Genomic DNA, 254031 nt, shown 5'->3' on the forward strand with positions numbered 1-254031 from the left:
CTTTAGCTTCAGAGCTGCATATTAACTTTTCATCCCATTATTTCCCGTTCAATCGAGTTGGGCACTACACAAAAGGCTTATAATGGCAGGAAAAACGCTGCTTTTTCTGTCCGTGTGTGCGTGTTTCTGTCCGCTGCTAATCTAGCATACTACTACTACCGGTTCGCTAATATTTTTTGTGCACAGTTATGACTTATGATCAAGGACCTCTCGTGCTTGCAGTGATTCAAAATTGAAAAACCTGTTTTATGCCGCAATTGAGTGCTAACTCCTCAGCTGGCTTTTTGCCTAAATTTGAACACCGGGGAAGGGGAGCGATGCCTGGCTCTGCTATGCCTAGTTTCAAGGGAGTCTCTGGGATTTTTAGTGGTCAAACACCACTGCAATTGCATTATATCTTCAAAGGTTTCAATAAATGGAACAAAAAAAGGAGATGATTTTCAGGAAAAGGAGCTTTAACCGTAACCTTAACCCTGACCCTAGATCACTCCACATACAGCTGAAAGGACAAAGGTTACATTAAGTTATAGTTTCAGAATAAAAACTGTTAATACTTTGTGACAATACATAAAAGGGGTCTCGGGGGGATTGCTGCATAACTGGAATTTTTGAGGGTATTTAAGTCCAAACATACAGTAATTGGTCACGTTGGGTTTATTATTATACAATATGATCCTATGTGACCAACCACTTTTTTTTTGCACTTTACTGGTAATGGGTAAAATAAAGGGAAATGGTTAAAGAGGTTTGTTCTGTCATTACTGCAAGTGAAGGCTGATTGTGACCTGAGGAACGCCACCGGAGGAATGCTGTTCTTGTACTCCGGGGCAGCGGAGTGTGATTGGAAGGACTACAGTTTGGGACTCAGGATAAGGTTATAAATGAGAGATACTATTAGAGACGCAGTGCCGAGGTAAAAAGAAATACAAATATATATATATATATATATATATATATATATATATATATATATTTTTTTTTTTTTTAAACTGCTGAGATTATCAACCAAGTCACGTTTTTTTTTTTTTTTTGGATGGTTAGTGAATCAAACTTAAAACCCGGCTGATTTTTATACAAATTTAAAGAGAGACTGCCAACATTGTGAGTTTCTTAGCTTACAGTTCAAGTGCTTGGGAGGTGGTGAGGCAGGTGAATCGTTAAGCATTCTACATGCTTTAAACTGAACTAGTTCTTACAACCCATCATATGACCGCGTCGGGCAGCAAAGTCATTCATGTCTTTTCCAAACAGCTAAACTCGAAGGTGGGGTGAGAAGCTGTGCGTCAGACAGGGGTGGGATTAAAAACACGAAGCCTTTGTAATCCCAAAGCAAAGAGTCAAACAAATGCAGATAAAAGCAAACACTCAAAGGAGTCTTTCCTTGAAATGACCGTGGTGAGTGGTAAGCAGTATACATGGTACGGTGGGTATAAGAAGAATGAGCAGAATAGAATTTTCAGACCAATTAAAACGCTGCCCATTTTCACACCTGAGAACACCTGGCCAATCGCTACGGAAAGTGGGCGTATACTTATGAAAGTCAGTTTCGGAAACGTTACAAAAAGATTCGGAGGCAGACATCCTCAACCCGATCGTCTGAAAGGAGCCTTTCAACGGTACCTGACATTCAAAACAGCGCTTCATTTGAGGCAAGCAGCAGCGCTTACTGGTGTTACCAGGCTGAATTTTTGGGAATCCCATCAGCAGTAAACTGATGATTTCTGACGCTGAATACTTGGGCAGAGATGGGAAATGTTTTCACTAGCAGCTCAGAACTAATTACAGAGTGATGGTGAGAAAGGTAGGGTTCAAAGTCTCGCTGTTCCCTCTTTGGCATTCCTCCACTGGTTCTGCTCCTCTCTGCCAAACAGGTCTGTCTCAACAGGCACCGGCCTTGTTAAGTTGACCAGAAAGCAGCCGGAACTCAAGAGAGGCTGGCAGGCAGAGGGGAGAATAGAGAGCATTCCTGCCCTGGCCGTGTGTTATCACTTCCTTTTGGCTAATGGCATATAAAAAAAAAAAAAAAAATATAGCATGTGCAGCGGAAAGTGTGTGCCCCTGTGCCGCATCAAAAAGCACTGAGCGGAGACAGAGAGGCATTTCAGCTCAGCTATGCACGTCCTCGGTGGTAAATATTTCATCTCCGGAGTTGTTCTCATCCGCTCTTTCCCTCTCGTCTCACTTATGTGAGGTGTGCTCCATACCAGGTCATCAAGTGCTTTCCACGGAAGAACAGAGCAACGGAAAAAATGCCCTTTCCGTGATGGTGCGAAAATGTTTAGGCCAGAATCCCTAATGTATGTGACTCAGGGCATTGGCCTGCACTGAAGTTTCATGTAACAACGTGAAGTAATGTCTAATCTGTATTGAATATCACATGGCGTTGTTGAGCTCATGTTAGATGAATATGGATGAGGCATTGTAGAGAAGGTTTCTTTGCAATTACATTGACCTTTACTACTTACACTTGTCATTATGCTAAATGGAATTAACATGCTATTAAGAAAGGGGGTTTCCAAAACGATGTGCCTGGGAAAACTGAACCTATGATCATATCTTGACACATGTTCCTGCACCCCCCCCCCCCCCAAAAAAAGCCACTGGGCCCATAACAACAGCAACAAAATGGCAACCTCTCCTTCAGTATATCCATTATAGATCTTAAGTATCAGGTTTAGCAGTCAAAATATCCAATATCCAACATTAACTTTACGAGTCATTATTCAACCTGAATAGGTACTGAATTTAGGCTAAGTTAATGATAAATGCCATTTAGTCAATAGGCATAAGAGCTGACATAAATCTAACTAGAGCTTAGCCCTGGTCCATAATAGTTCCCAAAAAAGATTTAACATCTTGACAAATAAGTAGATAGGTTTATATCTAGAATTAATAGACATATCTATTATCTACCTAACTCGATAATTTGAGTTGTGAATTATTAAAATCTGGGACTGCTTTTTTGACTAGTATAGCTGGCCATGTGCAGTAAATTAAACGCCTAGTGAAACTGAGGTATAACTGCCATGCCATTATTGGACCAATAAGTACAACTTTGTAAATTAGTAAATTTAATGGAAATTGGCATTACTACTGCCCATGTCTGAAATATAACAAGAAGCAGCTCATTGCACCAAATGCAGCCCCACCCTTCTAATTCCTTTATGGTGGGAAAAAGCAATACTGAACCCTAGAAATAATAAAATATCACAATATTAGGTGATTCAGTTCAGTACCCAGCTTACCACAAAGGTCATGGATGATGTCCAGGGATGAAGACCATGAGTAGCGCTCCATCCCCACTTCAGTAAAAGAAGATGGAAGGGTCTCCAACTCATATGTGCCTCGCTTCTTCCAGTACATAAACATCTTGAGCTCTTAAAACTGTCAAATATTCAGCAGTGACAGATGTAAAAACCTTCCCTAAACAGCTTCCACATCATTTCTACAAACTGAAAGAAGGCTCTCATTCCTACCACATCGTGTTTTTTAAGTCATCAACCAAACCTGCCCAAAAACTGCCACCCTAAACTTCGCCAGGCAAACTCTTTTCCCCAGCCATCTTCAAAAAAACAAAAACACAAAACTTGCTAGGCCCACTAAATACTTCATACTACCAAAATGTTAATTTAAAAACTCCACCTGAATAATTACCTTATCTGACTAAGCCACAAAACACTTCCTTTGAGTCTTCTCTCTAAGCCTGGATCCTTCTTCACATCCAGTCCAAGAGAACAAAAACAAAATAGTTTCTTCCAAATTTCATCACATTTCTGAGGAAACACTGTTGATTCCAACCTGGAACAAGTTTTACCAATGGCATCCAGATTCTAAAAAGCAGACTTAAGTTGAAAACAATGTAATATGACCACAACCCGACCTTTCCTCTAATGTCCAAAAAGACCAATACATTAGTCGGTCTGAACCAATCAATTTCTTCCCAATTATGTTGATTTTTCCATTCTTCGATGTTCATCGACTGAAAGACCCCTAAGTGTTATCCAGCAGCAGATATTGCTCTCTTTTAATCCATGTAACTGCACTATTCCCGACAAAGCAACAGATGTGGAAGTACTGCCTGACGACTAAAGGCATTCATCTTAACATCTCAATACTATCAAAAGGCATTGCCGACTTATGTCCACAAGCGAGTAAAATTTCCACTGCAGTCTCCCTCTCCAAGCATTGACTCTATCCATGGTGAACTCTCTCAAACTCTGCACAACTTGTGTTTGAGTCGAGCTGTTCATGTCATAGCCCTGTGTAGGATATCTGGGCGATAGGGGGGCTTACAACCCACTCCATTAGACAAGTGATGTATTCATAGAGAGGTGAGTTGCATGCTGGGACAGGCAATCTGGGCCAATGGCTTCTGGACAGAGTGACACAAAGATCTCTTTTAAACCTCCTCCTACACCCAGAGCGGACTTTCTTTATGTTTTGCGCAAACTGTAAAAGGCTGACATTTTACTGCATGAATTAGAACCCTCGCCCTTTATGTCTGCTGATTGATTTATTCATTTCTATGAATGCACCAAGTTTGTGATGACGGAGCTCAGCTATTCCTGTGGAGGTGCAATTCATGCACTGGCAAACAAACATGCCCCTTGTAGACCAATTGACTAAGACAGTCTCATTTCTTGATGCTACATTGAAACAATAGGGTCTCCTTTTCTAATGTCTCTGTAAAACTGCTGAAGCGACATGCTGTTAAGATATCTCATTCAAAGCATAATATTTTCCCAACCTTGCTTAAAGGTTTGATGCACTGCTATTATGCATCTAAAATAGGAAAAGAAATACTGTGAGAACGTCCTGTGCCGGCCAGGGGAAGGGAGGGACATCGTCACACACAACGACCCAAATGTCCAATTTTGGGATAAGAAATTAGAGGGTAGGATGGGAGCTGGTTTGTTGCTCAGCTCTGGGCTTTGCAGACATATGGTAATAATCTGAACCAGCTTTGAGCACACGGCTTCCTTTTTAATGAAGAGAGCAGTCGTGCAGCATGAGAACTAGGCTGCGAATACAAGGGCCAATTTCCACCTACTGAAGAAACAAAGAGGGAACCAGAGGAGGTATTGGCCAGACTCTCTTTCATCATGTCTGAATCAGATCATCCTAGATACAAGAAAGCTTTTCTGGGCATTCCATGAGATTAATAAAGCTTTCTATTTGAATACTGTTGTACTGACACTCAGATAAGTTTTTGCGATCATATTTAATTACATTAATTCATATTTATAAAATGTCTATCTTGTGAAAAGAAATTGCCTCCAAATGAAATGATGCTGGAATGGACAATAAAACGGAAATACCAACTTTAATTCTTTCCATGGTAAAGTTCTGGCATCTGTTTATTGGCGCAAGGTGCACATCATGGCATGGTTTAGGTTAACTCATCATCCCTGGGAGAGCAAACCTTGGGACTTAAATTCTTAGCACCATCTGCGGAATCGAGTATGCACCATTGCTGATACTACTACTTTCCCACTGGCAATAACAGCTCAAAATCCACAAATGTTTGAAACTGAAAAGAACTAAATAAATATAAGGTTCTACAATGTAAACACATTTTGCCTTTAATTATTACAAAGATGAGGAATGTGATCTATTTGCGATCACTCTAATCCTTCTACAAATAAAATAATACGTTGCTCAAATGCTCAAACTGAGATATAATGATTCCATTAGCCTATAATAAAGGAAAATCTGCATAGCCTGCTAGTTAATTATGACATGCTAATTAATCCTGTAAACTCAGTCCAGTTTACTATTTACAATTAACTTTTAGAAGCAAACATTTAACATGCATATATATGACTAAAGCTATTTAACGTGGAAAAATAGAGTGCAACATTTTCTACAATCCAGATGAGTGTTTTACGCCAATATCAACCAAACACCAATGCAGAAAATAAGGTTGGTACATCCTTAAGCAAAACTGTCCCAAGAATTCAATGTCATCCCATGATGTACTGTAGGTGTTTTCAAAGATGATGATCCTCCTATTGAGTAGACATGGATAATCAGGCAGTGGTTTGAAATGCATAGCAATAATGGCCTTTGGGTCTTCCCGATAACCAGATATGTACCTAATTACCTTGTTATTAGAGATTAAAATGCAGTATCAGCATCTACCCTTGACATGGTGACAAAAGAAGACACATCCGATCACTTGGACACGTTGGTACATGTTAACAGAGATAAGCATTGGCTGTGTCCTATAGGAAATAAATTGAAAAAAATGCACAAGTAGGAAATTAATATGGATATTGCTTGTGTGACAAAGTGTTTCCATCAATTTTTCTTCACCGTCTGTCAAAAAACGTTAAATTCTATCAAGTGCTTCCAATTTATGTTGTGGTGAGAAAGGGAACATCGGGTGATATGTCCTTGTAACACTAGCCTGAATAAACAGGCACCTCAGTACAATCACACACGCTAAAATATTAACGGGGTGTTGAGAAATGAGCGTTTGACCGGGTGTGGGTACAACAAGACATGAAATGAGAGTCTGTATGGGCACGTGTGCACTGGGGAAAGAGTGTGCGAGTCCAAGCGTTGACAGAGAGAGTGCAGTTGAAGGCTTGTGCGTGCCCATGTGGAAGAGGCTGGAGTTTATATTTAGCAAGGTGGTCAATCACGCAGGCTGAGGTTAACCCTTTGCCAACAAACTAAAGCTCAGAGTAGCTGGCTTCTTTATTAGCACCCTGAGTCAAGGGAAAATATGATTGTTTGCAAACAATACAGTACAGAGAGTAAAAGTCATACAGTTAAGTTCTTTAACTGAGGATAAACTCAGAGTCTGGCAAATATCATTATTTGACAGCAGGGAAATGTAGCTTTTCCAAGTAGAGTGAAGAAATTAGGTAGTATTTAATTATCTACCTGCTGCAATGGAACTTTACCATTTTGGTGCCTACATTCCCAAAACTGGGAGCTGCACAGCATGACCCAAAGTGCAATGTCGTCTGAGGCAGTTGAGGTGAGGTGTATTGCCCATGGGCACGATACCACACTGGTCATGTCTGGGATCCTGGTGCAACCAGTTGTGCAGTTGTCAGATCAATCTAGACTTGGATTACCCAACCGGTCCTGGGATTCATACTAGTGACGCTCCAGTTACTGGCTCACTTCTATTTGCCACAAGGTTGAGTGCCGTCCCAAGGTAGAAAGATATATTCTTAAAACTTATTCGCTGTATCCCTGGGACTGTCCTCATGTCAGAAATAGTGAGGATTATGAATAAGGTTTAGGCTCCCATGTTATCCTTCCACATCACTTTGTTATGCTGTTGAATGTCATTCAATGCAACAGGCAGCAAGCCTTGAAACTAAAAACAAAAGATAGCAACAGGAATTGTTAGCTCTGGTCCCTGAAATAATAGCATACTTCCCCACCCTACAACAAGCAGACTAGCGGGTCATTGTTATTGTACAAACATTAAAAATTGTTGCACTATTATTGCAGATGTTTTTTGTATTTCACTCAAATATTTGCTTATGCACGGAGATCTTAGCCATCACATCCTTGGTTAGGGGTATGCAACTAGGAAGGGGTGTGTAGGACCATCCAAACCAAGTAAATTGTTATCAGACATGTAATTTAGAGGTCCATCCTTAAACCTGCAGTTCAGAGTGACAAACAACAACTCTTCTACTTGTTTATATAAATAATCCCATAATTGAAGCAATCTGGTTGAAATTGCAGTGGGGTTTGCCCTTCAAAAGTCCTCCCAATAACAGACTCAGCAGAAATCAAAACACTTATTCCATGAAAATATGGTCATTGTCATGTGGAAGGCTGCAATATGCATAAACAGTCATTTAGCCGCAGTGGGGGCTGTGAGTGTGGAAGGACACACTCAATAGGTAACCCGTTATGTTTCAAAAAATAAGGTCTGTATTTGACCTCAAGACAGTCTCTTTAATAATCCATTCCACCATCTTAAGATGGGTAGTTCACTGCAGAAGTGAAATTCTGAGTCCAAGATACCTAAAACACAAGGCGGAGCACAATGTGACAAAGAGGAATACAGCAAGTATAGGGAATACCCCTTAGGCCAAAAGGCAGTGCAACATCTGAAATTTGAACCAAAGTACCGATTCTATTACTGTGAAAGAAAGTCATGCAAAAACAAGGCTAACAGTTATATAGGGTGCTTAGGAGATGGGTAAGGGGAGCTGATGACAAAAGATTTACTAAAGTAGTATCAGCATTGCAGCCATTTCAAAGTGTTTGAGGAGTCCTTTGTGAGAGTGAAGGATGATTGGTAAAGATTCGTGAGAACGAAGAAATATGGCTTCCAGCTGTGAGCATATGTTTATGGCAATGACTTCATCTGTGACTGATAACAGTGAGACCCGCATTACAGTATGGCATCCAATGCACTGGTTTACAAACTAGGAGAATGAAATCTTCCCACAACAAACAGTGGACCAATCATTTCTCTGTACTCTGATATCCGAGTCTGAATAGGAGGCTTAATGAGTTGGAGAGCCATATTGAAATTACTCAGACTACCTTTCCATAAACATAGTCAAGTCATTCAAGCAACAAATTAGGATTCATTTCTCCAGGGGAATTGTTTCTTAAACCGTGGGTTCAGACTATTACCTGACGGATGCATTCATGCAACAACAGTGCCATCCAATATCTGTCTTAACCAGATCTGCCAGCATCAGCTAATATGTCTCCGAATAGTACTGATATTTACCTAAATCTGGGTAAATACTAGTGCCATTGTGTTTGTTAGGGGTGCTATAGTCCTGTCTACATTATTTAAAAAAAAACCCTGCTTTAGGGGCACAAAGAGAAGAATCAGAAGCACACTGCATCAGTGATTGCTGACATATTGAAAAGACTGTCATACCAAGCTATTTGTAATCACATTACATTTGACTACAAAAAGGTTCTCACCCTGCTCAAAGGAATGGTAAATTAACTGTAAGGCAAAATTTATAACCAAAATTGTCATCACAGTTAAGAAAGAACGTATTACCAAAGCGTAGCATTTTTGCACCATCGAGGCAACAAAGTGGGCCATTTTTAAATGGAGGGTGTCATGCAGAAATACTGTAATAAGATGAACCAGTCATATAAAGCTGGGCCAATTATCCTTTAGCAGTGACAGGCAAGAGTGTGCAGCAGAAATGAACAAAGTCTACCAGTGCCATGAGGAAGAGACAGGAAAGTCAGAGGGAAAAGAGAAAGGAAATTAGCTGAGAAAAAAAAAAAGAACAATGGAAAGAGAGCCCAAAGAAGGAAGTTTAAACTGTAACAAGCCACGAGTCAGGCCAAAACCCCAAACACACACACACACACTCCAACACCATGACATATGCACCCAGATTACACTAGTCAAGAGGGGCTTAAATTTTACAGTCTTGTGGCCTGGAACAGTGAGCATTTTAAATGTTCCCTCAGGGCTTCACAATATTTTAAGAATGAAACCACACACCTAGCTCCAAGATTATCACTGTAATACAAAGATAAGATGTCTTACTCTTAAATTTAAACGTCTCGATGGCATATTAGTCATCTGTTTGGGGACACTACATATCACCCCGAGACTGGTCTTTGGGCAGACAATGTATGACAGACACCGGGACTGTCACTTCAAGACTATATGACTGTTCATTTATCAATAAAGTTGTTTTTCTAACCCGTGTTTTAGTTGTTGGTGGTGGACAGAGACCAGACAAGACATCTGGTCCCAGATTAGACCAGTGTGTTTAAGACAGGCTTAAGACTCTGGTGGCCTGGAACACTGAAGGGTTCCAGACTCAACCAATTAGGCTGCTAAACTTTAACTTCATGCTTACCTCACTCTGTATTTACACATGGGCAGCCTGCAATTTTAATCTGACAGCATGCTGCTAGATGTGCATTCATACACATGCCATTGGTTGGATTTAGAATTCTGTTGGGAGTCTAGATAGCACGAAGTGACATTTCATTTTGAACCACAGGGAATTATGTGCTGGAGAAAAGGGTGAGCCGGAAAAATCCAATCAATAATTGTGTAATTGTGCGTCTGATTCACTGAAAAGTCCCCTCTCAGGACAAGTTAATAGCCTTCATTAGGGAGATTTAGAAATACTGTACTGTCACCTCTGATTACAATACCCAAGCCTCCAGCTGGGACGATTCCTCGGGTAACTTGCCAAATCCAGTCATTAAATTGGCGAGTCAAAAGGCTTGATGGCTGGCTTTTAAGCCTTGCGGAAAGATTTTGTGCCCGAGAATCAGCCATTCAATGCCCTGATTGGGGAAGAATTGGATCAAGTTTTACCTAGTGACACCACACCATGATAACAAACGATGCCATTTAGTCACTGCGACAAATGCTGAGTCTGCGGGTTTAGCATATAGAGCAAGATCCAGCGGCTTGCAGATTATATCACATAAGAATTAGCATGGAAAAGACAAGTACGTGAGCAACAAATGATTGCCATTAAAAAAAAAGAAAAAAAAAGTACTTACTGAGTCGTAATCTGAGACCGAGCCAGCTCCTCGGGGGTGATTTGTGCAGAACCGAATTCATGGTCCACTTGTTCGGAACCATCTACACGCGTAGTTCTTATGCCCCAAATTCCCCCCCCCCCCACGACACTCCTCACAGGCTCGGTTTGTCGGTGCGGTAGGCTAAAATGGTGATACTCCAGATGAGATCACCGGTCGTCTCTATGCCATCCTCAAACGGTGCCCTCGTCATTCATCCACATTTCAAAAGCCCGTCCAGCCTTTCTGAACGCGGTGCACGCTGCTCGTTAACTCGGCGGGACTCGGTGGGCGAACGCGAAGTTTAAGGTTCACATCGCAAATTAACGCACGGATGGATTAACGTGAAAGGTTGTCGGTGAAACAAATGCAAAATGGGGGAAAAAGGGTGGAACTACCGTAAAAAAAGGCAAGTTTGTCACTGCAATAGCCCAATAAACCTGTTGCTGGCTGCACGCATGTTAAAAAAAAAATGTTCCTTTCGACGTCCACGGGCAAAATTTGTCTGATAAGAGCACGTCCGTCCCCCCGGCTCTCAGTGTGGGCTAAATAGCTTTCTAACACGGTTACACCACTGGCGAAATCTGTTTTACCAACTTTCAACAAAGTAAAACAGAAGCTGACACCATTTCCCCGCCTCGTCTTGCTGTCGATGGTCGGTCCCCCTCCGGTCAACCATCAGCTCCTTTCCATTCATTCAGACGACCTGGATGGATCCACAAAGGTTCTCTACTTCTCTATGGAGTGACTAGGTTTAGCCGCTAGAGGCGCCAGAGACAATTTTACAGCACAGGAGATAGTGTACTTATCAGAACAGGTAAAACTGCAAGCCTATCATCTGAGGATAGTTGTGTGTGTGTGGCAAACAAAGTTCAAAACAAGGCCTTAAAATTTTCACTTGAAAAAAAAAAGAAATAAAATGCCAGTCTTTTAATTTTGTGTCCTTAGTGGAACTGAATAGTCTCTGCAATAGTCCCACATATACCCTCAGAGTGGGGAATGTGTCACTTTTGAGTGATTATGGCGGCATACTCTCTCTCCATTGTTTCTTTAGACAACATATAGTTTCAGCCCTTTCCCAGAAGGCCATACATTTGTACTGTTTTCGCAATAAAACAGTACAGAGATGTGAGCAATGTGACATAGATTATTTACTGAAGAGTAATTAAATGATTACTTTGAAATAGTTACAGACAGCAACAAAGCATTGGACAATCTATTGTTCATCTATCTGCATACCGACTAAGGTCTGTCACTGGTCTGCTTAATGTCAATAGACTCAAACGGCCCATGTCAGATCTTTTTGTAATACACGTGTGAATAAGTTAATTGTTGTAAATCACACTTCAGTGGCCTTACGCATACGAAATAGGCAGCGATTGTACAGAAAACGGCTTGTAACAGGTGTCTGAAATTCAGATTTGACCAGAAATGTAAAGCACCTTGAGTGGCTGTTGCAGCTAGAAAAGCGCCATGTAAAATGCAACTTGATTGATTGATTGATCTAGAGCCTAGAATAATGCTAACCAAACCAAGAGCCTACCTGACTATATCTGCTTGACAGTACTATTGTCTTACTTCTTTGCATGCTGTTCAGCGCCTTTTAGTCATAACCAGATCAAGACCCTTGTTGCCTCTGCCTGTAGCTCATAATAAAGGCATATTAATTTACTGTAGGAGTGCCAAATAATTTCTCATTTCCTGAACAGCAGTAGGGATTAACAACCAACATTCTCCTTACATTTTGCCTACATGACGTATGCTCCATTTCCATGAGTTTGGGACATGTTTGCTCATACCACAAATTTTGTTTTCAGGTAACATGGAATTGATTAGTAAAGTCTTCAACTCGGTTTCGAAAACACAACAGGGGTGCAAATGAATGTAAAGGATAAAGAAATTATAAAATTTCCCCCAAAACATCAGTGACTATTGTTTTCTTATGATAAACCCAAAGTAGCCATGCCCCAATGCAACTGTACATCTCCATTTATTAGTAACAAGTTCCATTTTAATTTGATGGTCTATAAATGTTAAAATTTTCCCCCAAATATGTGTAATTTGTAATGGGTGCTTCTACATTTGTGTTATTTCTATGTTTATTTCTAATCCCTGTGTAGGCTGTCTGGACTGCACCTTCAACTAGGGGGTCCTCTTTGGGTTGCATGAGCTCAATGGGAAAACGTCTATCCTGACAAAGCAAAAAAAAACAATCAGTGCCACAACATAACTGCTTGCTTGCATGCTTCCACCATCAAAAAAGGAGTGGGAAATGTTAACAAAGAAAGGCAAGGAGGCATATAGGGGTTGTTCAAATGACGCACTTAAGATATTAGCAATTCACCACAGAGCCAGTGGAATCTTCCTTCATTCTTCCAGTCAGTCAAAAAGAAAAACAATGTCTGTACAGTAACATGGTGTTGAGACAGTCAAGATAAATTCCTGACTGCTAGTTCTTTTGTCTTGAATTCTCACTGACACAGTAATGAAAAATCATATAATTCCTGAACTCTTTATTGAAATTGACTTGTTTATGAAAGACATTGTCAGCTAAACCATTCTCGCCCTTTATCCACAGTATGAGTGCAAAACAATTCTCTACTGCTCTGAGGGATAAACCACCACTGCCCCCTGAGGGCGACATCTAAGAAATGAAGTTCTTTATTTTCCCCCCACATACATTTACAAAACAGAGCGTGAAAAGAAACGAACATTTCGCATTTAAAAAAAATCTTGGATGACCTTTAAGTGAAGAGACACCAGTGTCCTTTCAACCCAAAAATAAATCTATAGCAGCTGAATACTGTACAGTGGCAGCTCCAATAGAATGATCACTTGAGCCAACTAAGGAAAACTTTATTCACAAATCTTTATGCATGCTCAATAATCCAGGTAAGAAAATCATAGAAAGTTGAATCAGTTCATCTGAACACAACGTTTATTGAGAGAGAAACATTTCATCACTCCTCTAAGTGACCTCTTCAGTCTATACTGACTGCAGGTGTCCCCACCCTTATAAATACAGTGAAATAATGACCGAAAACAATGATCAGTGTCATAAGCAAATAGGTGTGACCATTAACTACAGTTTCAATGGCCATGTGTACTATTCACAGAGGACTGGGGAATAGTTGCAAAGATGGAGCCAGATGTACTCTTGAACATCAAGACACAGCTTCAGGAACAGACACACTTGGTCAATGTTAAGGGTGGTCCAATTGCTAAGAGTGGGGGACATTTCATAATTTCAGAAGGGCAACCCCCACTGCTTCATCAACAGGATATAATATACACTCACCGGCCACTTTATTAGGTACACCTTGCTAGTACCGGGTTGGACCCCCTTTTGCCTTCAGAACTGCCTTAATCCTTCGTGGCATAGATTCAACAATATACTGGAAACATTCCTCAGAGAGTTTGGTCCATATTGACATGATAGCATCACGCAGTTGCTGCAGATTTGTCAGCTGCACATCCATGATGCGAATCTCCCGGTCCACCACATCCCAAAGGTGCTCTATTGGATTGAGATCTGGTGACTGTGGAGGCCATTTGAGTACAGTGAACTCATTGTCATGTTCAAGAAACCAGTCTGAGATGATTCGAGCTTTATGACATGGCGCGTTATCCTGCTGGAAGTAGCCATCAGAAGATGGGAACACTGTGGTCATAAAGGGATGGACATGGTCAGCAACAATACTCAGGTAGGCTGTGGCATTGACACGATGCTCAATTGGTACTAAGGGGCCCAAAGTGTGCCAAGAAAATATCCCCCACACCATTACACCACCACCACCACCAGCCTGAACCGTTAATACAAGGCAGGATGGATCCATGCTTTCATGTTGTTGACGCCAAATTCTGACCCTACCATCCGAATGTCGCAGCAGAAATCGAGACACATCAGACCAGGCAACGTTTTTCCAATCTTCTATTGCCCAATTTTGGTGAGCCTGTGCGAATTGTAGCCTCAGTTTCCTGTTCTTAGCTGACAGGAGTGGCACCCGGTGTGGTCTTCTGCTGCTGTAGCCCATCTGCCTCAAGGTTCGACGTGTTGTGCGTTCAGAGATGCTCTTCTGCATACCTCGGTTGTAATGAGTGGTTATTTGAGTTACTGTTGCCTTTCTATCAGCTCGAACCAGTCTGGCCATTCTCCTCTGACCTCTGGCATCAACAAGGCATTTTCGCCCACAGAACTGCCGCTCACTGGGTATTTTCTCTTTCGGACCATTCTCTGTAAACCCTAGAGATGGTTGTGCGTGAAAATCCCAGTAGATCAGCAGTTTCTGAAATACTCAGACCAGCCCGTCTGGCACCAACAACCATGCCACGTTCAAAGTCACTTAAATCACCTTTCTTCCCCATTCTCATGCTCGGTTTGAACTGCAGCAGATCGTCTTGACCATGTCTACATGCCTAAATGCATTGAGTTGCTGCCATGTGATTGGCTGATTAGAAATTTGCGTTAACAAGCAGTTGGACAGGTGTGCCTAATAAAGTGGCCGGTGAGTGTATATATATATATAAAAAAAATCCAATGAAGTTGGGACGTTGTGTAAAACGTAAATTAAAACAGAATACAATGATTTGCAAATCATTTTCGACCTATATTCAATTGAATACACTACAAAGACAAAAGATTTAATGTTCAAACTGATAAACTTTATTGGGTTTATTTTTTTTTGCAAATATTCACTCATTTTGAATTTGATGCCTGCAACACGTTCCAAAAAAGCTGGGACAGGGGTATGTTTACCACTGTGTTACATCACCTTTCCTTTTAACAACACTCAATAAGCATTTGGGTACTGAGAACACTAATTGTTGAAGCTTTGTAGGTGGAATTCTTTCCCATTCTTGCTTGATGTACGACTTCAGTTGCTCAACAGTACGGGGTCTCCGTTGTCATATTTTGCGCTTCATAATGCGCCACACATTTTCAATGGGACACAGGTCTGGACTGCAGGCAGGCCAGTCTGGTACCCACACTCTTTTACTACGAAGCCACGCTGTTGTAACACGTGCAGAATGTGGCTTGGCATTGTCTTGCTGAAATAAGCAGGGACGTCCCTGAAAAAGACATCGCTTGGATGACAGCATATGTTGCTCCAAAACCTGTATGTACCTTTCAGCATTAATGGTGCCTTCACAGATGTGCAATTTACCCATGCCATGGGCACTAACACACCCTCATACCATCACAGATGATGGCTTTTGAACTTTGCGCTGATAACAATCTGGATGGTCCTTTTCCTCTTTAGCCTAGAGGACACGACGCCCATGATTTCCAAAAACAATTTGAAATGTGGACTCGTCAGACCACAGCACACTTTTCCACTTTGCGTCAGTCCATCTCAGATGAGCTCGGGCCCGGAGAAGCCGGCGGTGTTTCTGGTTGTTGTTGATAGTATATGGCTTTCGCTTTGCATGGTAGAGTTTTAACTTGCACTTGTAGATGTAGAGACGAACTGTGTTAACTGACAATGGTTTTCCGAAGTGTTCCTGAGCCCACGTGGTAAGATCCTTTACAGAATGATGTCGGTTTTTAATGCAGTGCCGCCTGAGGGATCGAAGGCCACAGGCATTCAATGTTGGTTTTCGGCCTTGCCGCTTAAGTGCAGAGATTTTTCCGGATTCTCTGAATCTTTTGATGATATTATGGACTGTAGATGATGAAATCCCTAAATTCCTTGCAATTGTACATTGAGAAACGTTGTTCTTAAACTGTCAGACTATTTGCTCACGCAGTTGTTCACAAAGTGGTGAACCTCGCCCCATCCTTGCTTGTGAACGACTGAGCCTTTTGGGGATGCTTTTTTACCCAATCATGACACTCGCTTGTTTCCAATTAACCTGTTCAGCTGTGGAATGTTCTGAACAGGTGTTTTTTGAGCATTCCTCAACTTTCCCAGTCTTTTGTTTTTTTTCTAAATTTATTTCTGATTTTTCCCTTTTTTCTCCCAATTTAGTGGCCAATTGATCCCTATTTTAATTCAAACACCCACCCTCGTATATGCGTTCGCCAACTGCATCTCTCCGGCCGGCAGTCTCAAAGGAGACGCCTCCCCACTTTCGTGACAAGGCGAATCCAAGCCGAACCACTGTTTTTCCGACACACACACAGACGCATTCACATGACGAAGACAAACCGACTCCGCCCCCCTCCCGAAGACAGCGTTGCCAATGATTGCTGCTTCATCGAGTCCGGCCATAGTCGGATCTGACGAGACCGGGGCGCGAACCCCAGTCCCCAGTGGGCAACTGCATCGACACCAAGCCGATGCTTAGACCGCTACGCCACCGCGGACGCTCCCAGTCTTTTGTTGCCCCTGTCCCAACTTCTTTGGAACGTGTTGCAGGCATCAAATTCAAAATGAGTGAATATTTGCAAAAACAATAAAGTTTATCAGTTTGAACATTAAATATCTTGTCTTTGTAGTGTATTCAATTGAATATAGGTCGAAAAGGATTTGCAAATCATTGTATTCTGTTTTTATTCACATTTTACACAACGTCCCAACTTCACTGGAATTGGGTTGTATATACAGTGCATCCGGAAAGTATTCACACCCCTTCACTTTCCCCACATTTTGTTATGTTACAGCCTTATTCCAAATTGGATTAAATTCGTTTTTTTTCCCTCATCAATCTACATACAATACCCCATAATGACAAAGCGAAAAAGGTTTTGTAGAAATGTTTGCAAATTTATTAAAAAAATAAAAAACTGAAATATTGCATGTACATAAGTATTCACACCCTTTACTCAGTACTTGGTTGAGGCACCCTTGGCAGCGATTACAGCCTCAAGTCTTCTTGGGTATGAAGCTACAAGCTTGGCACACCTATATTTGGGGTATTTTACCCATTCTTCTCTGCAGATCCTCTCGAGCTCTGTAAGGTTAGATGGGAAGCTTCGCTGCACAGCTATTTTCAGGTCTTTCCAGGGATATTCAATGGGGTTCAAGTCTGGGCTCTGGCTGGGCCACTCAAGGACATTCACAGACTTGTCCTGAAGCCACTCCTTCGTTGTCTTGGCTGTGTGCTTAGGGTCGTTGTCATGTTGAAAGGTAAACCTTCGCCCCAGTCTGAGGTCCTGAGCGCTCTGGAGCAGGTTTACATCAAGGATCTCTTTGTACTTTGCTCCATTCATCTTTCCCTCGATCCTGACTAGTCTCCCAGTTCCTGCCGCTGAAAAACATCCCCACAGCATGATGCTGCCACCACCATGCTTCACTGTAGGGATGGTATTAGCAAGGTGATGAGAGGTGCCTGGTTTCCTCCAGACGTGACGTTTGGCATTCAGGCCAAAGAGTTCAATCTTGGTTTCATCAGACCAGAGAATCTTGTTTCTCATGGTCTGAGAGTCCTTTAGGTGTGTGTATATCTTATATTGTGTTTGCTGTGTTTTTCTGTGTCTGTCTTGCACTGTTTGGTGAAGCCAAAGCCCTCATTTCATTTTTAACATGTGCCTGCACATTGTTTTTAACGACAATAAATTGAATCGAATTGAATTGAATTGAATTCTGGCAAACTCCAAGCGGGCTGTCATGTGCCTTTTACTGAGCAGAGGCTTCCGTCTGGCCACTCTACCATAAAGGCCTGATTGGTGGAGTGCTGCAGAGGTGGTTGTCCTTCTGGAAGGTTCGCCCATCTCCACAGAGGAATGCTGGAGCTCTGTCAGAGTGACCATCAGGTTCTTGGTCACCTCCCTGACCAAGGCCCTTCTCCCCCGATTCCTCAGTTTGGCTGGGCAGCCAGCTCTAGGAAGAGTCCTGGTGGATCCAAACTTCTTCCATTTACGAATGATGGAGACCACTGTGCTCTTCGGGACCTTCAAAGCTGTAGACATTTTTTTGTACCCTTCCCCAAATCTGTGCCTCGATACAATCCTGTCTCGGAGGTCCACAGACAATTCCTTTGACTTCATGGCTTGGTTTCTGCTCTGACATGCACTGTCAACAGTGGGACCTTATATAGACAGGTATGTGCCTTTCCAAATCATGTCCAATCCATTGAATTTACTACAGGTGGACTCCAATCAAGATGTAGAAACATCTCAAGGATGATCAGTGGAAACAGGATGAACCTGAGCTCAATTTTGAGTGTCATAGCAAAGGGTGTGAATACTTATGTACATGCAATATTTCAGTTTTTATTTTTAATAAATTTGCAAAACTTTCTACAAAACCTTTTTCACTTTGTCATTATGGGGTATTGTGTGTAGATTGATGAGAAAAAAGGAATTGAATCCATTTTGGAATAAGGCTGTAACATAAAAAAATGTGGGGAAAGTGAAGGGGTGTGAATACTTCCCGGATGCACTGTATATATATATATATATATATATTGCCTACCAACGTTTCTCTCTCAATAAATGTGTCCAGATGAAATGATTCAACTTTCTGTGATTTTCTTACCTGGATTATTGAGCATGCATAAAAACAAACAGATAAGGTAAAAACTCCAACAGGTTTTCTCTGTATGTTCAAGGGCTTCACAAATGGAGATGAAGTCATGTGACATACTTGTTGCTAACCTCTTGCACTCTCATTAACCTAAAAAAGTCTTATGGCAATGAAAATAGCACGAAATTAACAAGCTGACACTAAACCAAGTCTCTGTTTGATTTAGAGATTACAATGTATACTCTAAACAAATAAATATATTAACACAAGGGTGACTGTATGTGTTCATCATTTTGTATGAATAGATTAACTAGTATAACAAAATTAATGCCGGCATCAAGCATAAAAAGCCACCAGTAATAACTTTATTTAAATCAGGTCAGTCTTGACAATGACAAGAAAAACGCCCAACGTTTAAACATTTTTGTTCAGTTTGGCTTGGGAATGTCAGCTACCCAGAAAAAAAGATTAAAAAGAGCTTTAGTGGCAAGTTATGGTGTTATTGTCCATTTGATACAAAACATTGAAACTCAAATTTGCATTTACTGCTGAAAAAAACTACTCAATGGGGTACTGGTTATGGTCAGCACAGCTAGATTTGTCAGAATGAAGTCCATTGATGGAGAGAGACATGCCAACCTCCATGACTATGGCCATCTAGACAACTATGGCCAAACAGTCTGTAAAGCTGGCCACTCAGGGTTTCACTGAGCATTGTAGAAAAAAAAAAATTTTTTTAAATGCTCCACCCTCCCTCTCAGTTCTGTACATTGAAGGCCCAATCTTAGTTTGATGTTAAAATCCAGTGAATAAGGATAAAGGAGAAAACAATATCTGATGTTTACCAATGGTCAGTGATTCCCGATTTGACCAGGCCTTGTCAATCCTTTGAAGATACGCATCTTCCCTGCCCCAGCGAGGTCAAAACTGTAGTGCGTAGTGACATATGGTGTGTCTCCATCAAAGCCAGGCTAAAAAGGAGAAACAGGAAACAGGAATTATGAATCACATATTTTCTATGATCACCTGTGATGGAATGTCTTCTTGAAAGAGTAGAGAGATGACAAGTACATGTCCCTCTGGGTTTACAGTATATTGTGTGCTGTATGAGGAAAATGTCATCTGACCTGTGTTGTGAGGATGCGGGAGGGTAGCGAAATAGCTCCCAGGAGAAGACAATTGACTTTACGGAGGATGGAGGGATCTACAGGGGTCAACAGGAAGTACAAGCCGCGTGCCATGTCAATGCCTCGAAGCACACCTAGAAAACAGACCACAATACAAACATAAGCTACACACTAAATACAACTTCATGTGCACAACTTCACCAAACCAACTACAAGTAATCAGTTGAGAGATCAAAATACATTAATTTATGGATTTATTTAGTTGTGGGAAGTGAAATATTACTCATGATCACACAAAAAAAGTCAGACAGGATACTTGCCAAAGCCGACACATGGGCAGGTGGGTGCCTGGGAGAGTATAGCGGGGCCTCCTGTGCTTGTTACTTTCTCTGCAAGGCAGCACAGCCCCACCAGACTGGAATTGGCAGCATAAAGCATATGACTTGGAGCCACCTTACAATGGGTCACACCAACAGCCACTGCTGACTGAGGAACCTTTAGGAACAGTACACAAATTATAAAAAACATACAATTAAATAAGCATACAGGTAATGCCTTCCTCTATAAAAGATGAAACAGCTTTTACGGGCCAGCCTGTGCCAAAACTAAAATATTGCTATTATGTGGTAGACAAGGTAATAAGAAATCTATTTACTAAATATCTAATAGTAGTTTATAGATCTCTCTGAGAAACTCATGAGTTCAAAATTATGTGATGGTAGCTCAAATGAGACAAAATGTGATGCATATGAATGTTCAGTATTTTCAGTTATATGTTTAAATGACCCTATTAGAGACCAATCAGTTTCATTTTGGAAAAACTGATTTTGAACGGCATGATGCATCTGTTACAAAAGTTGCATAAAAAGCAAAAGCCGATACTTTCAGGTGTTTAATGTATTCTTGATTTGAGCTTTAGTCTTTTTAAATTGAGAGCACCTCAAATGACTGAAAATCACATCTTTTGTGTACCTGGTAGGGGATGAGGCAGTGTAGAGGTCTAACAGGGCCCGGATCGGGAGACTGTAGCTGACTTAAGTAGGCAAGCAGTGATAATTCTCTGAGTTCATTGCTGCGCTGGTGTTTCCTGTCAAATGCATTACAAATCCAAGATGCAGAGAAAAGAGACACATGCATACACGCACACACACATGCGCACGCACGCACGCACGCACGCACGCACGCACGCACGCACACACACACACACACACTTAAACTAAAACGTTCTGCTTTATATACATGTAGCTGAAATAAATTTGTGAGACATTTTAAAACATTGGACACCTACCATTTTAAAAACAATTAAAACTATTACTGGCATGAAACACAACCTTATTATGAATTATCCATGAAGATAATTGTCATTTAAGATAAACTAAATCATTAGTTTATTGATTTGGGCAGGGCTGAAAATCCTTTATTTTCCAGATATTATTGTTTGTCCAGACAGACGGTATAATGGAAAAAAAATACTTGGTCCAAAAGTATTTTTTACCATGTATTTTAGAACAAAAGAAAGCTGGGGATTGCTGCCAGTAAGAGAGTTTGTGGCTTATAATGAATAAACACATCAACATTGATTGCCAATGGCACACTCACGCTGTCCCTTGGCATCCAACTCCTTGAAACTCTGCCTGTGCAATGATGTGAACATAACTTCTAGGGGTACTGTGGCTTTCTGTAAACTCGTCCAGAGCAGTTGGAGCAGGTGGGTGTGTCTGGTACCCATGTGCTGTCCTCAAAAATTCTGGAGTGAGTGAAGGACAATGGGTGGACCCACTATGGCCGAGTTGCACTACATGTGAGACTGGGAAGAGGCGGATCATGTCCACTAGCAGCTGATATCCAAAACCTGAGGATAGCCGAAACAAGCACATGCTTACACACTATTTACATATGGTAGAAATATGGTTCATTTTTAAGCTGCTGTGGTGGGGGACACCGATCCTCTGATTTACCTTTGACCCAGCCCATGGTGTTGATGATGATGGGGGTCTCTCTGCTTGGGGGGCGCCGGTGCCACAAAGACTTGAGGGACTCCAGGTAACGGTCCAAGTCAGACTCGCTTGACGTCTGACCATAGTAGATCATGTGCTCTGGTGTACGCTGATGTGTGAAAGGAGGACCTGAAAATAATACAAGAGAAATGTCCTATTCCCTCTTAAACAGATATTACAGCAAGTCTGTGAATGTTCTCATTCATCCAGGTCATGGTTATCCAAAGGAGTTGAATCAAGTGCAAATGCCTTTCTAGACCTAGTCTAGAATGGCACGAACCGAGAAAGCCTCTTGGATTAGAGGCAAAACGTCTTCACGGATATATACCAAGTCCAGTTGCACTTGATTCAACTCCATTGGATACTACAGCAATAAACATTTATTTGAAAGATAGAGTGACACAAAAAGTTTAAAGATATGTTATACAAGTAATACATGGTACAGATGAAGACATAACATACCCAAAAGTGGCTCTTTGACAGTAGATAAGGAGAGACAGCCTGCAGGGGTAAATTCTGTTTGGCCTAGGTCACCTTCTAAGTAATCTATACAAGTAGTGCTGCAAACACACAGACATAGACACACATTTTGCTTATGAAAACATCAGAGCATTAAACCACATCAATAGCAAACCTCACTTAATTGCTTTGTTGTCATAAGGAAAACTTACTGATTAAGTAATGTATTGATGAGGATGCGGATAAATGTTGATTTCCCGACATTCTTTGTTCCATAAACAAGGATAACTGCACAGCCTTCTGTGTCTCCTATGATGGATGATATGTATTCAGTAAGTTGCCAGGGTCAAATATCAAATGAATTCCTTGTGTGTTTCAAATTGAAAAAGAAAAGAAGTTATGGATAATGTACAATCTGACCATGATACTTATGAATGTAATGTTCTTTGTGTACCTCTGCAAGCACTAACTACTGAATTGACAGCATCTCTGTAACTCTGTGACAAGTTGAGGCCTACAACTGTGCTGGACAGTGGAATAACACCCAAACCATTTAATGGAGTGTCTAGCACAGCAGACATGAGTTCACTCTGTAAAAAAGGAGGAAGGAAATGTTACTGTGAAGCACCGTGTGTAGCGTACCTGTCCCCTTGAACATTGAGGCATCAGGATAAACATGGAAAGACATAATTTGATAAACAGTATATTCAGCGCTTATTGTAAATCAAAGGTAATGGAGAATATTGTGATAAAGTCCAAATTTAATGTCAGCTAAACATAAAACCATCTGTCAACTCACCACTGTGGGGCTGAATAATTCACTGAGATCTGTGAAATTGTACAGAAATCGTGTCAAAGGGGTCTCCATTGGTTCCAAGAGAATCAGAGAGGAGTTCATGCTTATACTTCTCACTAGCTTCTTACGTGATGCTGTGAAAAACAATAAATATAAAAAGACATACAAAACAATGAATGTCAGGTGAGCACAATCATTTTCTACCAAGCAGGAAAAGCAAACAAAGAAGTCCCAAGAAGAAGGGAATCAATAAGTATGAGACAAATCTTTAATAACTAGAGGATCTCTGCCAGGCATACGTATCTCCCCTTCTCCGATGCTCAGACCTGGCGATAAACCCTTTTTTCACCTACCAGGAGAAGGGAAATACATGCATACATGGACAGAAAAACTGATGTTTTTCCTGCCATTATAACAGTTTTGCACTGCACCCAAGTCGATTTACTAGACAATATGGAAAAAAAAGTTGTTAATATGTAGTGCTGAAGCTAAAAAAAATTCTACCAAATAAAAACGTTCTGCCTGTCAGTCTATGGATGTGCAGCCTCCCAGGAGGACCCTCGCGTGAAAGCAACCAAGTCTGACATCAAATGACAGAGATCAGGCTATCATAATTTCAAAGCCCTTCTTAAAAGATGTCAAATGTGTTTAACCGTCAGTTTTCATGATATAAAATGAATCAAGGTGAATGGCTGCTCTGCTGATTGACGTTCATTCATAAAACAACAGTAAGAAAACATAGCTCAGCCATGGGAAATGTTTTATCGTAGCTACTGAGATGATTTCCAGCAGTGACTGTGATTAATCCTACTCTTGAAATTGTATTTTCATAGTGGAGTTTTAACATTGAAGACTATGGCACTTCTGCGTGGCGGCGAGGTGAATACGGTGAATTATTTTTGGTTCATCCAGTGTTCCTCCTGCTCTCCTGTGCTGAGAACAGCAGTGAATGATTTGCTGGCTTGCGAAATACGATCGACTTACTTTACTTTCTAGACTCATACCCCTATACATAATGTTTTGGTTTTGACACTATCGCAGCCTGATCTGACTCAACCATAAATGTGAGTCACGCATGCGCACGGTTGACTCAAAGAGCGGCCAGTGACGAAAAGCAGCATTGGTTGAGCGGGCTAGAGAGTGAATGAAGAGAGCGAGTGGCAATAGCAAGAACAAACGTATTTTATCACCGCAACCACAAGAGGTTCTTCATCAAACAGTCATAACTGTGCACAAAACAGTTTAGGCTGATGGGTCCTGTAGTTTGCGAGATTAGCCGCGGACAGAGACGCACGCATGCACGCACACACACATGCTCACACACACACAACCATCCATCCATCCATGATCCAAACCGCTTAGCCTGCTCTCAGGGTCATGGGGATGCTGGAGCCTATCCCAATAGTCATAGGGCGGCAGGCAGGGAGACACCCTGGACAGGCCAACAACCACACACACACACACACACACACACATACAAATTACATTACAGTCATTTAGCCAACGCTTTTATCTAAAGTGACTAACAATAAGTGCATTTAACATAGGAAATCAGGAGAACTACTAGTCATCAGAGGTCATAAGTGCATCTTCTCTCTAAACAAGCACATGCGTGTGCGCGCACACGCACACACACACACACACACACACACACACACACACACACACACACACCTACCTAGGTACAATTTAGTACAGCCGATTCACCTGACCTACATATCTTTGGACAATGGGAGGAAACCGGAGCACCCGGAGAAACCCACGCAAACACGGGGAGAACATGCAAACTCCACACATAGGATGAACTGGGATGACCCCCAATGTTGGACTACCCCAGGGCTCGAACCCAGGACTTTCTTGCTGTGAGGTGACCGCGCTAACCACTATGCCACCGTGCCGCCACACCCAACCAAATGCATACAAATATACAATAATAAAAACAATAATAAATGCCTCTAAATATGGTAGGTGAGTGTCAAAAGCTCTTACCTGGGTTAAGATACTTGCGAAGGATTGCCGTGACCTCCATTTCCTCATCTCTAATGCCATCAGCGCTCCCCAGTGCAATGATGGTCACAGGGCAATGGGACGCGGGAGAAAACAGTGGATATGACTGCTGTCCCTCTTCGATGGTAAAACCCATAACCTCAACTCGACCATAAAGGCAGGTCAAAAGGCACTTCCCCCGGAAACACAGGGTCTTGCAGAAAAGTAATATACCTAATATATTTAATCATACTAAAGCATTTCAACAATTCATCTTTGAAGTTGCTAAATAATCTTATGAATGAGCAATAGCTTAAATTAAATAGTCATTTATCACTGTCATCAGGGCAGCAGTGATAGATAGAAGAGATGGGTATACTACTATAAGGGCAGGTAGAGTACTGAAGTGGAAGTGGGTATACTACTCTCCTATATGTTTCAATGGCTATTGGTTGACAAGTGGGTATTCTCCAAATAACCAGAAAAAGAGGTAGGTATACTCTGTGGATCTGCGTATACCCTCCACTACACCACTGATTGACATTCACTTCGATAGGCAGTCTATAACCATAGTGCTTTGCATACCTGACTCTTCTGCATGACCAGGACTGCGTGATTATGCCGATCATCTCTCTGTGCACAGTGATGTAAAGACTCTCCCTCCAATCTCATTGAGCTCAAAGTCTCCATTCCATCTGATGTCTCCAACCCATTCTCGAGAATGGATCGAGCATAGGCACTCCAGTCTTGTGATTCATCTGACTCAACATCAGCCATCTGTGTTGAATTCCCATTAGTATTGGCACAGGACTTCTTGAATCCAGACTGGGTTTGAATGGCTTTGTTAGACCCAGAAACCGACTTGTGTTTCTTCTTCAGTCTCTTGAGATGAGATTTCTTCTTTACAACGGTTTGATGTTCTTTTATCACCTTAGCCATGACATGACTAGAGTTAAGATTTGAGGAAATGATGGGAGCTCTGAACCGTCTCCCCTTTGCGTCCTTCCATTTGGTGGAGCTCGCAGGAACCTTGACATGAGCGGCTCTGTTAACCTTCATGGTTCTGCATGTAACAATTATCCCTGTGTTCCCTGATGAAAAAGAGAAAGGGGACAGCTGAAAATAATGGCAAAACACGTTACTCTACATACACTCTCTGTTGCTACGTGGCTCTACGAACGACAAAAAAAACAGTAAGCTAACAATGTCTCAATGATGTCCCGTATGTACATGATTGATTGAAAGAAGACAAATTTATTTTGCACCCTTTCTGTTGTCGCATGTTGGCCACCGATGCTAATGCATCTGATAAGAACTTTACCTACATAACGGCAGCTATAGCTAGCGTCAAACGTTCGGCGAATTAACACAACAAAATTCACTGCCAAAGCGGAATCATCCGTTAGGAAAACGATGTATATTATTACTGCTACCACTGGCTAAACGTTACAAGAGCTAGCTAGCTAATTTAAGGTAGCTAGTTGCTACTGTTGTTGCATTAAGACGAGAGAGGAAAACATACACCCAACGTGGGAAAACGAAGTGAAAGTGCAGGATCAACCCCTGATTCTTATTTCAGTTGGATAACCTTTTCAAAAGGAAAATCAATCAAAGGAGTTAACCAGTTATTGACGCGTTTTTACAACTGGCTGCATTAGCTAAGACAGGCTAACATGTGTGAGCCGAAAACAGACGACGCTTCCAGCTGGCCGATGAAGTGTTAGCCCGGGGTGCAGTGAGCTCCAAAGGTTATTGTCTGATTTCCACATGATACTTAAGCTGATTTTCAACAATGCATAATAAATAGTACCTATATTGGATTTTGCACTAATGATTATATCATCTCTCCAGGAAAAAAAAGATGTCTAACAATGTCGCTGGTTAAAAAGTGGACAAAAATATTTTTCGCAGAGTTGATGTATGTCAATTGCGTCACATCCTCTTCCTTTACAATTTCGAGGGGCCTACGCGAAACAAGGTGCATATATCCTAGCTTGCTACGTTTTCATGGTATTTACAAAACAACAGGTCAAAATGAAGCTTCTTAGCAGATAAAAGTGAATTACCAACCTTCATGGTAGTAAGAATGCGAATCTCAAAATGCTATTGCATGGTGGCTACACTGGTAAGGGAGTGTCTTTCAAAATATGTGTTTCGAAATAAACGTCGAGCCATATACGTAGCAAGGGGCTTGCAATCACCTTAAGCAATAAGTCTGGTATACGCGTTTTAACTTTAAAATGAGTGTCATGATTCATGCAATAATAGTGTCTTAAAACCCAGTGCCCGATGAAAATATATCTGTCGTAAAGTTTTGAATATTAGTGTTACTCTGAAGCGTTCCCTAATGCTGAAAATGTTCACAGATGTTGCATTCATGTTGCTGTAATTTGTTAAAATTCATTCAACACTCCTGTGAGTAGAATATGGTATTTCTACTTAACAGTTGTTGTATTGGATGTGACAGAATGCTAGTATTAAGGCATCTATGATATGCAAAACAGCGTTTTATCCTTTTAATTTTTCTTAATCGATATTACATTTTTTAATTAATTTATATAATTACATTTTTTTTACTTTTCAGAAAATTCCTGCTTTATGCTGTGAAGTTATGTCCCTCCGCCTTGAGTAGCGTTGATCTGCGCTAAATTGCGACATGCTTTCTCAGGAGACCAGCCATGCACAGCGTGTGCTGTCCGCCCTGAACCAGCAGAGGGCAGCAGGTGGATTTTGTGATGCCATGTTGAATGTGGGCGATGGGGTGGTATATTTGGCCCATCGTAATATTCTTGCCTGTTTCAGCGAGCTTTTTGAAGACTCTAGAATGCAGTCCATACCATGCATGGAGATCTGCCTTCAAGACTGTCCCAATGATGGCCTCGAGTTACTGTTAAACTTTGTCTACACTGGAGAGCTGAAACTGGATCCTGTCAATCTGGAGAAGGTGCAGCATGCAGCCACCAGCCTGTGTGTACCAGAGGCACTTGCGCTCTGTCAGCGTTATGTGGAAAGCTCCTCAGAAACTGTGCCTGTGAAGAGGAAAAGAGGTAGACCTAAGAAGGCAGCTGCAAACTCCAGTTTTTCAGTCAAGGAGGAAAAAGCAATTGAAATCACAAAAGATGAACCCAGCTTTTGTACAGCAGCAACTGCTGCCTCCACCACAACTGCTACTACTACTTCTACTATTACCACTACTTCTAATACTATTTCTACGACTACTCGCTCTGGCCGCAAAGTCCGGGGCCCCAGGAGACTGGTTGGTGAGAACTCCACCACAGACTATACACCACCAGAGAAAACCATTAAGTCGACCCGGCCTATTCCAGTGGAAAAAGGACGTTGTGATAAAGTTGTTGGGGCTCGAAGCTTATTTCTGCCCTCAAGCGAATCAGAGGTAGAGAGTACATTTAAAATGTAACAATATTTTTTTTTCCTTAGGGTAACATTACAGCATCTAAAACTTGCCCACATGGGTAAAAAAAATTGTACAGGATTGTGTAATATAGACTGGTCAAGGCACATCATTTATTTACAATTATAAGATTGATGCTGAAAGTTTGTGGCGATTTTTACAATTTATGTTTTTATGCTGTTATTTTCAGGTGACTGAGTTACAGATTGATTTAAGTAGCAATGGTGTCAGTCCTGGGAATGAAGATGAGGATGATGGGGATTTTGAGGGGCTCAATCCAGACTCAGAGGAGGAGTATGTCCCGATTGCCCAGGCCAGCCCCACAGCCCCATCAACATCAACAACTCGGAGATGCAAAGTCCAAAGTAAAGTGGTCAAAAAAGAGAATGGAAAGGCCATCAGAGGAGACCCCAATAAAGACTCTGTGCTGTGTCCCACTTGTAACAAAACTTTCCGCAGCAAGTATTATCTTAAAGTCCACAACAGGTATGGTTCAGCTGATATTCAATGAGTTTCAATGTTTGGTTTTTTTTTAATTTTATTTGGCAACGGAGTGAAAGGTATGGCTCTGATTTGCTTTTTCCTTCATGCAGGCGACACACTGGTGAGAAGCCATTTGAATGTCAGAAGTGTGATAAAAGATACTTCAGAAAAGAGAATCTCTTGGAGCATGAGTCCAGAAACTGTGCAAGGGCACATGTGAGTGACAGAGGATCTGATGTTTTCATATTTCTGCTGAATTGATGCAATTGCTAAACTTGTTTTCTGGTTACATTTAGGCATTTAATCAACAAATTCTCATCACTGTAAAATGAGGAAATAGAGAAACTTATCTTTTCACTTTTTGTACTATGTTGCCATCACAGACATACTCTTGCCCGACGTGTGCCTCTACATTCAGTAGAAAACAAGAGTTACGTTTGCACATTATCTCCCACACAGGGGAAATGCCCTACAAGGTATGTTGTACATCTGTCAAGCATAAAACATATTCAAACCAACACTGAATTAAAGTGGAAACATATAAAATGTACCCTTTTTTAAATCTGTGATAAAATCTGCATTGATAATGTATCGCTATACTTTTTTTCTAGTGTTCTTCATGTCCTGAGCAATTTATGCTCAAAAGGGATTTGACAATTCATATGATCAAAAGCCATGGCTTTCCCAAACCACATGCGGTGAGTTGTTCATTTTTAGTCTGTTTTCACCCTGCATTTATAAAACCCATGACTTATTTAAAACAGAAGTTATGCTCTTTAAACCTGTATGCATGTAACTACACACCGATTTAAAGATATTTTCTCATAATTCAATATGAGGTATTAACTTTTAATTTTTTTCCTATGCAATTACTCTCTACAGTGCACAGAGTGCACCAAGTGTTTCCTGACCAGCACGGAGCTGCGCGTGCACGAGGCAGCCAAGCATCGAGGCGAGAAGCCGTTTGTGTGCGAAGAGTGTGGCCACCGAGCCTCTAGCCGAAATGGCCTACAAATGCATATCAAAGCCATTCACAGGTTGTAGGACTGAATCCTTTACTGCCATTATGCAAATGAGATTAGATGATGTGACATAAACAGTCTGAGGGGGAAAAGTGAGAACCGAGAAGAAAAAGTGACGAGGCCAAGTTATAAAAAGAAGCTTGTGAACACGAAGGAATTTGCTGGGAAGGATCAGTATGGTTAAAAGAGTGGCGGTTAAAATCTTATGTAAAGGGGGTGTCCAGGTGGCGTGGTGGTCTATTCCGTTGCCTACCAACACAGGAATAGCTAGTCTGAATCCCCGTGTTACCTCTGGCTTTGTCGGGCGTCCCTACAGACACAATTGGCCGCATCTGCGGGTGGGAAGCCGGATGTGGGTATGTGTCCTGGTTGCTGCACTAACGCCTCCTCTTGTTGGTTGGGGCGCCTGTTCAGGGGGGAGGGGGAACTGGGGGGAATAGCGTGATCCTCCCACACACTATGTCCCCCCTGGCGAAATTCCTCACTGTCAGGTGAAAAGAAGCAGCTGGTGACTCCACATGTATCGGAGGAGGCATGTGGTAGTCTGCAGCCCTCCCCGGATCAGCAGAGGGGGTGGAGCAGCGACCAGGACGGCTCGGAAGAGTGGGTAATTGGATGGATACAATTGGGGAGAAAATGGGTGGAAAAAAATCAGAAAAAAAAGTCTTGAGTAAAACAGCAAACCGAAGGATGTGGTCTCATGAGCGCTGGTGTATTTCAGCTGTGATGACGCTTACAGCTCTGACTCATGGCTGATGTGTTCCTGTGTTACTGTGTCTGACACTTTTCATCACCAATTTCTTACACACTCAACTATTAGCTGATCCTCTGCAAAGAAAGTCCTAGTCTTTAAATATGTTCCTCGGCTGCCTTTTCCCATTTTCTTCCCATTGAATACCACATTCAAGCGCACTTTGCTAACATTTTTGTCATTCACCTATCAGAGCATGCCATCTTTTAATTACTCAGAATTGAAAAACAAAATATAAATTCCTTGGCATCCAGGTAGCGTAGCGGTCTATTCCGTTGCCTACCAACACGGGGATCACCGGTTCGAATCCCCGTGTTACCTCCGGCTTGGTCGGGCATCTATATTGGCCATTTCTGTGGTGGGAAGCCGGATCTGGGTATGTGTCCTGGTCACTGCACTAGTGCCTCCTCTGGTGAGTCGGAGTGCCTGTTCGGGAGGGGGTGGGGACTGGGGGTAATAGCGTGATCCTCCCACGCGCTACTTCCCCCTAGCGAAACTCCTCATGAAGAAAAGAAGCATGAAAAGAAGCAGCTGGCAACGCCACATGTATAGGAGGAGACGTGGTAGTCTGCAGCCCTCGTTGGCTCGGCGAAGGGGGTGGAGCAGCGACTGGGATGGCTCGGGAAGAGTGGGGTAATTGGCTGGATACAATTGGGGAGAAAAGGGGGGGAAATGTTTTTCAATTCCTTGTTATGAGTCAAATCAAGTGATGGAGGACCATTTTGTTTTTTTGTTTTTAATTTATTGACCGTTTGTTACCATCATATGTTGGGATGTGCTCGTGTTGATGTTTGTTCTATTTTACAGAAATGAACGTCCATTTGTATGTAGCTTCTGTGGCCATGCATTTACCCAGAAGACAAATCTGAACATGCATCTGCGTGTACACACTGGTGAGAGGCCCTACCAGTGTCATCTCTGTGGCAAAACATTCAGGACGCAAGGTAACAGCTGCCCACTATCTACCATCGGCTATGCAAACAATTATGTAGCTTTATACAACTGTTGGTTTCAACTGAGCAGCTTCCTCTATGAAAGGTGTGATCCAGCCTTGCATAACAATGCCTATAAAGCAAGCTGTCTTTTATATTTTTCGCTAGCAGTTTTTTTGGTAACTAGGGAAGTATTCAGAAATATTTTTTTCTCCAGTATTATGTTATTATTATTATCATTATTATTATTATTATTGTTGTTGTTATTGTTATTGTTATGCGGCATGGTGGCGCAGTGGTTAGCGCTGTCGCCTAACAGCACGAAGGTCCTGGGTTCGAGCCCGGGGGTAGTCCAACCTCTGGGGTCATCCCAGGTCGTTCTCTGTGTGGAGTTTGCATGTTCTCCCCGTGTCTGCGTGGGTTTCCTCCGGGTGCTCTGGTTTCCTCCCACAGTCCAAAGACATGTAGGTCAGGTGAATTGGCCATACTAAATTGTCTCTAGGTATGAATGTATCGACCCTGTGATGGACTGGCGGCCTGTCCAGGGTGTCTCCCCGCCTGCCGCCCAGTGATTGCTGGGATGGGCTCTAGCATCCCCGCGACCCTGAGTAGGATAAGAAGTTTGGATAATAGATATTATTATTATTATTGTTATTATTTATGATAATGCTGTGAAGAAAGCTTTTCAGTCTGCATCAGAATCAGAATCATCTTTATTGGCCATGTAGGTTTGCACATAAATGGAATTTGACTCCGGTTTTGTAGCTTTCAGTGTACTTAACATAGAATTACAATACAACAGCATGCATTGATAACCATTATATGAAAACTTTAATATCTGCACTGTAATCAAAGGTACTTTAATATCTGCCACAATCATAAACACCAAGACAGGACATTATTATTATTGTAAGAACTACCTCTTTGCTTTTTGTCTGTCTTAGTGTCATTTTATTATCTTATTGCCGCTTTAATTTTGAAATCTCTGTTTTACCAGCCAGTCTAGACAAACACCACCGGACACACACAGGTGAGCGTCCCTTTAGCTGCGAGTTCTGTGAGCAGCGCTTCACAGAGAAAGGCCCACTTGTCCGCCATATTGCCAGTAAGCACCAGGAGGGCCGCCCCCACTGTTGTCACATATGCGACAAAACCTTCAAAGGTAAGACCTGCCCTGCTTTAATGAAACAAGGGAGGGCCCTGTCCTCATTGTTCTCTATTCCATGGACATGTCACGTTTTGAGCCCAATTTCAAAGTACTACATGACTAACAGTATAACCGTGTTAGCAAAATGGCATAAAAATTCATTTTCCTCATGGTGTTTGTGTCCCCAGCCATGGAGCAGCTCCGTGTCCATCTGCGTCGTCACAAGGGCATGAGGAAGTTTGAATGTAAAGACTGTGGCTACAAGTTTACCCGCCAGGTAGGCTGTGAACTACTGCATATCCCTGTGCTCACCCAGGACACGCATTTATTTGTAACTGGTATATACATTTTTCTTCAGGCTCACTTGCGGCGTCACACTCTCATCCACAAACGCACCGAAAACTACAACCCCCGACAGAGAAAGCTGAGGAACGTGATAGTGCAGGAAGAGGAGAAAGGCCAGAGTGAGAGTGGAGTGACTGTAACATCTGGGGCATCACAGGTCACCGAAGATAAAGACCTTATTCCACAGACCCATGCATTTCAGGAAGCCCCGAACCCAACGCCCATCTCTGGTCCTAGTCTTGATCCCAGTAACACAGTCAAGGTGACGATCCAGACTGGTGAGGCGGTGATGGAGGGGATTGTGTCCAGCCAGAACCAGGGGCACAGCCAGGCAGCGGGGGACTTCATGATGTCAGATGTCTTGCAGCAGACCCATCTTGTCACTGAGGGGTATGAATCCACGATGGTTGTGGACAGTATATCAGAGAGCAAAACCTGAAGACTAAAAAGCTAGTCAGCATGTGAAGCTCACTCAGAGATAAGGTGACATTATAGTTGCAATATCCCCCAAAGGATTTTTACCCATTATGCAAGAGATGGTAAAGCACAGCCTATAACGTTGGGCCTTAAGTGATGATCAGAAGACAGGAAAATTGATAGACAACTCAACCTCGGTTATAACGCTCATACTTTTATTGGTGAAGTGAAATGCATGCCTATGAGGGTTGTTCTTTGTATAATTGTATTGACTTTTTTTTGTTTTATTAAGCCACCTTTTATCAATGTGCATACTGTGAGCGGACTTGGGAAAATTGGTATTAAATGGTCTTTTTGCTGAAGTTTGTCATGGAGTCCATAAATTAGATGGTTTTGCATCCACACAGACTTATGTGAGGATATTGCTCGATGAGCCGTTATCCGGACGTACGTATTTTTTTATAAGGTTAAAGTTACTTCAACAATCCTCTACACCATATCCTAGTGGAAAAACAATTTACTATAGTGCTTGAAGTTCTGCCTGCTGTTTTATTTTTGATAACCACACCGAGGTAAAGGATATGATTACAAAAACGATTCAAAACACAAACTTATTTTGAAAACTATGAAAAACAAACTCGTATTTTGTCCCTCTCATTCTTCTGAGGGTTGTAAACATTGACTTCAGCTGAGTAATCCCTGCAAACACAAATGGGTCTATAATAGCCTTTGCTTCAGTTGCATTAAAGTTAACATGACTGACTATGACAGCTTATCGCTTCCCATCAGTGAATATATCTGAGCTGTCAACATGCTATGTGTAATATTTTGACTTTTCTGAAGCATTATGACTAATAAGTGTCAACAGGGCTTTGCTTCATGGTAAATGCCAGGCTAGCTGCATTTTTTTTTTTACAGCCAGCTCCCCAAAAGACTTGTTTCACATTCTCAGTTGTCCGAAAACTCCACAGTGATTCAAGTGCATTCAAAGATGGAAGATGTCTACAAACATGCTGTGTCTGCTACTATGGCTGCACGATATATCGTTTCAGCACCGTCATCGCAATGTGTGCATGCACAATGGTCTCATTGTGATGTGAAATATGGCAAATTAACTAAAACACCGCATGCTACAACTTTTTGCTGCTTGATACAAAATGAAAACTTGCACAGTTCTCATTTTCCATGACTAATTACAATGTAAGTCTGTCTGATATAACAATTTGCTTCGATTTACAGGTTGGTGGATACATGGAGTTTGCAGCTAGTGAGTGACATGCAGGCTCTGCTTGCACAGTGAACCACCAATCACAATCATTCTTGATCAGTTTATCAAACAACTTAAAGTAGGCCCAGCTACTCAGCCACTACAACTTGAAAAAGAGTGAGGAACAGGAGAAAAACTCCAAAAATGAACATTTGGTTGCAAAAAGAAAAGCAATGTCAGTTGTATGGATTTTTAGATTTTCAAATTATCTTTAAGACCAGGTTGGTCTTGTTTTCATTCTCTCATTCATTGTTTTTATTCTGGTGAAGTACAAGCTATTGGGAATTTTGGACCATGCATATTTTGGAGCTTTTATTTCCAATATGTATCAGGATGCACATTTGTCCACTGTTGATCCTTCTCTGCCTGCTGTGCGTCGGGCGTGCACTAAGTTTTCAGCTCTCACAGTAGGCTGGCCATATATTTACACACTACTCTTAAAAGAAAAACCAAAATCTCTACAATTCAGCTTTTTTATGATTCTTTGTATTTTCTATGTCGATGCACTCCCCTACAAAATCACCCCAATCATTCTAGAATGATTACTCTCACTAAAATAGAAGAAGCTCTGTCTGTCTGTCTGTCCTGTGATTTTCTCAACAAGTGTTCATCCAATCGACTTCACACTTGGCAAGTGTGATGCTGAGGACTCAAGGAAGTGCAGTGTCAAGTGTGAAGTTGTTTGGATGAGCAGTTGTCGAGAAAATTGAAGGACATACATACATACAGAGACGGTCTTCCTGTGGTGACCAGATGAACAGCGCCAATTTACCATTACAACCTACACTGTGGTCCGAGATGGTCAGTGATTTAGAGAGCAAACTGGCTTGTGTTCAGAAACTATAAATACACCAGCAGTGTCCATTTCAGGGGAGGGGGGGATTTTGGGGAGAACACCTAATGCGCTGTGGACAGACTGTGTGGATATAGTGTTTACCGCCCTCTCCACCACCCCGTTATAACTCCGTGGTCCCTCGACCCCTTAAGTAACTGGTCTCCCTGAGACAAGAGCCAGCTGAGACCGGGCTTCCTCACCACCAACAGCACAGCAGCAGACCAAAACACTGAGATTCCTGTCATAATATCCACTGATCAGCTTGTAAAAACACCACAGTACTGTGATGTAAGCTTGCACTGATCACAGCAGACAAACAGACGAAAACTAAAATGTGTCAGGAGCTTTTTTTGACAGACTGAATCACTAGACAACTCATTGGTGTGGCATCTTTTATGGATATACAGGTAATGTTCATGACATGACGCATTTGGACCTGAGGAACTTAGAATGTAAAATATATTTAGGAATGAATCAATTTGGCTTTGGCCAAGTCACAATTCAGATTTAATGTACTAGAATAGTAAATACATACAGGGGAGAAATTGAAACAGTACAGTGTAATGTCTATGAATGTTCTCATTCATCCAGGTCATGGTTATCCAAAGGAGTTGAATCAAGTGCAATTGGACTTGGTATATAGCCGCGAAGACGTTTCGCCTCTCATCCAAGAGGCTTCCTCAGTTCGTGCCTTTCTGACTAGACTGACTAGCTTCATCTAGTCAGAAAGGCACGGACTGAGGAAGCCTCTTGGAAAAACAAAACAACAAAACAACAGATAAACATAGCACAAACATACAGGGGTGGATGGGAAGGGGGGCTACGAGAGGGAGAATCGGCAGCCAGACATGACGCCGGCAGTACTCTCTGACTTAAACAGATACAAAAGGGTAAGAAAAACAACAACAACAAAAAAACAACAAAAAACAACAGCATCGTCGATATTTGACTCATTTCAAAGTTATGAATGAGAGATCCTGTAATGATTTAATTTGGACCATACAAGTGAAAATGCACATACAATGCGACTTTCAAGTCTGAAAGATATTTAGGCTAACAGCATCTGTCAAATCACTCACCGCTCTTTCATTCCAATGTATCATTACTGTTGACATTTTATTGCACTAAGGGGATTTTATCCCAGTTGTTGACCAAATTTACAGTGAAAGAGAACTAATGATGAACTGCAGCCTACAACGATATCGAAATGTAGGCCTAATAGTGTGTATTGTAACGTGCATGGATAAGAAGAATTCGCTACAGTATTTTGTTCTTGGAAAGTCTTAACATAATGTGTTACACATATCCTATAAGGTACTTCCATTAAATATTTAAACAAATACCGACCCAAGAACAGGTCTCGCTTTACAAGGATTTGTTTAAAGGTTGTAATTCACCTCCTGGTGCTACATAGAGGAAAAAGCCTGCTGTAAAGCCTAGCATGCATTCCACACTAGAGTTCAACAAAGCAGCAGTCCACATTGCTCTGCAAGGGATCAAACTTCTCTTATGAATGGCACACTGGGCCCCTGGGGTTACTCTGCACACAACCCAGACGTGCACTAGACATAGGCCATCCTAACTTCTGTGCAAGTGATTAGTTTTATGTTGGGAAGATAATTGCATTTCCATAGTGATGATGAGCCATCCCTTTGACTGAGTCAGGTCCACATTTTCTTACTCGCATTTCCCTGTGAAACTGTGCACCACACAAGTTTTCCAAAAGTGGGGTGTGTGAAAATCACATTTGCTCTTTATCAGTCCGTTTAGTCATCTTGCAAGCTACTTTGGTTATTGATGTCATCCGGAATGACAGGGTGACAATTTTCAGAGGCACTTTCATTGAGACTAGGTAAGTATTTCAGGGTATTGAGCAACTTACGGTCAGTGTGTTTACCAATGAGCCCCCGAGAATAACTGACAGAAATTTATACTCCTGAAGAGAGAGAGGGAGGGCATGTTGGGAGGTGGAGGGAGGGAAAGAGCAGAGGTGGGGGAACAAACTGACTGGTATGGGAGGACGGGATGAGAAACACAGAGAGACCAGTGTGACAGGCAGCATGTGACTAACCTTCCCACAAACACCACCCACCTTGACGGTGTAGCTATATAGGCAAAAGGGAACACATGGCCCCTTCATCACACACCATAACAATCGATGCCTGTCTGGTCCAGAAACTGAACTCATGACCTACAGTTAGGGAGGATTACATATCAGGAAAAAAAACAAAACAAAAAACCCCAGAGCTGCAAAACTGGTAGTCAAATTTCATTTGAGGCAAAACTCAGAAGGTTGTTTGTCTGTTAAGTTTAGTCTGAAAATTGTTTTCAAGACAAGCAATGTCATGTGTTTCGGTACAGCTACAGTAAAAGGTCTTTTTTTCCATGGCAGCTCATCTGCAGACAGTAGAAACATTTTGAACACTTCACACAAAAGGGTAAAATTGGTCAGCATATAAGCAGAAAGCTAGCATCAGAAGAGTGTTAACAGTTTTTTCCTGTGTTAACTCTGTTTTGGATTGCTTTGACTTCAAGGCATGGACTACCAGGAGCCATCCCTCAAAATAAAAAGATCTTCCAAGAAACCTGCTACACAAAATCGAAGGCAAAAGTGCACAGAAAACCAAAACACACCCATCATCTTCTAAAATAGATAGTGCCTGATTTTGATTATATTAATCATCAGGAACATCAGGAACATTTATTTGTCATTTCATTTCATGCACCTGCACACATGAAATGAAAGGAAATATAATTTCCCCAGCCCACAGCAATGCAACACAAAGACAAAAACACATATCCAAACTACAAGAGCACATATAACCAAACTACAAAAAAAGAAAACTTACAAAAACACATATCCAACATATACCCAAAAAACAAAAAAAAAAAACAAACAAAAAAAATTCACTGTCCAAGAGAGCGAACGCCAGGATGACTGTCGGAACTGCCGGTCTGCATGGGCTAGCAGTTAGCTTAGGCTGCCCCGCTTCCACGTCCTGTCGGACTGTACTTGGTGTTTCCTCCTCAGGCACAACACCAAGTTGGGCTGTAGTCACTGGGCCCACTGGGCGCAGCAGACCAGGCTCCCCCAGCTGATCCAACACCAGCTCTTCCAGCCAGACACCCTCGACATACCTCCCCACACTCCACACGATGACACCAAAAACACAGTCAATGCCAGGTGAGGCCACCGCCAGACCACCCTCGGTGTTATCGGAACTGGCAGTCTGCATGGGCTAGCAGTTAGCTTAGCCTGCCCCGCTTCCGCATCCTGTCAGACTGCCCTCGGTGTTTCCTCTTCGGGCACAGCTCCAGGCAGGGCCGTGGTTCCCGGGCCCACAGGACGCAGCAGACCAAGCTCTCCCAACTGATCCAGCACCAGCTGTCCCAGCCATCAAACAAAGACACAAACTTGGATGCAGACGCGAACAAAGATACTGCATGAACGGTACTGGGTGAGGCCGCCGCAAACGTAAGTTCGTGCTGCCATCTTCCCACACCGGTATTGGGTGAGGCTGCAGCAAATGTGAATTCGCGCCGCCATCTTCCCACACTGGAAATGTAATAATAATAATAATAATAATAACACGTTCGTATAACAGGTACACAAAGACGCTTTACATAAGATAAACATAAAAGCAACACATAAAAAAAGTAACGCACAACAATACTCATACATTAAAAGCAGTTCTAAAAAGATAAGTTTTTATGAATGATTTCAACACATACAGATTGGTACAGGCTCTGTTGTGTTTAGGGAGAGAGTTCCAGAGAGAGGGGGCAGCTATGCAGAAAGCTCTGTTGTCCCAGGTCCGGTGCTTGGTACTGTGTGGTGGAGACAGCAGGTTGGCATCGTAGGAGTGTAGCTGAGTCAATATGTTGTTCATGTTATCTTTATTTTATAGTTTTTTTTCTCTTGGTGAACATTCCCAAAATCTGTGTGTAATATTCTCTGTTATAGTCATTACATTAATTTACAGTCATTTAGCCGATGCTTTTATCCAAAGCAACTTACAATAAGTGTATTTAATGTAGGAAATCAGGAGAACTACTTGTCATCAGAGGTCATAAGTGCATCTTCTCTCTAAACAAGCATCTAAGAGCAAAACCAGTGCTAAAGTAAAAGTGCAAGAAAGAGATTTTTATTTTTATTTTTTTAAATGAGTGAATACAATAAGTGCTACGAGCAAGTAACAGGGTAATAGTTCTTGAAGAGGTGAGTTTTCAACCTGTGCCGAAAGATGTGCAGCGACTCCTCTGTCCTGACATCAGTGGGGAGTTCATTCCACCACTGTGGGGCCAGGACAGAAAAGAGCCGTGACTGGGTCAATTGGCAGTTAGGGCCTCTGAGCGATGGGGCAACCAGGCGTCCCGGGGCAGCAGAGGGAAGTGGTCAGACGGGGGTGTAGGGCTTGACCATGGCCTGGACATAGGAAGGAGCTGTTCCTTTCACTGCCCTGTAGGCTAGCACCAGAGTCTTAAACTGAATGCGAGCAGCTACTGGGAGCCAGTGTAGGGACATGAGAAGGGGAGTTGTGTGGGAGAACTTAGGGCGGTTGAACACAAGATGAGCTGCAGCTTTCTGAACAAGCTCCAGAGGTCTGATGGCTGACGCTGGGGTGCCAGCAAGGAGGGAGTTGCCGTAGTCCAGCTGGGAGATGACCAGAGCCTGGATGAGCACCTGTGCCATCTCATCGGTGAGGAATGGGCGAATCCGCCTGATGTTATAGAGGAGAAATCTGCAGGAGCAAGCAACCAATGCAACGTTTGCCACAAATGACAGTTGGTCGTCCAGAAACACACCCAGATTCCTCGCAGTCCGAGTTGGCGTCGCCATGGTGTTGTCAATGGTGATGGCCAGGTCTCGGTGCAGGCAACCTTTCCCCGGGAGGAACATCAGCTCTGTCTTGTCCAGATTGAGCTTCAGGTGGTGTGTCGCCATCTACTCCAAGATACCAGTCAAGCACACAGCAATGCGTGTCTCTACTTGTGTGTCAGAGGGAGGGAAGGACAAGATCGGCTGAAATGAGTTTCCTCTGTAGGGTGTCTGGTCTCAGCCTTAGAGGTAGGGTGAGGAGCTTGGACATCCCCTGGGATGCCCCTGGGTGCCTTCCGTTGGAGGTTTTCCATGCATGTCCAACTTGGGGGAAACCCCCCGGTAGACCCAGAATTGCTGGAGGGACTACATGTCCAATCTAGCCTGGGAACGCCCCGGGAACCCCCAGAAGGAGCTGGAGGGTGTTGCTGGGGAGAGGTACGTCTGGAGTGCCCTACTTAGCTTGCTGCCCCAGTGACCCGACCCCGGAGAAGTGGCTGATGATATGCTGAGATTTTACCCATCTGCATATTTTCTGTCTCACTGCAGGGGAATGAGAGGACATCCTGCCACTGTGTGAATTGACTGTGTCCCATGCTACTTTCTTTAGGTGCGTTATGGTGTTAAGTTGTTATTTGTTATATTCTTGTGTACTTTTATGGAAGGACTGCATTAAACGATTAGCCTAACATTAGTTTTACTTCTTATTTTTGTTTTTGCTTTTACTTTAACTACTGATTTCAAATACATGTGTATCCACTGTAAGGACAAACATTCTTTAAGTTAGCACATATTTTATTTATAGTTGTATTTTGTTATACGTATATTTTAACGAAAAAAGTCGAGCAGTTCTTGTAATGGGCAGTGAGAGACAGCCTGCCACTATGTGTGAATTGACTGTGCCCCATGCTACTTTCTGTAGAATAAATGTGCAGAGCCTGAATCCTGGTGTGACTGGTGCTCTTCAGTGTGTGAGCAACCATCTTACAGCTGCTACAGGAGCAAAGGCTGCGGAAAGGAGCAGGTCAGTGAGGTAGGAGGGGGCCTAGTTATGGAAGGCTTTGTGAGTGAGGACTTTGAATTGGATCTGTTGTGGGACAGGGAGCCTGTGGAGATTCTGGTGGACAGGGGTGATGTGGACGCGGGAGTGTGTAAGCAGGTGAGCAGCAGAGTTCTGGATGTACTGGAGTTTGTTTAGGACTTTGGATGATGAGCTGTAGAGAATGCTGTTGCAGTAGTCTATTCTGGATGTGATGAAGACACGGATTAGAGAAGGAGGGCGACGGGCAGAGATGAGGTATGTTTTTTAGGTGGAAAAAGGCATTTCATATGATTTGATTGATGTAGTGTTCAAAGGAGAGGTTGCTGTCGAAAATGTGGGGAGAGAGACAGAGTGGCGAGATCGATGGTGAGGGAGACATTGTGAGTGGTTTTGGTAAGGAATTTGGGACCAATGATGATTATGTCAGATTTATCACAATTTAGTTTGAGAAAGTTGGTTTGCATCCATGATTTAATTTCAGTGACACAGTTGGTCAGACTAAGTTTTAGTGTTGATGGATTTAGTGAAGATGTAGAGCTGGATGTCATCGGTGTAGCAGTGGAAGTGGAGACCACGATGAAATATGACGTTACCAAGGGGGAGCATGTAAAAGATGAACGGGACAGGACCAAACACCAAACCCTGGGAGATGCCTTGGGACAGAGTAGCGGTGAATGAGGTGCAGTTGTTGATGCTAACGAAATGCAGTCTGTTTGTGAGATATGACTGTAGCCAGGAAAGGGCAGTACCAGTGATGTTGAGGGAAGATTCAAGATGGTATCGAAAGTTGCAGTGAGGTCAAGGAGGATGAAAATGCTGAGGAGGCCAAAGTCTGAGGAGAGGAGGAGGTCATTGGTGATTTTAAGGAGGGCCGTTTCTGTGCTGTGAGCGGAAACAAGGTTGAAATGATTCAAACAGGTCATTGGAGATGAGGTGACAACACAGTGAGTTGGGAGGTGACAATGGTTCCAGTATTTTTGACAGAAAGGGGAGATTGGAGATGGGCTGGAAGTTGCTCATGATATCAGGGCTGAGTTTTTTGAGGATGGGGTGACAGTTTAAGTATATGGGGGACTAAGCCAGAGGTGAAGGAGAAGTTAATGATTTCTGTGATGAGTGAGGAAATAGCTGTCCTTAATAAGATTGGATGAGATGGGATCCTGAAGACAAGTGGAGCTTCTCATTCCTACTGTAAGGTTGGACAGTTCCATTGGGGACACAGGGGAGAACTGTGACAGGGGCTGGGTGGTAAAGAGGGGGGTGATGGGTTGGGAGGTGGAGAGGGTGGGGGAGGTGGTCAGATTGCTGTAGTTTGTGTCAATTTTGGATTGGAAAAATGAAAGGAAATATCTGGACTTGTAAACTGTGAAGGTACTGGAGGTACTATTATCACTGGGTTTGAGAAGTTTGTTTAATGTGGAAAAGAGCCAACCCCACGTTGGCACTCTTTTCTGCACCAACCCCAAGTTGGTGTAGCCAGGGTGTATGTAGTAGATGGATCGGGCTGTGATGAGAGCATCTTTGTATTGTTGAAGGTAGTCTGAGTAGGTTTGGAGATGCACTGTTAAACCAGTTTTCTTGGAGAGTCTGTCAAGCTGCCGCTTACAGGATTTCATTTGACGGAGTTCAAGAGTATACCAGGGAGCTGAGTGTGTGAATCAGACTGTTTTGGTTTTAATGGGGCCCGGCTGATCAAGACAGGAGGAGAGTGAGTCATTATAATAACTGACAAGGTCGCAGGGATTATCAGACAGCAGGGGAGGGGAGGCAGACATTGTGCTGGCAAGAGAGGCAGAAATAGCTGAGGGGGAGATAGATTTGAGATTTCTGAAGGATATTATACATTTGACTTTTGAGATGGGGATAGGGACATCAATGTCCACAGTGATTGCCAGGTGGTCAGAGATGTTGAGGTTGAGGCTGGAGAGTTGATGTATTGTGATTTTGACTTTGACTTATGACTGCAAATCATAACCATGACACAAGTACAGGAAGCCAATAACTTTGTTTAGTTGGGCACTATTCTGTGCATGTAAATAGGGAAAATTAAAAACAGACTGCACTAATATGCCTCCATGTTCTTTATTCGATAAAAGAACTAGTGTTGCTCCTTGATGAAATAATCACTAAGGAGCATTCACATTGAGTGCATGTGTCAACATTGCACTGCATATTTTTGGTATTTTTATTATCAACACGAAGTGTCCAACTATTTAATCAGTATAGCTAGGCTAACGTCATTCTTGGTGAAATGGTTTAAGACTTGATGGCAGAAAATGCACAAAAACTTTACAAACCGAAATCATTATACAGCCTTACAGCTGGACAACCCGAACACTTTTCTGTATATTAGCAGTTATTAAAAATGACCGTGGTGGCAAAATTCCATGCCATATTTTACAGTGAGCTTTAATAACCTAATGTGCCCTCTACATTCCCTCTAGCGTGCTCAGCCTGCTGACCCCACACAGCCTGAGTAAGCATCAGAGTGAAGTGATGTAAAACTACATGGTTCTCCACAGCTGAGTCTGGCTTGGCCATAAAAAGGCAATCCCAGCAGCAACACTCACCACATTCCATCTAAAGAGTGCCACCATGAGTAAGGATGCATGATATTTGATTTTTGCCGATATTTTCCCATTCATTTTGGCTGATTGCCGATACCGATATATGCATATTTTTTCCACCTAATTACAGAGACCATCAAGTCTCTGACGCTGTTACACTGACCATGGAAGCCATACGCACCCGCATGGACATCGCACTGCTGATCTCTATGGCTGGTCTATTTTTTCTTCCCTCTACATGTGGCTACACAGCCCTCCTACAGGTAAAAACTACATAGGAGTGTGTAAAACATGAATACAATCTGTTTAAAATTGATTGAAATAAATACCTCATTGTACCAGAGGTAATGCAACACAACAATGCAACCTTGTGGGGTTTATTTAACTGCACATTAAAATAAATCAGTCAAATCAGTGTGTATTCATGATCCTGTATTTAAAATGATCTAGTTAATTAATTCAGTACCAGTTAAAACATTTGCCACTTAACCTACCAATTTTCCAAAGTAGCCCACTTCAACTATCCTCAGAAAACACGGCCAGCAGGAAACCACATGCGACATAGACACAGTTGATGTAGCAGGTAAAAAAAACTTCGCCCCACCATGTGCCAATCCTGTGGGTGCTCCGGTGCTTGAGCACCCAACGAAAAGGTTGAGCACCCGCGGGGAAGGCCAATCAAAAAAATAAATTAATTAATAATTAATAAATAAACAAGACTGTGTGCTGATATGGTGTAGCCTGTTAAAATTTGTAGCAAAGCAGTGTCACATTTCGTTGCGGTTCATCCAACACACGACAGCAGCCTAGTAAACCTACATCACAATGATTACTAAAGCAAGCGCAATAAAAGTGATTTTGTGACAATCATCACCTTGGTGGTATTCACCTAACTGGGACACCCATAGGCAAAAACATAAATTGGCACCTATGCGCCCCACCTACGTGATGCACCGCGTCTGTGCCTGGTCAATGGTTCGCATTGTGTACGCATAATTAAAGCGTAATTTTATTGGCCTGTCATATCAGCATTTCGGGCCGATGCCGATATTTCATTTTAAAGCCTTTATCTGCCGATATTGATGGTGTGCCAATTTCATCATCATGCATCCCTAACCATGAGGTTCCTCGAACGTAGCCTAGGTCAGATAAGGAGAGCAGAATACCCTTCGGATGTTAATGCCATGTCGTCCCTCCTTAACAGATAATCTCCAGTGTCCATCACGGACATGTTATAGGGGGTGCCCCCATACTGATATGCTCCATTTGGTATACAGCTGAGGCTTCGATGACAAGCTTGTTTTTTTAAATGTCAAGTAATGTCCTTTCATCCCACCCATAATTCTTTACATTTCAGTTTATGTAGCAAGCCCAAATCTGTGAGCCAGTGATAAAATATGTTTTTCATTAATATTTTTACAATTCCACATCCTATTTTTTCCCCTGTGGCAATAGTTACACTCAGTCAATCCCATGTATCACTCACCCAAGCCCAAAGCCCCCGCAAGAGTCTAACTGAAGGCAATGTGAAAGGAAAAAAAACTAAGGTTAAGTCACATGGTAAAAGCAACACTGCCCTATTTGCTCATTATCAAAAGCCTATCTTAAAATTTGAAGTTTCTTGAATTTTAAAGTTATGATTCTAAAAATGTACTCTGATGAGCCACATACAAAACAGAATATGATATAATGGAACAGAAGAGTATAGAATAATTTCATATTCTCAAAGGGAACCTCATATGTCGTAGCCAGTTTGAATTAGATAAACAAAATTTGCTTATAAAATCTTCAAATACAGTGCATCCGGAAAGTATTCACACCCCTTCACTTTCCCCACATTTTGTTATGTTACAGCCTTATTCCAAAATTGATTAAATTCCTTTTTTTTCTCATCAATCTACACACAATACCCCATAATGACAAAGCGAAAAAGGTTTTGTAGAAATTTTTGCAAATTTATTAAAAATAAAAAACTGAAATATGGCATGTACATAAGTATTCATACCCTTTACTCAGTACTTGGTTGAGGCACCCTTGGCAGCGATTACAGCCTCAAGTCTTCTTGGGTATGAAGCTACAAGCTTGGCACACCTATATCTGGGGTATTTCTCCCATTCTTCTCTGCAGATCCTCTTGAGCTCTGTAAGGTTAGATGGGGAGCTTCGCTGTACAGCTATTTTCAGGTCTTTCCAGAGATGTTCAATGGGGTTCAAGTCTGGGCTCTGGCTGGGCCACTCAAGGACATTCACAGACTTGTCCCGAAGCCACTCCTTCGTTGTCTTGGCTGTGTGCTTAGGGTCATTGTCGTGTGGAAAGGTAAACCTTCGCCCCAGTCTGAGGTCCTGAGCGCCCCGGAGCAGGTTTTCATCAAGGATCTCTCCGTACTTTGCTCCATTCATCTTTCCCTCGATCCTGACTAGTCTCCCAGTTCCTGCCGCTGAAGAACATCCCCACAGCATGATGCTGCCACCACCATGCTTCACTGTAGGAATGGTATTAGCAAGGTGATGAGAGGTGCCTGGCTTCCTCCAGACGTGACGTTTGGCATTCAGGCCAAAGAGTTCAATCTTGGTTTCATCAGACCAGAGAATCTTGTTTCTCATGGTCTGAGAGTCCTTTAGGTGCTTTCTGGCAAACTCCAAGCGGGCTGTCATGTGCCTTTTACTGAGCAGAGGCTTCCGTCTGGCCACTCTACCATAAAGGCCTGCTTGGTGGAGTGCTGCAGAGATGGTTGTCCTTCTGGAAGGTTCTCCCATCTCCACAGAGGAACGCTGGAGCTCTGTCAGAGTGACCATCGGGTTCTTGGTCACCTCCCTGACCAAGGCCCTTCTCCCCTGATTGCTCAGTTTGCTGGGCGGCCAGCTCTAGGAAGAGTCCTGGTGGATCCAAACTTCTTCCATTTAGGAATGATGGAGACCACTGTGCTCTTCAGGACCTTCAAAGCTGTAGACATTTTTTTGTACCCTTCCCCAGATTTGTGCCTCGATACAATCCTGTCTCGGAGGTGCACAGACAATTCCTTTGACTTCATGGCTTGGTTTCTGCTCTGACATGCACTGTCAACAGTGGGACCTTATATAGACAGGTGTGTGCCTTTCCAAATCATGTCCAATCGATTGAATTTACTACAGGTGGACTAAAATCAAGATGTAGAAACATCTCAAGGATGATCAGTGGAAACAGGATGAACCTGAGCTCAATTTTTGAGTGTCATAGCAAAGGGCGTGAATACTTATGTACATGCAATATTTCAGTTTTTTATTTTTAATACATTTGCAAAAATTTCTACAAAACCTTTTTCACTTTGTCATTATGGGGTATTGTGTGTAGACTGATGAAAAAAAAAGGAATTTAATCCATTTTGGGATAAGGCTGTAACATAATAAAATGTGGGGAAAGTGAAGGGGTGTGAATACTTTCCGGATGCACTGTATATTATACTTAGAAATTATACTAATAAACTAAAACTGTCATACTTTTATACTAAAATATCATACAAATGACCATACTACCATTGTACTAATACTAAAACTAACATACGATAGTAATATACTTAGCTAATATCATTATACTGTGGTGGACACTTAAGGGATTTATGGGCATAATTCACCATAGCCTGTTGTCATAATAAGTTGGTGTGCTCACTTTAAGAGCTCTGTGGGTAGCCATTGGAATGCAGCACCATGTTTGTTGAGGGTGGGGTGTGCAAATAAAAGAAAAAAGACACGTGTTGTGCAGTCAAAGAGAGAAGTTGTTCGTCTCTGTTTTCTTGTAACTTCCACACTGGTGACCCCGACGTTTATTTGCTGGACATTTCCAGAGAAAGCTCTTCAAGAACATGACTACTAATGCAGTTTCTCTCAAGCTGCCGGAGTTCTGGGAGTCCTCAGCCTTGGCTTGGTTCGCCCAGGTAGAAGTGCAGTTTGCGTTGCGGGAAAATGCTGTGGATGCCACAAAATATTATTATGTGGTGTTGGCCCTCAGGAGTTCAACAGCAACCAGAGTGGCAAGCCTCCTCAAAAATCTTCCGCAGCAGGGATAAATACGAGACACTCAGTGAGGAACATTTATTTGTCATTTCATTTCATGCACCTGTGCACATGAAATGAAACGAAATATCATCTCCCCCAGCCCACAGCAGTGTAACGCAAAGACAAAAACACATATCCAAACTACAAGAACACATATATCCAAACTACAAAAACACATATATTAAAAAAAAAAATTGCACTGTCCAAGAAAGTGAATGCCAGCCAGGATGACCGTCAGAACTGCCAGTCTGCATGGGCTAGCAGTTAGCTTAGCCGGCGCTGCTTCAGACCACCATCAGTGCTTCCTCTTCAGGGACAGCTCCGGGCAGGGCCGTGGTCCCTGGGCCCACCGGACACAGCAGACCAGGGTCCCCTCAGCCGATCCAACTCCAGCTTTCCCAGCCAGACACCCTCGACACACCTCCCTGCACTTGACATGATGACACCAAAAACACAGTCAATGCCAGGCGAGGCTGCCGCCAGACCGCCCTTGGTGTTATCGGAACTGCCAGTCTGCATGGGCTAGCAGTTAACTTAGCCTGCCCTGATTCTGCGTTCTGTCAGACCACCCTTGGTGCTTCCTCTTCGGGCGCAGCTCCAGGCAGGGCCATGGTCCCTGGGCCCACAGGACACAGTAGATCAAGCTCTCCCAGCCAATCCTGTGCCAGCTCTCCCAGCCATCAAACGAAGACAACTTAGATGCAGAAGCAAACAAAGATACTGCATGGACGGCATTGGGCGAGGCCACTGCAAACGTAAGTTCGCACTGCCATCCTCCCACACTGGTACTGGGTGAGGCTGCTGCAAATGTGAATTCCCACTGCCATCTTCCCACACCGGAAGCGGAAGGCTCACCTGTCGAAAAATTTTGCACTTTCTGATGCTTAGCAGGCCAGCCGGCTCTTCTCTGTACAAGGCCTCGGTGACAGTCAGCCATCTGAACTCATGGACAGGAGGCTGGATCTCCTGGGAGAGCACAAGCCCGATTTCCTCTTTGTTCAACTGTTTCTGTGGCAGCTGCCTTCTCAGGTACAGGATGCTTTGGCTAACACCACCATCACTGACTGCTGGGCTCTGGCCGAGAAGGCTGATACATTTTTCCTCCCCACCTGGCCTCTCCAACCCAGGCAAAAAGTCATGTCAAAGACTGGTGGCAGACAAGTTCATCTGGCACAGGCTCAAAAAAGATGTGAGAGATTGGGCTGACACCTGCATGGAGTGCCAGCACTCTAAAATGCACCGCCACACCCCTGGTGCAGTTACTGGTGCCCGAAAGAAGGTTCGACCACGTAAACATGGACCCAGTGGGTTCCCTGCCCACCTCCCATGGTTTTACTTACCTCCGCACAATGGTGAACAGGACCACGCGATGGCCGGAAGCTGTCCCACTGTCGTCAACGATGTCCACCGAAGTAGTCCGGGCATTTATTGGGACCTCGGTCACCTGGTTTCACACCCCATCTGACCTCTCCTTTGACCGGGGCTCACAGTTTATGTCTGAATTCTGGAACACAGTCAGAGAGAGCCTAGGGGTGATATGCCACTGCATCACTGCATACCACCTGCAGGCAAATGGATTGTGCAAGCGGTTTCATCGCTCTATGAAGGATGCTCTTCTAGTCAACCTCAAGGACAGCAGCTGGGTCGACAGGCTGCCGTTGGTCATGTTGGGCCTCAGGACTGCCCCTAAGGAGGACCTCCAGCCCACATCCACTGAACTGGTTTATGGCCAGCTGCTACAGGTCTCAGGAGATTTCGTCCCCAACACCACAGCTCCCTGGTCTGCAGCCCAACAGACCACGCTTCTGCATAACGCCAGAGTTTTCGCACCGGTCCCCACTTCACAACATGGCCTCCCACAGTCTCATGCCCCCGCAAGTCTGCAGTCGGCACTCATCTGCCACAACGCCCACTATGGACCCCTGCAGACTCCCTACGATGGCCTGTTCCGCATCCTGAAGACCGGGAGCAAGCAATTTGTAATGGATGTCAGTGGCAAGCCAGAGCGCATTTCTGTGGATTGCCTCAAACCGGCTCACCTGGACTTGGTCTGGACTTTGGACTGGCCCAGCCCCCGTGGTGGGGGAGCCCTCCTACCCTACTTCCACCCCCTAACAAGGCCCCCAAGGCTCCTCCATCCCCACCCTACGCCCATGCTGCTGCAGGGTCCCTAAAGCCCCTCCAGTGGGAGCGCCGGTCCCCGCTCGGCAGAGCCATTCTGGGCGGGCCATCTGGCCCCCGCCAAATTAACCCCCCCTTTTTTGATTTTGATATACTTTATTAATCCCCGTGGGGAAGTTATGCTCTGCATTTAACCCATCCTAGCTGTGTAGCTAGGAGCAGTGGGCAGCTGCCGTGCAGTGCCCGAGGACCAACTCCAGTTCATCTTGCCATGCCTCAGTCAGGGGCACAGACAGGAGCATTAACCCTAACATGCATGTCTTTTTGATGGTGGGGGAAACTGGAGCACCTGGAGAAAACCCACCGCAGACATGGGGAGAACATGCAAACTCCACAAAGAGGATGACCCCCAAGGTTGGACAACCCCAGGGTTCAAATCCAGGACCTTCTTGCTATGAGGCGACAGCGCTAACCACTGGGCCACCATGCCGCCACTGTTATGATGAATTCTGGGGTATGTGTGTAGTGAACACTTAATGGATTTATGGACATAATTCATCATAGCCTGTTGTTGTATTAAGTTGACGTGTTGACTTTAAGAACTCAGTGGGTAGCCATGATAATGCAGCACCATGTTTGTTGAGAGTAGGGTGTGCAAATAAAAGAAAAATGACACCATATGTTTTGGTCATGCCCTTGTCTGCATACATTCTGGGGTTTAATTTTCACATCTCTGAGTGAAGCCTACAATGTAGTAGTTTAACCAGATTCACTGACCGCCATTTGTAGTGTAAAACCAGAGAATGCTATCTGGTCAAGAAATATCTCTACTAAAGTTGCTTTTACTTGCATGCTAGCACATCATTTTATTTTGCTCAACTGGAAAAAACCCCAAACCCCCTTCCCACGCCAGATGGCTAAGGGATGTCATGTTCCATCTAAAACTAGAAAAGATTACATTTACTTTAAGAGGGAACAAGGCTGAGTTCAGTAAAATGTGGACCCCCATTTATATTTTATTTCACTACTGTTATGGGGATAACAAGTTGGAATGATGCATAGTGCTTTAATTGTTGTATGGAGGAATGTACGAATGTGTGGATTAATATGTGTAGCTGTATGTATGATTCCATTCTCTTACTTTTTATGTTTTTTTTCTCTTGCTCCTTTGTGAAATTTACACCTTTATGTAATTTGTTTTATTATTGCCATTGTTGTTATTATTTGAATTAGCAGTGGGCAGTTGTGGCCTGCTGGGGTGGGGCTGGGGGTAGGACTGGGTAGGGATACAGAATGGAAGGATGCGTTGGAGAGATCAGAGGTTTGGAAAAGGGGAGGGTGGCTTTATATTTTACGTGTTAAATAATACTTTATTACGTATTTCCAAATATTTTGAAAAATTTGAATAAAAAGTTGTTAAAAAAAAGAAGAAAAACAACACATGCATTGTGTAGTCAAAGAGAGAAGTCTGTTTTCTCGCAACTTCCACAATAGTCATCATTATCACACTATTATTCAGTTAAATTATACTGTATTTTTTCCCCCCCATTCAAATTGGGAACATGGAATGTTAGGACTCTCCTTGATAATGATGGCAACAGGCCACATTGAAGGACCACGCTGATTGCTGAGAAACGAAGATGCTACAATGTGGACATCGCTGCTGTCAGTGAAACCAGGCTCCTGGGTGAAGGCCCCGTGATAGAGGAAGGGGAAGGGTACACCTTTTTCTGGAGAGGCTGTCCCCCTGGCGGATATCAGCATGGTTTTGGACTGGCAATCAAGAACTGCATTCTACCCCGCCTTACTGAAACACTCACTGGACTAAGTGAGAGGCTAATGACCCTCCATATCCCCCTAGCAAAGGCATGCTATGCCACTCTGTTAAGTGCATATGCGCCAACACTACCATCTGACAATGGAGTGAAGGACAGCTTCTATCAGCAAGTAGATGAGGCACTTCATCATATCCTAAAAAAGGACAAGATCCTTCTTCTGGGAGACTTTAATGCTAGGGTAGGTAAGAACAATGGTAGTTTATGGAGTGGAGTATTGGGTAGGCATGGGGTTGGTCAGGTTAATGCAAATGGTCTGAGGCTACTAACACTCTGGGCAGAGCATGACTTCACCATTACAAACACACTGTTTCAGCAGAAGACCATATACAAAACACTTTGGATTTACCCACGATCTAAACACTGGCACCTGATGGATTATATCATAACAAGACGTATTGACACTGGTGATGTCTTGCTGACCCAGGCCACGAGAGGTGCAGAATGCTGGACGGATCACTGCCTAATCATGACCAAACACCACATCAAAATGCACCCCCCACAGCATCTCAAGAAACTCATAAAAAAAGCCATTTAACTGTGTTAAATTGAAGTAAGCCCCAGCAGGGAATGAGTTCCGTCGCTCTGTAGGGACAATGGCACTAGAGTTTGAGGCCATTCTGAGTTCTGACAATTCCATGGATCAGAAATGGACCTCCCTAACCTCAATGCTACCTCAAGCTGCAGTCGACTCTATAAGCTACAGAGCCAGAAAACATCAGGACTAGTTTAACGAGAACTCTGACACCTCACATCAGACTGGGTTATAACTCTCATACTTTTATTGGTAAAGTGACATGCATGCCTATTAAGGTTATTTGTGTAGTTGTATTGTGACTGTTTTTTTGTTCTTTTTTAATTAAGCCACCTTTGATCAATGTGCATATTGTGAGCAGACTTGGGAAAATTGGCATGAAATGGTCTTTTTGCCAAAGTTTTTTCCAGAGTCCATAAATTAGATCATTTTGCATTCACACAAACTTACGTGATGATATCGCTCGATGAGCCCTTATCAGGGCACACATGTATTTTTTTTTCCTAAGGATGAGTGCAGGTCAAAGCTTCTTTGACAATCCTCTACACAATATCCTAGTGGAAAAACAATTTTAGATTGTGCTTGAAGTTCTGCCTGCAGTTTTATTTTTGATAACCACACTGAGGAAAGGGATATGATAATTACAAAAACGTTTCAAAACACAAGCCTTTTTGAAAACTATGAAAAACAAACTTGTATTAAAACTGCGAAAAACATAATAATAAAATAATAATATATTTATATATATATAAATATATAATATATATTATATTTATATATATATTGCATTACTATTAAGTGACACTTCAAAACATTTCAGTTAAAGCTGAATATTATTTTACACAAGAACCAATTGAGAGATTCTTAGCACTTCCAGTTGTGATCGCAGACCTGCCACCAACGCGTACCACTTGTCATTACTGTTGTTACATGTTGCTATAAAAAAGCACTACCAATCTACAAATGCATAAATAAATCCATAAGTAAACATCTAAAACAGCACAACATTTATAAAAATGATTTTCTATGAAAATGCTGCCTCATGCACATTATGTCAGTCATACAGCTTGCCCTGTCAGGGGTCAGAAGTGATGACACCAGGCATTGAGAAAAAGAGGTGGTGCCAGTAAGTTATCTTCAGTGACAGAATAACTCGGAAAAGGTTGTATCACATGCATCTATTCTCACATTCTACTCGATAATTGCATATTCCTCAGTGCAGTTTGGGGTGTAGGGACGCTGTCTCCCAGCAAATCAGCTCTTTATGAACCCAACTAAGCCATAAGCTTAGTTAGTGCTAGATAACAATTATAATTGCTTTATGTTTTGGAATGTAAACTGATTAATGCTAATGATTCCAATGGATGATGGCTCTTGCTCTTCTAAACTGCAAATTGAGAAAAAAAATCCAAATTAAAAAAAAATATCCAAAGTTATCCCCTGCCGTTACAAAGAAGTCCATACATGGAGACATCTTGCCGGTCTACAATCCATTTAGTCAGCAAGTATGTTCAGGGAAATGAGGGCTGATCAGTATGACAGCATGGCAGGCGAGTAGATTACAAGGAGCTCAGAAAATTCATGCTCAGCCACAAAGTGCATTCTCATTCTCCTCTATCCTTACAGCTTTGGTGTTGCGATGAATTGAATTCACATTAAACCAACAATGGTACTATGGAGGGGTGAGGGACTGACTGGATCCAAACTCAGTGTGCTGCGTTCATGTCCTGGTTCTGGTCTTGGTTGAAATTGTTGTTGAGATTGTGTAGAGCCTGATTACGTTGGTGCCGGTGCAAGTGGATGGCATTCGACTCAGGTATGTCGACAGGTTCGAATGCACTGGCCACAAGGGGCATGAACTGGCGGAATATGCTGACGCTGCCATGCCAGAAGGTCGGCTGGGGTAGTCGTCCAGCTGGGGACCAAGTGCAGGTGGTGGTATCATAGGCTTCTACCACGTCTGACAGCTCAAACGTGTTGTCATAGCCACCAGATACGTATAGTTTACCTCCCAGTGCTGCAACACTACCTCCTACATGGACCTGAAAGAGGTTCGTTTGAATCAGAGGAGGAGAAAATGTATATGAAATAGGCTAAAGCTAAGCAATGATTGATATATACTTATATTCCTTCACATGTAATTAGATTAATGTGGCACAAACAATCACCAACAAATACACTCATTCAATCCAATTTTTATGAGAAGGTATTCCATACTACCATATACAAACACTGACATACCTGGTTCATCGGACTGATTTTGTCCCACTCATTCTTCTGAGGGTTGTAAACATCAACCTCAGCTGAGTCATCCCTGCAAACACAAACAGGTCTATAATTACCCTTGCTTAAGCTGCATTCAAGTTAACTTGATTGACTAAGACAGCTTATGTAGCTTCCCATCAGTGAAAATATCTGAGCTTCCAACGTGCTGTATGTAATATTTTCCACTTTCTTGAAGCATGATTAATCTGACTAATAAATATAATAATGTAATGTAACTAATATCAACAAGACTAATAAATGTCAACAGGGATCCTACTACTATAATTGGAGAGCGGTTTGTGTGTCCCACCATTCCTTCAATCCACATTTCTCCAATCCCCTCCAAACTCAAAAAAGGGTCAAATAATAAAAAGTAAAGATAATGATGAAAGTTAAATAATTAAAATGGTAAAATAATGATCACACCCTAAAATATAGAGTAAATTGTAATAAACCCATGAAGTTTGAAATAATGAATTGCCTAGGTTGCAAAATGTAAATAAATCTATTAATTCATTGCTCTTTTTATTGGGCATCAACCTTGTCTTTACAAACGTATTGTGGAAAAAATAGACTTGGTAAATAAATGCTTTAGGTCACAGTTACGTCCGTGAGACGCAGCTCAGACGCGAGTCTGCACCGAGCTGGTGCAGACAGCTGCATAGATTAAAATGAGAGTGTATCTGTTGAGTGTGATGTTCGAGTAAGGTGACAATTCCCTGTCAGGCTGGCTTTCTCAGTTACTATCAACAAAGGTCAAGAACAAGAAAATAAGCGAGTAGGCATCTGCTTTTCTCAGCCTGTATTCACTCACAGCCAGCTGTATACAGCCTTCTCCAGGGGAAAGAGAGCCACCAACGTGAAAGATTTATTGAAGGAAATGATAATGCTGTCAAAATTAACACGCTAGTTTTTTTAAATTAATTTGAAATATTTAACGCATTAAAAAAATGTATGCAATTGACATAGCTGTGTTTTGTTTACTCGGAAGTGGTGGCTGTTTCACAAGCATATCGAGGTATTTGGCCATGCGCTCTCCCTCCTGCTTGTCGGCACATGGAGAGCTGTCTTTTTCCCCTACATGACAACACAATTTGTGCTGCACTTGCTGCTGGGTTCAGCGCACATCTGACTAGGTGTTCGGGTTAGTCGCGGAAGTGAGAGCAAAATAGGTGGAGTTTTCAAAGCTTTTAACAGGACTTTTTAAAACTTCTAGCAAGACAAGTTCATTATCTTTTTTATTTTTATACGATTATTTATTTTATTTTATATATTTTATTTTATAACCATAGATGGAGTTGTGCATGCGCAAGTGTTAACGATTTACTCAGCTTTATTATATTTTCAAAATAAAGACAGGGTTAGGTAGGGCTGTGCGATATGACCAAAATCTCATATCACGATATAGGTCAGTCATATCACGATAATGATACATATCACGATATAGCACATTTTCTGTAAATTCAATGAATAAATAATTTATATAAAATGACCACACGGAAAGGTCTATTTCTTATTACAGTTTGAATTATATACGCGACAAATAAAAGGTAATTATTCATATTTGATTATTTTTCTCCTTTTATTTAGAACCTTTGCACAAATTTTCAATTAAGCATACAACAAAATATAAAATATTAATGTATAAAATATAAAACTTTTCATACCCAAACCACGTCCATACAATAGAAGTAGCCCCTCTTTAAGGTACAAGCTCCTTGTTTTGTCCTGGCGGGTCGGAGTCCTTCTGTTTGTAATTACTCCGTTCTGCGTTACATTCCCCGTCCTACATGTTTGTTTGTATTGCCTTCATGCAAATTTCTTGCCTGCATCCGTGCTGTGCAAAGAGCGGAAAGGGTCGTCCAAATGACGAAAAATATTGCCATAAAGAGTGTGATTTGCGACACAACGAAATAAACGATAGAGCTTAATATGTATGACAGACGTTTTCTATTGTCACACGATATATATCCTCATGTCGCACAAGCCCTAGGGTTAGGGTTAGACCAAAATGTTCGCATAGCAAACATTTTATTTTTGGAAAGTGCAAGTTCATATTAGACTTGGTCGCATTCATGCGAGGGTCCCCCTAGGAGGCTGCGTATCCACAGACTGACAGGCAAAACGATTAGGGAGATTTTTTTAGCCTGAGCGCTGTATACTAAAAACTTTTTTTCCCCATATTTCCCGTTCGATCGACTTAGGCGCTGCGCAGAACTCTTATAACAGCAGTAAAAACACTGATTTTTCAGCCCGATTATGCGTGTATCTGTCCGTTGCTAATCTGCCATACTATTGGACCTGTCAGCCTCGTAACTTTTGTGCACAGTTATGACTGTACGACCAAGGACCTCTGTGGTTAAGGTGATTCAAAACCTTTGAAAAGACTGTTTACACCGCAATTGAGCGCTAACTCCTCAGTTGGTTATTTGCCTAAGTTTGAGCACCAGAAAAGGGGAGATATGCAGGCAGTGCCTCTGTATTTTCCCTTCTCCCAGTAGGCGAACTAAGGGGTAATTTGTCACCAAGTCTGAGCACTGGAGAAAGGGAGATATGCCTGGTGAGGATCTGTACTCCGCTGAACTGCACTCCTCTAGTTTTTTTGTTTGTTTTGACAGCCAGCTACCCAAAAGACTTGTTTCACATTCTCAGTCATCCACAAACTATACAGTTATTAGAGTGCATTCAAAAATGCAAGATGTCTACAAACATGCTGTGTCCACTACCTTTCTATTATGAGTTTACTTGTCTTGCTTGTGTAGTTGTAAATCATATTGCTGAAAAACGGAAGTCAGAACTCAAGCAGAATTACACAAAGCACCTTGTAAACACATTTTTTTCTGTTTGAGTTAGGGATGCTGCCTTAGTCTTTATTCTGCTCACCTTACAAAGTAGATGAGGCCATTGAGCGTGACAGTTTTAGGAGCAAAGGACCATGGGGGCAGTTGACCACAGTTGACTAAGGACCAGCGGTTGGTGTCTGCATCATAGCACTGGATAGCCATGGTGTCCTCTCCTGTCAAAGTGCCTATGGCATAAAGACGCCCGCTGCAAGTGGTGGTGGAACAGTTGTCCATGGGGTGCAGCATGGGTGGCAGGGCCTCCCAGCAGTCCAAGGCTTGGTCGTAGCGTTCAGTGCTGTCAGAGGCCACCACATAAAGTTGGCCCTTCAGTACACAAGAGCTGTGATATTCGCGGGCCTTCAGCATGGGTGACACCTCTGTCCACTCATTGACACTGGACTTGTAGCGCCACACACCATCATATAGGCGAGAGCCATCAGAACCACCTAACACAGAAAAACAATGAACTTACTGTGCACTCTTTCTCTCTGTTGCTTTTCAATACAGTGTAAGATGAGACATTTAACACACTTCTCAAAACAAGAGCTTTTTTTTTCTCTTCCCAATTGTACTTGGCCAATTACCCCACTCTTCCGAGCCATCCTGGTTGCTGCTCCACCCCCTCTGCCGATCCGGGGAGGGCTGCAGACTACCACATGCCCCCTCTGATACATGTGGAGTCGCCAACTGCTTCTTTTCACCTGATAGTGAGGAGTTTCAACAGGAGGACATAGCGCGTGGGAGGATCACATTATTCCCCCCAGTCCCCTGCCCCAAACAGGCGCCCAACCAACAAGAGGAGGCGCTAGTTCGGCGACCAGGACACATACCCACGTCCGGCTTCCCACCCGCAGACACGGCCAATTGTGTCTGTAGAGACGCCCGACCAAGCCGGAGGTAACACAGGGATTCGAACTGCTGATCCTCGTGTTGGTAGGTAATGTAATAGACCGCTACACTACCTGGATGCCCCAAAACAAGAGCTTTTAATACTGAGTACATTATTTCCCTATTTGGCTTTTATGGCAACATCACTTACTTTGTTTTTTTTTTAAAACACTAATAAACCTTTGTAACAGCTGTATGTAGTTTTTCTTTTCGATTTACAACACTACACTATGTGCAGACACATGGCAACTGGATCTCATCTTTCGAAGTAATCAGTTGCCTTATATAAACTCACAGTACCTTCTTCCAAGTTTCAAGGACAGTTTGTGCTCATGTTACGAACAGCTCAAACTCAATGAACATTGAAAATATTATCACTAGCACATTGAAGATAAATATTTTATCTGCCTGTCAACATGAAGGTTTTTCAATGTTACTGAGGAAGATGATATGGATTATGTTGAAGGCCTCTAGTGCATTAAGCCCACCATTGCAGCGCTGGCAGCACACCCTGTCCTGCCTCAGTCACACATATATAGCAACTAGTTTAAGTGCCAGCAGTTTATTTATAAGCACTCAATCTGACTGCCATTTCATAAAATGAGGGAACAGGATTGGAGAGCTACTGATGCGAGTTTTCAATGTGTACATTGCGACTAAACTCTGTGCAGTGTCTTCTTCTCCCTGTTCATTATTAAGCAGAATGTAGACTTAAATATAGAGTAAATGGGCGATGTGTCATTAGATGATGTAACATCAATACATACCTCCTTGTCTAAATCATTTCAGATCAAACGCTACAGAATTTAAGATGCTTTAGGCCATATAATACGTTCTGATACTATGAGACACTTTAAAGCAATACTGATACAAAAAAAAATCTATTCAAGGAAATATGATACTTCTTGAAGTCTGAAATAAGGAAGTAGTGCTGGGCTATATGACAAATATTATCACGATAATCATTGGGACTGTTACAGGACGTTAAATGCACTTATTGTAAGTCCCTTTGGATAAAAGCATCAGCTAAATGACTGTAATGTAATGTAATATTGATATATACATACTATATGTACAAAAGTATTGGGACACATGGCCATTACACCTACAGGAGCTTTTATGACATCCCATTCTAAATCCATAGGCATTAATATGGAGTTGGTCCCCCTCTTTGCAGCTATAACAGCTTCCACTCTTCTGGGAAGGCTTTCCACAAGAATTTGGAGTGTGTCTGTGGGAATTTTTGCCCATTCATCCAGAAGAGCCTTTGTGAGGTCAGGCACTGATGTTGGACAAGAAGACCTGGCTCGCAATCTCCATCCTAGTTCATCCAAAGGTGTTTGATGGGGTTGAGGTCAGGGCTCTGTGCGGGCCAGTCAAGTTCTTCCACACCAATCTCACCCAACCATGTCTTAATGGACCTTGCTTTGTGCACTGGGGCACAGTCATGCTGGAACAGAAAAGAGCTCTCCCCAAACTGTTCCCACAAAGTTGGAAGCATAGAATTGTCCAAAATGTCTTGGTATGCTGAAGCATTAAAATTTCCCTTCTCTGGAACTAAGGGGCCTAGCCCAACCCCTGAAAAACAACCCCATACCATGATCCCTCCTCCACTAAACTTCACAGTTGACACAATGAAGTCAGGCAGGTAATGTTCTCCTGGCATCCACGAAACCCAGACTCATCCATCAGACTGCCAGACACAGAAACGTGATTCGTCACTCCACGGAACAAGTTTCCACTGCTCCAGAGTCCAGTGGCAGCGTGCTTTACACCACTCCATCTGACGCTTGGCATTGTGCTTGGTGATGTACGGCCTGCATGCAGCTGCTCAGCAATGGAAACCCATTCCATTAAGCTCCCGGCGCACAGTTTTTGTGCTGATGTTAATGCCAGAGGAAATTTGGAACTCTGCAGTTATTGAGTCAACAGAGTGTTGGCGACTTTTACGCACTATGCGCCTCAGTACTCGTTGACCCCGCTGTGTGACTTTACGTGGTGTGCCACTTCATGGCTGAGTTGCTGTTGTTCCTTAACGCTTCCACTTTTCAATAATATCACTTACAGTTGACCGTGGAATATCTAGCAGCGAAGAAATTTCACAAACTGACTTATTGCAAAGGTGGCATCCTATGACAGTACCACGCTTGAATTCACTGTGCTCTTTAGAGCGACCCATTCTTTCACAAATGTTTGTAAATACAGACTGCATGGCTAGCTGCTTGATTTTATACACCTGTGGCAATGGGTCTCAATGAAACACCTGAATTCAATGATAAAGAGGTCTGTCCCAATACTTTTGTATATAGTGTATCACAATATCTGCATGTAAAAACACCATGTTTAAGAATCCAACTGAGGTTCACCACATTGAACAGTTTGGTAAAACACAATATAAAACAAAAACTTGTTTTCAAATAATACTGCCTGACATATTTCAGATCTCATTTTGTGAGAATTTTAGGTAATAGAGTCTCATTATCAGTTTAGACAACAAAATGTTGTGTCATGATATGACAACACCCAAATTTCACATTATACCATTCAAAGACAAAAAGAATATTATTGAATTATTGCCCAGCCCTAAGCAGAGGTAGAACTGAAAAGTGTATAGAAAAGTGTTTAATGCCTATAATCATCTTACCTGTAACATACATATCATTTCCGAGGGCAGATATACTGTAGCCACCTCCAAGGTGATCAGGGAACTCCGCCAGGTAGCGCCACTGTCCAGTTTGAGGGTTGTAACAGTCTACAGTGACCAGCTCATCACAGTCCTGGTCGCACCCTCCCACCATCACAAGGATCTCAGCCAGCCCGGTGGAGGGCCGCGGCCGCATGCGGTGGCACGGTCTGTCATGGCGGTCATACTCGCAGGACTGAAAGCTACGGGCCTCACTGACCATACGGAGGCAGGTTGGTGAAAGGTAGACCAGCGGATCGCTCTCCACATGGGCCAGTAGGAAGAACCTCCTGACGAAAGGAAGTCGAACCTGCTGGAGGAGCTCAGGCCAGTAGTGCAGTCTCCTTTGGAGATCTGCTTTTACCCAGCGCACAGCAATTTGATAGGCTGTCTCCTCCTTGTCCACACAAAGCTCATTGTCCGACACGAACTCGAGGAGCCGCTTCCATGGCAACCGCTCAAAGTCCGTTCCTTTAGCCAGCTCCATGATGTTTTTGAGGACAAAGCGGCGTGCGCTGGCAGCCAGCTCTCGGCATGCATAGGCCTCCGCAAAGTCCTGAATCTCCAGGCAGTTAGAGACATCCAGGCGCTGCTCTAGGAATGCGCAGCAAGCCTCTTTGACAGAGGGAAACTGAAACAGATCAGCTGTCTTCAGCAGAAGGTCCACATTGTCCTGGGTGACAGTGACCCGGCCCGTGTAGCAAAAATCTACCAGCAGGCCCAGTAGCTCAGCCGACACCTCATGCAGGACCACGCGGTCCATGGCACTCTCCCTCAAAGTCCCAGCAAACATGGCTCGGAAGTAGGTGCTGGCAGCAGCCAACACTGTGCGGTGGCAGTGGAACTCACGGCCCTCTGCACACAAGGTGACATCAAAGAACTTGCGTTCGGCACGAAGCTCATGGATTCCCCGAAGCAGGTTGAAGGCATGGGCTGTGTCAAAGAAGGGCAGTGTGGATTGCTGGGTCTGAAGGAATGGCTTCTCCATCGCTCCTCCCTCTGGGTCACTTAGTCTTTGGTGGTTATGTTCAGAATACCTTTCTCATCTACAAACAGATAGAAACAATGAACATTTATACATGACCATTCTAACTAAAACATCTGTTTTGTCAAGTATGTATGGTGTTCAGAAAAGTAAAAAAAAAAAAGAATGTGGTTCAGTCATTATTTAAAAAATACCTCCAAGAAATGGGGCCCAAAAGAGAACGTTTAAAACCTTTTTCACAATTCCACATTTAAACTACTCAGATCTCAAATGAAAAGTCTCCAGAGGAAAGCCTGGAGTCTACTCAAAGGGATTTCGAACAATTAATGGATCAGCTCAACAATAACAATAAGCTACTTCAGAAATGCAGCCAACAGAAGGCAAAGCAACCACTGATTCCAATGAAGGGATTTAATAAATCAAAACACCCAATTCCAGAAGAATCTAATAATTTCTGCCTACCTGAGAAGGCCTACCAGGCGTGGGAAGAGACAGTATTAACTCCAGCCTATGTTCAAGAATGTACGACAGCAAAACACAGCGCTCTTCTGGCGAATACGACCAGCTCCTTTTACCCGCGTTTAGAGAGCAAACTGGCTTGTGCTCAGAGACTATAAATACACCAGCAGTGTCCATTTCAGGGGAGGGGGGGATTTTGGGGAGAACACCTAACGCGCTGTGGACTAAGACTGTGTGGGCATAGTGTTTACCGCCCTCTCCACCACCCCGTTATGCCTCCGTGGTCCCTCGACCCCTTAAGTAACTGGTCCTCCTGAGACAAGAGCCAGCTGAGACCGGGCTTCCTCACCACCAACAGCACAGCAGCAGACCAAAACACAGAGATTCCTGTCATAATATCCACTGATCAGCTTGTAAAAACACCACAGTACTGTGACGTAACCTTGCACTGATCACAGCAGACAAACAGACTACTAAAACTAAAATGTGTCACGGGCTTTTTTTGGAAAGACTGAATCACTAGACAACTCATTGGTGTGGCATCTTTTATGAATATACATGTTATGTTCATGACATGATGCATTTGGACCTGAGGTACTTAGAATATACAAATCACTTAGGAATGACACAAGTTTGCCAAGAGACAATTCAGATTTAATATATGAGAACAGTAAATACATACAGGGGAAATGTTGAAACTGTACAATAAAATACTGCTCTCTCGCCTATTTTATTGTTAATGCCTTACTGTGAAGTGATGCCAAATATTCTGATGTTAAATCTCCTTTTTTTGAGATCTTGTAATAATTTAATTTGGAACATACAAATGAAAATGCACATACAGTGTGACATTCAAGTCTGAAAGATATTTAGGCTAAGAGTCTCTGTCAAATCATTCACAGCTTTTTCATCAATGTATCATCAATGTTGACATTTTATTGCATTAAGGGGATTTTAGCTCAGTTGTTGACCAAATTTACAGTGAAAGAGAACTAACTACAGCCAACAGCGATATTGAAATGTAGGCCTAATTGTATATCACAATATTAATAGCTTGTATTTTGTTCTTGGAAAGTCTTTACATAATGTGTTACACATATCCTATAATGTACTTCCATTAAACAAATACCGACCCGAGTTTCATGCTGAGATTTTGGGGATGACTATTCCTCCTTAAAATACACAGGTCTCGCTTTACAAGGATTTGTTTAAAGGTTGTAATTCACCTCCTGGTGCTACATAGAGGAAAAAGCATGCTGTAAAGCCTAGCATGCATTCCACACTAGAGTTCAACAAAGCAGCAGTCCACATTGCTCTGCAAGGGATCAAACTTCTCTTATGAAGGGCACACAGGGCCCCTGGGGTTACTCTGCACACAACCCAGACGTGCATTAGACATAGGACATCCTAACTTCTGTGCAAGTGATTAGTTTTATGTTGGGAAGATAATTGCATTTCCATAGTGATGATGAGCCATCCCTTTGACTGAGTCAGGTCTGCATTTTCTTACTCGCATTTCCCTGTGTAACTGTGCACCACACAAGTTTCCCAAAAGTGGGGTGTGTGATAATCACATCCGCTCTTTATCAGTCCCTGTTTAGTCATCTTGCAAGCTACTTTGGTTATTGACATCATCAGGAATGACAGGGTGACAATTTTCAGAGGCACTTTCACAGAGACTAGGTATTTCAGGGTATTGAGCAACTTACGGTCAGTGTGTTTACCAATGAGCCCCCGAGAACAGCTGACAGAAATTTATACTCCTGAAGAGAGAGAGGGAGGGAATGTTGGGGGGTGGAGAGAGGAAAAGAGCAGAGGTGGGGGAACAAACTGACTGGTATGGGAGGACGGGATGAGAAACACAGAGAGACCAGTGTCACAGGCAGCATGTGACTAACCTTCCCACAAACACCACCCACCTTGATGGTGTAGCTATATAGGCAAAAGGGAACACATGGCCCCTTCATCACACACCATAACAGTTGACGCCCGTCTGGTCCAGAAACTGAACTCATGACCTACAGTTAGGGAGGATTACATATCTAGTCAAAGTTCATATGAGCCAAAACTCAAAAGACAGTTTGTCTGTTATGTTTGTGCCTGAAAATTGTTTTCAAGACAAGCAATGTCATGTATTTAGGTACAGCTACAGTAAAAGGTCTTTTTTTCTTGGCAGCTCATCTGCAGACAGTAGAAACATTTGAAACACTTCACGTAAAAGGGTAAAATTGGTCAGCATATAAGCAGAAAGCTAGCATCAGAAGAGTGTTAACAGCTGTGCCTGTGTTAACTCTGTTTTGGATTACTTCGACTTCAAGGCATGGACAAGCAGGAGCCATCCCTCAAAATAAGATCATCCAAGAAACCTGCTACACAAAATCGAAGGCAAACGTGCACAGAAAACCTAAACACACCAATCATCTTGCAAAACAGATCTTGCATGATTTTGATTTCTACTTTGATTTATGACTGCAAAGCATAGCCATGAGACCCAAGCTTCATAAAGTTATGTGGTTTTTAAAAGTACAGGGAGCCAAGAACTTTGTTTAGTTGGGAGCTATTCTGTGCATGTAAACAGGGAAAATGAAAAACAGACTGCACTTGTATGCCTCCAACATGTTCTTTATTCAATAAAAGAACTAGTGTTGCTCCTTGATGAAATGATCACTAATGAGCATTCACATTGAGTGCATATGTCAGCATTGCACTGCATATTTTTTGTGTTTTTATTATCAACACGAAGTGTCCAACTATTTAATCAGTATAGCTAGGCTAACGTCATTCTTGGTGAAATGGTTTTAAGTCTTGATGGCAGAAAATGTACAAAAACTTTACAAACCAAAATCATTATACAGCCTTACAGCTGGACAACCCGAACACTTTTCTGCATATTAGCAGTTATTAAAAATGATCCTGGTGGCACAACTCCATGTCATATTTTACAGTGAGCTTTAATAACCTAATGTGCCCTCTACATTCCCTTTACCGTGCTCAGTCTGCTGACCCCGCGCAGCCTGAGCAAGCATCAGAGTGAAGTGATGTAAAACTACATGGTTCTCCACAGCTGAGTCTGGCTTGGCCATAAAAAGGCAACCCCAGCAGCAACACTCACCACATTCCATCTACAGAGTGCCACCATGAGGCTCCTCGAACACAGCCTAGCTCAGATAAGGGCATGCTTTGAGAGTGGAGTACCCTTTGGCTGTTCTTAACAGATAATGTCCCATGTCCATCACTGACATGTTGCGGGGGGGGGGTCATTTTGGGTGCCTGAGGCTTCAATCCCAAGCTTGTTTTTTTTTAAATGTCAAGTAATGTCCTTTCATCCCACTCATAATTCTTTACATTTCAGTTCATGTAGCAAGCCCAAACCCCCGAGCCAGTGAAACAAAATCTGTTTTTCATTAAAGTTTTTACAATCCCACATACTATTTTTTTTTCTCCTGTGGCGATCGTCATACTCAGTCAATGCCATGTATCACTCACCCAAGCCCAAACCCACCGCAATAGAGGCTAAGTGAAGGCAATGTGAAAAAAACAAAAAACTAACTAATGATAAAGTGAAATGGTACGAGGAACACTTTGTCCTATTTGCTCTTTATAAAAAGCATGCCATAAAATGTGAAGTTTTTTGAAGTTCAAGGTTTTAATTCTAAAAAATGTGCCCTGATGAGCTACATAGATAACAACAGAATACAATAGAACATAATAATTTCCTATTTCCAAAGGGAATTTCCATATGACGTAGCTAGTTTGAAATAAAATAAACAAAATAACCTGATGAATACTTCGAATATATTATAATTGGACATTATACTAATAAACTAATTATGTTATATTTCACAATAAAATATCATACAAATGAACATACTGCCAATGTATTTAAACTAATACTGTTATACCTCTATATTGAAATATACAAATATGATCATACTGCCAATGTACCAATACACGAACCTAATATACTTAGCTAATATCATTATAGTATACTATTATCCAGTTAGGGCTATATACTATGTATAGTTATAACTTATAGTTATATATACTACTAATTATACTACTTTACTGGTAATTTGAATGTACTGAAACCAAGGAGCAGCAACAGTTTGCGTCGTTAGCTGTTCTTCGTCATTAACAACTTGCACATATCACCACAAAGCTGTTCAGGGAGTTTCATATAAAGACAGTCCACGTACCGAACAGCAGCAGGACATCCAGACCGTGGTTTATGTTCTCATATCAGACATCATGTATGTCGATCTGTCTCCAACTTAGAAGAAGAAACCACGACACTTCCACCGAGATAAACAGAACTGACATGAGAAAGTATTTTGCCTACTCATCCAGGAATCCGTTAAGGGCTTCAGACCGTGAGGACAATTTAAAAGATCGCGATGCAGGGAGATCTACCACCACAGGTCAGGAATCCTGGGCGCCATGATTCCGTGTCTCGTCACGTTCGACTGGCGCACTACGACGTCGCTCATTGGATGGAGACTATGACGTAGCTATCACGTGGGTAACTAATTTGCGTGACCGCAAGATGGGACGGTATGATGAGGAATTATTAATACACAGTTTCATTATAATAGAGATAATAGTGAAATACAAACGGATAAGAAAAGGTATTGGTTGTTATCAGACTTAACGCTGCATGAGATCTATCTATCTAGCTTTCTGTCTGTCTGTCTGTCTGGTCTGGACCATATGTCTGTCTGTATATCTTTATTTATTTATGTATGCATTATAATGCTGTACAAGAGTCAGCTATTTTATGTATTTTCTAGGGAAAAGTCTCGCACTATTTATTTATATACATATGCTGTCATTAAGGAATACTCTAGACTTGTAGGAGCTGGTATAAACAGCTGAGCATTCGTGCTCAGTAAAACAACCCTGGGTAAAGAAAGGTCGAATAAAAAAAAGAAAGAATGAAAGAAGAAAACCTGTCAGTTCACCTATTACATATTTACTGTATCATTAAAAATGATATGAGGGAGGACTTTAATCCATGATGATATGTGATGATATCTGTTGATATTTCACTCTAGATCAAGCCATAAGCATAATTTAGCATATTGGTTTCACATCTGATATCTAATCCAAGTCTTCCATTTATGCAGCTGTCATACTTGAAGATCGGTAAGCAAGACCTATAATTGCTTTATTTAAGAAGGGGAAGCTTCCATCACAAAAAAACAACAAACAAAAACAATAATAATCTCATCAAAAACAAGTTGATACACAAAGCCTTTTTGACTCAAGTAAGAGGATGACTTTCAATTCTAGTGGATAAACCTGTGCAAACCATTAGTCTCAGTATAGCTGATGACAAACTGTGCTAATAGCATCAGTGAGTCAAGCTCACTGACATATGCTATTTTACGAGTGTTTAAAAAGTACCTTTCAATTATTCTGCACACTTTTATTTTTTCCCCCACTAGAATGGGTTGTCCAAGTGTGAATCAAAACCATAACCTTGACAGTGTTAGTGTGATGCTAATCTTGCAGAGCTCCAGTATCACATTTTTGTTTTGCAACACCCCCGAGTCTGTACCTGCTGCTTTCTGGTGTGCTGAAGGGATGCGGATTGTGTTAACAGTTTTTCACGCTTGAAGAGCAACCATGTGTTATGTATGATATTTGATGTGTGATACATGTTAGTTTTACATTTAGAATTGCCATGTTGAAGTGATAACTCACCAGATAGGATTGTTTTTTTAACTCAATATTCAAATACGGCTTTGTTTGTTTTAACTCTCCTGAACTGCATTAGTCTTGCTGTCACAGAAAATGGAAATGAGAACGGCCTCTTAACTTCAAATGATGCCTGTGTGAATTAATAACGTCCTCCGCCAGGTTTCTTTAGCCACTTGGCACAGATTGAAACAAGCAGAACAAAGATAGGGAAGTACTCAGCAAGGCTATTGCCATGTTTAATTCAAGAAACTACTTAAAATTCAACCCATGGTGCAATTAAGACTGTCCTGCAGTTGAATTTTTCTCTGGCCCCATCATGTCCCTCTGGCAAAATGCTGACAAGGTTAGGTTGACATTGCACCACTCTTGATCAATATCTCTGAATGGTCTTTTCAAGATCCTGGTCAGCAAAAGACCCTGAATTAACTCAGAGTTGTAAATGAACAAATACAATCCTTGGCTAAATTCTGCTCGACCACGAAATGATAACTGCCTTATAATGAGAAAGGATTGATTTGATGTATCATATTAAATGGTGTTTTAAATTCAACACGAGTTATTTGAACGCAAACGATGAAAGTCTAGGTCAGGTCTCCCCTTTGTGGTGGGGGGGGGGGGGGGCATAAACATGACCATAAAGACACCATGCAATTTGTTTGATTCAGAAAAGAAAGGGGAGGCCTCTGTCAGATCACAGCCAGCCTGCTTATTAATGGCAATACATTGCTGGCTACACATCAAAATAGCTTTTTGGAGGCCGAGATTCGATTTATCTATCTGTGTAATTCATAAGGTGATGATGCTCAGAGAATAGATAATCGCATCACGAACGTGCCATGGAAAACAGCCACAGGTTTATTACCCCGTTTCCCACTAGATGGCAATGTTCTTTATTTTTTGGCTTGCAGCGCTCCTCATGGTCATTTTTGCTCAATTTCCTGCAATCTTACTGGGCCCTTCTCCCCTTAGCACCAATTTAATATAATTTTCAGATGAACTTTAGGAGTACAAAACTAGATTGGCAAACTGCAATTAGGAATTTTGCTCGGGTATGACAATCCCTTTTAGTAATAAATTGTATGATATGAGGCGTTGAGCAAAGTTAAAGTATCCTATCAACAGGACATGAAAGATTAGTTATTTTTTGTACCAAAGTAATATTTTTATGCCTATCCTTAAACCATTTTTGGATGTGCTTGAATATCACCCTTACATAATGGTTATTTATTATGGCATAAGGCAATGGCAGACCTGTTCGGTAAATAGGTCTTAGTTATTTTTCTTGGCAAGTTAATGAGCTTTTGAATGTAATCTCTCAAGAAAGGTATTTACGGTTACCAGGAATGTGTTAATTAAAAAAAAGGGGGGTGTAGCCACGCAATGTCGTCATTGTTTTTGTTTTGCATTTCTCAGTGCTGTTGCACACAGTTAAGTGGGTTTTTAATAAGCCCCTTTAATAAAATCCCTATAATGATGTATTTCTCTGTCAAGGAAATCAATCTAGGGTCCGCGGTGGCGTAGCGGTCTAAGCATCGGCTTGGTGTCGATGCAGTTGCCCACTGGGGACCGGGGTTCGCGCCCAGGTCTCGTCAGATCCGACTATGGCCGGACTTGATGAAGCAGCAATCATTGGCAACGCTGTCTTCGGGAGGGGGAAAAGGGAAAAATCAGAAATAAATAAAAAAAAAAAGGAAATCAATCTAATGGAACAAATAAATGAAAATAAATTTCCTCTCACAAGGCAAACTCCCCAGCTGTGGGGAAAAATGAATAAAAATCAACCTAGAGATGTCTGAAAATTTGAATTTGACAGTAGTTTGTATGATTTTTTTTAAATGGTGTCTGTAGCATTACGCACCTTTAATAGACCACCTTGTTTTTCAGTGTGTCATGGCCTTTTCATAAAAAATGAGTTATATATCCCCCCAACACACACACACACACACACATGCATATATATGTGCATGTACATACACGCGTACACTGTGTGAGCTACTAATCAGATGAAACAATGGTTACTTAATCTTAAATCCTCTCCATATATTTGCTGTATTTATTTATGTATTATTTATTATAGACCAGTCAGGTGGCTCCCTCTCCTGTGTGTTGTTCTTAGAAGTGAACAAAACTTTGAATTTGCTAAAAACTTTTGTGCCAGGTGTGGAGCACCGGTGCAGCAGTCGGTCGAATGGGCCTCTACAAAAGCCACATCTGTTTGGCTGATAATGCTTCATAGACTTGTCCTCGCAATACAGTGTATGTTTAAGGATGCGGCGCAGTCGTTGTGTAAATTATTGACATGACAGTGTGCGGCTTTGAATGTCAATACATGCCCCTCGAGACAGACTGGCAGAGAAGAATACACACATACAGAAAGATGGCTTAAGAGAAAAGCAGAAAGGTACACAGAGAAAACTAGATGAGAGACAGAATAAAAAGAATAGCCGGCAGCGAGAAAGACTGAAATCTCAGTCTTTCACGTTATACCTGAATGCACTTTAATTTCAGGCAATAAAACCTTCTTACATTGTATTGGGATGTAATGATGTGCCGTGGTTATCTAAATTCCTTGCTAATCATTTCAAAGAGCTGCTTCTCTATGGGGGTTGCTTGCAGCTTTGAGGCGCTTAGTAATAATACCCCCTGAGTTTCCTGAATCAATCAGAGAACTATTTGGGCCTCTAATTGAGGGAAATACAAAACACTAGGTAGCGCCATAGAACATAAAACAAAACTAATCGTTATTGTGCTCTTCAAGTTTAACTGTTTCAGGGTGAGGTAGGGTGTTGCTGGAAAAAAAAAGAAGAGCAAGCTTGCTCAGCAAAACCTTGCCCCTGATAAATCAGGATCAGAATACTTTATTCATCCCCGGGTGGGGTTCTATTACAGACACCCACGCTCTAGTAATAAAAACTAACAAGATAACAAGAAAATAGAAACAAATAGAAACAATAAAAACAGAAATAAAAGATAAACTAAGAAATAGAAATAAGAACAAAATATGGCAACAAGCATGGTGCACATAACACCCTATCTATACTGTACTACTGCAGCACAAAACACACAACATAAACAATACCCGACAGGGTACAACAAATCGAAGGGCCAGCCCAATGACCATTAACTCCGAGTGTCTGACACTCTGAGGGAGGGGTTGTAAAGTTTGATGGTCACAGGTGTGATGTTCAGTATTAGGGGAATACACCTTTAAGGACACAGGGAGTTATGGGATAGTAAACAGAGCAGCCACAGGAGCGGGAAGGTAGACGAGGGTCAGTCGGATTATGTGCACGTTATGCATGGAGCGAAATAAACATGCCGAAGTTCCACGGCTAATTCAGAAACGGTGTTATAATCTGTGAGAGTGAAAAGTAGGTCATTACAACAGGCAGGAATGACCTCCTGTGGTGCATTTCGGCAGAATGAGTCTATTACTAGAAGTACTCCTGTGCCCAACCAGCACGTCATGGAGTGGGTGGGAGACATTGTCCATGATGGCACATCATTTCAACAGCGCCCTCCTCTCAGAAACTGCCGCCAGAGAATCCAGTTCCGCCCCCCACAACGTCACCGGCCTTGCGAATCAAATTATTGCGCCTGTTTGCATCTGCTACCCTCAATCTGCTGCCCCAACACACAACAGCAAACAGGAGAACACTGGCCACCACAGACTCATACCACATCCTCAGCATTGTCTGGCAGATGTTGAAGGACCTCAGCCTCCTCAGAAAGTACAGACGGCTCTGTCCCTTCTTGTAGAGGGCATCAGTGTTCTTAGCCCAGTCCAGTTTATTGTCTATATGCACCCCCAGGTACTTGTAGTATTCCACAGTGTCCACACTGACCCCCCTGGATGGAGATAGGGGGCACTGGTGTCATGTCCCTCCTCAGATCAACAACCAGCTCCTTTGTCTTAGTCACATTGAGCTGCAGATGGTTCTGCTCACGCCACGTGACAAAGTTTCCCACCACAGCCCTGTAGTACTCAGCCTCCTCGCCCTTACTGGTGCATCCAACTATAGCAGAGTCATCAGAGAACTTCTGAAGATGGCAGGACCCTGTGTGGTAGTTGAAGTCCGTGGTGTAAAGGCTGAAAAGGCGGAGCCGCAGAACCTGCATCTGCCGCACCATGGGCGACGATGTTAACCAGTCGACTAAAGGGTCAAACCCGTTAGCCAAGGGCTAGCGAGTTTATTTTATCCATGTACGTTACACTACCATCATGGACCCAGCTGACTCAGACCACTTCCCGCCAAGCTTTCACCACCCAGGGTGCCCTTCAAGTCACCCTCGTTAAATGTGGTCCAGATTGGACTTCAAGTCAACCAGGTTTCCCGACACATTCCCTCTCCAACCCCGAAGCCCCGGCTAACCCCCCTGTTCCAGTACAACCTGCAGCCCAGTTAGCTCCCCAGCCCAGAAAATCTCACATCCCAGTGCCAGAGCACTACACTGCAGATTTGGGGACATGCAGGTCTTTTCTGATCCAGTATTCACTTGTGTTCAAGCCACAACCCTCTGCCTACTTAACTGATAAGGCAGTATCATGGGGTTACTTAGGGGAAATGCCTTAGCCTGCGCATCCGCAATGTGAGATAGCCAGTCACCTGTCAATGCCTCTCATCTTGTCTCTGAAATGAGAGGTTTTGACCACCCTGTCAATGGTAGGGACGCTACCAAACGCCTCCTGTTACAGAGTCAGGGTTTGTGCATCATAGCTGAATATTCAGTTGAAATAAGGACCATATCTGCAGATTTGAGTTGGAAGGATGCTTCAATTCAGGGGGTGTTTCTCAATGGGCTATGTGATTCAGTTACAGATGATTTAGCTGATAGGGATGACTCAGGCAGCTTAGACGCTTTAATTTCCATAGCCATTAAACTTGATAATCATCTTCGTGAGTGCTGTAGAGAGAAAGCTACCCGTCCTCTGTCTTTGCCCCTCTCTCGCTCATACCCTCCACCTTTCGTGAGAACTAGCCCTGGTTCTTCCCCTAGCCTCCATGCACTTGCTGGCCTCCTGCTCCCTTCAGCCAAAAGAGGAGGCTCACCAATTAGAGTGGGGATTCTGGTGAGCCAAACCACTTCCCCTTCAGTTCCATCGTCCAGAATGCAGCTCGATGCCACACTTATATGGAACCAACAGTCTCTTCTGTTATGTTTCGTGAAAACTTCCCTGATGCCAGCCTTGGTTCCCAAGCCGCCTTATCCATTCAACCACTCGATGGTCCCTTAGACAACCATGCCTTCAATGGAAAGCTCCTTGCTCAAGTAAATTGTGTTACTGAGGCCCTGCAACTCATCCCACTGGGCAATCATTTTGAGTCCATCCAATTCCATATCATCTCTTCCCCTCATAACTCCTCAGTCAAAGCTGATTAAAATGACATAATTCCCCATCGATTGGTCCGCCAATAAAGTTCAGAGCTGGAGCTGTTTTTGCTCTTTTTATCATTCATCTTGCTTGAAATCTGCCCTAGTGCCAGCTGCTGCGCCCTCATTGGACACTGAACCCCCAGACCTGTCACCCATTCCCTCTTTTTACCATGAACTGGGAGAAGCTTTTAGTAATAATAATACATGCTGCCAAGGGGCAGCATGTGTATAGAAAACAGAAGGGGACCAAGAACTGAGCCTTGAGGGACACCACAACTCCACTTATTCATCATATTGTTTGGGGAAGTACAGTCACCCAGAACAACAGAAAATTTTCTGTTTGTGAGGTAAGAGCATAACCTAAGAGCCAAGCCCTTGATGCCAACCCACGTCTCTAAGCAATGTAAGAAGGTATTGTGATCGACTGTGTCAAAGGCAGTACTTAAGTCTAAAATAATTAAAATTGAGCAGTCACCTCTGTCTGCAGTAGGTCATTAGTGACCTTAACTAAAGTTATCACCATACTATGTCTAGAAACTGTTAAAAACACCATTAGTGTTCATAAAAGAAATCAATCGAGATTAAAAAGACAATTTGGACATTGGTCTGTAGATAGCTAAGGATAGGGGATCTAAATGGATGAACAATGGCATGCTTAAAACTGTCTGGAAAAGAACCCGAGAATTATTAAGAATCTGACGAACAGGGCTAACAGGTGAAAATTCCTCCTTGAGCAGTTTAGTGGGAATGATGTCTAAGATGCAGGAGGAGGAGTTCATATTGGAGACTGTACTATTAAACATTGAAATTGGTTGGAACTGGGTAAAAGAGGCAGAATTAAGATGGGAAATGGAACGAATGCAAGGGCCAGGCTGGATTAGTAAACAGCGAGCTCCCTCTTTGCCCCCACATCGCCCTTATATCTATTCCCTGGAGCTCTCTTGCCTTCCAGCCGCCTGTTCAACCTGTCTGGCCTTGAGAGAGAAGCCATGGAGATTTACAGCCACGACTCCCTAGCTGCAGGTATTATAAGGCCATCATGCTCCCCTGTTGGTGCAGGATTTTTCTTTTTTGCCACGAAAGATCATTCATACCGTGATTTAAATTTTAAATAACAGTTAAAACAAATATCCTCTTCCTCTGATTAATTCTGCTGTGGAAGCACTCCAGGGAGCTACCTTTTTCTTCAAACTCGACCTCAGAAACGCTTACCACCTGGCCCAAATCAATGAAGGAGGTGAATGGAAAATCTCTTTTTATACCCCTCTTTGCCATTTGAGTGTTTAGTCATGCCCTTTGGATTTACCAAATTCCCTGCGGTCTTCCAGGCTCTTGACAATGGCATCCTTCATGATCTTAACTGGTCAGTTTTTGTTTATCTAGATGATCCTTATCTTCTCCCAGAACATGGAGGAACACCTCAAGCATGTGAATCAAGCTCTCCAAAGACTACTGGAGAGCAAACTGTTGGTAAAAGCTGAAAAACGAAGGCCATGCCAATTCTGATGGGGATACATCATTGAGATTGGGCACGTGAAAGCGGACCCCAGAAAGATTCAGACAGTGGCAGAGTGGCCCATAACCACATCCCTGAAACATCTCCAGCAGTTTCTGGCCTTCGCTAACTTTTACTGCAGGTGTTACATCCCTCGCTCTGGTGAGGGACAACAACTAGCGCACTGGGTAACAATGAGGTGAGGGTGCAACAGAGACAGGTAAAACATAAAAATAATAAAAGAAATATTCATTAGCTTCAAACCATGACAGGACAAGGGAACAGTACAGTTGCCAAAACAACAAACTACTTATAAAAGTACCCCCCCCCCATGACAGTGCTCAAAAGCACCAAACCTAAATACATACAGAGGGTGGCAACCACTCCTAACCTAGTGTGTATAACAGCAGGTAAGCTACGTGATGGGGTGTATGCCCATGGGCATCTTACCTTGATCCCCTTGCCCAAAAGAACTAAACAAACTAAAGGCTAAACATAACTCAAAATACTCCAGATTGAAACAATGCAAAACTTAACTGAAAACTGGCCAGACTTTACAAACACAAAGTAGCTACAGAGAAAAAACATCAACACATGGTAACTACAGCACACTAACTAAAATCACATACAAAAACAAAACTAGTTGGCTGGGGAACCGAAGACATGTGGGGGTTTAAATAGTAGACTGCACAGTTGATGGAAATTGGTTGATTGGTTGACTGGTTGATTAGGTGATGTGGAGCACCTGGCGGATACCTGAATGTAGAATGAGAGTGAGGGTTAGATACAGAAGGGAACACAAAACAACTATACGGACACATCTGTGGCCGTAACAGAAGGTAATCGGAGTCTACAGTCGTGTGGCAGCGCCTCTAAACCAACTCACCTCTTCAGCTTCTCCTTTTTTCTGAACCCCAGAGGCAGATGCTGCCTTCATCGAGCTAAAGACACACTTTACATCAGCACCTGCTCTCATCCAACCAGACCCTTCACGCCAGTTCATCGAGGAGGTTGATGCTTCAGATACAGGGGTTAGAGCTTTTCTTTCCCAGCGTTCAGCCTCTGATCAGAAACTCCACCCCTGTGCACTCTTCTCCCACTGATTGTCCCCTGCTGAGCGGAACTATGACACTGGGAACAGGGAACTGTTTGCAGTCACCTCACACTGGAAGAATCGAGACACTGGCTGGAGGGCGCAAAACACACATTTATCATTTGGATGGAGCACAAAAACCTGACCTACAACCAGACCACCAATCGATTCAATTCCCTTCAAGCCCACTGGACATGGCTCTTCAGGCAATTTAATTTAATTGACCCTGTTCTAAAAACATCAAGCTGATGCCCTCTCCCAAGTTTGTCCCTGACAACAATACAGCCAAACCGGAAACCATCCTTCCCTTGTTGTGTGTGGTGGCTGCATTGACTTGGGAAATTGAATCTCTCATCAAGGAAGCCCAAAGAACTCAGCTGGACCCAAGAAATGGCCCTGATAACGGTGTTTTTGTGTCCAATTCTGTGCTCACAGGTTCTTCAGTGGGTTCACACCTCCTGGTTCACCTGTCATCTTGGTATCAGCCGAACATTGTCCCTTCTGAAATGGCATTTCTGGTGGCTCTCTATGGATGCTGACACCTGGCCTTCATGTTCACTTGTACTGTGTTGTGCTCCCAGTAAGTAATCTCACCAGCCATCCACCAGCCTACTCCGTCCCCTTACAGGCTCAAGTCAACCATGGAGTCACATTGGCCTTGACTTTGTAAACCGGACTTCCACCATCTCAAGGTAACACCATCATACTCACCACTTTAGACAAATTTTCCAAGGCTGTACATTTCATGCCCCTACCCAAACTTCCCACAGCCTTGGAAACCACCAACCTCCTGGTCCGCAATGTTGTCTGACTCCAAGGGATTCTATTTGACATCGTCTCTGACCATGGACCACAATTCATATCCCAGGAATGGAAAGCATTCTGTTGAGCTCTTTGAGCATCTGTGAGTCTCTCATCAGGTTACCATCCCCAGACCAATGGACAGACAGAGTGGACCAACAAGGAGCTGGGCTTCATTGTGTCACAGACTGGAACCACTCTCCCTGAAGTAATAAGTAATCATCTCCCCTGAATCGAATAATTTCACAATTTCTTGCCCAGTGCCTCTACAGACATATCACATTGTGAATGCTCTCTGTGTTATCAGCTGCCTCTGTTTCCTGCTCAGGAGGATGAAATTGCATCTTTGCCACTGTCACAAGGTTTGGAAGGATGCCAGCTCCACTCTGCTCCACTCCACTGACCGCAACCAGTGCAACACTGAACGTCACCAGATTCCAGCACACAACTACCAGCCAGGTCAAAAGGTTGGGCTTTCTTCCAAATATATGCCTTTACAAACTGAATCCAGAAAACTAACACCCCAATACATTGGACCGTAAGAGATAGGCTGTATATCATCAATCCCTCTTCTGTTAAACTTAAGTTGCCTCCTTCCATGAAAACATGTCTCCCAGTTGAAACTAATTTTTATCAGTCCATTGTGCCCTCCAGCTGTTCCCCCTCCACCTATCCAAATCATCGACAACCACCGGGCCTACACTGTACAGCGGCTGTTGGACGTACACCACCCAGGCCATGGGTATCAATATCTGATTGACTGTGAGGGATACGGCCCATAGGAACGTAGCTGGATATCCTGCCAGCTCATCTTGAACCCCTCCCTCATCCAGGACTTCCACAGAGACCACCCTGATGAGCCTGGTGGTTTGTGAGGGGGGGGGGGTGTTCTGTCATGGTCCGTGCCTCAAGTTACTTCCCTTGTGTTTCCCTTTTCCCCTGTTTTCTCCTGTGTGTTGTGTAGGTGTGGCTTCCTTCTTTAGCACTCCCCAGCTCTCTGCATACCTGCCTTCCATCAACTCATCAACTCAACAGTATATCTACTCCAGTTCTCCATCCATTCATTGCCAGATTGTTGTTTCAACTACAGTGCTAGTCTCTTGCTCTCGGACACGGCAATCGCATATTCAGAGTTATTCCTTGTATTGTTTGCATTACCTCTATTTACTGTTCTTCCAGGATCAATACTTTCTGGTTCCTCTGCCTGCCTGCTCATGTACTAAAAACCCCAAGCTTATCCTCAGCCAGCCATGCTCACTCTCTTGTCTCCCTGCCCTGCTCAGCTCAACTCTGCTAACCGCCATTATGCTCAACTTTGCCATTCTGCCATCACCTCTCTACCTTCTGCCTTTCCTGCCACCCCCATTTTCTCCTTTATTCCTACAATATACCCCTTTCCACATTACTTAAAAAAAAGATTTATTTCTGATTTTTCCCCTTTTCTCCCAATTTAGTGGCCAATCGATCCCTACTTTTAGTTCAGACACCCTCCCTCGTATTGCATGCGTTCGCCAACTGCATCTCTCCGGCCGGCAGTCTCGAAGGAGACGCCTCGCCACTTTCGTGACAAGGCGAATCCAGAGCCCTAGAAAGAGAGTTACGTCAACTCCGTAGACGTCAATGGGCCAATTATTTTCTATAAATTTATTTCTGATTTTTCGCTTTTCTCCCAATTTAGTGGCCAATCGATCCCTATTTTAATTCAAACACCCACCCTCGTACTGCATGCGTTCGCCAACTGCATCTCTCCGGCCGGCAATCTCGAAGGAGACGCCTCCCCACTTTCGTGACAAGGCGAATCCAGGCCGAACCACTGCTTTTTCCGACACACACAGAGACGCATTCATGTGACGAACACAAGCCGACTCCACCCCCCTCCCGAAGACCGCGTTGCCAATTGTTGCTGCTTCACCGAGTCCGGCCATAGTCGGATCTGACGAGACCGAGGCGCGAACCCCGGTCCCCAGTGGACAACTGCATCGACACAAAGCCGATGCTTAGACCGCTACACCACCGCGGACCTAATGAGTCAATTATTTAACAGCAATGGCGGATCATGGGAGCCCCGGATAGTTCCAAACAGTGCGCATAGAATATGTGTCACGTTGGAATATATCTATATCTATATATAAATGTAAAAATCTGAAAATATTGGTTAGTAGTTACCAGAAATCGCGGCTAAGCAGTTAATTTAAATGACCCGCCAAGCTTCGTTTGGAGCTATTCGGCGGCTACATGAACCACGTGACCCTCTCGCGTTCTGACCCCTCATTGACGCAACTCTCTTTCTAGGGCTCTGGGCGAATCCAGGTCGAACCGCTGCTTTTTCCGACACAGACAGAGGCGCGTTCATGTGACGAACACAAGCCGACTCCGCCCCCTCCCGAAGACAGCGTTGCCAACTATTGCTGCTTCATCGAAGTCCGGCCATAATCGAATCTGACGAGACCGGGGCGCGAACCCCGGTCCCCAGTGGGCAACTCCTCTCCATATTACTTAATTCCATTTTTTGGGTCCACCTTTAATAATCATAATGTAGCCGGGTGGTAAATCTGTTAAATATGTTAAATGATTTTCCACTTAAATTTAGTATAGTTTAACTGTTAATATATGTAATTGTTACACTGTCAAGCCATATAAAATGTCATTTGATGTATTTAAATTGTGAGGCAGATTGTGAGTGTATTTTTATAGTTTTGGTTGTCATTGCATGTTTTGACCAGTAAGTGGCAGTGGCGGACTTTTATTGTAACTCCGTGCAAGTTATCCAAGTGCATCTTGGGTATTCTTTCTTTTTTTCTTGTGTGGAGCGCCTGAAGATTGCGGTGTGACGAGGCTCTGACTCCGTAGTAAGTAAGGGTAAATATCTTGTGAAATATACCTGTAACATTATTCCAAACAATATTGTATGTCGGTAATTTGACAAGATGGTTTGATTTAGACGCTACTGGAGTTGATGTTCGGTGATTTTGGGCGCGAGCCGTCGACCGCTGTTCGCCATTGCAGGCATGACAAGGTAATGTTGGCGTGAATAAAGCCACACCATGCCATTGTATTTGGGATGTAAAGGTTTTATATGCATTTTAATTCTGTTTAAAGGTAACTGACAGAGTGAGAAGTTGCGCGATCTTCAGGAAGTTCCACATGTCTTTGTTAAACCCTGTTTAACGTACATAGTCCACTGCCGTATTTTGCACCGTATTTTGTATTTATTATTTCCCTTTTTAAAATCTTTTCTGTTAAACTTGCCACATCTGTGAGCATTTATGAGCTGTTTGCTCGAAAGACACAGGAATGTATGCACTCAGTAAAACGATCTGCATTCGAAGGTTCAAACAATAAAATTAAAGCTACAAGAACCCCGGAAGTAATTGTGTCCTGTGTGGTATCTAATTCCACGGGCTACAATAACATGGTGCAGCGTGATTTTGGAGGTTGTTTTGCTGTGACCTTACCACCCATTTATGAGTCAATGATAATTAGGCTGCCCTAGTCTGTTGCACTTTGAGTAAAGGGATGTATGGCTGACCGTCTGCCAAATTATTTTCTCCTGCCCTGTATTCACAGATGTTTCAACTAAAGGGGCATGCCAATTTGCTCAATTTTTTTTATTATCATTATAAAACCCTAATTAGAACAGATTTCACACGTACATTACATCCATTACTCCAACCATTCTTTCAGAATTTTAATACTCAAAGTGAACCATTGTAATTCAACTTATATTTATTTTTTTAATGTGAAGTCACCAGAAATGACACAAAAGTAAGACGAGCGCTGATTATTTAAAAGACCATAGTTTGGGAACCGAATTCACCACTTGCACAAGTCCTACTTAAACAGAGAAAAAGTACATTGTTCCTATATTGTATACAATCGTGCTTTAGATGATGATGATGTCTTGCAGCTGCCATATTTTTTGACAGGGTGGCAGCAATGGAGACACAATAGCACAGTGTCCTGGCCATCCTGCATCCCAGTGTGAGAAGGTTATCCTCATAATCCTACATCTGTTTGTTGTTCCACGCTGCCAGAGTCCATCCACACTGTTAATCTGCTGTCAACTATGCCACAAAGATCATCTTTCAATCAGGGCTCATTACTTCTGCATTAGCGTGCCCCTGTTGAATCCTATCAGTCTCGAGATTCATTTTTTACTTGTTGACTATTGTTTCTATGACTCGCTCGTTCGATACATGGTTCAGGCCAATTTATGCACTGAGGCCACCTCCCTGGTCATGGAGTAATCTCTCTTCCTAGCCAGGCAATGTATCGGCAGAGCACCTTGTCATGTTAACAACAAAATGGGAGAAAAAACAATTATTACACCATGTTAGTGATATGCATCTAAAATGTTGCCTGTGTCTGCTTGTACATTGTTAATTGGAATCATTTGCTCAGTGAGTTGCAAAAGAAAAGAAAATTGGTGCACATAATTGTGGAATTCATAAGTAATCAGCAGGACTCAGACTGAAATGTATGCACCTGAATTGTGAAGAGCTTTTGACTGTATATCGATTCATAGTGGTTGCTTTAAATTTACACTCTATACCTTAGCAACATATAGGCTAAACACACAAATGTATAGGACCCAGTCATCCGTTTTGGTTGTACTTTGCTTACCGGTGCACTCTGTAGTTTATCTTAAATGTAAGGCAGGTTTTTTTTTCTTTCTGTTGCCCATGCTATTCACTAGGCGGGAACACTTTAGTGTCGCTTTATTGTGATTAACAGCTTCTGAAGGCATGGCTATCTCCTGGCCTAGTGCACACAGCCTACATCACAATCAGCCGCCTAATTCAATCATATCCTGCTGATGAGTAGGACAGCAGTTGTGGATATTACCTCTGCAGGCACATCTGCATTCAGCGAGGGGACCCAGTGTGAATAAATATGGATGAAATTTTGAGAATCTTTTCTATTCTCTCTGCATCTGCAGTAAAATTGCCTGTTGACGCTCCTCATTGTTTCAAATTGAATGTGACCAAGATGGTTTATGCTGCCATTACTGGGACCATCAGAGCCCCAAAATAGGATATTAGAACCCATTTATCCTCCCAAGAATATGTTATTAGAGGATCCTGAGAAAGGGTTTTTCTAAGACATCAGCAAAATGTTTTCTCTAGTATTAAATTTACATTTATCATTATACCAGTCAGCTCTTTCACACAAGGAATAAAGAGTAACTTCCTTGAGACCTTCAAAGACTCATCACGCATCTATCCTCTGCTTTAGTTTGCCTGCTAACATGATGAAATTAATCATGCTGTCACACAATGTACACATGAGTGCTAGATGGCCCAGGGCTGCCAGGCACAGAGTGAGACAACCAAACGAGATAGCAAGGGGGGGTTAACAAGCCTAGTTTCATGTGCAAAATGCCCCATTCACCATCTGTAGAGCTACGCAAGTCTTCAAGTAGGAACTAGTCTTCCTATTAACATGCATGAGTACTTACATGATTACACCAGATTTCTGAAAAACCTGATGTGTATGTAGAATATGTAGGAGCACCCGTCTCACCAGTCAAAAAGCTTAGACGCTTAAGGCAACAAATTGTGAGATTTACATGCAAACAAAGGACTTTTTTGTTACTTTCTATTGCCGGTGTATTGAAGACAGTTACTAATCCACAAATATTCAAAATTTGAAAACTTTTGTAGTTGCTTATGTTAATGGTCACGCTTGGGTAGGACTTTCCATGGAGAGTGAGGAAGAATATGGGAGGTAATTGTACGTTTGTAGAAGAAGTCAGATTGTTGTGACTTACAAGCAGATATGTCAGACTGTGTTCATAGCAGACCTTTACCAACAGACAGTACATCAGTAGCTAAAAATCAGGTTCAACAAAATGACAACACTGGTGACTCTGTTTAGTTTCAAATTCAAATAGGATTTGGCATGGTAAACACTAACACAGTTAACCTCGATATCACCAAGTTAAACCAAACCTTGGTCCCAAGTACTGTTAGCCAAGTAAAAAGATTACATACAGTATATGACGGGATGAGGAGAAAGTTGACCGAAAGAGTGGATATGAAAGGAAGGAAGTTTTATTGTCTGAATATCTCAAAGTCATTGTACCTCTGTACTGATTTGTGTTTTCTTGTCCCCCCCTTTTTTTTCTCCCAATTGTTGTACTTGGCCAATTACCCCACTCTTCTGAGCTGTCCCGGTCACTGCTCCACTGCCTCTGCAGATCCGGGAAGGGCTGCAGACTACCAGTTGCCTCCTCCGATACATGTGGAGTCGCCAGTCGCTTCTTTTCACCTGACAGTGAGGAGTTTCGCCAGGGCACGTAACGCATGGGAGGATCACGCTATTCCCCCCAGTTCCCCCTCCCCCCCAAACAGGCGCCTCGACTGACCAGAGGAGGCGCTAATGCAGCGACCAGGACACATACCCACATCCGGCTTCCCACCTGCAGACACAGCCAATTGTGTCTGTAGGGGAACCCGACCAAGCCGGAGGTAACACGAGGATTCGAACTGATGATCTCTGTGTTAGTAGGCAACAGAATAGACCGCCACGCCACCCAGATGCCCGGGATACCTCTATACTGGTTGACCCTGATCAATGCAACACTTTATAGATAGTCTGGGCTGAAGGTCCCATGAATAACATTGTTTAAATTAACAGGCAGCAAGTCAGGCCTGTCCCATGGAGAGGTTTAATAAAAGTTCAGCAAATTGTTAGATTAGGTAAAAGAAAAAAAATATATGACCTAACCTGTTTCATCCCACAACACACGCATCATGGCCAAGGCACAGACCCCTCACCAGAACCAAACACCTCCAACTGCAAATGTCATGTTAAGACATAGTGTCCTCTAGGAAAATGCCAGATAGAAGGAGTCATCTACCAGGCATCGGTGACAAGAAAAGATAACTACGATGTAGACACTTACGTGGGATTAACAGAGGGCCCTTTTAAAATTAGGTTTAACGCCCATATGATTAGCTTCAGAAATGAGCACACGAAAAATGCAACGGCCTTAAGCCGCCACATTTGGTCATTAGTAGACGAGAGTATCAGTTATCCTTACAAAGAGTAGTGCATATGCAGTTAGGGGCAAAAGATGTAACCTGTGCTTGGCAGAAAAGTATTTTATCATTTGCAGACCTGATATGTCCACCTTGAATAATAGAAACAAATTGGCCACCAGTTGTAGACACCGAAAAAAATATCTCTTTTGTCACTACAAGTAAAACGTCTTTATTATTACCCCCCCATTAGATGATACACAAATGACATTTATTAGGTTTTTTTTAAATATGCTTTTTTTTAAAATATGCTATTTTAAATATGGGTTTTTAAATATGTTTTTTTTTAACTACCTGTCCTCCCAACTGTGCCCCAACACCACCCCAATATAGTATGATTCACATGTTACCTTGTTATATTTTTAATGCACGCCGTTTCAACAGTGCTCTGGCCCCTAAATGCTTTTCAAATCAAACCCCAGTCCCATTGGTTGTAATGTTTTCTACCCCTCCATTGGTTGCTGTACATCATAAGTACCTACCCCATTGACTGTTATAATTTGAATGTTTCCCCATCTGATTGGTCGCTGTCCAACCGAAATCAGGGGTGTGACGCTGGGCAACGTAACGGTATGATTCTATGTGAAAAAAACATTAGCAGCTGATGAGTGCAAGATGCACGAAACAGGCCTGTACTGCTATGCATTAAAATCTTTTTTCCTGTATCCGTGTTGATATATATATATATATATATATATATATATATATATATATATATATATGTGTGTGAGTGTTTTCCAATCAGGGACCTAAACCTGCATCTGAGGATCTGGATTTCAATGCTCTATATTTGTGTATAACAATCTTCTGCTTAAATAATTCTCACTGAGTTGATAAGCGGTCTATCGATTCCATTCTATGCCATTTATTTTCAAAAGCGGGATGCCAACTACATGAACAGTTAGGTGGAAAATTTGTTCTGAAATTTGTTCTGTTTTCTATTATTTCAGCAGCCAGCCACTTCCCTCCCTGCATCTACAGGGGTAGTGACACTAACACAGCAGCTTCCCTGCTGCCAAAACTATAGATTTTGATACTGCTTCTGTGGAAAATAATAAGACATTAAACCCAGGGAGGGCTGCAGGGCCTTATGTTCCTTGCAGCCTGTCTTCTAAGAGCGGCTTTACCACCTCTTCACCAAAGGCGCTTAAATTCAGGGCTCCTGCCTCCTGCCTCCTGCCATGTTTCAGAGGCAGCTGTGTTATTATAAATGGAGATCGCTGAGCCTCGGTGGGCTGGAGACGACCCCAACTGATCATTAGAGAAACAGAATTTACTGCCAGCTTAACCAATAGTGTGGCATGCTGTTTTTTTTTCTAACTTGGATGCAATTACACTGAAGGGGGCTGACAGACAAAAAATATGACAAAGCTAAGCCTAGGTTACAAATCTAAGACTTTGTGTTTCATGTCATGGAAAATTGATTTTTATATGGTGACAATATAATGTCACATCATTACTATTTTCAGTACTGCACTCTGAATTCTACAAAGACTATTAAGATATCCAAGGCAAATTGGGCTTTAAAATCAAAGCAACAATCAGCTGAACCTGTACCCCTTGCTTTCTGTCAAGTGCACCAGAAGTTGAAATGTAAAATTGTCCTCAATTGCTGAGACATTAGCACCAGTTGTGTTTATCCTTGCAAAAACAATTTTAACACTCTTGCTCCACAAGTAAACAGCCTATCATTCTGCCCAAATGATTTCATGCTCTGGGAAGTCGAGATTAGAGCCTATACACAGATCAGCCAAAACATTAAAACCACTGAGAGGTTAAGTGAATTACATTGATTATCTTGTTACAATGGCACCTGTCAAGGGGTGGGATATATTAGGCAGCAAGTGAACAGTCAGTTCTTGAAGTCGATGTGTTAGAAGCAGGAAAAATGAGCAAGAGTAAGGATCTGAGCGACTTTGACAAGGGCCAAATTATGATGGATAGATGACTGGGTCAGAGCATCTCCAAAATTGCAGCTCTTGTGGGATGTTCCCAGTATGCAGTGGTCAGTACCTACTCAAAGTGGTCCAAGGAAGGACAACCGGTGAACTGGTGACAGGGTCATGGGCACCCAAGGCTCATCGATGCCAGTGAGAAGCCCATCAGGTTCGATCCCACAGAAGAGCTACTGTAGCTCAAATTGCTGAAAAAGTGAATGCTGGCTATGATAGACATGTGTCAGGACACACAGTGCATCACAAGTCACAGACCAGTCAGAGTGCCCATGATGACCACTGTCCACCTTCGAAATTGCCTAATATGGGTACGTGAGAATTAGAACAGGACCATGGAGCAATGGAAGAATGTGGCCTGGTCTGATGACTCATATTTTCTTTTACATCATGTGGATGGCTGGGTGCGAGTGCATCATTTACCTGAGGAAGAGATGGCACCAGGACGCACTACAGGAAGTCGGAAAGCCAGCGGAGGAAGTGTGATATTCTGGGCAATGTTCTGCTGGGAAACCTTGGGTCCTGGCATTCATGTGGATGTTACTTTGACACGCACCACCTACCTAAATATTGCTGCAGACCAATTACACCCCTTCATTGCAATGGTATTTATTCCCTGGTGGCAGTGGTCTCTTTCAGCAGGATAATTTGCCCTGCTACACATTACATTACATTACAGTAATTTAGCTGATGCTTTTATCCAAAGCGACTTACAATAAGTGCATTTAACGTAGAAAATCAGGAGAACTACTAGTCATCAGAGGTCATACGTGCATCTAAACAAGCATTTAAGAGCAAAACCAGTGCTAAAGTAAAGTGCAAGAAAGAGATTTTTTTTTAAATGAGTGAATACAGTAAGTGCTAAGAGCAAGTAACAGGGTAGTAGTTCTTAAAGAGGTGAGTTTTCAACCTGCGCTGAAAGATGGGCAGCGACTCCGCTGTCCTGACATCAGTGGGGAGTTCATTCCCCCACTGTGGGGCCAGGACAGAAAAGAGCCGTGACCAGGTCAATCGGCAGCAAGGGCCTCTGAGCGACGGGGAAACCAGGCATCCCAAGTCAGTAGAGCAAAGTGGTTGGGCGGGAGTGTAGGGCTTGATCAAGGCCTGGACATAGGAAGGAGCTGTTCCTTTCACTGCCCTGTAGGCTAGCACCAGAGTCTTAATCTGGATGCGAGCAGCTACTGGGAGCCAGTGTAGGGACATGAGAAGGGGAGTTGTGTGGGAGAACTTAGGGCGGTTGAACACCAGACAAGCTGCAGCTTTCGGAACAGGCTCCAGAGGTCTTATGGCCGACAAGGAGAGAGTTGTCGTAGTCCAGCCAGGAGATGACCAGAACCTGGATGAGTACCTGTGCCATCTCATCGGTGAGGAATGGGCGAATCCTCCTGATGTTATAGAGGAGAAATCTACAGGAGCGAGCAACCGATGCAACGTTTGCAGCAAACGACAGTTGGTCGTCCAGGATCACACCCAGATCCCTCACAGTTCGAGTTGGCGTCACCCCGGTGTTATCAATGGTGATGGCCAGGTCTCAGTGTGGGCAACCTTTCCCCGCGAGGAACATCAGCTCTGTCTTGCCCAGATTGAGCTTCAGGTGGTGTGTCGCCATCCACTCCGAGATATCAGTCAAGCACGCAGCAATGCGTGTCTCTACTTGTGTGTCAGAGGGAGGAAAGGACAAGATCAGCTGGGTGTCATCAACATAACAATGGTAAGAGAAGTCATGCGAACGAATAACAAAACCCAGGGATGTCGTGTACAGGGAGAAAAGGAGAGGACCCAGAACCGAACCCTATGGAATGCCTGTAGTCAGTCTGCGAGGCTCCGACACAGATCCGCTCCATGTCACCTGGTAGGAGCGACCTGTCAGATAGGTTGCAAACATTGAGAGTGCAGAGCCTGTGACACCCAGCCCCTTGAGGGTAGAGAGGAAGATCTGGTGGTTCACTGTGTCGGACACAGCTGACAGGTCCAGGAGTATCAGGACAGAGGAGAGAGAGTTTGTTCTTGCAGAGTGCAACGATTCTGTCACTGCAAGGAGGGCCATCTCTGTCGAGTGACCCTCCCTGAACCCAGACTGGTTGGGGTCCAGGAGGTTGTTCTGGTGGAGGTACAAAGAAAGTTGGTTAAAAACAGCACGTTCGAAAGTTTTGTATAGAAAGGGTAGAAGGGAAACGGGTCTGTAGTTGTTGATGTCAGAGGGATTAAGTGATGGTTTCTTGAGAAGGAGGGTGACTCTAGCAGTCTTGAAGGCAGATGGAAAGCATCCTGCCTGGAGGGAGGTGTTGATGAGGTGGGTTAGATGGGGAAGGAGTTCAGATGCTATAGACTGAAGAAGAGGGGAGAGGACCGGGTCAAGGGAGCATGTGGTGGGGTGACTGGATGTGATGAGGTTTAAAACCTCGTCGGGGGAGAGGGGAGCGAGGTGGGATAGGGTGGGACGTGGAGAGGTGAGGGAGGGTGCAGAGGGTGGGATAGTGCAAGCAGCACTAACCGGGTGGTGAGAAAAGGAGGCTCTGATGTCGTTTACCTTCTTGTCAAAGAAGTTAGCGAAGTCATCAGGGAGAAGGGAGGAAGTAGGAGGAGGAGGTGGGGGTTGAAGAAGTGTAGAGAAGGTTTCAAAGAGTTTCTTAGGTTTAGAGGCAGAGGATAGGGTACGCCACGCACATTGTTATGGAATAGTTTGAGGAACATGACAAAGAGTTCAAGGTCTTGATCCCCGGCTCCTGCAGAGAGCGTGCCGAAGTGTTGTTGAGCAAGACACTGAACCCTTAACTGCTCCTGATGAACAGGTTAGCACCTTGCATGGTAGCCTCCACCGTCAGTGTATGAATGTGTGTGTGAATGTGAGGCATACACTATAAAGGACTTTGAGTGGTTGGTAGGCTAGAAAAGTGCTAGATAAATGCAGTCCATTTACCATTTCTTAACAGGGATCCCTTAAGACCTGGTTTCTTCAACTGCACTCACATTTTCGGGAGATAACACTCTTTAAAATGTGTTAGTGGCTGAAATAAATTTAAAGGGACACAATTTGTGTGTTTTCGGCTTGCATAAATGGAATATATATAAAAGACTTTATTATTTCCTGGCCTGTTCATAAACATTGGATGTAACGTAGGTTCGAAAAATGATAATGCATTCAATTCAAAATATTCAGAGAAATGCAAAAATACATTTATTGTATTTATGCTGCAAAAACCCCTGTGTTTTGGAAGCAAAGACAGCTAGTAATTATCCATTTTGGATGTCCATTAGAGGGAAAAGCAGAGTGCTAATCTGGAGTCCAGCGATCCTCCAGTATTACAGTAATATTCTACTAAAGTGGCAATCAAAGGGAATGAGGCATTAAGGGACTGATTTTGTTTGCTTGGTTTCATAAAGACTTTCAGGTGAGGTAGGTTTGGAATGAGGCCTTCTAATTATATAGCAAATTGAGTTTTGCTGCACTGTCATGAAATATACGCATTCATGCTGCAGTTTGAAGCCCTGCTGTTATAAAGTGTATCATACCAACTGAGAGGTTCCTGAGACTGTGGCATTAACAAGCCCTTGTAAAAGGCCCATTCAAACAACGTTTAATAACAGACAAGAGGTAAATGTGGCCTTACGGGGAGAATTATTTGAACATTTGGTCTACAGTTCAGTTCAGTGTTGAAAGGGAAATTGGCAGCTTTGTCTATGGCTTCTTTCTCATGTTTTTACACGACGTAATCTTGATTTTTCTGATATGTTGCCTGACATTAGATTTCAGCTTTCCAAGTCCAATTTGAATGTTTTCTTCCTTTCTTCCGTTTTGTCTCTTTCCCTCAAACCCAGCAAATGGACCTGAAACAGTGCCGATCAATTTCATTTTCCTTTTAGAACTAAAGTGTAATGATCACTGTCATCTAGTTTTGTAGTGGAAGGAGTGCTGCATCCGAGGCACTCGGCTGGTCAATATATTTTACTATTTTTTTTTCCAATTCTGGCTTAAGTCTGTGATTTCTGTTAAATGTTTGTATTCTGTTATCATTCTGATATGCAAAGACAGTATTGGCATTCTGACCAGTAAAAAAAAAAAAGGTAACGGAAGGGGCGTCCAGGTAGCGTGGCGGTCTATTCTGTTGCCTACCAACACGGGGCTCGCCGGTTCGAATCCTCATGTTACCTCCGACTTGGTTGGGCGCACCTACAGACGCAATTGGCCGTGTCTGCGGGGGGGAAGCCAGATGTGGGTGTGTGGCCTGGTTGCTGCACTAGTGCCTCCTCTGGTCGGTCGGGGCACCTGTTCAGGGGAAGAGGGTGGACTGGGGGCAATAGCGTGATCCTCCCACGCGCTACGTCCTCCTGGTGAAACTCCTCACTGTCAGGTGACAAGAAGCGGCTGGTGACTCCACATGTATCAGAGGAGGCATGTGGTAGTCTGCAGCCCTCCCCGAGTCGGCAGAGGGGGTGGAGCAGCGACTGGGGTGGCTCAGAAGAGTGGGGTAATTGACCGGATAAATCCATCCATCCATTATCCAAACCGCTTATCATGGGCAGCAGGCAGGGAGACACCCTGGACAGACTGCCAGGCCTTCACAGAGCCGACACACACACACACACACACACAATTTAGTGCGGCCGATTCACCTGACCTACATGTCTTTGGGAGGAAACCGGAGCACCCGGAGGAAACCCACGCAGACACGGGGAGACATGCAAACTCCACACAGAGGACGACCCAGGACGACCCCCAAGGTTGGACTACCCCAGGGCTTGAACCCAGGACCTTCTTACTGTGAGGCGACCGCGCTAACCACTCTGCCACTGTGCCACCCTTGGCCGGATACAACTGGGGAGAAAAAGAGAGGGGGGGGGAGTAATGGAAATTGATGTTAATCAGATTGATACGGGTGATTGAGGCTCCAGGAGATTGGCCCTTCTGGACTCTTATCAGGTTTATGAACTATGTTTGCTGGCACTAAATTAAACAACTCACTCCAATGACATTCTGGATATGTTTGTATGAGATACTGCTCGGTGCTCATTTCACCGGGCCACCGGAATAATTATGCTGATCTTCATCCACACTTGAAGGTATGTCGCGCGCATTCGCCGCTGTGTCGAATGCCTAAAACTCACTGAAAAACAACCTGTAATTTGACAACACAGCTTATTTGCAGCCCCTTCACGGGGCCTTGAAAAATGGTATGCCTCCATTCACTTGTAAATCCTACGGGCTATTGTGCAATAATTGCTGGCAAGTTTGTTTGTTCACAGATCAGATCTTCACGGCTTCCATTGTAGCTGGAGAAAATCGTCTATCAAACGCAGCGCAAACTGTTACTAATGAGCTTAACTGTGAGACAAAATAGAAATATTCCCCTCGTTGCCCCACAGCTGAGCGGAGAACCTTTAACACGTTGTGACAATGAAACGCACACGTACACACATACAAACGTGCACGTGGCGTACACCCTCAACCGCGCGCGCGCGCACACACACACACACCGCAAACATGTTCTCACTATATAGAAATCCTCCTATCAGACCCCGCAGGACAAGTTTGGAAGTGCTGATGTTGATTAGCATAGCTTTGAGTGAGCCAGCCCTTTGTCATGCCTTTGCCACAATGAATCAAGTTCAAGATCTGCTGCCACCGGGCTGTCACCGCGGAAAGATTTGCCACAGATGAGGTTGATTTACATATCAAACCAAGGACCTCATGTGCCACAACCTCCTCATTTGCTGTGAAATATATGCCCACACCTGCTACAAAATGATCAATGAGACCCTCCTCATTTATTTATAGCTTGTGGGCAGACTCCTCAACCATAAATGGAGGAAGTGTTCTGTAAGTGCTGAAACTTGCCGGGTTGTTGTTTAGTGGGACTCTCTCAATGGGCTGCGAGTGCTCTCAGCAACAGTCTTGATTAGCGCATTAATTTGCCATTAGGGCGCAGAGGAGGTTTATGTTTTTTTCTTGTAAAGCCAGTTTGTCGCCGTGGAAGTCTAAATTATTTACAGATGGGTAAGCGTATACAACCTAGCGAGTATTTCGTATGCTTCCTAACTGTGCCCCGTTAATAATTAACGCCGAGGTTACAGCGCAGCCTTCGGTTAAACCTGAGAAGTTCTAATCAATGTTTCATTGTGTTTAACGTAGAGCTGAGCCACTCAGGATCTAGTAGTGCCGAAGACCCGGGGTAGCTGCGTCTGATATGTCTGCAAGCTGTAAGGGTGTTGACATCCTCTGTTTGTTCTTGTACTTGTTGATATTTGTGCAATGGTTCCCTCTGTTTATATACACCCCAGCTAGTGTTTCAGCCTCAGTTGATATTACTTTTGGTCCAATTCCCAATGAATCCTGCAGGCAGCCATTGTGAACATTATCCTACCTTGCTCTCTTTATGGGATAAAATCCAGCGTATGCTCAGCGCAATAATGATTTAATGAGCTCATTTAAAACGGTCTCAAAGTGAACACAACATTTTTAGGTAGAAGAGATCATTACTGAAATTCGTCGTTTTCCAAGTTTGTTTTTTCTTCTCCACCCTTTTTCTCCCCAATTGTATCCGGCCAATTACCCCACTCTTCTGAGCCATCCCGGTCGCTGCTCCAGCTCCCTCTGCCGATCTGGGGAGGGCTGCAGACTACCACATGCCCCTTCCGATACATGTGGAGTTGCCAGCCGCTTCTTTTCACCTGTCAGTGAGGAGTTTGGCCAGGGGGACGTAGCGCGTGGGAGGATCACGCTACCCCCCCCCCCCAGTTCCCCCTCCCCACCGACCAGAGGAGGCGCTAGTGCAGCGACCAGGAGACATATACCCACATCCGGCTTCCCACCCGCAGACACGGCCAATTGTGTCTGTAGGGACGCCCGATCGAGCCTGAACACGGGGATTCGAACCGACGATCCCCATGTTGGTAGGCAACGGAATAGACTGCTACGCTAACCGGACGCCCCTTGCACGTTTTTTTCTTCTTTTTTTGGGTGGGTGGAGGTATAATAAGTTATTTCCCTGCCATCCAGATGTGATAAGGTGAACAGGGAACCATGTTACACTATCGTCTGTTTGGTATACATCTGAAAACATCACCGTCCAATATGGAGCTTAGGTTTATAATATATTAATATGTCATATAGGTTTAAACCCCTACACCTCCATCCCGCCAATATTTACACTCCCTTATCAGCAACTGGGAATTGTGAGCCTGCTAAGGTGAAGCGATGCCTCCAGAGGGGGCGCCTTTGGTGTGATGTTCCATCCACACAGTCAGCTGGGGAAACCGGCAGCAGCTGACCCGCTAGCATCGAGGGAGGGTGTGAAGTAAATAAAGGCGGAAGCCGGTATCAGCTGCTGCAGAAGCAGGAGGTAATTGACTCCTTTGAAGAGCCGCAGTTTGAAACCATTTGCTATTGCCTCTTAATCAGGATTGGCCTGAGCAGATCCAACCTTCATTATAACAGGAGGCCCAGTGGACTCCGACTCGGACTTGGGTAAAGCAAGAGGACAAAGGAAGGACTCAGATAAGCTTCCAATTATCTTTTTCCACGTATCTTGGAAAATGGCCCCTAGAATGAATAGTAAGTATGCACTAAGGAGCAAGGATCAAGTCAATTAAAAAAATTGATTCAATGGATATCCGCTGGACGTGGGCATGAAACATTTTCTTAATGTCCCACTCCTCACATTTTATTAAATTACTCTGATTAACTCTGGCGTTGGTAAGTACATAATTAAGGCATAATGTCATGGAAGTTCACCGAGAGTTCAATCTAATAATCTGGAAAAGTCAAGTCAATTAGTGAGAGCCCCCCCCTCTTTGTCTGGGTTGTTTTGCCCAATGCCAAGTTTTTAGTGGGAGAAAGTTCTTGTAAACGAATACATTAAATCACGACTCTTGGAGGTCAAAACACTCACTGGGTGCTGATCTGGAAATAAACACGGCTGTGAAAAAAAATCAGATCTGATGAATTAATTTGGACAGAATCCACAGAGGTTTACGCTCTGCACTACAAATATATTGCGTTTTATGTAGCTTCATTAGCCGCACTATCAAGATTTGATGAGGTGATTAACCCTCCTAATGTGATGCATGTGTAGATTTTTAACATCTACGCACATGTATGCGCACACAAATGCGTGCACACATGTAAACACGGTGCCGAAAGCCGCCAACATGGTTGTGATCCCTCTTTTGTTCCCTTTTCCGTCTCTCAAACAAACAAAAGTTCACGGCTCCCCCCATTAGCATCGCAGGCTGCGAACACGCAGCAGCACGCCGGCCGCTGACAAACAGGGCTGATGGGTGACATCAGAGAGCGCGGGGGGGACCACCCAGTCACAGGTGGCTCCGCTCAGGGAGACTAAACACAGGAGACAGGCCGACCCCAGGGACCAGCCAGTCGAGCGACCTGAGAAAAACAAGCTCAAGCCCTATTAAGGGCGTTTCGTTAAAAGACTCGGCGAGGGAGAAGTCTCACAGCCAGGGTGTGTGTGTGTGTGTGTGTGTGTGTGTGTGTGTGTGTGTGTGTGTGTGTGGGGGGGGGGGGGGGGGGGTGGCACGGGGCTGGCGCGTGGAGGAGCCAGAGGGAGCTGGAGGAGGAGGGGGGGATCTTGGCTCCGGCTCTTGTTGGCGTATTGAGTGTTGCTGAGTGAAGTCATCTGTTGTGTTTCATTTGACGTGCTCCTTTAGAATACATATGATGCAATCGTTTTGTCCATGGGAATACCTCGGGGGGCACGACTGATTCATTAAGCCCACTCTCGGTAATGCACACACACACACACACACACACACACACACACACACACACACACACACACAGAGGCAAACAAAAAACACAAATACACACATGTGCACTTGCGTACTCGAGCACATGCTTGTGCACTCACTACCGCGGCCCCAGCTTTTCACCCACATTCATATTTTCCACCGGCTTGCTACACATACATATCTCAAATGCATGCTGAGGCACTCACACACGCACGCACGCACACGCACGCACACACTCACGCAGACACTATCGCACACATACCCTTGAGAGACTCAAGAACAGGAAGAAAGAGCGGAGGACGGAGACAAGTTGCATTTAGCTTCCCTGCGCGAGGCTGCCGCTTGCGTGGGTGCGTCCGTCCCCTTGGATGAGCACACACACGACTGAGGATGCAGCTGGGAGCATGAGTCCTGACCGAGAGGAGTATGACATGGTCTGTCAGAAAGCCGTGACCCTCATCGTTGACCTCTGTCTGCACAACAGTCCACTGCTGGATGAGGACACCTGTCAGGATTTCCTGTTCCTGTTGTCCAGCCAGAGCTCTGACCAGAAGGATCCAGGTAAGGGCGACTTTTTGACTCACGGGCGGTGCGGGAGTGATCACACGAGCTTTGGCTTTCCAGTGCGGTCGCTCGGCGGTACTTATTGCTTTAGAGTTGATCTCTGCCACGGCACGACACTGTTTTGCAGATACACTGGGAAGCTATCCTTAAGGGAGATTCCTGCTTTCTGCTTTTCTCTTTTTATTTTTTTATTTTCTTTTTATTTCTTTATTTTTTTTGGCGGGGGGGTTGTTATGAATAAGACCGTTCCAGTTCTACCCACATCGAAATGAGAACTTCTCTGTGTCCCCCGTGTTGCTTACGACATAATGGTTACTCAGGCGGTGTTCAGAGTGAGCTTTCTAAGCCACGAATGCACGCTTAATGAGTTTTTGGGACCCCAAGGCAGGGAGTAATAGGTATGGAATAAAAACCTCACATCGACTCTCGAGTTTGCTCCACACAGCCAAGGTCCCGTCTCATTAATAGATAAGCCTTAAGGCTGAGTAATGCCAGCTGATGCTGTCCTGACCACTCACCCTTAATGTGAGAGCAACAGATGAGGATGGCACAGACAGACCTGGGAAATTCATGTTTTGATGCATTGTGAAAGACTATTTTACCCCTCCCCCAAAAAAATGTGTTTGCATATATTACCCCAACAAAGTTTCATTCCACTCCACTCCTGCGGATCCTTGTCTTATTCATGAGGAATCGATCTACAGATCAGATCTGCTGCTTGGCATTTGTAGAAATCTTCATGCTTCTCTCCACATTTGGAAGCAGTTATCCCCAACTTTCAATTCATTTCAGTGAGGTGGCTTTGCACAAGTTCTAAACATTTATTTTTTCCTGGGCTTTTTGTTCTGTGAGTTGCAGCTTTGGGGGCGAGTTTCTCCCGTGGACAAAATGTTGGTCACGCAATCGTAGGAATGTCATGTATGAATTATGATTCAAGGCTGAGCTTCCATTAAGCTGGATATAGACTGAATTATTAACACCGAATGGTGTTTGGATCTTGTCTATCAAGGATTCAGAAAGGCTTCGATGCAGAGAGCAGAAGTCTTCCTGGTAAGGGTTTGAAATCTGTGTTTGGTTTCCATCCCCAAGAGCGCCGCAACTTCCCTACATGTCAATTTCTGCTCCAGTTGAGGTCCGTCAGTTTCTAGGAAAAAAATAAATAAATAAATAAATCAATGTGCATTTTAGTCTCAACTAGCAAGACCCTAGGGAGACATTTGAAAAGCCATAACAAAACAGCTTTTTTTTTTATTATTCCAGGACACATCAACTCACAATGATTTATCCCTTTTGCTCATCACATGCCCACATCTGCACAGACAGAAACAACTGACATTTCGATTATTCATCTACACAAGATGTTTTTGTGTGTGTGTGTGTGTGTGTGGATATTTTCTTAATTCAGTCTTAAGCATGGGGGCGGTGGTGGCTTGGGTCTGTACGTGTTTTGTTGACGTGATTATAGTCACCGGATTAGTTCCGTGCCCAGTTTTGACACAACTGGCAAACATGCAGGTACCAAGAAAGTGCCATTTGAGGCTAGTTTTTTGGTTTTGCTTTGTTTTTCCCCAAAGATGGGTCCCCCGTCCATGGCACATGTCACACCATTCCTGACCAAATTCGCTGTCATTTCACATCACCCTCAACGATGAAATTGAACGTACATCACAGTGCCACTGGCATTCGCTACTGAGCTGTAGGGACATTAAATGCCATTGCATGTTATCTAGCCATCACTGTGAATCACTTCTGCCACATGGAGGCTAAACACAAGCTGGTTCTCGTAATGTGGGGTGAGGGGGTGGGATATGGGGGATGGGGGAACTGTCTCCTTGTATGTATTTTCTACGCCACATGGTATGGGTCCTGCAAGAGTACAAACGGGGGGTGCTGCAAACAGCATGCTCCGCCGACTGAGCCACGCAACGGGGCGTCTTACAGAGCGCCCTCTTAATGAGAGGAAATGACAGGGGTGTTATATTTTCGATGTGTCCGTCAACCAGCCCCTCTGTGCACACATGTCTCCAGCACTTGTTTGTCCTGCAAAGTGCTGCGTGTGCACTCTCACCGAACTCTCGGGGTCTCTGTGATCCACAGAGCTCCATAAAGGAATACACCATTATGGTGAAATGGCCGCGTTATCTCTGTCTTTATCTAAATCATCATTTCAGTACCGATGTTGCCCCGAGACACTTTTTTTTCTTCCAGTTTTGATTATATTTTTGATGTTATGTTCCCGGTTTAATCACCACTCTCGGAAAACAGAGTAGTGTGAAAACAAACTGTTTTCGTTTGCTTATTAAGGTAATCCCCCCCCCCTCCGTGACAATGCAGAGCTGCTCCCTGGGCTTGTGAATAAACAGAGCTGCTGTATCTGAAGCTACTTACCGAAGTGGGAGACCTCACTGAACCCCTCGCTGCTGGCTGCTCCTGAACCCCAACCCTCCACCGCCCCACCCTCACCCCAACCCCTCACCCCAACACCCCCCACCTCACATTTGAAATCAGTCAGTATAAAATAAGAATAAACTTCTTTACATGGTTGCAATAAAATACCCTTCATCCTCACTGGGCACTTGAATTTCAAGACGCTTAGATGGATTCCAGCGAAGGCCCTTGGTGTCAACGTGTGGGAAGTACCTGCTCTTTGTGTGAAATGGAACTAAAGGATTTCTGCAGCGATAAATTAGATTTTAGATCACCGTCGTACGCCATACCGAGAGGACATTTCCCACTGATCAACTGCCTGCTGGACATATTAATATAGTCAGCCCCCGAGTGTGGATAGTATAGTGCAGGTTGGAGGACAAGCCAGGGTAGCCAACAGAGTGGGAAGATGCTCCTCCCCGCCTCAACATACACTCACACACACTCACACACAAGCATGCACACACACACATACACACAGACCCTCGCACTCATTTTAAGTACCATTCTCATTACGAGCTGCAGCTTCAGGTGTGTGGGCTTAAATGAACAAGGCTTGTTTTGATCACATTATTTTTCACACGGCCGTCTCATCCTGAGGTTTATTAAGCAAGATATTAGGCTGGCGGAGGATATTAGCATCACCAGATCATTCATTTCGTTCCCACCGGTCTGCCTCTCTGTCCCTGGTATTTTCAGGGATGGTGCATTGCAGGTTGAATCCAAAACAGCGAAAACAAGAACATCAAATTAAACTGCACAGTAGAGATTAGAACCCCAGCAGAACCACTACGCCTTTCAATAATTCATGTCTGCACTCTACTGTCTCTGTCTTTTATAGATATAACATTTCACTGCAGACCACGAACAACAGCAAACAGTGCTAGCAGGCAGTCCAAGCCTGCAAGACAAAACGGGGATGGGATGTCTTGGCATTAATTGTCATGGATAGACTGCGAGCAACTCTTCGAGGATCCATAACGCTATTGCTGGTGATCATGAGAATGATAAAACAACAGCCATTAAAAAAAAGTTTATTTTTATGGTATCCGCTCCGGCCAAGTGCACAAGGAATTCATAGCAAACTGCACTGCAGAGGTGAGAGTAGAGAATCCAACCTGATTGTAGACATCCCCGCTCATTTGCCTTTAATCCCTACTTGAGACTTCAGCACATGCTGGAGAGCATAAGGTCACCCCGGTTTAAGGGTGCATGGATGAAATCGGGGGGGAGGGGTTAAAATCAAAACACGTGACGATTCAGGGCAGAGTCAACGAGGCGGGTAAGGAGGGGGAGAGAGATGTTGGGCGGTCAAGTGGAACACATTTTTCATTAAAATCATTGAGCTAAAGACAGAAGTCAAAGGGCCTCCTGAATACCGATCACATCCTCTGTGGGCGGTGTGTGAACGGCATTAAGAATTGAGGTGCCTTCCTTCTTCCCTCCATCTCTCGGGGGAGAGCGCTGCAGTTTTCCTCCCCAACAATTTAACGTTGAAGTTCAAAAAGCAGCTGGGAGGTCCCTGAAGATGCTGATATCCTGGCGCACCATCTCCTCAGATGAACAACAGAGGGCTGCTTTCACAAACCCTCAGCGACGTGTGGAAGTTGAATGCTATTCTGTTGTATCTCCATGCATTATTGAAAAAAACACGTGTTTCTCGACGCTAAGGTGCAGGCAGCCCCACGGTAGGCTACACTGCAAAAATGTGCACCGTTCTGCTTAAAACCAAATTGATCAGGCTAGGAAATAGATTAAGGTTATGCATGGCCAATGGGTTAAGGGAAGAATAATGGGGAAAAAAAACCTGCTGTGTCTTCTATGGGGCAGGCGCACTGGGCCGGGTCACTCCTGGGCTGTTGAGCAGTAACATTGGCTTATTGATTTAAGAATCAAGCCCCGGGCAAGTGCCGTGGTGGGATACTTAGAAGATAGGTGGAGACACAACAAAGTAATAAAGCCCCCCCCCCTTTATCCCGATAGAGTGCCAATTGGATATGAATTGCAGGTTGCAATATTTCATTGTAGTGAACTCAGGATATTGTGGAGAAACTCTGAAATGTAATGCAAACACAAGAGAACGGTTAATAGCTTTTTTTTGGGGTTTCTTTTTTTCTGTAATGCAGCTCAGTGAACTCATGTCTAAGAGGCTCTAATTGTCGATTTGGCTCGTGTAGCTGTTGTGCAGCACATCGTGCTGAAAGCTTCAGGGCCTCTGGGGCTGCCACGCCTGCCACGCTCACAGGCTCGATGGTGTAGAAACACCTAGCAGCAGACACGAGTCCGTACAGCTCGCCATGCAAATTAATGTGCAGTATTAAAGGGGTACGGCGCTGTGTAAATGACCATGGAGCTTGTCGCTGCTATGTTGAACGGTGTTGCAATGTTGGTATTTATTCTGGACGGTGGAAATGACAGAGCTCCTCCAGATGAAGACTCAAATCTGCTTATTCCACCGCAGTATCCAGACCGAGTTGTCACATCCCAATGGGCTTCATACGACTGCAGTATTATCAGTACCAAGCCAGAAAATACAAACTCAGACAATCTTCACGTGCACGGTCGTAATCTTCTGTTCCATCTCTCACAATTCTCCACGGAGCTTTACATCGGGTTGTGAAGCTTCATAGTAGGCACTTCAAATTTTCTCCCTTGTTTTTGGCTTTTTTTTATAGCTATGGTCGACAGAGCAGAATGTTCACAAATACAGAGTGATATGTGTTACTGGAAATCTGTTTTGTTGTTTTTAATACTGGGACTACTTGGGTTTCATAATAAAATCAGTTGGGAAAAATGGAAAATCAAATAATAGGGAAATAAAAAAAATTGGAAAATAAAAAAAATTGGAAAATTGGAAAATCAAAATGATCAAATTTAAATACTAGGATAGACCAAGACCAATTACCCCACTCTTCCGAGTCGCCCTGGTCGCTGCTCCACCCCCCCCCCTTCCGACCCGGGGAGGGCTGCAGACTACCCCATGCCTCCTCCGATCCGGGGGGCTGCAGACTACCCCATGCCTCCTCCGATACATGTGGAGTCACCAGCCGCTTCTTTTCACCTGACAGTGAGGAGTTTCGCCAGGGAGAAGTAGCGCGTGGGAAGATCACACTATTCCCCCCTCCCCCAGTTCCCCCTCCCACTCTCAACAGACGCCCCGACCGACCAGAGGAGGCGCTAGTGCAGCGACCAGGACACATACCAACATCCGGCTTCCCACCCGTAGACTCGGCCAATTGTGTCTGTAGGGACACCCGACCAAGCCGGAGGTAACACGGGGACTCGAACCGGCGATCTCCGTGTTGGCAGGCAACGGAATAGACCCGCTACACTATCCGGACGCCAGTGACATGCTATTTTTATGATCCGATGAGGTTTAAATACAATAACTAAAAATATGATCCCTGTTAACCGTACACGGTTAACTGTTAAACTGATGGCCGTGAAGACACGTGGGTGAAGATGGTTTAAGTTGCACCAGCATTTAAAGAATCCCGACATCAGCCACTTCCAGTGTGGGCATAACGTTAATCTTCCGTTGCAGAGTAACCGGATTTTCGTTTGGCTCACACACAAATCCAGGATAGAGAAAAACTGTGTCACCTTGTGGACTACATCAGCGCCATCATCACGAACTGTGTGCGAGGTGTTATATTCGCCTGCTGTGGGTGGAGGAGGAGAGCGAGATACTGTTGTCTACCGTGACGTAAGACCTGCAGGCTGCAAGTATGACAGGATAACGAGGAGGAGGTTTACTATATGAACACTTCATTCACTAATTGGATGGAGATGTTGCATCCGTGAAGGACCGCATTAGTTTCCAAATACCACTGCTTAAGGGGGAAAACCAAGGGTATAATCAATATCCTGCACTGTGCTGCTTTCCTGTTTTTTTGTTTTATAGAATGAATCTGTTACCACGTGCGCTTCTGTGGCTGCCTCGCGTTATGCTGAGTGAGCGCGAGCATCGTGTTCCTCTCCATTTGCATCGCTGTGCAAGTTAAGGCAGAAAGCCCCAAATTGTACTCCGTTCTCTTCATTTAAAAACACGATGCACCGATATGAAGGTCGTACAGCGCTGACCTTTTTTTTGGTATGCAGACATTTCCGGGGTTTGGGGTGGCAGACAGAGAACATGCGGTGCCGTAGGCCCTCCATCCGTCCAAACTGTATTATTCCAATTTCCAGGATTCTCTGCTGCCTCCCATATTTCGTGTTTTCACTTATATGGCCATTATCAACCCCCGGAGGAAACATGACCCAAAGAAAAACAACCGGGGAGATGGGAGGAGGGGGAGGAGGGGGGGTAAAATCAAATAACAACCTCATAACAAAAGACTAGAAGGCAATGTTACAATGAAAAGTGTTTGTATGTGTGTGTGTGTGTGCACGATTTCTTGCGTATGTGCGTTTGCATATGTGTGTTTGCTTGTTTGTGTGTGCCTTTGCATCTCTCGTGCGCATACTCATTCATACACATACGTGTGTGTTGTTTTTTTTTCATGCACTTGAAGACAAACAAGACTTCCAAACCAATGGGAGGATCATGTTTCATTAACGCATAATGCATGATTTGATTTTTCTCCCCTTCATTGCACACCATGGTGGGGGGAGGGGGGGAAGAGGGGCAATTTGACGTTTGTTGTGACATTTCATCCCCTGATTGTATTAGAGCCCTCTGCAAAACAGCCACCGCCTGTCCCGGTGTGATGTTACCTAAACTGACAAGAATTGATGGAAATGACCTTACAGCTTGTCCACCGGCAGAACGGCGCTCCGTGGGCGCACTGCGCCACATCCCACATGTGGAAATCCAGCCAATCTCGGATGCGTATTCATCACACGCGCCCAGTCAATAATACAAAACTTACACAAGTTGGGCACGAGATCACGAGCGCGTGCAGATTTCGAGTCGCATGCTGACACGTGCTGCAAAAAAAAAAGATGCTCTTCAGCATATCACACATTTTCCACAGGGACGGTTTACCTGGGATGCGGCAGCGCCTCCTGTAGCGTTTAATAAGGACCAATGAATGTGTGGACATGCAGCCCGACACCGGCCGGGTAGTTGTAATCACCTGGCACACACTCCAGGCGCGATGCTCCATTATTCAGCAATGATATATTCATTCATACTGCATAGTTCTCTCATCTGCATGCAATAACAAAGCTAGCGAGATAGACCGCATTGTGTGTGGCGTTATTCTGCAATGATTCATTCATATGGGAGATGCAATCTCAGGGATAGCAAAAGTAAACATGCGATGTTTACAATTATTAGTTTACAGCAACATTTATGCACAACACTTATTTGACGATCTTCCTGACTGTGGTACACCTTGTCTCCCGGGCTGACCTTAGCCTGCCAAGCCAAAGAGCTGACGGGCATCATTGCTTTGGAGAATTACAGAAGAGCTGTCACAGTGTGGACCCTTCTGAAATGTCCCCAACCATCTCGTAGCAACACTGCTAAGTTAGTTTGGGTTGAATGCATTCGCTGTGTCATGATTGTGAATTTGCTATGTAAACCAATTTGTTACTTCCTGTTGTATGTATGCAACATTTCTTTCCTTTCTTTTCTTTACTTTTCTTTTCTCTTTTAAGTTTTCCGCCTTTTCCCCAATTGTACTTGGTCAATTACCCCACTCTTCCGAGCCGTCCAGGTCGCTGCTCCACCCCCTCTGTCGATCCAAGGTGGGCTGCAGACTACCACATGCCTCCTCCGATACATGTGGAGTCGCCAGCCGCTTCTTTTCACCTGACAGTGAGGAGTTTCACCAGGGGGACGTAGCGCGTGAGAGAATCACGATACCCCCCCCTGAACAGATACACCGACCGACCGACCGACCGACCAAAGGAGACCAGGACACATACCCACATCCGGCTTCCCACCCGCAGACAAGGCCAATTGTGTCTTTAGGGACGCCCGACCAGGCCGGAGTTAACACGGGGATTCGAACCGGCGATCCCCGTGTTGGTAGGCAATGGAATAGACTGCTAGTCTACGCGGACGCCCCGTATGCAACATTCCTAATTGAGATATCATTGTTCTCTGTTTCAGTATAGGACATTTTTGATTCCAGCCTTCGGCAAGCGCTTGTTTTGTAAATGTATTATTACTTGCCAGGGTTATCATCATTTTAGGAACACTAATCATATTCTGCTACATATTAATTATGCATATCTGTTTATACTGGGGTTGTAATGTTTAAAGGTACTAAGCATAAATTGGCTCCCCATTACAACAGTGCCTTGAAACGTACGGGGATAAAATTGAGCCACTATAATTTACCAAGTGTCAGGAGTCACCCGAGGGGAAAATGTGTGTAGGTAAATAGGGTTTACAGCTGGTAATTCATCCTTAGGTGGATGAAAAATTCATTTTTGACAAGTTAATCCTTAACCAAGCGTGTAATTAAGAATTGAACCGAGCCGGGTGTACTTCTCATACCTGTGACATGACAATGAAGCAATGAACTGTGTCATCTGCACCATGACCACTCTCCCTGGCTGCTGATGACACCTCAGTATTTGGGGAAGGCATAAGACAGTACTAAACTTGAGGCGTCCGGGTAGTGTAGCGGTCTATTCCGTTGCCTACCAACACGGGGATCGCCGGTTCGAATCCCCGTGTTACCTCCTGCTTGGTCGGGCGTCCCTACAGACACAATTGGCCGTGTCTGCGGGTGGGAAGCCGGATGTGTGTATGTGTCCTGGTCGCTGCACTAGCGTCTCCTCTGGTTGGTCGGGGTGCCTGTTCAGGGGGGAGGGGGAACTGGGGGGGGGGAATAGTGTGATCCTCCCACGCGCTACGTCCCGCTGGTGAAACTCCTCATTGTCAAGTGTAAAGAAGCGGCTGGCGACTCCACATGTATCATCGGAGGAGGCATGTGGTAGTCTGCAGCCCTCCCCGGATCGGCAGAGGGGGTGGAGCAGCGACCGGGATGACTCGAAAGAGTGGGGTAATTGTCCCGGTACAACTAAGGTGAAATGGGGAGGAAAAAATCCCCCCCCCCAAAAAGGGGGGCATTACTAAACTTTCCCACAAAAACCTAATTTCTTCCGTTTTGGCTAGCTAGACCGGCTAAACAACACTGTCTTCGTCCAAAGGAGTTGAATCAAGTGCAACTGGACTTATATATCAAGTCCAGTTGCACTTGATTCAACTCCTTTGGATAACCATGACCTGAATGAATGAGAACATTCACAGACAACACTGTCTTCAAGTTTTGTGTGTTTGTCGAGGCAAACAACGCATGCTAACCTTTTCAACTGCACGGACGATGGAGGGCAAATCGACGGGTTCCTCTCAGGAATGATCTTTTTTGTTGATATGAAATTTATTCAGGGTGCACAGGATTTGCAATGTCATTTCCAATTACACGATGATGGCTTTCTTCGGCCATCATAATGGTTCCACTGATTGAAACCCATTTCAAGTATACTCCTCACCCGGTTTCCCTCAAAGTCCACCGCATTACCAACGATACCCCTCAGAAGAGTAGGAACCTCAACAACAACAGGCTCTACATGCTAATGAATATATCTACTGCTTTACTCTACAATGATAAGAGACCCCGCAGGTATTCAGGCTCGGATTTAGCCGAGGCTGAAGTGGGAAGGGGTTAGTCTTGGAGAGCTGCCCTGCATACTGAGCGTGGAGGAGCAGGTCATTGTAAGAGCACAGGGATGGGAGCATTTTGCTCACACGCCCAGATAATAAAAAAAGCCCTGCGATATCCAGCAGCTTCTGACCGCCCAGTGATCAGAAACTAATACAGCCCTCTGTGGCTTGGCAGGAGATGTACAGGATCGGGGCAAGTACAAAGACTAGTATTGTCAATCAGCACCCCACCCTCCTCCCTCCCTTCCCTCATTTAGACTTCATTGGTCAGCAATCACCCAAATTATTCCCCTTAGGTTTAAAATCTCTCTTCAGCGGTGCAGTTGCTGTGCAATACTTCACAGCCGTCTTCTATGGAGGCAAAACACACACAGGGCGCTTAGACGAGCACACTGTGTGCTGTTAGTTGGACACGCCGCCTTTAGTTGCGCTGGCATGATCAAAAGGAAGCGCGTTAGCGAGGCAACACCGATCCCTTTGTCTTCTCCTTCGCGCTTAAAATAGAGCAGTGCGAAGAGCGATGAGTAAGGTCACTGTCAGCTTCTGCGGCAGCGCCACGGCAGTCACTGGGCACGTCACGTTCAATCACCCGAGTTCAAACCTGCGTTCGTAGATTCCCTCCGCTCCCGCGGCTTTGTGGGTTTCCCCGGTGACCCGGAGAGAGCAGAGACAGCTCGCGGCGCATCCCTCTGTTTACTCATGCTACGTCTAGCATTGTCTCATGGTAATTGGGCGCAATTGTTTCTGCCCCGGGGGAACCGATGAAAGCAGACATATGAACACTAGCTTTAACTCTTATTGATTAGCCTCTCGTGTAGACTCACATTAAACGAGTGTGTGGGGAAACGGATAAGTAGCTACAGAGATAAAGGACGAGATGACTACAGACTTCAGCCATTTCTGTTACCTTTCTTTCTTTTTTTTTGGTAAAATATATGTTTTACTCCATGAACTTTCTCCTATTGTGTCTTTTACCCCCTCAACTCCGGCCTCCCTCATCCTCGAGCCCATCCTTATTTAAGTATATGTCCTCTGCCTCTCCTCTCCTCCTCTAACCAGGCCGGCATACTGTTCTGAGTCCGCCCTGTCAACGTGCAGGGAGATTTTCCAGGGGCTCTATACATTTCTCCGCTAGTGTCTCGGAATACCTGAGTGGGGTTTTTGATTTGTATTTGTATTCTGGAGGGCTCCATCCCCGAAGAATGCACTCCTCCACCCCGAGCTCAGTTTCCCTTTGAACTCTGCCTCAGACTCTGTGCCGGGCCTGCAGGGCCCGGGTGGATCCACCAGGGCTGTTGATGGCGAGGAGGCCAGCAAGCTGTTAGGAAGATGAATGGTGCTCGGCGTAACCACGTTTGAAGTGCCGGAGCGTTTCTCGCAGCTTATGCATGTTTTCGAGCCATGAAGTACCCTTTCAGTTCACTTGTGGCCTGGGACCGCATCGTGTGCACACAGAAATTAATATCTCACCAAGGTGTGTCTCGCACAGAATGATTCTAAGTTCAAATAACAAAATAAAATATCGTACTCTCGTTTTAGATACCATAAGACAGTCCGTGACGTGTGTCGTGATAGGCTCTGAGCCATGCTTACAGGCCCGGTTCTATTACGTTGTCATAATACGCTCGCTGCATAGCGGCGTTTGTTTGGCAGTCCCCACACCAGTCGGTCCGCTGTTTTCGGCTACGTCACAAGAGATGGAGCGAGCGATCCGTTGGTGCAGCTCTTCCCTCAGTGCAGAGCCTTCTTTCTTCAAGTTACGCACGTTTAATTGGATTTTGATTGTTAAAATCAAATCAGCGCCGGAAACAAAAAAGAATCAATGATTTTTTTTTATTTTTTGGAGTTTCACAGCGAAAAGAGAAGAAGTTAAGGGGTATGTTGTTGGACGACGATGATGAAATTCCTGTTGGTCCAGTTGTGGTGCACAGACAAAATGGCTGCTGATGCATATTTTACTGCAGTTCATCTCTGTCACCAGTAAGCAATGTCATTACCACGAATTTGTCACTTAATCCGCCGCAGGTTGGCCATAAACATCTGTGTGCGCATAGCAAATACACCTACTGTAGATCAGGGATCTTGGGGTCCTTGCAAGGCTCATGAATCAAGTACGGGCCAACAAATTGCGTTTTCAGGTCGGACTCTCAGAACATTGCAGGAGTATTTCACAGTAATGCATTATGTATTAGCTAACGGCAAAGGACCCTTTCCTCTGAGGGGGATTTTTGCCTTTTACGACCTCCGTTTCAGGACCCTCAATTTAAATACTTGCCAGCTAGCTAGGTCATATCGAATATCTGCAGTTCCTCAAAACCATAATTTCCCCCTTAAATTTGTCTGTATTATCACACATCCAATTGATTTCAAGCTTCCCTCACTCCGGAGAGAAAAGCCCCCTCTGCAGACCAGACGCTACCCTACAATGGATAGTGAAGACTGGGTCTCCCCCCCCCCCAGTCTTGCCCATCCACCACTCACTTCACCCCACCCCACCCTAACCCTTCTCCCTCTCCTTCCCTCTCTCTTCCTCTGTATTGGAGATTATAGTGATTGTGCTGCAATATTGCATGTGGCTGGTCAGAGCTGCAGACTTGAGGCGCGATTCCTCCCCAGTTTATTAAATCAGCGCTGTGCGGCTCCCCAAGCAACGTGTGGACGCACATGTGTTGTTCTGTGACACAGAACATAGCGAACCGCTGTGCGCGTGTAACTCATCAAAACAGACTCCCCTTTAATCCCGTTGATGCGTCCGCCTAATCTCATTCCATCCAGAAATGAAACAACTCTTGGATGTGTTATCTGGACATCTATTCAATGAGCAGCTTTGATATTCATGAGGGTACTCTTGTTAATATTCATGTGCCGAAACGTATTCATGTCCCCCCCCCCTTTTTTTTTCTTCTTCTTGCTGCATAGCCTGTGTTTTTATTTATCTAAGAAATTTGTCCTATGTGGATTCTCGCCGTGCTTCTCTTTTTCCCCTCCTTCGCCACATGTCTCAAGAGTGGTTTCGCGGGAGAAGTTGAAGTGGTTGGCGCGTGATTTCATAATAGGGTTGAAGTGAAATACGATTGGTTTAAATGCGACTGTTCTCTGGACCGAGAGAGAGAGAGAGAGACCTGCCCCCAGACATTTGCAGTACTGTATCCCGCTGACTCGCTTTGCTATAACACTGCCATAGAAACGGGGCTCCTGATCGCAGTGGAAGCTCATTCTGCTCAGGAGCCTGCAAGGGAGAGGAGCATCGAGAGAGCGAGAGCGAGAGAGAGAGAGAGAGAGAGAGAGAGAGAGAGAGAGAGAGAGAGAGAGAGAGAGAGAGAGAGAGAGAGAGAGAGAGAGAGAGAGAGAGAGAGAGAGAGAGAGAGAGAGAGAGAGAGAGAGAGAGAGGGGGGGGGGATCAAAAGCAGAAAGTGAGAGTCACTGTCATCGGTGAGTACACAGCTTTCCCAGAAGATTGTAGATTGTACCTGTTCTTAAAATTGGATGCTTTGGGAATCTTTCTATTTTTTATTTCTTTTTTTCTTGATGATTGATTTCACCAGCTTGATTTCACAGCCGGCGAGGGGGTGTGAAACAGGTTGCAGGTTGTCAGTTTGTTGGGGGGGATGTGAGAGAGTGAGAGCGAGAGAGAGAGAGAGAGAGAGAGAGAGAGAGAGAGAGAGAGAGAGAGAGAGAGAGAGAGAGAGAGAGAGAGAGAGAGAGAGAGAGAGAGAGAGAGAGAGAGTGAGTGAGTGAGACCTAGCGTAGTAGCGCATGGTGCTTTGCTCTCGGATGCAGGGATAGATGCAGAGCCATGTTGGCTTTTTGATTCTCATTTGATTACAAAACGTTATCGCATCGAAATGTTGGCTGTTGACCAAAAATGCCTTTGGACAACAGCCTGACATCAGGGTATACATTGAAATTACATATTTACTTTTGATGACAGAGGATAGATAGCATAGTGTCAACTAGTGTGCCTCTCCTTCCTAATAATCTAGTTGACTGTATCATACTCTGTCTTTATAATTAATGAAGCACCATGTTAATATTTGATTAGAGTCTGCAGCTGCACTTTTTGCCTCCATCTCATCGCACCCCCTTGTCTGCCTCTCATTTCTGTCTCAGCCATGGTGAGATTGGCAAGCTAGTGACACATCCTTTATAGTCTTTTCCAATTATTGAACAATGGCGTCAATGCCTTGTGTTGTCTGCTCAGCTGGTATGTTGGAGGTGAGGAGACATGCTTAGCGGGATAGCCTGGAATGGTGATTCAGGTCACATATGGGTGTGTGTGTGTGTGTGTGTGTGTGTGTGTGTCTGTGTGTGTGTGTATGTGTGTGTGTGTGTGTGCCTGCACATGATTATGTCACTCCCCCCCCCCGCCCGTCTGTTTTAGTATCATTTGTCTTTCTTCCTGGTTTTGATCAACACGCATTAAACCAACATGACACTTTGATGAAGGGCCAGTTCTTTGGGGCTAATAGGGGGAGAGCCAGACCAAGGATGCCCTGTCAGCATGAGGAATCAGCATGGCTCTGATCATTGACTACCACGTTGTCAGCTATGATTTAAGGTGGAAGACATATGCCGCTAATCTGAGATGAGAAGTGAAGAGTCTTGGCTCAAGACAAATAGCTGCATAAACGGAAGACATCCGCTGCCGAAGCCGTTTGAGAATATTATGTTGCTTTGCGTCAGGTTAAGCCTGTCTGCATGCCGGCGTGTACCTGTGTGGTTCACTTGAATCTTGTGCATCCTTTCACCTGTTCCTACAGTGTGATTATGTTCAGTCTGTCACTCTGCTCACTGGCAGCAGCAGCCATGGGGGACCACTGAACTGAACAAATCCAGTCAGCCTTATCAGTTTTCTGCTGGCTCCCGCCACAACTGAACCCTGGTGGCCTGTGCTGGCAGGCGGTGCATTTTATTGTGTGTGTGTGTGTGTGTGTGTGTGTGTGTGTGTGTGTGTGTGTGTGTGTGTGTGGGAACACATGCAGACAACTGTGTGGATGTGTGCGAGAGCTGTTTGTTAATGTGTGCAGTTGAATATGAATATGGTGTGGTGCGCACGGTGTGTAAGATTGTTTGTGGATGTGCAAATTGGTTTGTGTGAGTAAGGGCTTGCATGTAACAGAGCATGCATATGTGTGTGTGTGTGTGTGTGTGTGCGTGTGTGCGTGTGTTTCGTCTGCAGTGCTGACATGATTGTGTCTGATATGGGTGGCCGTAGGGGTCCGTTACTTTCCTTGTGAGAGGATTTAGGGATTCTGTCATCTCTGCTTTTTTTCCCCCTTCCCTGTCTTTTATGATGTCTTGTTAAAATGTCACTCTCTAAGGGCAGACTGTAAAATGTTCCTGTGAGGAAGGAGGCTCGGCGTGTGGACGGTAAAACACAATGGCAAAATAAACCTTATAAAGTGCACAGCTGAGGTGGCAAAGCTGCAGGATAGGTGAGATACTGCTGAGTGCTGACGACTTCTTCCAGCCACTATCTGTTTCAGTACAATAAACAAAAAAAAAAACGACTCAGTTTCGACAGCCGTGTGGCTTGGATCAATACGCTGGCCACTCGTGAGGGGAAAATAATGTTGCTGTTGTAAACAGGGGTGTTCGCTGTGCAGACAATGATTGCACTTGTTCGGGCAAAGCGTGAGAAAAAAAGATGTCAGCGAGGCAGGAGTACAACCTGGTGTTTAGGGTGGGGGCAAAAATGCACCTTGTACAGCCCAGGAGGATTTAAAAGGGAGAAAATTCGTTTGGCTGATGCACCATACAGCAGCTGTTACGGAAAGCAGTCTCGCCTTTGGCCTACCATGATATAACAGCAATTCAGCAAGTAATGTTTTAATTATTTATTCTTAACCCACCCTATTCTTTCTGTAATTGTTTGAATTACCATACTATTAGAGCAATTTGCTCAAGTTGACCGTGTGAGTAAACAGTTTTTGGGGTTTTTTTTTCCACACAAGTTCATCCCAAAAAGTTAATAATGTGGTGTGTGCAGTGGAGATTGCATCCTGGAATGGTTTACATAAAGAAACTGGAGCTATATTATGAAAGGACGGTTTGCCATTGTCCCGGTACTGAAAATAGAAAGTTCTGTGTTTAAATAATTTACTTGTTGCTCCTTTGTAAGTCCAGTGCAGTACTCAGCTGCCGAACAGATCTCATGCCATCTCAGGAGGTTTCATATTTTAATGACAACACATCCTCACGGCGCTATCTTACACCATAGCAAACATGCATGCTGCATCTGCACTGCACCATCAATGACGATTGATCGATATCCTATGGATTGAGCTGTTCCCTTAAATGATGGGGAGTCCTGATGTGTGATCAGGACTCCCCATCATGGAGATGACACTGGGCTGGAGCCATTTTTTTTCTCACTTGGTATCCATTATAACACAGGGCGAGGCTGCATGCTTCTGAGCATGTGGGTACTTTCTGGCATGCCTTGGCGGCGTCAAGAGAACCAGAGTGATGATGCATTATCTCCTTGTGTTGACTTTAAGCTTGTCGCCATCATTCAGAGCTCGAGGCCGAAGATCAGATCAAATCAAGGTCCAAGCCTCACACGAACTGATGAGGCGGTGCTTTTTGAGTGGTCGCCAGGGTGCCGTCCTTTCATAAGGCCATGAAAGGACTTTAAGCGTACATTAATCTTCTGATGATGAGAGTTTGATGAATAGGGGGAAAAAATGGGAGGCTCTATCAGGACAAAGATCGCAAAGGTGAATTATTATCATTATTATCATTAGTATTAGTGTTGCTTTTGAAATAGATATGTATTCCATCACTTACAGTATGCATTAATGAAACAACCTCTAATTAAATATCCTTTTGTGGGCGTCCGGGTGGCGTGGTGGTCTATACCGTTGTCTATCAACGCGGGATCGCCAGTTCGAATCCCGTGTTACCTTCGGCTTGGTCGGGCATCCTTGCAGACACAACTGGCCGTGTCTGCGCGTGGGAAGCCGGATGTGGGTATGTGTCCTGGTCGCTGCACTTAAGCCTCCTCTGGTCGGTCAGGGCGCCTGTTTGGGGGGGGGGGGTAGTGTGATCCTCCCATGTGCTACGTCCCCCCCTGGTGAAACTCTTCACTGTCAGATGAAAAGAAGCGGCTGGCGACTCCACATCTCTACATGTATCGGGGGAGGGAGGCATGTGGTAGTCTGCAGCCCACCTTCGATCGGCAGAGGGGGTGGAGCAGTGACCAGGATGGCTCGTAAAAGTGGGGTAATTGGCCAAGTACAATTAGGGAGAAAAAGGGGGGGATATATACGTGTATATATATCCTTTTGCCTGTCAGCACAAGGTCAACAAAAAAGCAAACATGAATTAATAGGCTGCTAAGAGCGTGGCAAAGAATATTACCTTTTCAATTATGTTTCTCCCTCCTACTTTCCTAAACCTAATAAGAAGCAATTAGAACTGTTGTGTCTTCCCACCCCCTCCACAGTCACTTATAGCTCCACTTCACACATGATGGGGAAGCTGCTCATAATAATCCATGATTCATTATGAGCAATGCCATTTTCTAGGACAATGAAACATTTTGAGCAAAGTTTTCCCAGTGCAACGGCTGGGGCTGAGATCCCTTTTTTTCCCTCTTCTTCTATGATGGGTAAAGCACATCCATTTCAAATCCCTGGTGATGGAAATTACTGAGATGGAAAATGAGCTTAATTTATTTGTGCAGCATTGTCAGAATGTGACATGACTTTTTTTGCCATTAATACCTCTTGAAACTAAAACCTGTATATCGTGGCACGCAGGAGGTGTGTGCGAAACTGACAAAAAGTTCTCCATCCTTGTACCATCATAAATTGCCAACTGGGACTACTTCATAACATCCTACATGTCATCCACCTCTTCTGCTGGCGTTAGGAAAGCTCCTATACTACACAGGCTCGATTTCAATTCCGGCCTATTTATTGGATTCATAATTCTCATTTCCCCAGATGTCATATAAAACAAATCAGATTGCTCCATATTCAATGTAATATGTGTCGTTCTGCATGAGGTAATTTGATTGTTTGACTTAGGCTGCTGCTGATGATTTGGGTTAGCAATGAGCTGACTCAAGGTCGGGAGCTGGAAGGACCAGAATCATGGCTAACGACTTCTGTTTATGATGGCTATACAGATAAAGCACAAGATGAAATGTTTTAAGACTGATAAAAAATGATGACATCTAGCATGGTTTTTCCAGGCCCGGCAGAAGGTAGAGTAATCATGACACAGGCAATGTAGACTGATACACTATCGTGGAAGAAGAAGAAGAAGAAGAAGAAGAAGAAGAAGAAGAAGAAGAAGAAGAAGAAAAAGAAGAAGAAGAAGAAGAAGAGGAGGAGGAGGAAGGAGAAGAAAAAGAAGAAGAGGAGGAGGAAGAAGAAGAAGAAGAGGAAGAGGAAGAGGGGGAAGAGGAAGAAAAGGAGAAGTACTACTACTTTATCGATCCCCGTGGGGAAACTGATCCTCTGCGTATGACCCACCCTATACACACACACACTGAGCAGTGGGCAGCTGCAGTGCAGCACCCGGGGACCAACTCCAGTTCTTTATTATCGCCTTGGGCAGGGGCACAGACAGGAGTATTAACCCTAGCACACGTCTTTGATGGTAAATGGTGGTAGCCTCTTAAAACTGTTTAAAACCAGTACAGATTTTTTATTTACTCTTTCTAAATGTGTGAATAATTGCTTAAATACAGCCGAATCATGCTTTGCAAATGATGCCGATGCAGTCTAAGTTTGCCCGTGCAGTATGAATACAGAGATGAGCTATGACAAGATAGTAGCATCAACAAAACAGGATGGGACATACAGCAGGTCAGCACGCAGTAGCCAAGTCCTCAGGTAAAAGTCAAGAGACGAAAAAAGACAGGATACTATGAAAGGACAGCGAATGCTGACTTAACCCTGTTTGGTCCAGACATCATTACTGGGCTTTGAACACAAGAAAAGCTGTGCATCCAACCAGTAGCTACTGTTGGCAAGCGGTTAAAGACAAATCCATGTGTGTTGCTTAACTCAGGTTGGAAATAAGGGTGTAACGATCCATCGAGCTGGACTGAGATATCGATTCAGTGATCAACTATCCAGTATCATCGATGCAAAGTGAAACCATTGATCCACATGTGGATTTTTTTTTAAGCTCGGCATCTCTAAACCACTGAGCAGGCAGACAGAACCTTATAAATCCAAGGTGATGAAGCGTAGATGTGCATGGTTTATCTTCATAATTGAAAGGTCATCAAGGGCTCTTGAAAAAACACTTACACTTAAACATGAAAAATGAGGCACAGGAAGTCTCTTTTTATCCTTTTCATTAACTAGAATAGCATGTCTTTCAGAGCTCAGTAATAAAATTGTCAAATCATATTTTAGTTGCTTTTGGGAGTTGATTGTGTTGAATGGGCATGTGACGTCATCTCATAACGATCGCTGGCCCATGAATTGAATCGAATCGAAATCATATTGTGGTAGACTTCTTGATATCAGCAAATATTGCGTTGTTCTCCAAAGAATCAACATAATATCGTGTCGTGGTGAAACTTGTGATTTACACCCCTAGTTGGACATTTTGCTATTTGATCGCCATCACTTCAGCATAAATGAAAACAGCATTTCCTTCTTTTATTTTGCTGTATCTGTGCTAAAAAGGGGTTAAATTTTCACAGAGGATATTTCTACATTTGAGCACGCTGCCTTGCACAGCTGAAATAGCATTAACCTAAATCACTGAGACTGACACCCCTCTGACTTCACTGCTCTGTCTCCACGCATAACTCACCATTTTTATGTTTGATTTTCATACCATCACTTTCACGTTCATGTATCATGTACAACATGGACAGTAAAATTTCAATGTACTGTGCATAAGATGGATTGTGAAATCCAAAGTTGTGTTTGTGACTATGATTTCACCACCAGGAGCACTGCACTGTTTCATATGAGAAGTTACTTCACTTTATTATCCTTTAATAGGAAACTTATTGTTAGGGTTTGTGGAAGACCCCAAGCGCACGGCACCAGACAGAGATGGGGTTAGCCGAAAAATGGCGTACTTTATTCCTTACGCGTACAAATAGTTAAACATCGGAAGGCAATGAGCGACAAGGAAAAAACGGAAAGTCCAAGGGGGGAAAAAACTCGCGGGTAATCCAAAGGGGAACACGGCAGGATACTTCCACGGGGAAACTTTGCAAGGGAAAAACATGAACCAAGGGCTGGGATGAGTTCGTAGAGAAAAGGACCGTGGGAGGAGAGTAGCCGCTACTGCGGGTGCGGGGAGGTTACAACACGAACTGACAACGGGCACGTGGGAGGCCACCAAACTTAAGCCCAGCCCTGATGACTAAGCCCGGCCCTGACGAGCCGATTGGCTGCCGGCGCGGGGTGGGCGGGCCATGGCGCGGGGTGAGCGAGCCATAACAGTACCCCCCCCCCTCCACGGGAGCCACCAGGCGACTTGCCCGGCTTGTCGGGATGGGAATGATGGAACTCAGTGAGCAGCCCAGGGTCCAGGATGAGCTGGCGGGAGACCCAGCTACGTTCCTCCGGACCGTAGCCCTCCCAGTCCACCAAATACTGGAACCCCCGTCCTCGGCGCCGGACGTCCAGCAGCCGGCGGACCTTCCACTGGGGGTGCCCATCCACGATCTCAGGGGGAGGCGGAGCCGGGGCCGGAGGCATCAGAGGACTGTGGGAGACAGGCTTAACCGGAGACACATGAAACACGGGATGGGTCTTCAAGGAAGCCGGAAGCTTAAGACTCACCGCCGCGGGGCTGAGAACCTTCCTGATCTCAAAGGGCCCAACAAACCGGGGGTTCAGCTTCCTCGCGGTGGACTGAAGCGGGAGATCCTTCGAGGACAGCCACACCCTTTGGCCTGGTTGGTACGTAGGTGCTGGGGACCGGCTTCGGTTGGCTCCCCAACTGGCGCCCTCAGCTGCCTGGAGCAGAGCAGCTCTGGTCACCTCCCAGACGCGAAGACACCGGTTCAGATGGGCCTGCACGGAGGGAACCGCCACTTCCGACTCCTGCACAGCAAAGAGAGGCGGCTGGTAGCCCAGGGACACCTCAAAAGGTGAGAGGCCGGTGGCAGAGCTGACCAGGGAGTTGATGGCAAACTCGACCCAGGGGAGGAACCGGCTCCAGGAGCTGGGCTTCTTGGCGGCCACGCACCGGAGGGCAGACTCCACGCTCTGGTTCATCCTCTCTGTCTGTCCGTTAGTCTGTGGGTGATAGCCAGAGGAGAGACTAACCGAGGCACCCAACCCCTTACAAAAGGCCCGCCATACCTGGGAGACGAACTGGGGCCCTCGGTCCGAGATGACGTCCAGGGGAAGGCCGTGGAGACGGAACACGTGGCTCGTCAGGAGGTCCGCTGTCTCAGAAGCCGATGAGAGTCTGGGGAGGGCCACCAGGTGCACTCCCTTACTGAAGTGGTCCACCACTGTCAGGATCACAGTGTTACCCTGGGAGGGAGGCAGTTCGGAGACAAAATCCAATGCCACATCGGACCAGGGCCAGCTTGGAGTTGGGAGGGGCTGCAGCAGACCCGCGGGTGCCTGGTGAGAGGCCTTGCTGCGAGCACAGACGGAGCAGGCCCCTACGAAGTCCCTGACGTCGTTCCTCATGGTGGGCCACCAGAAACGCCGAGCCAGAAAGGTGAAGGTGCGGTGGACACCCGGGTGGCAAGCAAACTGACTGGCATGGCCCCACTGGGGAACCCGGGGCCGGACTGCGTCCGGGACGAATAGGCGGCATGGAGGGACGTGGCTCGGGGCGGGATGGGAGTGCAACGCCTGCCTGACCACGGTCTCGATGCCCCAGGTAACCACGCCAACCACCCTGGCCTCAGGAAGGATGGGAGTCGGCTCCTCTGTAGCTGGCTCCCTCCTCGGGTGTTGTCGGGACAGGGAGTCTGCCTTCGTGTTGCGGGACCCGGGGCGATAAGTCAGCATGAAGTCAAACCGACTGAGGAAGCTGGCCCACCGTGCCTGCCGACCATTGAGGCGCTTGGTTGCCCGGATGAACGTCAAGTTCTTATGATCCGTCCAGATGGTGAATGGCTGTTCCGCCCCCTCCAGCCAATGGCGCCACTCCTCCAGAGCAGCCACCACTGCCAGCAGCTCCCGGTTCCTGACATCGTAGTTCTCCTCAGCGGGGAGGAACCGGCGAGAGAAGAAGGCGCATGGGTGGACCTTCTGGTCAGATGCTGACCGCTGGGAGAGGACAGCCCCCAACCCGGTGTCCGAAGCGTCCACCTCTATGATGAACTGCCTCTTGGGGTCGGGGTGGAGCAGGTCTGGGGCGCTGGTGAACCTCTCCTTGAGGGACTGGAACGCAGAGCGGGCAGCTGGGGACCAGATGAACGGCTGGGAGGGGGAGGTCAGCCTGGTGAGAGGTTCTGCCACGCAGCTGTAGTTCCGGATGAACCTCCGATAGAAGTTCGCAAACCCGAGGAAGCTCTGTAATTCCTTCCGTGATGTGGGATTGGGCCAGTCCACCACAGACTGGATCTTGCGGGGGTCGGCCCGGGTCTGTCCCCTCTCAACGACGAAGCTCAGGTAGTCAACAGAAGGGGAATGGAACCGGCACTTCTCTGCCTTGACGAAGAGCCGGTTCCGGAGGAGATGTTCGAGTACCCGGCGGACATGCTGGACATGTTCCTCGAGGGTCCTGGAGAAGATGAGGATGTCATCGAGGTACACCACCACAAACTCGTCGAGCATGTCGCGGAGAATGTCATTCATGAGAGCCTGGAATACCGCCGGGGCGTTGGTGAGGCTGAACGGCATGACCAGGTACTCATAATGACCCCGGGGCGTCTTAAAGGCTGTCTTCCACTCGTCCCCCTTCCGGATCCGGACCAGATGATAGGCACACCAGAGGTCCAGCTTAGTGAAGACTGTAGCCTGGGTGAGGGGCTCAAGGGTGGAACTCATGAGAGGAAGGGGGTACTTGCTCTTGACGGTTACCTCATTGAGTTGGCGATAGTCAATGCAGGGTCAGAGGCCCCCGTCCTTCTTCTTCACGAAAAAGAATCCAGCTGCCACCTGGGAGGACGAGGGCCGAATGAGCCCCGCTGCCAAGGACTCGGAGATGTACTCGTCCATCGCAGCTTTCTCGGGGATGGGCAGACTGTACAGACGACTGCTGGGAAGGGGTGCCCCAGAGTGGAGGTCGATAGCACAGTCATAAGGCCGATGAGGAGGAAGAGATTGGGCCCGGGTCTTGCTGAAAACCTCACCTAACTCATGGTACTCAGGGGGAACAGAGGAGAGGTCGGGAGGCGGGCTACTAGGGGCACGTTGGGGGGATGGGGCGGGAGCAGCCTGGAGACATTGGGCATGACAGGAGGAGCTCTACTCCATGATGGTACCGGAGGCCAAGGTGATGTGTGGCTCATGCTGCACGAACCAGGGGCGCCCTAGGATCACAGGGACTAACGGGGACTGGATGATGTAGAACCGAAGTCTCTCCACATGGTTACCTGCTATGGTGAGAGAGACAGGGTGGGTGCGTTGGGTGACGCTGGCCAGGCAGCGCTCGTCCAGCGCGAAGGCCTCCATGGGCTTCTCCAGCGTCTCCAGCAGGATGTTAGCCTGGGCAGCAAACTCCGAGTCCAGGAAACACTCATCAGCCCCCGAGTCGAGGAGTGCACCCACCGTGAGCCGCTGGTCAGACCAGGCCAGGGTAATGCTAACTAGATGGTTCTGTGGGGCAGGACGGCGGGAACAGGAAAGTCGGCTCACTAGGATCTCCCGGGGCCCCAGTGAGCCTAGTCTTTTGGCCGAGTGGGGCAGCCGCTGATCAGATGTCCCTTCTGGCCACAGTAGAGGCACTGACCCACCTTGAACCGGGCCTCCTGTTCGGCTGGGCTAAGGCGCGTGCGCCCCAGCTGCATAGGTTCCTCCCCCGTCGTGGTCTGGGGCGCGGGGGGAGAAACAGCCACAGGGAAAGTGGGGCGAACAGGAGTAGGGATCCTGTTAGGAGTGCTGGACGACTGGGGAATGGACGGGGATCCACGCAGGGCTCGCTCGCACCTCCTCTCCCGGAGGCGTCCGTCGATGCGAATGGCGAGCTTGACCAGGTCCTCGAGGGAGGTGGGCTCCTCCAGGGTGGCTAGCTGGTCCTTGACAGCCTCGCTGAGACCTCTCCGGAAGGTGACCCGAAGTGACCGGCCGTTCCAGCCGCTCTCAGCTGCAGCCAGCCTGAACTCCACCGAGTAGTCTGTGACACTGCCACTGCCCTGCTGGATACTGCTCAGCCGAGCACCAGGGTCCTGGCCACTGACTGGATGGTGGAAAAACCTTCTGTAGTTCCGCCTCAAAGGCCTCGTAGGTGAGGCAGAAACTGGCCTTCATGGACCAGGAAGCAGTGGCCCACTGAGCTGCTCGACCTGTGAGCAGGTTGGTCACGTAAGTGACCCGGGCAGCATCAGACGTGAACATGCTGGGTTGGTGCAGGAAGACCAGCTCACACTGCATGATGAACGTGGCATAGGTCTCAAAGTCGCCATCAAACGGTCGGGGGCTGGAGAGGCAGGGCTCCTGGGGAACTGGGTTGAGCCCCACAGGGTTAACCGGGGCAGCGGGCCCAGGGGGCGCGTTACCCACGACTCCAGGGGCAGGCTGGCCCGGCGGCTGGATGGTGAGAGCCGCCGTGATGGTTTGCAACTGCCGCAGGATCTCTGCTTGTTGGCTCGCCAACGCCGCCTGCTGCCTCGTTAGGTTACCCACACAGGCCTGGAGGGGCAGGACCCGAGTCTGAAGATCTCTCACCGCGGCGGAGGCCGCCTCTAGCTGCTGGGTGTGGGAGTTAGTCAGTTGGATCTGTTCGATGAGAGCCGCTCGAAGCGGGCTGGCCGGTACGCTCTCTGTGTCGGCTGGGGTCGTCATGGTCAGTTCGTACTGTTAGGGTTTGTGGAAGACCCCAAGCGCACGGCACCAGACAGAGATGGGGTTAGCCGAAAAATGGCGTACATTATTCCTTACGCGTACAAATAGTTAAACATCGGAAGGCAATGAGCGACAAGGAAAAAACGGAAAGTCCAAGGGGGGAAAAAACTCGCGGGTAATCCAAAGGGGAACACGGCAGGATACTTCCATGGGGAAACTTTGCAAGGGAAAAACATGAACCAAGGGCTGGGATGAGTTCGTAGAGAAAAGGACCGTGGGAGGAGAGTAGCCGCTACTGCGGGTGCGGGGAGGTTACAACACGAACTGACAACCGGCACGTGGGAGGCCACCAAACTTAAGCCCAGCCCTGATGACTAAGCCCGGCCCTGACGAGCCGATTGGCTGCCGGCGCGGGGTGGGCGGGCCACGGCGCGGGGTGAGCGAGCCATAACACTTATCTTACAGCAGCAAGCTAGTGCAACACATAAAACCAACACCATACATTCACAATTAACAGACAGTAGGAGACTGACGTGCAACAGACACTAATAGATATAAAAAGACTTGCATTTGATCACAACAAGTTAGAAGGCTTAACACAAAAATAAGCTCAAAGATCTAATAAAGGTGTAGCAAGTGCAGCAATTCTGGCCTGCAAAAGCACTGCTATTTGTTTCAGTTATGCATTCAGTCAAAAGCCTCCCATGAGTGTATGGTACCTGGCACATTGTGATGGCAATAGGGACTCCTGGTCAACAGAGGTTAATTATCTGATAGGACCAGATTCTGAAACTGGGCTGAGCCTGCCAAACACACCCACACGGTACGCTACCCTGTGGCTTCTGAATCTCCAAATAAAACAGCAAATAGATAACATTTGGCACCACAGAAAAACCCAGGTTAAGCAGCACTTGGTGTGCTGGATTTCTTAATACTCCAGTCTTACGATGTTTACCTCCAGGGATAGATGACACACCTATATTGAACTATAAAGAGTATGTGAGAGAGAGAGAGAGAGAGAGAGAGAGAGAGAGAGAGAGAGAGAGAGAGAGAGAGAGAGAGAGAGAGAGAGAGAGAGAGAGAGAGAGAGAGAGAGAGAGAGAGAGAGAGAGAGAGAGAAAGAGGCAGTGTTTTTATTAAGTTTCATTAAGATAACAGTTCTCTAGGAGTTATTTAAGAATCCCCCTTGGGTTGCCTTGTTTAGTGTGGGCTGCAGCACATTTTATGAACCCAATAGGAAGTCCATTGGCAAACTGAAGTCATTACCTGGGAAGATAATGAGAATGTCAGCTGGAAGAAATGGACACTCATCCTAGCAGGAAATTAATGTAGCACAAATGGATATCTGGAAACCTAAAACTTCATCAAATGTCATTTGGCGGATATGGATGACTTGATGACTTGCATGATCAAGTGGAGGCATTTATGTACATGATCCCTAAAGGACAATCATATTTGTTTTCACTTGCACATTTGACAGCTAGTGTGTAACTAATATGCATTTGCAAGTCAAATTTAGGAGGAGTCGTAAATGGAGCCTCTAAGCGATGCATCTGAATGATTAAAGTCACAACATAAATTTGTTAGTAAGTCATCACCCCTACATTTGCACTGCTATTAATGTATAAATAAGGAAATAAAAAAACTGCACCGTTGAGTTTAATGTAATGCCAAGTTAATGTAATGCTAAGTGCTTTTTGGTCTTGAATGGCAACTTTTACATAATTACCTACCGGTTCCTTATAGGTGACATCCTTTTTTTCTCTATCTCTGTAATTCAACAGATGACATTAAAGCGCTGTAGTTATTTACTCTGTTTATTAGAGGGTCTTAATTATGACAATTATCCTGGAAGCAAATAATTCTCTTTCAAAAGTGTACCTAGAGGTCATCAACCCCTGCTAATCATCCAGACTACAAACAGCATTTCAATCTGAATCCTTAATATCTGGTTAAAAACACCTACTCTATTACTTAACATAGATTAATTAAATTATAAGCAATGCATGAGTAATGGGCGTCTCATCGGTATAATTGAGAACATTTACAGTGATGTGCGTTGGTCTGCTTGACTGGGAGAATTGTCTCCCAGTTGCACTTTTCTGTCCCCCCCCCCCCCCGGTATGCTCAGATTTATTATTTTTTTCTTGTCTGTACAACTCAAATTCCTCTTCACACCTCTGGTGGATGTGTGGGGGGACTAAACCTGTCTTCTGGGTTTGTGGTGGGGTTTTAGAATTTTGGGATTTGCAGGATTATGGGGATTTTTCCGGCTACTGTGAGAAAGAAACCAAGGGATACAGCAATTCCAAAATGGCTGAGGTACCAACATCAAGATCAGAGCACATTATTTACCCCCTTAAGGAATAGAGGGTAGAATATCCACAGTCTGCTCTAGCTTGTGAAACATGTGTGTATGAGATACATACTTGGAGATGGCAGTAAATGGTGGAGCCCATCTTGTGCATAAATCGGCTGTGCATAGTCCCACTTTATTTTCAGTTCCATGAAATGTCACTGCTCCTGGTTTTAAGTGCGCTTTTCCTGGACACATCTCTCCCCAAAATGGAAAATGTTAGCATTAGCATCAGCACAAACATGTCCATAAGAAAGACATATGCTACAGCACCGGAAAATATTTTGAAAACTGACTGCATTTTGTTCTACACCGCTCCTGCCACATTGTGTACTCTTTATTGATATGGATTTTTGCAGAAGAAAAAAAACAAAAACAAGACACGATTCCCCCCGTAGAGACAACCTGATGAGATATACTAACAGCGTGTGGCTGATTTTGAGAGGATAATTCAATATAACGCTCGCACTGAAATGGATCATCGCTACAGATTAAAACAATAAATTTCCAGGCTATCGTGAACTTTTAATTCAAAGCCGCATATGCAACTTTTTAGAGCTGAGAGGAGCAGCACTCGTTTGTCATTACTCAAGTTATTTAAAAAGCTCGCCCGGAAGTCCCCATCTCCCGCGGCAGTCCGACTTTTGTCACTTCTATTTCCACCGCTGCGCCTCTGTTCACTCACACTGAAATATCAGCTGTCATGGCGATGTGTAAGAGGCAAGAGAGAGGATGAATGCTTACGGGCTAGTGAGCAGGGATATTACCAGCAATCTCTGTACTCCTCAGAAATTGTGCACTGGGAAAATGACGCTTGCAGATGGCGATCATTCAATTGCCATTAAGCACAGGGAGTAATTAGATGGGACATCAAAGGCCGAAATCAATCTCTTGACCCTGGCGCGCCGCTGTAAACCAATAACCTCGCACTGTGCGAAGTTGTTCGGCTGTTTTACACGTGCATGGCGAGCAGCATCTCTTTGAACTAAGTGCATCATCCGCGGTGTAAAGCTGGACCTGAGTGCTGAAGTTGAGTCGATTCAGAACAGCAAACAGAGAGAGTGCATATTCTCTCTAATGACCAAGTTACTATGGAAACCAGGTTAGATTTGAAAGCACTCGAAGAAGAAGAAAAAAAAGCCCCGGGCTTTACTTTGCTCTCTGACTCCACTTCAAAACAAGTCTTAATTAAATGTGTGCCCCCCTGCAAAACTCCTTATACTCTCCAGCAAAGTCCTATTTTGGTAGCACTTACCGTCAGGATGAATGAAAGCCATCGCGCCGTCCCTCTTTTCCTGTCGCCATGACTTGAAATCAAAGGGCGAACTGAAAAAGACATCGCATTTCCCATCTTCGCTGTTGCTCACGTCACTTTTTGTGGCGCGCGCAATAGGGTTTTTGAATGTGGGAATAACAGTGCATGGGGAACGAAGGGGAAAAGAATTGATGAATTAGTTGCACGTTTCTAATGATGATGGTGGAGTTATCGTGTTCACATAAGTCCCCAGACTCGGAGATAACGTCTCAGTTTTCATTCATATTAAACTGTCTTAGCTGGCTATTCTTCTGTTTCCCCCCCCCCACCCCCACCTTCACTAAAACCCTATTTGGTGGAGATTTACTCAAAAGGCTGAGGCAACTTCTGAGGTATTGACAGAGCCCACTGTTTCTGACTCGAAGGGGCCGGAAAAAATCCTTTTGACTGACTGCGGGATAGTGATGATCCACTCTTCCATCTTGCGAGTGTGATCATCTATATTGTGTTAAGACAGAGGTCAAGTCTCACACTGTCAGGGAAGGCTGTGTCTCTGGGGAATAACAGTTTCACACAGTTCTGCTTCATTAGCCCTGTCTTACTGGAGAGGAAGACCACTGTTATGTCTGCACACATCGACAGTGCTGCATTTGATTTGGTGCTGTTCTATTGTGCTGGGATCGATTGGTGATGCCTGCGGGCTCTGGGTTGTTTGATCGGGTCTGCCTTTGATGCTGTGTCAGTCTAAATAAAGAATGCCACGGAGAGGTTGTGTCGAGCGACAGCGCTGTGTCCTGAAGTGATTTAAAAATACAATATTGGCGACGAGGATGGCTGATATCTCTCTCCCACCACCTGCCCCCTTCCTGGCATTACCTGGCGAGCCTCCGGTACCATGGACTCGCTGGCTACATAGTTTTGAACATTACATCATCGCCTCAGGGCTCGACAACGTGAGCCAGGCTAGGAAGATGGCTCTGTTGCTACACTTGCTTGGGAGCAGAGGGTCATCGTGTGCTCGGGACTCTGGGGAACGTCACAAGCTTTGACGAAGCTGTGGGAGTTATGAGCACCCATTTCGCTGCTCCACAGAGTGCCCTCCTTCGGCGATTTATATTCCGTCAGCGACACCAACTGCCTGGTGAGTCTGTGCGGCAGTACGTAGCTAATTTGCGAGGGCTAGCTAGCTCATGCAAGTTTGGCCCGCTTCAGGACGAGATGGTTCGCGACCAGCTAATCGAACACACCAACAACGCAAAGGTGCGTGAGACTCTCCTGCTGGAAAAAGACGATCTGCTGCTGTCCAGAGCAATTACCATCGCACTACAGGTTGAGGGAGCAGCTGAGTGTGCTGCTATGCTAAATACACAGCAAGTGGCCACCTCCAGTCAAGCTGCCAACGACTCCTCCCTCTACTCACGGCTGCCCCTCGGGACGCAACCCAGCCAGAGCGAGGCGGGCGCCGACTCCACTGGGGACGTCTTGCAACTGCAACGACGGCGTTCTCGGCCCCGCCCTCAACAGTCCTGTGGTAACTGTGGGTCTCGGTCTCATGTTTCAAGGGCTCAGAACTGCCCTGCCCGTGGCCAGACATGCCGTAGCTGCGGTAAGCACAATCACTTTGCCAACGTCTGTCGATCTTCCCCGGCTGGGTCAGAGGGCCACACCCCCCAGTCTTCAACTGCCGTCATTCACAAGGTGAGCTCTGGGCCAGTGTCATTCAAATCATGCACAGTCAACATTAATGATGTGTGCATCCCCCTGCTGTTGGACACCGGTGCAAGTGTGTCTCTCCTGAATGTTGATACCTACAGTCCATTTTTCGGTTCACTGCCACTGTCCGCACCCTCAGCTGTCCTCTGTGGGTATGGTGACTCCAAAATCGATCTGGTTGGCTCTCTCCAACTGACTGTCCGCTATGGAACCAAGCTGGTGCCCAATGCAGTTTTTCATGTGGCACGCCGTGGGGCCAACCTGATGGGCCTGGACCTGTTCTCCGCTCTGGGGTTCTCCCTCTTAGACACAAGGGGGGCAGCAATCCTGACTGTTGCCACACCTTGGCAGCAGAAGTGGCCATCGCTGTTTATGGGGCTTGGCTGCCTCCCCGCCTTCGCCCATCAACCTCTCCTCAACCCTGCTGTGAAATCTGTCATCCAACCACTGCGCCGCATCCCGTTGGCTCTCCGTGATGGGGTCTCCGCCAAGCTGCAACAACTGCTGGAAGCTGGCATCATTGAACCGGTGGACGCGTCACCTTGGGTCTCAAACCTCGTGGTGGCTAAAAAGAAGTCGGGGGGGCCTGCGTGTCTGCGTCGATCTACGTGCAGTAAATAAGCCAGTGGTCCCTGATAAGTATCCACTGCCCACCTCAGAAGAACTCACTGCTCAGTTCTATGGCTCTGAAGTGTTCTCCAAGCTCGACCTCAGACAGGGGTACTTACAGGTGCCCCTCCACCCCAGCAGCCGAAACCTCACAGCCTTTGTGACACATGCAGGTGTGTTTCGCTACACCAGGATGCCTTTCGGTCTCAGCTCCGCCCCTAGCTGCTTCCGGAAAATCATGGTCTCCGTGCTGGCTGGCATACTGGGCGTGGCCATTTATCTGGACGATATAGTGGTACACGGGCCCACCAGTGAAATCCACGACAAGCGCCTCAACATGGTCTTCGCAGCCCTGTCCAAGCACAAGCTAACTCTCAATGCTGAGAAATGTGTCCTCTCTGTGCCAGCCATCGAGTTCGTGGGGTTCCGGCTGTCAGCGAGCGGTGTAACTCCACTACAATCCAACGTGGACGCCATTCAGGCCATCCCTGAGCCCAGCTCGGCCGCCCAGGTCGCCTCCTTCCTGGGTATGACAAGTTACTACCTGAGGTTTCTTCCCCAGTACTCTGCGACCACAGCCCCCCTGCGCCAGCTGCTGCGTAAGGACGAGCCATGGGTGTGGTCAAAGGCATGCAGTGACGCTGTGCGTGATCTCAAGACTCAACTGACTTCACCACCAGTGTTGGCTCACTTCGACATCTCCAGCTCCACCTTTGTGACCTGTGACGCATCAGCCACAGCGATAGGGGCCGTGCTGTCTCAAACCCAGAACGGTGTGGAGAAGCCCATTGCCTTCGCCTCCCGTGCCACAACCTGACCGAGCAGCGGTACTCCGTGGGTGAGCGTGAGGCGTTAGCCTGTATCTGGGCTTGTGAAAGGTGGCACCTCTACCTCTATGGCCGCTCCTTCACCCTCAGGACAGATCACCAGGCCCTGACAGCGCTGCTGTCCACATCTGGGACAGGCCACAAACCCCTGAGGCTGCACCGCTGGTCTGACCGCCTCCGCAAGTACAACTTCAGCCTGCAGTTCACCCCAGGCAGAGACAATGTTGTCGCCGACCTGCTCTCTCGCTCTGTCTCCACCCCAGCTCCACAGACGGACACTGACTGTGTGGAAAAGGACATTGTCCAAATGCTACACACACCCCTCCAGGCCACTGTCTCTCTGCAGGAGCTGAGGGCAGCCTCCGAACAGGACCCTGTCCTCTCCCAGCTCCGCACCTACATCCAGAACGGCTGGCCTCACAAGGTCCCAGAGGAGCTGGCTGCGTTCGCCCGAGTCAGACAGGAGCTCTCCTGCTGGAACGACACCTGCGTGGCACGTGGGTTTTGCACAGTGGTCCCAGCTGCTCTCCGTGCACGTGTTTTGAATACGGCGCATGAAGGCCACCTGGGCATTGTGAAACTGAAACAGCGCTGCCGAGACCTGGTGTGGTGGCCGGGGATAGACAGAGATATTGAGGCTCTGGTGAAGGACTGTTCTGCCTGCCTTGTGAGTGGCAAGACTGGCCACCAGGCTCCCCCACCCCTGCAACCTCTCGCCTGGCCCTCTCAGCCCTGGGAACACCTGCAGTTGGACATTTGTGGTGAGATCCATGGAGTTCCCCACCACCAACGCTTCATGGTGGTCGCCTACGATCTACACTCAAAATGGCCTGAACTCACCACTTCCGGCACTGTGACCTCACAGATCATCATCGACTTCCTGGACTCTCTTTTCTCTCGCTGGGGCCTCCCAAAGACCATCACCACTGACAACGGCCCTCAGCTGGTCTCTGCTGAGTTCACTGCTTATCTCGAAAGCAAGGGCATCCGTCATATACGCACTGCGCCCTACCACCCCCAGGCCAATGGCGGCGTTGAACGTTTTCACCAGTCACTGAAGAACGGCCTCAGAGCACACATGGCCCAAGGTTGCTCTTTCACGCAGGCCATCCGTCACACTCTGCTGCACTATCGGGCCACACAGCACTCGACCACAGGCGTCTCCCCAGCCTCTCTCATGCTAGGCCGGGAACTGTGCATGCCCCTTGACAGGCTCCGCCCCTCCACACCTCAGGCACCTCCCTCTGGGGTCAGAGCCTCAGTCACTCGTCAGCAGACGCGGATGAAGCAACGGTTTGACCAGTCAAAACGAACCAGGGTGCCAGACATCAATGTGTCAGACTGGGTCAGGGTCCGCAGGCCCCACAGGGACAATAAAATGGCTTCATACTGGTCCTCTCCTCTCCAAGTCACCCGTCAGCTGGGCCCAGCCACTTACCTCCTCAGCGATGGCACTCGGTGGCACTCCAGTCGTCTACGGAAGGTGTCAGCTCCGCCACACACAGCTGGTGACACAACCATAGCCATTCCCTCAGCATGGCGAGACGCCCCGGGGCTTCATGCAGCTCCTACACGGGCCCCAGACATTTCTGGGCCTCAGCTTTCCCTGCCATCTCCCTCCCCACCTCGGCCTGCCCAGCCTCAGGCCGCCCCGTGACCTGTTCGCACACGTTTACGCCCTGGCCACCTAGAGGACTTTGTGTCAACCTTTCATGTTTGAAATCCTGCCGGGGGGGGGGGGGGATGTTATGTCTGCACACATCGACAGTGCTGCATTTGATTTGGTGCTGTTCTATTGTGCTGGGATCGATTGGTGATGCCTGCGGGCTCTGGGTTGTTTGATCGGGTCTGCCTTTGATGCCGTGTCAGTCTAAATAAAGAATGCCACGGAGAGGTTGTGTCGAGCGACAGCGCTGTGTCCTGAAGTGATTTAAAAAATACAATAACCACGTGTCTCCCTCTCTCTCTCTCTCTCTCTCTCTCTCTTGCTGTCCCTCTGTCTGTCTGTCTGTCTGTCTGTCTCTCTGTCTGTCTCTGTCTCTCTCTCTGTCTGTATCTGTCTCTGTCTCTCTGTCTCTCTCTCTCCCTTCTGCGCTTGCTATCTATTTTTCCCTAGCATTGCATCACTAGTCAGCCAGTCTATCACTATCACACATTAGGATGCAATGAGAGGACTGAAAGTGTGTCATAACAACTTCGGCTCGTGGTGCTGGTGAAAAAGTCTCCACACCACTGGATGTGGCAAAAGTCAGGCAAATCTTGTAACAATGAAATTCCATCCGTGGCTTGGATATGCCACTGACTATAAATCTTTCCAATCTACACTGTATAGTTTGACAGGTATATGCTTCAAGTAAACCCGGATCTGGCCACCGTGTTTCTCAATAAATCATCAAAAGTAGTCTGCAAATGCATTGAGGATTTTAGTGCTTGAAGCAGTGGCGGAGTACGTACCTGGAAGCCAAGTAAAAGTAAGATACCGTACTATGCGTAGATTTACTTGAAAGCGATTGCCATGCTACTTTTGTGAGTCTTAAAGTATATGGTGTCATGTATGCTTTGGTAGCCAAAGTATTTCTGCCAATATATTCAGATTCAGATGCTTTTATTGTCCATAAAGATAGAACTTTGCCGCAGTACTAGAAGTGAAGGTAAATTCTGTTCATCCAAAAAACAAAGCAGCCAGGCCATTTATTCAAGGGTATAGCTTAACTGTCGAACAATATATTCTTTTTATATATATTTCAGTTTATAATGAATGCCAGGCAGGGAAAAAGTAAAACAAGTAGAGTTGAGTAGAGTAAAGTTTGCAGTCTCAAACTACATTTCTGCCCTACGTATCTCTGTTGCCAAGTTCGTAGCATTTGGTTGCAGTGCATCAGGTCACATCAGTTTGTAGTGATGATGCGTGAAGGCCGTGCAACTGGCAGGCCGGTAAACTCGATGGTTTGCGGGGAGCTGTGAAATTTCAGATGACAAGAAGCCATGACTGGGGATGAGGGCTGAGAAATCACCCTGAGGCATAAATCCTCCAGACTTGGAAAACCTGTCCACCTCTCCGATAAGCTGTAAATATGCTTTAGTGGACTGGCCTTTTTGAGCTTAGGTGGAGAAATTTGGAAAATAAGAGGTGTTAAGTGGGGGAAATCGCTTTCATTAGGGTTTGGGCTGGGTTAACTAAGAGCAGTGTGAAGTTGCTTAAGGGCAAACACACTGCAGGAAGAATGAGAGGCAATACTGTAGATGCATCTGCGTTTTATTTATGATTTAATTATATTGAATTTTATTTAAGACTTCAATTTAGGCGCACAAAAGATAAACAAGGCAAGCCTCAACCAAATTTCTCCACAATGGAAAGTAATAAAGTAATAATTCATATTATAGAATATAAAATCTATTAAATGTACATTAAAGTAAAATATGAACACAATTGGAACAACATGCTACCACACCAAGAGCCTTATAAATACATGTAAAACACAGTCCCCGAGGAGGTCATCTGAAACAAGGGACAGAGTCATTACAAATTAAAATACTATATAATTATGCATCTATCCTCATACAGAGATGATATTTTCCCCATTGTAGCACCAGATTGTGTATTGTTTCAGTCCGCCTGTTGTGTAACTCTTAATAAGCAGCCGCACTGCCGAGCTCAAGAAACCATTCATGAAAAGACAGAAAGCCTGCAGTTTTCCTTCCGCTCATTAAGATCTGTCTAACCATCTGAATCCATGCTGCACTCCCCCATCCCTTATCACCAGCGAGCCGCCTAAACCGTGCAGCCCGGCAGAAAATGTATAGGTGCTACTGGTGATATCCTTTGTACAGCCATGAGCTGGTCTCCAAAAGACTTGAACCTTGGGTCATTACCAGAGCACACCTGTCAGTGGATCCTCAGACACCTCCAGCAGTAAAGGATATCTGAGTCTCAACCTCAACGGTCTATTAGGTGTCCAGAGGAAATAATTAAGAGCTTTAAATTAGATGAGTAATTTCTATTGTCCATTTTCTCTCATTTTGACAAATCTTATTCCATTCTTTCTCAGTGAATGCTATGCTTACATATGTCCCCCAGTTCCTTTTCAGAGCCCCAGGTAATTTAGTAGTTTGACTGAATATCTTAGTCTAATAACAAGTGGCCAGGGTGTCCGGGTAGCGTGGCGGTCTATTCCATTGCATACCAACATGGGGATCGCCGGTTCAAATCCCCATGTTACCTCCGGTTTGGTCGGGTGTCCCTACAAACACAATTGGCCAGTGTCCGCGGGTGGGAAGCCGGATGTGGGTATGTGTCCTGGTAGCTGCACTAGCGCCTCCTGTGGTTGGTCGGGGTGCCTGTTCAGGGGGGAGGGGGAACTGGGGGGAATAGCGTGATCCTCCCACGCGCTACGTCCGCCTGGCAAAACTCCTGACTGTCAGGTGAAAAGAAGCGACTTGCAACTCCACATGTATCGGAGGAGGCATTGGCTATTGCAGCTAGAAAAGTGTATAATGCAACTTGATTGGTTGATTGATGTGGTAGTCTGCAGCTCTACCCGGATAGGCAGAGGGGGTGGAGCAGCGGCAGGGAATGCTCGGAAGAGTGGGTAATTGGCTGGATACAATTGGGGAGGGGAAAAGGGGGGGGGGACAAGTGGCCTTCCTAATGTCTTAATGATGTTGGAAAGCAGTGTTGAGTGCTGAGGGAAGTGTCCTTGAAACACATCTGCATTTTTTAATCTTAACATTCATATTCATATCATGTGGGTATTGATTTTAGAGCAACTCATGCTCAATCACTCTTGGCCAACCCTTGGTCTGAATTAAAACCGACCATTTGCATGGCTTACAGTATAAATAAGTCAGTGCATTAGCCTAATGCTCTTAAAATGCGATGCATTGAATAAACAATGCATTTTCCAGAGGTTTCAAATATGCTCATAATTTGTCTGCAATGGCAGGGAAGCGATGAGGTAGCTGCATATTTTAACAGGATAAATTGAATGTGCCTTGAAGCAGGTTCGTACTATCTCTTCAGTGATATGTTGGGATTCGATTCAGGAATCCTTTGAGAGGTGCCCAAATGCTCCTCCATAGTACAAGAGGAAGTGAGTGTAGATAAATCTATGTAATCAGGACCATGTGGAAAACGACACTGCAGCAAAATTTAAAGAATTCAATTCACCGCCTCCTGTAAAGTGTGGAAACGGAAACGGTTGCAAGTATCAGGTGGCAAAAGGTAATTACTCTAAATCAAATATAGCAAGTGTCTCCACAGGCAAGGCCAGCGGTATGTTTTCTTTTGCTTTCTATTTTTTCTTTTTTTCAGTCCCTGTGAATGCATTTGCTGCGCTTGTCATTTTTGGTGTGTCGCCAGATCATTGTATGCAGCTTCTCCCTCAGAAAGCATATTCATAATAATCACAAAATTAATTAGTTGGGGCTGCCCCCCTCCCCCATCTCTTATGTGTTCACGCTCACAACAGCACACAAGAACCATTCGTCGTAGATATCTCTAGAGGCTTCTGACACGTTGGATCTGTCCCCAAGAGTCTGTTTTTGCTGTTTCAAAGACTATAATGTATAGCTTTTTACATTTAATATGTGTAACTCTAATTACCTTTAACTCTACTGCAAATCCAATATAATGGAACGAATGTGTGTGCATGTGTGTGTGTGTGCATATGTGTGTACGTGTGTGTATGTGTGTGTCTGTGTGTGCGTATGTGTACACGTTCATGTTCCATGTGTGTGCACTACAAGCACACAGAGCCCTATTTACATTTAAAGGCAGGCACATGAGCCATCCTCACTTTGTGGCTGAAGACTAATGGAGGCTGCTTAATTTTTAAAGCACGTCTTCTGACAATAGCCTTATGTAACTGCTGCTGATACGCTGTAGCACTGGCCAATCTGAAAATCATGTCTTTCATGTCTACCTTACTGACTCTGCTTCTCTCCCTTCTCTCACCCTTCTAATCACCATCTGTTTGTCCATATTTTGTGAACCTGTGATTCGGCCCCTGTGGTTCCCAACCAGACGTTTCTTTTGGCCTCCTGCTCAGTGTATTTGTGGTTTGTGGCCTGGCCCTGCTGGGTCTCCTCAGCTTCGCTTCGTGGAAGCTGTGCTGGGTGCCTTGGCGGAACAAGGCCCTATTCTCAGGTTCGGCAGCTCTAACCCTGGCCTGCGGTTCAGATCACTGTCCGCTCCAGTCCCCCACCTTCCTGCCCAGACCCCAGCAGCCAGTGGACGTCATGGCAACGGAGAAGGTGAAAGACCCCATGGACTCGATGGGGTTTCTGGAAGCGGCGGTGAAGATAAGTCATACATCGCCTGACATCCCCACCGATGTTCAGCTCTCCATGAGAGAGCACTTCCTGCGCCGCACGCAACGCATGCAGAGACAGACCACTGAGCCTGCCTCCTCCACTAGGTTAGCCCTCAGTGTGACGAATAACACAAACATGCAATCTCATATATGCAAATTAGCTTAATGCTATATTGTATGATGTGTTCACCCACATATATATACAGGCAAAGTTTTTTTTTCTATACTTGTGAGGACCCTGATTGACTTCATTCATTCCTTTGCTGCTAACCCTGGCATGCCTAACCTTAGCCCCTTATCCTAACCTTAACTAATCCTAGTTCTAACCAGAACCCTAACCCAAGTCCTAAACCTAAAATAAACCCTTGAAGAATTGAGGAAAATGTCCTCATTTTGCAAAAATGTCCTCACTCTTATTGTTAAAAACTCAACTTAGTCCTTACAGATTTAGCTGAATAACAACACACACACACACACACACACACACACACACACACACACACACACACACACACACACACACACACACACACACACACACACACACACACACACACACACACACACACACACACACAAATGATATCAAAATATTGTCATGACACTCCATTTTGTAAACATGTTTAAACACCACATGTGCCAACTCCTCAAAAACACCCTGAGTCTTGCGAACATTCTCTTAGTAATTATTTTTATATACAGTAACGCCATGTTACGAGACACGATTAAACACAGTGAAAAGTGAAAGTGTTCTCAATAGCATTCCTCCCTGAAACTGCAAGTTTTCAACATAAAACATGGCAATGCAATTTTCATCAGGAGGAATGCAAAAGAAAATAAACATAACATATTTTTTGTATCTTCAAACATATTTCGCTCTCTTTCATATTCTTATAATATAAATGTACTGGCCTTTTTTGCTCTGTATAAATATGCAGACAGTTGTGTTGTTCCTTAAAGGCATGTCTATTTGTCTTTGGAATAAAACAGCGTATAGGATCAGCATTTCCTTGCGTTCTTAATTGTACCAGCAATAACAAGTAAAATTCCTAGTGCATGTAATGCACATGTCAATAAAAGTCTTTCTGAAAGTCAGATGTGAAATAATTCTTATTAAGATTCAAAACGTCTCCAAATTTTCTGCTGGCATCATTTCAAACACTGACCACTCTCTCCAGGCACTGCCAATCAAACCATTCACACAGTTTCCACCCATGTCTTTAATTTATTTCCTTTCCCTGTAGGCACAGTTCATTTAAAAGACACCTGCCCAGACAGATGCAGGTAGGCAGCCTGGATCTGGGGAATGACTACGTCGTGGACAAAGACGAAAAGCCCACCAGCATCGGGCGCATCCAGCCGGAGCTGTACAAGCAGAAGACCGTGGAGACAGAGGAGTCATCCAAGAGTGGCAGCGGCAAAAACTGTGGCAGGATTAACTTCTCTCTTAAGTATGACTATGAGAGCGAGGCTTTGCTGGTCAATATCCTCAAGGCCTCTGACCTGCCCGCCAAGGACTTGTGCGGCAGTTCAGACCCTTACGTCAAGATCTACCTGCTGCCTGACCGCAAGAAGTTCCAGACGCGTGTCCACCGAAAGACCCTCAATCCCATGTTCAACGAGACCTTCCAGTTTCCCGTGCCTTACGATGAGCTTGCTGTCAGGAAGCTCCACATGAGCGTCGTTGACTTTGACAGGTTTTCACGACACGACATGATCGGAGAGGTGGTGTTGGACAACTTGTTTGAAACATCAGACCTATCCAGGGAGACGAACATATGGAGGGACATCCAATATGCCACCACTGTAAGAACCACTGTTTCCATTTACAAAATTTAATAACAGACTGAATCAAAAACATACCATCCACTTAATAATGCATTTCATTAATCGCATGACAGGCGGCACGGTGGTGCAGTGGTTAGTGCGGTTGCCTCACAGTAAGAAGGTCCGGGGTTGGAGCCCCGGGGTAGTCCAACCTTGGTGGGTCATCCCGGGTCATCCTCTGTGTGGAGTTTGCATGTTCTCCCCGTGTCTGTGTGGGTCTTCTCCGGGGGCTCCGGTTTCCTCCCACAGTCCAATGACATGTAAGTCAGGTGAATTGGCCATACTAAATTGTCCCTAGGAATGAATGGGTGTGTGTGCATGTGTGTCGGCCCTGTGATGGCCTGGTGGCCTGTCCAGGGTGTCTCCCCGCCTGCTGCCCAATGACTGCTGGAATCGGCTCCAGCATCCCTGTGACCCTGAGAGCAGGATAAACGGTTAAGATAATGGATAGATTGATTAATTTCATGACTTTTCCTACGTAAGATGGCTGGCCCAGAGCTATCATTAGTAGGCAGATTATGATACTGTATGTAGATCAATTGTATTTTCAGTTACTTAGATGATAAACAACACAAAAAGAGCTAGATGCTGTCCTGTAGAGACCATCTAAACATCTAACACTAAATTTAGACTAAGTGTTGGCTTACCCAAGCAATCACTCTTCTTAGCATTAATGGGTTTTGATAATGTCTAGGGGCCACTTTGCATAACAGAGTATTCCATGCCTTCGCCATTAATTCAGAGACATTAAAAATGTCATCAATTTAACTTCACCATAGTGCTCTTGAGTTTGACAATCTGCTCATCCTTCAGTTGTTGAACTTCAAATGTCTTTGAGGGCTGTTCAATAAGCTACAGGTTATTGCCTAGGAGGCAGAAAAGAAGCTGGCCCTCACCTTGGCACACTGACTTTATTGAACCAGCAAATGATTTCCTGACAAAATCCCTTGTTCACCCTACATTTAAGAAAGTTAATAATGCACAGATGGTGGGAGCTAAAGTAGAAACAAAATAAAATGCAAAAACCATGGTGTGCGACATGAGTCTTGGCAAGGATAAAGACGCTGCTGATAAATATTGTGCAGCTTGGGCAGAGGAGCTGGCCCCAGCAGCTTTCCTCAATGTATAGATCAAGGAGGAGTATCCATCAATAACCCCGGCCCCCAGGCATTAGTAAGATAAAGAGTCTGGAGGGGGCCAGGAGACTTATTGACTCCAGGTACTATCTCAGCCATGTATGATCTACCAAAACTATTCTGGGAAAGTTTTGGCACGCTAATCAGTCGCATGATTCATAAGTGTTTCATATCTATAAGGATAATCCCATAAAGAATGTTTATCTGTTCCGTCCTCTTGACAAGCAATATCGACTGCTAAACTTAGTAAGAGGGCCTACTTCACAATAAGATGTCCCCACATGTAATTAATTGATGAATTAACCCTCCGTTAAGGATAATGTGGGACAATGTCAATTAATGCTTTGCTTGTTTTTGTCCCCCCCCCCCCATGGGGATTCTCAATCACTGTTATTGAAAGGGAGCTTGGTGACACTCATGTAGTTGGGTAACCATTTTGTGATAGACACAATTTATAGTAAGTGCCATCTCCTTAGACTTTGATGAATTTCTCCAGACACTTATGCTGCGCTTTCACACTGCGGCTGAATGCGACCCACTCCCTCCCTCACATGAAAGACTACACTCCCACTGTGCGCAAAGCTAAACCGTAGCTTTCTGTGCGAGAGGCGTTAAGACTTGCTGCACTCAGAAGTGTTGGGATTTGCCGATCAGAGAGGTTCTCACCGAGATCATTTGAAGTGATTGGAGGCCGGGGCGACCCTACTACTGTTGGGAGGATAAAGCCAAAAACTCCCGTGGAAAAGATAACGAGACTCTCGTTAGGCTTGAGAGTATTAGCCCAGCAGGTATCCACAGACGCCGGTCCCCATACAAGGAAAAACAAGAAAAAAAACAAATGTTTCCATAGAGGTTTTCAGTGAGGTGAAAATTGCTGAACTTGATTTGAGGCTCCCTTAAGAACTCATGGCTAGGCTTTATAATGAGTAGCTATAAATAGTGACTGATGACTGAGTGATAGGGGTCTTATAAAATTCTTCCAACATAACTTTTTAACAGTAGCAGAGGGCTTAAAAATGCTGATAGCCGTCTTATTAATATGGCTTGAAATGTTGTATCAAGTGTGACCCCCCCCCCCCCAATTGAATTTAATCACTTCCTCATAGCACTTACCAGATTAGAGTGTCTAGACCAAAATATTTGCCTTAACGACGATGATTTAGCTCTGGGGACCACGCCCAATATTTCGGGGATTCCGGGCTAATCGCTTCCGTTTCCTATCAAAACTTCCTCTTCCGGGCGCCCGTCATTGTTTATAGTCGGATTAGCAATTTGAGACGCGGGAATGAAGTTCGAGTTGAGAGACGACGTCTTCGACCGGATTGTTTCACAAGTAGTCGACACGAGTCGAGCGTTTCCGTTTCTCCATACAATACACAAACATCGATACTTTTTGTAGGTGTTTTAGGTCCAGGCGACATTTCGGTCAATGCGTTCCGCCTCTTCACTTCCCACACCGACACGCAACCAGAGCATGTTCCTGTAGAAATCGCCGCCTACTCAAACGTGATTGGTCAATACTACTCGGCTTTACACAGAAACAGAAACGGAAACCAGAACGTGTCCGATACCAAAATCGTGTGTGTGTGTGTGTGTGTGTGTGTGTGTGTGTGTGTGTGTGTGTGTGTGTGTGTGTGTGTGTGTGTGTGTGTGTGTGCTCTGTGTCGGCCATCAGTCGGCCGACACAGAGCACACACACACTCACACGCGCGCACACACACACACACACACACACACACACACACACATAGATGTAAAATCCAGTGAGTCAAGTTATGCTTATAGCATGAAACAGCCTTGTACTGTCTCATAAAGAATTTACTTGACTCATTAGATTATGTTGCTCCTTGTTTGTAGAGCACTTTCCCCACCGTTGAGTGTTTCTTTTAACAGTTATATATTGTAACGTACACGAATAAGTAGACACGTTAGCCAAGAACTAACGGGCCGGACCCTTTAGTCGACTGGTTAACGTTGTCGCCCGCGGTGCGGGAACTGCGGCTTCGCGTCCCGGCTGTGGCGACGGTTCCCGTGCTGCCCCCCAAATTCGCTGCAATACATAAATCTATTTTAATATTCCGCTCCTCATTTGTTGAGCGCTTTCATCAACACAATTGACGGATTCCGGGAAAAAAACCAGTGAGTCAAGTAAATTCTTTATGACACAGTAGAAGCCTGTTTCATGCCATAAGCAAATGAAACAGGCTTGTACAGATGTTTGTACTGGGTTATTTTGCTCCACATTTGTTGAGCACTTTTCCTATCGTCGAGTGTTTCTTTTAACAAAGTTATATATATAGCGAGAGAGAGAGAAAGAGAGAGATTACCCTAACCTTAAGCACTTAGGATGCTGTGCCTAAATTTAAACCTTCAGGCTCGAAATGCCGTTGTTTGCAATTGTTTAAAAATCAGAAGACAGTTATTTATAGATTTAAGTGTGTGCTAACGTTAGCAAGTGTGTTGTAAAAGGTTATAAGTGCCCTATTGCTCATTTATTAACAACTATTTGCAGCTGCTCATTATAAAGTGTAACTAGGATTAGTGGTTTGTTGTGGAAAAACCTTTAGATCACTTTTCAGCACCCTTTTTTTTCTAAGAGTCATACACAACCAGGAAGGATTGTGTTCATCAAGGAGTTGAACAGAAGAATAGTCATAAAGCCAGATTTATACGCAACAGCAATGGCACACAACTGTTAACAAGGGGATACTGGAAGACAAATCATTTCTGAGGTGTGGTCTTGTAAGTCATCGTAAACTGACAATCTCAAGCGTTTCATGTTATTTGTTTGTTTTAAATGCTTATAGGTAGGTTGTAGGTAGTGCTATGCACACAAGACTGCTGATAAAAGGCTGTACATTGCACACATAGTCCATGGGCCAGAGCCCAAAATTTCCTATTTCGGTACACTCAAGGTGGCAAAACTTACTTATAATTTTTGAAAGGATCCATGTCTGTAGATGATATTTTGGTATGATAACCATTCCTGAGTGGCAGCTGTATCACAGTTATCAGCTCATGAAGTTAACCACCCGCTAAACTAAATTGCATTTTAGACGCTGGTGCATATCCTGGTTTAGCCTCATGGTCAGGACATTTTTCAATGTTCTATAATATTGTCTTTGGTATCATTTTAAAGGGGACCTTCTTAGCTTTCATTCAAGCCCTGTTGTGGATATTTCTCACAAATACAGAGGTCACTTGAGCTCTTCAACCCGTCAATAACACACATCTTTCTGCAATGTTCGCCTAAACTATATATTTCTTTTAGCCCTGTGGCATCTAGGAATATCAGGGACACAAAACACAAAAACTGGAATACTCACAGGACTGTAACGATTCAGGAAATGTATAATATACCCATACTATTTCATTGTGTGAGGTGATTGTGAACCTTAAATTAGAAGGGCATTATTACTAAGAAACTAACTAGACCAAAACCAGTTAGTCCATGGGTCAGACCAGATATCGATATCACCCAAGGTGACACAACTTCACTGGTGCCATTTTATTTGGTACACTAACAGAAGTAAAATAATACATGATAACCTTTCCAAATGAGCAGCTATTTCATTTTTCTTTCAGGAAACCTTTTTCTGTGCCTCTCACGATTGTGTATTTGCCCAGATTTTTACAAATATAGCATTTCAACACCCCTGGTACTGATTAGCCTAGCTTAAACTCTGGGACAGTTCTTAGTTGGCCAACAACCAAGGATAACCAGTACTGTGTACTTCCATTCATTGTGCTAAGCTAGGCTAACGTGCAGCCAGATAGCTTTCTACTAAACACATATAGAGGAAACTGGTATCTATCTTCTTGTCTCACTCTGGAGAAGATTGTAAGCTAATTTCCCATAATGTTAGCATGTTCTTTTAATGTATATGTTAATATGATTAGTTAAAGTGGCTACGAGGAACTTTCATCTTGTGTTGATTTTAGCGGCCTCATGTGGACAAAATACAGCTGTTGCATAGCAACTAGGTAATGTATCTATTTGTGGCTATGTAAGATAAATAATGGTAATATGACGCTGGTGAAGCAAAGTAAACTTTGTTTTAGTAGTGTTCATACACCTAAGTTACATGTATTTGTTTGTATGTGGCAGGTGAAAACTGACTGAATATGGCCACTGGTGAACAAGCAAGTTTTTACCCAATACCAAAGCGCCCACGGGTGGAGTGCATTATCCACTGTTCTGATGATACAGATAAGCTGGTTTCACTACAAAGTGTCGACTCATGGAGAACTCTGCTCAGGGCAGCTCAGATACGAAATCATGCACCAGTTTTGAAACTGGCAAAAGACATTCCTGAGGGACAGATTCCAGCAATCTACTACCACAGAAAGTGTCGCAGTATCTTCACTATGAAGCAAATTCTTGATGGCCTCCTTGCAAAAGAAAAGAAAAGTTGTGTCTCTGCTGAAGAGAAACAATCTAAGAGAGTAGCTCGACATGCTCCAAGTACATCTAGGACTTATGATGCAGAGTGCATATTTTGTCAGAAAAACAGCAAATATTCCAAGAGACAGAATACGAGAGAAGTACTGGTGCAGTGTCGAGAACTGCGAGCTGATGCAAAGATCAGGAGTGCAGCCACAAAGAAAAGGGACAGCAGAATCCTTGCCATTGTGAGTAGAGACCTTGTAGCAGCTGAAGGGCACTACCACAGGTCATGCTATAGACTTAACACCAAAGAAGAGGTTTCCAAAGGAGAGGTTGCCAGCAATGAAGATGATGATGCTGCAGCCCAGTATGAAGCTGCTGTGAATAAGGCATACAATGAGCTGTTCCTCTTCATCAGGATGGAGCTTTTTGGCAATCCTCAAGTGATGACAATGACTGATCTCTCTTCTAGACTGGTAGCTTCAATGAACTCCCAAGGCATTGCCCAAGTCAAGGAATCAACCAAGAAGCACATAAGGCGAAACCTGGAGAGTGAGTTTGCTGGAGCCTTGCAGATATTCCCTGATGAGAAAGGAAAATTCCTCCTCTATCCCGATAACTTGTCCATGAGGGAACTTGCCAAAGAAAATCAGTCTCTCAAAAGGGAGCTGCAGACCCTGAAAAGTGTCAGTGCACAAGATGTTAGCCAAAGCAGCCATCAAATTGAGAGCAGACATTAAAAGTCAAGATGTTCCTCAAACCTGGCCGCCTGAAGTCAAACCAGAAGCAGAATGTCCTACCATTCCAGAGTCGCTCATTATCTTCCTGTACTCTCTACTCACAGGCTCAAATGATCCTGATTATGCATCCCAGAGAGTGCAGTGCCTTCTGCAGTCATTTGGCCATGACATAGTATATGCAGTGACATGTGGAAATACCAAGCCTTCCAAGCACATTGTTCTGCCATTCAGTGTCAAATCATTGACAGGAAATGTAGAGTTGATAAACATCCTCAACCGACTTGGTCACAGTGTGTCGTATTCACAGATGGAAGAGATCAACACTGCCCTGTGTCTCCAGAAACTCTCATCATCAGGGAGTGGCATTGCCCTTCCAGCTAACATCCATCCTGGCATATTCACAACTTTAGCCTGGGACAATATCGACCATCTTGAAGAAACTGTCAGTGGTGAGGGAACATCTCACAGAGTCAATGGGATTGCTGTGCAAGCAAAGCCAGTCAACCCACTTCCTGTCCAACCCATGCCCACTGTTCCCAAAACAAAGAAGAGAAGCATTGATGGACCCCCACCAATGTTACCAACTTACAATGCTGGACAACAGGTAGGGCCACCACAAAGCAAAAAGTCAGATGCCGATACTGCAGCCAATACTAAGCTTGCCAGAGAGAAAGACCTTCTTTGGGTCCTAGCACGCATGTCACAACAAGAAGAACAGTCAGTCAGCAGCTGGACAGGCTTCAACATCCTGACTCGAGGAGAGATGACGGTCATCCCCGACAATATAGGCTATCTGCCTACCATCAATGCTCCAGCGACACAAATGTCTACTGTCAACGAGGTGCTTAACCAGTCACTGAGCATCATGCAGTGCTTAGGCCTGAGGAAGATTGTCTGTGTCTTTGACCAAGCCCTTTATGCAAAGGCTGTCGAGATCACATGGAAACACCATGACAAGTTCCATGATATCATCGTTAGGCTTGGGGTATTCCACACCATCTGCACACTGCTGGCAATAATAGGAAAGCGTTTCCAAGATGCTGGACTCAAAGACCTCTGCATTGAGTCTGGCATGATTGCAGAAGGCTCAATTGCTGGTGTTATGGATGGCCGCAAGTACAACAGGGCAGTGCGACTACACAAGCTCCTGTATGAGGCTCTCATGCGACTGACCTTGAATGGTTTCCTGTCCTGGTTGGAAGAAACTCACAGGAATGACATGGTTCACCTGAATGAGACACTGAAGACCATTGACAGCCTTGGGAAAGAAGTCTCACAACATGCTTTGAAGGAGGTCCTCGAGAACAGCTCTTGTACACACATCATGGATCTATTTGAAGTCTACCGTGAGTTCCTTAGAGGTGGAAACGGCAGCCTCTCGAACTTCTGGATGTCCTATTTGGACATGGTTGAAATCTTGTTGGGGCTCATCCGAGCATCCAGAGAGGGAGACTGGATGCTACACTTGGCTAGCATTCGAGCAATGATCCCATGGTGCTTTGCTTATGACAGGATGAATTATGCACGCTTCCTCCCCTACTACTACGCCCAGATGTCTGAGCTGCCCATCACACACCCAGATGTGTACACAGAATTCATGGAAGGAGGCTTCTCAGTCCAACTGGGCTCCACCAATCCCTTTGGCCGAATCCCTGTTGACCAAGCTATAGAAGAAACGGTGAACAAAGACACCCAAACAGCTGGAGGGACAAAGGGATTCAGCTTGAAGCCAGGAGCTGTGACCAAATATTATCTCACAGCTGAGTATAGAAGCATGTACCTCAGACAGCTGAGAGACCTGACAGGTCAAGGCAGGTGCAAATGGTCTCATCCAGATCTACAGAGTCCAAGGACCAAGAGAGATGAAGCAGATGTCCAGTCTCTCATGGACCTTATGGAGAATAACTGGCTCAATCCTATGTCCCCTGATGAGATTGATTTGGTTAGCCTCTCCACTGGCAACATGGCTCCACCTGATGTGACCATAGATCTCTTGAGAGCTCTTGAGAAAGGAGAAGAGGCCTACCAAGCATTCCAGCAAACAAGGTTAGATGCAGACCCACCACCTGTGAAATTCCACTACAAGATGACCAAGCAAAGTCTGAAAACATTCTCCAATGTCAGCACAAAACAAGCTCATGGAAAGAAAGCACAGGATGTGGTTCTGAAGGCAGATAGAAACCTTTTCAGTCACATGATCCTGGTGGCTGAAAGCAGCAAGGTGAATCTGAAGGATGTCCTTGCCTACCCATTGGGCCCACTACCATGGGCACTGGCAAATGCTGATGGGTCCTTACGAAAAACAAACAAGGCTGCACTTGCCAGAGAGCTTGAAAAGAATGTATCTCCTGCAGAAGACATCCCAATCCCATCTACTTCCATCATTGATGGGATGAGCCTGGTCCAAAAAATGAATGGCAACAACAAAACCTTTGCACAGGTGGCAGAGTCAGCCTTGACCCAGGTCCTCCATGAGGGAGCACAGAGTGGGAGGATTGATGTTGTTTTTGATGTCTATCACCAGACTTCGATCAAAGATGCTGAACGACTGAACCGGGGTGGAGACATCACTCTCCAGTACAAGAATCTTGCAGGGGGACACCACGTCCAGCAGTGGAGAAAATTTCTGTGCAGTTCCTCCAACAAGACCAGTCTCATCAAGTTTCTGGTGGAAGAGTGGAAACTCCCACGATACAGAGCTATGCTGCATGGCAAGGTGTTGTACATGACCTGTGAGGAAACCTGCTACAAGTTGACAGAAGATGGGTGTGAGGAAGCAGCAGAACTGCACTCCACACATGAAGAAGCTGACACCCGTCTGCTCCTGCATGCATTGCATGCAGCAAATGCGGGCTCAAAGTCAGTTATCATCACAGCTGAGGACACTGATGTCATGGTGCTTTGTCTTGGCTTCCAGAAGGACATCACCTGTCCCATCTACCAGAAGTGTGGGACTCAGAACCGTACACGGTTTGTCGACATCACCAAACTGGCAAGTTCACTTGGAGACAGCATCTGTGACAGCCTAATTGGCTTACATGCCTTCACAGGCTGCGACACTGTCAGTGCATTCGCTGGTCGAGGGAAGCTGAATGCCCTGAAGATAGTGAGAAAGCACACTTCCTGCCAAGAGACTTTTAGTCAACTGGGACAGACATGGAATGTGAGTGATGAGCTGTTCCAGAAAATTGAGCAGTTCACCTGTCGGATGTATGTTGCTAATAGCAGCACTGCTGAGGTGAACAAACTGCGTTACCAGCTCTTCTGCACCAAAAGGGGAGAGGTTGAGTCCAGCCAGCTGCCACCATGTAGAGACTGTCTCTTTATGCATGTTCAACGAGCCAACTATCAGGCAGCAATATGGAAGTGCTGTCTGCAGGCTAACCCTGTGGTGCCAAGCCCTACTGAGTATGGATGGACAGACGATGAAGGCAAGCTGGCCATTTACTGGATGCGCTCCCCACCTGCACCAGATGTGGTCTTGGAAATGCTAACATGCAAGTGTGTGCATTCATGCGAAATGCCAAGCTGCATGTGCCTGTCAAATGGACTTCCATGCACAGACATGTGCAGGTTACAGACCTGCAGTAACCAAAAACAGCAGGATGGTCCAGAACTGGACTTTGAACTTGGGGAGTCAGATGATGAGAGAAACGAGCAGTTTGATGAATGACAGTGTGATGATTCTGATGGTATTACTGTGGTAGTAGTCTATTGATGCACAGGATGTTGATTCTGGACTTGGTTACCCAGAGCTTGATAACAATAATGTAACCATATTCACATATACCCATTACCCTACCCATTACCATTACATATACCCACTAATGATATGGGATTACATGTATCATTGACTAAGTATATGTAAATGTCAATGTTGTTTAAAATATTAAAATAGTTCATTACCTCACTATGGTATTCCTTTTTATCATGTATTTTGATTGTGTATTTAAACAATTGTATAGAGACCAGTTTGTGACCTAACTGGCTTTGGTCTAGTTCTCATTTAAGGTTCACAATCACCTCACACAATGAAATAGTATGGGTATATTATACATTTCCTGAATCTTTACAGTCCTGTGAGTATTCCAGTTTTTGTGTTTTGTGTCCCTGATATTCCTAGATGCCACAGGGCTAAAAGAAAGTATATAGTTTAGGCGAACATTGCAGAAAGATGTGTGTTATTGACGGGTTGAAGAGCTCAAGTGACCTCTATATTTGTGAGAAATATCCACAACAGGGCTTGAATGAAAGCTAAGAAGGTCCCCTTTAAAATGATACCAAAGACAATATTATAGAACATTGAAAAATGTCCTGACCATGAGGCTAAACCAGGATATGCACCAGCGTCTAAAATGCAATTTAGTTTAGCGGGTGGTTAACTTCATGAGCTGATAACTGTGATACAGCTGCCACTCAGGAATGGTTATCATACCAAAATATCATCTACAGACATGGATCCTTTCAAAATTATAAGTAAGTTTTGCCACCTTGAGTGTACCGAAATATCGTCTGGCCCATGGACTAACAGGACTATCCCATCTTTTTTCTACCATGACTTTGCAAAGCAGTTATTGCTGCTTGCAGTTCGTCCTTACACGTGCCGAGTAGTATGGCACTTTTATCATGTAATTATCTTTTCTAGTACCGCTGTTTTACTTACTTTCTGTAACACTACCAATGTTTAATGTGTAATAGTAACCAGGATGTTTGGGCTTTGTAAGCCCCTAGAGCACTATATGTGAGGTCTGGGAGGTAAAATAACATCTCATGTTGTCCTGTTAATGTGTTTTCAATGTTCGCATCCTTGTATGTTGCTCTGGATTTGAGTATGGGGGAAGTCTTTAAAATGTAAGTTTTTGAAATATGATTTAAAAACAAAATGTGTTTCCACAGGAGAGTGTAGACCTCGGGGAGATCATGTTCTCGCTATGTTACCTGCCAACCGCAGGCAGACTCACACTCACTGTCATCAAGTGCAGGAACCTCAAGGCCATGGACATTACCGGTTACTCAGGTAGTGTGTGTGTGTGTGTGTGTGTTTGCATGTGTGCAGGTGTGTGTGTGTGTGTGTGTGTGTGTGTGTGTGTGTGTGTGTGTGTGTGTGTGTGTGTGTGCGCATGCTTGCACTTGTGTGTGCGTGCGTTCATGCATGTGTAACTGCATATGTGTGCCTGTTTGCAAGTGCGTCTGTATACATATTGGTGTGATTCACTGATTGCAATAAAGATTGTGAGTGAGAGTGAATGGGTCCCTTTTCAGTATCCAATTCCAAACTTGTCAGATAAAATGAGTAAACAATGGAAAGCGCTCTCCACCGCTGCGCACTCTCTCTCTCTCTCCCTCTCTCTCTCTCTCCCTCTCTCTCCCTCCCTCTCTTGCTCTCTATTTCAGCAATTGTTAATATTCAACACGCAATATTAAGATGTTGTCAGCAAATACTTGCTGACGGTCTGTTTATTTTAATAGACTGATATTCTATATTGCATTCTGTATCAGTAATACCGGTGCCACTTGTAAATTGCTGACATTTATTGTGTGCTTAATGCCAGGGATCAGGTGTAATTCAAACTGAGTAGGACATATTTTTACTCTCATATCTAAAGACATTTCCCTGTGTCAAGGCGCCAGATTTGGGAATTTTGATCAACGAGGATCTACCATTAATCTGTGTGCAGTTAACAAAAAGCATCAAATTTTGCCATCAGTTGTATCAGGTTGCAGAGCAAGCACTTATTTGATGGAAAAGGATTCAGGGTGGCTTACAGCTTGCTAAAATGCCTTCCATTATGCAAGGGATACTGCCACAGATGGATGAAGACTGACAGCAGTATTCATCAGGAAGCTTTTTCAATTATGGCATTTAAGCCTACTATCAATGGCCTTTCATGCTCTTTGTTTAATGGACATGTTGACTCATCAAGTTTTATGTACAAAGACTGATGCTAGGCTTCTCAGAGTCACTTTGTTGCTTAAGTACAACCTGGGACACAGCAAGTGATGAAATTGACCACTTAGCGCCTCATCTTAACAGATGTCTTTGGGACAAACATCGTAAAAGCTCTGCACTTTAAATATTCAGAGGACACCTGGTCTGAATGCTAATCGCTGCAATTTGCTGAAGATGCGATGAATGTCAGAGAGTAAACAATATGTCACGGTTCATGAACAGTTTCATTCATATTTACAGCAGATTAAACTATATCTAAAGAATTGTATCACCTGTTTTCACCAGATCCCTATGTCAAAGTGTCACTCATATGTGATGGGAGACGCTTGAAAAAGAAGAAGACCACCATTAAAAAGAACACCCTGAATCCAACATACAATGAAGCCATCATCTTTGACATCCCTCCAGACAGCATGGACCATGTCAGCCTGCACATCTCTGTCATGGACTATGATTTGTACGTACACCATTCAACTGACTTGGCTTAGCATCCACATAGTAGGGCGACAGCAAACCATTCACAGCGGTAACATTGGGCAGCAATTTTTTTTCAAATGTTGTGCTTCCTGAAAAAAAATGAGAGATTATGATAGACAATGTTAAGCTGAACACAAAAATAATTTCAGATTTGCTGTATCACGTAGGAATTTGGAGAAACATTCAAATACATTTGATTGACTTTAACATGTTTAATCGCATGATGATGCTGACACATTGTTTCAGTTCAGCTGAGCTTAAAATGTTGTTCAGCTGATTTTCGTTTGTACTCAGCATCTGGTGCCTCTCGTGTCAGTGTCCAACAATAGTCGGGCCAGCATTGATGGATTCCGGTTGCCTTGATACCTCTTTTCCATGGTCGCAATGTCCTGGTGAAACCTTTCACCCTGTCCATCACTGACAGCACCAAGATCAGCAGGGACGAAGTCAAGTGTGAATGCAGAAAATGAATTTTCAATCACATGTTGCACGTCATGGTTTTGTATGCTTTAAGCATGTTGTCAAGTAGCTCAATGTAGTTTGGTGCTCTGTAGTTACCAATAACATTCTCCTTGATGCTTCATAAATGTGAAGTCCTAGCAAACAAAAAGCAGAAAAAGGTGGGTTTAGTGCTGCATGCAACCTGCATCAAGATAACAGACATGGTAAAGGTCAGAGTTCACAGTTTGTTCCCTCTACTGTGAAATATGGGCGGCATCTATGGACTAGCCTATCCAGCCCTCCTTGTTTGCGCTCCTTTATGTTCGGCTTAAATCATTCTGCACTAATTATCTAGGACTTATGTTATGCAATACTACAAACATCACCTGTGTCCAGGGCCAATCAAAGATGAAAAAACCGTGTTGCTTTTATATTTGCTGCAGGCGTTGTTGATGGAGCGTGCTCTCCAAGAGCTGCTTAATGCAATTCTTTTCTTTTTTCGCCCCCCCTCCCCGCTTTGATGGTCTTTTAATCACTGAGATGAGTCAATTCTATTGTCACAGAGATGTTCAGCAGCAGAGCCATCTCAGGACCGTGGCAGGGCGTTGTGAGACGGTTCAGAATTTGCATCGCCTTTGAAAACAAAATTGAACTCTGTAATTATAAATAACAATTACTGGATGCTATGTGTTTCTGCCCCCACAGGGTAGGTCACAATGAGATCATTGGGGTGATGCGGGTTGGATGCAATGCCGAAGGACTGGGCAGGGATCACTGGAATGAAATGCTGGCGTACCCCCGCAAACCTATTGCACATTGGCACCCTCTACTGGAGTCCAAGAAATCTGAAAAAGAGGTATGCTCTGGGTTACACTGCAGTGTACAAAATGCCAATTCTGTGTATTTTCCTCATCAAGAGTTAAGGATGGCATAGAACGTTATTGTATGTAGTAATCTAACACAGGGGTTCCCACACCTTGTCACACTGTGACTCACCTGTGGAGATAATATTTTTGGCCCAGGTCATAACAAATATTTTGTGCATTAAGATAAGCAACAAATTCTCATTACCTTTCAAAAAGCGAGATAATTAACAATGCTATTTATGTAGTTCATCAGTGTGGTAGTCCCACTTTCAGTCTTCATTCATGGCCTACTAATGACCAAATTAGGTATGTCAGCATTAAACTTTATCATAGTAAAATTTTGGAATACATTTGAACCGCTGCATTACTTGCAATAACTCAGAAAGTATCTTTGAGGCAATGTAGTTGCATGCATTTCTTTTTCTGTGCTTCCAAACAAAATGTGCTTATTGTGACAGCTGGCAACCCACCAACCCATGTATTGCGACCCAGTAGTGGGTCGCGAACCGTAGTTTGAAAACCACTGACCAAATGTCTGCTGTGCTGCCTTGTGTCTGTCTGTGCTGCAGTGGAAAGCAAGGACGGCCAGCTTCGACAGCCAAGGTTCCTGCCCCTCTCCCAGGCCCCCTGCTAGTCCCTGAGCAGAACCACCTGTGACCCAACAGCCAAGGAAACGGGGCTTTCTTCTGACTGTTCCACTTCCTGTCCGCCCATCTGCCTGAGGAGAGAAAAAAAACAAACAACAACAACAACCCCGCTCACCCTCTCCTTTCCTCGAGTTTAACCCCAGAGTGCACCCAAGTACTGATCTAGGATCACAGTCTGGAGCACAAATGTCTTTTCTGGGTCAAGAAGAAGTTAGCCTCACTGATTTGAACTCATCTGATGCTTAGATGTCACTTGCACCCAGAGCTTCCCTGGTTGTCATCAAAGAAAGAAAGAAAGAAAGAAAGAAAGAAAGAAAGAAAGAAAGAAAGAAAAAATTTAATAGTTTCTGAGCAGACTGGGCACTGAGTCTATAGATAGACATTTGATTTTGAGCTTAACTTTGTCCAGATTGAGGCGAGTGGAATGTGATCCTGGTGGCCTCACGCCGGACTACCAACGCGCTTAAGTTTCATCTTGGAGCTTTGGAGACTCTTTGATGATGACTTAGACATCGACCCCAAAAACCTAAAAAGCAGCATGAGTTTCACAGAGGGAAGCTAAAGACACGATGGTAGAAAATGAGAAAATGTTGCACAGGCTTTAAGCAAATTTGTACAACCCTCCACTTCTCTCACAAGGAAACTTTACAGTCCTGCACTAGCAAATGTAAAACTACTCCATTAAATATTATTGATTCATCACTAATGAAAAAATTGTGTTGGCACAAGATAAGTTGCAAGGCTCCAGCTCAGTGTGTTACACTGTACTTCCAGTCTCGTAAGTAAAATAATTGATTACCCGATCTCCAATTTAACGACGGCAAGAGGAAGATTCAGCTCTAAGCTAAAGTACATATACCCTGCAGAGCTCAATGCACCTGCACAAGCAGCAAAGAATATAAACAAGAAAGTAATTTTGAAATATTTAATGTAGCCATGACACGTGATTGGGAAGAAATGGATGAAGCAAACCGGTTCTTGTTATGCAAATAACAGCATATTGGTGATGTATTCACGCTGAGTCCAGTTTGGGAGCAAAGCGTGTCCTTTCCAACTCATTCACTTACATTGAACAGACACTTTTATCCAAAGCAACTTACAAGTATTTAAACACAACAAGTACCCAAGTAAGACACAGTAATCTGCAATGCTAGACATGATGTCAGTGTATATGAATATGGTAAATGTCACCTGAAAACACACTGCAAAACAGATTTCAGACGTGAAGATGAAAATCCCAGGTGTTGTCAAAGACATCAGCTAAAATAGCACATCATCACTTGGGGGGGGGGGGGGGTTGTAAACTGATGGTTTCCCTGTCTGGGAAATTAGCTAGCACACTTAACACACACCCTTACCTCATTCTCTGCCTGATGTTTTCTTATTACACAGTTCACCCTTGACCTTCGTTGGAAGTGAAAGCTCCTTCGCTCAAACACACTGCACTTCTTTGTCACTATTTGCCGTACTGTACCAGGTTGGATGGATATGTGTAGTTCTATGTACAGGTGTCTGATGGTTATTAACGCTGTGTGTATATTTTGTGTTTCTTAAAAAAAAAACAGAAAAGACAGGCCTATATATTGTCAAGTTGTTGCCATTTTTCAATCTATATAACATCTGTTGGTAGTGATGATCGAGGGAAACCCGAACTCACAACGTGGATATTTTGCTTTTTTTTTTAAAGTTGATAAAGAGCATTTTCCATGCTATCACTGTCACAAAACCCCACATTCTGTATGAAGGATGCAGACAGAGATGGGATGCATTTTGTATTCATCATTTACAGACCTGATCTGAAACAAAACTGCCGTGTGATTTGACATAAAAATAATAAGGAAATTAAATCAGATCTTTTTTGAAGGACGCTATCTTGATGCGGAGAAAAATGAGCAAGACATGTATTATACTAATTTTCTGTGATTCAGTGTATTTCAAGACTGAAATTCATTATCTAGTCTCTCTACAGTAGCGTTGCCTCCAGTAAGCAGATTAGACTGTGTTCCAGTTATACAGTACATTCTCTTGTGTTTGTTTTTTCAGTAATTGGCAGGCGCACATATCAGTGCACTGATGCACTGTGTTTTATGACACAGAGCTAATCTGACACTTGGCAGGAAACCGACAGAAAACCCTGAAACATTATGTTTTGGATGGTGAGCAGATTATCCTTTTTCAATATGAGGAGCATCTATTCAAAATAGCAACCCACAAGAGCCCTAAACCCTAATCTGATACTTAAACAGCACCGGCTCTTGGCACTGGTCTGCACATGTGATGCTCCGTTCACTGACATAAAGGAGTATACGCCGGAGCAAAATCTGGAATAGTAATACAATAGCTCAGGCTGATCTCCTCGTCCACATGGTATATACAATGAAGGTGGCATAAATCACAAGCATCAAGAGGAACTTGTAAGACTGTATGGCAGCCAGGCTTCAAGAACTGAGCAGATGGACTTAGCAGACCCTGCAGGAGCTGTTTTAGCTATTTCCTTACCTTCTTTTTTTTTTTAGTGTATCCAGAGTGATCTGTTTACCTCAATGCATCTGCAAGGCGGTAACACTGTGGGGGCAGCTGGTCGGTGGACAGGCCATTATCTATAGAGGAATGGTATTTCTCTAATTGGCACTTCTTGTTATGGCCAGAATGAGTCAGTGCATCGCAGTCGTCGCTAGATGTTATCCCTCATAGCGTTGTCATCACGCCACAAATGAGACTGTTTGAAATGTTTTCATTCACACAGTCTGCTCAGAGCCCCTTTCTAACTTCTAGATTTCTTACGTCTGACTGTGGTGTAATATTTGAAACAAGTGGTTGAGAAATAACGTAGCTTTCCACTTTCCTTTTCTTTTTCTTTTTTTCTAAAATGTGTTTTGACATTCATATGTTTCACTGACAACGTGGTGTGTGATCCATAGTAGATAATACCTGTTGAATTGGTAGCCTCGGTTTATGGACAATTTTAAGACCTAGATTTGGCTAATATTGTTGTTTTCCTTGATATGATCTCGTATCCCTTCCAACTGTCATGGATAGCACTGAATTTCCAATTTTGTATTGAAAAATTTGTATTTGTAATATAAATGTTTGAGGAAAATGTTCTGGTGATTGAAAATTGAAATTGTTGGTTCAGACATGGTCCATTTTGAGAACTTTTTAGAGTGGATCATTATCCAGACACTTGATATGATGCCCAGTGTGTAATAAAATCGTCTGAAATGTCCAAATTCCTTGGAAAATTGTCATCCTTCTTTGATTTTTATGACACTGAGAAATCATACGAGTTGTGTTTTGCCCATGAGATGCGATGTTTTGTTTCCTACAGTCTTTTTTTGTGAGATTTTCTGGGTTTTTTTCCTTTTGATTAAAAGAATAATGTAAATTGTGTTCCGTGCTGTTAGTAACCCACCGCAAATTGACTACAAAGCTAGTGGCTTAACAAGGAGAAAGGGAAAAAAAGAGGAGATGAGATTTAGACAAGTACAATTCAAATGATCAAATTAGCTTCAGAGAGGACACAGTCTACAGACTTGACAGCAGCATGGGATCAGCCACTATTAAATCTGATGGCATTTACATGAGAATTTTGTTGTGGTATAATATACAGGTAAAAGTGAGTGTCATAATACAAAACCCATTCGTTTGTTTTACAATGCATGAAATTTCACTAAACCTAAATTAAAAGTACCTACCATTTATGATGTGCTATCGCCTGGCTGTGTAATGTGAGTGAACAATAACAGATTTGAAAAAGTTTAGTTTGTCTACTATTTATCTAAATTGTCCATTCCCCTTGAATACCAGTCAAACCAGGAGTTTCCTCTTCATGGTTAGTCGGTAAAGAATCTGATAGCCATCGTCCCAGGCATACAGCTGTTTCTCCTCAGGGTTGTATTTCAGGCTGGCATGGGCTCCATACCTCCTGGGAAAATAGAGGAGCGGTGCCTCCTCACTGACCACCATGTCGTTAACATCAAACACACACTGGACACGGGAACGACTTGCCAGTCGGGTGTTATAAACGACATACACGGTACCGCAGATGATGAAGGCCGCCTCTGCATTCTCTCGCGGGCAGCGGGTGTCCCACATTTGTTCTATATCAAGAGTCTCGGGGTCCATTTTCGCCAGGTGGATGTTTGGCTCACTCTCACTGATGGCATACAGAAGCCAGAGGCCCTCATCATCAGCAGCAAGGTCTGCAATGGTCTCTGGGTTGAGACTGTAAACAGGAGCATAGCTGTCCGCAGGAAACATGGCAGTGTCCATCAGCAGACCACTAAGCAGGCTGTATTTGGCCACCTGCACCTCTGCATCGGTTCTCTGTTTAATATAGTACAAGTTGCCGTTATAAACAGCACCGCCAGTACCGCTCCACAGAGAGGGCAGCCTTATCAGTCTGCTGTGGTTGACACCGGGAGACCGGGAGAAGTCCAGCACAGAGTTGAACTGGTATATGGTGTCTCCTGATGTGCCATTGAAGGCATATACCTTGGAGGTTTTGGGGTCTCTGATCCACATACCCTTAGGCCCGCCTACTCTCTTCAGGATCTTAACTGATCTGATGCTGGAGATGAGGTCCACGCAGTCTGTGGAGGAAAACAGACAAAATAACAAGGAAACCGTAAAAAGGGATACAACTACAGTGCGTAGTGGTATTTATTCTTGGAACTAATGGAAATTAAATGATCATTAAAGGTATGTTCCTCTCAACAACAGTGTGACAATTACCCATTTGCTGCACCCCAACACTGATAAGGGTAAACCAAATTCCAGCGAGCTCAATGCTGTCAAAAGCTGTAATCAGGTTTTATCCCCTCGGATTAGATCTTTATCTAGTAACAAAAGTCAATTAACAATAATTCTTCTAAACGACAGAACCGGATAAAACAACAAATTGACGAATACAAAATGTGTCCTCAGGTTTCTCTCCAATATCATTATCAGCAGCTTTAGCAGCACCCTAAGCAACATGCTGTTGCCACCTGAGGGAAACATTTTAAGATACACCTTACAGCTACAGTCCTGAAGATTAAATTCAATTAAATGTCCTTTTTTTTATTCCCCCCACCCTTTTTCTCCCCAATTGTACCCGGCCAATTACCCCACTCTTCCGAGCTATCCCAGTCACTGCTCTGCCCCCCCTGGTGATCCGGGGAGGGCTGCAGACTACCACATGCCTCCTCCGATACATGTGGAGTCGCCAGCTGCTTCTTTTCACCTGACAGTGAGGAGTTTCACCGGGGGACGTAGCGTGTGGGGGGAATCACGCTATTCCCCCAGTTCCCCCTCAGGCACCCTGACCGATCAGAGGAGGCATTAGTGCAGCGACCAGGACATATACCCACATCTGGCTTCCCACCCGCAGACACGGCCAATTGTGTCTGTAGGGATGTCCGACCAAGCCAGAGGTAACACGGGGATTCGAACCAGCGATCCCCGTGTTGGTAGGTAACAGAATAGACCACCATGCTACCCAGATGCCTGAAAATAGTCAATTCTTGTATCATCAATTCTTGTATCATAAATCATGAACTCTATGTAGCTGCTCATTTGAATGGTTACTGTCAGGTAGAATATCTCCAGGAAAATGGGACCAGTGCATAGTGTCTTACAACTTCAGGGTAACAGTCATATACAGCAGAATAAGGCAGGTAGTAGAGGTTTGAAGAAGTTAAATCATGTGGCTGACAAGCAGATACAACAGACTAAGACCTTAAACATCAGATACTTTAACATCAGTCACTAAAACTCAGTTCAACCATGTGTTGTTGTTAGGCAGTGGAGAAGATGTTGACAAAACAGCACTGATGACTCTGTTTCATTTCAAATGGAATTTTGGGATTTGGACTGGTCAAACACCACTGTAATTACCAGGATCACAACAGGTTTTTATCCTGGGAACCAGATGACTCTGCGGGCTCATGTTTCATATTTGCTATAGCATATTAGAATTTGCGAATTTGCCTGGTTCCCAGGCTAATGGGTTTTAGTAAGACACTGAAAGCGACTGTCCTAAGGATTGTAGCTTTGACATCCAGGAAAATTATGCAGCCTGCACCAATCAATATCTCCTTGTTTCAATTAAACCAAATTAAGCCAGGGGGAATTTGGACGCAGCCATGTGAAGACAGGATGTGTGAGCATCCCATGCAGATAATAAAGAAATTACCTTCACTAAGAGAACCAATTTGATAAACAGTGATGGAGCTCCATGCTTTCAGCTTAATGTATCATGAAGTATCCCTCCTAATCCAGCTCGCCTTGAAGGGAAACTACTACCACGCTCACAAATGTGACTTCGTCCCTGCAATGCAGTAATGTTGATACTGGTTCAGTTCAAAGGATTCACAATGGGCCACTGTGCACAGCACAATCCCCCCGGAGACCAACTCGGAGAGAGCTGCCACTGACCTGAGGGCAGTTTCCTGCCCCCCCCCCATTCCCCCCTGTCCCCATGTAGTGGCAGGACTCCAAATAATGAAAGCTGTCCCCAACACATAGGAACTAATAGAAAAGACTCTGCTCTACATAACTCTGCCAAGCAATTTGCGCTGAATGTAATATCTTCTCACGTACTCTTGTGGATTCTGTGAAGACACATTACAACATAATACATTTTGTTTTCAGCATAGCTTATTGAAACCAAAGGACAGCTCATATTTTCTCGAGCCTGGATGTTTAGTGTCTCAGAGGTGTCTGAAGATTAACGATGGCTCGATCTACAGTAACATAGAGGTGTCCAGTGTCGAAACGTCTATGCTTCCAGTACCAACAATGTATTAAAAAAAAGAGAGAGAGAAAAAGCTTTACTTGTCCACCCAGGTGAAGACAACAAAAATTATGAAATGTAAAAATGACATAAATGGGATATGGGATAATGCGTGCTAAAACTGTAATATTCTAGGAGACAGATTGACGACTGTAGGGCTGAGCCCCTGTTTTTGTGCCTGATTGCTGTTTGCTCCTCTTCCTCTCTGATGTTTTTTTCAAAGTCAAAATGGCACAGTAGCAGACATGTTGAAAAATGGACAGCTGATAGTGCTCACCTACTATAAAACAGATATGACTCCAAGAGATGGTTGCACCAACACGACAAGTGCAATTGACAGAAAACTTACAACAATGCAGGGGCATGTCCACCAGTGTAAAAAAAAAAAATCCCCAAGGCTTTGTGTTTTTTCTCTTATTTACACAAACATGCTCTAAACAGGCCCAGATGAAACCATGCAAAAATAAAATAAATAAAAATCATAAACTGATTAACTTCACGAATTCCCTGACTGAGCAAGTCATGGGACAATGAAGATTTTGCTCCCTGAACACATTTGGGTGTATTTTATGGATTTTGGGCTGCCGATCTAGAAAATCGCCCTAAATTTCTTCTACCACATACCGTTTTGTAGATATAACCTATTTTTATGATTTCCCGTCATATTTTAAGTCTATTAGTATATTGTCCACAAAGCAAGCTGTTTTGGTCAGTCCAAGCATATCTGGGCATGCACTCAGTGTAGGTGCTATGCAAATGTTGTCTTAGGCATGCCTGGGCATGCTTAGTCAGGTTAGATGCTGGCAGACAGGCTATAAAAACTGCTCACGCTTACAGATGCTGTTTGGGCGCATGTTGATGCACATGTTCCTCAGGCAATAACACAGTGAGTATACTGAACAATAGGATTTGTTGTCTTCAGGAAGATTTAATACAGCAGAAATGTCTCGTCAATGTTGTAACATTCTGTTACATCTGTGGTGAGTATACGCTTAAGGCTCAAAGACACACCATGAATGTACTTACTAAGAAAGCCTATGAGCTCTACTTCGGATGTAAAGAAAAATAGAAACCCTGGGCTCCTCACATTTGTTGTGCAACATGTGTAGTCAACCTGAGAGCTTGGCTCAGAGGTACTCGGAAGTCAATGCCATTTGCAGTCCAAATGATATGGTGAGAGCAGAAGGATCACATGACGGACTGTCACTTCTGTCTGACCAATGTATCTATTTGGCTTCTCTACTAAAAATAAAAATATATCGTGTTATCTCCAGCTTGGTCGGGTGTCCCTACAGACACAATTGGATGTGTCTGTGGTGGAAAGCTGGATGTGGGTATGTGTATTGGTCGCTGCACTAGCGTCTCTTCTGGTCGGTCGGGGCATCGGGGAGTAGTGTGATCCTCCCGCGCACTATGTCCCCCTGGCAAAACTCCTCACTGTCGGGTGGAAAGAAGCGGCTGGCGACTCCACATGTATGGAGGAGGCATGTGGTACTCTGCAGCCCTCCCCGGATTGGCAGAGGCACTGGAGCAACGACCGGGACGGCTTGGAAAATAGGGAAATTGGCCAAGTACAATTGAGGAGAAAAGGGGAAAATCCCCCCCCCCGGCCAAAAAAAAATCTCTTGAATACCCCAATCTGCCTTCAGCCATGAGATCAGTGCCGCATGATGAGAGTTTGCCAGTACTGAAGCCACCAGAGACATGGACCCTAGATGAGGCAGATGAACATGCCACAACGCATGAACAAGATGTGGAAAATGACACTGATCCAGATGTTGAACCCTTATGCCTGGTTATCCTCATCTGATAACAAATTCATTCATCATTCATTAATTCATCTTCAGCCGCCCCTCCAGTGTAGGGTCGTAGTGACAACAAGCTAAGTAGGGCACTCCCGACGTCTCTCTCCCCAGCAACACCCTCCAGCTCCTCCTGGGGGATTCCAAGGCATTCCCAGGCCAGATTAGACATGTAGTCCCTCCAGCCAGTTCTGGGTCTACCCCGGGGTCTCCCCCGAGTTGGTAAACCTCCAAAGGAAGGTGCCCAGGAGGCGTGCTAATCAGATGCCCGAACCACCTCAACTGGCTCTTTTCGACGAAGGAGCAGCAGCTCTACTCTTAGCTCCCTCCAGATGTCCGAGCTCCTCACCCTATCTCTAAGGCTGAGCCCTGACACCCTACGGAAGAAACTCATTTCAGTCGTTTGTATCGGCGATCTCACCCTTTCGGTCACTACCCAAAGCTCATGACCATAGATGAGGGTTGGAACGAAGATTTACTGGTAAATTGAGTGCTTTGCCTTCGGACTCAGCTCCCTCTTCACCACAACGGTCCGGTACAATGTCCACATTACTGCTGATGCTGCACCAATCCGCCTGTCAATCTCCCGCTCCATCCTACCCTCACTCATGAACAAGACCCCGAGATAATTGAACTCCTTCACTTGAGGCAACAACTCATCTCCAACCCGGGGGAGACAGGCCACCATTTTCCGGTAGAGAACCATGGCCTCAGACTTGGAGGTGCTGACTCTCATTCTAGCCACTTCACACTCAGCTGCAAACTGCCCTAGTGTGCGCTGGAGGTCGTGTTCTGATGAAGCCAACAAACCACATCATCTGCGAAGAGCAGAGATGCAATTCTGAGGTTCCCAAAATGGACACACTCCTCACCTTGGCTGCGCCTTGAGATCCTGTCCATGAATATCACAAACAGAATCGGAGACAAGGGACAACCTTGGTGGAGTCCAACACCCACCGAAAATGTGTTTGACTTTGTGCCGAGAATGCGGACACAGCTCTCATTTTGGTTACACAAGGATTGGATGGTTTGTAGCAACTGCCCCAGTACCCAATACTCCCGCAGTACCTCTCACAGAGTGCCCCGGGGTACACGGTCATAAGCCTTCTCCAAGTACACAAAACACATGTAGACTGGCAGGTCAAACTCCCATGCCTCCCTCAGCACTTCCGCAAGGGTAAAGAGTTGGTCCATGGACAGAATCCGCATTGTTCCTCCTGGATCAAAGGTTTGTCAATCGGACAATAGAGTAGATTTTTCCAGGGAGGCTGAGCAATGTGATGCCCCGATAATTGCAGCACACTCTCCAGTCCCCCTTTTTAAATATGGAAACCACCACCCCAGTCTGCCATTCTACAGGTACTGTCCCTGAACTCAACGTGACACTGAAGAGGCGTGTGAACCAAGACAGCCCAACAATGTCCAGAGCCTTCAGCATCTCAGGCCGAATCTCATCCACACCCGAGGAGCATTTTAACTACCTCAGAGACCTCTGCCAGGGATATGGGTGGGGCTTCCCCTGAATCTTCAGACTCTACTTCGTCCACTGAGGACATGTTAGCCGGGTTCAGGAGCTCCTCCAAGTGTTTTTTCCACCGCTCGACAACATCCCCAGTCCGGGTTAACAGTCCCCCCCCCAGCTGAACATAGCCTGAGTCAAGCCCTGCTTACCCTTCCTGAGCCGCCGAATGGTTTGGCAGAACTTCCTTGAGGCTAACCAAAAGTCTTGCCAAACTCCTCCTACACCCGAGTTTTTGCTTCCGTGACCGCCAAAGCAGCAGCCCTTCTGGCCTCCCAGTACCTGTCGGCTACTTCAGAAGACCTCTGGATCAATCAAGTCCGAAAGGCTTTCTTCTTCAGCTAGACAGCTTCCTTCACCACTGGTGTCCACCAGCAGGTTCTTAGGTTGCCGTCTTGACAGGCACCAATGACCTTATGGCCACAGCTCCTGCCTGCAGCATCTGCAATAGAGGCTTTGAACATGGCCCACTCAGACTCCATGTCCCCAGCCTCCCTCAGGATACATGAGAACTTCTTCAAGGAGGCTTGCCAGGTCTGTCCGGCAGCCTTCCCTGCCACCTGATCCAACTCTCCACCAGGTGGTGATCAGTTGACAGCTCTGCTCCTCTCTTCAACCGAGTGTCCAAAACATACAGCTGCAGATCTGATGATATGACCACAAAGTCTATCATCAATCTCCGGCCTAAGGTGTTCTGGTACCAAGTACACTTATGAACTACCTTATGTTCGAACATGGTGTTTGTTATGGCCAATCCATGACTTGTACAGAAATCCAATAACAAGGCACCACTCGGGTTCAGATCAGGGAGGCTATTCCTCCCAATCACACCCCTCCAGGTTTCGCCACCATTGCCCAGGTGAGCGTTGAAGTCCCCCAGCAGAAATATAGAGTCCCAAGGCGGAGCCCTATCCAGGACACCACCCAGAGACTCCAAGAAGGCCGCATACTCCAAACTGCTATTCAGTGCATAAGCACACACAACAGTCAGAGCCTTCCCCCCAGTGACTCCCAGTCATATAGAAGTGACCCTCTCATTCCCCGGGGAGAACTCCAACACGACAGTGCTCAACCGGGAACTTGTGAGTATCCCCACACCCACTCAGTACCTGTGACTTTGGCTAACTCTGGAAAAGTAATGAGTCCAGCTCCTCTCCAGGAGTTTGGTACCAGAGCTCATGCTATGTGTGGAGGTGAGCCCAACTATATCTAGCTGGTACTGCTCCACCTCCTGCACCAGCTCGGGCTCCTTCCCTGCCAGAGAGGTGACATTCCACATCCCGAGGACCAATCTGCGATGCCGAAAGTTCCCACCTTTGCCTGCTGCCCGGCCTGCATTTCACCCCACTTGATAACACAGCCAGAATTAAATGACCTGGACAGGGACTTGCATTTGTCAAAGCTAAAGCAGAACTACTTGGTTCAAGATTGCAAAGATAGGGTTTGCTGTCACCAGGTAGCAACATTTCTATTTTTCGGAACTGTCAAGAACATTTGACAAACTTCTTTATGCAGGTTGACAACCTCTGTTTCTGCTCTGGCATTGATGGATTGTTCATGACTTTGAGTTGTGTGCATGACCCACAACAATGGTGCCTTTTTATAGTTTTGTCAAAGTTAAGCATGATATAGATTTGTCAAAGTTAAGTTATGCCTGAAAGCTATCCTGTTACACAATGGCAATGTCAACCTTCCAGTACTCATTGGCTATGCAGTACGCATGAAAGAAACCTACAATAACATGGAACTGTTGTTCAAACACATACAGTACAACAATTACAACTGGAACATATGTGGTGATATAAAAGTATTGGCACTGCTACTAAGAATGCAGGTCAGATATACAAAGTACTGTTGTTTCCTTTGTGAATGGGATAGCCATGCTAAAGAGTCACAATGCGTTAAAAATAACTGGCTGCTCCATAAGTATTTCGTTCCAGGGCAGAAAAGTGTGGCACATAAACCACTTGCTGACCTAACAACGATATTTCTGCCCCCTCTTCACGTAAAACTCGGATTAATGAAAAAAACTGTGAAAGCAATGAACAAAGGTGATGGATTTTGATATCTGAGGCAGCTGTTTCCAATAATAACTGATGCCAAGATTAAGGAAGGCCTTTTTGTTGGTCCACAATTCAGACAGGTCATCAATGACAGGGAGTTAGAAGATCTGCTAGTGGGGCCAGAGAAAATAGCAAGGAATGCATTTATAAGGATGTTAAGAATTTTCTTGGCAACTACAGAGCACCAAACTACATTGAGTTGCTTGACAACTTGCTTACAAAACCATGAAGTGCAACATGTTATTGAAAATTCATTTTCTGCATCCATACATGGACTTCTTCCCTGCTGATCGTGGTGCAGTCAATTATAAACATGGTGAAAGGTTTCACCAGGACATTACGCCCATGGAAAAGCGGGATCAGGGCAACTGGAATCCATCAGTGCTGGCTGACTATTGTTGGACACTGACATGAGAGGCACTAGATGCTGAGTAAAAGCGAAAATCAGCTGCAAAACATTTTAAGCTCAGTTGAACTTACACCATGTGTCAGCATCATTATGCGATTAAACATGTTAAATCTAGTAAAAGTTATTTTACTGTTTCTCCAAATTCCTACGTGATACAGCAAATCTGAAATTATTTTTGTGTTCAGCTTGACATTGTCTATCATAATCTCTAATTTTCAGGAAGCAAAATGTTTGAAAAAAATTGTTGCCCAGTGTATTGTCTCAATCACCATTATATTAGGCACATACGTTTAATAAAGTTTGGCAAATGTGTGCAAACACATGATATAATCAATTTTAAAATCAGTTACAAAGAACAGAGAGGTATAAAAGGATATATAACAAACTATATCCCTTTGTTTATTCCCCTCCACAACTGTATTCCATTTCTTCCCTTGATCCCATTCCCGCCTCCCTTTTTAAAAGAGTTTTAACTGTTTATCTAAGGATATCTAACCATTTATCTAACCATTGTAAACACCTCTTTACATTCTGGTATTTTTCCTAGCTCGTCAAATCTTCGATTGTTAAACCACTTTTAAAGAAGCCCACTCTAGATCCATCTATGATTCATAACCACAGACCAATCTCTAACTTCCCTTTCCTAGGTAAAGTTATTGAAAAAGTCATCCACAAGCAGTTAATTCAGTTAATTGATCACCTTGCGACCAGCAATATACAGTATCTTTATCGATTCAGTTTTTGCCCCAACCATAGTACAGAAATAGCTTAGGTCAAAGTTATCAATTACTTAAGAATAAATAGAGACAATGGGAGTTTCTATTTTTGCATTATTGGATCTAAGTGCAACATTTGATACTATCACGATATTTTAATTGGTAGGCTTGAGAGGTGGGTTGGCCTATCTGGGTCAGCACTGGGCTGGTTTTTATCATACCTGAAAGGATGTGATTTTAGTGTTTGTCTTGGGAATTTTAGCTACAATTTTTTTTTCCTTAAGTGGTGCTCCCTAGGGGTAAATTTTAGGCCCATTATTGTTTAATTTAAACTTGTTACCTCTGGGCCAACTTATCAAGAAACATAATGTGCATTACCATAGTTATGCTGATGACATGCAACTATATATCTCCCTTTCCTCCAATAACCTGAGCCCTACTGACACACTATCAGACTGTATCAACTGTATGGCTATTTATTTTTTACAGTTAGACAGTCACAACACAGAAATCCTGGCCATCGGGCAAAGGTTAACAAACAGAAAATGTCTTTTAAATTGGCACAACTGTTTCTGGAATTGCAGAGTGGAGGATTTGCGGAGGTAATGAGCTTTTTATTTCAGGATGCTGAAAAACTCATTCATGCTATTATTTTCAGTCGACTAGACTACTGTAACGCAGTATACACAGGAATACCTAAAAAGCATCTTGATTGATTGCAGCTACTCCAGAATGTAGCTGCTAGAGTTTTAACTTGAAAAAGGAAATACAACCACATAACACTTGTGTTGTGGTCGTTACACTGGCTTCCAATAAATTTTACAATCGATTTTAAAATTTTAACGCTTGTTATTAAGGCCCTACATGGTTTGGCACCCTAATACTTATCTGACATGCTTGTGAGCTATGAACTAGCTAGACCCCTCAGGTCATCTGGAACAGGCTATCTGGTTATTCCCCAAGTGTCCACGAAAATTGGTGAACCTGCTTTTAGCTTTTACTCTCCAAGCTACTGGAACATTCTACCCAATCATGTTAGGTGTGCTCCAATGGCATCTTCTTTTAAAACTAAACTGAAAATATTCCTTTTCAGCTGCGCCTTTCAGTAGTCTGGTTTGTTGGTCTTAATTATGATTTTATTTTGTTTTATTTCATTTTATTCTATTCCTACATTTTTAATACATTTTACCTCACATCTCATTAATTTTTTATTGGTAAATTGTTGGTCTTAATTATTATTTTCTTTAATTTTATTTTATTCCTACTTTTTCAATGGTTTTAATTCTCATGACCTAAATATTTTTACTGGTCAGTTGCTGGTCTTAAATTTATTTTACTTTATTTATTTTATTTATGTATTTGTTTACGTATTTACTTATTTTTCTTACTTCTTAATAACACACATATATTATTTATGTGTTTGTTTGTGTTCACTCATGTCTAACGTATTTATTTTGTACACTACCCACATATTTTTTGTGACTGCAACTTCTATGGTAGCCCACAATCTGTGAAGCACGTTGTGCTTCCACCTGGAATGAAATGTGCCATAGAAATAATGTTTTGCTTGCTTGCTCTGCTAGTGAGTTGGAGTTCAATTCCTGTTTAATCCGTGTTTAAGACAAAAAGTGTTCATCGATAGGAAATCCATTAAATGAAAATAAATAAGATTTTTATTACAGTTCTAATTGTTGGCTGGGGTAATGGATTGAAAGATTAGCCAGTCACAGCAGTGACTGTTAATCAATGCCTGTTGGAATAGTGCTCAGCTAATGATGCACAGCATGAAATATTAAAGCAAAATAAATGGTCAAAATCCTTATGAATGTGATTGCACCTTAGTTTATCAATGAGAAGAGAGAGGAAATCAATTCTTGGAGTGAAAAAAAAATCAATACCTCTTCTCCAAGAAGTCACACACATATACATTAATGGCACCATTCTCTCCATTGTGTTAGATTTGGCATGTAGATAGCTTACAGATTCCACCCAAGACCAAAATATAGATCATATCACTTACTACACCAGATTCAGGGGAATCTGCCTATATGGTGTCAGAATATCTGATGTGTTTCAGAGACTTATAATGAGATTTTAAAACTATGCACTGCTGACAGGCATGGCAGACCATAATTTATAGCTAAGTTAAGTATTTAATGTGTATACATTTGGTATTTGCATCATTGCTTGTCGCGGCATGGTTTGGAACAGAAAGGCTCTACAGAAAAACTCTGCTCAATCAGCACAAATTGAAGGCTCTTCTTATATAAATGGCTTTCAGTGCAACATACTGTGCGCCTCTTGGAAAACATGACTACATGTTGACTCAAAAGACTGCAAAACGACTTTTAACAGCTTTCTGCTTTTTTCTTATTTTTTCCAGTGGAACGGTCTCTCTGAGGCTGCAGCTCTACAAAACGAGTGGCATTGTGCTTAGTTTAATGCTAAATATAGCTGCAACATTTCCACTGAATCCACCAGGACCCAGTCTAGAATACCAATGAAGGTAGCACATCAAAGGCCTCCATCCTGTGGAGGACGTCAGACTGAGTTCTGCTGAGCTCCCACCGCATTTCTCACCAGAGACTCTGGAGTGTACCTCCTCCCACTCTTCTTCCTCCTCTTCCTCTTCCTTCCTCTCATCTACACTCCAGGCGCCCTGCTCCACCACCTTGTCCACCATATTCACGCAAGCCCGAGGGGAGGTCCAAGTCTCTACGTAGTCCATTTCACGCTCCATCCGCTCCACTCTGGCAGCAGCTCCTTCCAGGTCTTGAAGAAGGCTGACATGCTCCTTGCCCAGCCGATCCATGATCTCAGCGGCTAGCTTTTTGAAATCTCGAAGCTCTGTGTGGTAGCGATGGGACTGCTCATGCCACAGCTCCATACGATCCTACCAGAAATGGGGAGTGTCAAGAGAGAGCAGAGAAAAAAACAGTTTTGTGGGTGATCGTGGGTTATGTTTCTGTGACTTGAACCCGGCACAGAAAAAAAAGAAGATTTATACTTGAAATAGTGTATTAAACAGATAGTTTGTGCAGCTTTTTAATCGCACAGTGATGGGAAAGCATGGCAATTTTCCAACTTTATCTCTACATATACATGAGAGAGAGAGAGACAGACTGATTTTAGTTGGTGTTTCACTGTGAGCGAAGCTAAACTCAACAAGTCCTTCTGAGTGAAATACAGGCCTGTGTTTCATAGTATATTGATAAATATAGAGTGTGATTGACAGATGAATGATTGAAATAGAAAAGAAAATAACGCGTTCTTTCTCCATTCTGCTTCAATTTACATTTGTCTCTTCCCTTGCTGTGGGGCTGTGCCCAACTGGAAATGAAAGCTGGGGGGGGGGTTTCTGATGAATTGAAATGTTTATATCAATGCAAAAGTTGTGCCAGCATATTGGTGATGAGATTGGTGCGAGGCCACAGCGGAGGACTTGGGAACACTTCCTATAAATAGATTATCCATTTGAATGTTATTTTCAGAGATGCTCAGTTCTGGAATACATCAAAGTGTGTTTGCAGAGTACCCAGGTGGTTAATGAAAGAAAATAATTATTTTGCATGGATATTCTACATTTGTAATTTAAATGAGTACACTGTTTGAAGTTTGGAATTAAACCAAATCCATTATTCGAATTGTGTTTCACCGAAGCTACCTTTCCTTGGTCTTCCATTGTCAGAAAACAGGCTTGTGTGCCAGGAAATAGTGGAAAGGTTAAGTCTCGTGGCCCTGGAGCGACACACATACTGCATGCGGCCCCGTTGGTCTTGGACTGCATCTCATCAAGGCTTTCTCTCCTCGTCACTCCAGCTCTGTCTCCCTCTACACTTGTCTGCCGTCTCAAAGACAATAAAAGAAGCTCAAGAGTGAGCTGGCTTCCCAGTTTTCCTGAAAAGAAATCAGGCTCACTTGCACTTGCACTAAAGAAAGAACCACACACTTCCCTTTAGATTCCTTTGGATTCATTCTTGCACTCAGCATAAGCAAAGAAATGTACCGCATTAATTCTACACACAAACGCTGCATGCTCCGTAATGCATTTTCACTCTACCTGTGCAGAAATGTGTCTCGCGATTAGGCCATTGTGGTGTTTAATGTTATTGTCATCACTGCACAAGTTTGTCTTGTACTCATTATCAGTACACCATTGCCCTTGGACTCCTTTACTGCTGAAGACAACCTTAATGTTTTCTTGTGTAGCATGGGAAGACGAGCAATGAGGCACAGCATGCATGCTTCAACTGATATTCTCCCAGAGGCCCCAGCAAATTTGATGAGTTGGCCAGAGATTGCGTTAATTGGATCGCTTTGGTCAGGACGTTAAATTCGCATATACAGAGAAGGAAACCTTGCAGGCAGGAACTCAGCTCTTATGATCTCAAGTCATAAAATTCTTATAAGCCATTCGATGCTGTTTCTAAAATCAAAAGTCCATTTTTTTTCAGAGAAATTTGTGTCACCCATATTCATAGCGGAAAATTATTTGGATCAATCCTCATGGATGTACCAGCGGACTGCATCTTACCTCGATGGCTAGCATTCTATTCTCCAGATAATCCATCAGCCCCTGGTAGTAGTACTGGGCTCTAGTTAGAGCCCAGGCCATGGAAACAAGGAGGACAATGACCGGCTTCATAGCGGACAGGTCCAGTGGACAGCTTAGTTCTTTTGTCTTGCCAACTTTTTGCAAATTTCTTCTCGTATCCCTCCCCGTGGTCCAAGCGTCTTTGGTGTCCTTAGCGCCCCGCACAGGGTATGAACACTAGTGTACAGTGAACGACAGAATGCTGTACTGTGAGAGGTGAACAGCACAGAGAGAGTGTGAGGCCAGTTGTGTAGCCTCTGATTCTTTGGCTGCTCTCACTTGGCTGGAATGTTTTCACAAACTCTCAGGGAGGAGCCTTGTGCCTCTTACCCTGTCTGTCTTCACAAAGTGAATGCGCTTTACTCTGTGCATTGTGTGTGTGTTTGTGTGTGTGTGTGTGTGTGTGTGTGGATATATGTGCGTTAGCATGGATACCCCATACAGTCTACAGACTGACTTAATGCATGAAATTAATTTAACATCACCATGTATCCAAAAGTCAATCTGAGGGGATGCCATAGACTGTTAAAGAAATTGACTAAAACCAACCCTTTGTAAAACTGTCAATTAACCTCCCCCCCTCCCTCCTACCCCTTTGGGTTTATGATGTTATGTGATATAGCTTAATCAAGGAGTGTTAGTACATATATAGAAACCTATTATACATCACTCCAGTTTGATGTGGACATGTGTTCTCGTACTGTGTGTTGTGTGGGTTGTATAGTATATAATGACCTGTGGACAATGTAGTGAATGAATAGTTTATGAATATGGATATTGTCAGGGTCATATCTTAATCAAGGGACGTTGGTATATAAAAAGAAACCCATTATAAAGATTTTAATTAATTAGAGCGGACGTCTGGGTGGCGTGGCGATCTATTCCGTTGCCTGTCAACACGGGGATCGCCGGTTCGAATCCCCATGTTACATCCGGCTTGGCCAGGCGTCCCTACGGACACAATTGGCCGTGTCTGCAGATGGGAAGCCGGATGTGGGTATGTGTCCTGGTCGCTGCACTAGCGCCTCCTGTGGTCGGTCGGGGCGCCTGTTCAGGGGGGAGGGGGAACTAGGAGGAATCGCGTGGTCCTCCCACGTGCTACTTCCCCCTGGTGAAACTCCTCGCTGTCATGTGAAAAGAAGCCCGCCCCGGATGGACAGAGGGGGTGGAGCAACGACCGGGACGGCTCGGAAGAGCAGGGTAATTGGCCGGATACAGTGGGGAGGGCTTGCACGCCACATGTTCTATGGACATTGCAGTGAATGAATATTGTAATGAAATAAATTGTGAACACAGTCAAAAATATGAGTATAGAATTACTTTTAAAACTGTTTTTTATATACACATTATATACACGTATATACACATTATATATACATATATATATACACATTAAACTCGGACCTCTCAAGTTTTTAAACACACCTAGTGTAAGAAAATCTTTCATGGTTACGAATACGTGGGCCAATGGCTGCCGTTTAAAAGGGGGTTGTGTTTTTATTGTTGAGGGCCCTCCACCAGGACGGTTGTCCCCAACAGACCCCACCAAACCCGCATTTTTTTTTTAAAAATTTTAAATTGACCACTGCATGTATAGCAATGTCCCCTAATGTCATGTGCAGTTTCACGGTATGATAACACCGGTGCAGCCTTGTCTCGGAGGAATACTGTTGAAATGCACATAGATAGACCCTGCAAACTATTTCACATTAAGGGGGGGGGGACAATACAGTGGCATGTATTGTTACACCACACAAGAGCCGGACATTTGAAGCCTCTTTAGTACCCACACGCAGTCATGTCTGTCTTATTAGCTGCCGGCAGTATGCTGCCCTCCTACAGTGACAGCCAGCATTAGCCGGCAACACGTCTCTGCTGTGTGAAGGCTGCAGCACTGTACGTGCTGGCTTTGATTACATAGGCTACCACACTGCGAGGGCTGACGTTTCACCCCTGTCATGTCACATCAGAGCAAATTCCGCAAAAGGTCACACTAAGTGCAAACCAAAGGGAGAAAAACTGCACTCTTGCCATGGTAAGGTCTCTCACGTGATGAAGGAGTCAATCGCAAAGTTGGGAAACTTGAGGGGTCTGTGTCTCGCAGTTTGATTAGCTACATCTACTAAAACCCCTCACCCCGATTCAGCGACTCCGGTAGCCTGATGGCAGAGGTCTGATGAAGTAACTGGTGATTGTCTGTTGGCCACTGTGTGATCTCGGCGAATCTTCAAATCAACCCAACCACATCCCTGTGTCTATTTTTACGCCCACAGACAGCGGAGCGGATGCTGATTGTCGTCATGGTAACGAAGTATCGCAGAGCTTCTCGTCGAATTGAAGCCAGCTATCTGGTGTCTGATCGTCTCTGGACCACATGACCTGTCTCCGGCTGACTGGCCCGGGCAGAGACAGGCTGTGTCTGGAAACTGTGTGTGTGTGTGTGTGTGTGTGTGTGTGTGTGTGTGTGTGTGTGTGTGTGTGTGTGTGTGTGTGTGTGTGTGTGTGTGTGTGTGTGTGTGTTCATTTGCTTACACTTGTGAGAACCAAATGTCCTCGTAAGAAAGATAAAATCACAGCACCTATCCGGAGGGGCGTTTATTTTGGTCCCTACATGGAAAAGGGTTATCTCTGGGCGACAGGTTAGGTTTATGGTCACGGTTACTATCATGGTTGTGGCTAGGCGCGCGCGCGCGGCGCGTGGGTGCGCGTACGCGTGTGTGCGTGATATATGTTTATGTCCTAAGGGGTTTTGTTCAATTATAGCTTTTGATTGATATGCGTAATAACCCTTTTCATCCTTTCCTCTCTGTCACGAAATCAATTTGAGGCACACGTCTCACACTGTCAGAGGATATTTTAAGCTATTGTTAATTACTTGTCTAATTTTACCACTGACTGGTGTGACATGATCAAAGAGCAAGCGCCATTAATGACTCATTAGTTTATATTAAGCAGTGCCATCTCAGTCGCATAACCTTTAAGTGTGAGGCTGATGAATGATGAAAGGGTTCAAAAACTGTTTACATATTTGCTTATAAGAGGCTCTCATCAATAGAAACCATTAAGGGGAAGAAGACTAAATGGGTGAGTGAGGCAAAAGCCAAAAAAGTCCTGCGACAGGTTTTTGTTGAATATTGGCAAATCAGTAGCGCCCCCGGATCTAACCACTAGATGGCAGCATTTCTCTATAAAAATAAATATTATGGAGCTGTGGTTGGAGGTTAAGATTGAACGCAAATATTCGCCAGTCATTGGAAGGCTATTGAACAAGCAACGTCATAAGATGATGTTGATAGGTCATGAACACTATCTTCTTAATGATTTTTAAAGCGCATTTTATGTTTACCAATACTCTGTAAAGAGAATTAGATCATGTTGGCATAAATCACAGAATGTAAATAAATCACAAATCACTGATGTGAACATGAACTTCTACATGTAAGATGAATGCCAAACTAAATTGTAATAGCTTTCACAGCATATCGTTTATGTCAAAGAAAGTTGAATCAATTCACCTGGAAACATTATTTATGCTTTAGAATGTTTATCCTCATATAAACTATGCATATCTGTACTCATGGCAGCACTTACACCTAGCACACTGACAATTAGCACATAGACACATCACATATGATCACACATCATCGGGTGAGAGTGTTGTGTGTGTGTGTGTGTGTGTGTGTGAGAGAGAGAGAGAGAGAGAGAGAGAGAGAGAGAGAGAGAGAGAGAGAGAGAGAGAGGGAGAGAAAGAGAGGGAGAGAGAGCAGTGTGTGGATGCCATGTAATCTCATGTCTCTCCATGTACTTGCCCTCACACCAGGTGTCAGGAGCCACCCATAAAAAACCTTTTCCTCCGCAACAAAACAAAAAACCCAAACACACCCATAAAAAGCAACATTCTTTATGAGCCTTTCGTATTGATTGAGGGGGTCCGAAAAAAATACCCAACAGGCTGGTGCCAGGTCGTATAAAACAGCAGACCGTATAGTGAAGCAACGTAAATCCCTAAGGCTCTTGTAAATAGTTTTAATACACCCGAGGCGCCAAATCACTTGACCTGCGTTAGCCCTGCCGTATGGGGGCTTTCTGGCTGACTGAGCAGTGTGGAGCCAACCCCTCTCTTCCCATTCTCTAGCTGTCAGTCCAGGTAATAGTCAAGGCCTTATTAGCGACACGCTCGCTCTGCCTGGCTCCAGCCGCCGAGGCACTCCCACATTTAATCAGCCGCCCAGAGGCAAAGCCACTTTCTCCCCATCCCGAGTCTGTGCTTTTCCTCTATCTTACGTCTGTGTGTGTGTGTGTGTGTGTGTGTGTGTGTGTGTGTGTGTGTGTGTGTGTGTGTGTGTGTCTGTCTGTCTGTCTGTCTGTCTGTCTGTCTGTCTGTCTGTCTGTCTGTCTGTCTGTCTGTCCACCTATCTGTCAGCTTGCATGTCCGATTCCCTCCCGATTCGCTCCCCTTCCCCTCACTGGAGATGTTGCAGGCGCCGGGGTGGTTGTTTTTTAATCTAAGTGTAATCAAGTCTTTGCCTCTTTTCTGTTTATCGATGGAGGCATATGTATTCCCTGCTCGTCCGTCTCCTCTAATTTGTTGGTAGTAAATCAGGGCGGATTAGGCAATTTGTGTGCAAAGGCCAGGAGACCACACCGAGAATCTCAAGAAGCTCTCACAGAGTCTCGCCACTTTTCCCTCATTTCTTACAAAATCATAAAACTTAAGGCTGTCAACTCGTCACGATTACAAACAACTTCGGGGAACATCAACAAAAGTTATCTCTGAGGAATGCAACTACCAGGAATTGTGAAACGTTTCGGTATGAAGTTTATCTAACCCCCTATTTAAGATATGTACGGCTTGTTTACACACGTCTAATAGTCATGTATTCCGTTTTGATGGGCTTCATATATAACGCCTGTGATTTCTGGTTAAAGGCGGCCCGGATTGCGCTACAAAGACCGTCTGTCGGTTCACACGTTCGCGTCTTGCCATCAAGACTGCCGACATGCACTTGCTTCGTTTGCTGAGCAGAAAAGTGCTTTAAGGGGCTGCGGACAGCTGCTCCGAGGGGAAAATCACTGACAAAGCAGCATTTATCCACGGTGGGCACTGCCTGGGGATTCAATGAGGCAGCTTGACTGCTGGAAATAAAGACACAGTATGTGAGGGAATATCCAAGGAAATGCCGTCAGAGCCAGTTGTCCCTGGACAGGAGCACACAGCTGTTAGCCATACCCCCCTCCTCATACTGGGCTGTTGTTGGCCATACTCTGCTGGAGCCCACGTCACGGCCATACTGTAAGCACGGCTGACAATCTGCAAGCAATACAGGCTGCCTCGCCGAAGGCCAACCTGACTGCTGGCTTTTCGGCCCGGCTCCAGAGAGATGCGGTGCCAGGTGCTCAGCATGCCCGCTATTGTGCGCTATGACAGATTTAAGGAGCGCTTTTGACGAATGTGAACCGTAGGATTACGGCGCAGAAGAATTTCACGCGATGCAACACAAGCAATCACGCACCGTTTAGAGATCAGATCCCAGTGCGGCGCACCGCCCTTCCAGCCACTCCTCGACGCCCTCCGCGCATACGCGCTATGTGCTCGCCTGCATGACATGTTCCGGCATTGTTCTTGTTGCTCTTTCCACCTCTGGAGCGGAGTGAGGAGACATAGCAGGAGGCGGGCCCGTGCATACCATTATCTCACAAAGCACTTATTACAGGAGTATCTCCGATCTCCTCTATACCAGCAAAGACATGTCCTCTCACGTCCTCCGCCTCGTTCCGAGCACCGCCGCGCTCGAGCCGAGCGCCTCCCTGGCACAACGTTAGCCGTGACTCATTTGAGTGAAATGCTCCGAACTCGGGGCCTTCTGTTTCCGTAAGCACGGGGAGGACAGTGACTTGACACAGCCACACTTGGACCACCTGCAGGGCCTCCCGCCATCGAAACGCCCAGTTGTGTTTTGCAACCACACATCGTGACAACATACATCTCGTTTAGTGTAAACGCCACAGCTGTGAAGTGACCGTTGTTAGCAGCCTCCAGATTCATTATGAAGGCTTCATGCAGTGTGTTTTAACACTGATCAGGGCAACACGGCAAAGCCCCCCATTGGTTAGGCTGGTGAAGATCGCCACATTGGCCACCCTTTTTTGTCGAACGGCCTAAACACTGAAGTAAGGCGAAGATGCATGTCAATCGAGCATACTTCTTTTACAAGGTAATTACATGTTTAGTGGCACCGTGTCTGGAATAGTGAAAGTATGACCATATCCTCCCCTAAGATTTATTCATGATTGCTCTGTAATTACTGCGTGTCTCGAAATAAAAACCCTCCAATACATCAGCCGTGACATTGCATCACCGTAAGATTAGAGTGTGTGAACGCACCGACGAGCAATGCAACAGTCACACCTGGTAACTAGGGGCTGCAGAGGAGAGAGACATTTTGAAACTCCGCCGAGCGTCAGCTATTACATGTGCGGCTATGGCGGAGAGGCCGCGCGCGGCCTTGCGTTTATCGGTAGCGGCCCCGCCTCTCGAGGAACGGCCCCAAAAAATACCTTATCTGAACACCGTGGTCACGAACGCAGCATCACAGGCGACTGGAGACCGCGAAGGGGGCTCAAGAAACAAGGACTTGTCAGCAACTTTTCCAGTCTGTTGGGCGGTGTGGAAAAGCTCTGTCATGGCCTACCTAATGGTAATTGTTTAGAGCGCTGAGAGGCCATCGTCTTGTCTTCTTGCCAGTATCTCAAGGTTTGGAGTGAGGGCTACGGTGGTGATGAGGGGAGGGTGGGGGTGGGGGGGGGGGTGACATTTCTCTGAGCGTGCACACAAACCCCTTCTTTCCAAGATTTGCCACAGCTTCAGATGACAATTAATTTGTATTACAGTGCACAGGAATGCTCTTAGGTAATAGTCAAAAAAAAAACAAGCATGAGAAATAGCTCAAAAAATACAGAGAAAGGAGCATGGAGACGAGAAAAGAGGGAGACAGAGGAAGAGGGAGCGAAAGTGTCAGGGGGAGAGAGAGAGAGAGAGAGAGAGAGAGAGAGAGAGAGAGAGAGAGAGAGAGAGAGAGAGAGAGAGAGAGAGAGAGAGAGAGAGAGAGAGAGAGGGATGGCGTCTCAGGCAGACTGTCTGGCTGCAGCAGGATCTCCAGCACTCAACGTCATATGATTCTCGGGTCAAAGGTTATCCCCACTGATGAATATCGGGCCGAGGCCAGTCTCCCTCACAAAAGAGAGGGAGTTGTTTTCACTCCCAGGGTCTGGAAAGTTTATTTCAGGAATTCATTCTGCCAGCACGAGACTGTAAACCTGTCTCAAGCTGGAAGAGTTATGTACACAAATATTACTTCTTTTTTCTTTTTTTTTTCAAATGGCTTTATCGGGCTGCCAAAATATGTAGAGATGCTCTTTTTCATTAAAATACATCTACGGTTGCAATCACGTTGCAGGGGGAGAAATGAGATGAATGTGCATGCTTACTTGTGAAACATACATCCCCGGGATTTCAACCGGATTTGGAAGATTATAGTTTGTAGTTGGTGAACTGTGTGAACGTACACGGGTGTTTTTCCGTTCATTGGGAATGCCTTATCCCACGCATCATTTCATTATTTCCCAGTGTCTTACGGGTGGTCATGCAACGTGCAAGTTTTTTTTTTTGGGTACATAGATGGGCAGCACTGCCGGCAACAGGCAGAAAAGGTGATAAAAACGCTGTATTTAATATATCTCCCATATTTCCTGGCAGCGAGACGTTCCTTTCCAAATAATGCCACAGTGATAAGGCTCACTTGGCCCATGCTGCACACCACACTTGCCCAGCCTATCGGTGCCTTCTCGAGAGCTTTCCACGGATATGTAAACTTCATGAGAAATAATCACAAGTGCTTTTCAAATAACACTGTCAAACAGGATTTATCCTAAAAGCTCCTGAGAGGTAACAGCCGCTCAGGACAGACAGACATGATATATGAGATTACACATCGGAACAAATGGATGGCAGTGGCCCGGGATGACAGCCTGCCAAATGAGTCCCAGCTAATATATATATATATATATATATATATATATATATATATATATATATATATATATAACTTCAATGGTAGGGAACGTGCTCAACAAATAAGGAGCAAAATAATCCAGTGATTCAAGTTAATTCTTTATGAGACAGTACAAACCTGTTTCATGCCATAAGCAATCATAAGCAATCATAAGCAATCATTGCTTATGATTGCTTATGTCATGAAACAGGTTTGTACTGTCTCATAAAGAATTAACTTGAATCACTGGATTATTTTGCTCCTTATTTGTTGAGCACGTTCCCTACCATTGAGTGTTTCCTTTAATGAAGTTACATATATATGTGTGTGTGTGTGTGTGTGTGTGTGTGTGTGTGTGTGTGTGTGTGTGTGTGTGTGTGTGTGTGTGTGTGTGTGTGTGTGTGTGTGTGTGTGTGTGTGTATTGAAAAGCCACTGTGGTTTTCACACCGGGGTCAAAGGGTGCCTGCCTGCCACTGACTTGACTTGAGCCGGAGCTGGAGCGAATGAGAAGCTAATTGGGTTTTAATCTCCACCCGGAGCCCCTCGTACTAGCACAAACCCCATCATCACTGCACACCGGGTTGCCTTCCGGTCCCCCCAACACTGATGGGGGTTGGTTTTTATTGAGGCAGGGGTGTTGCCAAGTTTGCGGTTTGCAGTTCATCAACGCAGCAACAGGGACAGGAGTGAGTGATAGTGTCTGAGGGAACAAGCAGGAGGGAGGAGGAGGAGGAGGATGGCTTTGTTTAGGATGACAGGAGATGGTATTAGGACGGTGCAAAACGTGTTCTCGCTCTCTTGCTACAAGTATATACCATCAAAAAGAGACTGCAACATGTTCAATAACATCTATTTACATTTTGTTGAAGTATCCCTTAAGTTTAGTTTAGTTTAGTTAGTTAGTTTAATTCATTAGTTAGTTAATTAATTAGTTAGTTAGTTAGTTAGTTAGTTAGTTAGTTAGTTTGTTTGTTTGTTTGTTTGTTTGTTTGTTTGTTTGTTTGTTTGTTTGTTTGTAAGGGAAAGGCACAGGTAACACTAACAATTGTACTTACAATGTCCGATGTGTAGTGGACATAGCCAAAGCTAATTTCCAACCCTGGTCCCCGAATGGGCATTAAAAGTCCATATGATTGATCAAATGTACATTTATTTTACTTCGTGTGTTGTGGGCTTCCCCTTTTTATGCTTCCCTCCTTCACCACTTTTTGATTTTTCATATAGTTTTTTGTGTTTATATGTTTGTATACAGCTTATAGAAATACAGTATACAGCATATAAAAGTATACACCATATACTGTATGGTAAGTAACGCAGTATATGGGTAAAATATGAAGACTGTTTTATAAAAGACTGGTAAAAAAGGACTGGGGTGGTTTTTGCTATAGTGTAAAGTAGGCTGGTACCACTTTTGTTACAGGCGACTCTGATAAAGCCTTTTATGTCAAAAAACACATCAGCCTGACAAACGTCAGTTATGGTAAACCAAGATCACGGCTTAACTGTATTTTAATTTGTTTTTTGGAGCGCCGTTATCTCTATTGATATATGGGTCCCGAACTTTCCAAGTGTTGTGATAGGAGAGTAGAAGAATGTGTGTGTGTGTCAGTCCATCTCTTTCACAAAAGCAGACCAAAGCATACCCATTCAGATCACGTCAACATTTATCAGGTGTCAGCATCGCCTATTAGACCCCTCCCCCGGCTATCCTCCACCAGTACTTAAGGTTTAATCCATATGACACCCAGCCCCAGATTCCTCCTGACTCAGACCCCAGCCCAGGCACAAGAAGTACAACTCAGCCTTATTACTTGTAATTCCTATCTTTTATACACACCATCATCCTTGGAAGAAGCTCAAGATCCTTTTGCCCGGGCAGCTAGACTGCAGTCTCAAGACGCTGGCCCCAGATCAGCTCAGCATACCGCTATCTGTCTTATTCATTTATTTATTTATTTTTTAGTGATCCTTGTTCCCAGGGACCCCAACACTCAGTCTCTTGATCACCCCACCACCACCACCACCACACACACACACACACACACACTTCTGCTGCCAGTCAGGGAACAGGTAATGGGAGATATTTTCTCTTATTAGTGCCATTAGCGCTGTTCTGTGTCTATTCATAAGCGCTGTGAGGAGGTGTGTATTATGCTGGGTGTCGGACATGTTTTTCATAACAACCAGGTTTAAAGGTCCAGTTTGCTGGGGCACCTTGAGGAACACCCTTCCATGCTACAGGCAGGCTCTAACAAAGTTTAGCTTTAATAAGAATATGCATGTATAAACACACACACACATACACACACACGCGCGCACATGCACACACACACACACACACACACACACACACACACACACACAGAGTGCACCAAGACATGGAAAAAAGACAGACAAGGCAGATTCCAAATAAGCCCAATGAGTCTGAAAGTCTCGGGTCTGCTTGTGCAATTGTCCCCAATTATGACAATGATTCAAGGGAGCTCTGCATTCCAGTGCCTCTTATGGTTTTGCTGCTATGTATCTTGGAGACTGCAGAGCCATTAACACGATACCAATCTCACCAATGGCTCCAGTTTGGGCCTCCCTTGGGCTCCCCAAGGCAACCTGTCCAACTCCAGGAAATCCAAACATCTTTCCTACCTCTGCCCCTCCCCTAGAGGAGGTGGGCATCAGGACAAACAATCAATGCCAATGACAGATCCACGTCAGACAGAGGATAATTATGGGAATGGCGCTCTGAAAGATACTGTGTCATTACAACCTCATCGTCTCTGGTCCAGCTCGAGACTCTGGAGACTCTCCCCTAGTGTTGTTGGTCCCCTGAGACAAGTATGTGGTGTGTGTGCATGTATACGTATGTGTGTGTGTGTGTGAGAGAGAGTACAGCTTTCCATTTATATGCATATGTATGTGCATGAGCGTGTATGTTCAAATTATGGGGTTGAACAGTGGAGGATTCGGCTCAAGTTTGATTAAGTTTACATCTTATTGACAGCCAAGTCGGTCTGCACCGTCAGCAATGGCGTGCATTGCTTCGTCACTGCATGCTCTAATGTGCCTTGTGTCCTCACACAATGTTTACATAATTGTGCTCAAGGTTGCCGAACGGATGCTGAATGAAAAGTATGGAGATGAAGTGATGGAGACATGACAGCCACACGAAATGAAATTTGAGGAGCCGTGCATGAATGACCGAAGCCTCAATTGCTCTTGAAAGCCTCAATCTGAGAACAAAATTATAGAAAATGCGAACGTATTTGCTGTCGGACCCTGAAGCCATACTTATCCAGATATCATCAGCGCATGATTATGAGGATATGACATATTCCATTCATCCTGGTAGCAGAGAAGTGTTCATGACAATCCAATTTGTACAAGCATATTGTGGGATAATTTCCTGCAAATATGATTGAATATGCAAAACTATACCCCTATTGCTTTTTTTCCCCTTTCCCCTCCGAAAAGCTGAACCCTCAGTTGCTGAAAAAAACAACTAATCCTTGTATTTAAATCTGTATAGAGGTAAAAAAAATAAAAAATAAAAAATGAAGCAATAAAGTAAAAATGTGCCACCTTTATTTTGCGACTCGTTTGGAAGTCAGTGATGCAGAAAAACAGATGGGAATTGAACAATTGAAGGCTGTGACGTGCCAGGATCATCACTCTCCCCACCGGTACCCCAACTTCTATGGGCAGACAGGGATAGATGTATGGATAAAGAAGCAGACAGTCACCAATAAAGATTCACTGATTGGAAAATGACTGATTGCATGCAAGTAGACTGTGTGGAGTCGCCCAGGTTTGAGGAACAGTGCCTTCTTTTGTGTTCCTGCAAGGCAACATTTACAGAAAGAAAAAAAAATCAGTCACTGCCTACTACACATTGTCAATGTAAACAGAAAGAAAGAGAGGAAAACACCTATTTTTAAACTCTGAAGAGGTGTGTATTGCATGCTGACATCTGCAGTGAAAGTCTGTCAAGGTTCCCTAAGAAGTTAAAATAAATCGTTTCGTAAAATAGAAACTTAGGGACGGAGAAAAAGAAGGAGACAGAGAGGACTGGGGTGGTATCACAGCAACGGGTTTGTTTAGCCCCCCCTCCCCCTCGGTAGCAGTAGGACTTGGACTGTGGATCTGTTTGGAGTAACTTAGGTTGCTGTGAAAAAATCTTAAGCATGCTGAAAACATAATATACAGGAGTCTGGCATCTCTTGGGGGGAGAGAGAGCCTCTCTGTCTGTGCTCCTCTGCTCTCTGCAGGTAGCCATGTTTAGAAATGCTGACAAACAGAGGAAAGACAGAATGCACGGCATCTCAGCCGGTGGCCGGCGCTCATCCAAAATGCTGCCCCCCCCCTTCATCTCTGGGTTGCAGCAGCGGTCATCTTTCAATATGTGTTGTGACCGTGCATGCCTTATCAAAATAGGCCATTTTTTTTATAGTGCCATTGAATTCTCCTATAAATGCTGGTAAACAACGTGTGACGCTATGGCAAAGGCCATGCTATTAAGGCAGTGTTGACAGTGCCTCTGTCATCACACTTTTGTCTCCCGATTGTTTCAAGGATGTCTACGGATGAGGGGGCTTTGCTTAAAGGCATTACCTATCAAAGTCAGTCGCTAAGGATGAGGAATTTGACGATTAAAGCCTCATTAAAGCTACACGGCCTGACTGTGTTGGTTTACACAATTCAGGGCAAACACAAACCTCACACGTTCACAATGGGGCCCATTCATAGCACCCCACTTCTCTGAAGGAAAGGAGAAGGAGCAGTTGCTCACAGCATTTGGGCAGATGTAATTGCAATCACTCAGCTTGTCTGATGCTGATAATGGGGTGATGGGAAATTCCTGTCAGAGTCATGTGGCGCAGGCTGGTTTCGCAACCACTTTGGCTCCACGGCAAGGCGGCGAATGCGTCGTGGCATGCTCGCATAGCTGTCATTAAACACGTTTTGAAAAAAAAATAAGACAATCAAAACTTTTAAGTATGTGCCATTCTGTCAGTTCTTGAGCAATAAGCAGAGAAATATTGTTTAAAACACCGCCCGTCTGTCATGCCTCTCGCGTGTTAATATGAAGGGTGAATCTGTTTTGGCAGTGGCCACTCACCCAATAAACCCCCTAAATTCCAGTGGGGATACGTCCGTCTTGTGGGTGTGAAATTATCTAAAGTTATCATAAAGGCCTTCCTTTTCATTTTCTCATTGGTTCTTCGCTTGGGGTGTGGTCTGTCAGGGAATAAAAGCTCGGAAGTAAGGCCGACACCAGATATGTAGCCTAAAACTGGAAAAAAGTCAACCAACTAAGAACTCCTGAAAACTTTTCCAAGCTTTAGGCTGGGTTTTAGGAGGTAGCCCATCCATGTCTGAGATGGCAAGTACAGCTTCAGTAGCAAGTGGGTACTAAGTTCTTGTGGTCGGTCCCTGAGTACAGTATGTGACTCCTGGCATCTCAGCTATGCTTCCACCAGAAGCCTCTTCAATAAGGCACTCATGCATTGATGCTAACAGGCTCCTACAAGTGGCTGGACAAGCATTTGTACAATAAAAGCTGAAACCTTCTCATTAGCGTCATGTGACATACAGACCACCCATGATACAAAATACTTTTATTGAAGATTATACTGCATTTTCAGACAAGCCAAGGCCTTAGTATTAACAGCCTTCATGTGCAGCACTCTGTAAGACGGTTTCTACACTAGAAATTGCAGGACACGGTTCACATTCATGTGAACGGACCTAAGAGGAAAACTCCCTAAAATATTATAATAGTAATTCTCATAATCTAACGGCAACCACAAATTCCCATTTGTCCCATAATACTATGTACCAGTGAGAGCATTATTGCTGTGAACCAGTTATTCAGCATAAATAAAACTGGAAAATTTTGGAACAGCAACATGTTCTGGAAAAAGTAATAGCCATCAAATTTGTTGTTCCCTGGACACAGGAATATAACTGACATGCAGAGAATTTCATTTCAAACACCAATATTTCACAAGTTGGTAGGTAACCACAGCAATTCCGATGGCAGTCTGCCACTGTTTGCAAAAGTATTTGAGGTATTTGGGGCATTTCACAATGCAAATGATGCAAAGGAAAACGTCAACTTTTGCTTCACCCCAGAGGGTGATTTCAATAATTTGCTGTGTATTCTAAAAAAAAAGAAAAGAAAAGGGATTTAGTGACCATTAAGAGCACTGCGTGAAGACAAGCCACCCTTGCTCCTTCTCCAAAGATAAACCAATAATTACATTACAACAAGAAACAAGGTTATAATGGTGTGTAATGATAGGACACCGCACTCCAGTATCAGGACTTGTTACGAGTGAAGAAAAAGGGATAACTGTTTCAACATAGTTTAATTTCAAAATACAGCATATCCTAGGAGCTAATTAAAAACATAAATCGCCAAAAAGATACAATGACGTGTCAGTCTTGCTATCCAAGTTGAGATCGATTCATTTGCCACGACATGAGTGAATACAATTCAAACATAAATACCATATCAAATTCAATGCTTTTCTAATGACTGTTACCGAAGTATCAATTATAAATTACAGGCAGCTATATGCCAAAAGCAGTAAAAAACAAACAAACAAATAAACAGATAAAATGGTATCACAAATGGCACTGTAAAAAATATCAGCGAAAAAAAGTCCTTTCCAGCTCTATTTACAGTCAAAGACCCTATCTTAATTTCTTTGACATGTTAAAAAAAACTGTAATACAGTAATTACTGATTTAGGACATCACTTTTCCAAGAATGTGTGGGCCCATGATACATCTACTGAGCATATTCCCATTGTCCAGTGTACTCACAGAGTCCATGTAGCATACATTATATGTATATATGTAAATATATACATACACACACACATAGAGATAGATGGGTGACAAATTAAAGGAAAAACCTGAATGCTTGACCCCTACAGTGACGGGGTCTTGGGGCTCTGTTATTCTGTGGAGGATATTTTCCACTTGTCCCCTTTGACATCTTTTAATAAGGGCTTTGAAATGATGATAGCCTGATCTCTATGATATCCTATTCAATACTACTCATGAAATAGTATTTTTACAGCAGAGTTGTAACATTTGAGTCTATAAAACTTCCATGTCTAATCTCCCTCATGACGTCGGTGAACCAAACATGGCGCCGAGGTGAATAAGGCAAATGTTGAAACGTTTCTATCCTGATGAGGAGTGGTCTCTTCCAGGATGATAGTGCCCCCATCCACAGGGCACGAGAGGTCACTGAATGGTTTGATGAGGATGAAATTATAGGAATCATATGCTATGGCCTTCGCGGTCACCAGATCTCAACCCAATTGAACACCTATGGGAGATTTTTGGACCGTGTTTGACAGCACTCTCCACCTCCATCATCAAAACACCAAGCGAGGGAATATCTTTTAGAAGAACGATGTTCCATCCCTCCAGTAGAGTTCACAGACTTGTAGAATCTATGACAAGGAGGACTGAAGCTGTTCTGGAGGCTTGTGGTGGCCTCCCACCTTATTAACAAACATTATGTTGGTTTTTCCTTTCATTTGTCACCTGTCTGTATATATATATATATATATATATTTAAATATATATACACATAAATGTGTGAGACTGAATTCATAAGAAAAAATATTTTGTTTCCAGAGTGGTATACATAATAAATCACATGAGTAAAACACCAGATTTTACTGTTTGGTGCTCATCAGCTCTTCCAACATCTACTTAGAGAGAACATACCACCACACTGACATGAGGTGTATCATTAAGGTCGCTGTGGCAAGACTTTCAATTGTCAACCATGACAGCTGAAAATGTAACAGGTAAGTTCACCGTTTCTTTAGTCATGTTGTTCTTTTGGTGTGGCAACTACGTTCTCTTGGGCAGTGGCAGTGAATTGTGAAAGACAATCTCAGTCATTTCGGTTTTCTTAACACTGTCCTTTCATCGTTTGCCAAGTTTTGTGTTCAGAGGCAACCTGATTTTCCTTCTCTGCAGCTAGACTCCTCCAAATCTCCCCCATGGATGGCATTGTATGGTAGTGCTCATAAGCAGTCCGATGAAAAACAGCACAAATGGATGAGTTGGCTGATGCCCTGCTCCCAGGGAGGGGTGTGGGGCTATACCCCAAGCAGAATGCCCATAAAGTCAGAGCCATTCTGTATTGTAATGGATGCACCTGCAGCATTATCCACAAACACAGAGGTGTACTGCCCGACCTGCAAAGAGAGATTACACATTTTTACACAAATAATGCAAAAATAATGTGCACGTATCTGTGTGCATTCAGTATGCTTCTGTGGATTGGTACTTGAATACGTGTGTGTGTGTGTGTGTGTGTGTGTGTGTGTGTGTGTGTGTGTGTGTGTGTGTGTGTGTGTGTGCGTGTGCGTGTGCGTGTGCGTGTGTGTAGTAATATTGGTACTCCCCCCCTCTTTTCACCCCAATTGTATTTGGCCAATTACCCCACTCTTCTGAGCCATCCCGGTCACTGCTCCACCCCCTCTGCCAATCCGGGGAGGATTGCAGACTACCACATGCCTCCTCCGACACATGTGGAGTCGCCAGCCGCTTCTTTTCACCTGATAGAAGTTTCGCCAGGGGAACGTAGTGTGTGGGAGGATCATGCTAATCCTCCCAGTTCCCCCTTCCCACCGAGCAGGTACCCCAACCGACCAGAGGAGGCACTAGTGCAGCGACCAGGACACATACCCACATCCGGCTTCCCACCCGCAGACACGGCTAATTGTGTCTGTAAGGACACCCGACCAGGCCGGAGGTAACACAGGGATTTGAACCGGCGATCCCCGTGTTGGTAGGCAACGGAATAGACCGCTACGCTACCCGGACGCCTCATGATAATGGTCATTTTAATGAAGTGTTCAATTGATCCACCTGTAGCTCCAGCAGCCCTTGCACACTGACAGTGAAAATCTTGCTGTTACTTTCCAATCCAACAATCATCTCCAGTGATCTGCAATCAAATTGAAAAGTAAACTTCCTGAGTAAAATCATAATCACTTGTGACAAAAAGTGACAATATTTCATGTCAAATTTGTTTTCCTTTGCACATTAACGTTAAATGTGCAATTAGAATGCAAAATGCCTCATGTAGAGAAATAAGTGCTACTGGAGATGAAATCTTCAACGATTGTGGTTACATCGCTCTAGGCTTCAACCGCACAGTGAGAGCTCTGGCTCCTGTTTAGTGGAAAATATTACATTCTTATGGGGAATCAATCATGTTTGTCTTCACTCTAACTGCCATCTCAATGAGCCTCATTTCACATTCTCTGCATTTTCATGTGAGGGAGGGCGAGACTGGCTAGAAAAGCAAAAACCATGTACTTTAGGGTAGCTAGCCCATCATAATGATATTATTTATATGTTCTTCTCATTATATCGTGGTAGGAGGGAAGCTTATTGGCCTCTGCATATTCTAGTTTAGGGAGCAATTCAGTGAAAAAAATTCCCTGACTTACGTAAATTGAAATTCGTAAATATTGAAAGTATTCATAACCATCCCCAACTAGATTTGCAGGGTTTGCAGTGTTTCTAGTATGCAAAAATAATAGTTCATTATCTGCCTCCCAGATCCTAAACAGTGGCATTTCTCTGCTGTGGTGCTGGACACGACAGGCTGCTCGAGGTGTCAAAGGTGAATCTATAAAGATTAGTTGGGTGACAGGGATGAGAGCCCCAAGTGAGACGACATTTCCTTCAAAGACCTGCTCTTTTTTTATACAGGAAATGCCTAGCCGGTTCCACACAAACTATAACAGACATTACATTTAACAGCTCGTAAATTCCAACAAAAGTTAAGGTGGCATTAAACATAAACTCTCTGTCATATACTGATGAGCCAAAACATTACGACCACCTGGCTAATATTGCTGTTAGTCCTCTGTGTGATGCCAAAACATAGCCGACCCGCAACGCATGGACTCTACAAGACCCCTGAAGGTGTCCTTTGGTATCTGGCACCAAAACATTAGCAGAAGATCCTTCAAATCCTGTAAGTTGCAAGGTGGATCGGACTTGTCAGTCCAGTACATCCCACAGATGCTCAAATGGATTGAAATCTGGAGAATTTGGAGGCCAGGGCAACATCTTGAACACATCATCATGTTCCTCAAACCATTCCCACACAATGTGTGCAGTGTGGCAGGGCACATTATCCTGCTGAAAGAGGCCACTGCCATCAGGGAATACGTTTGCCATGAAGGGGTGTACCTAGTCTGCAATAATATTTAGGTAGGTGGCATGTGTCAAATTGACATCCATATGAATCGCAGGACCCAAGGTTTCCCAGCAGAACATTGCCCAGAGCATCACATTCCCTCCACTGGCATGTCACAGCACATCCTGGTGCTATCACTTCCCCAGGTAAATGGTACACAGCCAGCCACATAATCTAAAAGAAAATGGGACTCATCCATGTTATCGAAAAGAAAATGGGACTCATTGGACCAGGCGACCTTCTTCCACTGCTCCATGGTCCAGTTCTGACGCTTGCATGCTCATTGTAGGTGCTTTCGACGGTGGATGGGGTCATCATGGACCCTCTGACCAGTCTGCGGCTACGCAGCAGGATGTGATGCACTGTGTGTTGTGACACATTCCTCCTGTAACCAAAATTAAAATTTTCTGTGACTTGTGCCACAGTAGACCTTCTGTTGGTTCGGGCCAGACTGGCTAGCCTTTATTGTCCTCACACATTGATGAGCCTTGGGCACCCAACACCTTGTCGCCAGTTTGTGGTTTGTCCCTCCTCGGACCCCTGTCGTAGGCACTCACCACTCCTGACTGGGAGGTCTTTACATCTGTCTATTTTTCCCGCATCCAACATGTTGACTATGAGAACTGATTGTTTGCTTACCATCTGATCTACCCAAACCTTATCATGTGCCCTTTTTTGGAGATGATCAACGTTATTCAGTTCACCTGTGAGGGGAGAAATCCCACATTAAACAGGCCCTGGTTAAGTGTGGTTATCCTAACTGGGCATCGTCAAAGCCAGGAAGATGCCCAAACAGTGCACCAGCTGGTCGAAGAGAGGAGAAGGACAACAGCTGTCTGGGGCAGCGTAAACAAGTGGTGATTCCATATGTGGTGGGAGGGTTTTTTTTTTTTATCTTTCCCCTATTAAAAAAAATGGGGAATGCGTCACAAATTTGTGTGTCACCCTTGCGCAGGGGCAATGCTAATCTTCTCTGTATCGTTCCAATTTTAGTATATGTGTTGCCGAAGCAATACAAAGTGGTGGGAGTTTTTGCATATTTTCCAAACACCGCGTCTCAGTTGCTTTTAACCCCAAAACACGCTGTGCCAGAAATTGGTCCACCCCAAGGATAAGGTCTCCCGACACAAACACAGCAATACAATAATGTTAAGTGCCGGGAGGATTGCCGTGACTTGTACATCGGGGAAACACAACAGATGCTGGCCAAGAGGATGACACAACACAGAAGAGCTAATGCGTCAGCCCAGGACTCCACAGTCTACACCCATCTACAGGCCAGTGGCCACTCTTTCAAGGATGAGGATGTGCACATCCTTGATAGAATCAGAATCAGAATCATGTTTATCGCCCATGTAGGTTTGCACGAACATGGAATTTCACTCCAGTTTCATGGCTTGATAGGGAGGAATGCTGGTTTGAACGGGGAGTCAAAGAGGCCATCTATTTGAACAAGGAACGACCATCCCTGAACCGAGAGGGGGGCTAAGAGTACATCTGTCACCATCTTACAATGCTGTGATTGCAGACATTCCCAAATCCTCTGAATAGTACACATGGCCACTATAACTCTAGTTAATGGTCACGCCAATTTGCATATGAAACCAATCGTTGGTTTCGGTCGTTATGCCACTGTGCTGTTTATAAGGGTGGGGATACCTGCAGTCATTTGAGGCTAGCAAAGTCCCTTAGATGAGTGATGAAACATTTCTCCCACTAAACGTTGTGTCCAGATGAACTGATTCAACTTTCTGGGGTTCGCCTGTGCGTGGTCATAGTGTTTTGGCTCCTCAGTGAAAGTCAAGTAAACAAACTGATCAGGCTAAGTGTTAACATTGCAAAGCAGTGAAGATTTCTGGCTCTGTAGATAGTTATATGACTTGATGAAAGGTTTAATGATTCCTCAGGGGATATTAGGTCATTTCAAAAGAAAACAGTTGCATAGAAAAGAACATGAATGGGATTAGAGCAGAAAGAGCATATAAATACATAAGCAATAAACTAAATCAAAATAAGAAATAAGACCAAAATTAATTATTTGCAGCTAATCAAAACATGAAAAAAATATGAATTTATGTGTCATTGGCACTTATATGAATTACTTTCCAGGATCAAATTGATTAGTTTGGTAGTAGATTAGAGCATGTGTTATTTGGTGTGAGGCAAAACAAATGAGAACAGCATGGTTAAATTTTGCTAAGGTGGCAAAGAGTGCTAGGTAGATAAGGGTGCACTTGATATGGATTCATGGGACGAGTTCACCAGAATTTGATCTCAAATCCCTTTAAAAACCAGGACAGACTCACGTGTATCTGTGGCATAGGCACTCAATGCAGATGAGCACCCGAACATTGTCCCTGGCTTTGAGCTGACTCTTGCTCTTCTTCACCTCATTGTGGTCTATGAGAAGGAAAAAAAGGAAGAATCCCCTATTTAAAAAGTGTTGCGTGAAGCGCACAAAGAACTATTTCTCCCTGACCGAAAACCCACTTCTGCTCTAAAAGTTTTGCATCATGAATTTCCATGACCAGGTTGGTGCTTTGTAATAGGTCCTGTATAGCTTGTTTGTGGATGAATCGGTTATTTACCAATATGGACATTGGCAGAAAACTGGTAAATCCCTGTGATGGGAGCTGTGAATCGTCCAGTGGACTGGTCCATTCCTGACCCCCTGAGGAAGGCTCCCTTTGCTGGAGGCTGAAAGCACAGGAAAATGTGGAAGGAAAGGTATGTTTAGTTGTTTATACCTCTGGACCATGATGTTATGATATTCTAATGTGGTCAGAAGGTGGTGATGGGTTTATTCTTCCCCTTTTAGAAATACGCATGGTTGATGAGAATTTGGACTCAAACCCCATTTTAATCTCTGCAGTGTCCATAGTAACTCTATAGTAACGAAGTGCTGTGTTAGCTTGTTACACTTGGTTATGGCTAAACGTAAGCCTTGTCAGCTCCATCCCAATGGGTCATAGTTCTTCCACTACAGCATGCTGTTTTAAACGGTGTCTATTTCTGTCCTCACCACACTTTATTCCAAGTCACAGACAGAGTGCCTTTTGTATGCCGCCCAAAGAGAAATGTGGAGGACAGAAACAAGGAGATATTTTTGACCAAAGAGCCAGCCTGTCTCCAAATGGTACTGCTTTGACAGTGCCAGTCACCAGTGATTGGATGATCCTCTCATGATTCCTAGCATACATACTAAGTGACAGTAAGAAGGCGCTTGTTCTTTCCAACACAGTCGAGCGAGAGAAAAGCAAACAGAGCAGAAACAAAGTACATACCCATGTAGAGAGGATTAGACAAACTGACTATTTCAGCCAAGTGCTGAGACTGCGGCTGAAACGGCTGATAAATATTCTGGGTTTTTTTTCTTTCTTTCTTTCTTTTTTTTTTATTGGTTTAAAAAAAAATCCAACATACTGTTTGGAAGTTCTGGAGCTCCACCAGAGTTTTCTTGTCCACCACTACAGGCCCTTTAAGCTTGCAGTGGAAGGCCTCCTCTATCCGCCGGTAGGAGGTCAAGCCCTCCAGGGTGAGGAGAGGTGTAGGTAGCTGGCTGGGGCTGGTCTGTCGGTCCAAAGCTGCTGCTCTCCTCTCTGTGGCCTCTGACAGAAACACACCCGCAGGTCATCATACTGTTGGCCCTACCACACTGTAGCTCACCAAACATCATAGCTGACAGCAATGAATTTGGGATAATGTGATTAAACACCACATTTTTGTATGTCAATACTTATGTACATCAACTAATATTCTGAAATGGAGTTTTAAATATTATGTGTTGGTAGTCTTATTTGCACGATGGCCTGTCACGGTACCTCTTATCATCTCTTTAAATTCCTTGAGGAGAACTTCCTGGGTGACCTCTGCCCCAGGAGAGCCAGGAGGTCCCTGTGGGCCAGGAGGACCTGGGGGGCCAGGTGGACCAGGCTAGCAGAAGAGATAAGAACAAATAAGGTATGCATTAAAAATCTGTAAAAAAGAAGAAAAAAAAACAAACAAAAAAAAAGTATCTGGCTGACAGAGACATAAACAAATCAAAATAAACAAGCTGCATTCAAACTTAATATGGACAGCAATGAGCAATTTTAACTTGCATACCACCTGCTTATGTAACATCCTGGTCAGACTTATATAATAACCTTCAACACACAGTCAAAACCTGTACGGTCCTTACCAGGGGTCGTTTCCGTTTGCGACATTTTCCAAAGTTGCCAACAGGTCGTTTCACAAAATCCATCCAAGATCCTAATGGGTCCACTCTCTGGTTGTCAGAAATCTGTGGCAGAGAAGAAGACACAGAAGAAGAAGACAAGAAAAATTAAATCCCAAGTGGGATTTTTGCATGATGTCATTGTGTAGGCATCAACAACATTACATATTTATGTAGAGCATGGAAACATTCTGACACAATTTTGTCTTAAGCCATCAAACTGTTTGGACGTTTGCCTTACTTAAAACTTGCAGTGCAATCAAGTTAGACTCAATTAGGCAATTAGATTTGTCCAGTGTGACACAATGCAAACTATTGTACCTACATAAATGAACCTCATGAGTCATAATTTCTGGTACAAACCATCAGTGGAAAATCTTGCCTAAAGATACTATATAATGGTGCCAGACATCAAGGCAGGTTAAAATACGAAACCTGTCTGAGAAGGAATAACGTTTTTGGTTTTTTTTTTGCCATCATATTGCCAACTATAGTCACCATTCCTCCTCGAATGGTTCATTTTTTCGCTTTTTTTTTTCTTATTTCAGATTATTCACTCAGGTGCCACGTCAGCTCACATTTGCCAATTGGCTGGGACGAATATAAACAAACCTTCTCAAGTGACTTTTTTTTTAAACACATTTCCATGAGCAGCTTGCTGAAAAATGAGCCTGTCTATGTAAGTGTGATCTAGATTCTGTGGATTGCAGACTTCAATAAGACTACAACAACATGTCAAATTAGCCAACGCCTTCCCCATACTTGCAAACATATATGCGATTAATGTTTTTGTTTTGTTTTCTTTTCTTTTTTAATTAATGGTGCAGTGTGAGAGGAATGTAATGAGTGAAGTTTCAGCGAGAGAAATATGTTTGAATGCCATAAAGCCTGTTATTATGGATTGCTATACAGGAGGGCGGGATGCACTTGGGAGGTAACTGATGACGCTCCTAAATGCTTCAAGAGCACCTCTGAAAAGAAACCTGTATTTGCACAGCGCTGCACTCCACTTGGTACACTTTCCAAAATATGAAGCTGTGCTAATTCCAATTTCTGCAAAATGTCTCGAACCTTACGGCTAGCCCTTCCCGAAACGTCGACCGACTGCGGTGGAGATAGAAAACGAGATAAAGACGAGCCATGGGGTGAACTTGTCTGAGGAGGATTTGTTTTGATTTGGCAGTGGGTTGCAGATCACTTATCTACAAGACTAACACGGCCCTTTCTTCACCGGTAAAGCGCTCGCCTGTGGTACCACCGCAACAAAGTGACTCCTTGTTTGTCTTTGCGATGCGCTGGAAGGAGGACTGTTTCATATTTCTAGGTTTGCCATGCAACTGTCCCCCCCCCCCGCTTTCTCCTCCCCCTCTGACAGCAGACAAAACAACTGGAGGGCCACAATGCCTCCTGCCTGTTCCCTGTCTGCCTTTTACTTTTGATCCTGAGGAGCCCACGAGACGAAAGTGGATTTTGTCAAGACAAGTGCACTTTTATAGCACACTGAATCATTCTCACAAATCTAGCCGGCGTAATTGATAACGTGCATTCTCCCCTTGAAATGTAACAATATGGTCCGTTAACGCTATTCGTTAACGTTCCCATTTTGAAAAGTTACAGGCTGGCAGTTGGGAGGATGGTTATTTGTGTGCGTGCCTCCATTTGTATGTGTGTGTGTTTGCATTTCACGCCCCCCGGCAATTTTAGTATACTTCCACTGGGATTAATTGTGAAAATGTCTGTCAAACGCTGATGTGAATCATCGCCACAAAAGCCTCTTTGACAGCTCTGTATGATCCAGAAGATACCCACCCAACACTGACAGCCGGTGAGAGAAAACAAAAGACCTCGGTACAGCGTCCACTAATCCCAGGAGAGTCAGAACCTCACATCTCTGCTAGTGTTTATGTCACATATCAGTGTCTCCTTTTCAGGCTGCACAAGCTGAGCCCACACATGTGACTTATAATTACATATCTCGGCTATTCCCTACATAATAATAAAAAAAAGAAAAAAGACAGCTTATCATTGCCAGGAAATAGGCCATACTCTGGGGCTTGTTATCCTCTTTAGCACACACCATTGTAATTAAACCATTAAAAAGCATGCCCTAAAGGATTTTCTGTGCTCTAGGAAGTCAGGCAGTGACCAAGGTAATTATTACCTTCATTTCTAAGCTATAAAATAACTGCAAATCGTGAAATAAAAAAAATGTAATCGTCAGCTTAGGGAATGCTCAGGTCTTTCCACAACACCAGCTTTGTTTTACACCAATTATTCTCGACATTTGCGCTGTCAGTGTACACGGTGCACAAGTGATAGGTGGTGGCTCGCTCGACTTGCCAAGAAATTGTGATTCATTGTCTCCAGGTGAGGCTCTACCTTCTGCAAAGAACTTCAAAGGCCGGTGCCGGAGTCTGCACACGCAGACACGAAAACCATATTGCATGATGCCACAGGAAAACCTGTCAGTAGAGTTCAGCTTCTCACTCGTTGGTATTGACTGTAGCACAAAGTAAACTACGGCTCCACTCACATAGCTTTGTATCAGCACGTACGGCTCATGAACTAAGTGGGGAGGGGGTAGGTACAAGGTATGAGTTTTGAGAGCTGATGAAGAACACGAGGTCTCTCTGGCTTTGATCGCCGGTGTGGCGTGAGTCCTTCAAAACAGTCTTTTCTGTCAGCAGGTGTGAGCGCACGCCATTCCAGCACAGACTTGGAGAACGTGCCCGACACGGTAAAGGTGGAGATCAGTAAGTCCCTGTGGTGCTCGACGGTGTTTTTCCTTATTGCAAAGCGCTCCCTGGCATATTATTCACATCATTCGCATGAATGTTTGCTCATTTTGTACTATTATGATACAGTGTGGAGTGAGTCAGTACTGCATAAACTGTGAATCAATTAGTGTTTATTGGACAACCCGGTTCTTTTTTTGATTATTCCCAGAAGCAAAATCTACACACATTGCCCAGAAAAACGAGCGGCTTGGGTGTGGATGAATAATCCTTTTACATGCACTGCTCTAAGTATGTTTGTTATGTAGTTTGAGAAAATTAGGTTGAATTTATTTGAGGCAATAAAATGAGAAAATATTTCCCTGGGGCAGCATGCCACGGAAAACACAAACACAAATGTTAAAACTTGTCTCTGGGGCCGCAAGTGATACTGAAACTCAACTCCATTACAGGCAGTAAAAAGCGCAGAGCCCCTGAATTCTTTAAATGTGCGAGCTGAGCCATGAGTGTGTTCTCTGTTTGTTCTCCAACCCCGTGCACCCAATCCATGCATTGCAAAAGTGCAATGCAACATTAAACCTCAGCTGCTGATGCAAAAATGTTGCCGTATTCTCAGACATGTTTGAGGTTGAACAGGATGATGGAGTGACTTCCATAATCCTGACAACTACTCCCTGTGCAGTCATCCATGCATGGGTGAATGAACACTAACTAGCAGGCAGGGATCCCCAGGCTGCGGGCTGTGTAGGATGAGGGAAACCTGGGAAGCTATGCGCATCATACATCCACCCACACGTTCCCCACCAGTGCACCTCACAGACATGGAATACCTTGAGGATTTGCCACCAACAGCTAAACACAGTTAGGCATGCAATGTTGTCTCTGCTCTCCTCTCACTGTGTTATTGCTCAACCTGCAATCAATATGTGCAAAACGGCTGCACTATGGCGCAAGTTGTTAGGCACTATAGCTGAAAACCTTCTCACAACATCTTTTCTCATCGACGTGTTGCAAGATGAGATACGGTTCATCAAATGCTGGTGTGCACGACTGCAAAGCTGAGCGTTCGGCGGAGCCTTGCTTCGTGTTTCTTTTTCTCTAATAACTTGAGAGTTGTATAAACAGCCCAAAGGTCTGAAGGCACTCATTACAATGTGATTAAATTTAGGTTTAGGTCTAAGAAATCACCGGGAGGAACAATCTTCGCTTCCTTTTGCAGTAGGGGTTTCACTAAGCCGAACGAAACTCTGATCACTGCGTCACATCTGTTTTGTGTACAAATTATAGCTTTCAAATAGGAATGAGCGTTCATTTTCCCTGTGGTAGGTAAAATGAGCTGTTGGAAAGCACTGTGGATTCAGTTGCATATCAGGGACAGTTATGCCCCACAGTATTACTTTGAGCAGAGTATATTGGGTACAATATGTAAAGTTTTCCCCTTGCATCTGTGTCTAGCTCCGGTGATCTGAGAGGTGCGGTCATACCATGTAGGTACGTCCTGAAGATTTTTTTTTTCGTTAACGAACCATATGGTGCCCCCCCCCCTTTTCTCCCCAGTTGCACTTGGCCAATTATCCCACTCTCCGAGCCGTCCCGGTCTCTGCTCCACCCCCTCTGCCGAGCCGGGGAGGGCTGGCGACTACCACATGCTTCCTCCGATACATTTGGCGTCGCCAGCCGCTTCTTTTCACCTGACAGTCAGGAGTTTCACCAGGGGGACGTAGCGCGTGGGAGGATCACGCTATTCGCTATCTCCCCCCACCCCCCGAACAGGCGCCCCGACCGACCAGAGGAGGCGCTAGCGCAACGACCAGGACAGCGCCATCATACCCACATCCGGCTTCCTACCCGCAGCCACGGTCAGTTGTGTCTGTAGGGATGTCCGACCAAGCCGGGGACAAAACGGGGATTTGAACTGGCGATCCCTGTGTTGGTAGGCAACGGAATAGACTGCTACGCTACCCGGACGCCCCCCGCCTCTCAATTCAATTCAATTCAAGATTTGCTTTATTGGCATGACATACGTTTTGTTTGTATCGCCAAAGCATGTAAAACAACAACACAACAGCAACAATGATTATAATAACAACAGCAACAGTAACAGCAACAACAATCTCTCTCTCTCTCTCTCTCTCCCTCTCCCTCTCCCTTTCCCTTTCTCTCTCTCTCTCTCTCTCTCTCTCTCTCTCTCTCTCTCTCTCTCTCTCTCTCTCTCTCTCTCTCTCTCTCTCTCTCTATTTTTGACTAAGAATATGCGAAGCAATTACGATTGCAAAAATAATGACGGCCACAGGAATCAGTGTTCAATTCTACATTAGCAACAAAAAAAGAAAAGAAAAAAGGCACCTCTAAAAGAAAGAAAAATAGTAAGACGGTGTTGTTGGGGAAACTGCAAAACAGATTCATGTTATCCAATGCAACTGGCAGCTAACGTATTTTTCTAAATTTCCTTCCCCATAATCCACATTCAACCTTCATAAGTGTCTTTTGTGGACTAAACTTTGTGGAAGACCCTGATTCCAACCTAATAAAGAAACCATCAGCAGGCACATTTAGCTGTTTTCCAAGGTAAATCAGCTACGGTCAGTTTAGTCTAATGACGGTGTTGACGTGACATCGAAGTTATTATAACGCAGCTCATCTCAGAAGTTTATTAGACATAGCAACAGTAACTAAAGGGGGCGGGGCCTCATGTCGCAAACACCATTGGCGAAAGGTCCGCACAAAATGGTCCACGTGACTCCGGCTCATAAGAGCAGATGTGCCGCGTCGCCCAAGTTAGAGTTATGTCTTAAAAACAAAGTTTTAGTCAGCTGAATTTTTAAACATTTTGACAGTGTTGCTTGGTTATAAACATTGACTTCACATCCTAGTCCACACTGGGAGAATGAAAACTGGGTTTGGAACATGTGTTGTTTGTTTGTTTGTTTGTTTGCTTGTTTGTTTTTTGTGTTTTTTGTCCTGATCTTACCATGGTAGGCCACTATCCTACTACTACTATTATACGTATAAGCCTATAGGGGGAATACGGATAGATGATTCGTGTTTCTTGAGTACTTCTGTTATGTAAGGACTTGGGTTAAACCATCCTTTGAGGATATTACAAATATTTGCATCACTACACTAACTGGGAATTAGAAAACAGCCATTCATCATAACCCGAAGGATGAAAGGCATTATGTAAATTTTAATAAGACAGGCATTAGAGGCTTAAAAACAATGACATTTATCACGAACGTGACAGTTGCAGTAGAAGGTTTTACTTTAAATGGTAAATTACTTAAACACTCATTCAATTGCCAAGTGATCTCTTTAAAAACAAGAAATACTTGTGTAGACAGGCCTCAATTGAAGAATCTAGAAATAGCATGATCAAGTCCAGCAAAATAATAACATATAGTATTATGACTGACCAGCATAGTCATCTTTGCTCCAAACCAGACTTGACCCGTGTGTTGTACAGCACAAAATGGGCATCATAGTGAAATGTAGGCCTCGAGGGTCCAACATGAACCAAAGGAGCAAGACCGGCATACGATAAGAATCAGGCAAGATTAAGGGATTTCTATAAATCTGGCACTGATCTGAATCTATTAAAAATGAAACAAACGCCAAATTAAACAGGGCCTCGATGTCTGTTGTGCAAAAACAGAACTTCTGGCACTTAAAGAGGGCTGCAAAGGGAATATCATCCCCACAGTTTATTTTAGTTACAGATTTCAGATATAATGACAAAAGACTGTTTATTATTTGCTTTTGCGCTCCGTCAGATGAGTTCATTAGGTAATATTATCGATGACAGTATTATTGTTAATCTCATTAAATAAGCCTAGCCGTTTGGGACTTCTGACACCATGAAGGTAGAGGTAAAGCATTGCAGACAAGTTGTGCAGAATACAGGAGGGCTGTATCCATCCCTTATGTGTGAGAGGTGGGTGCATCCACTGTGGTCTTGTTCCCTGTGGGATCAGAACTTGTTTTAAGAGCCGCGGTTCTCCATTTAGCTCACTTACGTAAAGTTGGCAGGCGTAAACTAGAACGCCGTCAAACTTTTTGACGCCTAACAGCCATTTCTGTTCCACCTTTCCAAGCTGTTTTACACGGCTTACTGTCGTAGGGAGGGCGGAGGCAGCAGATCCTCATAATCTCGCAAGGAAAATGCATTCATCACAAAGATCAAAAAACATATTGAATGTGTACACTGTATTCAATATTCAAACGTATCATCTCGCAACCCCCATGTTGTAGCCTGCAGGTTGAGAACCGCCGGTGTAGGGTAATCCAAAAGGTCCCACACACTGGCGCATTAATCATCGCTGGGGATGAGTGAGGGGAAACACGAACCCTCCCCTAGGGCTAAACTCAGCCATTACTCAACACGCCAGGCGTGATGTTTGACTTGACTCCCTCAATTACAGCCGTCACAGACCCCTTCATGCTCTGACAGATTTCCCTCTTCTTGAGGGGTGGAGAGCAATAAGGCTTAAATATCACACCTCTGTACGTAATGTTTATCATGGGACGGAAATTCAAGATTCAGCTTTTGCAGCAGTTACACTCACATTCACATTGTATTCGTTCTTTAAGGGCCGTGTTGGTCCGTGCGCCGCATGATGCCGTGCAAAGTTTGCTGCATTGTTTTAGACTCGGGTCGATACTTATCAATCTATCATCGTAAAAACCCCGCTCGCCGCATAACTCCGCACCTCAATATTGTGATCAATTTCAAATGGAAAGCCTCCCCTGGTATGCAGACTGCTGCTCCCTGCCAACAGCCCACACAGGGGACTTGCCAGATAGAAAATGAATGCCATCATAAGAAGAGTTTCCACTGTTTCCACTGGGCACAAGGAAAAAAATGTAAATGCGGAGTATAAACTTTTGGCTTGTTTAAGAATACAAATATGCTGCCAAGGCAGCTCCAATGGACGTGTTGTTTTCTCCGGGACACTGAAGCTACACATGTAATGGGATAAACTTACAAACTAGCTAAGAAAAGCAAATTTGCCACTTGTGTGGTGTGTGGTGCAGTTATTTTCTTTGACGGATTCAAGACGAGAGTGTCGGACTGCCTCCTCTAACCTTGAACACGAGTGCTTACCAACATTAAAAGTTAATGTAAAAGGACAGGTCGTCATCAGAAGTGACAGTGTTTGGCAGAGACACTATCTGGCATAACACTGCATCTTGGGAGTGATTATGTCATTACCCTTTGATTGTGGGACACGAGATGAAAAGAATGTTAGTGGGGGGGCACGGGGGGCTAATCCTCACTGAGGTGTTGTCTTTCAGGACCCTTTCTATGGGGCTTTGTGAGGGGCTTACACGGCATGCTGCCCCAGTTTTCGGGGCCGCACCGCCCCTATCGGATGTCCCAGACACAGCGGAGTCAGGCTAGGCCTGTGAATGACAGAATCAATGGGGTGGGAACAGCATAGCCAAAGGTTTTTAAATATCTGCCCACCTAACTTTCCCAGGAATTACATCATTGTGGTGGGCCTGCGGAGGACCTCAAGGGAAAAATCCTGTGAGGCCTGTGAAGACAGCGAGACACCCCAACTCCCTGTGGGATGGGAGGGAGCAGTGAAATCCCAGTGGGGTACAATCTTCAGCAGACTCGAGTTTGACACGAGGTCATCCTTCATAACCCCTTCTTTTAAAAGGCCAAGCTAAATCAAATAAACATTGCCAGGCCACAAGCAGTCACAATACGTTCCTAAAGATACAAATACAACCTCACTGCCTAGTATTAAAAATAAAAGAAAAAAAAGACAGCAATGAAAGTCACCACCGGGTTTCCACAGACTGCTTGGTGGATGCTGAGGGGAAGGTTGGTATACGGGGCAGTGAGAGTTATTTGAGAATGCCAACACAATGGGTGGGCTGAAAACAAAACAAATACCCCACTGGAAACTCCAGTAAATATGCTACACCAGCAACAAACCAATAAATAACAATGTCAAAGGTCAACTTCTGTTATTGCGAGTGGAGCCGTGTAAATGCAGTAAGAATTTTATGATAAGAACGTGATTTTGTTTGAAACAGCCAGGTACCACAGTTATTAGTCATTCATCAAATTAGTTAAAATCAGACGGAGCCAAAAGTATCATCAGCACAGCTCATCTACTGTGTTTTCAATCTTCAGCCTGTTTGTTTGCTTCTGCACTGAAACAATTCCCCCCCGGGATCAATAAAATATTTTATCTTGATTTATTTTAAACCTTATATTGAGAATCCGATTCAGAAATTCTTTAAATCTATTGGCACATACTCACTCATGGGATTTTGTCTAAAGTTTAAATGATGCCATACAATGGATCTCATCCTCCCCCAGTTTGTAAATTCTGCTGAGGGCTGATTTTAAATTATCTTTATAACCGAGAGGCTGGGAAAACTGGTGCGAGACACTCACTGTGTGGACTAATTGATGCATTGATCAGGCCTTTAGATGTCCACATTCCAGGCATTCTTCAGGAAGTCATCCATTAAGAGTTTCACACATTTCAGCCTGTCTCACTATCTGAAGCTTGACCTAGTAGGGCACACCTGTCCTGCACTAGCTTCGGTCCTTTCCTCATTTATTAACCTTGAGTATTACATGGGCTGACAAGAAATAAAGAAAACTGCTCAGGTCTGAATGTATTCCAGTCAATGATGTCAAAGAGTGGATACATATCTAGTGGCTGGCTGAAAACTTTAGGTTGTAGAACTGCGCCGCCTTTATTTTATTTTCTTTAAAAAGTAGTAGTTGTATAGATAGGATTTGCACCATGGAACATATAGTTATTCTGAAACATCACACATATTATGGAAAGCAATTTGCGAATCAAATCACTGTTTCAGTTACTACCTTGATGCTCCCACCGACCTCTTCGCTATTGGAGAGAGTGGCATTGTACGTCTCTGTGTGTTGTGGGGTGGTCTCCTTCAGCCTTTTCCTCTCCTTCTTGGCATAAACCCCTTCCAGAAGGACACACTGAGTCCAAAACACTGCGGCCACCACTGCCAGTGGCCCAACCCCACACCACATCTTCGCACTCTTTGAATTAGCACTGAGATCACTGCAGCAGCAATGTGGATCTTCAAGGAAGCACTGGCCTTGCGGGTTGGATTGATGAGGATGGAGCGTTCTCTGGTTGAAGGCTCACAAATGCACAGACCCAACCAGGGAGAAGGAGACTTGAGAAGTGCAGTTTCATAGACTCCCTGTCTAAGGGGGCTGTCAGACTGACCGTTGCCGCTCTCCTGTCGATGAGCTCTCAGCGAGCACAGTGTTGCCGGGGGACTGTTAACTTTAGCCAGAAAGCCAGGAGGCTTACTCAACTATGAAATGAGTCAAGCAGAATGGTCCCAGGAAATGACAGATCGGCACAGATCTGACAGCAAATAAACCCATTAGTGAGATTTTTCACGCTTTCTGCTCTGTTGGGGGGTGAGGGGTGGGGAGCACAAGGGGCAAAGGAAGAGGCGGAGAGGAGGGGTGTCCAAAGCCGAAGGTGGAGTACAGGGCAGCCTTGGAATAGAGATGGATGGCAATATTCTCTATTCCTCTCTCTCCTGGTGTTTCTCACACTGAGCACTGGATCTCCAAACAACGTTTCACAATAGTTTGAAAAAAAAAAACAAAAAAAAACAAGCTCCACAAAATGTGGTTTATCCTCTGAAGATACAGTTCAAGCAATAGGTTTTTTGAATTTACTCTGTCCTGTCCTCACACTGGGTGCCCACAGAATTGCAAAGTGAGCAAAGTCCACAGGAGGTGAATAAGGTCCAGCTTTTGTTGTCCAGCCGTTGTCTTTTCTCCTTACAAAATGACCTGGATCCACGAAGTGATAAAGTATAAAAGCAGGGAATTGCTGCTGGTAGAACTGGGCTTTTTCCGTCTTGAGCCAAAAAAAACAAAAACAACAACAAACAAACAAACAAACAAATGAAAACAACAACTTTTGTATTATTTTCTACTCACTGTCACTGAAAGTCATCAAACCAGTGACCATATGCAGATTTGCTTTTAGAGAGCATTAGTGTGTGGTAGGTCTCTATTTGTCTGCTCTCACTCTCCCTCTGGTCTCAGTCGCTCTCTGACTCTTACAGGAGGGCTCACAGTGGAGTTTTATCATCACCCTTTCTCCCTCCCAATTCTCCCTCTCTCCCTCTCCCTCTCTCTCTCTCTCTCTCTCTGTGTCTCCCCCTTGCCTCTATTTTTCAACAGTGAAATTGGCAACCCCATTGGCCTGTTCAGTTCTGTTTTATCTCATGGATGAAATGCTCAACTCTGTAGCAAGCCGGAGGGGTCATTTGGCAGACAAGCCTGTGTGTTTGTGATGTCTATTGGGGGCATGTGTATCTTTTGAGAGTCTGTCATTTTGGCTCAATATTAGCTAGATCTACCAAAGAAAAGCCTGTGTTTACAACCAAGCAACAGGGAGGAATATATGCATTTTGCAGAGAGCCTTCGGCAATGTCTTCGTATAATCTTCTGTTTGAAAAACTGCCAGGAAATTAATACTGACTGTGCTATAGCTACTGTGCAAAACGAAAGTTGTCCCAGTGTCTATTGTGTTGTTGATGTACAAGATCTCCGCCATCTGTATGTACCAACTGAGACTATATGAACTGATAAAATGATTGGCTACAATCAGATTTATTTTCAAAATGAGTCACTTTTCATGTTCCACATAATATTAAGTCCCCATGTTTTGAAAAACTAACTATATGCTTTAAAACATGCATTTCTGAGCCTACCCACATCAGGTCAGGCGTCCTAGAGCAATTTAGCAATCTCTGTTTTCGTCCAGGTTAATTAAATGTTGGCTCATGACTGGCTGCCAAATTTGCTTACCTGGGAAAACTAAGGCTAATTTACATTTTCACGCCGTGGGCAAACTTGTAAAGTTTCTGATGGGGTTATTATTACTTTAGAACACAGTGCCACCTAGAGGTAATAGTTTGCATTACAAAAAGAAAATTAACATTACCTTTCCAACATGGCTCCAAACAACGTCCATCCTAGTTCCTGTTTGGATCGGCACGTCAACTTTGTCCGACAGTAATTGTGTCAGCCAACAGAGAGCAATTTTGGCTGACTTTATTAATGGCAGGACGGCAGGGAAACGGTCATCCATGACTCCCACCTGTTGTTGTTTGACCAACGGAGGTCAAACGCGTCTTGCTCCTCAAGTCCACGTTTACAGGAAGTACATTCCGCACTCGTTTGTTTGGTTTTGACGCATGACGTGACGCGTCGCGACACGCCAGCTAGCCACCTTCACACCCTTACATCGGTTATATTTGCGTATCCAAAGTGACAGGTACGTCGTCTCCCGCTATGTCCTCCCTTGTAGATGTCCTGTTATCTCGGTGGAGATCATATTTAACGTCGGGTACCATATGACTTTTCAGGCGGAAGTTGTACAGGTCTCAGCCATCTAGCGTTAGCAACCACTAGCTTTCGTGGCTGCTCATCCCTGTTGACTGTCACTGTGATCTGTTTGTAACACCCTCGGTTTTGATCGTAAAACACTAAGTCCGCCACTTAAATTATAGAAATGTTGATGTTCACGATGCAACACCTCCTTATGTAACGTAACCCTGCCCTGAATGTTCATGTAATATTAGGGCTGTAACATCATGACAGTGTCTTTCACAGATGGCTTGGTTAGGCGTTACCGTTGACTTAGAATACATCTTTGATGTAGCTGAATAACATGCTATAAAACCAATGTCTTTGTGTTCACAGCTTTCCTTAGGTAGACTTTGTAAGCCATAAACATGGCTAATTCAATGCGACCCTGGTGTAGACAGCTCCAGGCTGTGTCCTTGATGATGTATGTCCTGTTCCACACCATGGATGTTCATGCACGGCCAGCCAACATGTCAGCCTTAAAAGAGAAGAACCCAACCAGCAAGGATGAAAATGAGATTCTACCCCCGGACCACTTGAATGGAGTAAAAATGGAGCTGGATGGCCACCTCAACAAAGACTTCCACCAGGAGGTGTTCCTAGGTAAAGAGATTGAGGAGTTTGAGGAAGACTCAGAACCACGGAGGAACCGGAAGAAGCTAATTGACATTTTCAGCAAGTAAGGCATACATGAGAGTCTTTCCACCTGGGCCTCGGGGCTAACACCATCCCTGTTTGGCTACTTTACATGCATGCCTAAGATAGCAGCCTCAGAGTCTAAAGTGAGCTGTTGAATACAACAGTTGGAGTATCATAACATGCAGTTCTCAAAGTTGTAAGTTAGAACCAGATTGAGGGCAGTTTGAGAAGTTCGAGGGCAACTGACTGTGCACAAGACTATCTTGCAAGGTTTTACAACTCCATTCATAAACTGAAATCACAATTTCTTGTTTACAAACCATATGCATTTTATACAAGACTGCTTCACCTTTGTTACAAGCTGTAGATACATCTTAGGAGTGTTGCGAAGAAAAAAATCTGCATGGACAAACACCAAATGGGACATTTTCAAAATTATATTACTGATGTGTGAAATACACTGGGTTTTTTACCCAGTTCAAATGAGTTTAAAGTAGAATAATTTCTGAAGTGGGTCCACAAGGTTAATCCCATCTCGGGCATAAACAACAAAAAAAACAAAGTCTAGGCATAGTTTAATTTGTTGCATATTGTTCTTTTTTCAAAGGATAGAACATGCTTATAAATGCTTTTAGACTGACATCTGAAAGTTTTGTATACTGATTTGCCTGAACTAAGGAATTCCTTTGAGGTACAATAGATCAACAATAGCTGTACTATGTATTGTAAATATTTGCCCTCGCAGTATACAGTTGCAAAGCTATGTGCCTTTGTTACAGCTCAGAAACATATACGTTAAGGCAAAAGCCAGGCCATATTTTTAACATTTCTTTCTCTGCAACTTGACAAATTCCCCTTGCCAGGAAGCAAGCTGCTTGACATATCTTTGCTGATTGTTCCATTATTTTACCTTATAAGGTTATGGACTAGCTCTGTTAAATGTATCCGAGCTCAGCACATTCAAACAAGAACTCAAACTGGATAAATGCCAGGCATATAATATACTGTATAGCTAATACAGACCAAAGTACATCCTCTCCATCACAAATAATAAAGAACACACAGAATGTTAACATTTCAATATCAAAATCAGTAGGCACCTAACAGGGATTTCTTCTCTCTCAGAGTTGATTTCAACAAAGACAGAAGTGTAAGTGCTAAGGAAATGCAACGCTGGATTATGGAGAAAACAGAGGAACATTTCCAAGAGGCTGTGAGGGAGAACAAGTTGAGTTTTCATGCTGTTGACCCAGATGGAGACGGTGAGGGAATTATTTTTCCCGTCTTTCCTGGTCTCATAAGATGTTTCATTTTGTAGCACTGTTTCCCTAATTGCTTCAAAATAGTCCATGTATAATTGGCTTTTTCAATAAAAGTTTATCAAGTTTATTTTAAGGTATCCATATTCTAATCTGAAGCTTTTCGATAGGCCATGTGACTTGGGATGAATACCGAATCAAGTTTCTGGCCAGCAAAGGATTCAATGAGAAAGAAGTTGCAGAAAAGATCAAGAACAATGAAGATCTAAAAGTGGACGAAGAAAGTAAGTGCAGGATGATAAACAGCATTCTATTCTAAAGCATGAATAGAAGATCTGTGCAATTTTTGAAACTAGTGATAAAGATGAGTCTGGAGGTGTCTTACCTCCACACCTTTCTGATATTAAAAGTATTCACGCTGCAGATTTCTAGCTGTCTTCCAAGAACAGTCGCACTGTCACTTTGTAACTACTGTTTATATTGGCTCTTCTTTACTCTCTGTCATTGCAGCTCAGGAAGTTTTAGAAAGCCTGAAAGACCGCTGGTTTCAGGCTGACAATCCCCCAGCTGACCAACTGCTGAATGAACAGGAGTTCCTCTCCTTCCTCCATCCTGAGCACAGCCGAGGGATGCTCAAATACATGGTGAAGGAGATTGTTCGTGACCTGGGTGTGTTGGCTTACCCACAGTAATCATGTACAACTATCTTTACAGGATCACTGTCTATACCACTGTTTACTGTATTACAATAAAGTGTAGATTTAGGTTGATTGGTTCACATGTTTGAACGGGTCTTCTACAATGAGGACTGTGATTTAAAAAAAATGCATGAAACCAATTCCCTCTGAGATGAGAAAAAGATATGTGTTTTGCTTTTACAGACCAGGACGGTGATAAGGAACTGACACTGTCTGAGTTCATCTCTTTACCCATGGGCACTGTGGAGAACCAGCAGGCTCAGGATATTGATGATGACTGGGTCCGAGAGAGGAAGAAGGAGTTTGAGGAAGTCATCGATGCAAATCATAATGGCATTGTCACAATGGAGGAACTGGAGGTGGGTGATGAAGAAAAGATACAGAAAAAAAGCAAAGGTTCTGATAGCTTTTTGCATCAAAGTCTTCTGTTTTTGAAATTATTAACATAATTTTTTTCTATCTCTCTCTAATATTTATAATATAGTCTCAAATATTTTGATGGACCAGAACATGAACATGATTTTTGTAACCACATTGTCGGCATGAATTTTTTTCATTTATGTCAAAGCATAACAAAATTTAAAGATTAGTCTTTTTCCATATCCTCTCCTTTTCTTCCTCCCTGTCCCCTTGTCTGTGTTTAGGAATACATGGACCCTATGAATGAGTATAATGCATTGAACGAGGCCAAGCAGATGATAGCGGTGGCCGATGAGAACCAGAACCGCAACTTGGAGCTGGAGGAGATTCTTAAATACAGCGAGTACTTCACAGGCAGCAAGCTCATGGACTATGCCAGAAATGTTCATGAGGAGTTCTGAGGGCCCAGATATCCATGTAACAGCCTCCAACCCACAAACACACCCACTACCACAAGCTCACTTCAATACAGGGGGTAGCATCCCACATCTGCTTTTGGGATGATGGAAGCAATGGGATGTTCCAGTGTGCAATTATGTATTATAAAGCCCCGCTCCACTAGCCTCCTCTGCTGATTTAAATCAAGGCTTTTGAAAATCCGCCCTTCATATCTGGACTGCATTGTCAAAGTTAACCATCGCCACTCTCTGTTTTCCATTTGCCATTGGACTTGCTTTGTACAGATGGAACGTTTTAGTGATTTGCTGTGCATTAAAGGCACTGCATAAACTCAAATTCATTTGTGTTGATATATCATGAAATTTCTGTATATGAGGAATTAAACCAGACTAGGTTTTCCCCTCCCGGTAGAAGTAGTATAGGAATAATTTGCACCACTAGTTCAATTCGCACCACAGGATCTGTTTTTTTTTGTTTTTTTTTGGTCTGCTGCAAACTCAATGATTTTAGCTGCAATAACTGTATACAATGTAAATACTCATACGTCCACATTTATCTCTGCTTATGTCAATAGTACTAATTGAAGATAAGGTCAGTGTAATGCTACTCAGTTTACAGCTGAGGCACAAATGGTCTTTGACCACATCCTCCCGTGTTTTAAAATTTGATTTTTGTGATCAGTGGCGTTAAAATTCCTTGCAAGTTTCCAACCTGATGGACGTCCTCTGTCCTGCACACAAACTGACTAAACTGTCTGGTGTCTTTGTCAGATGATTAAGTAACTGGAACAAGATGTGTATATTTAAACAGCAGTAACACCTCAACATCTGTCAATGAGGGAAATAATTCCTTCTTACTGTTTCCTCTACCACTTTGCAAAGCAATGAAAAATAACAGATAACAGATCATCGGTACCAAGCCATCTTGGTTATGTGCTGTGGTAAGAAGGTTTTGTTAAATCAGAATTTTGTTTCAATCAGGTCCATACTTCATCTCTATTCAGGTGTGCACTTTATTCCAAAAGAGGTTATTCTCATTTTAAAGGCTTCCATACTATCTCTTCTTTGGATCAGAGATGATGGATCAATTACTTGTCAGGGAAGTCCTTTCTTTGATTGTATATTTTCTTTGTTCATCCATACAGCCAGACTTGTGCTTTTTTCCCCTAAATGCTCAGAAAAACTATATAATATGCATTCCTCATATTGCAAACTGCATTTCTTGCGCTTTACAATATCATGTGGAATGCTGTTTCCATCTTGTTATAGTCCTTTCCTCTTTGTCCTCTCAAAGAAAATGTACGATAAGATTTAAGATATTTGTGACAGCTTTATAAAATGTAATGCAGATTTACTTGTAAACAATAAATATTTCATATCAATCATTGAGCACCTTGTTTTCCTCAGTGGTTTCATAAATATCAGTGTATGATTTACGTGAGTTAAAATTTGAAGCTTTGGTTTGAGGTTTCTCCAGTAGTGAGACGTGTCAGGCTGGCTAATTGGCTAACCTCGGGTTTTGTAGAGGAAATCCTGATGGGATCCGCTCTTCACCACCCCACTGGTCTTTTCAACTGATTCAGGATAACATGATGTCATCAAACATATATGATATTTTATCACCTGTATGAGTCTAGGATCAGCAACCCACTCCCAGAGAAGAGACAGTTAGTAGCCATCGGCCATCAAAAAGAAGACTGAAAAAAAAAAAACATAACATGGGACAACACACACGAACATCTAAAATTTACCCATGATTGTACTCTGCTAAATTTTCCTTGTACTTCAAAAATAATAATAATAAACTTATACTGCACCTTTCTGAACAATGTTACAAGGAGCCTTACCCAACAGGATAAAATAATGCACATAGTCAAGATAAAAATGAAATACAATAAAAATATGGGACATAATGCCAGATCCACTCCACAGAACAAGGTAAAACACGGTCAGGATAAAGTCACAAGAGCATCATTAAAACAAAGAGAATTAGAGCTGATAAAACAAGGATTATGATAAAAACAAGACAAGGTGATGAAATAAAAATATAAAAAATTAGAAATGTAAAATTATAAAAGTAAGATATAAACAATATTCATGTTAATAATTTCTCAAATCTGGCAACACAGGTCTTTTTGATTGGTTTCTTGTTGGATAATGTCAGTAGGATATTGTAAGTTATATCTTAAATTATGGGATGTATTTACTTTGCCCAGTCACAGTTGGATTACATTTACACACACACACGCACACATGCACATCATTTTCCTTTGCCCTTGTGCTTCCTTCGTTCGTTTAGAATCGTTCAGTGATTCGTTGCCAGGAGACGAATGTTATTTTCTGACTTGAACTTCGGTTGGATGTACAGGATTTGTTCTGGATAGTCTCAAAGCAAAACTTCTCACGGATTAGCTAGAGCTGCAATCAATTTCTTTGCGTGAATATTGAAAAGAAAAGATCTAAAAAGCAAATGTCCTCGAATTTGTTAGGTCGGCTTCCAGAGTGCTTCACTGAAAACCTAGACCATCTAATGTGAGTATCTGGCTGATCCTGAATAACGGCGCTGCTGAGCTGAAACGCTTAACCGCAATTTATCGGTTTAAGTATAATTTGATTGGGCGTAGCGGTCTATTCCGTTGCCTACCAACACGGGGATCGCCGGTTCGAATCCCCGTGTTACCTCCGGTTTGGTCGGGCGTCCGTACAGACATAATTGGCCGTGTCTGAGGGTGGGAAGCAGGCTGTGGGTATGTGTCCTGGTCACTGCACTAGCGCCTCCTCTGGTCGGTCATGGTGCCTGTTCGAGGGGGGAACTGGGGGAGTAGCGTGATACCCCACACGCAATGACCCCCTGGCGAAACTCCTCACTGTCAGGTGATGGCTCGGAAGAGTGGGGTAATTGGCCAAGTATAATTGGGGAGAAAAAAAAGAATAAATTAATTTTATCTCTTTATTTTCTTAATGGCATGTGACTGAAAATTGGACCCGTGTTGAGAAATGAAAGAAAGACGCAGTGGCCAGAGACGAGTTTAACTTCCACGAGGCTCCTGCTGAAGAACAAGGAGGCCACGGACGCTCATAAGGCCATGAAAAAGCAACGAGAGGTCAGAGGATATGGATCATCTAACAGAGATATGCTGTATAACCTTGATGAAGTGACTTATTTTTACTTTGTTTGACTTTCAGGAATTTCACTCAGCTTTTGAGAACTTACAAGTGAAAAAGAGAGCCCTTGGAGAGAAGGAGGCCAAGTTGAGGCACTATATGCAGAAGTTTGACAACGTTTTGAAAGTAGCCCATAATCTGTTTTCAAAAGAGCTTTACGGCAAAAGATGCGTTACTGTCCAGTAACATCACACTATATGGTTCCTTTCAGGAGCATAACACGAGGCGATGTAGAGCTGTGAGAAAGGCAAAAGATGAGAGGCAGCTAACTGAGCAGAAGCAAACCCAACTCTGTGCTCTCCGAAATAAAACCAAGGAGCTGATCCAGGAACGCCAATGCCTTAAGAGACAACTACACAAGGACACTCTCAACCTCACCTACCTGGAGAACGTGGTGCAGGCCAGTGAGCAAGTAGGTGTCGTTGGATCCACAGATATGTCCTGGTCTCAGAGATCATAAGAGGGGACCTAAAGTGAAGCAGGGTGGGTGGCAAGGAGAGCTAACAGTTGTTCAAATATTCTGATATGCATCTCTTCCATCTGTGTGCCTTGCCGTTGTGTTTTGTGGCTCTTCCGCAGTTCCATGAGCCCCAACAGTTGATTCATAGCTTCAGAACCTTGATGTTGGACCAAGAAAACCTGTTGTGTATCATCCAGGAAAAACAGGACTGCAGCGAGAATGCCCGTGCCGAACTTGCTCGCCAAACTGAGCAGCACGTTGATATTCTCTTGCGCTACAATAACAAACTGAGCCAACTGCAAAGCAAACTGGAGGAGATCCTTGCTGAGAGGATGATCTGGGTGGGTATAATGTAATGCACTGGAAAGCATCATCTTGCACATATTGAGTTTTCCCAAAAGCAACATTGCACAAAGGTTATCTACCTTTTTGTAGCAATGAAATATAACCAAGACAATTATACTGGTGCTAAATGCCCTTTTGGAAACAAAGCCACCAGCCATATACACCTATTATTTGGCTTTGTAGTTTGGTTTTTCTTTTAAACGGGACCCTACAAATGCAATGCCTACATCATTCATTTATATTCCACTCAAATTAAAACCCAGTTGATTTAAAAGATGTCAATTTTTGTGCTGATAGGAGTCAAAATGGAACCATATTCAGGATACAGCTGCAAAGAAGGTAATGCTGATAGGCACAATCAAGATGGCCGTATTTAATGTGTACCAGGGTCTGTGCAAGACATCTGGCCATGTTGAGGATTCACCCACAGCCCCAGAGGACACTATTAAGCTTCTGGAAAAGGTGAAGTTGGGACATATTACAGCTACTTCTTTATCACAATACACCGGCACAATACTGTCCTTCCTGTCTCTATTCCCCCCTGGTAAAAAAAAAACTTTTTGTTTTTTTCATCTTTTGACTGTCGTGGTTCCTCAGATCCAGAGTCTTTTTGTCAGTTGGATGCCCATTTGGGAGTCAATAAACAGCCAGAACCAGCTGTGGACTGCACATCAATAGTCGGCACCCTGATCCAAAATAAAACCTGGTTTTGCACTTAGGAGTGTTATTTTTTAATGTGCATGTCCCATCCATCCATTATCCAAGCCGCTTATCCTGCTTAGGCTCACGGGATGCTGGAGCCTATCCCAGCAGTCATTGGGTGGCAGGCAGGGAGACAGCCTGGACAGGCTGCCAGTCCATCACAGGGACGATACATTCACACCTGGGGACAATACATTCACACCTGGGGACAGTTTAGTATGGCCGATTCACCTGACCTACATGTCTTTGGACTGTGAAAGGGAAACCGGAGCACCCGGAAGAAATCCACGCAGACACGGGGAGAACATGCAAACTCCACAAAGAGGATGACCTGGGATGACCCCCAAGGTTGGACCTGGGGCTCGAACCCAGGTCCTTCTTGCTGTGAGGCAACCGCACTAACCACTGCACCAGTGTTGCCCTTAATATGCATGTGCTGTGCAAAATATATATATTAAGGCAAATTAATTGAGGTAATTTGAGGTTCAGTTCCTGTTTTCTCTAAGGGATTCTTTGTATCATAAATGAGTTTAAGTTCAGTTTTGAGAAGATTTTATTGCGTACATATGGGATAAAGTTTTGTGTGTTTTAAGCAATGAAGCACTTCACAATAAAGCAGGATTGTAGGACCAATCATTTCACCAAACCAATGATTTCTTAAGATGCAGTTACATATTGAACATCAATTCACACTTTTCATGAAGTCGCCTTCATCGGATTTGATAATTCACAAATCGAATTCAGTTATTACTGTGTATATTACATTTGAGATGTATTCTAAAATGGCTTTACTTTTCAAGTACAGTGTAAGATACCAATCAGATTTTTAGTGTGCACGCTAAACTTCACATACAACATCACTTCACAAGACAAGAGCCTTTACATGTTCCCACTACCATTAAGACCATAAGCCACAAAAATTGAAATAACCCCCCCCTCCAAAAAAATCAAAAACAAAAACAAATGGTATTACTGCAAGTCTAAACCTTTCTTGAATGTTATTCCACATCAAACACATGCAACCTTGAGAATAACTTTGCCACTTTTAAGAACAGAAAATTAATCTCCTTTGAAAACGGCACCTTAACTTGCTTTGAAGCATATGGTTGTTTAACATACTAAAACATGAGCAACATAATCAACCCAATACAATCACAGTCCATCAACATGGCAAATAGAAAACAATACATGACAATGTCTAAGGACCTGTTTCGGAAAATAGTGACACATCAGTCTGCAGTTCAGTACATAACTTACTTTCTTAAATTGTATTTACAATACAATTAACATACAGTACATTCATAAATGAAACATACAACAAATTCATATAACTTAACATACATTTCTCACAATGTGTTGAGATATTAAAATTCAATATTTTAAAAAGGCAAGAAAAAAGGCCTGAATAAAAATGCCAAGTGCACGGTTAAGTGTGGATGAATGTAGCATTTATGCTGAACCTGAATAACATAAAATGATTGAGAATATTAGGTAAATAATAATTAACCATCTCATCTCCACCATAACAGTTTCTCAGTACACCTTTGTCAAATGTGGCTCGACTCATTGAAATTAAAAACAATTTACTTTTGCAATGCAAAGTAAACCCCAAATAAGCGAAAGTTTAAAAGGGGGGGGGGTCCACCGAATTTTGATAAGGAAGTGCAGGACTATCCCTTTTTTCATTATATAATTAAAGAGTTGGTCATATCAAAATTTGGGCATGACAATAACACTGATCAATTAAAAAAAAAATCTCACAGTCCCATGTAAAGAGCTAGTGCTCCATTTATTCTTGGTCTCCATTTAAAATTAAATGCAAGGCTAGCAATGTCAACTTCTAGTGTTTCCGTGTCTCAGTCAGGTGCCTGTGTTTACAGGTAGGGGTACTGGTTGAGCTTGCGTTGGTAGGTAGCACTGGAGCGGTGGAAAGGTTGTCCACCCAGATGCTGTTGTTGCTGCTGCTGCTGTTGTTGTTGCTGCTGCTGTTGTTGATGGTGGCTGTACTGTCCTGGAGCATGACCCACCAGGGCCAGGCTGCTGTTCTTCTGTAGCAGCCCCAGGGAAGTGTAAGCACTGTTTGCCCTGCTGTGGCGGGATGAGCCCCCTTGCATCTGGTCCACAGCTTGGGACACAGAGGCCAGGGCAGCTGATGCCGGGTAGGCATACAGGTTGGGGGTGGAGCTGAAAAAAGAGGACTCATTAAGCCGGTAGGATGAGTGAGAGGAAACAGGAGGGGGGTATGTTGGCTGCCGCCTCAACGAATTGTTGCCTCCCATTTGATCATGTGATGATGCCATCACAGACTGTTGTACCTGAAACAACAAAAAACATCAGCTCAGTTAAATTCATCAGTATGAGGGGTTTGATACAGATATCCTTTCAGTACATACTATGATAAAAATATTACTATATGTATCATCTTCTACTTAAGTTTAATAATCATAATTTGTATTAGTACTCGCTCTTACTATGTGCCAACATGAGGGAGTGAGTGGGCACTGCACTCAAGAGATAAGGTATGGGAATAAACACATGGTAGCCTGTAAAGCTGGTGGGCCCTGGCAAGGAGATAAGCTCTGAACTCCTGTCTGAGACACGGAAGACCTTGAATGAGAACAGATATGACATCAAGCTATCCTAAGCTACCTTGTTTGTACCAAGATATGTTTGCTAATGTATAGTAGAGCCTACACCAGATGGTCTCATGAAGAAAGTATAAAAACTCTATGCAGACATATGTCTTCAGAACTAGGCTATGAACTTGTTATTGTAACTTGTCTGTCTACTTCTCTGGAAGTGTCCAATAAGCAGTGTCCATCATATTTACTCAACCCTGAAGTAAGAAGGCTTAGCAAACCCTTAGAATAGATTGAAAAGGGGATTTCTATGACATTTTCAACTGCAATCAAAAGCAGTCACCTGACTCAGGTTCAGAGGTTGAGATCTGCTGGCTGCAGCCCGCTGATGGCGATCAGTGCTGGAATCCCCTGAGTGGTTGGCCTGTTGAGTTGATCCCTTTTTGGACTTACCACAGCCACTTGCAGGTTGAGCTACAAAAGAAAAAAAAATGTACAGAACGTATTTAATAAGAGCAGTAAAATATACAACTGTGGGCTGAGTAAAAGTGAGAGAACGGGTCTATGATATTTCACTTAAAAGCAATTTCTAGTTCATTCAACATTTTAGGTGGTGTGCAATTAAGGCATGGTATCACATTGGCAAATTACACTGCAGTAACTATGATTGGCCAAACCCATACTGTCAATCGGAAAGAAAATCAAAATTTGGTTTTTGAGATAAGATAGTGATAGCTGGAATAAATTCTCAGGGGTTGGTAATTGCACAGAAATTCTACACCAATAATTTCATACATCACAAACAAATGCTTGTGAAACCAGCCCCATTCATGTTTGCCAATTGATGTGAGAATTTTACACTACTGGATCTGACAAATTTCCAAACAACCTGGTGCCGCAGGGGCTTTGTGGGCTGAGCTCTCTCCAGGCTGGCTCTTGACAGAGGGCATAATGATGGCCAGAGACTTGGAAGGCTGTGAGCTGGCCTTAGGGCTAAGAGGGCTGCTGGTGGAGGAGTCTGAGTCATGAGAGTCATGCACCGTCACACAGCTAATCACGTTAGTCCGCTGGCTCGTTCCAGAGCTGCGAAAAAGAAGAGGGATTAACAAAGGTTGATTCCACCTTAAGTTCAATACATTAAAATCCGCCAAATCAGGGCTCCTTTGGAACAGTTGTGTGCAAGGTACAGGCAACTGAATTCATAAGTTTCCACAATATGGTTTGAAATCTGGTGATGCTTATACTTTCAAAATATGTCATCTAAAAAGGGAAAAAAATAAAATGTTCGGCACAATACCTCTATTGCAAATCTATTGTCAAATAATTAAACACTGCCTTTTTGCTTTGTTCAAAATTTGAAAACATGTTTAAGGTGAAAAAGGGAAAATGGCAGCAAAAACTGCAGCACTTTTACAAGAAATTTAAAGGTATGAGAGCCTGCGGTTTTATGATGCGGGCAGCGTGGATACTGATCTGGCCCCAAGAGGATACATTGGTGAAATCTGAGAGGGCTATTAGTGGATAAAAGGATATTGGTATTTGGTAATCAAACTTTTATTTTCAAGTATGATCGCTTTGCTCAACGATTCACATGACATCTGTTTGAGAAACCTTACTCTATGCCATGTGAAATGTGGTGAGAAAATGAACTCACCATGCAGGGGGGAACTTCCTGTCATCTTCATCCTCTGAATCGCTGTGGATGGTTATGATGCTGACCGCTGGACTAGGAGTATCAGAGATGATGATTGGCTGAGACTGATCACCAGCAAAGGTGGTAGAATTGTGAACCACGGTGGCAGCCGACTGGAGTGACGACACTGGCCTATAAGGGAAGCAACATATTTGCTTAGTGATTCATAGAAAATACAAACAACTTTAAAACCCTTGGAAGTTGCATGTCAGGGAACCAGTGGTTGTTGATAGCATGATGGGAGAATAGATGCAGAAGCCAATAGAAGAATCTCACAATTTATACAGCCCGAGCAGATGCTTGGAACATAAAATGAGTTTGATACCTGGCCCTACTGTCTGCATGTCGAGCTTTGCTCCTCTTGCCCTGTTGGGATCTAGAATGAGCCACTCCTGAGTTGTGGTTCTGGGAAGTGCCATGACGGTTCCCACCAGAGTCCTGCTGGTTGAGGCTGTCATACTGGCTGCCATGACGTCCCCTGGGAAAGGAGGAAAAAAAAAAAGGAGGCAACATTTTCACTCACTTCCCCTTGGCTGTATAGATTAATGGCAGCACTGTGACTATACTGCAAGTATAGTATTTAAGATTGATTAGATTATACTGACATCCCTGTTACAGGTTTACAGTGGTGCCATCAAAACTTATGGTTTTAGAGGTAGTATGAGGTCATTAAGGTCCATCATAAAGAACCCACCTCCAGCTGGAAGTCTGCTGGCTGTCAGAGAGAGGAGGGCCCATGGGTGAGTCAGGAACCACAGTCTGGCCAGGGTTGTGAATGGCCATGCCTGGCATCTGCTGCCATGTTGAAGGAATGAGGATCTGCTGGGTGCCTGCTGGCCAGCCCTGCTGTATGCACACATTCACACAAACACACATTAATTTAAAATAAATTTGAGGAGTTATCATTTCATTCCACGTCCTAAAACCGATATTGCGATCCTTAGAAGGGATACTGTCTGTAAGAGATACCAAAAGTTCAGCGCAAGAAAGCGGAGGCATAACCAGCACATGCGTTTTAGTGGACAAATAAAGATTCACCGTCTCCATCTGTATGAACCCTAAAAGGCATCCAGTATGCCCAATAAACTGTAAATAGTGTCATGTAAACAATTTTCAGGTATAATGAGGTTCAATTTTCATGGCAAAAAATGCTTAATCACATTAGATAAAAAGGACTGTAACAGTTATGCTGAACAATACTCTGAATGATGTCACATCAACACCATCTGGATCTTGGGCTCAATACCTATTCCTAAGATACAGAGAGAGAGAGAGAGAGTTGCATTAATTATTGCTGAGGAGTAAACATGCTTAACGTGAATTAAGAGACGACAAATGCAGTCACGGCAGCCTAAAAAGGGTTCTCAGAAGGGCAGAAAAATAAGATTCCATTCCAATTTTCAATCCTCCAAAGCAAAGCAGACATGCTTTGAAGTCCACAGACCTGAAGAATAAAGATAGTCCAGTTACAACCTGAAATCGAAAGGAATCTGCTCGTTTGAGGAGGAGAGGAAGAAATTAAAAAAGGCCCTTAAGCTGATCTCACAGGGTGTAATGTCATTAGTGCAAAAATCAATGATAATGTTAATTTTCATATATACATATAAGTTTTCAATAAAAAAACTATAGGCACTCAATTTAAAAACATGAGGTGATATCTAGTTAGCAGCAAGGCCATTAGACCATTCTTTGAGCGGAGAATCCAGCTTCAAGCTCCTCTGTTAGCAAGCACCTCCTTTTAACAAGACAATCAAGTGAATTGGATGCCATTATCACTTAGTGAGTTCAACATTTGGGTTATGGACTAAAATGAACCTCTGCCTTTGACTGGGAATCAACAGCATCTTGACGTTGCAAATAAAAATAAATCAGCTGGAGAGCGGTTTTAAAACACCTGCTTGCAAGCAAATAAACCTGTATCATTGAAGGTTATATTTAAGTCTTCATTAAGAGCCTATAGCTGAAATCCCTCTACTCTGGAAACAGGGAGAAAGTGAGACACAGGAAGTTGCAAGCAATTGCATAAACCAAGACCGGCGCATGCATCCTATACTCTGCTGCACACCTTTGAAAGAAATGTGGGAGGAGGAGGAGGAGGGAGAGTGGGGAGGGGAAAATGTATGACTGCGGTCACTGTGGTGGTGCTTTACCAGCAGGGAGGTATTCTGATCCAGTAAGCCGCCGGGGCTTCTAGCCCCACAACCCAGTGCCAGAGGGACCGAGCCTAATGGAGGCATTCCCGCCACTGGGGTATACAGGTTGGCTACCATCAGGGGGTTGAAGGAGGCCTGGGACGGCATGTTATCGGCAGATGGAAGGAGTGGAGGAGTTGGGGGGGGGGGAAGCAAAGGTAGGTGAAACTATGAAACTACAGAGGATGTTTGGAATTTCCTCGCGTCACAGAGAATACAAAAAAGGTTAGGCAATTAACATAGGGATAATGCCTGGGTATGGTGAATTGTGTTAGCTATGGAACAGGCCCCCAGTGGATTATCAAAGGATTCCAGAATAACTATCTTTAACTGTACCGGGAGAGTTCTTACTAAGATTTCAATAAATGTAAAATAACAAGAGTGTGGAAAAGTTTAATGCCCCCCCCCATGTATGATAGTAAACACAAACACATCAAGCACGTGTACAGACAAACATATGCACAAAGGGGACAGTCACACTTTGGGCCCTACCTGTGCCAACATGCTGGGCTGTATGTGCAAAGGTTGGGAGGACTGGTTTTGAGGAACTAAGGGGACAGAGTTGTCCATCCTCACGGGGTATCCTGAGTGCTTATTTGATGTCTGAAGACCTAATAGGGAAAAATGGAGTCAGTTTACATGGTGTTAAATATACAGACTTAGACACACAGACATAGTACATATCAATCAGAAATGTGCAGCTGTGACACTAGCCCTGAGACTAACCAACTAACTAACCAACAAACTAATTTTTTATACAGGCATTTGTGTGTGCTTGCTCTATTGTTTTATGTTCTCTTCTTCCTTGTCCTCTTATACAGTGGATAGTTCCACTGTCCACTACTGTCATGGGAATGTATAAACACAAAGCAGCTCTACTCCGAGGTCTGGCACGCTCACCCTGAATGGTGGGTGGGCAAACAATAAGCGTCTGTTGGAATGGCTCTGTCTGGGCACACAGCTGGGTGGTTCTGGTCTGCAGAGGTACGCTCTGCTGGGCGAGGCCTGGGATGTTTATGGTGGCCTGCTGGTAAAGGCCGGGCTGGTAGTTCAACAATGGTACATTACTGCTCAGGGACAGGGACTGGCCACCTGTGGAGGCCATCTGGAAGACATGACATTTGTATACGCAGCGTTTAGGATTACACTGTTTGACCTTTATAAAACTGAACCAAAATTGAGGATAATTAACAATTTCTGATGAATGACTTCACATAACTACTGACAAAGCTCATAGCAACTAAAACAAGATAGCAGATAAAGATAAGTTGTCACTCAGTGCAAGATGACTGTGACAACCTTGTGAGTAGGAATTCGTACCTGGTTGTGCTGGTTTAGTTGGCTACTGAAGGTTACAGTAAGGTTGGTGGCTGCACTGGGGTTGTTGTTACTGGCAAACAAATTTTTCCCGTTCTCAAAGGCGCTGCATCTGCGTTTGCATATATCCATATTCTGGAAGCAGGACTTCACACTACAAAAGAAAACAATGTTCAAGAATAGAATGTAATAAGACCAGAACACAAGAAAAAATTAACTGTGTTGCTAAGCCTTATCCTCAAGAATTGTTACTGCACTGATGATCACCACTACACTTTCTGAAGAAAAAAAAGAAAAACTAAAATGCTGCATCTCACATAGATCATCTACACTAATCACCTATAGTTGAGCACCAATGCTCTTACTCACTGTGAGCTGTGAGGGAAGTGTAGTAGATGAGTCATGGTGACAAAGGGGTGGTTGAGGGTCTTCATTGGCGTGATGCGTTTGTCTGCATCTAGCGTGAGCATCTTCTTCAGTAAGTCAATGAACTCCCGGCGGTCTGCCTTCTCTGCCAAAATGTCAGTTCCCTCCAGGCTCGTCATGTTTACCTAGGGTGAAAACAAAAAGACCAGAAACAAAAAGTTAGCACTACCAGTGCTGTGAAGGAATAAAACCCTTGTAATGTTTGGAGGGTGCTGTTATATACTGTTTCATAGTGCGTTGTATGCTGGGGGTGAAACCAACATCCTCAGTCACCTCTAAACATTGCTAAAGCATTAGCACATACCATAGCTAACTGGTACAAAACCCAAGGTTGAAATTGCTTTTGAAGTTATTATACACTGATGTGTTGTTCAAAATGCTTGTTTCCCAAAACAGACAGATAGAGAAAGACAGATACAACAGATATTCCTTTAAAGACATACTTTTTCAATTAAGCTATCTTTTTACAGCCCTGCAAGGGCAAAAATAATAAGGTATTTTACTGCTTTGAAATCAACAGCAGGATTTGCCCAGAAAATGAATGGTGACTTCCTCACCTGCATCATGTCATCTAGACAGTTGAAGATGTACTTTCTTGCTTCCTTTGATTTAATGCCCATCTCTGCCTCATGCTCTGCAGGTGTCTGCAAGTAAATAAATACAATAAAATTATACGGTACAGTTAAAGTCTTAAATCAAGAATGTCATAACAATTTAACTGTGTTCATTGTGTTTAGATTCCTGCAAAGCCACCTACTTTAAGTCTCCAGAGGGGGTAGCTTGAGTCAGGGCCTCTGTTGAAAAAGCGGCTCGTTTTTGTTCCTGCACTCAGCAAGTATTCTGCTGGAAGGCCCTGGGTCTGGGAAATGTAGCGAATCTAGCAGCGCCAAAAACACAAAATCGACTCATTTATTGAAATAAGACAAATGTAAGCCTCTCACTTACTAGCAGTTTAAGGAATTTTGGAAACTGCAATTAAGTCTTTATAAAGATTGTACTTCTTGTCATACTTGATGACACCGTCAGGTAGTGAGGAATGATTTAAATTAATTGTGACTTAAATGTCTGCTTCATTAAAAGTGTTGCTATGGTGGTACTGTCAGCATCAATATTGTGACTGTCCTATCCTAATGACTACCTTTTTAAAATTTTCATATTTTCACACATAAATTAATGTTGGTACACTACATGACCAAAAGTATGTAGACAGCTGAACATCACAACCATTTATCTACAAGTAAGGTCGGGCACAGATTTTGGCTAGAAAGCCTGGCTTGCAGTCGCAGTTCCAATTCATCCCAAAGGTGTTAGATGTGGTTGAAGTCAGGCATCTTCCACACCAAAAATCGGCAAACCAGGTCTTAATGGACCTTGCTTTGTGCACGGGGGCATTGCCATGCTGAAACAGGAAAAGGCCTTCCCCAAACTGTTGCCACAAAATTGGAGCACACAGTTCTATGTATAGTATTAAGACTTCCCTTCACTTGAAATAAGGGGCGTAGCCCAAACCATGAGGACCATTATTCCTCCTCCACCAAACTTTACAGTTGGCACTATACATTCGGGCAGGGAGTGTTCTCCTGACATTCGCCAAACCCAGATTGGTCCGGTAGACTGCCTGATAGTGAAGCATGATTCATCTCTCCAGACAGCACCTTTCTTCTGTGCCAGAATCCAACGGCGGTGTGCTTTACACCACTCCAGCCGAAGCTTGACATTGTGTATTGTGATCCCAGGCTTGTGTGTGGCTGCTTGGCCATGGAAACCCATTTCATGAAGCTTCCGGCAGACAGTTCTTGTTCCGACATTGCTTCCAGAGGCAGTTTGGAACTCGGTACTAAGTGTATCAACTGAGGACAAATGAATTGTATGCACTACACGCTTCATCACTTGGCAGTCCTGTTCTTTGAGCTTGTGTGGCAAAGTGCTTCATGGCTGTTGTTGCTCCTAGACATTTCCACTTCACAACAACAATTACAGTTGACCAGGGTAGCTCTAGCAGGATAGAACTTCGACCAACTGACTTGTTGGAAAGTGCATGTTGCAAGACACTGAGCTCTTGAGTATGACCCATTCTACAGTCAATGTGTGTCTATAGAAACTGCATGGCTGTATACCTGATTTTATGCACCTATTAACAATGGGTGTGGCCTTAATAGCCAAAACCACTAACTAGAAGGGGTGTTCATACATTTTTGGCCTTGTAGTGTATGTTCGAGAGGGGCTAATCTGGTCAAGAAGGCAGACCTGTACCTAATTAAGGTCTCTGCCTATTTATACATGTGTTTAGGCAGGCAGTGACGAAGTCTATGGACTGAAGATCTAAAGGAGACAAAGCTAAGTACTACACTTGTTAAGTAACCATTTTTAATTATAATGAAATATGCATGGTCCACCAGAACACTCAATTCCATCATTTCTCTTTCGTTTAAGTGTGCTACACACAGTTTAAAGCAGTGATACTAAATCATGTACCATGGAGAGTCATGCGTATGGCGGTTTTCTTTTTAACCCAACACCACTCCAGCTGATTTCACCAATTAGTAATTGGTGAAAGGGTGAAATTAGCTGGTGGTGGGTTGGAAAGAAAGCATTCATACACATTGCTCCATGGCACATGGTTGAATATCACTGCCTTACTGTATCAACTGGGAGATACTGAATACCAATAGTAGATAATCCATTGTCTTCTTGCATAAACATATTAATGTAGCTGACCTGATCATATTCTGAGGCACCAGGATAGAGGGGCCATCCCAAGAACAGTTCAGCGATGACACAGCCCAATGACCACATGTCGATAGCTTCACAGAAAGGAAGGCCCAGAATGATCTCTGGGGCTCTGCAAACACATCGATTTGGACAATTGACAGTAAATGACAGTACCATTTATGATAGCCTCTTAACACCCATGGCTAATGGGTCAATTCAATCAGTAGCAATATTTGATTCAACAATATGATGCAACAATATTACAGGTTTTATTGTTCTCACCTATAGTAGCGTGACTGCAGATAAGTGGAGCAAACTGCTTTGGATACATGGCTGGCTGAGCCAAAGTCAATGACTTTCACTCGGTATGGCTGTCTCAAAGGGTCTACCAGCATGATGTTTTCAGGTTTCAGGTCAGCGTGGATTAGTCCCAGGCTTTTCAGTTTCATCAATGCTGTGGCTACCTGCTGCAGAACAGGTCGGATGGACTTGAGCAGCAGAGGGCTAAACTTGCTGTGCTTCAAGAAGTCATACAAGTTCTGTTCCAGCATCTCAAACACAAGGCAGGTGTGATTCTTGTGCTGGAAACACTCATATGAACGAACAAAGTTGAATTCATCAGCATTCTCTGTGCTTAGCCTGCTGAGAATGCTCACCTGCGGGGTGTGGGAGGGAGTAAATGGTGAATATAAAGACTTTTACTTAGGAAACATCAAAGGTCCACATAAATGGCTGATTTAAAAATACTCACCTCGATCTGACCTTGCCGGGCATAGGAGGGATGGTTCTTCAAGATTTTAATTGCTACTATCTCATTTGTGCCACGTTTCCAGCATTTTGCAACCTGGCCAAAGGTGCCACGACCAAGGAATTCCAGCACCTCATAACTGTTGGACACTGAACACAGAATCTCGTGCTGCACCAACTGGTAGTCTCCCTCACTATGAGAGTTGTTGCTTTTAGCGGTAGAAGTAGAATGTGCTATGGACTGGGCTGTGGTGGTGCCCCCTCCACCACCGGTGCGGTTTGAGACCACAGGGGCTGAGAGTTCTTCCAGTATCTGGACACTGTCACTGCTGTCCACCTCTTCACTCTTCCGCTTCAGGCTGAACTGCTTGTGATACAGGTCGCACGGCTGGGTAGACGACTCTGCATCCTTGATACGACGACTAGAAGAAGAGGATGACGATGAAGAGGAGGGTGGTCCACGAAGGCTGCCTGTGCTGTCTGCCGCCCGCACTACTGTCTGTTCCCGGGAGCCTACCGTCGGTGGATGCAACTGATTTGAGTTGTACACTGTGTTGAAATTGGACCCAGAAGTGGAGGGTGAAGACCGCTGACTAGGGCTCTGCTGGTAATAACCATTATCTCCCAGATGGTTGTTCACATCCCAGGAAGGGTTTTCTACCTTCAGCCTCTTTGAGCGAGAGTAGGCACTGGATGACACCGAGGGAGAGGAGAACACCTGGAGCTGGGAGGCCATGTCTGTGGACAAAATTTACACAACATCAATTACCTTAACTGTGAGATTGCAAGCTCAAGCGATAAAAGATGGCAAGGACTAGGTAACAACCAATGTTTACCACTGTAGCACACTATGCTGCAGAGCTAAGGGACTAGATAGTGCCTAGGTTAGCTAATATATATATATAAAGTTAATAACGTTTAGCTACATTACTGTGCGGCAGGTAATAAACGTTATTGCACTCACGATGCGACTAGTCGTGACACTACCTGTATCTGATGATCTGATACGCAGTCACCGATATGAAATCTAATTTCTAACAGCTTTGTCTTGTGCTGCAGCTGATCAGCTGAACTGATAGCCTCGTCGCAGCCCCCCCCCCCTCTCTCTCTCTCTTTCTCTCTCTCTCTTGGTGGATGAGGCGTAAGCTAACGGTTAGCTAGCAACGAGGATCCGAGCTAGAACGGACTGGAGTCTCTCAGGTGGCATCGCGTATCTTGTTAAAAAATAAAGGTATGCATTGTGTCACTCGAGATATTGGATGTCAGTGAAACTAACAATGTCGCCCGGACAAACCATCCACCGCAAATCACGACCTGTACACCGTACTTCCTACTTTACAGACGTAAATGACGTAAACGCGCTTGGAAAGGCAACGGCTGTAGTGACGTAATGGAACTTCCAAGGATCACTGTGTGACCGCATTGCCATGGTAACAAGATATGCATCCCCATGCTTTGTCTTTGGATATTGATCGAAAAAAACGAACACACACACACACACACACACACACACACACACACACACACACACACACACACACACACACACACACACACACACTTGCTAACATGCCTGGAAATTGAAAGGACTGTTTTTTTTGTTTCTGTTTTTTGTTTTTATGGAGGGGGGGGCTATGGCGACTGAGTTATCCATCCTATTTAGCTCCTTTGGCATTTTTTTTTCTTGAGGTGTGTGTACATATGCAATGATATGCAACCAAGTAGATACACATACACACTCTGGTGATGAATATGTAACACAATGACACAACTGTTTTGTACATAGTTTTTTGATTTGATATACTTTAACAGAAAATTCTGCTCTGCATTTAACCCACCCTAGCTGTGTAGCTAGGAGCAATTTAATTATAAAGACGGGGCAGCAAGAGTAAAAACTGATTCTTTATAAGGCTTGTCTCATTTTATCGAAATCTACGCGACGTTTACATTTTGTCACTAAATTTGGGAGATGCTTTCAGAGGTTTACAATGAGTCAGCAATTAGCAGATAAGTTCGAGTGCTACCGTTATCAGACATATCACGGACAAGAGTGCATGTCATGTTGAGTTGATCAAAAGTGGGTGATAAGAGACTGAAAGTACAAAGTTGATTAACATTGCCACATATCAGTATAATAGACAAATTATCATTATAACAGCATAAAAGGTTAAGTGTAGGTTAGGGCCCAACAGTAATAGCCAATGCCAAGAGTGGTATTAAATAAGTCATATTAACTGCAAAGTCCCTTCATTGGCTTCCTAGCCACGTTAGATCAGACTTCAAGGTGCTTCTGCTGACTTATAAAATCCTAAATGGGCTTGCCTCCTCTTACCTGTCTGATCTCCTTAAACTGCACGTTCTCTCAAATTACAGGGCTCCTGTGAGTACCCAAAGTTAAAACTGGTGGCAGGGCCTTTTCCTATCGGGCCCCCCTTCTTGTCGAATAACCTGCCTGCTACGGTCAGAGAATCGGTCTGTTGAGTCCTTAAGTCCAAACTTAAAACTCATCGTTTTACCTTAACTTACAATTTAGTTACCTTTAAATTGAATGGTTCATTACCTGTACTGCATAGCGGGTCAGTTTCTGTCTCAGTGAATATACCAAGCACTGTTCTGCCAATGAGATTATAGAGCATAGATTATTGACTATTTCAAACTCTTCTCTTCTCTCACATCTCTTTTCTCTCTCTCTCTGTATGATGCCTTTGCCTTTCTTCTCCTTTCTGTTCTTCTGTGTATATATGAATGGTGTGATGTGAGTCTCACCTGTGTGCACGTGTAGTCTGTCCTCCTTCCAGGTCTCCATGGTGATGGTGGTCACCACCTGGATACTGCTTGGCATCGCCCTCATCATATTCTCCATATATTCTGTTATCCTCTTTCAATGTTGTATTCTATAAATTGTGTAAACACAACATCCATTGTGCGTCTGTCTATCTTGGGAGAGAGAGATCCCTCCTCTGTTGCTCTCCCTGAGGTTTCTTCCTATTTCTTTTCCCTGTTCATTTTTTTAGGGAGTTGTTCCTTATCCAATGTGAGGGTCGAAGGACAGGATGTTGTAAAGCCCCCTGTAAAGCCCCCTGGGGCAAATTTGTGATACTGGGCTATACAAATAAAATTGACTTGAATAGAAATCATATATTTCCAAGTGGTGATGTGTTTCTTCTTTTCATCTAAATCACAGTTCTATAATTCATATATCCTTTACTCAACCAGAATTGTTAACATTGTTTGGCCTTTCATCGATCCAAACTTTTTAGTTTATGAAGAAGGCATATCCACACAATCCAAAAATTTAGCCAAAACATGAGCTTGATCCAGCAGAAGGTGAGATAAGATAAGAATGGGTGTTACATGGGCAGCATGGTGACGCAGTGGTTAGCGCAGTCATCTCACAGCAAGAATTCTCCGGGGTAGTTCAACCTTAGGGGTCGGTCCGGGTCGTCCTCTGTGTGGAGTTTGCATTTTCTCCCCATGTCTGCATGGGTTTGCTCCGGGGGCTCCGGTTTCCTCCCACAGTCCAAAGACATGTAGGTGAATCGGTCATACTAAATTGTCCCTAGGTGTGTCTCCCCACCTGCCGCCCAATGACTGCTGGGATAGGCTCCAGCATCCCCACGACTCTGACAGCAGGATAAGCGGTTCGGATAATGGATGGATTGATGGGTGTTACATGTAATTTCCCTGGTATCAGAGGGTTCTGATAGGGAAAGACCTTGGTTGGGGGTATCTACAGAATTCCCTTTGGACTTACCATAGGAGGAACAAAGAATTGAAAACCAGTACTTGTTTTCCCTGAAATCTGTAGTAAATTCTACCCAAACTTGGAGGTCATCCCAGTTCGTCCTCTGTGTGGAGTTTGCACGTTCCCCCTGTGTCTGCATGGGTTTCCTCCAGGGGCTCCGGTTTCCTCCCACAGTCCAAAGACATGTAGGTCAGGTGAATCGGCCATACTATATTGTCCCTAGGTGTGATTGTGTGTGTGTGTGTGTGTGTGTGTGTGTGTGTGTGTGTGTGTGTGTGTGTGTGTGTGTGTGTGTGTGTGTGTGTGTGTGTGTGTGTGTGTGTGTGTGTGTGTGTGCGTGTATGTGTGTGTGTGTGTGTGTGTGTGTGTGTGTGTGTGTGTGTGTGTGTGTGTGGGCCCTGTGATGGACTGGCAGCCCGTCCAGGGTAGTCTGGTTAGTTAAGGGCAAATATGGGGTCAAGGCTGCAAAAAGTCATTCACATTTGAGCCAATGTTTTTCTGTTAATTTAGGGTCCAATAAAGAAAAAAATGCAAGGAGCCCAAAATTTTAGGTGGGGGAAGTCTCTGAAATGGCCACGCCCACGTTTTAGGCCTGGAAATCAGTATCTCGGCTCCTGAATGTCGCAGAGAGCTGATCATGGGCTCAAAAGAAGCAGAAGCACCACATTTATATAAGCATTATGAACAAACATATACCCCAAAACCTTTACTTTTTCAGGTATTTACAAAAAACTAATTTTCACTGGTCACATACATGGCCACGCCCACTTTTTAGCCCTGGGACTATATCTCAGGCTCAGCTCTCGGAGGTTGCCCCGAGTTGATATTGGGCTCAAAAGATGTGGAAATAACTATTTATATTAGTGCTCTGAACAAATATACTGTATGCCCTAAAACCTTCACGTTTTGAGCTATTCATGAACATGTTCTTTTTTCCATTGAATTGATCAGCAGCATGCAATCAACTTTAGCCAAATCTGTGCAAGAAGGCTATACAGTTTGTTTGAGTAAAAGTGTTACATCTACTCATGGAGTGCTAGTATTCAAGTTGACTCTTTGTTATAAGAGGAGGAACCCAGTAACCACCAAAGAAACAAAGCAAACCATGTGAGGTCCAAAAAAATCTTTATTTTAACCTCACACATCCCATCAGACTGGATTCAAACACTTGCTGAGGCACTTGCAATAAATGAGACATTTCATCCCTCTGCCAGCACAAGAACATGAGGTACACTTATTAGATCTGCAACTACACACCCCTGTTACTTGAGACAATGTATCTCTTGTGGAAACTGTGCTCCACTTGACGAAGAGTTCCTCTCCTTCGGTAGTCCAACCCCATTCAATGACAGGGGGACAAGGGAGTTGTAGCAGGCTGTTTCCCCACAGCCATCCTGCCTGGAATGTAGCTCTCAACAGATGCTGTAGAAGCGCATCCTGACTTGGGGGTAGGTCTCTCAGCTCATCATTAACTGAGTGCTTGAACAGCTGGAATCTGAGCTCATCTATACTGACACAGTTGTACAGTCCAGTCTTGTTGTACCAGCTCATTACCAGGGCTCAATAACTTCCATGCTTTCCTTAACTGTCTCGATACTAGGGCAGCAACTTAGTCCTCTCAAAGCAGCAGTGAGTTCTGTGGACTTACTGTGGTTTATCCAGGCTTTGTATTGAGCAGTCTTTGAGTGGCCAAAGAAGGCGCTCACAGAATCACAGCCACTAAAAGAATGGAACACAGGCATGGCATCGGCCACATCTCCACCAAGCTTCTTGTGTGCTTCTGTGATTGAGTAGAATTGGCGTTTGCCAGGAACTGCAAAGTCAACTATAAGTTGCAAGTCATTACATACTGATAGGAACTGTGTAGTGAACCCTAGTAGGATGACTACCACATCGGAGTCGACTGTTCTAACTGTAACTGACTTGATCCCCTTGTTTAGCATGTGCATCACATGGCAAACGATGCGGTTGTCAGCCTCCTCAAGCATATCTATGCTGTCATAAAGCTGGATCTCGAAGCTTTCGCCGAAGTTTGCAAGCACCTTTCTGCCGTAGGTGATGCTGAACTCCTTGTCCCAGTTCCACGCTTGTGCCTTAGCAATCCTGGCGAACATTAGATTCAGGGCTACTTTGTTGTCTACATTAGACAGAAAAGCTTCAAAGAATTGCTTAGATTCTGGCATGGTGTCATTCTCACTGAAAGCCATCTGTGAACTACCTGCTGATCCCCGGTTCTTCCTAGTCGCAGTCTTGATACTCATATTCTGGTAGAGGTCAGCCACAATGTCAATACGATTGGCTTTCTTCTCATGACCGATCCTGGCAATGCTGTTCAACACTTTGATTACAAAGTCTTGGAATGTCATGCCTTTGGTGAGAGACTTTGCCATGATTCGTACTTGCACAGACAAATCTATCACAAGTCCTTCTGAGGATGTAGATTGAACTTGTACACCGATGTCCTTAAGAATTTGAGACTTTTGGCTATGATAAATATCTCCATCCTTTGTTGACAAGGCGTCGGGTAAACCTGAAATTGAAATGAATAGTTAAGCTAAGTGTAACTCTTGGGCTTACTGTCAAATCAATTAACTTGAATGTGAAATTGAATCAATGAATATCACTGTATTAAAAATCTGGTAAGACTTAAGTAACATCTAAAATATTTGAATAACTGACTTTATATCAATTAGTTTCACCTGTGAATTCACCACCAAATAACTTCCTTGTCTCTTCTTCTCTTGATCTGCAGGCCTCCTTCAGCTTTGCAAAGGTTCCTTTGGGTGGCTTGATTGCAGGGCTAGCGAGTTGGACTTTTGCACATGAACTTGGGAGTTTCAGGGCATTTCGTGAGATGGTTGCATTGACATCCTTCTTACTTAATACAATTCGCTCCTGCACAAACTGGTCATGCTGAGTTTTGCCGACTGTAAAGACAAAACTGGAGTCTTTACTTATGACATCTGGGAAGGGAATGGATGAGTTCAACCTCATGAACTGAGCTTCATCGAACGGGTTGGTAAGGATACCCTGGTACACCTTGAGTGTGTGGCTTGAAAATGTTTCCTTGAAGGAATCCAGCATTTCTTTGTGCCCGTGTGATGGATCTTGACCTTCGACCTCATCTAGGTAGCGCTGGATTTCGGGTAGCGCAAGTTCGAGTTTCCTGAAGAACTCTTGATCTTCCCGATTGATGATATCGACATATCCAGTGTCAGACTTGATGACCTTTATGTTATGTTCCTGCTTTTGATCACATGCAATCTTTGAGAATGGGTTGTCTCTGGTGTTTACTGTGAAAGAGCCTGAAAGAAATTCCTTGAACAAGTATGGGTGTCTCCATTTGAGCTCTTTGAGATCCTGAAGAAACACTGATGCCCATCTGGCATAGTGTGTATGATCAAGTGCAAAGAAAAGAGGAATGAGCTGCTCAAGTGCACTGATCATCATGATGAAGTTTGCCTCTCGAAAGGATCTTATGAAGATAAGAACCTTCTTGATTGTGTCAACAACATTGTTCCAGTAGTGAAACATGGGGCTGTTTTCATTGGCCACCCAGTTACTCCAAGTCAAACTGTTGTCCTCTAGACGTTTTGCCTGAAATGCTTCATCTCTCTTCTTGGCCAGCACCACAGCCAGGAGTTGAATACAGTATCTAGCCTTCTTTATGGAATTCACATCGCAGACAGCAGTTGTCAGACCTGTGATATTCAGATTAGCTGAGGTTAAGATGGTATCAAGGCCAGTTCCTTTTATCAACTGCCCAACACAGACAAGAGAAACCTTCTCAAGGTGCAGCCCACCCATGAACGCGAAGTATGAATGAGAAAACTCTTCCCCCATGGCCCACTGTATCATCTTCTTGATGGCATAAAGGGGCTGATCGGATCCACCCACTGCAACCTGGCCTGGGTTAAGATATCTTGTGTATGATACTGCTATTCTCATGACATGGAGCTGAAGACAACTAAGATATTTTCTAAACTCATGATTCGTGTGTGTATTGTGCTTCATGCTTTATAACATAGGCAGCGAATGAGATTCATGTCAAATATAGCTTTTTACAACCTTCAGGAGCTGATACGTGAAACGTGACCAGTAAAAATTAGTTTTCTTAAAATATCTGAAAAAGTAAAGGTTTTGGGGTATATGTTTGTTCATAATGCTTATATAAATGTGGTGCTTCTGCTTCTTTTGAGCCCATGATCAGCTCTCTGCGACATTCAGGAGCCGAGATACTGATTTCCAGGCCTAAAAAGTGGGCGTGGCCATTTCAGAGACTTCCCCCACCTAAAATTTTGGGCTCCTTGCATTTTTTTCTTTATTGGACTCTAAATTAACAGAAAAACATAGGCTCAAATGTGAATGACTTTTTGCAGCCATTTTGCCTTAACTGACTAGACTAGGGTGTCTCCCCGCCTGCCGCCCAATGACTGCTGGGATAGGATTCAGCGTCCCGCAACTTCAATTGGGATAAGCAGCTTGGATAGTGTAATGAATACAACATTTTTGTGTCACAAATGGCAACGTAAACAGCCTCATTAAAGACACACAGAAAACCAGTTTCCTGCAAAGAACTCACACATGCGGGGAGTGAAATAACCTAAAATATCAAATATCAATATAACACAAATAACTTTTATCGGTGTGCCCTTATCGCTAATGTTTGTTTCACATCATTATCTAAGCCCAAAGTAACTGTCCTTTCAAATGCGATGATCCAAGGTTGTCGTCTGTGCTCCTGTCTTGGGGGAGGGGGGGAATGCCACAATATAGGTGAAAATCAGGATGCTTTGTTTTTCAAACATTATTTCACCTCCTCCTACTAATTTCTAGAAATTAATAAGGAAACGTTGTTTGGGATCAACTTAACTATGCACATATCTGTTTGGTAAGGCAGAAAGGTGAAAAACTCTGAGCGTCTTTAACAGTGTTGTGAGAGGATGCTATTCTTCAAAATGTATATCTCAATGCACAGCTCTCAAAAACACATCAAGTCAGAGAACCCAAATCCTCTGTGGTCTGTGTTGTGAATTATTACACAGTATTGTTGACACAGTAACAACTGCTATGAGTTTACATTGTTTGGAAAGAGACATGTGGTATCTACATTTTTCTCTTGTCTAAATTAAATTAAATTGAATTAAATTGCCGAATTGTTTGCCACTTGCAAGGCAGACCTGGAAGTAATGCTTATTATTTATTTTACCTATGTGATGCTCATACAGGAGGAATTGGGGCTACAAGCATGCAGATTTAATGTCTATCTTGTATAAATAACAATATTACCTGGATTACTGAGCATGCATAAAGACAACACTGTTACAATTTATCCCACTAAATCGCCCGGTGCAAAGGATGCAGAGGGGCAAGATGTTTTGTTTGATGTACTTATAAAGAGAAGTTCGGGGCATCCAGGTAGCGTGGCGGTGTATTCCGTTGCCTACCAACACGGGGACCGCTGGTTCGAATCCCTGTGTTACCTCCGGCTTGGTCGGCCGTCCCTACAGACACAATTGGCCGTGTCTGTGGGTGGGAAGCCGGATGTGGGTATGTATCCTGGTCACTGCACTAGCGCCTCCTCTGGTCGATCGGGCGCATGTTCAGTGGGGGGTAACCGGGGGGAATAGCGTGATCCTCCCACGCGCTACGTCCCCCTGGCGAAACTCCTCACTGTCAGGTGAAAAGAAGCGGCTGGCGACTCCGCATGTATCGGAGGAGGTATGTGGTGGTGTGCAGCCCTCCCCGGATCGGCAAAAGGGGTTGAGCAGCGACCGGGACGGCTCGGAAGAGTGGGGTAATTAAATGGGTATAATTGACAATTGGGGAGGGGCGGTGTGGCTATGCTACTATCGTTCATTTACATTCCTCTCAACAAGACAAGTGTTTTAACTTGGTGCTCCCTCTCATTGTTGTCTAGTTGTAACCCTGTGGTTAAATTATAGGCCTTAGATGTATTATATTGCACTATTAGATAAGAGTTTGGCCTATGTTTGTTATTTTGTTAACCTTTTGAATATGAATATATTATATTGTTGTTATTGTTCTGAAAAACAGTTGTTTAACAATGTGAAATGCATTTACTTTTATTGTTGAAAACTTACCATTGTTGTGATTGGTTGGCTGGGGAGAGAATAACTTACCTTGAACGTGATTGGTTGAGAGGGCAGCGCAAAACGTGAGGACGAGCAGACTGGACGGGGAGAGAGAGGTCTCTCGCCCCTTGTGTGAGCCAAACGGAGCAGTTTGATATCGAGTTGTTATATGCTATTTTGCGGTGAGAGAAATGTAATTGAAGTTTAGTGAACAGTGATGTGTGCGGGTGTCTGACCGAGACCCATCCCGGGAACTGTGTGGATTTGGGAGACAAACTGACTACTCGTCAGTCCCATATGTGGACCCAGCGACGTTACGGAGCGAGCTAGCCAGTCGGTGTTCGTTGTTAGCACAGCAAGACGGGCGAATGGACTGGAGGCGGTAAGGGGCTCTCCCCACAGTGAGTCGGGCCGTCTTCTAGTTTAGCGAAGTAACGTTATCAGTCACAGGGTAGTGGTGGGTTCATGCGACCATCGAGGAACGCAGAAGGAGTCGTCTGTTGCCGTGTTGGGCTGCCGAGGCGAGCGCACGGTTCGACCGTGAGATGGTGCTAACGGCTAACGGCTAACTAGCCAGTTAGCTAGGAGGGCTGCCGGCCTGACATTCACTGCGGTGGGAAACGCGAGACGAAGAGGAGCATTCATTCTTTGTGAGTACAAGCTGGATGTGCGGGCTTCCAAGGGGAGCGAAGAGGGGTGTTTAGGGTCCCAACGTACCCGATAAAGCAACAGGCTTGCAACTAGGGGTTGACTTTCTTTTATTTTTATTGCCGGCTTAGTTATAGGGTTGTTGAGCTGTATGCTAATGTGTTGGTCTGATTCATTTGTGTGTATATGAATGCAGATGCTTGTCAGCCACTGAGGCTTATTACTTTCATTCATTCTAATAATTATTACTCATAATACATTTGTATATATAATTCTATGTACCTGTGTGAGTGTGGATTATTCATGTGTGTTTATTCCTGTGGTGTCTAGGCTATGGTAAGTGACATGTTGAGACAACCTTAAAGGGCTAGTCCACCATTTTAATATAAGTTACTCGGTGACACATTGAGGTGTCTAGACCATGTTAGATTGCCTTAAAGGGGTCATATGCCATATTTAAGCGCCTTAAAGGGGTAGTCAACCTTTTTAGTTGGAGTTACAAGGTGACACTGTAAGACATTTAGAGCCTTTAGAACATACTTTAAACACATAAAAAGCGAAGTTACCATACTTCAATAGTTTATTGGATACCGAGTTGTATAGAGAACTCAGGAGCGTTGTCCTTGACAGTTAAAAGGGATAGATAGCGCTACATAAATGGAGGCACCGCTGGGATCTTTTTATGTGTTTAGCTGTATGTAAGACCAGTACATTTAAGTCCAAGTCATTAAATTAGTCATTAGTCAGTTACCTGAGCCAAGAAATTAGAATTGAGTCTTTATTAGTAAGTTTACATAGAGATACAAGACAACAAGCAAACATGGAGTTAGTTAGTGATCTAAAGAGCTGGTGCAGAGGTGAGGGCCTGCAAGAGGACCGTGCAGTAATGGTTCTAGCACCTGAAGATACCGAAACTGCCAAAGTTGAAGAAGCCATGGAAACCATCAAGTGTTTGGGAAGAGTACGAGTTAGAGGAAGGAGGTTCAGTACGAAGCTAAGGAAGCTGATGGTGCTGTGTGAGTGTCGAGAGAGCGTCAGGTCAGAGACCGTCCCCCCTGAAGTGCTACCTATCGAAGGACAAGAGGCGTGGCCCATCGTCATGGTAGGGGAGCCGGAAGCTACAGTTGAAGACTTCAATAGTAAATTGAGAGCCTTACTGCGAGCTGAGGGGAAGACAGAAGAGGACCTGCAGGCTTTCGTCGCCACTACTCCACCCGGAGCCGAACCCCTATCAGCCACTGAAGCACTCCTACGAGTGGTCAGTGTCCTACTCGATACAACCTCCAAGCCTTCCTCAGACAGTGGTGGCTTCCGGCGACTACGGATCTTCTCAGGAAACCTACCCACGCCAGCTGGTGAAGAGCCATTTGATCACTGGCTAGAGCAAGCCCAACTCATGGTTGAAGAGAGTGACTGCAGTGGCAAGGAGAAAAGGCGACGGATCATGGAAAGCCTCAAAGGGCCAGCATTGGAGACAGTCAAAGCTGTGCGAGTGTCCGACCCCAACATGAGTCCTGCAATGTTCCTGGAAGCGCTGGAGTGCGCGTTCGGAACAGCAGAGTCAGGGGAAGATCTGTATTTCTCCTTCCGCTTACTACAGCAGAAACCCAGAGAGAAGCTGTCCGAGTTCCTGAGATGCCTGGAGAGTTCCCTCACCAAAGTATTGCAGAAGGGTGGACTTCCAGCCGACCGGGCTGACCGTGCCCGTGTAGAGCAGCTACTTCGAGGCGGGATCGAGGCTGATCTGATGCTCATCCGGCTCAGACTGAGAGAAAGGACGGACAAGCCTCCCAACTTCGTGGATCTGCTCAGCGAAATCCGCAGTGAGGAAGAGTATGAAGCCTCTCGGAGTAAACTGAACCCCTCAGTGCAGACTATCCACGCCAAACATGATGATAGCAAGCAGGACGAGATCCAGAACCTGAAAGCTGAGATCAAGGAGCTAAGGTCAATGTTCGCTACCATGTCAACAAAGGGCCCCTCTGTCGCGGAAGAGGTTAACGTCGCCAGAGCCAAACAGGAACACTGGCAGGACCCTGAAGTGTCAGCCCTAAAGAAGCAAGTCAAGCAGCTGCAGCATAAACTCTCACACCGACAAGTCAGTCCCCTAGAGAACCAAGCAGCAGTTATGATAGTGGAGACGACACGCCCTGTATGTCACAGGCCCCAAGGGCCTCGCAGTGGCTCCGATGAACACTTCTGTTACCGGTGTGGTGAAAGCGGCCACTTCGCTGTTAAATGTCGAAACGCTGAGAACCAGAGCAAGGTGATTCAGAAGCTGATCCAGTCATGGAAGAGAGGCCAAGTCACGAGCCAGAAGCCTCCCAGCGATAGTTCTACTGGTAATGTGACTGTCACATCCAAGAAAAGTGCTGTTGATGTACAGCGAGGCCCAAACCTGCCAACAGGCTTAATCGGAGCCCCATCCTTCGAGCCAGTGAAGGTGAACGGACATCTGTCTACTGCCCTACTAGACAGTGGCTCTCAGGTCACCATAATCTTTGAAGGCTGGTACAAGACGTTTACATTTCACGAACTCCAAAATGGCTGAGAGGGTTATTGCATTGTGACATCATCCACAATAGCTCGCTGGAAAAAAGAAAAACGATGGAGGTGCATTCCCCGTGCCAATCCCGGACAATATGACCCCCTGTGGTCATATGTCCTCCCACCGACCCCGTATTGGCACGCCCACCGGAAGAGCTATTCCTCTTTCCATCTCCAACTAAATGAGATCGGTCGATGGCTGTTTCTCTCTCGCTGGGACTAAGAGTAAACCTGCAAATACGCAAGTAATCTAGTGATATCCTGGTATATTAGATACTAACTTATAGTTAGCTTACCTTTTATCGCCAAGATGTTCGTTAATCCGGTCGATGTGGCCGGCTTCTACGCTTGGTGCGGGTGTGTTAAACCGGCGACGCTCCAATGGGACCCCCATCCGGACTGTGTCTCCCATATCCCACATGTTCACTACACGGGCTACTTGAGGGATGTAGACCGTAATTAGATCGACTGCAATTTCTGTAAAACCATCAGAGGATCGGGGCGCCAAAGGTGGGCTGCCCTGTACCGTCAAAGATGGGGACTTGCAGATCCCTTCGCACCTGCTAACGAGGCGGCTAGCATGGTGCTACCTAGCTATAGCCATGGGGCGGAGGCTAGCAACATCCCTCCGATGCTTCCTAGCTACAGTCACGGGACGGCGGCTAGCATTAGCATCCCTCCGGAGCCAGAGGCTATCCCACCATCCGGGGTAGTTAGAGAGGACTGGACCAATGAGATCCTATCTCTCCCTGGTGAATCCGTGGCATGTTATTCGGCGGGTGCGGAACCCGAGGATTCACTGCCTGAGGAAGTAGACGATCAGGGCGTGGAAGACGACCAGCCAAGTTCGTCTCAACCAAACAAAGATGGCGACGCCATGCAACGTGGGTCCGAAACATTCCTCGCCAGTTTCCGCGATCTGTTCGCGCGAGCGGTCAAGTCTGCCGACATCGTTACCGAGCCGGGCAATCCTCAAGATCCGGTGGTAGCCGATTTTCCACGAATGGCAGAGAGGGTCAGGGACTCCACTCTACCACCTTATCCTCACATCGAAAGAGCGTTTAAGCGGGCGGAGGCGGATCCGCTGCTTAAATCGTCCTCAAAGTTCAGTCAGAAGGGGGTTGACGTCTTAGCAGTCCAGGTTAGGAACCTGAACTACAAAGACTGGGAAATTCCGCAACCAGAGAGGGACGTTTTATCGTTCAACCCTAACACCAAGGTGGGGTCTCGCGATACTCCCAAACACCCTTCGCAGTGGGGCCAACAGGTGGATCGTTACGCGTGTGATGCATGGCACGCCAGTACACGCGCAGCTGGACTCGTCTCAACGGCTGGGATGATAACGGCGTACATGCGCAAAATCTGCAGCCTATCAAACGTCGAGCAAAGCAAAGCCGCCATCGCTACAGTAGGTATCGACGGGGCCGAGTTCGGTGACGTAGTGGCCAGCGAAGCAGGTTGTGAGTACATCTTGGAAATGGAACGCATAGCTGACTCCCTGGGATCGCTGCTGTATTCCATCGCTCTAGAGTGCGGTTCTAGCGCAGCTGCCTCCACCCTTTCGCGCAGACGTCTCTGGCTAGAGACAGCCGGGGTAAAAGAGGAATTCTGCAAGGAGTGGATGGCCCACTCCTGCGCAGGGTACCAGGACCTGTTTGGAACGACCCCGGACATTATCAGCAAATACAAGGCCGCCCAGGCCGAGCGCGAAACCTTGCACAAGGAGCTTCTCCCGATGATGAAGAACCCGCCTACCCCTAAGCCCGCGGTAGGCAAAGGGCAGGGGGACAAGCCTGCGCGCAAGCAGAAATGGAGAGAGACTTATCCAAAAAGAGGTGGTAAAGCGGGGCGCGGGCGTGGACAGGGCTCACGTCCAAACTCCCAGTCTTCCACAGAACCAGCGGCCAAGGCGGCCAAGCCGGACAGCACAGACACTTCCAAGAAGGGAGCTGCCAAGTGACGTGTTTCGGCAGGATGTTACGACCCACACCAACATACTGATTCCAGAGCCGTCTCCGGCGATATAGACGCTTGTTCAGGGGACACAGCGTGCGCAGGGCTAAACACTGCGCCTTTTATTTTGGTTTCTGATGCACAGTCTACTTGTTCTATTCCAAAGGTTGTGAATGTGAATAAAAGTTTTTATGTTGGTGATGATGGTGATTGCGTATTAAAAGGTTTGAAACGCAAGTCTGATTGTCTGTCTGAATCTTAAGGTAAAGATGATGATAACAATGTAATAACATCCCTGCTGGAAATATTGGATAATAATGACATGAGCGCAAATGCGCCCCTGGGAGGGGACTATGATGCGACAATGTTTAGTCTCTCTGATGGGTCAAATGGTAATTTGGAAAGGTTCAAAATGCCAATTCCCCCATCTGGGTCTCCTTTACAAGGACGAAGCCCCCCCCCCCATGGATGCAGGGCATGGCGGGCGGGGCTTCCCCAGACCCTTTACGCGCAACTTACGCGCGCTACCTGAACAGCAAGGTACAGGAGGCAACGAGACCTCTGTCACGCATGTTACACAGGTGGAAGGAATTGGTCCCGTCGGCTTCTGTTTTGGATCAGATAGCCCACGGACACCAAATCCTTTTCGAGAATGGTATTGTACCCCCGTACTTGGGAATAGTGCATACGGAACCGGGGTCGGTGGCCGAAGCACAAATCCTAGACAACGAACTCACAGAGTTACTCTCGAAAGGGGCAATCACGGTGGTTCCTCCCCTAGAAAGAGAAGACGGGTTTTACAGCCGTTACTTTCTGGTCCCGAAGAAGGATGGGGGCATGCGCCCAATCCTAGATTTGAAACCTTCAACAAGTACGTAGAGAAGGTCAGTTTCAAAATGCTACGCACACCAGTTCTGCTGTCAATGGTGACACAGTCCGATTGGCTAACTTCGGTCGACCTAAAAGATGCTTTCTATCATTGTCCGATTGCGGAAAGACACAGAAAGTATCTTCGGTTCTGTTACCGGGGTCAGTGTTACCAGTACACATGCCTCCCGTTCGGATATCGCCTCTCTCCTCTGACATTCACAAGGTGTGTGAAAGCAGCGCTCGGAGTGTTGATGCACGAAGGTATGCGCTTGGCATGGTTCCTAGACGACCTGTTGGTGTTGGCCCGGTCGCCGTAACAAGCAATACTCCATACTCAGGAGTTGATGGAATTCATGGAGTACATGGGTTTCACTATCAACATAAAGAAGAGCGCGCCATGGCCTTCGTGCCAGGCAACGTATCTGGGTCTGAGTTTGGATACGGTATCCATGCGCGCAACCCTTACGCAAGAGAGATGGCATTCCACCAGGACCACGTTAGCACATTTTGTCCCGGGGACATGTCACTTATCGGATGATCAGGAGGCTGCTGGGCCTTCTGGCATCAGCTCACCAAGTTGTTCCTTTAGGTCTGTTGTTCATGAGGAGACTGCAATTGTGGTTCGCAGTTCACTTCTTGAAATACGGCAACGAACGCCGGTACAGCAACCATCTTATCATGGTCCCGCGCGTGGTAGCGCAGGACCTAGACCACTGGAACAGAGCCTGCGTGGACATGTCTGGGGTCCCTATGGGCCCCAGGGGACCCGAGGTAACGATTTATACGGATGCGTCCCTCTCGGGTTGGGGGGGCCATCCTTGGCTACAAAACAGCGCGAGGAGTGTGGCCGTCTTGGGAGAAGGTCCACATCAACGCGCGTGAGACGGAGACGATTTGGCTGGCTACCCGGCATTTCGCTCAGGATCTCGTAGGCCGTCACATACTGATAATGACAGACAGCATGACGGCCAAGGCCCACATCAACTGCCAAGGCGGTATGAAGTCCAAGCGTTGCAGAGAGTTGGCCATGCAAATTTGGATTTGGGTCAACAGCAACACGCTATCAATCAGGGCACTTCGTGTTCCTGGGAAGGACAACGAAGCAGCGGACATCCTCTCGAGAGGCGGCCCGCATGCGGACAATTGGAGCCTCAACCCAGCCATAGTGGCTATGATCTGGGAGAGGTTCGGGGTAGCTCAAGTGGATCTGTTCGCATCGAAACTCAATTACAAGTGCCCTCGTTGGTACTCGATGCTCCCGTCCGACCTAGCGCCGTTGGGGGTCAACGCGCTTGGACTAGATCCATGGCCCGAGGAGATGCTTTACGCATTCCCCCCGCGCAGGTGCCTCCTAGACCTGGTGGTCAAGTTCGAGCGCACAGGGGGTCGGTTAGTTCTCGTGGCCCCGTACGAACCGAGCACCCCGTGGTTTCCGCGAATAGTGCCCTGGATAGTAGGCGAGCGGTTCGGCGTCCCGGAGTGGGCGGACGCGCTCACGCAAGCAGGAGGGCTGCTACGGGAGGGCCCCTGGATAGGAGGCTCCCAATTAGCGGCGTGGATGCTTACAAAGCCAGGTTCTTAGCTATGGGACTTAGTGCGCAAGTGATTCGTGTCATCTTAGCGGCGCGTAAAGACTCCACGTATTCCAGGTACCAGGGGTACTGGAATCGATTTGACCAATTTTGCGCTGAACGCGACATGGACCCTTTGTTAGTAGGGATTGGCCCTATACTGACTTTTGTGGAGGTCTGTAGGAGTGATAGACTATGGTCTTTCTCCTCGGTCAAAGTCTGTGTATCGGCTCTCACGTTCTTCCGGGGGAAGATCGAGGGTAGCACGGTTTTCACGCACCCGCTCATGACGCAGTACCTGTTGGTGCTAAGAAGCTCTCAGCTAAGGAGCTTACGAGAGCTGAAACTTGGGATGCTTCCCTTGTTCTGCACGCACTAGAGAAAGATCCCTTTGAACCCATGTCTACGGCAGACATGCGTTATGTCTCGGCTAAGCTGGATGTGCTCTTGGCACTTACCACCGCAGCGAGGGGTTGTGAGCTCACTGCACTCACCATCAAGGGGATGGTGTTTTCTGGTGATCTGATGGTCACGCTCTTTACAGACCCCAGCTTCGTGCCCAAAACTGTGTCTGTCCTGACGCGTAGGGCCCCGGTGGTGATACACGCGTTTCATCCGTCACCGGTGACTAGGGATGAGAAACGCTTGCACCTCTCGTGTCCTGTACGGGCTTTACGCATTTACATGCGGCGCACAGCAGATATTCGTAGGTCTGACAGGCTGCTGTTGACCTACAGAGTGAGCAAACCAGGTTATGCCCTTTCCACCCAGAGGCTAGCGCACTGGCTCGTGGATGGTATTACGGAGGCGTATACCAAAGCGGGTAAAACAGCTCCTAAGCTGAAGGCGCATTCTACCCGAGGGACTGCTACGTCGATAGCTGTGTTGTCAGGTATCGACTGGGAGGTCATCCGCCAGGCGGCGGTTTGGAGTGGTGAGACCACTTTCTTACGGCATTATTACCGGCACGTTAAGGTGCGGTCGGTTGCCGACGCTGTTCTGGAGCAGGCCTCTTAGGATGCTCTCATCAGAACGCGTACCCCTTCCCACCAGGGGTTTGAAGGGTTCATTGGACGGCTAGGGAACGGAGGCACGAATCCTGTCGTTGTTCAATGCAATAACCCTCTCAGCCATTTTGGAGTTCGTGAAATGTAACTTTGGGTTCGCGAAGCGAACCCTAGTTATATGAACAATGACAAAATGGCTGAGAATAGAGCCGTTCTCCTCCTACCCGGGCCACAGGTGTGGTGCTCATTTAGTTGGAGATGGTTCGACTTACAAAGAGGAATAGCGCTTCCGGTGGGCGTGCCAATACGGGGTCGGTGGGAGGACATATGACCACAGGGGGTCATATTGTCCGGGATTGGCACGGGGAATGCACCTCCATCGTTTTTCTTTTTTCCAGCGAGCTATTGTGGATGATGTCACAATGCAATAACCCTCTCAGCCATTTTGTCGTTGTTCATATAACTAGGGTTCGCTAAAAGAACCAAATTCAGTGGAGTGGGATGCCAGCGAGATTGACTTCGGTGACTCGCCACTACCTCAGGAGTGGAAGGAGCGACTCCGCACGAAGCTCACACAACATGCGGATGTCTTCTCCCTACACGAATGGAATGTTGGCTTGGCCAAAGGCGTGGAGCACAGTATCAGGATGTCGGATGAGCGACCCTTCCGTGAGCGGTCCAGACGCCTCGCCCCAGCTGACATTGATGACGTGAGATGACATATGCAAGAGCTGATAGCGGCAGGCATTATCAAGGAGTCCCGAAGCCCCTACGCATCACCCATAGTGATCGCGCGGAAGAAGAATGGGAAAGTGAGGATGTGCATCGACTACCGCACCTTGAACAGTCGAACCATCCCCGATCAGTACACAACCCCTCGTATTGACGACGCACTGGACTGCCTCTCCGGAAGCCAGTGGTTCAGCGTACTGGATCTAAGAAGCAGATACTATCAAATCGCCATGAAGGAGGAAGACAAGGAGAAGACGGCGTTCATCTGCCCACTGGGGTTCTACCAATTCGAGAGAATGCCCCAGGGGATCACCGGAGCTCCAGCCACGTTCCAGCGGCTCATGGAGAAAGCCGTGGGTGACATGAATCTCCTGGAAGTGCTCGTCTACCTCGATGATTTGATAGTCTTCGGAAGGACCTTGGAGGAACATGAGGAGAAGCTCGTCAAAGTCCTCGACAGGCTGCAAGAGGCGGGGCTGACGATCTCTTTGGACAAGTGTCAGTTTGGCCAGAGCAAAGTCAAGTACGTCGGGCACATCGTATCTGCTAACGGTGTCGCCACTGATCCAGCCAAGATCGAAACAGTCACCACCTGGCCCCAGCCTACTGACCTGAAGACTCTGCGATCCTTCCTCGGCTTCTGCGGATACTACAGACGGTTCATCGCCAACTACTCCTCCATCGTCAGGCCCCTGACTGAGCTGACAAAAGGATACGCCCCAAAACAGCATGGAAAGAGAGCTGCGAAGGACTCCAAGAAAGTCTACCTGAAGGAGTCTGAACCCTTCGGAGAGCGATGGGACCTGGCCTGCACTGCAGCATTCCACCAGATCATCACTTGTCTCACCCACGCGCCCGTCTTGGCATTTGCTGATCCCAACAAGCCCTATGTCCTTCATGTGGACGCCAGTCTAACGGGATTGGGAGCCGTCCTGTACCAGGAGTACCCAGAGGGGTTGAGGCCGGTGGCGTTTGCCAGCAGGAAGCTGTCCGTATCTGAGATGAACTATCCCATCCATCAACTGGAGTTCCTGTCCCTCAAATGGGCAGTGGTAAACAAGTTCCATGATTACCTCTACGGAGCCAGATTCACAGTACGAACTGATAACAATCCCTTCACGTACGTACTCACTACAGCCAAGCTCAACGCCACAGGGCATCGGTGGCCGGCCGATCTGTCTACCTATGAGTTCGACATCCGCTACCGACCTGGGAAAAGCAACATCGACGCCGACCTGCTGTCGAGGCAAGAGAGGAGTGAAGAGAGGCAAAGAGACTGGGAGACCATCTCACAAGCTGGAGTGCCGTCAATCTGTCGACGAGTAGCGTTCTGAGCTCCCCAAAGACATCTCCGAGATATGCTGAACAGCTAGGAGCTCGTCCTGAAAGTGTCCCTGAGCTCTACGCCTTCCCCACGCGTGTGGATGTGAGTGCGCTAGGACAGATGTCCAGGTCCGAGCTTAAAGCCGCACAGAAAGAGGATCCTTTGATAGGACTGACGATCCAAGCTCTGAAACACGGCCAATGGCCAGAGGATCTGGAAGCCAATCCAGATGTGAGCCAGATGAAAAGGGAGCTGGGAAGACTACAACTGAGAGACGGCCTACTCCATCGCATTAGCAAGAGACCATCAGGAGAAGAGTCCTCTCAGCTGGTGCTGCCTGCCGTGTTCAGAGGTGTCGTGCTAAAGTCCTTACACGATGATATGGGACATCTAGGCATCGAGAGAACAACTGACCTGCTGAAGGCAAGATTCAACTGGCCGAGAATGGCAGGAGAGACAGAGCAGTATGTCGAAAACTGCGGGAAGTGTGTCTCACGGAAGAGTCCCTGTCAGAGAGCTGCGCCGCTCCACCAGATCCGGAGCAATGGGCCAATGGACTTAGTCTGTATAGACTTCCTCTCCGTGGAGCCAGACTGCAAGGGTATTGGCAACGTGCTAGTGGTCACTGATCACTTTACCCGCTATGCACAAGCCTACCCAAAGAAGAACCAGAAGGCACTCACAGTCGCAAAAGTTCTCAACGAGAAGTTCTTCGTAAACTATGGTCTGCCAGCAAGGATCCATTCAGACCAAGGCCGAGACTTCGAAAGCCAGACAATCAGAGAAATGCTGAAAGTGATGGGGATACGAAAGTCCAGGACCTCTCCCTACCACCCACAAGGAGATCCACAACCAGAACGGTTCAACCATACCCTGCTGTCCATGCTAGGCACACTGAATCCAGAGAAGAGGAGGCGGTGGAGTGAGCAAGTGCCCCACGTTGTACATGCCTACAATGCCAGTAGGTCTGATGCAACCGGCTACTCGCCATACTACTTACTATACGGGAGAGAGGCAAGGCTGGCCGTGGATGTGTGTTTCGGGATGTCTCCCGATGGCTATGATGTCGGTCACCACTCACGCTATGTGGCTAGACTCAAAGAAGATCTGCAGAAGGCATACCAACTGGCCTCTGCCACAGCCGACAAAACACGCCAGAGGAACAAGAGAGCCTAGGACAGCAGGGTGGGATCACAAACCCTGGAACCCGGCGACAGAGTGTTGGTGAAGAATCTCGGACTCAAAGGCAAGCACAAACTCCAAAGCCGATGGAAAGAGATTCCTCATGTGGTTGTGAGTCAGATGCCAAACTTACCTGTCTACAGAGTGAAGCAGGAGGATGGAAACGGAGGAATCAGAACATTGCACCGAGATCATCTCTTACCATCGGTCAGCAAGTCAGAATGCAAAGAGAAGAGAGCGACCACAGACCACCACCAAAGCCAAAGACAAGAGCCGACACAAGAAAGAAGCAACAAACCAAACAGTCTCAAACAGTCAGTACAGAAGAAGAGGATAGTGAAGAGGGCTCGACCGACTCATCTACAGAGTCTGAGTACGAGAGACCGATACCAAGACCCTACAGCACTTACCTGGAAGATGTCCTGAACAAGCGTAGAGCTGCACGGGAACAAGCAGTTATCCCTCAGGAGGAAGAGGAACCTCCTGGTGCTAGAACTGAAGAGAATAATGACGAAGACCCAAATGATGACAACAATGACGAAGACCAAAGTGAAGAAGAAGAAGAGAGGGAGAATGAGTCTGAAGAAGAGTTAGCTCAAGAGTCAAAGTCTGACATAGATGAGGGCCAAGCTAGCAGCGTAGATGAGGAAGCTAGTCCCCAAAGACAACCAGTAGGTAGGCCGAAGAGGTTAGTAAAGCCAGTCGTAAGACTTACCTATGATGAACCAGGAAAAGCCAGAGATACGCCAATAACTATAGTACACAGAGGTGTCACTATCAGGATAGGAAAGAGTTAGTGCACCACACTTAGTTTATACCCTCAGATGTTCAGAGACCTTACTAGTTAGATTTAGGTGAATGAGGGCATTCACACGTTCAGTAGGGGGAGGGTGTAACCCTGTGGTTAAATTATAGGCCTTAGATGTATTATATTGCACTATTAGATAAGAGTTTGGCCTATGTTTGTTATTTTGTTAACCTTTTGAATATGAATATATTATATTGTTGTTATTTTTCTGCAAAACAGTTGTTTACCAATGTGAAATGCATTTACTTTTATTGTTGAAAACTTACCATTGTTGTGATTGGTTGGCTGGGGAGAGAATAACTTACCTTGAATGTGATTGGTTGAGAGGGCAGCGGAAAACGTGAGGACGAGCAGACTGGACGGGGAGAGAGAGGTCTCTCGCCCCTTGTGTGAGCCAAACGGAGCAGTTTGATGTCGAGTTGTTATATGCTATTTTGCGGTGAGAGAAATGTAATTGAAGTTTAGTGAACAGTGATGTGTGCGGGTGTCTGACCGAGACCCATCCCGGGAACTGTGTGGATTTGGGAGACAAACTGACTACTCGTCAGTCCCATATGTGGACCCAGTGACGTTACGGAGCGAGCTAGCCAGTCGGTGTTCGTTGTTAGCACAGCAAGACGGGCGAATGGACTGGATGCGGTAAGGGGCTCTCCCCACAGTGAGTCGGGCCGTCTTCTAGTTTAGCGAAGTAACGTTATCAGTCACAGTGTAGTGGTGGGTTCATGCGACCATCGAGGAACGCAGAAGGAGTCGCCTGTTGCCATGTTGGGCTGCCGAGGCGAGCGCACGGTTCGACCGTGAGATGGTGCTAACGGCTAACGGCTAACTAGCCAGTTAGCTAGGAGGGCTGCCGGCCTGACATTCGCTGCAGTGGGAAACGCGAGACGAAGAGGAGCATTCATTCTTTGTGAGTACAAGCTGGATGTGCGGGCTTCCAAGGGGAGCGAAGAGGGGTGTTTAGGGTCCCAACGTACCCGATAAAGCAACAGGCTTGCAACTAGGGGTTGATTTTCTTTTATTTTTATTGCCGGCTTAGTTATAGGGTTGTTGAGCTGTATGCTAATGTGTTGGTCTGATTCATCTGTGTGTATATGAATGCAGATGCTTGTTAGCCACTGAGGCTTATTACTTTCATTCATTCTAATAATTATTACTCATAATACATTTGTATATATAATTCTATGTACCTGTGTGAGTGTGGATTATTCATGTGTGTTTATTCCTGTGGTGTCTAGGCTATGGTAAGTGACATGTTGAGACAACCTTAAAGGGCTAGCCCACCATTTTAATATAAGTTACTCGGTGACACATTGAGGTGTCTAGACCATGTTAGATTGCCTTAAAGGGGTCATATGCCATATTTAAGCGCCTTAAAGGGGTAGTCAACCTTTTTAGTTGGAGTTACAAGGTGACACTGTAAGACATTTAGAGCCTTTAGAACATACTTTAAACACATAAAAAGCGAAGTTACCATACTTCAATAGTTTATTGGATACCGAGTTGTATAGAGAACTCAGGAGCGTTGTCCTTGACAGTTGAAAGGGATAGATAGCGCTACATAGTCATTGAGACTCATGCCATACGTACTCCCAGGTAAGTACTCACAAAGAGGCATAACCAGTGATTAAAGTGGGCCGGAGCTACCCGGATCCCGACACCGGCACTTCCCCTCCTCCCCCGAGTCAACCGGAGCTGAGATCTGGCACTCTGTAGACAGGAGTAATTTCAAGCTTTTTGTCACAGTAAAATTTAAAACAAAAAACATGATGCAGCTATTAAGTTTAGAAATCACGTCAGGACACAGCGCTGTCGCTCGACACAACCTCTCCGTGGCATTCTTTATTTAGACTGACACAGCATCAAAGGCAGACCCGATCAAACAACCCAGAGCCCGCAGGCATCACCAATCGATCCCAGCACAATAGAACAGCACCAAATCAAATGCAGCACTGTCGATGTGTGCATACATAACATTTCCCCCCCCCCGGCAGGATTTCAAACATGAAAGGTTGACACAAAGTCCTCTAGGTGGCCAGGGCGTAAACGTGTGCGAACAGGTCGCGGGGCGGCCTGAGGCTGGGCAGGCCGAGGTGGGGAGGGAGATGGCAGGGAAAGCTGAGGCCCAGAAATGTCTGGGGCCCGTGTAGGAGCTGCATGAAGCCCCGGGGCGTCTCGCCATGCTGAGGGAATGGCTATGGTTGTGTCACCAGCTGTGTGTGGCGGAGCTGACACCTTCCGTAGACGACTGGAGTGCCACCGAGTGCCATCGCTGAGGAAGTAAGTGGCTGGGCCCAGCTGACGGGTGACTTGGAGAGGAGAGGACCAGTATGAAGCCATTTTATTGTCCCTGTGGGGCCTGCGGACCCTGACCCAGTCTGACACATTGATGTCTGGCACCCTGGTTCGTTTTGACTGGTCAAACCGTTGCTTCATCCGCGTCTGCTGACGAGTGACTGAGGCTCTGACCCCAGAGGGAGGTGCCTGAGGTGTGGAGGGGCGGAGCCTGTCAAGGGGCATGCACAGTTCCCGGCCTAGCGTGAGAGAGGCTGGGGAGACGCCTGTGGTCGAGTGCTGTGTGGCCCGATAGTGTAGCAGAGTGTGACGGATGGCCTGCGTGAAAGAGCACCCTTGGGCCATGTGTGCTCTGAGGCCGTTCTTCAGTGACTGGTGAAAACGTTCAACGCCGCCATTGGCCTGGGGGTGGTAGTACGCAGTGCGTATATGACGGATGCCCTTGCTTTCTAGATAAGCAGTGAACTCAGCAGAGACCAGCTGAGGGCCGTTGTCAGTGGTGATGGCCTTTGGGAGGCCCCAGCGAGAAAAAAGAGAGTCCAGGAAGTCGATGATGATCTGTGAGGTCACAGTGCCGGAAGTGGTGAGTTCAGGCCATTTTGAGTGTAGATCGTAGGCGACCACCATGAAGCGTTGGTGGTGGGGAACTCCATGGATCTCACCACAAATGTCCAACTGCAGGTGTTCCCAGGGCTGAGAGGGCCAGGCGAGAGGTTGCAGGGGTGGGGGAGCCTGGTGGCCAGTCTTGCCACTCACAAGGCAGGCAGAACAGTCCTTCACCAGAGCCTCAATATCTCTGTCTATCCCCGGCCACCACACCAGGTCTCGGCAGCGCTGTTTCAGTTTCACAATGCCCAGGTGGCCTTCATGCGCCGTATTCAAAACACGTGCACGGAGAGCAGCTGGGACCACCGTGCAAAACCCACGTGCCACGCAGGTGTCGTTCCAGCAGGAGAGCTCCTGTCTGACTCGGGCGAACGCAGCCAGCTCCTCTGGGACCTTGTGAGGCCAGCCGTTCTGGATGTAGGTGCGGAGCTGGGAGAGGACAGGGTCCTGTTTGGAGGCTGCCCTCAGCTCCTGCAGAGAGACAGTGGCCTGGAGGGGTGTGTGTAGCATTTGGACAATGTCCTTTTCCACACAGTCAGTGTCCGTCTGTGGAGCTGGGGTGGAGACAGAGCGAGAGAGCAGGTCGGCGACAACATTGTCTCTGCCTGGGGTGAACTGCAGGCTGAAGTTGTACTGGCGGAGGCGGTCAGACCAGCGGTGCAGCCTCAGGGGTTTGTGGCCTGTCCCAGATGTGGACAGCAGCGCTGTCAGGGCCTGGTGATCTGTCCTGAGGGTGAAGGAGCGGCCATAGAGGTAGAGGTGCCACCTTTCACAAGCCCAGATACAGGCTAACGCCTCACGCTCACCCACGGAGTACCGCTGCTCGGTCAGGTTGAGGGCACGGGAGGCGAAGGCAATGGGCTTCTCCACACCGTTCTGGGTTTGAGACAGCACGGCCCCTATCGCTGTGGCTGATGCGTCACAGGTCACAAAGGTGGAGCTGGAGATGTTGAAGTGAGCCAACACTGGTGGTGAAGTCAGTTGAGTCTTGAGATCACGCACAGCGTCACTGCATGCCTTTGACCACACCCATGGCTCGTCCTTACGCAGCAGCTGGCGCAGGGGGGCTGTGGTCGCAGAGTACTGGGGAAGAAACCTCAGGTAGTAACTTGTCATACCCAGGAAGGAGGCGACCTGGGCGGCCGAGCTGGGCTCAGGGATGGCCTGAATGGCGTCCACGTTGGATTGTAGTGGAGTTACACCGCTCGCTGACAGCCGGAACCCCACGAAGTCGATGGCTGGCACAGAGAGGACACATTTCTCAGCATTGAGCTTTAGCTTGTGCTTGGACAGGGCTGCGAAGACCATGTTAAGGCGCTTGTCGTGGATTTCACTGGTGGGCCCGTGTACCACTATATCGTCCAGATAAATGGCCACGCCCAGTATGCCAGCCAGCACGGAGACCATGATTTTCTGGAAGCAGCTAGGGGCGGAGCTGAGACCGAAAGGCATCCTGGTGTAGCGAAACACTCCTGCATGTGTCACAAAGGCTGTGAGGTTTCGGCTGCTGGGGTGGAGGGGCACCTGTAAGTACCCCTGTCTGAGGTCGAGCTTGGAGAACACCTCAGAGCCATAGAACTGAGCAGTGAGTTCTTCTGAGGTGGGCAGTGGATACTTATCAGGGACCACTGCCTTATTTACTGCACGTAGATCGACGCAGACACGCAGGCCCCCCGACTTCTTCTTAGCCACCACGAGGTTTGAGACCCAAGGTGACGCGTCCACCGGTTCAATGATGCCAGCTTCCAGCAGTTGTTGCAGCTCGGCGGAGACCCCATCACGGAGAGCCAACGGGATGCGGCGCAGTGGTTGGATGACAGATTTCACAGCAGGGTTGAGGAGAGGTTGATGGGTGAAGGCGGAGAGGCAGCCCAGCCCCATAAACAGCGATGGCCACTTCTGCTGCCAAGGTGTGGTGACAGTCAGGATTGCTGCCCCCCTTGTGTCTAAGAGGGAGAACCCCAGAGCGGAGAACAGGTCCAGGCCCATCAGGTTGGCCCCACGCCGTGCCACATGAAAAACTGCATTAGGCACCAGCTTGGTTCCATAGCGGACAGTCAGTTGGAGAGAGCCAACCAGATCGATTTTGGAGTCACCATACCCACAGAGGACAGCTGAGGGTGCGGACAGTGGCAGTGAACCGAAAAATTGACTGTAGGTATCAACATTCAGGAGAGACACACTTGCACCGGTGTCCAACAGCAGGGGAATGCACACATCATTAATGTTGACTGTGCATGATTTGAATGACACTGGCGCAGAGCTCACCTTGTGAATGACGGCGGTTGAAGACTGGGGGGTGTGGCCCTCTGACCCAGCCGGGGAAGATCGACAGACGTTGGCAAAGTGATTGTGCTTACCGCAGCTACGGCATGTCTGGCCACGGGCAGGGCAGTTCTGAGCCCTTGAAACATGAGACCGAGATCCACAGTTACCACAGGACTGTTGAGGGCGGGGCCGAGAACGCCGTCGTTGCAGTTGCAAGACGTCCCCAGTGGAGTCGGCGCCCGCCTCGCTCTGGTTGGGTTGCGTCCCGAGGGGCAGCCGTGAGTAGAGGGAGGAGTCGTTGGCAGCTTGACTGGAGGTGGCCACTTGCTGTGTATTTAGCATAGCAGCACACTCAGCTGCTACCTCAACCTGTAGTGCGATGGTAATTGCTGTGGACAGCAGCAGACCGTCTTTTTCCAGCAGGAGAGTCTCACGCACCTTTGCGTTGTTGGTGTGTTCGATTAGCTGGTCGCGAACCATCTCGTCCTGAAGCGCGCCAAACTTGCATGAGCTAGCTAGCCCTCGCAAATTAGCTACGTACTGCCGCACAGACTCACCAGGCAGTTGGTGTCGCTGACGGAATATAAATCGCCGAAGGAGGGCACTCTGTGGAGCAGCGAAATGGGTGCTCATAAGTCCCACAGCTTCGGCAAAGCTTGTGACGTTCCCCAGAGACCCGAGCACACGATGACCCTCTGCTCCCAAGCAGTGTAGCAACAGAGCCGTCTTCCTAGCCTGGCTCACGTCGTCGAGCCCTGAGGCGATGATGTAATTTTCAAAACTATGTAGCCAGCGAGTCCATGGTACCGGAGGCTCGCCAGGTAATGCCAGGAAGGGGGCAGGTGGTGGGAGGGAGATATCAGCCATCCTCGTCGCCAATATTAAGTTTAGAAATCACGTCAGCACACAGCGCTGTCCCTCGACACAACCTCTCCGTGGCATTCTTTATTTAGACTGACACAGCATCAAAGGCAGACCCGATCAAACAACCCAGAGCCCGCAGGCATCACCAATCGATCCCAGCACAATAGAACAGCACCAAATCAAATGCAGCACTGTCAATGTGTGCATACATAACAGCAGCCAATTCACAAGCATTACAAAATAAATCGCAAATAAAGTCGTTCTTCTATTTTTATACTACTTTACTTTTTCTAAAAGTTTGAAGGATATCGCGTCCTCACGTGACCCGCACCTGCCTGCTGTCTGGCTTCACCAGACTTGACATCAAAAGAGACTGGCTTCACACTCACGGATCAGGGTCAGTTCACCGCACCAGGCAGACAAGACTCGAGAGAGCGTCAACCTGCTACCTGCACTATTATCCTGGATTGGAGGGCATAAAGAGTGAGTATCTTCAGTGTATTTCCAATAGTATTTCCAATAGTTTTGTCTAGCTCTGCTGTGGTTTTCATTCAAGCAACTAACGTTAGCGAACGTAACTTTAGCTAGATAGCTAACTAGCTATCTTCCACCCGGTAACGTTGCTAGCTAGTTGCTGACGTTGCTGGCTAGTTGTTTGAATGCTGCTAGGCAAGCTAACTATCGGTAGCGTCCGGTAACGTTACCGGTAGCTAGCTAGTTATGTTTGTCCAACCTTAGCTCTGGCCATGCAATATTTTCATTCAAATAACTAACTAGCTAGCAAACGTTAGCTACCGGTAGCTATTATTAGCTAACAATGCTAACGTCGGGACTACTGGACCAGTGGTTAGCTAGCCTAACGTTACCATTCAAACAACTAATAACTAACTAATAATTGTTATTATTTTATTAGTAGCATTTTTTAACATATCAACAATTCCTATGACACTTACACGCCAAATAATTATGTCTATCAATCAGGAATAATTATTATGCCATAAAAAGAAATAACGCAAATGAAACCGTGGTATCTGTCCATCTAACTCTAAGCACTCAATCTCCCAGAATTCCATGTAACTGCATTTAACTTGAAACTGTTAATGGAAGTTACAGCAGAGAAACAGCATCCACGCAGGTCCGCGCTTAATTTTGGAAAAGAGCTACAGAATGTAGTCAGGTGCAGCAAAGCGTAAAAGAAGAAAACAAGAAGAAGCAGAGACTGAACGCCAAAGAGGGGCATTTGAAAAATATGGGTGGGGGGTTGGGGGGGGGACGGAGGCGAGGCCTAGGGCCCATTAATGTCATGATCCGGCCCTGACTACAGAGGACATCAGGCTATGTCATCATGAACCTACTGGTCGCAAGCAGCAATATCACCCTACCCTAGCTAGGGTAAAGGCTAGGAGAGGGGATGGGGTAAATATATTGATTGATAAAGCAAGAATAAGCAAAATGTTCTTCAGGCAGAATCATAACTGATCTGCACAAAAATGATTCATTCATATAGTGCCCAATATGTTTATTTTTTTACTCTCTTAGTTTTGTGTTTAAACACAGAGGGGCACTGTTGCCTCAGTTACACGGAGCTGAACTCATTTGCAGCTGTGGTTGTATAACCTACTCTAATTTAAAGGATCAGTTCACCCCAAAATCAAAAATACATGTTTTTTCCTCTTGCCTGTAGTGCTATTCATCCATCTAGATCGTTTTGTGTGAGTTGCCGAGTTTTGGAGATATCGGCCGTGGAGATGGCTGCCTTCTCTCAAATACAGTGGAACTGGGTGGCACTCGGCTGGTGTTGCTCAACGCGCCAAAAAATACATTTGGAAAACTCAACAGCAACGTCGCTTTGCAGAAATCATGACCCGGTTACTCAAGATAATCCACAGACCTTGTTGTGAACAGGTTCATGTAGGAACTATTTTCTTACATCGAACTACTCCTACACGAAACTGCTCACAACAAGGTCTGTGGATTATCTTGAGTAACCAGGTCATGATTTCTGCAAAGCGACATCCCAGCGAATAAAAAACGTCCCCAGCACGCCCCCTAAAGGTCTCCTCCGAACGTCCGGTATATGTCATTGTGTAGGGTTTTCATACGACACGGGGACGTTGTTGCGGGACGTCAAAAAAAAAAAGTCCGGTAAATTGTGTAGGGTTTTCATTACATCACGGGGACGTTATTGCAGGACCCCCGCAATAACGTCCCCGTGACGTAATTTACTATTATTATTATTATTGTTATTATTATTATTATTATTACACACAGTGGCACCCCCAGAAATGTTTCATAGGGGTGGCCAAATGGGGCCCCTGAAAATCTTGGGGTGGCCCACCAAAACCAAAAGCCATGACTGCCTTTCAGGAAGTCTATCATGCTGTTGCAGTATTCTGTATAGGCTAGCTGAAAATTGTCTAGTTAAGGAATCGCACACTGAAAAACTTTGGCTTCTTATTTTTCACAGTTAATGTTACTGAATAGACTAATATGGTACAGTTAACATTTTGAGTTTCAATGTATCATGTATCTGTATATATTGTAACGGGTTAGACGATTCCTTGTTACATTGTGTATGTCCAGAAATGAAAAATGAAAATATCAGATAGAAGCATATTATGCATAATCAGAAGCATATTCTGCATATGCAACTCATGGCTGGGGGGGCCAGCGGGGGGGGCCAGGGATAGTATCAGGGTGGCCCTGGCCACCCCTTGGGGGCGCCACTGATTACACAATGACGTTGAGGACTCTTTTTTTTTGTTTCCCAGCAAACAAAAAACGTCCCCAGCACGTCCCCTAAAGGTCCTCTCCGAACGTCCGGTAAATGTCATTGTGTAGGGTTTTCATTACGTCACGGGGACGTCATTGCGGGACGTTAAAAAAAACCTCCAGAGGACATTACAGGGACACTCGGAGAAAGTCTTCTTTGAGCGTTATTGCGGGACGTTCAAACGTCCCCGTGACGTAATGAAAACCCTACACAATGACGTTGGGGACGTTTGTTTTTTT

At 44.8% G+C, this 254031-nt stretch overlaps 9 protein-coding genes, 1 long non-coding RNA gene and 1 other non-coding gene across 13 annotated transcripts; 4 read left to right on the top strand and 7 right to left on the bottom strand.

Annotated features, from left to right (window-relative positions):
• Positions 1 to 19269: 19269 nt before the first annotated feature.
• On the bottom strand, positions 19270 to 26946 carry nol9 (nucleolar protein 9). Its single transcript, XM_056273339.1, has 13 exons — positions 26802 to 26946; positions 25865 to 26370; positions 25283 to 25493; positions 23297 to 23427; positions 22952 to 23087; positions 22710 to 22806; positions 22501 to 22598; positions 22000 to 22167; positions 21641 to 21893; positions 21014 to 21128; positions 20362 to 20536; positions 20042 to 20175; positions 19270 to 19885 (listed from the first exon to the last, which is right to left on the bottom strand). Exons 2-13 carry the CDS (start codon positions 26336 to 26338, stop codon positions 19766 to 19768), a joined length of 2112 nt encoding a protein of 703 aa, XP_056129314.1. The 5' UTR covers positions 26339 to 26370; positions 26802 to 26946; the 3' UTR covers positions 19270 to 19765.
• Positions 26947 to 27204: 258 nt separating this feature from the next.
• On the top strand, positions 27205 to 34131 carry zbtb48 (zinc finger and BTB domain containing 48). 2 transcript variants are annotated; one of them, XM_056273338.1, is made up of 11 exons: positions 27205 to 27257; positions 27864 to 28673; positions 28882 to 29177; positions 29285 to 29390; positions 29558 to 29650; positions 29786 to 29872; positions 30057 to 30211; positions 31755 to 31891; positions 32877 to 33041; positions 33215 to 33303; positions 33385 to 34131. In XM_056273338.1, the coding sequence occupies exons 2-11, from the start codon at positions 27936 to 27938 to the stop codon at positions 33808 to 33810; spliced, it is 2292 nt and encodes a 763-aa protein (XP_056129313.1). In that variant the 5' UTR covers positions 27205 to 27257; positions 27864 to 27935; the 3' UTR covers positions 33811 to 34131. The 2 variants fall into 2 exon arrangements, with proteins under 2 accessions (XP_056129313.1, XP_056129312.1); XM_056273337.1 differs by having other exon boundaries at positions 33215 to 34131.
• An 18934-nt stretch (positions 34132 to 53065) lies between these two features.
• Positions 53066 to 67519, bottom strand: klhl21 (kelch-like family member 21). 2 transcript variants are annotated; one of them, XM_056273472.1, is made up of 5 exons: positions 67160 to 67519; positions 61481 to 62565; positions 57989 to 58394; positions 55082 to 55154; positions 53066 to 54882 (listed from the first exon to the last, which is right to left on the bottom strand). In XM_056273472.1, the coding sequence occupies exons 2-5, from the start codon at positions 62505 to 62507 to the stop codon at positions 54547 to 54549; spliced, it is 1842 nt and encodes a 613-aa protein (XP_056129447.1). In that variant the 5' UTR covers positions 62508 to 62565; positions 67160 to 67519; the 3' UTR covers positions 53066 to 54546. The 2 variants fall into 2 exon arrangements, with proteins under 2 accessions (XP_056129447.1, XP_056129448.1); XM_056273473.1 differs by lacking the exon at positions 67160 to 67519 and adding an exon at positions 62967 to 63245.
• A 28053-nt stretch (positions 67520 to 95572) lies between these two features.
• Positions 95573 to 150226, top strand: syt6a (synaptotagmin VIa). Its single transcript, XM_056273471.1, has 7 exons — positions 95573 to 95729; positions 133466 to 133859; positions 134999 to 135560; positions 146741 to 146861; positions 148080 to 148251; positions 149418 to 149568; positions 150148 to 150226. Exons 1-7 carry the CDS (start codon positions 95573 to 95575, stop codon positions 150217 to 150219), a joined length of 1629 nt encoding a protein of 542 aa, XP_056129446.1. The 3' UTR covers positions 150220 to 150226.
• LOC130107071 (uncharacterized) lies at positions 135449 to 138165 on the bottom strand. The gene is made up of 3 exons (XR_008809796.1): positions 137831 to 138165; positions 135618 to 135997; positions 135449 to 135512 (listed from the first exon to the last, which is right to left on the bottom strand). It is a non-coding gene; the product is annotated as an uncharacterized LOC130107071 (long non-coding RNA).
• A 3806-nt stretch (positions 150227 to 154032) lies between the features above and the next one.
• Positions 154033 to 168154, bottom strand: olfml3a (olfactomedin-like 3a). The gene is made up of 3 exons (XM_056275205.1): positions 168044 to 168154; positions 166090 to 166402; positions 154033 to 154817 (listed from the first exon to the last, which is right to left on the bottom strand). The coding sequence occupies exons 1-3, from the start codon at positions 168152 to 168154 to the stop codon at positions 154033 to 154035; spliced, it is 1209 nt and encodes a 402-aa protein (XP_056131180.1).
• A 13636-nt stretch (positions 168155 to 181790) lies between these two features.
• Positions 181791 to 200437, bottom strand: c1qtnf12 (C1q and TNF related 12). The gene is made up of 8 exons (XM_056273037.1): positions 200203 to 200437; positions 190582 to 190683; positions 190223 to 190334; positions 189825 to 190009; positions 188990 to 189098; positions 188708 to 188801; positions 185057 to 185135; positions 181791 to 184380 (listed from the first exon to the last, which is right to left on the bottom strand). The coding sequence occupies exons 1-8, from the start codon at positions 200380 to 200382 to the stop codon at positions 184282 to 184284; spliced, it is 960 nt and encodes a 319-aa protein (XP_056129012.1). The 5' UTR covers positions 200383 to 200437; the 3' UTR covers positions 181791 to 184281.
• On the bottom strand, positions 187312 to 187417 carry LOC130108618 (U6 spliceosomal RNA). The gene has a single exon (XR_008809929.1). It is a non-coding gene; the product is annotated as a U6 spliceosomal RNA (small nuclear RNA).
• Positions 200438 to 202446: 2009 nt separating the features above from the next.
• sdf4 (stromal cell derived factor 4) lies at positions 202447 to 207555 on the top strand. The gene is made up of 7 exons (XM_056273036.1): positions 202447 to 202663; positions 203092 to 203434; positions 204520 to 204656; positions 204824 to 204937; positions 205164 to 205322; positions 205535 to 205710; positions 205996 to 207555. The coding sequence occupies exons 2-7, from the start codon at positions 203124 to 203126 to the stop codon at positions 206170 to 206172; spliced, it is 1074 nt and encodes a 357-aa protein (XP_056129011.1). The 5' UTR covers positions 202447 to 202663; positions 203092 to 203123; the 3' UTR covers positions 206173 to 207555.
• Positions 207556 to 209255: 1700 nt separating this feature from the next.
• LOC130129435 (coiled-coil domain-containing protein 42-like) lies at positions 209256 to 210817 on the top strand. Its single transcript, XM_056299007.1, has 6 exons — positions 209256 to 209273; positions 209356 to 209460; positions 209546 to 209746; positions 209914 to 210135; positions 210437 to 210601; positions 210737 to 210817. Exons 1-6 carry the CDS (start codon positions 209256 to 209258, stop codon positions 210815 to 210817), a joined length of 792 nt encoding a protein of 263 aa, XP_056154982.1.
• Positions 210818 to 212694: 1877 nt separating this feature from the next.
• Positions 212695 to 223544, bottom strand: hipk1a (homeodomain interacting protein kinase 1a). Its single transcript, XM_056273612.1, has 17 exons — positions 223495 to 223544; positions 222512 to 223245; positions 222043 to 222416; positions 221767 to 221890; positions 219806 to 219925; positions 219606 to 219692; positions 218992 to 219173; positions 218626 to 218776; positions 218206 to 218410; positions 217798 to 217916; positions 217264 to 217401; positions 215808 to 215959; positions 215439 to 215591; positions 215075 to 215245; positions 214310 to 214503; positions 213764 to 213894; positions 212695 to 213156 (listed from the first exon to the last, which is right to left on the bottom strand). The coding sequence occupies exons 2-17, from the start codon at positions 223241 to 223243 to the stop codon at positions 212716 to 212718; spliced, it is 3474 nt and encodes a 1157-aa protein (XP_056129587.1). The 5' UTR covers positions 223244 to 223245; positions 223495 to 223544; the 3' UTR covers positions 212695 to 212715.
• Between the last annotated feature and the right edge of the window lie 30487 nt (positions 223545 to 254031).

Source organism: Lampris incognitus, chromosome 2, assembly GCF_029633865.1.
Source record: "Lampris incognitus isolate fLamInc1 chromosome 2, fLamInc1.hap2, whole genome shotgun sequence".
NCBI lineage: Eukaryota > Metazoa > Chordata > Actinopteri > Lampriformes > Lampridae > Lampris > Lampris incognitus.

Excerpts from the sequence above, each read along its gene's own strand:
- nol9 (XM_056273339.1), bottom strand. The coding sequence starts at position 26,338 with ATGAAGGTTAACAGAGCCGCTCATGTCAAGGTTCCTGCGAGCTCCACC. Across the intron at positions 22,599-22,709 it reads ATCAATACATTACTTAATCA|CACTACTTGTATAGATTACT; the intron begins GTAAGTTTTCCT and ends GTGTGTTTGCAG. Across the intron at positions 20,537-21,013 it reads ACTGCCTCATCCCCTACCAG|GTTCCTCAGTCAGCAGTGGC; the intron begins GTACACAAAAGA and ends CTGTTCCTAAAG.
- zbtb48 (XM_056273337.1), top strand. The coding sequence starts at position 27,936 with ATGCTTTCTCAGGAGACCAGCCATGCACAGCGTGTGCTGTCCGCCCTG. Across the intron at positions 30,212-31,754 it reads CATATCAAAGCCATTCACAG|AAATGAACGTCCATTTGTAT; the intron begins GTTGTAGGACTG and ends TCTATTTTACAG. Across the intron at positions 31,892-32,876 it reads CAAAACATTCAGGACGCAAG|CCAGTCTAGACAAACACCAC; the intron begins GTAACAGCTGCC and ends CTGTTTTACCAG.
- klhl21 (XM_056273472.1), bottom strand. The coding sequence starts at position 62,507 with ATGGAGAAGCCATTCCTTCAGACCCAGCAATCCACACTGCCCTTCTTT. Across the intron at positions 55,155-57,988 it reads GGCCTCATCTACTTTGTAAG|GGATGACTCAGCTGAGGTTG; the intron begins GTGAGCAGAATA and ends TTGTGTTTGCAG. Across the intron at positions 54,883-55,081 it reads AAATCAGTCCGATGAACCAG|GTCCATGTAGGAGGTAGTGT; the intron begins GTATGTCAGTGT and ends AACCTCTTTCAG.
- syt6a (XM_056273471.1), top strand. The coding sequence starts at position 95,573 with ATGAGTCCTGACCGAGAGGAGTATGACATGGTCTGTCAGAAAGCCGTG. Across the intron at positions 95,730-133,465 it reads CTCTGACCAGAAGGATCCAG|ACGTTTCTTTTGGCCTCCTG; the intron begins GTAAGGGCGACT and ends GTTCCCAACCAG. Across the intron at positions 135,561-146,740 it reads ACATCCAATATGCCACCACT|GAGAGTGTAGACCTCGGGGA; the intron begins GTAAGAACCACT and ends GTGTTTCCACAG.
- olfml3a (XM_056275205.1), bottom strand. The coding sequence starts at position 168,154 with ATGAAGCCGGTCATTGTCCTCCTTGTTTCCATGGCCTGGGCTCTAACT. Across the intron at positions 166,403-168,043 it reads ATAGAATGCTAGCCATCGAG|GATCGTATGGAGCTGTGGCA; the intron begins GTAAGATGCAGT and ends CATTTCTGGTAG. Across the intron at positions 154,818-166,089 it reads GGTACACTCCAGAGTCTCTG|ACTGCGTGGACCTCATCTCC; the intron begins GTGAGAAATGCG and ends TTTCCTCCACAG.
- c1qtnf12 (XM_056273037.1), bottom strand. The coding sequence starts at position 200,382 with ATGTGGTGTGGGGTTGGGCCACTGGCAGTGGTGGCCGCAGTGTTTTGG. Across the intron at positions 185,136-188,707 it reads TGCCTATGCCACAGATACAC|ATCACTGGAGATGATTGTTG; the intron begins GTGAGTCTGTCC and ends ATTTGATTGCAG. Across the intron at positions 184,381-185,056 it reads AAGGGCTGCTGGAGCTACAG|GTCGGGCAGTACACCTCTGT; the intron begins GTGGATCAATTG and ends CTCTCTTTGCAG.
- sdf4 (XM_056273036.1), top strand. The coding sequence starts at position 203,124 with ATGGCTAATTCAATGCGACCCTGGTGTAGACAGCTCCAGGCTGTGTCC. Across the intron at positions 203,435-204,519 it reads CTAATTGACATTTTCAGCAA|AGTTGATTTCAACAAAGACA; the intron begins GTAAGGCATACA and ends CTTCTCTCTCAG. Across the intron at positions 204,938-205,163 it reads TCTAAAAGTGGACGAAGAAA|CTCAGGAAGTTTTAGAAAGC; the intron begins GTAAGTGCAGGA and ends CTGTCATTGCAG.
- LOC130129435 (XM_056299007.1), top strand. Across the intron at positions 210,136-210,436 it reads TTGCTGAGAGGATGATCTGG|GAGTCAAAATGGAACCATAT; the intron begins GTGGGTATAATG and ends TTGTGCTGATAG. Across the intron at positions 210,602-210,736 it reads CTATTAAGCTTCTGGAAAAG|ATCCAGAGTCTTTTTGTCAG; the intron begins GTGAAGTTGGGA and ends GTGGTTCCTCAG.
- hipk1a (XM_056273612.1), bottom strand. The coding sequence starts at position 223,243 with ATGGCCTCCCAGCTCCAGGTGTTCTCCTCTCCCTCGGTGTCATCCAGT. Across the intron at positions 221,891-222,042 it reads CTGCAGTCACGCTACTATAG|AGCCCCAGAGATCATTCTGG; the intron begins GTGAGAACAATA and ends ATGTGTTTGCAG. Across the intron at positions 219,926-221,766 it reads GTGCCTCAGAATATGATCAG|ATTCGCTACATTTCCCAGAC; the intron begins GTCAGCTACATT and ends TGGCGCTGCTAG.